Here is a 288358-nt window from a genome sequence, read left to right on the forward strand (position 1 = left end):
GCCGACTTAAGTACAAGAAGAGTGAAGAGTGGGTCTTCTTACCATCTATGCTTTCAGCCTTTGCTGAGAGACCAGTTTTAGATATCGATGATTCACTTCCTGTTTACAGTATTCCTTGGACCATCACTTTGACGATGAAACACAAAAATTTTATCGGAATTAAATACATCAGGCACAATGCCGACTTAAGTACAAGAAGAGTGAGTCTTCTTACCATCTATGCTTTCAGCCTTTGCTGAGAGACCAGTTGTAGATATCGATGCTTCACTTCCGGTTTACAGTATTCCTTGCACCTTCACTTTGACGATTAAACACAAAAATTGCATCGGAAATAAATACATCAGGCACAATGCCGACTTAAGAAGAAGAACAGTGAGTCTTCTTACCGTCTATGCTTTCAGCCTTTGCTGAGAGACCAGTTTTAGATATCGATGCTTCACTTCCGGTTTACAGTATTCCTTGGACTTTCACTTTGACGATTAAACACAGAAATTGCATCGGAATTAAATACAAAAGGCACAATGCGGACTTAAGTACTACAAGACTGAGTTTTCTAACAGTCTATGATTTGAGCCTTTCGTGTGAGACCAGTTTTAGATTCCGATGCTTCACTTCCGGTTTACAGAATTCCTTGGACTATCACTTTGACGATTAAACACAAAAATTGCATCGGGATTATATACAAAAGGCACAATGCCGACTTAAGTACAAGAAGAATGAGTCTTCTTACCGTCTATGCTTTCAGCCTTTTCTGAGAGACCAGTTTTAGATATCGATGATTCACTTCCGGTTTACAGTATTCCTTGGACCTTCACTTTGACGATGAAACACAAAAATTTTATCGGAATTAAATACATCAGGCACAATGCCGACTTAAGTACAAGAAGAGTGAAGAGTGGGTCTTCTTACCATCTATGCTTTCAGCCTTTGCTGAGAGACCAGTTTTAGATATCGATGATTCACTTCCGGTTTACAGTATTGCTTGGACCATCACTTTGACGATTAAACACAAAAATTGCATCGGAATTAAATACATCAGGCACAATGCCGACTTAAGTAGAAGAACAGTGAGTCTTCTTACCGTCTATGCTTTCAGCCTTTGCTGACAGACCAGTTTTAGATATCGATGATTCACTTCCGGTTTACAGTATTCCTTGGACCTTCACTTTGACGATGAAACACAAAAATTTTATCGGAATTAAATACATCAGGCACAATGCCGACTTAAGTACAAGAAGAGTGTGTCTTCTTACCGTCTATGCTTTCAGCCTTTGCTGAGAGACCAGTTTTAGATATCGATGCTTCACTTCCGCTTTACTGTGTTCCTTGGACCTTCACCTTGACGATGAAACACAAAAATTGCATCGGAATTAAATACAAAAGGCACAATGCCGACTTAAATACAAGAAGAATGAGTCTTCTTAATGTCTACGTTTTCAGCCGTTGCTGAGAGACCAGTTTTATATATCGATGCTTCACTTCCGGCGCACAGTATTCCTTGGACCTTCACTTTGACGATTAAACACAGAAATTGCATCGGAATTAAATACAAAAGGCACAATGCGGACTTAAGCACTAGAAGACTGAGTTTTCTAACAGTCTATGATTTGAGCCTTTGCTGAGAGACCAGTTTTAGATATCGATGCTTCACTTCCGGTTTACAGTATTCCTTGGACCTTCACTTTGACGATGAAACACAAAAATTCTATCGGAATTAAATACATCAGGCACAATGCCGACTCAAGTACAAGAAGAGTGGGTCTCCTTACCGTGTATGCTTTCAGCCTTTGCTGAGAGACCAGTTTTAGATATCGATGATTCACTTCCGGTTTACAGTATTCCTTGGACCTACATTTTTGACGATGAAACACAAAAATTTTATCGGAATTAAATACATCAGGCACAATGCCGACTTAAGTACAAGAAGAGTGGGTCTTCTTACCGTCTATGCTTTCAGCTTTGCTGCGAGACCAGTTTTAGATATCGATGATTCACTTCCGGTTTACAGTATTCCTTGGACCTTCACTTTGACGATTAAACACAAAAATTGCATCGGAATTAAATACATCAGGCACAATGCCGACTTAAGAAGAAGAACAGTGAGTCTTCTTACCGTCTATGCTTTCAGCCTTTGCTGAGAGACCAGTTTTAAATATCGATGCTTCACTTCCGGTTTGCAGTATTCCTTGCACCTTCACTTTGATGATTAAACACAAATATTGCATCGGAATTAAATACATCAGGCACAATGCCGACTTAAGTACAAGAAGAGTGGGTCTTCTTACCATCTATGCTTTCAGCCTTTGCTGAGAGACCAGTTTTAGATATCAATGATTCACCTCCGGTTTACAGTATTCCTTGGACCTTCACTTTGACGATGAAACACAAAAATTGCATCGGAATTAAATACAAAAGGCACAATGCGGACTTACGTACTAGAAGACTGAGTTTTCTAACAGTCTATGATTTGAGCCTTTCGTGTGAGACCAGTTTTAGTTTTCGATGCTTCACTTCCGGTTTACAGTATTCCTTGTACCACCACTTTGACGATTAAACACAAAAATTGCATCGGAATTATATACAAAAGGCACAATGCCGACTTAAGTACAAGAAGAATGAGTCTTCTTACCGTCTATGCTTTCAGCCTTTGCTGAGAGACCAGTTTTAGATATCGATGATTGACTTCCGGTTTACAGCATTCCTTTGACCTTCACTTTGACGATGAAACAAAAAAATTTTATCGGAATTAAATACATCAGGCACAATGCCGACTTAAGTACAAGAAGAGTGAAGAGTGGGTCTTCTTACCATCTATGCTTTCAGCCTTTGCTGAGAGACCAGTTTTAGATATCGATGATTCACTTCCGGTTTACAGTATTCCTTGGACCTTCACTTTGACGATGAAACACAAAAATTTTATCGGAATTAAATACATCAGGCACAATGCCGACTTAAGTAAAAGAAGAGTGGGTCTTCTTACCATCTATGCTCTCAGCCTTTGCTGAGAGACCAGTTTTAGATATCGATGATTCTCTTCCGGTTTACAGTATTCCTTGGACCTTCACTTTAACGATGAAACACAAAAATGTTATCGGAATTAAATACATCAGGCACAATGCCGACTTAAGTACAAGAAGAGTGGGTCTTCTTACCGTCTATGCTTTCAGCCTTTGCTGAGAGACCAGTTTTAGATATCGATGCTTCACTTCCGGTTTACAGTATTCCTTGGACCTTCACTTTGACGATGAAACACAAAAATTTTATCGGAATTAAATACATCAGGCACAATGCCGACTTAAGTACAAGAAGAGTGGGTCTTCTTACCGTCTATGCTTTCAGCCTTTGCTGAGAGACCAGTTTTAGATATCGATGCTTCACTTCCGCTTTACAGTATTCCTTGCACCTTCACTTTGACGATGAAACACAAAAATTGCATCGGAATTAAATACAAAAGGCACAATGCCGACTTAAATACAAGAAGAATGAGTCTTCTTAATGTCTATGTTTTCAGCCGTTGCTGAGAGACCAGTTTTATATATCGATGCTTCACTTCCGGTGCACAGTATTCCTTGGACCTTCACTTTGACGATTAAACACAGAAATTGCATCGGAATTAAATACAAAAGGCACAATGCGGACTTAAGCACTAGAAGACTGAGTTTTCTAACAGGCTATGATTTGAGCCTTTGCTGAGAGACCAGTTTTAGATATCGTTGCTTCACTTCCGCTTTACAGTATTCCTTGGACCTTCACTTTGACGATTAAACACAAAAATTGCATCGGAATTAAATACATCAGGCACAATGCCGACATAAGAAGAAGAACAGTGAGTCTTCTTACCGTCTATGCTTTCAGCCTTTGCTGCGAGAACAGTTTTAAATATCGATGCTTCACTTCCGGTTTGAAGTATTCCTTGCACCTCCACTTTGACGATGAAACACAAAAATTGCATCGGAATTAAATACATCAGGCACAATGCCGACTTAAGTACAAGAAGAGTGGGTCTTCTTACCATCTATGCTTTCAGCCTTTGCTGAGAGACCAGTTTTAGATATCAATGATTCACCTCCGGTTTACAGTATTCCTTGGACCTTCACTTTGACGATGAAACACAAATATTGCATCGGAATTAAATACAAAAGGCACAATGCGGACTTAAGTACTAGAAGACTGAGTTTTCTAACAGTCTATGATTTGAGCCTTTCGTGTGAGACCAGTTTTAGTTTTCGATGCTTCACTTCCGGTTTACAGTATTCCTTGGACCATCACTTTGACGATTAAACACAAAAATTGCATCGGAATTATATACAAAAGGCACAATGCCGACTTAAGTACAAGAAGAATGAGTCTTCTTACCGTCTATGCTTTCAGCCTTTGCTGAGAGACCAGTTTTAGATATCGATGATTCACTTCCGGTTTACAGTATTCCTTGGACCTTCACTTTGACGATGAAACACAAAAATTTTATCGGAATTAAATACATCAGGCACAATGCCGACTTAAGTACAAGAAGAGTGAAGAGTGGGTCTTCTTACCATCTATGCTTTCAGCCTTTGCTGAGAGACCAGTTTTAGATATCGATGATTCACTTCCGGTTTACAGTATTCCTTGGACCATCACTTTGACGATGAAACACAAAAATTGCATCGGAATTAAATACATCAGGCACAATGCCGACTTAAGTAAAGGAACAGTGAGTCTTCTTACCGTCTATGCTTTCAGCCTTTGCTGAGAGACCAGTTTTAGATATCGATGATTCACTTCCGGTTTACAGTATTCCTTGGACCTTCACTTTGACGATGAAACACAAAAATTTTATCGGAATTAAATACATCAGGCACAATGCCGACTTAAGTACAAGAAGAGTGGGTCTTCTTACCGTCTATGCTTTCAGCCTTTGCTGAGAGACCAGTTTTAGATATCGATGCTTCACTTCCGCTTTACAGTATTCCTTGCACCTTCACTTTGACGATGAAACACAAAAATTGCATCGGAATTAAATACAAAAGGCACAATGCCGACTTAAATACAAGAAGAATGAGACTTCTTAATGTCTATGTTTTCAGCCGTTGCTGAGAGACCAGTTTTATATATCGATGCTTCACTTCCGGTGCACAGTATTCCTTGGACCTTCACTTTGACGATTAAACGCAGAAATTGCATCGGAATTAAATACAAAAGGCACAATGCGTACTTAAGCACTAGAAGACTGAGTTTTCTAACAGTCTATGATTTGAGCCTTTGCTGAGAGACCAGTTTTAGATATCTATGCTTCACTTCCGGTTTACAGTATTCCTTGGACCTTCACTTTGACGATTAAACACAAAAATTGCATCGGAATTAAGTACATCAGGCACAATGCCGACATAAGAAGAAGAACAGTGAGTCTTCTTACCGGCTATGCTTTCAGCCTTTGCTGAGAGACCAGTTTTAAATATTGATGCTTCACTTCCGGTTTGCAGTATTCCTTGCACCTTCACTTTCACGATGAAACACAAAAATTGCATCGGAATTAAATACATCAGGCACAATGCCGACTTAATTACAAGAAGAGTGGGTCTTCTTACCATCTATGCTTTCAGCCTTTGCTGAGAGACCAGTTTTAGATATCAATGATTCACCTCCGGTTTACAGTATTCCTTGGACCTTCACTTTGACGATGAAACACAAATATTGCATCGGAATTAAATACAAAAGGCACAATGCGGACTTAAGTACTAGAAGACTGAGTTTTCTAACAGTCTATGATTTGAGCCTTTCGTGTGAGACCAGTTTTAGTTTTCGATGCTTCACTTCCGGTTTACAGTTTTCCTTGGACCATCACTTTGACGATTAAACACAAAAATTGCATCGGAATTATATACAAAAGGCACAATGCCGACTTAAGTACAGGAAGAATGAGTCTTCTTACCGTCTATGCTTTCAGCCTTTGCTGAGAGACCAGTTTTAGATATCGATGATTCACTTCCGGTTTACAGTATTCCTTGGACCGTCACTTTGACGATGAAACACAAAAATTATATCGTAATTAAATACATCAGGCACAATGCCGACTTAAGTACAAGAAGAGTGAAGAGTGGGTCTTCTTACCATCTATGCTTTCAGCCTTTGCTGAGAGACCAGTTTTAGATATCGATGATTCACTTCCGGTTTACAGTATTCCTTGGACCATCACTTTGACGATGAAACACAAAAATTGCATCGGAATTAAATACATCAGGCACAATGCCGACTTAAGTAGAAGAACAGTGAGTCTTCTTACCGTCTATGCTTTCAGCCTTTGCTGAGAGACCAGTTTTAGATATCGATGATTTACTCTTGGTTTACAGTATTCCTTGGACCTTCACTTTGACGATGAAACACAAAAATTTTATCGGAATTAAATACATCAGGCACAATGCCGACATAAGTACAAGAAGAGTGAGTCTTCTTACCGTCTATGCTTTCAGCCTTTGCTGAGAGACCAGTTTTAGATATCGATGATTCACTTCCGCTTTACAGTATTCCTTGGACCTTCACTTTGACGATTAAACACAAAAATTGCATCGGAATTAAATACATCAGGCACAATGCCGACATAAGTAGAAGAACAGTGAGTCTTCTTACCGTTTATGCTTTCAGCCTTTGCTGAGAGACCAGTTTTAGATATCGATGCTTCACTTCCGGTTTACAGTATTCCTTGGACCTTCACTTTGACGATAAAACACAAAAATTGCATCGGAATTAAATACATCAGGCACAATGCCGACTTAAGTACAAGAAGAGTGGGTCTTCTTACCGTCTATGCTTTCAGCCATTGCTGGGAGACCAGTTTTAGATATCGAAGATTCACCTCCGGTTTTCAGTATTCCTTGGACCTTCACTTTGACGATGAAACACAAAAATTGCATCGGAATTATATACAAAAGGCACAATGCCGACTTAAGTACAAGAAGAATGAGTCTTCTTAATGTCTATGTTTTCGGCCGTTGCTGAGAGACCAGTTTTATATATCGATGCTTCACTTCCGGTTTACAGTATTCCTTGGACCTTCACTTCTTTGACGATGAAACACAAAAATTGCATCGGAATTAAATACATCAGGCACAATGCCGACTTAAGTACAAGAAGAGTGGGTCTTCTTACCATCTATGCTTTCAGCCTTTGCTGAGAGACCAGTTTTAGATATCGATGATTCACTTCCGGTTTACAGTATTCCTTGGACCTTCACTTTGACGATGAAACACAAAAATTTTATCGGAATTAAATACATCAGGCACAATGCCGACTTAAGTACAGGAAGAGTGTGTCTTCTTACCATCTATGCTTTCAGCCTTTGCTGAGAGACCAGTTTTAGATATCGATGATTCACTTCCGGTTTACAGTATTCCTTGGACCTTCACTTTGACGATGAAATACAAAAATTTTATCGGAATTAAATACATCAGGCACAATGCCGACTTAAGTACAAGAAGAGTGGGTCTTCTTACCGTCTATGCTTTCAGCCTTTGCTGAGAGACCAGTTTTACATATCGATGCTTCACTTCCGGTTTACAGTATTCCTTGGACCTTCACTTTGACGATGAAATACAAAAATTTTATCGGAATTAAATACATCAGGCACAATGCCGACTTAAGTACAAGAAGAGTGGGTCTTCTTACCGTCTATGCTTTCAGCCTTTGCTGAGAGACCAGTTTTATATATCGATGCTTCACTTCCGGTTTACAGTATTCCTTGGACCTTCACTTTGACGATTAAACACAGAAATTGCATCGGAATTAAATACAAAAGGCACAATGCGGACTTAAGTACTAGAAGACTGAGTTTTCTAACAGTCTATGATTTGAGTCTTTCGTGTGAGACCAGTTTTAGTTTTCGATGCTTCACTTCCGGTTTACAGTATTCCTTGGACCATCACTTTGACGATTAAACACAAAAATTGCATCGGAATTATATACAAAAGGCACAATGCCGACTTAAGTACCAGAAGAGTGGGTCTTCTTACCGTCTATGCTTTCAGCCTTTGCTGAGAGACCAGTTTTTGATATCGATGCTTCACTTCCGGTTTACAGTATTCCTTGGACCTTCACTTCTTTGACGATGAAACACAAAAATTGCATCGGAATTAAATACATCAGGCACAATGCCGACTTAAGTACAAGAAGAGTGGGTCTTCTTACCATCTATGCTTTCAGCCTTTGCTGAGAGACCAGTTTTAGATATCGATGATTCACTTCCGGTTTACAGTATTCCTTGGACCTTCACTTTGACGATGAAACACAAAAATTTTATCGGAATTAAATACATCAGGCACAATGACGACTTAAGTACAAGAAGAGTGGGTCTTCTTACCGTCTATGCTTTCAGCCTTTGCTGAGAGACCAGTTTTAGATATCGATGCTTCACTTCCGGTTTACAGTATTCCTTGGACCTTCACTTTGACGATGAAGCACAAAAATTTTATCGGAATTAAATACATCAGGCACAATGCCGACTTAAGTACAAGAAGAGTGAGTCTTCTTACCGTCTATGATTTCAGCTTATGCTGAGAGACCACTTTTAGATATCGATGCTTCACTTCCGGTTTGCAGTATTCCTTGCACCTTCACTTTGACGATGAAACACAAAAATTTTATCGGAATTAAATACATCAGGCACAATGCCGACTTAAGTACAAGAAGAGTGGGTCTTCTAACCGTCTATGCTTTCAGCCTTTGCTGAGAGACCAGTTTTAGATATCGATACTTCACTTCCGGTTTACAGTATTCCTTGGACATTCACTTTGACGATTAAACACAGAAATTGCATCGGAATTAAATACAAAAGGCACAATGCGGACTTAAGTACTAGAAGACTGAGTTTTCTAACAGTGTATGATTTGAGCCTTTCGTGTGAGACCAGTTTTAGTTTTCGATGCTTCACTTCCGGTTTACAGTATTCCTTGGACCATCACTTTGACGATAAAACACAAAATTGCATCGGAATTATATACAAAAGGCACAATGCCGACTTAAGTACAAGAAGAGTGGGTCTTCTTACCGTCTATGCTTTCAGCCTTTGCTGAGAGACCAGTTTTAGAAATCGATGCTTCACTTCCGGTTTACACTATTCCTTGGACCTTCACGTTGACGATGAAACACAAAAATTGCATCGGAATTAAATACATCAGGCACAATGCCGACTTAAGTACAAGAAGAGTGGGTCTTCTTACCGTCTACGCTTTCAGCCTTTGCTGAGAGACCAGTTTTAGATATCGATGCTTCACTTCCGCTTTACAGTATTCCTTGGACCTTCACTTTGACGATGAAACACAAAAATTGCATCGGAATTAAATACAAAAGGCACATTGCCGACTTAAATACAAGAAGAATGAGTCTTCTTAATGTCTATGTTTTCAGCCGTTGCTGAGAGACCAGTTTTATATATCGATGCTTCACTTCCGGTGCACAGTATTCCTTGGACCTTCACTTTGACGATTAAACGCAGAAATTGCATCGGAATTAAATACAAAAGGCACAATGCGTACTTAAGCACTAGAAGACTGGGTTTTCTAACAGTCTATGATTTGAGCCTTTGCTGAGAGACCAGTTTTAGATATCTATGCTTCACTTCCGGTTTACAGTATTCCTTGGACCTTCACTTTGACGATTAAACACAAAAATTGCATCGGAATTAAATACATCAGGCACAATGCCGACATAAGAAGAAGAACAGTGAGTCTTCTTACCGGCTATGCTTTCAGCCTTTGCTGAGAGACCAGTTTTAAATATCGATGCTTCACTTCCGGTTTGCAGTATTCCTTGCACCTTCACTTTGACGATGAAACACAAAAATTGCATCGGAATTAAATACATCAGGCACAATGCCGACTTAATTACAAGAAGAGTGGGTCTTCTTACCATCTATGCTTTCAGCCTTTGCTGAGAGACCAGTTTTAGATATCAATGATTCACCTCCGGTTTACAGTATTCCTTGGACCTTCACTTTGACGATGAAACACAAATATTGCATCGGAATTAAATACAAAAGGCACAATGCGGACTTAAGTACTAGAAGACTGAGTTTTCTAACAGTCTATGATTTGAGCCTTTCGTGTGAGACCAGTTTTACTTTTCGATGCTTCACTTCCGGTTTACAGTATTCCTTGGACCATCACTTTGACGATTAATCACAAAAATTGCATCGGAATTATATACAAAAGGCACAATGCCGACTTAAGTACAAGAAGAATGAGTCTTCTTACCGTCTATGCTTTCAGCCTTTGCTGAGAGACCAGTTTTAGATATCGATGATTCACTTCCGGTTTACAGTATTCCTTGGACCGTCACTTTGACGATGAAACACAAAAATTATATCGGAATTAAATACATCAGGCACAATGCCGACTTAAGTAGAAGAAGAGTGAAGAGTGGGTCTTCTTACCATCTATGCTTTCAGCCTTTGCTGAGAGACCAGTTTTAGATATCGATGATTCACTTCCGGTTTACAGTATTCCTTGGACCATCACTTTGACGATGAAACACAAAAATTGCATCGGAATTAAATACATCAGGCACAATGCCGACTTAAGTAGAAGAACAGTGAGTCTTCTTACCGTCTATGCTTTCAGCCTTTGCTGAGAGACCAGTTTTAGATATCGATGATTTACTTTCGGTTTACAGTATTCCTTGGACCTTCACTTTGACGATGAAACACAAAAATTTTATCGGAATTAAATACATCAGGCACAATGCCGACTTAAGTACAAGAAGAGTGTGTCTTCTTACCATCTATGCTTTCAGCCTTTGCTGAGAGACCAGTTTTAGATATCGATGATTCACTTCCGGTTTACAGTATTCCTTGGACCTTCACTTTGACGATGAAATACAAAAATTTTATCGGAATTAAATACATCAGGCACAATGCCGACTTAAGTACAAGAAGAGTGGGTCTTCTTACCGTCTATGCTTTCAGCCTTTGCTGAGAGACCAGTTTTACATATCGATGCTTCACTTCCGGTTTACAGTATTCCTTGGACCTTCACTTTGACGATGAAATACAAAAATTTTATCGGAATTAAATACATCAGGCACAATGCCGACTTAAGTACAAGAAGAGTGGGTCTTCTTACCGTCTATGCTTTCAGCCTTTGCTGAGAGACCAGTTTTATATATCGATGCTTCACTTCCGGTTTACAGTATTCCTTGGACCTTCACTTTGACGATTAAACACAGAAATTGCATCGGAATTAAATACAAAAGGCACAATGCGGACTTAAGTACTAGAAGACTGAGTTTTCTAACAGTCTATGATTTGAGTCTTTCGTGTGAGACCAGTTTTAGTTTTCGATGCTTCACTTCCGGTTTACAGTATTCCTTGGACCATCACTTTGACGATTAAACACAAAAATTGCATCGGAATTATATACAAAAGGCACAATGCCGACTTAAGTACCAGAAGAGTGGGTCTTCTTACCGTCTATGCTTTCAGCCTTTGCTGAGAGACCAGTTTTTGATATCGATGCTTCACTTCCGGTTTACAGTATTCCTTGGACCTTCACTTCTTTGACGATGAAACACAAAAATTGCATCGTAATTAAATACATCAGGCACAATGCCGACTTAAGTACAAGAAGAGTGGGTCTTCTTACCATCTATGCTTTCAGCCTTTGCTGAGAGACCAGTTTTAGATATCGATGATTCACGTCCGGTTTACAGTATTCCTTGGACCTTCACTTTGACGATGAAACACAAAAATTTTATCGGAATTAAATACATCAGGCACAATGACGACTTAAGTACAAGAAGAGTGGGTCTTCTTACCGTCTATGCTTTCAGCCTTTGCTGAGAGACCAGTTTTAGATATCGATGCTTCACTTCCGGTTTACAGTATTCCTTGGACCTTCACTTTGACGATGATGCACAAAAATTTTATCGGAATTAAATACATCAGGCACAATGCCGACTTAAGTACAAGAAGAGTGAGTCTTCTTACCGTCTATGATTTCAGCTTATGCTGAGAGACCACTTTTAGATATCGATGCTTCACTTCCGGTTTGCAGTATTCCTTGCACCTTCACTTTGACGATGAAACACAAAAATTTTATCGGAATTAAATACATCAGGCACAATGCCGACTTAAGTACAAGAAGAGTGGGTCTTCTAACCGTCTATGCTTTCAGCCTTTGCTGAGAGACCAGTTTTAGATATCGATACTTCACTTCCGGTTTACAGTATTCCTTGGACATTCACTTTGACGATTAAACACAGAAATTGCATCGGAATTAAATACAAAAGGCACAATGCGGACTTAAGTACTAGAAGACTGAGTTTTCTAACAGTGTATGATTTGAGCCTTTCGTGTAAGACCAGTTTTAGTTTTCGATGCTTCACTTCCGGTTTACAGTATTCCTTGGACCATCACTTTGACGATAAAACACAAAATTGCATCGGAATTATATACAAAAGGCACAATGCCGACTTAAGTACAAGAAGAGTGGGTCTTCTTACCGTCTATGCTTTCAGCCTTTGCTGAGAGACCAGTTTTAGAAATCGATGCTTCACTTCCGGTTTACACTATTCCTTGGACCTTCACGTTGACGATGAAACACAAAAATTGCATCGGAATTAAATACATCAGGCACAATGCCGACTTAAGTACAAGAAGAGTGGGTCTTCTTACCGTCTACGCTTTCAGCCTTTGCTGAGAGACCAGTTTTAGATATCGATGCTTCACTTCCGCTTTACAGTATTCCTTGGACCTTCACTTTGACGATGAAACACAAAAATTGCATCGGAATTAAATACAAAAGGCACAATGCCGACTTAAATACAAGAAGAATGAGTCTTCTTAATGTCTATGTTTTCAGCCGTTGCTGAGAGACCAGTTTTATATATCGATGCTTCACTTCCGGTGCACAGTATTCCTTGGACCTTCACTTTGACGATTAAACGCAGAAATTGCATCGGAATTAAATACAAAAGGCACAATGCGTACTTAAGCACTAGAAGACTGAGTTTTCTAACAGTCTATGATTTGAGCCTTTGCTGAGAGACCAGTTTTAGATATCTATGCTTCACTTCCGGTTTACAGTATTCCTTGGACCTTCACTTTGACGATTAAACACAAAAATTGCATCGGAATTAAATACATCAGGCACAATGCCGACATAAGAAGAAGAACAGTGAGTCTTCTTACCGGCTATGCTTTCAGCCTTTGCTGAGAGACCAGTTTTAAATATCGATGCTTCACTTCCGGTTTGCAGTATTCCTTGCACCTTCACTTTGACGATGAAACACAAAAATTGCATCGGAATTAAATACATCAGGCACAATGCCGACTTAATTACAAGAAGAGTGGGTCTTCTTACCATCTATGCTTTCAGCCTTTGCTGAGAGACCAGTTTTAGATATCAATGATTCACCTCCGGTTTACAGTATTCCTTGGACCTTCACTTTGACGATGAAACACAAATATTGCATCGGAATTAAATACAAAAGGCACAATGCGGACTTAAGTACTAGAAGACTGAGTTTTCTAACAGTCTATGATTTGAGCCTTTCGTGTGAGACCAGTTTTACTTTTCGATGCTTCACTTCCGGTTTACAGTATTCCTTGGACCATCACTTTGACGATTAAACACAAAAATTGCATCGGAATTATATACAAAAGGCACAATGCCGACTTAAGTACAAGAAGAATGAGTCTTCTTACCGTCTATGCTTTCAGCCTTTGCTGAGAGACCAGTTTTAGATATCGATGATTCACTTCCGGTTTACAGTATTCCTTGGACCGTCACTTTGACGATGAAACACAAAAATTATATCGGAATTAAATACATCAGGCACAATGCCGACTTAAGTAGAAGAAGAGTGAAGAGTGGGTCTTCTTACCATCTATGCTTTCAGCCTTTGCTGAGAGACCAGTTTTAGATATCGATGATTCACTTCCGGTTTACAGTATTCCTTGGACCATCACTTTGACGATGAAACACAAAAATTGCATCGGAATTAAATACATCAGGCACAATGCCGACTTAAGTAGAAGAACAGTGAGTCTTCTTACCGTCTATGCTTTCAGCCTTTGCTGAGAGACCAGTTTTAGATATCGATGATTTACTTTCGGTTTACAGTATTCCTTGGACCTTCACTTTGACGATGAAACACAAAAATTTTATCGGAATTAAATACATCAGGCACAATGCCGACATAAGTACAAGAAGAGTGAGTCTTCTTACCGTCTATGCTTTCAGCCTTTGCTGAGAGACCAGTTTTAGATATCGATGATTCACTTCCGGTTTACAGTATTCCTTGGACCTTCACTTTGACGATTAAACACAAAAATTGCATCGGAATTAAATACATCAGGCACAATGCCGACATAAGTAGAAGAACAGTGAGTCTTCTTACCGTTTATGCTTTCAGCCTTTGCTGAGAGACCAGTTTTAGATATCGATGCTTCACTTCCGGTTTACAGTATTCCTTGGACCTTCACTTTGACGATAAAACACAAAAATTGCATCGGAATTAAATACATCAGGCACAATGCCGACTTAAGTACAAGAAGAGTGGGTCTTCTTACCGTCTATGCTTTCAGCCATTGCTGGGAGACCAGTTTTAGATATCGAAGATTCACCTCCGGTTTTCAGTATTCCTAGGACCTTCACTTTGACGATGAAACACAAAAATTGCATCGGAATTATATACAAAAGGCACAATGCCGACTTAAGTACAAGAAGAATGAGTCTTCTTAATGTCTATGTTTTCGGCCGTTGCTGAGAGACCAGTTTTATATATCGATGCTTCACTTCCGGTTTACAGTATTCCTTGGACCTTCACTTCTTTGACGATGAAACACAAAAATTGCATCGGAATTAAATACATCAGGCACAATGCCGACTTAAGTACAAGAAGAGTGGGTCTTCTTACCATCTATGCTTTCAGCCTTTGCTGAGAGACCAGTTTTAGATATCGATGATTCACTTCCGGTTTACAGTATTCCTTGGACCTTCACTTTGACGATGAAACACAAAAATTTTATCGGAATTAAATACATCAGGCACAATGCCGACTTAAGTACAAGAAGAGTGTGTCTTCTTACCATCTATGCTTTCAGCCTTTGCTGAGAGACCAGTTTTAGATATCGATGATTCACTTCCGGTTTACAGTATTCCTTGGACCTTCACTTTGACGATGAAATACAAAAATTTTATCGGAATTAAATACATCAGGCACAATGCCGACTTAAGTACAAGAAGAGTGGGTCTTCTTACCGTCTATGCTTTCAGCCTTTGCTGAGAGACCAGTTTTAGATATCGATGCTTCACTTCCGGTTTACTGTATTCCTTGGACCTTCACTTTGACGATGAAATACAAAAATTTTATCGGAATTATATACATCAGGCACAATGCCGACTTAAGTACAAGAAGAATGAGTCTTCTTAATGTCTATGTTTTCGGCCGTTGCTGAGAGACCAGTTTTATATATCGATGATTCACTTCCGGTTTACAGTATTCCTTGGACCTTCACTTTGACGATGAAACACAAAAATTTTATCGGAATTAAAAAATCATCAGGCACAATGCCGACTTAAGTACAAGAAGAGTGGGTCTTCTTACCATCTATGCTTTCAGCCTTTGCTGAGTGACCAGTTTTAGATATCGATGATTCACTTCCGGTTTACAGTATTCCTTGGACCTTCACTTTGACGATGAAATACAAAAATTTTATCGGAATTAAATACATCAGGCACAATGCCGACTTAAGTACAAGAAGAGTGGGTCTTCTTACCATCTATGCTTTCAGCCTTTGCTGAGAGACCAGTTTTAGATATCGATGCTTCACTTCCGGTTTACAGTATTCCTTGGACCTTCACTTTGACGATGAAACACAAAAATTTTATCGGAATTAAATACATCAGGCACAATGCCGACTTAAGTACAAGAAGAGTGGGTCTTCTTACCGTCTATGCTTTCAGCCTTTGCTGAGAGACCAGTTTTATATATCGATGCTTCACTTCCGGTTTACAGTATTCCTTGGACCTTCACTTTGACGATTAAACACAGAAATTGCATCGGAATTAAATACAAAAGGCACAATGCGGACTTAAGTACTAGATGACTGAGTTTTCTAACAGTCTATGATTTGAGTCTTTCGTGTGAGACCAGTTTTAGTTTTCGATGCTTCACTTCCGGTTTACAGTATTCCTTGGACCATCACTTTGACGATTAAACACAAAAATTGCATCGGAATTATATACAAAAGGCACAATGCCGACTTAAGTACCAGAAGAGTGGGTCTTCTTACCGCCTATGCTTTCAGCCTTTGCTGAGAGACCAGTTTTTGATATCGATGCTTCACTTCCGGTTTACAGTATTCCTTGGACCTTCACTTCTTTGACGATGAAACACAAAAATTGCATCGGATTTAAATACATCAGGCACAATGCCGACTTAAGTACAAGAAGATTGGGTCTTCATACCATCTATGCTTTCAGCCTTTGCTGAGAGACCAGTTTTAGATATCGATGATTCACTTCCGGTTTACAGTATTCCTTGGACCTTCACTTTGACGATGAAACACAAAAATTTTATCGGAATTAAATACATCAGGCACAATGACGACTTAAGTACAAGAAGAGTGGGTCTTCTTACCGTCTATGCTTTCAGCCTTTCCTGAGAGACCAGTTTTAGATATCGATGCTTCACTTCCGGTTTACAGTATTCCTTGGACCTTCACTTTGACGATGAAACACAAAAATTTTATCGGAATTAAATACATCAGGCACAATGCCGACTTAAGTACAAGAAGAGTGAGTCTTCTTACCGTCTATGTTTTCAGCTTATGCTGAGAGACCACTTTTAGATATCGATGCTTCACTTCCGGTTTGCAGTATTCCTTGCACCTTCACTTTGACGATGAAACACAAAAATTTTATCGGAATTAAATACATCAGGCACAATGCCGACTTAAGTACAAGAAGAGTGGGTCTTCTAACCGTCTATGCTTTCAGCCTTTGCTGAGAGACCAGTTTTAGATATCGATACTTCACTTCCGGTTTACAGTATTCCTTGGACCTTCACTTTGACGATTAAACACAGAAATTGCATCGGAATTAAATACAAAAGGCACAATGCGGACTTAAGTACTAGAAGACTGAGTTTTCTAACAGTCTATGATTTGAGCCTTTCGTGTGAGACCAGTTTTAGTTTTCGATGCTTCACTTCCGGTTTACAGTATTCCTTGGACCATCACTTTGACGATTAAACACAAAATTGCATCGGAATTATATACAAAAGGCACAATGCCGACTTAAGTACAAGAAGAGTGGGTCTTCTTACCGTCTATGCTTTCAGCCTTTGCTGAGAGACCAGTTTTAGATATCGATGCTTCACTTCCGGTTTACAGTATTCCTTGGACCTTCACTTTGACGATGAAACACAAAAATTGCATCGGAATTAAATACATCAGGCACAATGCCGACTTAAGTACAAGAAGAGTGGGTCTTCTTACCATCTATGCTTTCAGCCTTTGCTGAGAGACCAGTTTTAGATATCGATGATTCACTTCCGGTTTACAGTATTCCTTGGACCTTCACTTTGACGATGAAACACAAAAATTTTATCGGAATTAAATACATCAGGCACAATGCCGACTTAAGTACAAGAAGAGTGGGTCTTCTTACCGTCTATGCTTTCAGCCTTTGCTGAGAGACCAGTTTTAGATATCGATGATTCACTTCCGGTTTACAGTATTCCTTGGACCTTCACTTTGACGATGAAACACAAAAATTGCATCGGAATTAAATACATCAGGCACAATGCCGACTTAAGTACAAGAAGAGTGGGTCTTCTTACCGTCTATGCTTTCAGCCTTTGCTGAGAGACCAGTTTTAGATATCGATGCTTCACTTCCGGTTTACAGTATTCCTTGGACCTTCACTTTGACGATGAAACACAAAAATTTTATCGGAATTAAATACATCATGCACAATGCCGACTTAAGTACAAGAAGAGTGGGTCTTCTTACCGTCTATGCTTTCAGCCTTTGCTGAGAGACCAGTTTTAGATATCGATGATTCACTTCCGGTTTACAGTATTCCTTGGACCTTCACTTCGACGATGAAACACAAAAATTTTATCGGAATTAAATACATCACTCACAATGCCGACTTAAGTACAAGAAGAGTGGGTCTTATTACCATCTATGCTTTCACCCTTTGCTGAGAGACCAGTTTTAGATATCGATGATTCACTTCCGGTTTACAGTATTCCTTGCACCTTCAGTTTGACGATGAAACATAAAAATTGCATCGGAATTAAATACATCAGGCACAATGCCGACTTAAGTACAAGAAGAGTGGGTCTTCTTACCGTCTATGCTTTCAGCCTTTGCTGAGAGACCAGTTTTAGATATCGATGATTCACTTCCGGTTTACAGTATTCCTTGCACCTTCACTTTGACGATGAAACACAATAATTGCATCGGAATTAAATACATCAGGCACAATGCCGACTTAAGTAGAAGAACAGTGAGTCTTCTTACCGTCTATGCTTTCAGCCTTTGCTGAGAGACCAGTTTTAGATATCGATGCTTCACTTCCGGTTTGCAGTATTCCTTGCACCTTCACTTTGACGATGAAACACAAAAATTGCATCGGAATTAAATACATCAGGCACAATGCCGAGTTAAGTACAAGAAGAGTGGGTCTTCTTACCGTCTATGCTTTCAGCCTTTGCTGAGTGACCAGTTTTAGATATCGATGCTTCACTTCCGCTTTACAGTATTCCTTGGACCTTCACTTTGACGATGAAACACAAAAATTGCATCGGAATTATATACAAAAGGCACAATGCCGACTTAAGTACAAGAAGAGTGGGTCTTCTTACCGTCTATGCTTTCAGCCTTTGCTGAGAGACCAGTTTTAGAAATCGATGCTTCACTTCCGGTTTACAGTATTCCTTGGACCTTCACTTTGACGATTAAACACAGAAATTGCATCGGAATTAAATACAAAAGGCACAATGCGGACTTAAGTACTAGAAGACTGAGTTTTCTAACAGTCTATGATTTGAGCCTTTCGTGTGAGACCAGTTTTGGTTTTCGATGCTTCACTTCCGGTTTACAGTATTCCTTGGACGTTCACTTTGACGATTAAACACAAAAATTTTATTGGAATTAAATACATCAGGCACAATGCCGACTTAAGTACAAGAAGAGTGGGTCTTCTTACCGTCTATGCTTTCAGCCTTTGCTGAGAGACCAGTTTTAGATATCGATGATTCACTTCCGGTTTACAGTATTCCTTGGACGTTCACTTTGACGATGAAACACAAAAATTGCATCGGAATTAAATACATCAGGCACAATGCCGAGTTAAGTACAAGAAGAGTGGGTCTTCTTACCGTCTATGCTTTCAGCCTTTGCTGAGAGGCCAGTTTTAGATATCGATGCTTCACTTCCGGTTTACAGTATTCCTTGGACCTTCACTTTGACGATGAAACACAAAAATTGCATCGCAATTAAGTACATCAGGGACAATGCCGACTTAAGTACAAGTAGACTGAGTATTATTTCCGTCTATGCTTTCAGCCTTTTCTGAGAGACCAGTTTTAGATATCGATGCTTCACTTCCGGTTTACAGTATTCCTTGGACCCTCACTTTCACGATGAAACCCAAAAATTGCATCGGAATTAAATACATCATGCACAATGCCGACTTAAGTACAAGAAGAGTGGGTCTTCTTACCATCTATGCTTTCAGCCTTTGCTGAGAGACCAGTTTTAGATATCGATGATTCACTTCCGGTTTACAGTATTCCTTGCACCTTCAGTTTGACGATGAAACATAAAAATTGCATCGGAATTAAATACATCAGGCACAATGCCGACTTAAGTACAAGAAGAGTGGGTCTTCTTACCGTCTATGCTTTCAGCCTTTGCTGAGAGACCTGTTTTAGATATCGATGATTCACTTCCGGTTTACAGTATTCCTTGCACCTTCACTTTGACGATGAAACACAAAAATTGCATCGGAGTTAAATACATCAGGCACAATGCCGACTTAAGTACAAGAAGAGTGGGTCTTCTTAACATCTATGCTTTCAGCCTTTGCTGAGAGACCAGTTTTAGATATCGATGACTCACTTCCGGTTTACAGTATTCCTTGCACCTTCACTTTGACGATGTAACACAAAAATTGCATCGGAATTAAATACATCAGGCACAATGCCGACTTAAGTACAAGAAGAGTGGGTGTTCTTACCGTCTATGCTTTCAGCCTTTGCTGAGAGACCAGTTTTAGATATCGATGATTCACTTCCGGTGTACAGTATTCCATGGCACTTCACTTTGACAATGAAACACAAAAATTGCATCGGAATTAAATGCATCAGGCACAATGCCGACTTAAGTAGAAGAACAGTGAGTCTTCTTACCGTCTATGCTTTCAGCCTTTGCTGAGAGACCAGTTTTAGATATCGATGCTTCACTTCCGGTTTGCAGTATACCTTGCACCTTCACTTTGACGATTAAACACAAAAATTGCATCGGAATTAAATACATCAGGCACAATGCCGACTTAAGTACAAGAAGAGTGGGTCTTCTTACCGTCTATGCTTTCAGCCTTTGCTGAGTGACCAGTTTTAGATATCGATGCTTCACTTCCGCTTTACAGTATTCCTTGGACCTTCACTTTGACGATGAAACACAAAAATTGCATCGGAATTATATACAAAAGGCACAATGCCGACTTAAGTACAAGAAGAGTGGGTCTTCTTACCGTCTATGCTTTCAGCCTTTGCTGAGAAACCAGTTTTAGATATCGATGCTTCACTTCCGGTTTACAGTATTCCTTGGACCTTCACTTTGACGATGAAACTCAAAAATTGCATCGGAATTAAATACATCAGGCACAATGCCGACTTAAGTACAAGAAGAGTGGGTCTTCTTGACGTCTATGCTTTCAGCCTTTGCTGAGAGACCAGTTTTAGATATCGATGCTTCACTTCCGGTTTACAGTATTCCTTGGACCTTCACTTTGACGATTAAACACAAAAATTGCATCGGAATTAAATACATCAGGCACAATGCCGACATAAGTAGAAGAACAGTGAGTCTTCTTACCGTTTATGCTTTCAGCCCTTGCTGAGAGACCAGTTTTAGATATCGATGCTTCACTTCCGGTTTACAGTATTCCTTGGACCTTCACTTTGACGATTAAACACAGAAATTGCATCGGAATTAAATACAAAAGGCACAAGGCGGACTTAAGTACTAGAAGACTGAGTTTTCTAACAGTCTATGATTTGAGCCTTTCGTGTGAGACCAGTTTTAGTTTTCGATGCTTCACTTCCGGTTTACAGTATTCCTTGGACCATCACTTTGACGATTAAACACAAAAATTGCATCGCAATTATATACAAAAGGCACAATGCCGACTTAAGTACAAGAAGAGTGGGTCTTCTTACGGTCTATGCTTTCAGCCTTTGCTGAGAGACCAGTTTTAGTTATCGATGCTTCATTTCCGGTTTACAGTATTCCTTCGACCTTCACTTTGACGGTGAAACACAAAAATTGCATCGGACTTAAATACATCAGGCACAATGCCGACTTAAGTACAAGAAGAGTGGGTCTTCTTACCATCTATGCTTTCAGCCTTTGCTGAGAGACCAGTTTTAGATATCGATGATTCACTTCCGGTTTACAGTATTCCTTGGACGTTCACTTTGACGATGAAACACAAAAATTTTATCGGAATTAAATACATCAGGCACAATGCCGACTTAAGTACAAGAAGAATGAGTCTTCTTACCGTCTATGCTTTCAGCCTTTGCTGAGAGACCAATTTTAGATATCATTGATTCACTTCCGGTTTACAGTATTCCTTGGACCTTCACTTTGACTATGAAACACAAAAATTTTATCGGAATTAATTACATCATGCACAATGCCGACTTAAGTACAAGAAGAGTGGGTCTTCTTACCGTCTATGCTTTCAGCCTTTGCTGAGAGACCAGTTTTAGATATCGATGATTCACTTCCGGTTTACAGTATTCCTTGGACCTTCACTTCGACGATGAAACACAAAAATTTTATCGGAATTAAATACATCACTCACAATGCCGACTTAAGTACAAGAAGAGTGGGTCTTATTACCATCTATGCTTTCAGCCTTTGCTGAGAGACCAGTTTTAGATATCGATGATTCACTTCCGGTTTACAGTATTCCTTGCACCTTCAGTTTGACGATGAAACATAAAAATTGCATCGGAATTAAATACATCAGGCACAATGCCGACTTAAGTACAAGAAGAGTGGGTCTTCTTACCGTCTATGCTTTCAGCCTTTGCTGAGAGACCAGTTTTAGATATCGATGATTCACTTCCGGTTTACAGTATTCCTTGCACTTTCACTTTGACGATGAAACACAAAAATTGCATCGGAGTTAAATACATCAGGCACAATGCCGACTTAAGTACAAGAAGAGTGGGTCTTCTTAACATCTATGCTTTCAGCCTTTGCTGAGAGACCAGTTTTAGATATCGATGATTCACTTCCGGTTTACAGTATTCCTTGCACCTTCACTTTGACGATGAAACACAAAAATTGCATCGGAATTAAATACATCAGGCACAATGCCGACTTAAGTACAAGAAGAGTGGGTCTTCTTACCGTCTATGCTTTCAGCCTTTGCTGAGAGACCAGTTTTAGATATCGATGATTCACTTCCGGTTTACAGTATTCCATGGACCTTCACTTTGACGATGAAACACAAAAATTGCATCGGAATTAAATACATCAGGCACAATGCCGACTTAAGTAGAAGAACAGTGAGTCTTCTTACCGTCTATGCTTTCAGCCTTTGCTGAGAGACCAGTTTTAGATATCGATGCTTCACTTCCGGTTTGCAGTATTCCTTGCACCTTCACTTTGACGATTAAACACAAAATTGCATCGGAATTAAATACATCAGGCACAATGCCGAGTTAAGTACAAGAAGAGTGGGTCTTCTTACCGTCTATGCATTCAGCCTTTGCTGAGTGACCAGTTTTAGATATCGATGCTTCACTTCCGCTTTACAGTATTCCTTGGACCTTCACTTTGACGATGAAACACAAAAATTGCATCGGAATTATATACAAAAGGCACAATGCCGACTTAAGTACAAGAAGAGTGGGTCTTCTTACCGTCTATGCTTTCAGCCTTTGCTGAGAGACCAGTTTTAGATATCGATGCTTCACTTCCGGTTTACAGTATTCCTTGGACCTTCACTTTGACGATGAAACACAAAAATTGCATCGGAATTAAATACATCAGGCACAATGCCGACTTAAGTACAAGAAGAGTGGGTCTTCTTACCGTCTATGCTTTCAGCCTTTGCTGAGAGACCAGTTTTAGATATCGATGCTTCACTTCCGGTTTACAGTATTCCTTGGACCTTCACTTTGACGATTAAACACAGAAATTGCATCGGAATTAAATACAAAAGGCACAATGCGGACTTAAGTACTAGAAGACTGAGTTTTCTAACAGTCTATGATTTGAGCCTTTCGTGTGAGACCAGTTTTAGTTTTCGATGCTTCACTTCCGGTTTACAGTATTCCTTGGACGTTCACTTTGACGATTAAACACAATAATTGCATCGGAATTATATACAAAAGGCACAATGCCGACTTAAGTACAAGAAGAGTGGGACTTCTTACCGTCTATGCTTTCAGCCTTTGCTGAGAGACCAGTTTTAGATATCGATGCTTCACTTCCGGTTTACAGTATTCCTTCGACATTCCCTTTGACGATGAAACACAAAAATTGCATCGGAATTAAATACATCAGGCACAATGCCGACTTAAGTACAAGAAGAGTGGGTCTTCTTACCATCTATGCTTTCAGCCTTTGCTGAGAGACCAGTTTTAGATATCGATGATTCACTTCCGGTTTACAGTATTCCTTGGACGTTCACTTTGACGATGAAACACAAAAATTTTATCGGAATTAAATACATCAGGCACAATGCCGACTTAAGTACAAGAAGAATGAGTCTTCTTACCGTCTATGCTTTCAGCCTTTGCTGAGAGACCAGTTTTAGATATCGATGATTCACTTCCGGTTTACAGTATTCCTTGGACCTTCACTTTGACGATGAAACACAAAAATTTTATCGGAATTAAATGCATCATGCACAATGCCGACTTAAGTACAAGAAGAGTGAGTCTTTTTACGGCCTATGTTTTCCGCTTTTGCTGATAGACCAGTTTTAGATATCGATGCTTCACTTCCGGTTTGCAGTATTCCTTGCACCTTCACTTTGACGATGAAACACAAAAATTGCATCGGAATTAAATACATCAGGCTCAATGTCGACTTAAGTAGAAGAACAGTGAGTCTTCTTACCGACTATGCTTTCAGCCTTTGCTGAGAGACCAGTTTTAGATATCGATGATTCACTTCCGGTTTACAGTATTCCTCGGACCTTCACTTTGACGATGAAACACAAAAATTGCATCGGAATTAAATACATCAGGCACAATGCCGACCTAAGTACAAAAAGATTTAGCCTTCTTATCGTCTATGCTCTCAGTCTTTGCTGAGAGACCAGTTTTAGATATCGATGCTTCACTTCCTGTTTACAGTATTCCTTGGACCCTCACTTAGACGATTAAACACAAAAATTGCATCGGAATTAAATACAAAAGGCACAATGCCGACTTAAGGACAAGAAGACTGAGTCTTCTAACAGTCTATGATTTGAGCCTTTCGTGTTAGACCAGTTTCAGATTCCGCTGCTTCACTTCAGGTTTACTGTATCCCTTGGACGTTCACTTTGACGATGAAACACAAAAATTGCATCGGAATTAAATACATCAGGCACAATGCCGACTTAAGTACAAGGAGAGGGAGTCTTCTTACCGTCTATGCTTTCAGCCGTTGCTGAAAGACCAGTTTTAGATTCCGATGCTTCACTTCAGATTTACTGTATCCCTTGGACCTTCACTTTGACGAAGAAACACAAAAATTGCATCGGAAGTAAATACATCAGGTACAATGCCGACTTAAGTACAAGTAGACTGAGTATTATTTCCGTCTATGCTTTCAGCCTTTTCTGAGAGACCAGTTTTAGATATCGATGCTTCACTTCCGGTTTACAGTATTCCTTGGACCCTCACCTTCACGATGAAACCCAAAAATTGCATCGGAATTAAATACATCATGCACAATGCCGACTTAAGTACAAGAAGAGAGAGTCTTCTTACCGTCTATGCTTTCAACCTTTGTTGAGAGACCAGTTTTAGATATCGATGCTTCACTTCCGGGTTACAGTATTCCTTGGACCCTCACTCTGATGATTAAACACAAAAACTGCATCGGAATTAAATACAAAAGTCACAATGCGTACTTAAGTTCAAGAAGACTGAGTCTTCTAACAGTCTATGATTTGAGCCTTTCATGTTAGACCAGTTTTAGATTCCGATGCTTCACTTCAGGTTTACTGTATCCCTTGGACGTTCACTTTGACGATGAAACACAAAAATTGCATCGGAATTAAATACATCAGGCACAATGCCAACTTAAGTACAAGAAGAGTGAGTCTTCTTAATGTCTATGCTTTCAGCCTTTGCTGAGAGACCAGTTTTAGATATCGATGCTTCACTTCCGGTTTACAGTATTCCTTGGACCCTCACTCTGACGATTAAACACAAAAATTGCATCGGAATTAAATACAAAAGGCACAATGCGGACTTAAGTACAAGGAGACTGAGTCTTCTAACAGTCTATGATTTGAGCCTTTCATGTTAGACCAGTTTTAGATTCCGATGCTTCACTTCAGGTTTACTGTATCCCTTGGACCTTCACTTCGACGATGAAACACAAAAATTGCATCGGAATTAAATACATCAGGCACAATGCCGACTTAAGTACAAGAAGAGTGAGACTTCTTACCGTGTATGCTTTCAGCCTTTGCTGAGAGACCAGTTTTAGATATCGATGCTTCACTTCCGGTAACTGTATCCCTTGGTCCATGACTCTGCCGACTAAACACAAAAATTGCATCGGAATTAAATACAAAAGGCACTATCCCGACTTAAGTGCAAGAAGACTGAGTCTTCTAAGAGTCTATTATTTGAGCCTTCCGTGTTAGACCATTTTTAGATTCCGATGCTTCACTTCAGCGTTACTGTATCCCTTGGACCTTCACTTTGACGATGAAACACAAAAATTGCATCGGAATTAATTACATCAGGCACAATGCCGACTTATGTACAAGAAGAGTGAGTCTTCTTACCGTCTATGCTTTCAGCCTTTGCTGAGAGATCAGTTTTAGATATCGATGCTTGACTTCCGGTTTACAGAATTCCTTGGACACTCACTTTCACGATGAAACACAAAAATTGCATCGGTATTAAATACATCAGGCATAATGCCGACTTAAGTACAAGAAGAGTGAGTCTTCTTACCGTCTATGCTTTCAACCTCTGCTGAGAGACCAGTTTTAGATATCGATGCTTCACTTCAGGTTTACAGTATTCTTCGGCCCTTCACTTTGACGATGAAACACAATAATAGCATCGGAATTAAATACATCATGCACAATGCCGACTTAAGTACAAGAAGAGAGAGTCTTCTTACCGTCTATGCTTTCAACCTTTGTTGAGAGACCAGTTTTAGATATCGATGCTTCACTTCAGGTTTACAGTATTCTTCGGCCCTTCACTTTGACGATGAAACTCAATAATAGCATCGGAATTAAATACATCAGGCACAATGCCGACTTAAGTAGAAGAACAGTGAGTCTTCTTACCGTCTATGCTTTCAGCCTTTGCTGAGAGACCAGTTTTAGATATCGATGCTTCACTTCCGGTTTGCAGTATTCCTTGCAACTTCACTTTGACGATTAAACACAAAAATTGCATCGGAATTAAATACATCAGGCACAATGCCGAGTTTTACCGTCTATGCTTTCAGCCTTTGCTGAGTGACCAGTTTTAGATATCGATGCTTCACTTCCGCTTTACAGTATTCCTTGGACCTTCACTTTGACGATGAAACACAAAAATTGCATCGGAATTATATACAAAAGGCACAATGCCGACTTAAGTACAAGAAGAGTGGGTCTTCTTACCGTCTATGCTTTCAGCCTTTGCTGAGAGACCAGTTTTAGATATCGATGCTTCACTTCCGGTTTACAGTATTCCTTGGACCTTCACTTTGACGATGAAACACAAAACTTGCATCGGAATTAAATACATCAGGCACAATGCCGACTTAAGTACAAGAAGAGTGGGTCTTCTTACCGTCTATGCTTTCAGCCTGTGCTGAGAGACCAGTTTTAGATATCGATGCTTCACTTCCGGTTTACAGTATTCCTTGGACCTTCACTTTGACGATTAAACACAGAAATTGCATCGGAATTAAATACAAAAGGCACAATGCGGACTTAAGTACTAGAAGACTGAGTTTTCTAACAGTCTATGATTTGAGCCTTTCGTGTGAGACCAGTTTTAGTTTTCGATGCTTCACTTCCGGTTTACAGTTTTCCTTGGACGTTCACTTTGACGATTAAACACAAAAATTGCATCGGAATTATATACAAAAGGCACAATGCCGACTTAAGTACAAGAAGAGTGGGTCTTCTTACCGTCTATGCTTTCAGCCTTTGCTGAGACACCAGTTTTAGATATCGATGCTTCACTTCCGGTTTACAGTATTCCTTCGACCTTCACTTTGACGATGAAACACAAAAATTGCATCGGAATTAAATACATCAGGCACAATGCCGACTTAAGTTCAAGAAGAGTGGGTCTTCTTACCATCTATGCTTTCAGCCTTTGCTGAGAGACCAGTTTTAGATATCGATGATTCACTTCCAGTTTACAGTATTCCTTGGACGTTCACTTTGACGATGAAACACAAAAATTGCATCGGAATTAAATACATCAGGCACAATGCCGAATTAAGTACAAGAAGAATGAGTCTTCTTACCGTCTGTGCTTTCAGCCTTTGCTGAGAGACCAGTTTTAGATATCGATGATTCACTTCCGGTTTACAGTATTCCTCGGACCTTCACTTTGACGATGAAACACAAAAATTGCATCGGAATTAAATACATCAGGCACAATGCTGACTTAAGTACAAAAAGATTTAGCCTTCTTATCGTCTATGCTCTCACTCTTTGCCGAGAGACCAGTTTTAGATATCGATGCTTCACTTCCTGTTTACAGTATTCCTTGGACCCTCACTTAGACGATTAAACACAAAAATTGCATCGGAATTAAATACAAAAGGCACAATGCCGACTTAAGGACAAGAAGACTGAGTCTTCTAACAGTCTATGATTTGAGCCTTTCGTGTTAGACCAGTTTCAGATTCCGCTGCTTCACTTCAGGTTTACTGTATCCCTTGGACGTTCACTTTGACGATGAAACACAAAAATTGCATCGGAATTAAATACATCAGGCACAATGCCGACTTAAGTACAAGGAGAGGGAGTCTTCTTACCGTCTATGCTTTCAGCCGTTGCTGAAAGACCAGTTTTAGATTCCGATGCTTCACTTCAGATTTACTGTATCCCTTGGACCTTCACTTTGACGAAGAAACACAAAAGTTGCATCGGAAGTAAATACATCAGGCACAATGCCGACTTAAGTACAAGTAGACTGAGTATTATTTCCGTCTACGCTTTCAGCGTTTTCTGAGAGACCAGTTTTAGATATCGATGCTTCACTTCCGGTTTACAGTATACCTTGGACCCTCACATTCACGATGAAACCCAAAAATTGCATCGGAATTAAATACATCATGCACAATGCCGACTTAAGTACAAGAAGAGAGAGTCTTCTTACCGTCTATGCTTTCAACCTTTGTTGAGCGACCAGTTTTAGATATCGATGCTTCACTTCCGGGTTACAGTATTCCTTGGACCCTCACTCTGATGATTAAACACAAAAACTGCATCGGAATTAAATACAAAAGTCACAATGCGTACTTAAGTACAAGAAGACTGAGTCTTCTAACAGTCTATGATTTGAGCCTTTCATGTTAGACCAGTTTTAGATTCCGATGCTTCACTTCAGGTTTACTGTATCCCTTGGACGTTCACTTTGACGATGAAACACAAAAATTGCATCGGAATTAAATACATCAGGCACAATGCCAACTTAAGTACAAGAAGAGTGAGTCTTCTTAATGTCTATGCTTTCAGCCTTTGCTGAGAGACCAGTTTTAGATTCCGATGCTTCACTTCAGGTTTACTGTATCCCTTGGACCCTCACTTCGACGATGAAACACAAAAATTGCATCGGAATTAAATACATCAGGCACAATGCCGACTTAAGTACTAGAAGAGTGAGACTTCTTACCGTGTATGCTTTCAGCCTTTGCTGAGAGACCAGTTTTAGATATCGATGCTTCACTTCCGGTAACTGTATCCCTTGTTCCATGACTCTGCCGACTAAACACAAAAATTGCATCGGAATTAAATACAAAAGGCACTATCCCGACTTAAGTGCAAGAAGACTGAGTCTTCTAAGAGTCTATTATTTGAGCCCTCCGTGTTAGACCATTTTTAGATTCCGATGCTTCACTTCAGCGTTACTGTATCCCTTGGACCTTCACTTTGACGATGAAACACAAAAATTGCATCGGAATTAATTACATCAGGCACAATGCCGACTTATGTACAAGAAGAGTGAGTCTTCTTACCGTCTATGCTTTCAGCCTTTGCTGAGAGATCAGTTTTAGATATCGATGCTTCATTTCCGGTTTACAGAATTCCTTGGACACTCACTTTCACGATGAAACACAAAAATTGCATCGGTATTAAATACATCAGGCATAATGCCGACTTAAGTACAAGAAGAGTGAGTCTTCTTACCGTCTATGCTTTCAACCTCTGCTGAGAGACCAGTTTTAGATATCGATGCTTCACTTCAGGTTTACAGTATTCTTCGGCCCTTCACTTTGACGATGAAACACAATAATAGCATCGGAATTAAATACATCATGCACAATGCCGACTTAAGTACAAGAAGAGAGAGTCTTCTTACCGTCTATGCTTTCAACCTTTGTTGAGAGACCAGTTTTAGATATCGATGCTTCACTTCAGGTTTACAGTATTCTTCGGCCCTTCACTTTGACGATGAAACACAATAATAGCATCGGAATTAAATACATCAGGCACAATGCCAACGTAAGTAGAAGAACAGTGAGTCTTCTTTTCGTCTATGCTTTCAGCCTTTGCTGAGAGACCAGTTTTAGATATCGATGCTTCACTTCCGGTTTGCAGTATTCCTTGCACCTTCACCTTGACGATTAAACACAAAAATTGCATCGGAATTAAATACATCAGGCACAATGCCGACTTAAGTACAAGAAGAGTGGGTCTTCTTACCGTCTATGCTTTCAGCCTTTGCTGAGAGACCAGTTTTAGATATCGATGCTTCACTTCCGGTTTACAGTATTCCTTGGACCTTCACTTTGACGATGAAACACAAAAATTGCATCGGAATTAAATACATCAGGCACAATGCCGACTTAAGTACAAGAAGAGTGGGTCTTCTTACTGTCTATGCTTTCAGCCTTTGCTGAGTGACCAGTTTTAGATATCGATGCTTCACTTCCGCTTTACAGTATTCCTTGGACCTTCACTTTGACGATGAAACACAAAAATTGCATCGGAATTATATACAAAAGGCACAATGCCGACTTAAGTACAAGAAGAGTGGGTCTTCTTACCGTCTATGCTTTCAGCCTTTGCTGAGAGACCAGTTTTAGATATCGATGCTTCACTTCCGGTTTACAGTATTCCTTGGACCTTCACTTTGACGATGAAACACAAAAATTGCATCGGAATTAAATACATCAGGCACAATGCCGACTTAAGTACAAGAAGAGTGGGTCTTCTTACCGTCTATGCTTTCAGCCTTTGCTGAGAGACCAGTTTTAGATATCGATGCTTCACTTCCGGTTTACAGTATTCCTTGGACCTTCACTTTGACGATTAAACACAGAAATTGCATCGGAATTAAATACAAAAGGCACAATGCGGACTTAAGTACTAGAAGACTGAGTTTACTAACAGTCTATGATTTGAGCCTTTCGTGTGAGACCAGTTTTAGTTTTCGATGCTTCACTTCCGGTTTACAGTATTCCTTGGACGTTCACTTTGACGATTAAACACAAAAATTGCATCGGAATTATATACAAAAGGCACAATGCCGACTTAAGTACAAGAAGAGTGGGTCTTCTTACCGTCTATGCTTTCAGCCTTTGCTGAGAGACCAGTTTTAGATATCGATGCTTCACTTCCGGTTTACAGTATTCCTTCGACCTTCACTTTGACGATGAAACACAAAAATTGCATCGGAATTAAATACATCAGGCACAATGCCGACTTAAGTTCAAGAAGAGTGGGTCTTCTTACCATCTATGCTTTCAGCCTTTGCTGAGAGACCAGTTTTAGATATCGATGATTCACTTCCAGTTTACAGTATTCCTTGGACGTTCACTTTGACGATGAAACACAAAAATTGCATCGGAATTAAATACATCAGGCACAATGCCGAATTAAGTACAAGAAGAATGAGTCTTCTTACCGTCTGTGCTTTCAGCCTTTGCTGAGAGACCAGTTTTAGATATCGATGATTCACTTCCGGTTTACAGTATTCCTCGGACCTTCACTTTGACGATGAAACACAAAAATTGCATCGGAATTAAATACATCAGGCACAATGCCGACTTAAGTACAAGTAGACTGAGTATTATTTCCGTCTGTGCTTTCAGCCTTTTCTGAGAGACCAGTTTTAGATATCGATGCTTCACTTCCGGTTTACAGTATTCCTTGGTCCCTCACTTTCACGATGAAACCCAAAAATTGCATCGGAATTAAATACATCATGCACAATGCCGACTTAAGTACAAGAAGAGAGAGTCTTCTTACCGTCTATGCTTTCAACCTTTGTTGAGAGACCAGTTTTAGATATCGATGCTTCACTTCCGGGTTACAGTATTCCTTGGACCCTCACTCTGATGATTAAACACAAAAACTGCATCGGAATTAAATACAAAAGTCACAATGCGTACTTAAGTACAAGAAGACTGAGTCTTCTAACAGTCTATGATTTGAGCCTTTCATGTTAGACCAGTTTTAGATTCCGATGCTTCACTTCAGGTTTACTGTATCCCTTGGACCATCACTTTGACGATGAAACACAAAAATTGCATCGGAATTAAATACATCAGGCACAATGCCGACTTAAGTACAAGAAGAGTGGGTCTTCTTACCGTCTATGCTTTCAGCCTTTGCTGAGAGATCAGTTTTAGATATCGATGCTTCACTTGCGGTTTACAGTATTCCTTGGACCCTCACTCTGACAATGAAACACAAAAATTGCATCGGAATTAAATACAAAAGGCACAATGCTCACTTAAGTACAAGAAGACTGAGTCTTCTAAAAGTCTATGATTTGAGCCTTTCATGTTAGACCAGTTTCAGATTCCGCTGCTTCACTTCAGGTTTACTGTATCCCTTGGACGTTCACTTTGACGATGAAACACAAAAATTGCATCGGAATTAAATACATCAGGCACAATGCCAACTTAAGTACAAGAAGAGTGAGTCTTCTTAATGTCTATGTTTTCAGCCTTTGCTGAGAGACCAGTTTTAGATATCGATGCTTCACTTCCGGTTTACAGTATTCCTTGGACCCTCACTCTGACGATTAAACACAAAAATTGCATCGGAATTAAATACAAAAGGCACAATGCGGACTTAAGTACAAGGAGACTGAGTCTTCTAACAGTCTATGATTTGAGCCTTTCATGTTAGACCAGTTTTAGATTCCGATGCTTCACTTCAGGTTTACTGTATCCCTTGGACCTTCACTTCGACGATGAAACACAAAAATTGCATCGGAATTAAATACATCAGGCACAATGCCGACTTAAGTACAAGAAGAGTGAGACTTCTTACCGTGTATGCTTTCAGCCTTTGCTGAGAGACCAGTTTTAGATATCGATGCTTCACTTCCGGTAACTGTATCCCTTGGTCCATGACTCTGCCGACTAAACACAAAAATTGCATCGGAATTAAATACAAAAGGCACTATCCCGACTTAAGTGCAAGAAGACTGAGTCTTCTAAGAGTCTATTATTTGAGCCTTCCGTGTTAGACCATTTTTAGATTCCGATGCTTCACTTCAGCGTTACTGTATCCCTTGGACCTTCACTTTGACGATGAAACACAAAAATTGCATCGGAATTAATTACATCAGGCACAATGCCGACTTATGTACAAGAAGAGTGAGTCTTCTTACCGTCTATGCCTTCAGCCTTTGCTGAGAGATCAGTTTTAGATATCGATGCTTCACTTCCGGTTTACAGAATTCCTTGGACACTCACTTTCACGATGAAACACAAAAATTGCATCGGTATTAAATACATCAGGCATAATGCCGACTTAAGTACAAGAAGAGTGAGTCTTCTTACCGTCTATGCTTTCAACCTCTGCTGAGAGACCAGTTTTAGATATCGATGCTTCACTTCAGGTTTACAGTATTCTTCGGCCCTTCACTTTGACGATGAAACACAATAATAGCATCGGAATTAAATACATCATGCACAATGCCGACTTAAGTACAAGAAGAGAGAGTCATCTTACCGTCTATGCTTTCAACCTTTGTTGAGAGACCAGTTTTAGATATCGATGCTTCACTTCCGGTAACTGTATCCCTTGGTCCATGACTCTGCCGACTAAACACAAAAATTGCATCGGAATTAAATACAAAAGGCACTATTCCGTCTTATGTGCAAGAAGACTGAGTCTTCTAAGAGTCTATTGTTTGAGCCTTCCGTGTTAGACCATTTTTAGATTCCGATGCTTCACTTCAGCGTTACTGTATCCCTTGGACCTTCACTTTGACGATGAAACACAAAAATTGCATCGGAATTAATTACATCAGGCACAATGCCGACTTATGTACAAGAAGAGTGAGTCTTCTTACCGTCTATGCTTTCAGCCTTTGCTGAGAGACCAGTTTTAGATATCGATGCTTCACTTCCTGTTTACAGTATTCCTTGGACACTCACTTTCACGATGAAACACAAAAATTGCATCGGTATTAAATACATCAGGCATAATGCCGACTTAAGTACAAGAAGAGTGAGTCTTCTTACCGTCTATGCTTTCAACCTCTGCTGAGAGACCAGTTTTAGATATCGATGCTTCACTTCAGGTTTACAGTATTCTTCGGCCCTTCACTTTGACGATGAAACACAATAATAGCATCGGAATTAAATACATCAGGCACAATGCCGAATTAAGTATAAGAAGAGTGAGTCTTATTACCGTCTATGCTTTCAGCCCTTGCTGAGAGACCAGTTTTAGATATCGATGCTTCACTTCCGGTAACTGTATCCCTTGGTCCATGACTCTGCCGAATAAACACAAAAATTGCATCGGAATTAATTACAAAAGGCACAATGCCGACTTAAGTACAAGAAGAGTGAGTCTTCTAACAGTCTATGATTTGAGCCATCGTGTTAGACCAGTTTTAGATTCCGATGCTTCACTTCAGGTTTACTGTATCCCTTGGAACTTCACTTTGATGATTAAACACAAAAATTGCATCGGAATAAAATACAAAAGGCACAATGCCGACTAAAGTACAAGAAGAATGAGTCTTCTTACTGTCTATGCTTTAAGCCTTTGCTGAGAGACCAGTTTTAGATATCGATGATTCACTTCCGGTTTACAGTATTCCTTGCACCTTCACTTTGACGATGAAACACAAAAATTGCATCGGAATTAAATACATCAGGCACAATGCCGACTTAAGTACAAGAAGAGTGGGTCTTCTTACCGTCTATGCTTTCAGCCTTTGCTGAGAGACCAGTTTTAGATATCGATGATTCACTTCCGGTTTACAGTATTCCATGGACCTTCACTTTGACGATGAAACACAAAAATTGCATCGGAATTAAATACATCAGGCACAATGCCGACTTAAGTAGAAGAACAGTGAGTCTTCTTACCGTCTATGCTTTCAGCCTTTGCTAAGAGACCAGTTTTAGATATCGATGCTTCACTTCCGGTTTGCAGTATTCCTTGCACCATCACTTTGACGATTAAACACAAAAATTGCATCGGAATTAAATACATCAGGCACAATGCCGAGTTAAGTACAAGAAGAGTGGGTCTTCTTACCGTCTATGCTTTCAGCCTTTGCTGAGTGACCAGTTTTAGATATCGATGTTTCACTTCCGCTTTACAGTATTCCTTGGACCTTCACTTTGACGATGAAACACAAAAATAGCATCGGAATTATATACAAAAGGCACAATGCCGACTTAAGTACAAGAAGAGTGGGTCTTCTTACCGTCTATGCTTTCAGCCTTTGCTGAGAGACCAGTTTTAGATATCGATGATTCATTTCCGGTTTACAGTATACCTTGGACCTTCACTTTGACGATGAAACACAAAAATTGCATCGGAATTAAATACATCAGGCACAATGCCGACTTAAGTACAAGAAGAGTGGGTCTTCTTACCGTCTATGCTTTCAGCCTTTGCTGGGAGACCAGTTTTAGATATCGATGCTTCACTTCCGGTTTACAGTATTCCTTGGACCTTCACTTTGACGATGAAACACAAAAATTGCATCGGAATTATATACAAAAGGCACAATGCCGACTTAAGTACAAGAAGAATGAGTCTTCTTACCGTCTATGTTTCAGCCTTTGCTGAGAGACCAGTTTTAGATATCGATGATTCACTTCTGGTTTACAGTATTCCATGGACCTTCACTTTGACGATGAAACACAAAAATTGCATCGGAATTAAATACATCAGGCACAATGCCGACTTAAGTAGAAGAACAGTGAGTCTTCTTACCGTCTATGCTTTCAGCCTTTGCTAAGAGACCAGTTTTAGATATCGATGCTTCACTTCCGGTTTGCAGTATTCCTTGCACCTTCACTTTGACGATTAAACACAAAAATAGCATCGGAATTAAATACATCAGGCACAATGCCGAGTTAAGTACAAGAAGGGTGGGTCTTCTTACCGTCTATGCTTTCAGCCTTTGCTGAGTGACCAGTTTTAGATATCGATGCATCACTTCCGCTTTACAGTATTCCTTGGACCTTCACTTTGACGAAGAAACACAAAAATAGCATCGGAATTATATACAAAAGGCACAATGCCGACTTAAGTACAAGAAGAGTGGGTCTTCTTACCGTCTATGCTTTCAGCCTTTGCTGAGAGACCAGTTTTAGATATCGATGCCTCACTTCCGGTTTACAGTATTCCTTGGACCTTCACTTTGACGATTAAACACAGAAATTGCATTGGAATTAAATACAAAAGTCACAATGCGGACTTAAGTACTAGAAGACTGAGTTTTCTAACAGTCTATGATTTGAGCCTTTCGTGTGAGACCAGTTTTAGTTTTCGATGCTTCGCTTCCGGTTTACAGTATTCCTTGGACCATCACTTTGACGATTAAACACAAAAATTGCATCGGAATTATATACAAAAGGCACAATGCCGACTTAAGTACAAGAAGAGTGGGTCTTCTTACCGTCTATGTTTTCAGCCTTTGCTGAGAGACCAGTTTTAGATATCGATGCTTCACTTCCGGTTTACAGTATTCCTTCGACCTTCACTTTGACGATGAAACACAAAAATTGCTTCGGAATTAAATACATCAGGCACAATGCCGACTTAAGTACAAGAAGAATGAGTCTTCTTACCGTCTATGCTTTCAGCCTTTGCTGAGAGACCAGTTTTAGATATCGATGATTCACTTCCGGTTTACAGTTTTCCTCGGACCTTCACTTTGACGATGAAACACAAAAATTGCATCGGAATTAAATGCATCAGGCACAATGCCGACTTAAGTACAGAAAGATTGTGCCTTCTTATCGTCTATGCTTTCAGTCTTTGCTGAGAGACCAGTTTTAGATATCGATGCTTCACTTCCGGTTTACAGTATACCTTGGACCTTCACTTTGACGATGAAACACAAAAATTGCATCGGAATTAAATACATCTGGCACAATGCCGACTTAAGTACAAAAAGGTTGAGTCTTCTTACCGTCTATGCTTTCAGCCTTTGCTGAGAGACAAGTTTTAGATATCGATGCTTTACTTCCGGTTTACAGTATTCCTTGGACCCTCACTTAGACGATTAAACACAAAAATTGCATCGGAATTAAATACATCAGGCACAATGCCGACTTAAGGACAAGAAGACTGAGTCTTCTAACAGTCTATGATTTGAGCCTTTCGTGTTAGACCAGTTTTAGATTCCGATGCTTCACTTCAGGTGTACTGTATCCCTGGACCTTCACATTGACGATGAAACACAAAAATTGCATCGGAATTAAATACATCAGGCACAATGCCGACTTAAGTACAAGGAGAGGGAGTCTTCTTACCGTCTATGCTTTCAGCCGTTGCTGAAAGACCAGTTTTAGATTCCGATGCTTCACTTCAGATTTACGGTATCCCTTGGACCTTCACTTTGACGAAGAAACACAAAAATTGCATCGGAAGTAAATACATCAGGCACAATGCCGACTTAAGTACAAGAAGACTGAGTCTTATTTCCGTCTATGCTTTCAGTCTTTTCTGAGAGACCAGTTTTAGATATCGATGATTCACTTCCGGTTTACAGTATTCCATGGACCTTCACTTTGACGATGAAACACAAAAATTGCATCGGAATTAAATACATCAGGCACAATGCCGACTTAAGTAGAAGAACAGTGAGTCTTCTTACCGTCTATGCTTTCAGCCTTTGCTGAGAGACCAGTTTTAGATATCGATGATTCACTTCCGGTTTACAGTATACCTTGGACCTTCACTTTGACGATGAAACCCAAAAATTGCATCGGAATTAAATACATCAGGCACAATGCCGACTTAAGTACAAGAAGGGTGGGTCTTCTTACCGTCTATGCTTCCAGCCTTTGCTGAGAGACCAGTTTTAGATATCGATGCTTCACTTCCGGTTTACAGTATTCCTTGGACCTTCACTTTGACGATGAAACACAAAAATTGCATCGCAATTAAGTACATCAGGCACAATGCCGACTTAAGTACAAGAAGAGTGGGTCTTCTTACCATCTATGCTTTCAGCCTTTGCTGAGAGACCAGTTTTAGATATCGATGATTCACTTCCGGTTTACAGTATGCCTTGGACCATCACTTTGTCGATTAAACACAAAAATTGCATCGGAATTATATACAAAAGGCACAATGCCGACTTAAGTACAAGAAGAATGAGTCTTCTTACCGTCTATGCTTTCAGCCTTTGCTGAGAGACCAGTTTTAGATATCGATGATTCACTTCCGGTTTACAGTATTCCTTGGACCTTCACTTCGACGATGAAACACAAAAATATTATCGGAATTAAATACATGAGGCACAATGCCGACTTAAGTACAAGGAGAGTGGGTCTTCTTACCATCTATGTTTTCAGCCTATGCTGAGAGACCAGTTTTAGATCTCGATGATTCACTTCCGGTTTACAGTATTCCTTGCACCTTCAGTTTGACGATGAAACATAAAAATTGCATCGGAATTAAATACATCAGGCACAATGCCGACTTAAGTACAAGAAGAGTGGGTCTTCTTACCGTCTATGCTTTCAGCCTTTCCTGAGAGACCAGTTTTAGATATCGATGATTCACTTCCGGTTTACAGTATTCCTTGCACCTTCACTTTGACGATGAAACACAAAAATTGCATCGGAGTTAAATACATCAGGCACAATGCCGACTTAAGTTCAAGAAGAGTGGGTCTTCTTAACATCTATGCTTTCAACCTTTGCTGAGAGACCAGTTTTAGATATCGATGATTCACTTCCGGTTTACAGTATTCCTTGCACCTTCACTTTGACGATGAAACACAAAAATTGCATCGGAATTAAATACATCAGGCACATTGCTGACTTAAGTACAAGAAGAGTGGGTCTTCTTACCGTCTATGCTTTCAGCCTTTGCTGAGAGACCAGTTTTAGATATCGATGATTCACTTCTGGTTTACAGTATTCCATGGACCTTCACTTTGACGATGAAACACAAAAATTGCATCGGAATTAAATACATCAGGCACAATGCCGACTTAAGTAGAAGAACAGTGAGTCTTCTTACCGTCTATGCTTTCAGCCTTTGCTAAGAGACCAGTTTTAGATATCGATGCTTCACTTCCGGTTTGCAGTATTCCTTGCACCTTCACTTTGACGATTAAACACAAAAATTGCATCGGAATTAAATACATCAGGCACAATGCCGAGTTAAGTACAAGAAGAGTGGGTCTTCTTACCGTCTTTGCTTTCAGCCTTTGCTGAGAGACCAGTTTTAGATATCGATGATTCACTTCCGGTTTACAGTATTCCTTGGACCTTCACTTCGACGATGAAACACAAAAATTTTATCGGAATTAAATACATCAGGCACAATGCCGACTTAAGTACAAGAAGAGTGGGTCTTCTTACCATCTATGCTTTCAGCCTTTGCTGAGAGACCAGTTTTAGATATCGATGCTTCACTTCCGGTTTGCAGTATTCCTTGCACCTTCACTTTGACGATTAAACACAAAAATAGCATCGGAATTAAATACATCAGGCACAATGCCGAGTTAAGTACAAGAAGGGTGGGTCTTCTTACCGTCTATGCTTTCAGCCTTTGCTGAGTGACCAGTTTTAGATATCGATGCATCACTTCCGCTTTACAGTATTCCTTGGACCTTCACTTTGACGAAGAAACACAAAAATAGCATCGGAATTATATACAAAAGGCACAATGCCGACTTAAGTACAAGAAGATTGGGTCTTCTTACCGTCTATGCTTTCAGCCTTTGCTGAGAGACCAGTTTTAGATATCGATGCCTCACTTCCGGTTTACAGTATTCCTTGGACCTTCACTTTGACGATTAAACACAGAAATTGCATTGGAATTAAATACAAAAGTCACAATGCGGACTTAAGTACTAGAAGACTGAGTTTTCTAACAGTCTATGATTTGAGCCTTTCGTGTGAGACCAGTTTTAGTTTTCGATGCTTCGCTTCCGGTTTACAGTATTCCTTGGACCATCACTTTGACGATTAAACACAAAAATTGCATCGGAATTATATACAAAAGGCACAATGCCGACTTAAGTACAAGAAGAGTGGGTCTTCTTACCGTCTATGTTTTCAGCCTTTGCTGAGAGACCAGTTTTAGATATCGATGCTTCACTTCCGGTTTACAGTATTCCTTCGACCTTCACTTTGACGATGAAACACAAAAATTGCTTCGGAATTAAATACATCAGGCACAATGCCGACTTAAGTACAAGAAGAATGAGTCTTCTTACCGTCTATGCTTTCAGCCTTTGCTGAGAGACCAGTTTTAGATATCGATGATTCACTTCCGGTTTACAGTTTTCCTCGGACCTTCACTTTGACGATGAAACACAAAAATTGCATCGGAATTAAATGCATCAGGCACAATGCCGACTTAAGTACAGAAAGATTGTGCCTTCTTATCGTCTATGCTTTCAGTCTTTGCTGAGAGACCAGTTTTAGATATCGATGCTTCACTTCCGGTTTACAGTATACCTTGGACCTTCACTTTGACGATGAAACACAAAAATTGCATCGGAATTAAATACATCTGGCACAATGCCGACTTAAGTACAAAAAGGTTGAGTCTTCTTACCGTCTATGCTTTCAGCCTTTGCTGAGAGACAAGTTTTAGATATCGATGCTTTACTTCCGGTTTACAGTATTCCTTGGACCCTCACTTAGACGATTAAACACAAAAATTGCATCGGAATTAAATACATCAGGCACAATGCCGACTTAAGGACAAGAAGACTGAGTCTTCTAACAGTCTATGATTTGAGCCTTTCGTGTTAGACCAGTTTTAGATTCCGATGCTTCACTTCAGGTGTACTGTATCCCTGGACCTTCACATTGACGATGAAACACAAAAATTGCATCGGAATTAAATACATCAGGCACAATGCCGACTTAAGTACAAGGAGAGGGAGTCTTCTTACCGTCTATGCTTTCAGCCGTTGCTGAAAGACCAGTTTTAGATTCCGATGCTTCACTTCAGATTTACGGTATCCCTTGGACCTTCACTTTGACGAAGAAACACAAAAATTGCATCGGAAGTAAATACATCAGGCACAATGCCGACTTAAGTACAAGAAGACTGAGTCTTATTTCCGTCTATGCTTTCAGTCTTTTCTGAGAGACCAGTTTTAGATATCGATGATTCACTTCCGGTTTACAGTATTCCATGGACCTTCACTTTGACGATGAAACACAAAAATTGCATCGGAATTAAATACATCAGGCACAATGCCGACTTAAGTAGAAGAACAGTGAGTCTTCTTACCGTCTATGCTTTCAGCCTTTGCTGAGAGACCAGTTTTAGATATCGATGATTCACTTCCGGTTTACAGTATACCTTGGACCTTCACTTTGACGATGAAACCCAAAAATTGCATCGGAATTAAATACATCAGGCACAATGCCGACTTAAGTACAAGAAGAGTGGGTCTTCTTACCGTCTATGCTTCCAGCCTTTGCTGAGAGACCAGTTTTAGATATCGATGCTTCACTTCCGGTTTACAGTATTCCTTGGACCTTCACTTTGACGATGAAACACAAAAATTGCATCGCAATTAAGTACATCAGGCACAATGCCGACTTAAGTACAAGAAGAGTGGGTCTTCTTACCATCTATGCTTTCAGCCTTTGCTGAGAGACCAGTTTTAGATATCGATGATTCACTTCCGGTTTACAGTTTTCCTCGGACCTTCACTTTGACGATGAAACACAAAAATTGCATCGGAATTAAATGCATCAGGCACAATGCCGACTTAAGTACAGAAAGATTGTGCCTTCTTATCGTCTATGCTTTCAGTCTTTGCTGAGAGACCAGTTTTAGATATCGATGCTTCACTTCCGGTTTACAGTATACCTTGGACCTTCACTTTGACGATGAAACACAAAAATTGCATCGGAATTAAATACATCTGGCACAATGCCGACTTAAGTACAAAAAGGTTGAGTCTTCTTACCGTCTATGCTTTCAGCCTTTGCTGAGAGACAAGTTTTAGATATCGATGCTTTACTTCCGGTTTACAGTATTCCTTGGACCCTCACTTAGACGATTAAACACAAAAATTGCATCGGAATTAAATACATCAGGCACAATGCCGACTTAAGGACAAGAAGACTGAGTCTTCTAACAGTCTATGATTTGAGCCTTTCGTGTTAGACCAGTTTTAGATTCCGATGCTTCACTTCAGGTGTACTGTATCCCTGGACCTTCACATTGACGATGAAACACAAAAATTGCATCGGAATTAAATACATCAGGCACAATGCCGACTTAAGTACAAGGAGAGGGAGTCTTCTTACCGTCTATGCTTTCAGCCGTTGCTGAAAGACCAGTTTTAGATTCCGATGCTTCACTTCAGATTTACGGTATCCCTTGGACCTTCACTTTGACGAAGAAACACAAAAATTGCATCGGAAGTAAATACATCAGGCACAATGCCGACTTAAGTACAAGAAGACTGAGTCTTATTTCCGTCTATGCTTTCAGTCTTTTCTGAGAGACCAGTTTTAGATATCGATGATTCACTTCCGGTTTACAGTATTCCATGGACCTTCACTTTGACGATGAAACACAAAAATTGCATCGGAATTAAATACATCAGGCACAATGCCGACTTAAGTAGAAGAACAGTGAGTCTTCTTACCGTCTATGCTTTCAGCCTTTGCTGAGAGACCAGTTTTAGATATCGATGATTCACTTCCGGTTTACAGTATACCTTGGACCTTCACTTTGACGATGAAACCCAAAAATTGCATCGGAATTAAATACATCAGGCACAATGCCGACTTAAGTACAAGAAGAGTGGGTCTTCTTACCGTCTATGCTTCCAGCCTTTGCTGAGAGACCAGTTTTAGATATCGATGCTTCACTTCCGGTTTACAGTATTCCTTGGACCTTCACTTTGACGATGAAACACAAAAATTGCATCGCAATTAAGTACATCAGGCACAATGCCGACTTAAGTACAAGAAGAGTGGGTCTTCTTACCATCTATGCTTTCAGCCTTTGCTGAGAGACCAGTTTTAGATATCGATGATTCACTTCCGGTTTACAGTATGCCTTGGACCATCACTTTGTCGATTAAACACAAAAATTGCATCGGAATTATATACAAAAGGCACAATGCCGACTTAAGTACAAGAAGAATGAGTCTTCTTACCGTCTATGCTTTCAGCCTTTGCTGAGAGACCAGTTTTAGATATCGATGATTCACTTCCGGTTTACAGTATTCCTTGGACCTTCACTTCGACGATGAAACACAAAAATATTATCGGAATTAAATACATGAGGCACAATGCCGACTTAAGTACAAGGAGAGTGGGTCTTCTTACCATCTATGTTTTCAGCCTATGCTGAGAGACCAGTTTTAGATCTCGATGATTCACTTCCGGTTTACAGTATTCCTTGCACCTTCAGTTTGACGATGAAACATAAAAATTGCATCGGAATTAAATACATCAGGCACAATGCCGACTTAAGTACAAGAAGAGTGGGTCTTCTTACCGTCTATGCTTTCAGCCTTTCCTGAGAGACCAGTTTTAGATATCGATGATTCACTTCCGGTTTACAGTATTCCTTGCACCTTCACTTTGACGATGAAACACAAAAATTGCATCGGAGTTAAATACATCAGGCACAATGCCGACTTAAGTTCAAGAAGAGTGGGTCTTCTTAACATCTATGCTTTCAACCTTTGCTGAGAGACCAGTTTTAGATATCGATGATTCACTTCCGGTTTACAGTATTCCTTGCACCTTCACTTTGACGATGAAACACAAAAATTGCATCGGAATTAAATACATCAGGCACATTGCTGACTTAAGTACAAGAAGAGTGGGTCTTCTTACCGTCTATGCTTTCAGCCTTTGCTGAGAGACCAGTTTTAGATATCGATGATTCACTTCTGGTTTACAGTATTCCATGGACCTTCACTTTGACGATGAAACACAAAAATTGCATCGGAATTAAATACATCAGGCACAATGCCGACTTAAGTAGAAGAACAGTGAGTCTTCTTACCGTCTATGCTTTCAGCCTTTGCTAAGAGACCAGTTTTAGATATCGATGCTTCACTTCCGGTTTGCAGTATTCCTTGCACCTTCACTTTGACGATTAAACACAAAAATTGCATCGGAATTAAATACATCAGGCACAATGCCGAGTTAAGTACAAGAAGAGTGGGTCTTCTTACCGTCTTTGCTTTCAGCCTTTGCTGAGAGACCAGTTTTAGATATCGATGATTCACTTCCGGTTTACAGTATTCCTTGGACCTTCACTTCGACGATGAAACACAAAAATTTTATCGGAATTAAATACATCAGGCACAATGCCGACTTAAGTACAAGAAGAGTGGGTCTTCTTACCATCTATGCTTTCAGCCTTTGCTGAGAGACCAGTTTTAGATATCGATGCTTCACTTCCGGTTTGCAGTATTCCTTGCACCTTCACTTTGACGATTAAACACAAAAATAGCATCGGAATTAAATACATCAGGCACAATGCCGAGTTAAGTACAAGAAGGGTGGGTCTTCTTACCGTCTATGCTTTCAGCCTTTGCTGAGTGACCAGTTTTAGATATCGATGCATCACTTCCGCTTTACAGTATTCCTTGGACCTTCACTTTGACGAAGAAACACAAAAATAGCATCGGAATTATATACAAAAGGCACAATGCCGACTTAAGTACAAGAAGATTGGGTCTTCTTACCGTCTATGCTTTCAGCCTTTGCTGAGAGACCAGTTTTAGATATCGATGCCTCACTTCCGGTTTACAGTATTCCTTGGACCTTCACTTTGACGATTAAACACAGAAATTGCATTGGAATTAAATACAAAAGTCACAATGCGGACTTAAGTACTAGAAGACTGAGTTTTCTAACAGTCTATGATTTGAGCCTTTCGTGTGAGACCAGTTTTAGTTTTCGATGCTTCGCTTCCGGTTTACAGTATTCCTTGGACCATCACTTTGACGATTAAACACAAAAATTGCATCGGAATTATATACAAAAGGCACAATGCCGACTTAAGTACAAGAAGAGTGGGTCTTCTTACCGTCTATGTTTTCAGCCTTTGCTGAGAGACCAGTTTTAGATATCGATGCTTCACTTCCGGTTTACAGTATTCCTTCGACCTTCACTTTGACGATGAAACACAAAAATTGCTTCGGAATTAAATACATCAGGCACAATGCCGACTTAAGTACAAGAAGAATGAGTCTTCTTACCGTCTATGCTTTCAGCCTTTGCTGAGAGACCAGTTTTAGATATCGATGATTCACTTCCGGTTTACAGTTTTCCTCGGACCTTCACTTTGACGATGAAACACAAAAATTGCATCGGAATTAAATGCATCAGGCACAATGCCGACTTAAGTACAGAAAGATTGTGCCTTCTTATCGTCTATGCTTTCAGTCTTTGCTGAGAGACCAGTTTTAGATATCGATGCTTCACTTCCGGTTTACAGTATACCTTGGACCTTCACTTTGACGATGAAACACAAAAATTGCATCGGAATTAAATACATCTGGCACAATGCCGACTTAAGTACAAAAAGGTTGAGTCTTCTTACCGTCTATGCTTTCAGCCTTTGCTGAGAGACAAGTTTTAGATATCGATGCTTTACTTCCGGTTTACAGTATTCCTTGGACCCTCACTTAGACGATTAAACACAAAAATTGCATCGGAATTAAATACATCAGGCACAATGCCGACTTAAGGACAAGAAGACTGAGTCTTCTAACAGTCTATGATTTGAGCCTTTCGTGTTAGACCAGTTTTAGATTCCGATGCTTCACTTCAGGTGTACTGTATCCCTGGACCTTCACATTGACGATGAAACACAAAAATTGCATCGGAATTAAATACATCAGGCACAATGCCGACTTAAGTACAAGGAGAGGGAGTCTTCTTACCGTCTATGCTTTCAGCCGTTGCTGAAAGACCAGTTTTAGATTCCGATGCTTCACTTCAGATTTACGGTATCCCTTGGACCTTCACTTTGACGAAGAAACACAAAAATTGCATCGGAAGTAAATACATCAGGCACAATGCCGACTTAAGTACAAGAAGACTGAGTCTTATTTCCGTCTATGCTTTCAGTCTTTTCTGAGAGACCAGTTTTAGATATCGATGATTCACTTCCGGTTTACAGTATTCCATGGACCTTCACTTTGACGATGAAACACAAAAATTGCATCGGAATTAAATACATCAGGCACAATGCCGACTTAAGTAGAAGAACAGTGAGTCTTCTTACCGTCTATGCTTTCAGCCTTTGCTGAGAGACCAGTTTTAGATATCGATGATTCACTTCCGGTTTACAGTATACCTTGGACCTTCACTTTGACGATGAAACCCAAAAATTGCATCGGAATTAAATACATCAGGCACAATGCCGACTTAAGTACAAGAAGAGTGGGTCTTCTTACCGTCTATGCTTCCAGCCTTTGCTGAGAGACCAGTTTTAGATATCGATGCTTCACTTCCGGTTTACAGTATTCCTTGGACCTTCACTTTGACGATGAAACACAAAAATTGCATCGCAATTAAGTACATCAGGCACAATGCCGACTTAAGTACAAGAAGAGTGGGTCTTCTTACCATCTATGCTTTCAGCCTTTGCTGAGAGACCAGTTTTAGATATCGATGATTCACTTCCGGTTTACAGTATGCCTTGGACCATCACTTTGTCGATTAAACACAAAAATTGCATCGGAATTATATACAAAAGGCACAATGCCGACTTAAGTACAAGAAGAATGAGTCTTCTTACCGTCTATGCTTTCAGCCTTTGCTGAGAGACCAGTTTTAGATATCGATGATTCACTTCCGGTTTACAGTATTCCTTGGACCTTCACTTCGACGATGAAACACAAAAATATTATCGGAATTAAATACATGAGGCACAATGCCGACTTAAGTACAAGGAGAGTGGGTCTTCTTACCATCTATGTTTTCAGCCTATGCTGAGAGACCAGTTTTAGATCTCGATGATTCACTTCCGGTTTACAGTATTCCTTGCACCTTCAGTTTGACGATGAAACATAAAAATTGCATCGGAATTAAATACATCAGGCACAATGCCGACTTAAGTACAAGAAGAGTGGGTCTTCTTACCGTCTATGCTTTCAGCCTTTGCTGAGAGACCAGTTTTAGATATCGATGATTCACTTCCGGTTTACAGTATTCCTTGCACCTTCACTTTGACGATGAAACACAAAAATTGCATCGGAGTTAAATACATCAGGCACAATGCCGACTTAAGTTCAAGAAGAGTGGGTCTTCTTAACATCTATGCTTTCAACCTTTGCTGAGAGACCAGTTTTAGATATCGATGATTCACTTCCGGTTTACAGTATTCCTTGCACCTTCACTTTGACGATGAAACACAAAAATTGCATCGGAATTAAATACATCAGGCACATTGCTGACTTAAGTACAAGAAGAGTGGGTCTTCTTACCGTCTATGCTTTCAGCCTTTGCTGAGAGACCAGTTTTAGATATCGATGATTCACTTCTGGTTTACAGTATTCCATGGACCTTCACTTTGACGATGAAACACAAAAATTGCATCGGAATTAAATACATCAGGCACAATGCCGACTTAAGTAGAAGAACAGTGAGTCTTCTTACCGTCTATGCTTTCAGCCTTTGCTAAGAGACCAGTTTTAGATATCGATGCTTCACTTCCGGTTTGCAGTATTCCTTGCACCTTCACTTTGACGATTAAACACAAAAATTGCATCGGAATTAAATACATCAGGCACAATGCCGAGTTAAGTACAAGAAGAGTGGGTCTTCTTACCGTCTTTGCTTTCAGCCTTTGCTGAGAGACCAGTTTTAGATATCGATGATTCACTTCCGGTTTACAGTATTCCTTGGACCTTCACTTCGACGATGAAACACAAAAATTTTATCGGAATTAAATACATCAGGCACAATGCCGACTTAAGTACAAGAAGAGTGGGTCTTCTTACCATCTATGCTTTCAGCCTTTGCTGAGAGACCAGTTTTAGATATCGATGATTCACTTCCGGTTTACAGTATTCCTTGCACCTTCAGTTTGACGATGAAACATAAAAATTGCATCGGAATTAAATACATCAGGCACAATGCCGACTGAAGTTCAAGAAGAGTGGGTCTTCCTAACATCTATGGTTTCAGCCTTTGCTGAGAGACCAGTTTTAGATATCGATGATTCACTTCCGGTTTACAGTATTCCTTGCACCTTCACTTTGACGATGAAACACAAAAATTGCATCGGAATTAAATACATCAGGCACAATGCCGACTTAAGTACAAGAAGAGTGGGTCTTCTTACCGTCTATGCTTTCAGCCTTTGCTGAGAGACCAGTTTTAGATATCGATGATTCACTTCTGGTTTACAGTATTCCATGGACCTTCACTTTGACGATGAAACTCAAACATTGCATCGGATTTAAATACATCAGGCACAATGCCGACTTAAGTAGAAGAACAGTGAGTCTTCTTACCGTCTATGCTTTCAGCCTTTGCTAAGAGACCAGTTTTAGATATCGATGCTTCACTTCCGGTTTGCAGTATTCCTTGCACCTTCACTTTGACGATTAAACACAAAAATTGCATCGGAATTAAATACATCAGGCACAATGCCGAGTTAAGTACAAGAAGAGTGGGTCTTCTTACCGTCTATGCTTTCAGCCTTTGCTGAGTGACCAGTTTTAGATATCGATGCTTCACTTCCGCTTAACAGTATTCCTTGGACCTTCACTTTGACGATGAAACACAAAAATAGCATCGGAATTATATACAAAAGGCACAATGCCGACTTAAGTACAAGAAGAGTGGGTCTTCTTACCGTCTATGCTTTCAGCCTTTGCTGAGAGACCAGTATTAGATATCGATGCTTCACTTCCGGTTTACAGTATTCCTTGGACCTTCACTTTGACGATGAAACACAAAAATTGCATCGGAATTAAATACATCAGGCACAATGCCGACTTAAGTACAAGAAGAGTGGGTCTTCTTACCCTCTATGCTTTCAGCCTTTGCTGAGAGACCAGTTTTAGATATCGATGCTTCACTTCCGGTTTACAGTATTCCTTGGACCTTCACTTTGACGATTAAACACAGAAATTGCATCGGAATTAAATACAAAAGGCACAATGCGGACATAAGTACTAGAAGACTGAGTTTTCTAACAGTCTATGATTTGAGCCTTTCGTGTGAGACCAGTTTTAGTTTTCGATGCTTCACTTCCGGTTTACAGTATTCCTTGGACCATCACTTTGACGATTAAACACAAAAATTGCATCGGAATTATATACAAAAGGCACAATGCCGACTTAAGTACGAGAAGAGTGGGTCTTCTTACCGTCTATGCTTTCAGCCTTTGCTGAGAGACCAGTTTTAGATATCGATGCTTCACTTCCGGTTTACAGTATTCCTTCGACCTTCACTTTGACGATGAAACACAAAAATTGCATCGGAATTAAATACATCAGGCACAATGCCGACTTAAGTACAAGAAGAGTGGGTCTTCTTACCATCTATGCTTTCAGCCTTTGCTGAGAGACCAGTTTTAGATATCGATGATTCACTTCCGGTTTACAGTATTCCTTGGACGTTCACTTTGACGATGAAACACAAAAATTTTATCGGAATTAAATACATCAGGCACAATGCCGACTTAAGTACAAGAAGAATGAGTCTTCTTACCGTCTATGCTTTCAGCCTTTGCTGAGAGACCAGTTTTAGATATCGATGCTTCACTTCCGGTTTACAGTATTCCTTGGCCCTTCACTTTGACGATGAATCACAAAAATTGCATCGGAATTAAATACATCAGGCACAATGCCGACTTAAGTACAAAAAGGTTGAGTCTTCTTACCGTCTATGCTTTCAGCCTTTGCTGAGAGACAAGTTTTAGATATCGATGCTTCACTTCCGGTTTACAGTATTCCTTGGACCCTCACTTAGACGATTAAACACAAAAATTGCATCGGAATTAAATACATCAGGCACAATGCCGACTTAAGGACAAGAAGACTGAGTCTTCTAACAGTCTATGATTTGAGCCTTTCGTGTTAGACCAGTTTTAGATTCCGATGCTTCACTTCAGGTGTACTGTATCCCTGGACCTTCACATTGACGATGAAACACAAAAATTGCATCGGAATTAAATACATCAGGCACAATGCCGACTTAAGTACAAGAAGAGTGGGTCTTCTCACCGTCTATGCTTTCAGCCTTTGCTGAGAGACAAGTTTTAGATATCGATGCTTCACTTGCGGTTTACAGTATTCCTTGGACCCTCACTCTGACAATTAAACACAAAAATTGCATCGGAATTAAATACAAAAGGCACAATGCTGACTTAAGTACAAGAAGACTGAGTCTTCTAAAAGTCTATGATTTGAGCCTTTCATGTTAGACCAGTTTCAGATTCCGCTGCTTCACTTCAGGTTTACTGTATCCCTTGGACGTTCACTTTGACGATGAAACACAAAAATTGCATCGGAATTAAATACATCAGGCACAATGCCAACTTAAGTACAAGGTGAGTGAGTCTTCTTAATGTCTATGCTTTCAGCCTTTGCTGAGAGACCAGTTTTAGATATCGATGCTTCACTTCCGGTTTACAACATTCCTTGGACCCTCACTCTGACGATTAAACACAAAAATTGCATCGGAATTAAATACAAAAGGCACAATGCGGACTTAAGTACAAGGAGACTGAGTCTTCTAACAGTCTATGATTTGAGCCTTTCATGTTAGACCAGTTTTAGATTCCGATGCTTCACTTCAGGTTTACTGTATCCCTTGGACCTTCACTTCGACGATGAAACACAAAAATTGCATCGGAATTAAATACATCAGGCACAATGCCGACTTAAGTACAAGAAGAGTGAGACTTCTTACCGTGTATGCTTTCAGCCTTTGCTGAGAGACCAGTTTTAAATATCGATGCTTCACTTCCGGTAACTGTATCCCTTGGTCCATGACTCTGCCGACTAAACACAAAAATTGCATCGGAATTAAATACAAAACGCACTATCCCGACTTAAGTGCAAGAAGACTGAGTCTTCTAAGAGTCTATTATTTGAGCCTTCCGTGTTAGACCATTTTTAGATTCCGATGCTTCACTTCAGGGTTACTGTATCCCTTGGACCTTCACTTTGACGATGAAACACAAAAATTGCTTCGGAATTAATTACATCAGGCACAATGCCGACTTATGTACAAGAAGAGTGAGTCTTCTTACCGTCTATGCTTTCAGCCTTTGCTGAGAGATCAGTTTTAGATATCGATGCTTCCCTTCCGGTTTACAGAATACCTTCGACACTCACTTTCACGATGAAACACAAAAATTGCATCGGTATTAAATACATCAGGCATAATGCCGACTTAAGTACAAGAAGAGTGAGTCTTCTTACCGTCTATGCTTTCAACCTCTGCTGAGAGACCAGTTTTAGATATCGATGCTTCACTTCAGGTTTACAGTATTCTTTGGCCCTTCACTTTGACGATGAAACACAATAATAGCATCGGAATTAAATACATCAGGCACAATGCCGAATTAAGTATAAGAAGAGTGAGTCTTATTACCGTCTATGCTTTCAGCCCTTGCTGAGAGACCAGTTTTAGATATCGATGCTTCACTTCCGGTAACTGTATCCCTTGGTCCATGACTCTGCCGAATAAACACAAAAATTGCATCGGAATTAATTACAAAAGGCACAATGCCGACTTAAGTACAAGAAGAGTGAGACTTCTAACAGTCTATGATTTGAGCCATCGTGTTAGACCAGTTTTAGATTCCGATGCTTCACTTCAGGTTTACTGTATCCCTTTGTAACTTCACTTTGATGATTAAACACAAAAATTGCATCGGAATTAAATACAAAAGGCACAATGCCGACTAAAGTACAAGAAGAATGAGTCTTCTTACTGTCTATGCTTTCAGCCTTTGCTGAGAGACCAGTTTTAGATATCGATGATTCACTTCCGGTTTACAGTATGCCTTGGACCATCACTTTGACGATTAAACACAAAAATTGCATCGGAATTATATACAAAAGGCACAATGCCGACTTAAGTACAAGAAGAATGAGTCTTCTTACCGTCTATGCTTTCAGCCTTTGCTGAGAGACCAGTTTTAGATATCGATGATTCACTTCCGGTTTACAGTTTTCCTTGGACCTTCACTTCGACGATGAAACACAAAAATTTTATCGGAATTAAATACATCAGGCTTAATGCCGACTTAAGTACAAGAAGAGTGGGTCTTCTTACCATCGATGCTTTCAGCCTTTGCTGAGAGACCAGTTTTAGATATCGATGATTCACTTCCGGTTTACAGTATTCCTTGCACCTTCAGTTTGACGATGAAACATAAAAATTGCATCGGAATTAAATACATCAGGCACAATGCCGACTTAAGTACAAGAAGAGTGGGTCTTCTTACCGTCTATGCTTTCAGCCTTTGCTGAGAGACCAGTTTTAGATATCGATGATTCACTTCCGGTTTACAGTATTCCTTGCACCTTCACTTTGACGATGAAACACAAAAATTGCATCGGAGTTAAATACATCAGGCACAATGCCGACTTAAGTACAAGAAGAGTGGGTCTTCTTAACATCTATGCTTTCAGCCTTTGCTGAGAGACCAGTTTTAGATATCGATGATTCACTTCCGGTTTACAGTATTCCTTGCACCTTCACTTTGACGATGAAACACAAAAATTGCATCGGAATTAAATACATCAGGCACAATGCCGACTTAAGTACAAGAAGAGTGGGTCTTCTTACCGTCTATGCTTTCAGCCTTTGCTGAGAGACCAGTTTTAGATATCGATGATTCACTTCCGGTTTACAGTATTCCATGGACCTTCACTTTGACGATGAAACACAAAAATTGCATCGCAATTAAATACATCAGGCACAAATCCGACTTAAGTAGAAGAACAGTGAGTCTTCTTACCGTCTATGCTTTCAGCCTTTGCTAAGAGACCAGTTTTAGATATCGATGCTTCACTTCCGGTTTGCAGTATTCCTTGCACCTTCACTTTGTCGATTAAACACAAAATTTGCATCGGAATTAAATACATCAGGCACAATGCCGAGTTAAGTACAAGAAGAGTGGGTCTTCTTACCGTCTATGCTTTCAGCCTTTGCTGAGTGACCAGTTTTAGATATCGATGCTTCACTTCCGCTTTACAGTATTCCTTGGACCTTCACTTTGACGATGAAACACAAAAATTGCATCGGAATTATATACAAAAGGCACAATGCCGACTTAAGTACAAGAAGAGTGGGTCTTCTTACCGTCTATGCTTTCAGCCTTTGCTGAGAGACCAGTTTTAGATATCGATGCTTCACTTCCGGTTTACAGTATTCCTTCGACCTTCACTTTGACGATGAAACACAAAAATTGCATCGGAATTAAATACATCAGGCACAATGCCGACTTAAGTAGAAGAACAGTGAGTCTTCTTACCGTCTATGCTTTCAGCCTTTGCTGAGAGACCAGTTTTAGATATCGATGATTCACTTCCGGTTTACAGTATTCCTCGGACCTTCACTTTGACGATGAATCACAAAAATTGCATCGGAATTAAATACATCAGGCACAATGCCGACTTATGTACAAAAAGATTGAGTCTTCTTACCGTCTATGCTTTCAGCCTTTGCTGAGAGACAAGTTTTAGATATCGATGCTTCACTTCCGGTTTACAGTATTCCTTGGACCCTCACTTAGACGATTAAACACAAAAATTGCATCGGAATTAAATACAAAAGGCACAATGCCGACTTAAGGACAAGAAGACTGAGTCTTCTAACAGTCTATGATTTGAGCCTTTCGTGTTAGACCAGTTTTAGATTCCGATGCTTCACTTTAGGTGTACTGTATCCCTGGACCTTCACTTTGACGATGAAACACAAAAATTGCATCGGAATTAAATACATCAGGCACAATGCCGACTTAAGTTGAAGAACAGTGAGTCTTCTTACCGTCTATGCTTTCAGCCGTTGCTGAAAGACCAGTTTTAGATTCCGATGCTTCACTTCAGATTTACTGTATCCTTTGGACCTTCACTTTGACGATGAAACACAAAAATTGCATCGGAAGTAAATACATCAGGGACAATGCCGACTTAAGTACAAGAAGAGTGGGTCTTCTAACAGTCTATGAATTGAGCCTTTCATGTTAGACCAGTTTTAGATTCCAATGCTTCACTTCAGGTTTACTGTATCCCTTGGACCTTCACTTCGACGATGAAACACATAAATTGCATCGGAATTAAATACATCAGGCACAATGCCGACTAAAGTACAAGAAGAGTGAGACTTCTTACCGTGTATGCTTTCAGCCTTTGCTGAGAGACCAGTTTTAGATATCGATGCTTCACTTCCGGTAACTGTATCCCTTGGTCCATGACTCTGCCGACTAAACACAAAAATTGCATCGGAATTAAATACAAAAGGCACTATCCCGACTTAAGTGCAAGAAGACTGAGTCTTCTAAGAGTCTATTATTTGAGCCTTCCGTGTAAGACCATTTTTAGATTCCGATGCTTCACTTCAGGGTTACTGTATCCCTTGGACCTTCACTTTGACGATGAAACACAAAAATTGCATCGGAATTAATTACATCAGGCACAATGCCGAATTAAGTATAAGAAGAGTGAGTCTTATTACCGTCTATGCTTTCAGCCCTTGCTGAGAGACCAGTTTTAGATATCGATGCTTCACTTCCGGTAACTGTATCCCTTGGTCCATGACTCTGCCGAATAAACACAAAAATTGCATCGGAATTAATTACAAAAGGCACAATGCCGACTTAAGTACAAGAAGAGTGAGACTTCTAACAGTCTATGATTTGAGCCATCGTGTTAGACCAGTTTTAGATTCCGATGCTTCACTTCAGGTTTACTGTATCCCTTGGAACTTCACTTTGATGATTAAACACAAAAATTGCATCGGAATTAAATACAAAAGGCACAATGCCGACTAAAGTACAAGAAGAATGAGTCTTCTTACTGTCTATGCTTTCAGCCTTTGCTGTGAGACCAGTTTTAGATATCGATGATTCACTTCCGGTTTACAGTATGCCTTGGACCATCACTTTGACGATTAAACACAAAAATTGCATCGGAATTATATACAAAAGGCACAATGCCGACTTAAGTACAAGAAGAATGAGTCTTCTTACCGTCTATGCTTTCAGCCTTTGCTGAGAGACCAGTTTTAGATATCGATGATTCACTTCCGGTTTACAGTTTTCCTTGGACCTTCACTTCGACGATGAAACACAAAAATTTTATCGGAATTAAATACATCAGGCTTAATGCCGACTTAAGTACAAGAAGAGTGGGTCTTCTTACCATCGATGCTTTCAGCCTTTGCTGAGAGACCAGTTTTATATATCGATGATTCACTTCCGGTTTACAGTATTCCTTGCACCTTCACTTTGACGATGAAACACAAAAATTGCATCGGAGTTAAATACATCAGGCACAATGCCGACTTAAGTACAAGAAGAGTGGGTCTTCTTAACATCTATGCTTTCAGCCTTTGCTGAGAGACCAGTTTTAGATATCGATGATTCACTTCCGGTTTACAGTATTCCTTGCACCTTCACTTTGACGATGAAACACAAAAATTGCATCGGAATTAAATACATCAGGCACAATGCCGACTTAAGTACAAGAAGAGTGGGTCTTCTTACCGTCTATGCTTTCAGCCTTTGCTGAGAGACCAGTTTTAGATATCGATGATTCACTTCCGGTTTACAGTATTCCATGGACCTTCACTTTGACGATGAAACACAAAAATTGCATCGCAATTAAATACATCAGGCACAAATCCGACTTAAGTAGAAGAACAGTGAGTCTTCTTACCGTCTATGCTTTCAGCCTTTGCTAAGAGACCAGTTTTAGATATCGATGCTTCACTTCCGGTTTGCAGTATTCCTTGCACCTTCACTTTGTCGATTAAACACAAAATTTGCATCGGAATTAAATACATCAGGCACAATGCCGAGTAAAGTACAAGAAGAGTGGGTCTTCTTACCGTCTATGCTTTCAGCCTTTGCTGAGTGACCAGTTTTAGATATCGATGCTTCACTTCCGCTTTACAGTATTCCTTGGACCTTCACTTTGACGATGAAACACAAAAATTGCATCGGAATTATATACAAAAGGCACAATGCCGACTTAAGTACAAGAAGAGTGGGTCTTCTTACCGTCTATGCTTTCAGCCTTTGCTGAGAGACCAGTTTTAGATATCGATGCTTCACTTCCGGTTTACAGTATTCCTTCGACCTTCACTTTGACGATGAAACACAAAAATTGCATCGGAATTAAATACATCAGGCACAATGCCGACTTAAGTACAAGAAGAGTGGGTCTTCTTACCATCTATGCTTTCAGCCTTTGCTGAGAGACCAGTTTTAGATATCGATGATTCACATCCGGTTTACAGTATTCCTTGGACCTTCACTTTGACGATGAAACACAAAAATTTTATCGGAATTAAATACATTATGCACAATGCGGACTTAAGTACAAGAAGAGTCAGTCTTTTTACCGTCTATGTTTTCAGCTTTTGCTGAGAGACCAGTATTAGATATCGATGCTTCACTTCCGGTTTGCAGTTTTCCTTGCACCTTCACTTTGACGATGAAACACAAAAATTGCATCGGAATTAAATACATCAGGCACAATGCCGACTTAAGTAGAAGAACAGTGAGTCTTCTTACCGTCTATGCTTTCAGCCTTTGCTGAGAGACCAGTTTTAGATATCGATGATTCACTTCCGGTTTACAGTATTCCTCGGACCTTCACTTTGACGATGAAACACAAAAATTGCATCGGAATTAAATACATCAGGCACAATGCCGACTTAAGTACAAAAAGATTGAGCCTTCTTATCGTCTATGCTTTCAGTCTTTGCTGAGAGACCAGTTTTAGATATCGATGCTTCACTTCCGGTTTACAGTATTCCTTGGACCTTCACTTTGACGATGAATCACAAAAATTGCATCGGAATTAAATACATCAGGCACAATGCCGACTTAAGTACAAAAAGATTGAGTCTTCTTACCGTCTATGCTTTCAGCCTTTGCTGAGAGACAAGTTTTAGATATCGATGCTTCACTTCCGGTTTACAGTATTCCTTGGACCCTCACTTAGACGATTAAACACAAAAATTGCATCGGAATTAAATACAAGAGGCACAATGCCGACTTAAGGACAAGAAGACTGAGTCTTCTAACAGTCTATGATTTGAGCCTTTCGTGTTAGACCAGTTTTAGATTCCGATGCTTCACTTTAGGTGTACTGTATCCCTGGACCTTCACTTTGACGATGAAACACAAAAATTGCATCGGAATTAAATACATCAGGCACAATGCCGACTTAAGTAGAAGAACAGTGAGTCTTCTTACCGTCTATGCTTTCAGCCGTTGCTGAAAGACCAGTTTTAGATTCCGATGCTTCACTTCAGATTTACTGTATCCCTTGGACCTTCACTTTGACGATGAAACACAAAAATTGCATCGGAAGTAAATACATCAGGGACAATGCCGACTTAAGTACAAGAAGAGTGGGTCTTCTAACAGTCTATGAATTGAGCCTTTCATGTTAGACCAGTTTTAGGTTCCAATGCTTCACTTCTGGTTTACTGTATCCCTTGGACCTTCACTTCGACGATGAAACACATAAATTGCATCGGAATTAAATACATCAGGCACAATGCCGACTTAAGTACAAGAAGAGTGAGACTTCTTACCGTGTATGCTTTCAGCCTTTGCTGAGAAACCAGTTTTAGATATCGATGCTTCACTTCCGGTAACTGTATCCCTTGGACCATGACTCTGCCGACTAAACACAAAAATTGCATCGGAATTAAATACAAAAGGCACTATCCCGACTTAAGTGCAAGAAGACTGAGTCTTCTAAGAGTCTATTATTTGAGCCTTCCGTGTAAGACCATTTTTAGATTCCGATGCTTCACTTCAGGGTTACTGTATCCCTTGGACCTTCACTTTGACGATGAAACACAAAAATTGCATCGGAATTAATTACATCAGGCACAATGCCGACTTATGTACAAGAAGAGTGAGTCTTCTTACCGTCTATGCTTTCAACCTCTGCTGAGAGACCAGTTTTAGATATCGATGCTTCACTTCAGGTTTACAGTATTCTTTGGCCCTTCACTTTGACGATGAAACACAATAATAGCATCGGAATTAAATACATTAGGCACAATGCCGAATTAAGTATAAGAAGAGTGAGTCTAATTACCGTCTATGCTTTCAGCCCTTGCTGAGAGACCAGTTTTAGATATCGATGCTTCACTTCCGGTAACTGTATCCCTTGGTCCATAACTCTGCCGAATAAACACAAAAATTGCATCGGAATTAATTACAAAAGGCACAATGCCGACTTAAGTACAAGAAGAGTGAGACTTCTAACAGTCTATGATTTGAGCCATCGTGTTAGACCAGTTTTAGATTCCGATGCTTCACTTCAGGTTTACTGTATCCCTTGGAACTTCACTTTGATGATTAAACACAAAAATTGCATCGGAATTAAATACAAAAGGCACAATGCCGACTAAAGTACAAGAAGAATGAGTCTTCTTACTGTCTATGCTTTCAGCCTTTGCTGAGAGACCAGTTTTAGATATCGATGATTCACTTCCGGTTTACAGTATGCCTTGGACCATCACTTTGACGATTAAACACAAAAATTGCATCGGAATTATATACAAAAGGCACAATGCCGACTTAAGTACAAGAAGCATGAGTCTTCTTACCGTCTATGCTTTCAGCCTTTGCTGAGAGACCAGTTTTAGATATCGATGATTCACTTCCGGTTTACAGTTTTCCTTGGACCTTCACTTCGACGATGAAACACAAAAATTTTATCGGAATTAAATACATCAGGCACAATGCCGACTTAAGTACAAGAAGAGTGGGTCTTCTTACCATCTATGCTTTCAGCCTTTGCTGAGAGACCAGTTTTAGATATCGAAGATTCACTTCCGTTTACAGTATTCCTTGCACCTTCAGTTTGACGACGAAACATAAAAATTGCATCGGAATTAAATACATCAGGCACAATGCCGACTTAAGTACAAGAAGAGTGGGTCTTCTTACCGTCTATGCTTTCAGCCTTTGCTGAGAGACCAGTTTTAGATATCGATGATTCACTTCCGGTTTACAGTAATCCTTGCACCTTCACTTAGACGATGAAACACAAAAATTGCATCGGAGTTAAATACATCAGGCACAATGCCGACTTAAGTACAAGAAGAGTGGGTCTTCTTAACATCTATGCTTTCAGCCTTTGCTGAGAGACCAGTTTTAGATATCGATGATTCTCTTCCGGTTTACAGTATTCCTTGCACCTTCACTTTGACGATGAAACACAAAAATTGCATCGGAATTAAATACATCAGGCACAATGCCGACTTAAGTACAAGAAGAGTGGGTCTTCTTACCGTCTATGCTTTCAGCCTTTGCTGAGAGACCAGTTTTAGATATCGATGATTCACTTCCGGTTTACAGTATTCCATGGACCTTCACTTTGACGATGAAACACAAAAATTGCATCGGAATTAAATACATCAGGCACAAATCCGACTTAAGTAGAAGAACAGTGAGTCTTCTTACCGTCTATGCTTTCAGCCTTTGCTAAGAGACCAGTTTTAGATATCGATGCTTCACTTCCGGTTTGCAATATTCCTTGCACCTTCACTTTGACGATTAAACACAAAAATTGCATCGGAATTAAATACATCAGGCACAATGCCGAGCTAAGTACAAGAAGAGTGGGTCTTCTTACCGTCTATGCTTTCAGCCTTTGCTGAGTGACCAGTTTTAGATATCGATGCTTCACTTCCGCTTTACAGTATTCCTTGGACCTTCACTTTGACGATGAAACACAAAAATTGCATCGGAATTATATACAAAAGGCACAATGCCGACTTAAGTACAAGAAGAGTGGGTCTTCTTACCGTCTATGCTTTCAGCCTTTGCTGAGAGACCAGTTTTAGATATCGATGCTTCACTTCCGGTTTACAGTATTCCTTGGACCTTCACTTTGACGATGAAACACAAAAATTGCATCGGAATTAAATACATCAGGCACAATGCCGACTTCAGTACAAGAAGAGTGGGTCTTCTTACCGTCTATGCTTTCAGCCTTTGCTGAGAGACCAGTTTTAGATATCGATGCTTCACTTCCGGTTTACAGTATTCCTTGGACCTTCACTTTGACGATTAAACACAGAAATTGCATCGGAATTAAATACAAAAGGCACAATGCGGACTTAAGTACTAGAAGACTGAGTTTTCTAACAGTCTATGATTTGAGCCTTTCGTGTGAGACCAGTTTTAGTTTTCGATGCTTCACTTCCGGTTTACAGTATTCCTTGGACCATCACTTTGACGATTAAACACAAAAATTGCATCGGAATTATATACAAAAGGCACAATGCCGACTTAAGTACAAGAAGAGTGGGTCTTCTTACCGTCTATGCTTTCAGCCTTTGCTGAGAGACCAGTTTTAGATATCGATGCTTCACTTCCGGTTTACAGTATTCTTTCGACCTTCACTTTGAAGATGAAACACAAAAATTGCATCGGAATTAAATACATCAGGCACAATGCCGACTTAAGTACAAGAAGAGTGGGTCTTCTTACCATCTATGCTTTCAGCCTTTGCTGAGAGACCAGTTTTAGATATCGATGATTCACTTCCGGTTTACAGTATTCCTTGGACGTTCACTTTGACGATGAAACACAAAAATTTCATCGGAATTAAATACATCAGGCACAATGCCGACTTAGGTACAAGAAGAATGAGTCTTCTTACCGTCTATGCTTTCAGCCTTTGCTGAGAGACCAGTTTTAGATATCGATGATTCACATCCGGTTTACAGTATTCCTTGGACCTTCACTTTGACGATGAAACACAAAAATTTTATCGGAATTAAATACATTATGCACAATTTCGACTTAAGTACAAGAAGAGTCAGTCTTTTTACCGTCTATGTTTTCAGCTTTTGCTGAGAGACCAGTTTTAGATATCGATGCTTCACTTCCGGTTTGCAGTTTTCCTTGCACCTTCACTTTGACGATGAAACACAAAAATTGCATCGGAATTAAATACATCAGGCACAATGCCGACTTAAGTAGAAGAACAGTGAGTCTTCTTACCGTCTATGCTTTCAGCCTTTGCTGAGAGACCAGTTTTAGATATCGATGATTCACTTCCGGTTTACAGTATTCCTCGGACCTTCACTTTGACGATGAAACACAAAAATTGCATCGGAATTAAATACATCAGGCACAATGCCGACTTAAGTACAAAAAGATTGAGCCTTCTTATCGTCTATGCTTTCAGTCTTTGCTGAGAGACCAGTTTTAGATATCGATGCTTCACTTCCGGTTTACAGTATTCCTTGGACCTTCACTTTGACGTTGAATCACAAAAATTGCATCGGAATTAAATACATCAGGCACAATGCCGACTTAAGTACAAAAAGATTGAGTCTTCTTACCGTCTATGCTTTCAGCCGTTGCTGAAAGACCAGTTTTAGATTCCGATGCTTCACTTCAGATTTAAAGTATCCCTTGGACCTTCACTTTGACGATGAAACACAAAAATTGCATCGGAAGTAAATACATCAGGCACAATGCCGACTTAAGTACAAGAAGACTGAGTCTTATTTCCGTCTATGCTTTCAGCCTTTTCTGAGATACCAGTTTTAGATATCGATGCTTCACTTCCGGTTTACAGTATTCCTTGGACCATCACTTTCACGATGAAACACAAAAATTGCATCGGAATTAAATACATCATGCACAATGCCGACTTAAGTACAAGAAGAGAGAGTCTTCTTACCGTCTATGCTTTCAACCTTTGTTGAGAGACTAGTTTTAGATATCGATGCTTCACTTCCGGGTTACAGTATTCCTTGGACCCTCACTCTGACGATTAAACACAAAAACTGCATCCGAATTTAATACAAAAGTCACAATGCGTACTTAAGTACAAGAAGACTGAGTCTTCTAACAGTCTATGATTTGAGCCTTTCATGTTAGACCAGTTTTAGTTTCCGATGCTTCACTGCAGGTTTACTGTATCCCTTGGACCTTCACTTTGACGATGAAACACAAAAATTGCATCGGAATTAAATACATCAGGCACAATGCCGACTTAAGTACAAGAAGAGTGGGTCTTCTTACCGTCTATGCTTTCAGCCTTTGCTGAGAGACCAGTTTTAGATATCGATGCTTCACTTGCGGTTTACAGTATTCCTTCGACCCTCACTCTGACAATTAAACACAAAAATTGCATCGGAGTTAAATACAAAAGGCACAATGCTGACTTAAGTACAAGAAGACTGAGTCTTCTAAAAGTCTATGATTTGAGCCTTTCATGGTAGACCAGTTTCTGATTCCGCTGCTTCACTTCAGGTTTACTGTATCCCTTGGACGTTCACTTTGACGATGAAACACAAAAATTGCATCGGAATTAAATACATCAGGCACTATGCCAACTTAAGTACAAGAAGAGTGAGTCTTCTTAATGTCTATGCTTTCAGCCTTTGCTGAGAGACCAGTTTTAGATATCGATGCTTCACTTCCGGTTTACAGTATTCCTTGGACCCTCACTCTGACGATTAAACACAAAAATTGCATCTTAATTAAATACAAAAGGCACAATGCGCACTTAAGTACAAGGAGACTGAGTCTTCTAACAGTATATGATTTGAGCCTTTCATGTTAGACCAGTTTTAGATTCCGATGCTTCACTTCAGGTTTACTGTATCCCTTGGACCCTCACTTTGACGATGAAACACAAAAATTGAATCGGAATTAAATACATCAGGCACAATGCCAACATAAGTACAAGAAGAGTGAGTCTTCTTACCGTCTATGCTTTCAGCTGTTCCTGTGAGACCAGTTTTAGATATCGATGCTTCACTTCCAGTTAACTGTACCCCTTGGTCAATCACTCTGACGATAAAACACAAAAATTGCATCGGAATTAAATACAAAAGGCACAATGCCGACTTAAGTACAAGAAGACAGAGTCTTCTAACAGTCTATGATTTGAGCCTTTCACGTTAGACCAGTTTTAGATTCCGATGCTTCACTTCAGGTTTACTGTATCCCTTGGACCTTCACTTATACGATGAAACTCAAAAATTGCATCGGAATTAAATACATCAGGCACAATGCCGACTTCACTACAAGAAGAGTGAGTCTTCTCACCGTCTATGCTTTCAGCCTTTTTTGAGAGACCAGTTTTGGATATCGATGCTTCACTTCCGGTTTACAGTATTCCTTGGACCCTCACTTTGACGATAAAACACAAAAATTGCATCGTAATTACATACAAAAGGCACAATGCCGACTTAAGTACAAGAAGACTGAGTCTTCTAACAGTCTATGATTTGAGCCTTTCGTGTTAGATCAGTTTTAGATTCCGATGCTTCACTTCAGGTTTACTGTATCCCTTGGACCTTCACTTTGCGATGAAACACAAAAATTGCATCTGAATTATATACATCAGGCACAATGCCGACTTAAGTACAAGAAGAGTGAGTCTTCTCACCGTCTATGCCTTCAGCCTTTGCTGAGAGACCAGTTTTAGATATCGAAGCTTCACTTCCGGATTACAGTATTTCTTGGACCCCGACTTTGCCGATTAAACACAAAAATTGCATCGGAATTAAATACAAAAGGCACAATGCGGACTTAAGTACAAGTAGACTGAGTCTTCTAACAGTCTATGATTTAACCCTTTCGTGTTCGACCAGTTTTAGATTCCGATGCTTCACTTCAGGTTTACTGTATCCCTTGGACCTTCACGTTGACGATGAAACACAAAAATTGCATCGGAATTAAATACATCAGGCACAATGCCGACTTAAGTACAAGAAGAGTGGGTCTTCTTACCGTCTATGCTTTCAGCCTTTGCTGAGAGACCAGTTTTAGATATCGATGATTCACTTCCGGTTTACAGTATTCCTTGGACCTTCACTTTGACGATGAAACACAAAAATTGCATCGGAAATTAATACATCAGGCACAATGCCGACTTAAGTACAAGAAGAGTGGGTCTTCTTACCGTCTATGATTTCAGCCTTTGCTGAGAGACCAGTTTTAGATATCGATGCTTCACTTCCGGTTTACAGTATTCCTTGGACCTTCACTTTGACGATGAAACACAAAAATTGCATCGGAATTAAATACATCAGGCACAATGCCGACTTAAGTACAAGAAGAGTGGGTCTTCTTACCATATATGCTTTCAGCCTTTGCTGAGAGACCAGTTTTAGATATCGATGATTCACTTCCGGTTTACAGTATGCCTTGGACCATCACTTTGACGATTAAACACAAAAATTCCATCGGAATTATATACAAAAGGCACAATGCCGACTTAAGTACAAGAAGAATGAGTCTTCTTACCGTCTATGTTTTCAGCTTTTGCTGAGAGACCAGTTTTAGATATCGATGCTTCACTTCCGGTTTGCTGTATTCCTGGCACCTTCACTTTGACGATGAAACACAAAAATTTTATCGGAATTAAATACATCAGGCACAATGCTGACTTAAGTACAAGAAGAGTGGGTCTTCTTACCATCTATGCTTTCAGCCTTTACTGAGAGACCAGTTTTAGATATCGATGATTCACTTCCGGTTTACAGTATTACTTGGACCTTCACTTTGACGATGAAACACAAAAATTTTATCGGAATTAAATACATCAGGCACAATGCCGACTTAAGTACAAGAAATGTGGGTCTTCTTGCCGTCTATGCTTTCAGCCTTTGCTGAGAGACCAGTTTTAGATATCGATGCTTCACTTCCGGTTTACAGTATTCCTTGGACCTTCACTTTGACGATGAAACACAAAAATTGCATCGGAATTAAATACATCAGGCACAATGCCGACTTAAGTACAAGAAGAGTGAGTCTTCTTACCGTCTATGTTTTCAGCTTTTGCTGAGAGACCAGTTTTAGATATCGATGCTTCACTTCCGGTTTGCTGTATTCCTGGCACCTTCACTTTGACGATGAAACACAAAAATTTTATCGGAATTAAATACATCAGGCACAATGCCGACTTAAGTACAAGAAGAGTGGGTCTTCTTACCGTCTATGCTTTCAGCCTTTGCTAAGAGACCAGTTTTAGATATCGATACTTCACTTCCGGTTTACAGTATTCCTTGGACCTTCACTTTGACGATTAAACACAGAAATTGCATCGGAATTAAATACAAAAGGCACAATGCGGACATAAGTACTAGAAGACTGAGTTTTCTAACAGTCTATGATTTGAGCCTTTCGTGTGAGACCAGTTTTAGTTTTCGATGCTTCACTTCCGGTTTACAGTATTCCTTGGACCATCACTTTGACGATTAAACACAAAAATTGCATCGGAATTATATACAAAGGGTACAATGCCGACCTAAGTACAAGAAGAGTGGGTCTTTATACCGTCTACGCTTTCAGCCTTTGCTGAGAGACCAGTTTTAGATATCGATGCTTCACTTCCGGTTTACAGTATTCCTTGGACCTTCACTTTGACGATGAAACACAAAAATTGCATCGGAATTAAATACATCAGGCACAATGCCGACTTAAGTACAGGAAGAATGGGTCTTCTTACCATCTATGCTTTCAGCCTTTGCTGAGAGACCAGTTTGAGATATCGATGATTCACTTCCGGTTTACAGTATGCCTTGGACCATCACTTTGACTATTAAACACAAAAATTGCATCGGAATTATATACAAAAGGCACAATGCCGACTTAAGTACAAGAAGAATGAGTCTTCTTACCGTCTATGCTTTCAGCCTTTGCTGAGAGACCAGTTTTAGATATCGATGATACACTTCCGGTTTACAGTATTGCTTGGACCTTCACTTCGCCGATGAAACACAAAAAATTTATCGGAATTAAATACATCAGGCACAATGCCGACTTAAGTACATGAAGAGTGGGTCTTCTTACCATCTATGCTTTCAGCCTTTGCTGAGAGACCAGTTTTAGATATCGATGATTCACTTCCGGTTTACAGTATTCCTTGCACCTTCACTTTGACGATGAAACACAAAAATTGCATCGGAATTAAATACATCAGGCACAATGCCGACTTAAGTACAAGAAGAGTGGGTCTTCTTACCGTCTATGCTTTCAGCCTTTGCTGAGAGACCAGTTTAAGATATCGATGATGCACTTCCGGTTTACAGTATTCCTTGGACCTTCACTTTGACGATGAAACACAAAAATTGCATCGGAATTAAATACATCAGGCACAATGCCGACTTAAGTAGAAGAACAGTGGGTCTTCTTACCGTCTATGCTTTCAGCCTTTGCTGAGAGACCAGTTTTAGATATCGATGATTCACTTCCGGTTTACAGTATTCCTTGGACCTTCACTTTGACGATGAAACACAAAAATTTTATCGGAATTAAATACATCAGGCACAATGCCGACTTAAGTACAAGAAGAGTGAGTCTTCTTACCGCCTATGCTTTCAGCCTTTGCTGAGAGACCAGTTTTAGATATCGATGATTCACTTCCGGTTTGCAGTATTCCTTGCACCTTCACTTTGACGATGCAACACATAAATTGCATCGGAGTTAAATACATCAGGCACAATGCCGACTTAACTACAAGAAGAGTGGGTCTTCTTACCATCTATGCTTGCAGCCTTTGCTGAGAGACCAGTTTTAGATATCGATGATTCACTTCCGGTTTACAGTATTCCTTGCACCTTCACTTTGACGATGAAACACAAAAATTGCATCGGAATTAAATACATCAGGCACAATGCCGACTTAAGTACAAGAAGAGTGAGTCTTCTTACCGTCTATGCTTTCAGCCTTTGCTGAGAGACCAGTTTTAGATATCGATGATTCACTTCCGCTTTACAGTACTCCTTGGACCTTCACTTTGACGATTAAACACAAAAATTGCATCGGAATTAAATACATCAGGCACAGTGCCGACTTAAGTAGAAGAACAGTGAGTCTTCTTACCGTCTATGCTTTCAGCCTTTGCTGAGAGACCAGTTTTAGATATCGATGATTCACTTCCGGTTTACAGTATTCCTTGGACCTTCACTTTGACGATGAAACACAAAAATTGCATCGGAATTAAATACATCAGGCACAATGCCGACTTAAGTACAAGAAGAGTGGGTCTTCTTACCGTCTATGCTCTCAGCCTTTGCTGAGAGACCAGTTTTAGATATCGATGCTTCACTTCCGGTTTGCAGTATTCCTTGCACCTTCACTTTGACGATTAAACACAAAAATTGCATCGGAATTAAATACATCAGGCACAATGCCGACTTAAGTACAAGAAGAGTGGGTCTTCTTACCATCTATGCTTTCAGCCTTTGCTGAGAGACCAGTTTTAGATATCGATGATTCACTTCCGGTTTACAGTATTCATTGGACCTTCACTTTGACGATGAAACACAAAAATTGCATCGGAATTAAATACATCAGGCACAATGCCGACTTAAGTACAAGAAGAGTGGGTCTTCTTACCGTCTATGCTTTCAGCCTTTGCTGAGAGACCAGTTTTAGATATCGATGCTTCACTTCCGGTTTACAGTATTCCTTGGACCTTCACTTTGACGATGAAACACAAAAATTGCATCGGAATTAAATACATCAGGCGCAATGCCGACTTAAGTACAAGAAGAGTGAGTCTTCTTACCATCTATGCTTTCAGCCTTTGCTGAGAGACCAGTTTTAGATATCGATGATTCAATTCAGGTTTACAGTATTCCTTGGACCTTCACTTTGACGATTAAACACAGAAATCGCATCGGAATTAAACACAAAAGGCACAATGCGGACTTAAGTACTAGAAGACTGAGTTTTCTAACAGTCTATGATTTGAGCCTTTCGTGTGAGACCAGTTTTAGATATCGATGATTCACTTCCGGTTTACAGTATTCCATGGACCTTCACTTTGACGATGAAACACAAAAATTGCATCGGAATTAAATACATCAGGCACAATGCCGACTTAAGTAGAAGAACAGTGAGTCTTCTTACCGTCTATGCTTTCAGCCTTTGCTAAGAGACCAGTTTTAGATATCGATGCTTCACTTCCGGTTTGCAGTATTCCTTGCACCATCACTTTGACGATTAAACACAAAAATTGCATCGGAATTAAATACATCAGGCACAATGCCGAGTTAAGTACAAGAAGAGTGGGTCTTCTTACCGTCTATGCTTTCAGCCTTTGCTGAGTGACCAGTTTTAGATATCGATGCTTCACTTCCGCTTTACAGTATTCCTTGGACCTTCACTTTGACGATGAAACACAAAAATTGCATCGGAATTATCTACAAAAGGCACAATGCCGACTTAAGTACAAGAAGAATGAGTCTTCTTACCGTCTATGTTCCAGCCTTTGCTGAGAGACCAGTTTTAGATATCGATGATTCACTTCCGGTTTACAGTATTCCTTGGACCTTCACTTCGACGATGAAACACAAAAATTTTATCGGAATTAAATACATCAGGCACAATGCCGACTTAAGTACAAGAAGAGTGGGTCTTCTTACCATCTATGCTTTCAGTCTTTGCTGAGAGACCAGTTTTAGATATCGATGATTCACTTCCGGTTTACAGTATTCCTTGCACCTTCAGTTTGACGATGAAACATAAAAATTGCATCGGAATTAAATACATCAGGCACAATGCCGACTTAAGTACAAGAAGAGTGGGTCTTCTTACCGTCTATGCTTTCAGCCTTTGCTGAGAGACCAGTTTTAGATCTCGATGATTCACATCCGGTTTACAGTATTCCTTGCACCTTCACTTTGACGATGAAACACAAAAATTGCATCGGAGTTAAATACATCAGGCACAATGCCGACTTAAGTACAAGAAGAGTGGGTCTTCTTACCATCTATGCTTTCAGCCTTTGCTGAGAGACCAGTTTTAGATATCGATGATTCACTTCCGGTTTACAGTATTCATTGGACCTTCACTTTGACGATGAAACACAAAAATTGCATCGGAATTAAATACATCAGGCACAATGCCGACTTAAGTACAAGAAGAGTGGGTCTTCTTACCGTCTATGCTTTCAGCCTTTGCTGAGAGACCAGTTTTAGATATCGATGCTTCACTTCCGGTTTACAGTATTCCTTGGACCTTCACTTTGACGATGAAACACAAAAATTGCATCGGAATTAAATACATCAGGCGCAATGCCGACTTAAGTACAAGAAGAGTGAGTCTTCTTACCATCTATGCTTTCAGCCTTTGCTGAGAGACCAGTTTTAGATATCGATGATTCAATTCAGGTTTACAGTATTCCTTGGACCTTCACTTTGACGATTAAACACAGAAATCGCATCGGAATTAAACACAAAAGGCACAATGCGGACTTAAGTACTAGAAGACTGAGTTTTCTAACAGTCTATGATTTGAGCCTTTCGTGTGAGACCAGTTTTAGATATCGATGATTCACTTCCGGTTTACAGTATTCCATGGACCTTCACTTTGACGATGAAACACAAAAATTGCATCGGAATTAAATACATCAGGCACAATGCCGACTTAAGTAGAAGAACAGTGAGTCTTCTTACCGTCTATGCTTTCAGCCTTTGCTAAGAGACCAGTTTTAGATATCGATGCTTCACTTCCGGTTTGCAGTATTCCTTGCACCATCACTTTGACGATTAAACACAAAAATTGCATCGGAATTAAATACATCAGGCACAATGCCGAGTTAAGTACAAGAAGAGTGGGTCTTCTTACCGTCTATGCTTTCAGCCTTTGCTGAGTGACCAGTTTTAGATATCGATGCTTCACTTCCGCTTTACAGTATTCCTTGGACCTTCACTTTGACGATGAAACACAAAAATTGCATCGGAATTATCTACAAAAGGCACAATGCCGACTTAAGTACAAGAAGAATGAGTCTTCTTACCGTCTATGTTCCAGCCTTTGCTGAGAGACCAGTTTTAGATATCGATGATTCACTTCCGGTTTACAGTATTCCTTGGACCTTCACTTCGACGATGAAACACAAAAATTTTATCGGAATTAAATACATCAGGCACAATGCCGACTTAAGTACAAGAAGAGTGGGTCTTCTTACCATCTATGCTTTCAGTCTTTGCTGAGAGACCAGTTTTAGATATCGATGATTCACTTCCGGTTTACAGTATTCCTTGCACCTTCAGTTTGACGATGAAACATAAAAATTGCATCGGAATTAAATACATCAGGCACAATGCCGACTTAAGTACAAGAAGAGTGGGTCTTCTTACCGTCTATGCTTTCAGCCTTTGCTGAGAGACCAGTTTTAGATCTCGATGATTCACATCCGGTTTACAGTATTCCTTGCACCTTCACTTTGACGATGAAACACAAAAATTGCATCGGAGTTAAATACAACAGGCACAATGCCGACTTAAGTTCAAGAAGAGTGGGTCTTCTTAACATCAATGCTTTCAGCCTTTGCTGAGAGACCAGTTTTAGATATCGATGATTCACTTCTGGTTTACAGTATTCCATGGCCCTTCACTTTGACGATGAAACACAAAAATTGCATCGGAATTAAATACATCAGGCACAATGCCGACTTAAGTAGAAGAACAGTGAGTCTTCTTACCGTCTATGTTTTCAGCCTTTGCTAAGAGACCAGTTTTAGATATCGATGCTTCACTTCCGGTTTGCAGTATTCCTTGCACCTTCACTTTGACGATTAAACACAAAAATTGCATCGGAATTAAATACATCAGGCAGAAAGCCGAGTTAAGTACAAGAAGGGTGGGTCTTCTTACCGTCTATGCTTTCAGCCTTTGCTGAGTGACCAGTTTTAGATATCGATGCATCACTTCCGCTTTACAGTATTCCTTGGACCTTCACTTTGACGAAGAAACACAAAAATAGCATCGGAATTATATACAAAAGGCACAATGCCGACTTAAGTACAAGAAGAGTGGGTCTTCTTACCGTCTATGCTTTCAGCCTTTGCTGAGAGACCAGTTTTAGATATCGATGCTTCACTTCCGGTTTACAGTATTCCTTGGACCTTCACTTTGACGATTAAACACAGAAATTGCATTGGAATTAAATACAAAAGGCACAATGCGGACTTAAGTACTAGAAGACTGAGTTTTCTAACAGTCTATGATTTGAGCCTTTCGTGTGAGACCAGTTTTAGTTTTCGATGCTTCACTTCCGGTTTACAGTATTCCTTGGACCATCACTTTGACGATTAAACACAAAAATTGCATCGGAATTATATACAAAAGGCACAATGCCGACTTAAGTACAAGAAGTGTGGGTCTTCTTACCGTCTATGCTTTCAGCCTTTGCTGAGAGACCAGTTTTAGATATCGATGCTTCACTTCCGGTTTACAGTATTCCTTCGACCTTCACTTTGACGATGAAACACAAAAATTGCTTCGGAATTAAATACATCAGGCACAATGCCGACTTAAGTACAAGAAGAATGAGTCTTCTTACCGTCTATGCTTTCAGCCTTTGCTGAGAGACCAGTTTTAGATATCGATGATTCACTTCCGGTTTACAGTTTTCCTCGGACCTTCACTTTGACGATGAAACACAAAAATTGCATCGGAATTAAATGCATCAGGCACAATGCCGACTTAAGTACAAAAAGATTGAGCCTTCTTATCGTCTATGCTTTCAGTCTTTGCTGAGAGACCAGTTTTAGATATCGATGCTTCACTTCCGGTTTACAGTATACCTTGGACCTTCACTTTGACGATGAAACACAAAAATTGCATCGGAATTAAATACATCAGGCACAATGCCGACTTAAGTACAAAAAGGTTGAGTCTTCTTACCGTCTATGCTTTCAGCCTTTGCTGAGAGACAAGTTTTAGATATCGGTGCTTTACTTCCGGTTTACAGTATTCCTTGGACCCTCACTTAGACGATTAAACACAAAAATTGCATCGGAATTAAATACATCAGGCACAATGCCGACTTAAGGACAAGAAGACTGAGTCTTCTAACAGTCTATGATTTGAGCCTTTCGTGTTAGACCAGTTTTAGATTCCGATGCTTCACTTCAGGTGTACTGTATCCCTGGACCTTCACATTGACGATGAAACACAAAAATTGCATCGGAATTAAATACATCAGGCACAATGCCGACTTAAGTACAAGGAGAGGGAGTCTTCTTACCGTCTATGCTTTCAGCCGTTGCTGAAAGACCAGTTTTAGATTCCGATGCTTCACTTCAGATTTACGGTATCCCTTGGACCTTCACTTTGACGAAGAAACACAAAAATTGCATCGGAAGTAAATACATCAGGCACAATGCCGACTTAAGTACAAGAAGACTGAGTCTTATTTCCGTCTATGCTTTCAGTCTTTTCTGAGAGACCAGTTTTAGATATCGATGATTCACTTCCGGTTTACAGTATTCCATGGACCTTCACTTTGACGATGAAACACAAAAATTGCATCGGAATTAAATACATCAGGCACAATGCCGACTTAAGTAGAAGAACAGTGAGTCTTCTTACCGTCTATGCTTTCAGCCTTTGCTGAGAGACCAGTTTTAGATATCGATGATTCACTTCCGGTTTACAGTATACCTTGGACCTTCACTTGACGATGAAACACAAAAATTGCATCGGAATTAAATACATCAGGCACAAAGCCGACTTAAGTACAAGATGAGTGGGTCTTCTTACCGTCTATGCTTCCAGCCTTTGCTGAGAGAACAGTTTTAGATATCGATGCTTCACTTCCGGTTTACAGTATTCCTTGGACCTTCACTTTGACGATGAAACACAAAAATTGCATCGCAATTAAGTACATCAGGCACAATGCCGACTTAAGTACAAGAAGAGTGGGTCTTCTTACCATCTATGCTTTCAGCCTTTGCTGAGAGACCAGTTTTAGATATCGATGATTCACTTCCGGTTTACAGTATGCCTTGGACCATCACTTTGTCGATTAAACACAAAAATTGCATCGGAATTATATACAAAAGGCACAATGCCGACTTAAGTACAAGAAGAATGAGTCTTCTTACCGTCTATGCTTTCAGCCTTTGCTGAGAGACCAGTTTTAGATATCGATGATTCACTTCCGGTTTACAGTATTCATTGGACCTTCACTTTGACGATGAAACACAAAAATTGCATCGGAATTAAATACATCAGGCACAATGCCGACTTAAGTACAAGAAGAGTGGGTCTTCTTACCGTCTATGCTTTCAGCCTTTGCTGAGAGACCAGTTTTAGATATCGATGCTTCACTTCCGGTTTACAGTATTCCTTGGACCTTCACTTTGACGATGAAACACAAAAATTGCATCGGAATTAAATACATCAGGCGCAATGCCGACTTAAGTACAAGAAGAGTGAGTCTTCTTACCATCTATGCTTTCAGCCTTTGCTGAGAGACCAGTTTTAGATATCGATGATTCAATTCAGGTTTACAGTATTCCTTGGACCTTCACTTTGACGATTAAACACAGAAATCGCATCGGAATTAAACACAAAAGGCACAATGCGGACTTAAGTACTAGAAGACTGAGTTTTCTAACAGTCTATGATTTGAGCCTTTCGTGTGAGACCAGTTTTAGATATCGATGATTCACTTCCGGTTTACAGTATTCCATGGACCTTCACTTTGACGATGAAACACAAAAATTGCATCGGAATTAAATACATCAGGCACAATGCCGACTTAAGTAGAAGAACAGTGAGTCTTCTTACCGTCTATGCTTTCAGCCTTTGCTAAGAGACCAGTTTTAGATATCGATGCTTCACTTCCGGTTTGCAGTATTCCTTGCACCATCACTTTGACGATTAAACACAAAAATTGCATCGGAATTAAATACATCAGGCACAATGCCGAGTTAAGTACAAGAAGAGTGGGTCTTCTTACCGTCTATGCTTTCAGCCTTTGCTGAGTGACCAGTTTTAGATATCGATGCTTCACTTCCGCTTTACAGTATTCCTTGGACCTTCACTTTGACGATGAAACACAAAAATTGCATCGGAATTATCTACAAAAGGCACAATGCCGACTTAAGTACAAGAAGAATGAGTCTTCTTACCGTCTATGTTCCAGCCTTTGCTGAGAGACCAGTTTTAGATATCGATGATTCACTTCCGGTTTACAGTATTCCTTGGACCTTCACTTCGACGATGAAACACAAAAATTTTATCGGAATTAAATACATCAGGCACAATGCCGACTTAAGTACAAAAAGGTTGAGTCTTCTTACCGTCTATGCTTTCAGCCTTTGCTGAGAGACAAGTTTTAGATATCGGTGCTTTACTTCCGGTTTACAGTATTCCTTGGACCCTCACTTAGACGATTAAACACAAAAATTGCATCGGAATTAAATACATCAGGCACAATGCCGACTTAAGGACAAGAAGACTGAGTCTTCTAACAGTCTATGATTTGAGCCTTTCGTGTTAGACCAGTTTTAGATTCCGATGCTTCACTTCAGGTGTACTGTATCCCTGGACCTTCACATTGACGATGAAACACAAAAATTGCATCGGAATTAAATACATCAGGCACAATGCCGACTTAAGTACAAGGAGAGGGAGTCTTCTTACCGTCTATGCTTTCAGCCGTTGCTGAAAGACCAGTTTTAGATTCCGATGCTTCACTTCAGATTTACGGTATCCCTTGGACCTTCACTTTGACGAAGAAACACAAAAATTGCATCGGAAGTAAATACATCAGGCACAATGCCGACTTAAGTACAAGAAGACTGAGTCTTATTTCCGTCTATGCTTTCAGTCTTTTCTGAGAGACCAGTTTTAGATATCGATGATTCACTTCCGGTTTACAGTATTCCATGGACCTTCACTTTGACGATGAAACACAAAAATTGCATCGGAATTAAATACATCAGGCACAATGCCGACTTAAGTAGAAGAACAGTGAGTCTTCTTACCGTCTATGCTTTCAGCCTTTGCTGAGAGACCAGTTTTAGATATCGATGATTCACTTCCGGTTTACAGTATACCTTGGACCTTCACTTGACGATGAAACACAAAAATTGCATCGGAATTAAATACATCAGGCACAAAGCCGACTTAAGTACAAGATGAGTGGGTCTTCTTACCGTCTATGCTTCCAGCCTTTGCTGAGAGACCAGTTTTAGATATCGATGCTTCACTTCCGGTTTACAGTATTCCTTGGACCTTCACTTTGACGATGAAACACAAAAATTGCATCGCAATTAAGTACATCAGGCACAATGCCGACTTAAGTACAAGAAGAGTGGGTCTTCTTACCATCTATGCTTTCAGCCTTTGCTGAGAGACCAGTTTTAGATATCGATGATTCACTTCCGGTTTACAGTATGCCTTGGACCATCACTTTGTCGATTAAACACAAAAATTGCATCGGAATTATATACAAAAGGCACAATGCCGACTTAAGTACAAGAAGAATGAGTCTTCTTACCGTCTATGCTTTCAGCCTTTGCTGAGAGACCAGTTTTAGATATCGATGATTCACTTCCGGTTTACAGTATTCATTGGACCTTCACTTTGACGATGAAACACAAAAATTGCATCGGAATTAAATACATCAGGCACAATGCCGACTTAAGTACAAGAAGAGTGGGTCTTCTTACCGTCTATGCTTTCAGCCTTTGCTGAGAGACCAGTTTTAGATATCGATGCTTCACTTCCGGTTTACAGTATTCCTTGGACCTTCACTTTGACGATGAAACACAAAAATTGCATCGGAATTAAATACATCAGGCGCAATGCCGACTTAAGTACAAGAAGAGTGAGTCTTCTTACCATCTATGCTTTCAGCCTTTGCTGAGAGACCAGTTTTAGATATCGATGATTCAATTCAGGTTTACAGTATTCCTTGGACCTTCACTTTGACGATTAAACACAGAAATCGCATCGGAATTAAACACAAAAGGCACAATGCGGACTTAAGTACTAGAAGACTGAGTTTTCTAACAGTCTATGATTTGAGCCTTTCGTGTGAGACCAGTTTTAGATATCGATGATTCACTTCCGGTTTACAGTATTCCATGGACCTTCACTTTGACGATGAAACACAAAAATTGCATCGGAATTAAATACATCAGGCACAATGCCGACTTAAGTAGAAGAACAGTGAGTCTTCTTACCGTCTATGCTTTCAGCCTTTGCTAAGAGACCAGTTTTAGATATCGATGCTTCACTTCCGGTTTGCAGTATTCCTTGCACCATCACTTTGACGATTAAACACAAAAATTGCATCGGAATTAAATACATCAGGCACAATGCCGAGTTAAGTACAAGAAGAGTGGGTCTTCTTACCGTCTATGCTTTCAGCCTTTGCTGAGTGACCAGTTTTAGATATCGATGCTTCACTTCCGCTTTACAGTATTCCTTGCACCTTCAGTTTGACGATGAAACATAAAAATTGCATCGGAATTAAATACATCAGGCACAATGCCGACTTAAGTACAAGAAGAGTGGGTCTTCTTACCGTCTATGCTTTCAGCCTTTGCTGAGAGACCAGTTTTAGATCTCGATGATTCACATCCGGTTTACAGTATTCCTTGCACCTTCACTTTGACGATGAAACACAAAAATTGCATCGGAGTTAAATACATCAGGCACAATGCCGACTTAAGTTCAAGAAGAGTGGGTCTTCTTAACATCAATGCTTTCAGCCTTTGCTGAGAGACCAGTTTTAGATATCGATGATTCACTTCTGGTTTACAGTATTCCATGGCCCTTCACTTTGACGATGAAACACAAAAATTGCATCGGAATTAAATACATCAGGCACAATGCCGACTTAAGTAGAAGAACAGTGAGTCTTCTTACCGTCTATGTTTTCAGCCTTTGCTAAGAGACCAGTTTTAGATATCGATGCTTCACTTCCGGTTTGCAGTATTCCTTGCACCTTCACTTTGACGATTAAACACAAAAATTGCATCGGAATTAAATACATCAGGCAGAAAGCCGAGTTAAGTACAAGAAGGGTGGTTCTTCTTACCGTCTATGCTTTCAGCCTTTGCTGAGTGACCAGTTTTAGATATCGATGCATCACTTCCACTTTACAGTATTCCTTGGACCTTCACTTTGACGAAGAAACACAAAAATAGCATCGGAATTATATACAAAAGGCACAATGCCGACTTAAGTACAAGAAGAGTGGGTCTTCTTACCGTCTATGCTTTCAGCCTTTGCTGAGAGACCAGTTTTAGATATCGATGCTTCACTTCCGGTTTACAGTATTCCTTGGACCTTCACTTTGACGATTAAACACAGAAATTGCATTGGAATTAAATACAAAAGGCACAATGCGGACTTAAGTACTAGAAGACTGAGTTTTCTAACAGTCTATGATTTGAGCCTTTCGTGTGAGACCAGTTTTAGTTTTCGATGCTTCACTTCCGGTTTACAGTATTCCTTGGACCATCACTTTGACGATTAAACACAAAAATTGCATCGGAATTATATACAAAAGGCACAATGCCGACTTAAGTACAAGAAGTGTGGGTCTTCTTACCGTCTATGCTTTCAGCCTTTGCTGAGAGACCAGTTTTAGATATCGATGCTTCACTTCCGGTTTACAGTATTCCTTCGACCTTCACTTTGACGATGAAACACAAAAATTGCTTCGGAATTAAATACATCAGGCACAATGCCGACTTAAGTACAAGAAGAATGAGTCTTCTTACCGTCTATGCTTTCAGCCTTTGCTGAGAGACCAGTTTTAGATATCGATGATTCACTTCCGGTTTACAGTTTTCCTCGGACCTTCACTTTGACGATGAAACACAAAAATTGCATCGGAATTAAATGCATCAGGCACAATGCCGACTTAAGTACAAAAAGATTGAGCCTTCTTATCGTCTATGCTTTCAGTCTTTGCTGAGAGACCAGTTTTAGATATCGATGCTTCACTTCCGGTTTACAGTATACCTTGGACCTTCACTTTGACGATGAAACACAAAAATTGCATCGGAATTAAATACATCAGGCACAATGCCGACTTAAGTACAAAAAGGTTGAGTCTTCTTACCGTCTATGCTTTCAGCCTTTGCTGAGAGACAAGTTTTAGATATCGGTGCTTTACTTCCGGTTTACAGTATTCCTTGGACCCTCACTTAGACGATTAAACACAAAAATTGCATCGGAATTAAATACATCAGGCACAATGCCGACTTAAGGACAAGAAGACTGAGTCTTCTAACAGTCTATGATTTGAGCCTTTCGTGTTAGACCAGTTTTAGATTCCGATGCTTCACTTCAGGTGTACTGTATCCCTGGACCTTCACATTGACGATGAAACACAAAAATTGCATCGGAATTAAATACATCAGGCACAATGCCGACTTAAGTACATGGAGAGGGAGTCTTCTTACCGTCTATGCTTTCAGCCGTTGCTGAAAGACCAGTTTTAGATTCCGATGCTTCACTTCAGATTTACGGTATCCCTTGGACCTTCACTTTGACGAAGAAACACAAAAATTGCATCGGAAGTAAATACATCAGGCACAATGCCGACTTAAGTACAAGAAGACTGAGTCTTATTTCCGTCTATGCTTTCAGTCTTTTCTGAGAGACCAGTTTTAGATATCGATGATTCACTTCCGGTTTACAGTATTCCATGGACCTTCACTTTGACGATGAAACACAAAAATTGCATCGGAATTAAATACATCAGGCACAATGCCGACTTAAGTAGAAGAACAGTGAGTCTTCTTACCGTCTATGCTTTCAGCCTTTGCTGAGAGACCAGTTTTAGATATCGATGATTCACTTCCGGTTTACAGTATACCTTGGACCTTCACTTGACGATGAAACACAAAAATTGCATCGGAATTAAATACATCAGGCACAAAGCCGACTTAAGTACAAGATGAGTGGGTCTTCTTACCGTCTATGCTTCCAGCCTTTGCTGAGAGACCAGTTTTAGATATCGATGCTTCACTTCCGGTTTACAGTATTCCTTGGACCTTCACTTTGACGATGAAACACAAAAATTGCATCGCAATTAAGTACATCAGGCACAATGCCGACTTAAGTACAAGAAGAGTGGGTCTTCTTACCATCTATGCTTTCAGCCTTTGCTGAGAGACCAGTTTTAGATATCGATGATTCACTTCCGGTTTACAGTATGCCTTGGACCATCACTTTGTCGATTAAACACAAAAATTGCATCGGAATTATATACAAAAGGCACAATGCCGACTTAAGTACAAGAAGAATGAGTCTTCTTACCGTCTATGCTTTCAGCCTTTGCTGAGAGACCAGTTTTAGATATCGATGATTCACTTCCGGTTTACAGTATTCCTTGGACCTTCACTTCGACGATGAAACACAAAAATTTTATCGGAATTAAATACATGAGGCACAATGCCGACTTAAGTACAAGGAGAGTGGGTCTTCTTACCATCTATGCTTTCAGCCTATGCTGAGAGACCAGTTTTAGATATCGATGATTCACTTCCGGTTTACAGTATCCCTTGCACCTTCAGTTTGACGATGAAACATAAAAATTGCATCGGAATTAAATACATCAGGCACAATGCCGACTTAAGTACAAGAAGAGTGGGTCTTCTTACCGTCTATGCTTTCAGCCTTTGCTGAGAGACCAGTTTTAGATATCGATGATTCACTTCCGGTTTACAGTATTCCTTGCACCTTCACTTTGACGATGAAACACAAAAATTGCATCGGAGTTAAATACATCAGGCACAATGCCGACTTAAGTTCAAGAAGAGTGGGTCTTCTTAACATCTATGCTTTCAACCTTTGCTGAGAGACCAGTTTTAGATATCGATGATTCACTTCCGGTTTACAGTATTCCTTGCACCTTCACTTTGACGATGAAACACAAAAATTGCATCGGAATTAAATACATCAGGCACATTGCCGACTTAAGTACAAGAAGAGTGGGTCTTCTTACCGTCTATGCTTTCAGCCTTTGCTGAGAGACCAGTTTTAGATATCGATGATTCACTTCTGGTTTACAGTATTCCATGGACCTTCACTTTGACGATGAAACACAAATATTGCATCGGAATTAAATACATCAGGCACAATGCCGACTTAAGTAGAAGAACAGTGAGTCTTCTTACCGTCTATGCTTTCAGCCTTTGCTAAGAGACCAGTTTTAGATATCGATGCTTCACTTCCGGTTTGCAGTATTCCTTGCACCTTCACTTTGACGATTAAACACAAAAATTGCATCGGAATTAAATACATCAGGCACAATGCCGAGTTAAGTACAAGAAGAGTGGGTCTTCTTACCGTCTTTGCTTTCAGCCTTTGCTGAGAGACCAGTTTTAGATATCGATGATTCACTTCCGGTTTACAGTATTCCTTGGACCTTCACTTCGACGATGAAACACAAAAATTTTATCGGAATTAAATACATCAGGCACAATGCCGACTTAAGTACAAGAAGAGTGGGTCTTCTTACCATCTATGCTTTCAGCCTTTGCTGAGAGACCAGTTTTAGATATCGATGATTCACTTCCGGTTTACAGTATTCCTTGCACCTTCAGTTTGACGATGAAACATAATAATTGCATCGGAATTAAATACATCAGGCACAATGCCGACTTAAGTTCAAGAAGAGTGGGTCTTCCTAACATCTATGCTTTCAGCCTTTGCTGAGAGACCAGTTTTAGATATCGATGATTCACTTCCGGTTTACAGTATTCCTTGCATCTTCACTTTGACGATGAAACACAAAAATTGCATCGGAATTAAATACATCAGGCACAATGCCGACTTAAGTACAAGAAGAGTGGGTCTTCTTACCGTCTATGCTTTCAGCCTTTGCTGAGAGACCAGTTTTAGATATCGATGATTCACTTCTGGTTTACAGTATTCCATGGACCTTCACTTTGACGATGAAACTCAAAAATTGCATCGGAATTAAATACATCAGGCACAATGCCGACTTAAGTAGAAGAACAGTGAGTCTTCTTACCGTCTATGCTTTCAGCCTTTGCTAAGAGACCAGTTTTAGATATCGATGCTTCACTTCCGGTTTGCAGTATTCCTTGCACCTTCACTTTGACGATTAAACACAAAAATTGCATCGGAATTAAATACATCAGGCACAATGCCGAGTTAAGTACAAGAAGAGTGGGTCTTCTTACCGTCTATGCTTTCAGCCTTTGCTGAGTGACCAGTTTTAGATATCGATGCTTCACTTCCGCTTAACAGTATTCCTTGGACCTTCACTTTGACGATGAAACACAAAAATAGCATCGGAATTATATACAAAAGGCACAATGCCGACTTAAGTACAAGAAGAGTGGGTCTTCTTACCGTCTATGCTTTCAGCCTTTGCTGAGAGACCAGTATTAGATATCGATGCTTCACTTCCGGTTTACAGTATACCTTGGACCTTCACTTTGACGATGAAACACAAAAATTGCATCGGAATTAAATACATCAGGCACAATGCCGACTTAAGTACAAGATGAGTGGGTCTTCTTACCGTCTATGCTTTCAGCCTTTGCTGAGAGACCAGTTTTAGTTATCGATGCTTCACTTCCGGTTTACAGTATTCCTTGGACCTTCACTTTGACGATTAAACACAGAAATTGCATCGGAATTAAATACAAAAGGCACAATGCGGACATAAGTACTAGAAGACTGAGTTTTCTAACAGTCTATGATTTGAGCCTTTCGTGTGAGACCAGTTTTAGTTTTCGATGCTTCACTTCCGGTTTACAGTATTCCTTGGACCATCACTTTGACGATTAAACACAAAAATTGCATCGGAATTATATACAAAAGGCACAATGCCGACTTAAGTACAAGAAGAGTGGGTCTTCTTACCGTCTATGCTTTCAGCCTTTGCTGAGAGACCAGTTTTAGATATCGATGCTTCACTTCCGGTTTACAGTATTCCTTCGACCTTCACTTTGACGATGAAACACAAAAATTGCTTCGGAATTAAATACATCAGGCACAATGCCGACTTAAGTACAAGAAGAATGAGTCTTCTTACCGTCTATGCTTTCAGCCTTTGCTGAGAGACCAGTTTTAGATATCGATGATTCACTTCCGGTTTACAGTTTTCCTCGGACCTTCACTTTGACGATGAAACACAAAAATTGCATCGGAATTAAATGCATCAGGCACAATGCCGACTTAAGTACAAAAAGATTGAGCCTTCTTATCGTCTATGCTTTCAGTCTTTGCTGAGAGACCAGTTTTAGATATCGATGCTTCACTTCCGGTTTACAGTATACCTTGGACCTTCACTTTGACGATGAAACACAAAAATTGCATCGGAATTAAATACATCAGGCACAATGCCGACTTAAGTACAAAAAGGTTGAGTCTTCTTACCGTCTATGCTTTCAGCCTTTGCTGAGAGACAAGTTTTAGATATCGGTGCTTTACTTCCGGTTTACAGTATTCCTTGGACCCTCACTTAGACGATTAAACACAAAAATTGCATCGGAATTAAATACATCAGGCACAATGCCGACTTAAGGACAAGAAGACTGAGTCTTCTAACAGTCTATGATTTGAGCCTTTCGTGTTAGACCAGTTTTAGATTCCGATGCTTCACTTCAGGTGTACTGTATCCCTGGACCTTCACATTGACGATGAAACACAAAAATTGCATCGGAATTAAATACATCAGGCACAATGCCGACTTAAGTACATGGAGAGGGAGTCTTCTTACCGTCTATGCTTTCAGCCGTTGCTGAAAGACCAGTTTTAGATTCCGATGCTTCACTTCAGATTTACGGTATCCCTTGGACCTTCACTTTGACGAAGAAACACAAAAATTGCATCGGAAGTAAATACATCAGGCACAATGCCGACTTAAGTACAAGAAGACTGAGTCTTATTTCCGTCTATGCTTTCAGTCTTTTCTGAGAGACCAGTTTTAGATATCGATGATTCACTTCCGGTTTACAGTATTCCATGGACCTTCACTTTGACGATGAAACACAAAAATTGCATCGGAATTAAATACATCAGGCACAATGCCGACTTAAGTAGAAGAACAGTGAGTCTTCTTACCGTCTATGCTTTCAGCCTTTGCTGAGAGACCAGTTTTAGATATCGATGATTCACTTCCGGTTTACAGTATACCTTGGTCCTTCACTTGACGATGAAACACAAAAATTGCATCGGAATTAAATACATCAGGCACAAAGCCGACTTAAGTACAAGATGAGTGGGTCTTCTTACCGTCTATGCTTCCAGCCTTTGCTGAGAGACCAGTTTTAGATATCGATGCTTCACTTCCGGTTTACAGTATTCCTTGGACCTTCACTTTGACGATGAAACACAAAAATTGCATCGCAATTAAGTACATCAGGCACAATGCCGACTTAAGTACAAGAAGAGTGGGTCTTCTTACCATCTATGCTTTCAGCCTTTGCTGAGAGACCAGTTTTAGATATCGATGATTCACTTCCGGTTTACAGTATGCCTTGGACCATCACTTTGTCGATTAAACACAAAAATTGCATCGGAATTATATACAAAAGGCACAATGCCGACTTAAGTACAAGAAGAATGAGTCTTCTTACCGTCTATGCTTTCAGCCTTTGCTGAGAGACCAGTTTTAGATATCGATGATTCACTTCCGGTTTACAGTATTCCTTGGACCTTCACTTCGACGATGAAACACAAAAATTTTATCGGAATTAAATACATGAGGCACAATGCCGACTTAAGTACAAGGAGAGTGGGTCTTCTTACCATCTATGCTTTCAGCCTATGCTGAGAGACCAGTTTTAGATATCGATGATTCACTTCCGGTTTACAGTATCCCTTGCACCTTCAGTTTGACGATGAAACATAAAAATTGCATCGGAATTAAATACATCAGGCACAATGCCGACTTAAGTACAAGAAGAGTGGGTCTTCTTACCGTCTATGCTTTCAGCCTTTGCTGAGAGACCAGTTTTAGATATCGATGATTCACTTCCGGTTTACAGTATTCCTTGCACCTTCACTTTGACGATGAAACACAAAAATTGCATCGGAGTTAAATACATCAGGCACAATGCCGACTTAAGTTCAAGAAGAGTGGGTCTTCTTAACATCTATGCTTTCAACCTTTGCTGAGAGACCAGTTTTAGATATCGATGATTCACTTCCGGTTTACAGTATTCCTTGCACCTTCACTTTGACGATGAAACACAAAAATTGCATCGGAATTAAATACATCAGGCACATTGCCGACTTAAGTACAAGAAGAGTGGGTCTTCTTACCGTCTATGCTTTCAGCCTTTGCTGAGAGACCAGTTTTAGATATCGATGATTCACTTCTGGTTTACAGTATTCCATGGACCTTCACTTTGACGATGAAACACAAATATTGCATCGGAATTAAATACATCAGGCACAATGCCGACTTAAGTAGAAGAACAGTGAGTCTTCTTACCGTCTATGCTTTCAGCCTTTGCTAAGAGACCAGTTTTAGATATCGATGCTTCACTTCCGGTTTGCAGTATTCCTTGCACCTTCACTTTGACGATTAAACACAAAAATTGCATCGGAATTAAATACATCAGGCACAATGCCGAGTTAAGTACAAGAAGAGTGGGTCTTCTTACCGTCTTTGCTTTCAGCCTTTGCTGAGAGACCAGTTTTAGATATCGATGATTCACTTCCGGTTTACAGTATTCCTTGGACCTTCACTTCGACGATGAAACACAAAAATTTTATCGGAATTAAATACATCAGGCACAATGCCGACTTAAGTACAAGAAGAGTGGGTCTTCTTACCATCTATGCTTTCAGCCTTTGCTGAGAGACCAGTTTTAGATATCGATGATTCACTTCCGGTTTACAGTATTCCTTGCACCTTCAGTTTGACGATGAAACATAATAATTGCATCGGAATTAAATACATCAGGCACAATGCCGACTTAAGTTCAAGAAGAGTGGGTCTTCCTAACATCTATGCTTTCAGCCTTTGCTGAGAGACCAGTTTTAGATATCGATGATTCACTTCCGGTTTACAGTATTCCTTGCATCTTCACTTTGACGATGAAACACAAAAATTGCATCGGAATTAAATACATCAGGCACAATGCCGACTTAAGTACAAGAAGAGTGGGTCTTCTTACCGTCTATGCTTTCAGCCTTTGCTGAGAGACCAGTTTTAGATATCGATGATTCACTTCTGGTTTACAGTATTCCATGGACCTTCACTTTGACGATGAAACTCAAAAATTGCATCGGAATTAAATACATCAGGCACAATGCCGACTTAAGTAGAAGAACAGTGAGTCTTCTTACCGTCTATGCTTTCAGCCTTTGCTAAGAGACCAGTTTTAGATATCGATGCTTCACTTCCGGTTTGCAGTATTCCTTGCACCTTCACTTTGACGATTAAACACAAAAATTGCATCGGAATTAAATACATCAGGCACAATGCCGAGTTAAGTACAAGAAGAGTGGGTCTTCTTACCGTCTATGCTTTCAGCCTTTGCTGAGTGACCAGTTTTAGATATCGATGCTTCACTTCCGCTTAACAGTATTCCTTGGACCTTCACTTTGACGATGAAACACAAAAATAGCATCGGAATTATATACAAAAGGCACAATGCCGACTTAAGTACAAGAAGAGTGGGTCTTCTTACCGTCTATGCTTTCAGCCTTTGCTGAGAGACCAGTATTAGATATCGATGCTTCACTTCCGGTTTACAGTATACCTTGGACCTTCACTTTGACGATGAAACACAAAAATTGCATCGGAATTAAATACATCAGGCACAATGCCGACTTAAGTACAAGATGAGTGGGTCTTCTTACCGTCTATGCTTTCAGCCTTTGCTGAGAGACCAGTTTTAGTTATCGATGCTTCACTTCCGGTTTACAGTATTCCTTGGACCTTCACTTTGACGATTAAACACAGAAATTGCATCGGAATTAAATACAAAAGGCACAATGCGGACATAAGTACTAGAAGACTGAGTTTTCTAACAGTCTATGATTTGAGCCTTTCGTGTGAGACCAGTTTTAGTTTTCGATGCTTCACTTCCGGTTTACAGTATTCCTTGGACCATCACTTTGACGATTAAACACAAAAATTGCATCGGAATTATATACAAAAGGCACAATGCCGACTTAAGTACAAGAAGAGTGGGTCTTCTTACCGTCTATGCTTTCAGCCTTTGCTGAGAGACCAGTTTTAGATATCGATGCTTCACTTCCGGTTTACAGTATTCCTTCGACCTTCACTTTGACGATGAAACACAAAAATTGCATCGGAATTAAATACATCAGGCACAATGCCGACTTAAGTACAAGAAGAGTGGGTCTTCTTACCATCTATGCTTTCAGCCTTTGCTGAGAGACCAGTTTTAGATATCGATGATTCACTTCCGGTTTACAGTATTCCTTGGACGTTCACTTTGACGATGAAACACAAAAATTTTATCGGAATTAAATACATCAGGCACAATGCCGACTTAAGTACAAGAAGAATGAGTCTTCTTACCGTCTATGTTTTCAGCCTTTGCTGAGAGACCAGTTTTAGATATCGATGCTTCACTTCCGGTTTACAGTATTCTTCGGACCTTCACTTTGACGATGAATCACAAAAATTGCATCGGAATTAAATACATCAGGCACAATGCCGACTTAAGTACAAAAAGGTTGAGTCTTCTTACCGTCTATGCTTTCAGCCTTTGCTGAGAGACAAGTTTTAGATATCGATGCTTCACTTCCGGTTTACAGTATTCCTTGGAACCTCACTTAGACGATTAAACACAAAAATTGCATCGGAATTAAATACATCAGGCACAATGCCGACTTAAGGACAAGAAGACTGAGTCTTCTAACAGTCTATGATTTGAGCCTTTCGTGTTAGACCAGTTTTAGATTCCGATGCTTCACTTCAGGTGTACTGTATCCCTGGACCTTCACATTGACGATGAAACACAAAAATTGCATCGGAATTAAATACATCAGGCACAATGCCGACTTAAGTACAAGGAGAGGGAGTCTTCTTACCGTCTATGCTTTCAGCCGTTGCTGAAAGACCAGTTTTAGATCCCGATGCTTCACTTCAGATTTCCTGTATCCCTTGGACCTTCACTTTGACGAAGAAACACAAAAATTGCATCGGAAGTAAATACATCAGGCACAATGCCGACTTAAGTACAAGAAGACTGAGTCTTATTTCCGTCTATGCTTTCAGCCTTTTGTGAGAGACCAGTTTTAGATATCGATGCTTCACTTCCGGTTTACAGTATTCCTTGGACCCTCACTTTCACGATGAAACACAAAGATTGCATCGGAATTAAATACATCATGCACAATGCCGACTTAAGTACAAGAAGAGAGAGTTTTCTTACCGTCTATGCTTTCAACCTTTGTTGAGAGACCAGTTTTAGATATCGATGCTTCACGTCCGGGTTACAGTATCCTTGGACCCTCACTCTGATGATTAAACACAAAAACTGCATCGGAATTAAATACAAAAGTCACAATGCGTACTTAAGTACAAGAAGACTGAGTCTTCTAACAGTCTATGATTTGAGCCTTTCATGTTAGACCAGTTTTAGATTCCGATGCTTCACTTCAGGTTTACTGTATCCCTTGGACCTTCACTTTGACGATGAAACACAAAAATTGCATCGAAATTAAATACATCAGGCACAATGCCGACTTAAGTACAAGAAGAGTGGGTCTTCTTACCGTCTATGCTTTCAGCCTTTGCTGAGAGACAAGTTTTAGATATCGATGCTTCACTTGCGGTTTACAGTATGCCTTGGACCCTCACTCTGACAATTAAACACAAAAATTGCATCGGAATTAAATACAAAAGGCACAATGCTGACTTAAGTACAAGAAGACTGAGTCTTCTAAATGTCTATGATTTGAGCCTTTCATGTTAGACCAGTTTCAGATTCCGCTGCTTCACTTCAGGTTTACAGTATCCCTTGGACGTTCACTTTGACGATGAAACACAAACATTGCATCGGAATTAAATACATCAGGCACAATGCCAACATAAGTACAAGGTGAGTGAGTCTTCTTAATGTCTATACTTTCAGCCTTTGCTGAGAGACCAGTTTTAGATATCGATGCTTCACTTCCGGTTTACAGTATTCCTTGGACCCTCACTCTGACGATTAAACACAAAAATTGCATCGGAATTAAATACAAAAGGCACAATGCGAACTTAAGTACAAGGAGACTGAGTCTTCTAACAGTCTATGATTTGAGCCTTTCATGTTAGGCCAGTTTTAGATTCCGATGCTTCACTTCAGGTTTACTGTATCCCTTGGACCTTCACTTCGACGATGAAACACAAAAATTGCATCGGAATTAAATACATCAGGCACAATGCCGACTTAAGTACAAGAAGAGTGAGACTTCTTACCGTGTATGCTTTCAGCCTTTGCTGAGAGACCAGTTTTAAATATCGATGCTTCACTTCCGGTAACTGTATCCCTTGGTCCATGACTCTGCCGACTAAACACAAAAATTGCATCGGAATTAAATACAAAACGCACTATCCCGACTTAAGTACAAGAAGAGTGAGACTTCTAACAGTCTATGATTTGAGCCATCGTGTTAGACCAGTTTTAGATTCCGATGCTTCACTTCAGGTTTACTGTATCCCTTTGTAACTTCACTTTGATGATTAAACACAAGAATTGCATCGGAATTAAATACAAAAGGCACAATGCCGACTAAAGTACAAGAAGAATGAGTCTTCTTACTGTCTATGCTTTCAGCCTTTGCTGAGAGACCAGTTTTAGATATCGATGATTCACTTCCGGTTTACAGTATGCCTTGGACCATCACTTTGACGATTAAACACAAAAATTGCATCGGAATTATATACAAAAGGCACAATGCCGACTTAAGTACAAGAAGAATGAGTCTTCTTACCGTCTATGCTTTCAGCCTTTGCTGAGAGACCAGTTTTAGATATCGATGATTCACTTCCGGTTTACAGTTTTCCTTGGACCTTCACTTCGACGATGAAACACAAAAATTTTATCGGAATTAAATACATCAGGCTTAATGCCGACTTAAGTACAAGAAGAGTGGGTCTTCTTACCATCGATGCTTTCAGCCTTTGCTGAGAGACCAGTTTTAGATATCGATGATTCACTTCCGGTTTACAGTATTCCTTGCACCTTCAGTTTGACGATGAAACATAAAAATTGCATCGGAATTAAATACATCAGGCACAATGCCGACTTAAGTACAAGAAGAGTGGGTCTTCTTACCGTCTATGCTTTCAGCCTTTGCTGAGAGACCAGTTTTAGATATCGATGATTCACTTCCGGTTTACAGTATTCCTTGCACCTTCACTTTGACGATGAAACACAAAAATTGCATCGGAGTTAAATACATCAGGCACAATGCCGACTTAAGTACAAGAAGAGTGGGTCTTCTTAACATCTATGCTTTCAGCCTTTGCTGAGAGACCAGTTTTAGATATCGATGATTCACTTCCGGTTTACAGTATTCCTTGCACCTTCACTTTGACGATGAAACACAAAAATTGCATCGGAATTAAATACATCAGGCACAATGCCGACTTAAGTACAAGAAGAGTGGGTCTTCTTACCGTCTATGCTTTCAGCCTTTGCTGAGAGACCAGTTTTAGATATCGATGATTCACTTCCGGTTTACAGTATTCCATGGACCTTCACTTTGACGATGAAACACAAAAATTGCATCGCAATTAAATACATCAGGCACAAATCCGACTTAAGTAGAAGAACAGTGAGTCTTCTTACCGTCTATGCCTTCAGCCTTTGCTAAGAGACCAGTTTTAGATATCGATGCTTCACTTCCATTTTGCAGTATTCCTTGCACCTTCACTTTGTCGATTAAACACAAAATTTGCATCGGAATTAAATACATCAGGCACAATGCCGAGTTAAGTACAAGAAGAGTGGGTCTTCTTACCGTCTATGCTTTCAGCCTTTGCTGAGTGACCAGATTTAGATATCGATGCTTCACTTCCGCTTTACAGTATTCCTTGGACCTTCACTTTGACGATGAAACACAAAAATTGCATCGGAATTATATACAAAAGGCACAATGCCGACTTAAGTACAAGAAGAGTGGGTCTTCTTACCGTCTATGCTTTCAGCCTTTGCTGAGAGACCAGTTTTAGATATCGATGCTTCACTTCCGGTTTACAGTATTCCTTGGACCTTCACTTTGACGATGAAACACAAAAATTGCATCGGAATTAAATACATCAGGCACAATGCCGACTTAAGTACAAGAAGAGTGGGTCTTCTTACCGTCTATGCTTTCAGCCTTTGCTGAGAGACCAGTTTTAGATATCGATGCTTCACTTCCGGTTTACAGTATTCCTTGGACCTTCACTTTGACGATTAAACACAGAAATTGCATCGGAATTAAATACAAAAGGCACAATGCGGACTTAAGTACTAGAAGACTGAGTTTTCTAACAGTCTATGATTTGAGCCTTTCGTGTGAGACCAGTTTTAGTTTTCGATGCTTCACTTCCGGTTTACAGTATTCCTTGGACCATCACTTTGACGATTAAACACAAAAATTGCATCGGAATTATATACAAAAGGCACAATGCCGACTTAAGTACAAGAAGAGTGGGTCTTCTTACCGTCTATGCTTTCAGCCTTTGCTGAGAGACCAGTTTTAGATATCGATGATTCACATCCGCTTTACAGTATTCCTTGGACCTTCACTTTGACGATGAAACACAAAAATTTTATCGGAATTAAATACATTATGCACAATGCCGACTTAAGTACAAGAAGAGTCAGTCTTTTTACCGTCTATGTTTTCAGCTTTTGCTGAGAGACCAGTTTTAGATATCGATGCTTCACTTCCGGTTTGCAGTTTTCCTTGCACCTTCACTTTGACGATGAAACACAAAAATTGCATCGGAATTAAATACATCAGGCACAATGCCGACTTAAGTAGAAGAACAGTGAGTCTTCTTACCGTCTATGCTTTCAGCCTTTGCTGAGAGACCAGTTTTAGATATCGATGATTCACTTCCGGTTTACAGTATTCCTCGGACCTTCACTTTGACGATGAAACACAAAAATTGCATCGGAATTAAATACATCAGGCACAATGCCGACTTAAGTACAAAAAGATTGAGCCTTCTTATCGTCTATGCTTTCAGTCTTTGCTGAGAGACCAGTTTTAGATATCGATGCTTCACTTCAGGTTTACAGTATTCCTTGGACCTTCACTTTGACGATGAATCACAAAAATTGCATCGGAATTAAATACATCAGGCACAATGCCGACTTAAGTACAAAAAGATTGAGTCTTCTTACCGTCTATGCTTTCAGCCTTTGCTGAGAGACAAGTTTTAGATATCGATGCTTCACTTCCGGTTTACAGTATTCCTTGGACCCTCACTTAGACGATTAAACACAAAAATTGCATCGGAATTAAATACAAAAGGCACAATGCCGACTTAAGGACAAGAAGACTGAGTCTTCTAACAGTCTATGATTTGAGCCTTTCGTGTTAGACCAGTTTTAGATTCCGATGCTTCACTTTAGGTGTACTGTATCCCTGGACCTTCACTTTGACGATGAAACACAAAAATTGCATCGGAATTAAATACATCAGGCACAATGCCGACTTAAGTAGAAGAACAGTGAGTCTTCTTACCGTCTATGCTTTCAGCCGTTGCTGAAAGACCAGTTTTAGATTCCGATGCTTCACTTCAGATTTACTGTATCCCTTGGACCTTCACTTTGACGATGAAACACAAAAATTGCATCGGAAGTAAATACATCAGGGACAATGCCGACTTAAGTACAAGAAGAGTGGGTCTTCTAACAGTCTATGAATTGAGCCTTTCATGTTAGACCAGTTTTAGATTCCAATGCTTCACTTCAGGTTTACTGTATCCCTTGGACCTTCACTTCGACGATGAAACACATAAATTGCATCGGAATTAAATACATCAGGCACAATGCCGACTTAAGTACAAGAAGAGTGAGACTTCTTACCGTGTATGCTTTCAGCCTTTGCTGAGAGACCAGTTTTAGATACCGATGCTTCACTTCCGGTAACTGTATCCCTTGGTCCATGACTCTGCCGACTAAACACAAAAATTGCATCGGAATTAAATACAAAAGGCACTATCCCGACTTAAGTGCAAGAAGACTGAGTCTTCTAAGAGTCTATTATTTGAGCCTTCCGTGTAAGACCATTTTTAGATTCCGATGCTTCACTTCAGGGTTACTGTATCCCTTGGACCTTCACTTTGACGATGAAACACAAAAATTGCATCGGAATTAATTACATCAGGCACAATGCCGACTTATGTACAAGAAGAGTGAGTCTTCTTACCGTCTATGTTTTCAGCCTCTGCTGAGAGATCAGTTTTAGATATCGATGCTTCCCTTCCGGTTTACAGAATACCTTGGACACTCACTTTCACGATGAAACACAAAAATTGCATCGGTATTAAATACATCAGGCATAATGCCGACTTAAGTACAAGAAGAGTGAGTCTTCTTACCGTCTATGCTTTCAACCTCTGCTGAGAGACCAGTTTTAGATATCGATGCTTCACTTCAGGTTTACAGTATTCTTTGGCCCTTCGCTTTGACGATGAAACACAATAATAGCATCGGAATTAAATACATCAGGCACAATGCCGAATTAATTATAAGAAGAGTGAGTCTTATTACCGCCTATGCTTTCAGCCCTTGCTGAGAGACCAGTTTTAGATATCGATGCTTCACTTCCGGTAACTGTATCCCTTGGTCCATGACTCTGCCGAATAAACACAAAAATTGCATCGGAATTAATTACAAAAGGCACAATGCCGACTTAAGTACAAGAAGAGTGAGACTTCTAACAGTCTATGATTTGAGCCATCGTGTTAGACCAGTTTTAGATTCCGATGCTTCACTTCAGGTTTACTGTATCCCTTGGAACTTCACTTTGATGATTAAACACAAAAATTGCATCGGAATTAAATACAAAAGGCACAATGCCGACTGAAGTACAAGAAGAATGAGTCTTCTTACTGTCTATGCTTTCAGCCTTTGCTGAGAGACCAGTTTTAGATATCGATGATTCACTTCCGGTTTACAGTATGCCTTGGACCATCACTTTGACGATTAAACACAAAAATTGCATCGGAATTATATACAAAAGGCACAATGCCGACTTAAGTACAAGAAGAATGAGTCTTCTTACCGTCTATGCTTTCAGCCTTTGCTGAGAGACCAGTTTTAGATATCGATGATTCACTTCCGGTTTACAGTTTTCCTTGGACCTTCACTTCGACGATGAAACACAAAAATTTTATCGGAATTAAATACATCAGGCACAATGCCGACTTAAGTACAAGAAGAGTGGGTCTTCTTACCATCTATGCTTTCAGCCTTTGCTGAGAGACCAGTTTTAGATATCGAAGATTCACTTCCGTTTACAGTATTCCTTGCACCTTCAGTTTGACGATGAAACATAAAAATTGCATCGGAATTAAATACATCAGGCACAATGCCGACTTAAGTACAAGAAGAGTGGGTCTTCTTACCTTCTATGCTTTCAGCCTTTGCTGAGAGACCAGTTTTAGATATCGATGATTCACTTCCGGTTTACAGTATTCCTTGCACCTTCACTTTGACGATGAAACACAAAAATTGCATCGGAGTTAAATACATCAGGCACAATGCCGACTTAAGTACAAGAAGAGTGGGTCTTCTTGACATCTATGCTTTCAGCCTTTGCTGAGAGACCAGTTTTAGATATCGATGATTCTCTTCCGGTTTACAGTATTCCTTGCACCTTCACTTTGACGATGAAACACAAAAATTGCATCGGAATTAAATACATCAGGCACAATACCGACTTAAGTACAAGAAGAGTGGGTCTTCTTACCGTCTATGCTTTCAGCCTTTGCTGAGAGACCAGTTTTAGATATCGATGATTCACTTCCGGTTTACAGTATTCCATGGACCTTCACTTTGACGATGAAACACAAAAATTGCATCGGAATTAAATACATCAGGCACAAATCCGACTTAAGTAGAAGAACAGTGAGTCTTCTTACCGTCTATGCTTTCAGCCTTTGCTAAGAGACCAGTTTTAGATATCGATGCTTCACTTCCGGTTTGCAGTATTCCTTGCACCTTCACTTTGACGATTAAACACAAAAATTGCATCGGAATTAAATACATCAGGCACAATGCCGAGTTAAGTACAAGAAGAGTGGGTCTTCTTACCGTCTATGCTTTCAGCCTTTGCTGAGTGACCAGTTTTAGATATCGATGCTTCACTTCCGCTTTACAGTATTCCTTGGACCTTCACTTTGACGATGAAACACAAAAATTGCATCGGAATTATATACAAAAGGCACAATGCCGACTTAAGTACAAGAAGAGTGGGTCTTCTTACCGTCTATGCTTTCAGCCTTTGCTGAGAGACCAGTTTTAGATATCGATGCTTCACTTCCGGTTTGCAGTATTCCTTGGACCCTCACTTTGACGATGAAACACAAAAATTGCATCGGAATTAAATACATCAGGCACAATGCCGACTTCAGTACAAGAAGAGTGGGTCTTCTTACCGTCTATGCTTTCAGCCTTTGCTGAGAGACCAGTTTTAGATATCGATGCTTCACTTCCGGTTTACAGTATTCCTTGGACCTTCACTTTGACGATTAAACACAGAAATTGCATCGGAATTAAATACAAAAGGCACAATGCGGACTTAAGTACTAGAAGACTGAGTTTTCTAACAGTCTATGATTTGAGCCTTTCGTGTGAGACCAGTTTTAGTTTTCGATGCTTCACTTCCGGTTTACAGTATTCCTTGGACCATCACTTTGACGATTAAACACAAAAATTGCATCGGAATTATATACAAAAGGCACAATGCCGACTTAAGTACAAGAAGAGTGGGTCTTCTTACCGTCTATGCTTTCAGCCTTTGCTGAGAGACCAGTTTTAGATATCGATGCTTCACTTCCGGTTTACAGTATTCCTTCGACCTTCACTTTGACGATGAAACACAAAAATTGCATCGGAATTAAATACATCAGGCACAATGCCGACTTAAGTACAAGAAGAGTGGGTCTTCTTACCATCTATGCTTTCAGCCTTTGCTGAGAGACCAATTTTAGATATCGATGATTCACTTCCGGTTTACAGTATTCCTTGGACGTTCACTTTGACGATGAAACACAAAAATTTCATCGGAATTAAATACATCAGGCACAATGCCGACTTAAGTACAAGAAGAATGAGTCTTCTTACCGTCTATGCTTTCAGCCTTTGCTGAGAGACCAGTTTTAGATATCGATGATTCACATCCGGTTTACAGTATTCCTTGGACCTTCACTTTGACGATGAAACACAAAAATTTTATCGGAATTTAATACATTATGCACATTTTCGACTTAAGTACAAGAAGAGTCAGTCTTTTTACCGTCTATGTTTTCAGCTTTTGCTGAGAGACCAGTTTTAGATATCGATGCTTCACTTCCGGTTTGCAGTTTTCCTTGCACCTTCACTTTGACGATGAAACACAAAAATTGCATCGGAATTAAATACATCAGGCACAATTCCGACTTAAGTAGAAGAACAGTGAGTCTTCTTACCGTCTATGCTTTCAGCCTTTGCTGAGAGACCAGTTTTAGATATCGATGATTCACTTCCGGTTTACAGTATTCCTCGGACCTTCACTTTGACGATGAAACACAAAAATTGCATCGGAATTAAATACATCAGGCACAATGCCGACTTAAGTACAAAAAGATTGAGCCTTCTTATCGTCTATGCTTTCAGTCTTTGCTGAGAGACCAGTTTTAGATATCGATGCTTCACTTCCGGTTTACAGTATTCCTTGGACCTTCACTTTGACGATGAATCACAAAAATTGCATCGGAATTAAATACATCAGGCACAATGCCGACTTAAGTACAAAAAGATTGAGTCTTCTTACCGTCTATGCTTTCAGCCTTTGCTGAGAGACAAGTTTTAGAAAATCGATGCTTCACTTCCGGTTTACAGTATTCCTTGGACCCTCACTTAGACGATTAAACACAAAAATTGCATCGGAATTAAATACAAAAGGCACAATGCCGACTTAAGGACAAGAAGACTGAGTCTTCTAACAGTCTATGATTTGAGCCTTTCGTGTTAGACCAGTTTTAGATTCCGATGCTTCACTTCAGGTGTACTCTATCCCTGGACCTTCACTTTGACGATGAAACACAAAAATTGTATCGGAATTAAATACATCAGGCACAATGCCGACTTAAGTACAAGGAGAGGGAGTCTTCTTACCGTCTATGCTTTCAGCCGTTGCTGAAAGACCAGTTTTAGATTCCGATTCTTCACTTCAGATTTACTGTATCCCTTGGACCTTCACTTTGACGATGAAACACAAAAATTGCATCGGAAGTAAATACATCAGGCACAATACCGACTTAAGTACAAGAAGACTGAGTCTTATTTCCGTCTATGCTTTCAGCCTTTTCTGAGATACCAGTTTTATATATCGATGCTTCACTTCCGGTTTACAGTATTCCTTGGACCATCACTTTCACGATGAAACACAAAAATTGCATCGGAATTAAATACATCATGCACAATGCCGACTTAAGTACAAGAAGAGAGAGTCTTCTTACCGTCTATGCTTTCAACCTTTGTTGAGAGACTAGTTTTAGATATCGATGCTTCACTTCCAGGTTACAGTATTCCTTGGACCCTCACTTAGACGATTAAACACAAAAATTGCATCGGAATTAAATACAAAAGGCACAATGCCGACTTAAGGACAAGAAGACTGAGTCTTCTAACAGTCTATGATTTGAGCCTTTCGTGTTAGACCAGTTTTAGATTCCGATGCTTCACTTCAGGTGTACTCTATCCCTGGACCTTCACTTTGACGATTAAACACAGAAATTGCATCGGAATTAAATACATCTGGCACAATGCCGACTTAAGTACAAGAAGAGTGGGTCTTCTTACCGTCTAAGCTTTCAGCCTTTGCTGAGAGACCAGTTTTAGATATCGATGCTTCACTTGCGGTTTACAGTATTCCTTCGACCCTCACTCTGACAATTAAACACAAAAATTGCATCGGAGTTAAATACAAAAGGCACAATGCTGACTTAAGTACAAGAAATCTGAGTCTTCTAAAAGTCTATGATTTGAGCCTTTCATGTTAGACCAGTTTCTGATTCCGCTGCTTCACTTCAGGTTTACAGTATCCCTTGGACGTTCACTTTGACGATGAAACACAAAAATTGCATCGGAATTAAATACATCAGGCACTATGCCAACTTAAGTACAAGAAGAGTGAGTCTTCTTAATGTCTATGCTTTCAGCCTTTGCTGAGAGACCAGTTTTAGATATCGATGCTTCACTTCCGGTTTACAGTATTCCTTGGACCCTCACTCTGACGATTAAACACAAAAATTGCATCTTAATTAAATACAAAAGGCACAATGCGGACTTAAGTACAAGGAGACTGAGTCTTCTAACAGTCTATGATTTGAGCCTTTCATGTTAGACCAGCTTTAGATTCCGATGCTTCACTTCAGGTTTACTGTATCCCTTGGACCCTCACTTTGACGATGAAACACAAAAACTGAATCGGAATTAAATACATCAGGCACAATGCCAACATAAGTACAAGAAGAGTGAGTCTTCTTACCGTCTATGCTTTCAGCTGTTCCTGTGAGACCAGTTTTAGATATCGATGCTTCACTTCCAGTTAACTGTACCCCTTGGTCAATCACTCTGACGATTAAACACAAAAATTGCATCGGAATTAAATACAAAAGGCACAATGCCGACTTAAGTACAAGAAGACAGAGTCTTCTAACAGTCTATGATTTGAGCCTTTCACGTTAGACCAGTTTTAGATTCCGATGCTTCACTTCAGGTTTACTGTATCCCTTGGACCTTCACTTATACGATGAAACTCAAAAATTGCATCGGAATTAAATACATCAGGCACAATGCCGACTTCACTACAAGAAGAGTGAGTCTTCTCACCGTCTATGCTTTCAGCCTTTTTTGAGAGACCAGTTTTGGATATCGATGCTTCACTTCCGGTTTACAGTATTCCTTGGACCCTCACTTTGACGATAAAACACAAAAATTGCATCGTAATTACATACAAAAGGCACAATGCCGACTTAAGTACAAGAAGACTGAGTCTTCTAACAGTCTATGATTTGAGCCTTTCGTGTTAGATCAGTTTTAGATTCCGATGCTTCACTTCAGGTTTACTGTATCCCTTGGACCTTCACTTTGCGATGAAACACAAAAATTGCATCTGAATTATATACATCAGGCACAATGCCGACTTAAGTACAAGAAGAGTGAGTCTTCTCACCGTCTATGCTTTCAGCCTTTGCTGAGAGACCAGTTTTAGATATCGAAGCTTCACTTCCGGATTACAGTATTTCTTGGACCTCGACTTTGCCGATTAAACACAAAAATTGCATCGGAATTAAATACAAAAGGCACAATGCGGACTTAAGTACAAGTAGACTGAGTCTTCTAACAGTCTATGATTTAACCCTTTCGTGTTCGACCAGTTTTAGATTCCGATGCTTCACTTCAGGTTTACTGTATCCCTTGGACCTTCACTTTGCGATGAAACACAAAAATTGCATCGGAATTAAATACATCAGGCACAATGCCGACTTAAGTACAAGAAGAGTGGGTCTTCTTACCGTCTATGCTTTCAGCCTTTGCTGAGAGACCAGTTTTAGATATCGATGATTCACTTCCGGTTTACAGTATTCCTTGGACCTTCACTTTGACGATGAAACACAAAAATTGCATCGGAATTTAATACATCAGGCACAATGCCGACTTAAGTACAAGAAGAGTGGGTCTTCTTACCGTCTATGCTTTCAGCCTTTGCTGAGAGACCAGTTTTAGATATCGATGCTTCACTTCCGGTTTACAGTATTCCTTGGACCTTCACTTTGACGATGAAACACAAAAATTGCATCGGAATTAAATACATCAGGCACAATGCCGACTTAAGTACAAGAAGAGTGGGTCTTCTTACCATCTATGCTTTCAGCCTTTGCTGAGAGACCAGTTTTAGATATCGATGATTCACTTCCGGTTTACAGTATGCCTTGGACCATCACTTTGACGATTAAACACAAAAATTCCATCGGAATTATATACAAAAGGCACAATGCCGACTTAAGTACAAGAAGAATGAGTCTTCTTACCGTCTATGTTTTCAGCTTTTGCTGAGAGACCAGTTTTAGATATCGATGCTTCACTTCCGGTTTGCTGTATTCCTGGCACCTTCACTTTGACGATGAAACACAAAAATTTTATCGGAATTAAATACATCAGGCACAATGCTGACTTAAGTACAAGAAGAGTGGGTCTTCTTACCATCTATGCTTTCAGCCTTTACTGAGAGACCAGTTTTAGATATCGATGATTCACTTCCGGTTTACAGTATTACTTGGACCTTCACTTTGACGATGAAACACAAAAATTTTATCGGAATTAAATACATCAGGCACAATGCCGACTTAAGTACAAGAAATGTGGGTCTTCTTGCCGTCTATGCTTTCAGCCTTTGCTGAGAGACCAGTTTTAGATATCGATGCTTCACTTCCGGTTTACAGTATTCCTTGGACCTTCACTTTGACGATGAAACACAAAAATTTTATCGGAATTAAATACATCAGGCACAATGCCGACTTAAGTACAAGAAGAGTGAGTCTTCTTACCGTCTATGTTTTCAGCTTTTGCTGAGAGACCAGTTTTAGATATCGATGCTTCACTTCCGGTTTGCTGTATTCCTGGCACCTTCACTTTGACGATGAAACACAAAAATTTTATCGGAATTAAATACATCAGGCACAATGCCGACTTAAGTACAAGAAGAGTGGGTCTTCTTACCGTCTATGCTTTCAGCCTTTGCTAAGAGACCAGTTTTAGATATCGATACTTCACTTCCGGTTTACAGTATTCCTTGGACCTTCACTTTGACGATTTAACACAGAAATTGCATCGGAATTAAATACAAAAGGCACAATGCGGACATAAGTACTAGAAGACTGAGTTTTCTAACAGTCTATGATTTGAGCCTTTCGTGTGAGACCAGTTTTAGATTTCGATGCTTCACTTCCGGTTTACAGTATTCCTTGGACCATCACTTTGACGATTAAACACAAAAATTGCATCGGAATTATATACAAAAGGTACAATGCCGACTTAAGTACAAGAAGAGTGGGTCTTTATACCGTCTATGCTTTCAGCCTTTGCTGAGAGACCAGTTTTAGATATCGATGCTTCACTTCCGGTTTACAGTATTCCTTGGACCTTCACTTTGACGATGAAACACAAAAATTGCATCGGAATTAAATACATCAGGCACAATGCCGACTTAAGTACAGGAAGAATGGGTCTTCTTACCATCTATGCTTTCAGCCTTTGCTGAGAGACCAGTTTGAGATATCGATGATTCACTTCCGGTTTACAGTATGCCTTCGACCATCACTTTGACTATTAAACACAAAAATTGCATCGGAATTATATACAAAAGGCACAATGCCGACTTAAGTACAAGAAGAATGAGTCTTCTTACCGTCTATGCTTTCAGCCTTTGCTGAGAGACCAGTTTTAGATATCGATGATACACTTCCGGTTTGCAGTATTCCTTGCACCTTCACTTTGACGATGAAACACAAAAATTGCATCGGAATTTAATACATCAGGCACAATGCCGACTTAAGTACAAGCAGAGTGGGTCTTCTTACCGTCTATGCTTTCAGCCTTTGCTGAGAGACCAGTTTTAGATATCGATGCTTCACTTCCGGTTTACAGTATTCCTTGGACCTTCACTTCGCCGATGAAACACAAAAAATTTATCGGAATTAAATACATCAGGCACAATGCCGACTTAAGTACATGAAGAGTGGGTCTTCTTACCATCTATGCTTTCAGCCTTTGCTGAGAGACCAGTTTTAGATATCGATGATTCACTTCCGGTTTACAGTATTCCTTGCACCTTCACTTTGACGATGAAACACAAAAATTGCATCGGAATTAAATACATCAGGCACAATGCCGACTTAAGTACAAGAAGAGTGGGTCTACTTACCGTCTATGCTTTCAGCCTTTGCTGAGAGACCAGTTTTAGATATCGATGATGCACTTCCGGTTTACAGTATTCCTTGGACCTTCACTTTGACGATGAAACACAAAAATTGCATCGGAATTAAATACATCAGGCACAATGCCGACTTAAGTAGAAGAACAGTGGGTCTTCTTACCGTCTATGCTTTCAGCCTTTGCTGAGAGACCAGTTTTAGATATCGATGATTCACTTCCGGTTTACAGTATTCCTTGGACCTTCACTTTGACGATGAAACACAAAAATTTTATCGCAATTAAATACATCAGGCACAATGCCGACTTAAGTACAAGAAGAGTGAGTCTTCTTACCGCCTATGATTTCAGCCTTTGCTGAGAGACCAGTTTTAGATATCGATGATTCACTTCCGGTTTGCAGTATTCCTTGCACCTTCACTTTGACGATGCAACACATAAATTGCATCAGAGTTAAATACATCAGGCACAATGCCGACTTAACTACAAGAAGAGTGGGTCTTCTTACCATCTATGCTTGCAGCCTTTGCTGAGAGACCAGTTTTAGATATCGATGATTCACTTCCGGTTTACAGTATTCCTTGCACCTTCACTTTGACGATGAAACACAAAAATTGCATCGGAATTAAATACATCAGGCACAATGCCGACTTAAGTACAAGAAGAGTGGGTCTTCTTACCGTCTATGCATTCAGCCTTTGCTGAGTGACCAGTTTTAGATATCGATGATTCACTTCCGGTTTACAGTATTCCTTGGACCTTCACTTTGACGATGAAACACAGAAATTGCATCGGAATTAAATACATCAGGCACAATGCCGACTTAAGTAGAAGAACAGTGAGTCTTCTTACCGTCTATGCTTTCAGCCTTTGCTGAGAGACCAGTTGTAGATATCGATGATTCACTTCCGGTTTACAGTATTCCTTGGACCTTCACTTTGACGATGATTTACAAAAATTTTATCGGAATTAAATACATCAGGCACAATGCCGACTTAAGTACAAGAAGAGTGAGTCTTCTTACCGTCTATAATTTCAGCCTTTGCTGAGAGACCAGTTTTAGATATCGATGATTCACTTCCGCTTTACAGTACTCCTTGGACCTTCATTTTGACGATTAAACACAAAAATTGCTTCGGAATTAAATACATCAGGCACAGTGCCGACTTAAGTAGAAGAACAGTGAGTCTTCTTACCGTCTATGCTTTCAGCCTTTGCTGAGAGACCAGTTTTAGATATCGATGCTTCACTTCCGGTTTACAGTATTCCTTGGACCTTCACTTTGACGATGAAACACAAAAATTGCATCGGAATTAAATACATCAGGCACAATGCCGACTTAAGTACAAGAAGAGTGGGTCTTCTTACCGTCTATGCACTCAGCCTTTGCTGAGAGACCAGTTTTAGATATCGATGCTTCACTTCCGGTTTGCAGTATTCCTTGCACCTTCACTTTGACGATTAAACACAAAAATTGCATCGGAATTAAATACATCAGGCACAATGCCGACTTAAGTACAAGAAGAGTGGGTCTTCTTACAATCTATGCTTTCAGCCTTTGCTGAGAGACCAGTTTTAGATATCGATGATTCACTTCCGGTTTACAGTATTCATTGGACCTTCACTTTGACGATGAAACACAAAAATTGCATCGGAATTAAATACATCAGGCACAATGCCGACTTAAGTACAAGAAGAGTGGGTCTTCTTACCGTCTATGCTTTCAGCCTTTGCTGAGAGACCAGTTTTAGATATCGATGCTTCACTTCCGGTTTACAGTATTCCTTGGACCTTCACTTTGACGATGAAACACAAAAATTGCATCGGAATTAAATACAACAGGCACAATGCCGACTTAAGTACAAGAAGAGTGAGTCTTCTTACCATCTATGCTTTCAGCCTTTGCTGAGAGACCAGTTTTAGATATCGATGATTCAATTCAGGTTTACAGTATTCCTTGGACCTTCACTTTCACGATTAAACACAGAAATCGCATCGGAATTAAACACAAAAGGCACAATCCGGACTTAAGTACTAGAAGAATGAGTTTTCTAACAGTCTATGATTTGAGCCTTTCGTGTGAGACCAGTTTTAGTTTTCGATGCTTCACTTCCGGTTTACAGTATTCCATGGACCATCACTTTGACGATTAAACACAAAGATTGCATCGGAATTATATACAAAAGGCACAAAGCCGACTTAAGTACAAGAAGAGGGGGTCTTCTTACCGTCTATGCTTTCAGCCTTTGCTGAGAGACCAGTTTTAGATATCGATGCTTCACTTCCGGTTTACAGTATTCCTTGCACCTTCACTTTGGCGATGAACTACAAAAATTGCATCGGAATTAAATACATCAGGCACAATGCTGACTTAAGTACAAGAAGAGTGAGTCTTCTTACCATCTATGCTTTCAGCCTTTGCTGAGGGACCAGTTTTAGATATCGATGATTCACTTCCGGTTTACAGTATTCCTTGGACCTTCACTTTGACGATTAAACACAGAAATTGCATCGGAATTAAACACAAAAGGCACAATGCCGACTTAAGTACTAGAAGACTGAGTTTTCTAACAGTCTATGATTTGAGCCTTTCGTGTGACACCAGTTTTAGTTTTCGATGCTTCACTTCCGGTTTACAGTATTCCTTACTTTGACGATTAAACACAAAAATTGCATCGGAATTATATACAAAAGGCACAATGCCGACTTAAGTACAAGAAGAGTGGGTCTTCTTACCGTCTATGATTTCAGCCTTTGCTGAGAGACCAGTTTTAGATATCGATGATTCACTTCCGGTTTACAGTATTCCTTGGACCTTCACACAAAAATTGCATCGGAATTATATACAAAAGGCACAATGCCGACTTAAGTACAAGATGAATGAGTCTTCTTAATGTCTATGTTTTCAGCCGTTGCTGAGAGACCAGTTTTATATATCGATGCTTCACTTCCGGTTTACAGTATTCCTTGGACCTTCACTTTGACGATTAAACACAGAAATTGCATCGGAATTAAACACAAAAGGCACAATGCGGACTTAAGTACTAGAAGACTGAGTTTTCTAACAGTCTATGATTTGAGCCTTTCGTGTGAGACCAGTTTTACTTTTCGATGCTTCACTTCCGGTTTACAGTATTCCTTGGACCATCACTTTGACGATTAAACACAAAAATTGCATCGGAATTATATACAAAAGGCACAATGCCGACTTAAGTACAAGAAGAGTGGGTCTTCTTACCGTCTATGCTTTCAGCCTTTGCTGAGAGACCAGTTTTAGATATCGATGCCTCACTTCCGGTTTACAGTATTCCTTGGACCTTCACTTTGACGATGAAACACAAAAATTGCATCGGAATTAAATACAACCGGCACAATGCCGACTTAAGTAAAAGAAGAGTGGGTCTTCTTACCATCTATGCTTTCAGCCTTTGCTGAGAGACCAGTTTTAGATATCGATGCTTCACTTCCGGTTTGCAGTATTCCTTGCACCTTCACTTTGACGATGAAACACAAAAATTTTATCGGAATTAAATACATCAGGCACAATGCCGACTTAAGTACAAGAAGAGTGGGTCTTCTTACCGTCTATGCTTTCAGCCTTTGCTGAGAGACCAGTTTTAGATATCGATGCTTCACTTCCGGTTTACAGTATTCCTTGGACCTTCACTTTGACGATTAAACACAGAAATTGCATCGGAATTAAATACAACAGGCACAATGCGGACTTAAGTACTAGAAGACTGATTTTTCTAACAGTCTATGATTTGAGCCTTTCGTGTGATACCAGTTTTAGTTTTCGATGCTTCACTTCCGGTTTACAGTAGTCCTTGGACCATCACTTTGACGATTAAACACAAAAATTGCATCGTAATTATATAAAAAGGCACAATGCCGACTTAAGTACAAGAAGAGTGGGTCTTCTTACCGTCTATGCTTTCAGCCTTTGCTGAGAGACCAGTTTTAGATATCGATGCTTCACTTCCGGTTTACAGTATTCCTTCGACCTTCACTTTGAAGATGAAACACAAAAATTGCATCGGAATTAAATACATCAGGCACAATGCCGTCTTAAGTACAAGAGGAGTGGGTCTTCTTACCATCTATGCTTTCAGCCTTTGCTGAGAGACCAGTTTTAGATATCGATGCTTCACTTCCGGTTTACAGTATTCCTCGGACCTTCACTTTGACGATTAAACACAGAAATTGCATCGGAATTAAATACAACAGGCACAATGCGGACTTAAGTACTAGAAGACTGAGTTTTCTAACAGTCTATGATTTGAGCATTTCGTGTTAGACCAGTTTTAGATTCCGATGCTTCACTTCAGGTGTACTGTATCCCTGGACCTTCACTTTGACGATGAAACACAAAAATTGCATCGGAATTAAATACATCAGGCACAATGCCGACTTAAGTACAAGGAGACGGAGTCTTCTTACCGTCTATGCTTTCAGCCGTTGCTGAAAGACCAGTTTTAGATTCCGATGCTTCACTTCAGATTTACTGTATCCCTTGGACTTTCACTTTGACGATGAAACACAAAAATTGCATCGGAATTAAATACATCAGGCACAATGCCGACTTAAGTACAAGAAGACTGAGTCTTCTTTCCGTCTATGCTTTCAGCCTTTTCTGAGAGACCAGTTTTAGATATCGATGCTTCACTTCCGGTTTACAGTAGTCCTTGGACCATCACTTTGACGATTAAACACAAAAATTGCATCGTAATTATATAAAAAGGCACAATGCCGACTTAAGTACAAGAAGAGTGGGTCTTCTTACAATCTATGCTTTCAGCCTTTGCTGAGAGACCAGTTTTAGATATCGATGATTCACTTCCGGTTTACAGTATTCATTGGACCTTCACTTTGACGATGAAACACAAAAATTGCATCGGAATTAAATACATCAGGCACAATGCCGACTTAAGTACAAGAAGAGTGGGTCTTCTTACCGTCTATGCTTTCAGCCTTTGCTGAGAGACCAGTTTTAGATATCGATGCTTCACTTCCGGTTTACAGTATTCCTTGGACCTTCACTTTGACGATGAAACACAAAAATTGCATCGGAATTAAATACAACAGGCACAATGCCGACTTAAGTACAAGAAGAGTGAGTCTTCTTACCATCTATGCTTTCAGCCTTTGCTGAGAGACCAGTTTTAGATATCGATGATTCAATTCAGGTTTACAGTATTCCTTGGACCTTCACTTTCACGATTAAACACAGAAATCGCATCGGAATTAAACACAAAAGGCACAATCCGGACTTAAGTACTAGAAGAATGAGTTTTCTAACAGTCTATGATTTGAGCCTTTCGTGTGAGACCAGTTTTAGTTTTCGATGCTTCACTTCCGGTTTACAGTATTCCATGGACCATCACTTTGACGATTAAACACAAAGATTGCATCGGAATTATATACAAAAGGCACAAAGCCGACTTAAGTACAAGAAGAGGGGGTCTTCTTACCGTCTATGCTTTCAACCTTTGTTGAGTGACCAGTTTTAGATATCGATGCTTCACTTCCGGGTTACAGTATTCCTTTGACCCACACTCTGATGATTAAACACAAAAACTGCATCGGAATTAAATACAAAAATCACAATGCGTACTTAAGTACAAGAAGACTGAGTCCTCTAACGGTCTATGATTTGAGCCTCTCATGTTAGACCAGTTTTAGATTCGGATGCTTCACTTCAGGTTTACTGTATCCCTTGGACCTTCACTTCGACGATGAAACACTAAAATTGCATCGGAATTAAATACATCAGGCACAATGCCGACTTAAGTACAAGAGGAGTGAGACTTCTTACCGACTATGCTTTCAGCCTTTGCTGAGAGACCAGTTTTAGATATCGATGCTTCACTTCCGGTAACTGTATCCCTTGGTCCATGACTCTGCCGCCTTAACACAAAAATTGCATCGGAATTAAATAAAAAAGGCACTATCCCGACTTAAGTGCAAGAAGACTGAGTTTTCTAACAGTCTATGATTTGAGCCTTCCGTGTTAGACCATTTTTAGATTCCGATGCTTCACTTTAGGGTTACTGTATCCCTTGGACCTTCACTTTGACGATGAAACACAAAAATTGCATCTGAATTAATAACATCAGGCACAATGCCAACCTAAGTACAAGAAGAGTGAGTCTTCTTAATGTCTATGCTTTCAGCCTTTGCTGAGAGACCAGTTTTAGATATCGATGCTTCACTTCCGGTTTGCAGTATTCCTTGGACCCTCACTCTGACGATTAAACTCAAAAATTGCATCGGAATTAAATACAAAAGGCACAATGCGGACTTAAGTACAAGGAGACTGAGTCTTCTAACAGTCTATGATTTGAGCCTTTCATGTTAGACCAGTTTTAGATTCCGATGCTTCACTTCAGGTTTACTGTATCCCTTCAACCTTCACTTCGACGATGAAACACTAAAATAGCATCGGAATTAAATACATCAGGCACAATGCCGACTTAAGTACAAGAAGAGTGAGACTTCTTACCGTCTATGCTTTCAGCCTTTGCTGAGAGAACAGTTTTAGATATCGATGCTTCACTTCCGGTAACTGTATCCCTTGGTCCATGACTCTGCCGACTAAACACAAAAATTGCATCGGAATTAAATAAAAAAGGCACTATCCCGACTTAAGTGCAAGAAGACTGAGTTTTCTAACAGTCTATGATTTGAGCCTTCCGTGTTAGACCATTTTTAGATTCCGATGCTACACTTCAGGGTTACTGTATCCCTTGGACCTTCACTTTGACGATGAAACACAAAAATTGCATCTGAATTAATTACATCAGGCACAATGCCGGCTTATGTACAAGAAGAGTGAGTCTTCTTACCGTCTATGCTTTCAGCCTTTGCTGAGAGATCTGTTTTAGATATCGATGCTTCACTTCCGGTTTACAGAATTCCTTGGACACTCACTTTCACGATGAAACACAAAAATTGCATCGGTATTAAATACATCAGGCATAATGCCGACTTAAGTACAAGAAGAGTGAGTCTTCTTACCGTCTATGCTTTCAACCTCTGCTGAGAGACCAGTTTTAGATATCGATGCTTCACTTCAGGTTTACAGTATTCTTGGGCCCTTCACTTTGACGATGAAACACAAATATAGCATCGGAATTAAATATATCAGGCACAATGCCGAATTAAGTATAAGAAGAGTGAGTCTTATTACCGTCTATTTTTTCAGCCCTTGCTGAGAGACCAATTTTAGATATCGATGCTTCACTTCCGGTAACTGTATCCCTTGGTCCATGACTCTGCCGAATAAACACAAAAATTGCATCGGAATTAAATACAAAAGGCACTATCCCGACTTAAGTGCAAGAAGACTGAGTCTTCTAACAGTCTATGATTTGAGCCTTCCGTGTTAGACCATTTTTAGATTCCGATGCTTCATTTCAGGTTTACTGTATCCCTTGGACCTTGACTTTGACGATGAAATACAAAAATTGCATCGGAATTAAATATATCAGGCAGAATGTCGACTTAAGTACTAGAAGACTGAGTCTTCTTACCATCTATGCTTTCAGCCTTTGCTGACAGACCAGTATTAGATATCGATGCTTCACTTCCGGTTTACAGTATTCCTTGTACCACCACTTTGACGATGAAACACAAAAATTGCATCGGAATTAATTACAAAAGGCACAATGCCGACTTAAGTACAAGAAGAGTGAGTCTTCTAAAAGTCTACGATTTGAGCCATCGTGTTAGACCAGTTTTAGATTCGGATGCTTCACTTCAGGTTTACTGTATCCCTTGGAACTTCCCTTTGATGATTAAACACAAAAATTGCATCGGAATTAAATACAAAAGGCACAATGCCGACTATAGTACAAGATGAGTGAGTCTTCTTACCGTCTATGCTTTCAGCCTTTGCTGAGAGACCAGTTTTAGATATCGATGCTTCACTTCCGGTTTACAGTATTCCTTGGACCCTCACTTTGACGATTAAACACAAAAATTGCGTCGGAATTAAATACAAAAGGCACAATGCGGACTTAAGTACAAGAAGACTGAGTCTTCTGACAGTCTATGATTTGAGCCTTTCGTGTTAGACCAGTTTTAGATTCCGATGCTACACTTCAGGTTTACTGTATCCCTTGGACCTTCACTTTGAAGATGAAACACAAAAATTGAATCGGAATTAAATACATCAGGCACAATGCCAACATAAGTACAAGAAGAGTGAGTCTTCTTACCGTCTATGCTTTCAGCTGTTCCTGTGAGACCGGTTTTAGATATCGATGCTTCACTTCCAGTTAACTGTGCCCCTTGGTCAAACACTCTGACGATTAAACACAAAAATTGCATCGGAATTAAATACAAAAGGCACAATGCCGACTTAAGTACAAGAAGACTGAGTCTTCTAACAGTCTATGATTTGAGCCTTTCACGTTAGACCAGTTTTAGATTCCGATGCTTCACTTCAGGTTTACTGTATCCCTTGGCCCTTCACTTATACGATGAATCTCAAAAATTGCATCGGAATTAAATACATCAGGCACAATGCCGACTTCACTACAAGAAGAGTGAGTCTTCTCACCGTCTATGCTTTCAGCCTTTTTTGAGAGACCAGTTTCAGATATCGATGCTTCACTTCCGATTTACAGTATTCCTTGGACCCTCACTTAGACGATGAAACACAAAAATTGCATCGTAATTAAATACACAAGGCACAATGCCGACTTTAGTACAAGAAGACTGAGTCTTCTAACAGTCTATGATTTGAGCCTTTCGTGATAGATCAGTTTTAGATTCCGATGCTTCACTTCAGGTTTACTGTTTCCCTTGAATCATCACTTTGACGATGAAACACAAAAATTGCATCGGAATTAAATACATCAGGCACAATGCCGATTTAAGTTCAAGAAGATTGAGTCTTCTTATTGTCTATGCTTTCAGCCATTGCTGAGAGACCAGTTTTAGATATCGATGCTTCACTTCCGGTTTACAGTATTCCTTGGGCCCTCACTCTGACGATTAAACACAAAAATTGCATCGGAATTAAATACAAAAGGCACAATGCGGACTTAAATACAAGAAGACTGAGTCTACTAACAGTCTATGATTTGAGCCTTTCATGTTAGACCAGATTTAGATTCCGATGCTTCACTTCAGGTTTACTGTATCCCTTGGACCTTCACTTTGACGATGAAACACAAAAATTGCATCTGAATTAAATCCATCAGGCACAATGCCGACTTAAGTACAAGAAGAGTGAGTCTTCTCACCGTCTATGCTTTCAGCCTTTGCTGAGAGACCAGTTTTAGATATCGATGCTTCACTTCCGGATTACAGTATTTCTTGGATCCTCACTTTGCCGATTAAACACAAAAATTGCATCGGAATTAAATACAAAAGGCACAATGCGGACTTAAGTACAAGAAGACTGAGTCTTCTAACAGTCTATGATTTAACCCTTTCGTGTTCGACCAGTTTTAGATTCCGATGCTTCACTTCAGGTTTACTGTATCCCTTGGACCTTCACGTTGACGATGAAACACAAAAATTGCATCGGAATTAAATACATCAGGCACAATGCCGACTTAAGTACAAGAAGAGTGAGTCTTCTTAATGTCTATGCTTTCAGCCATTGCTGAGAGACCAATTTTAGATTCCGATGCTTCACTTCAGGTTTACTGTATCCCTTGGACCTTCACATTGACGATGAAACACAAAAATTGCATCGGAATTAAGTACATCAGGCACAATGCCGACTTATGTACAAGAAGAGTGGGTCTTCTTACCGTCTATGCTTTCAGCCTTTGCTGAGAGACCAGTTTTGGATATCGATGCTTCACTTCCGGTTTATAGTATTCCTTGGACCATCACCTTTACGATTAAACACAAAAATTGCATCGGAATTAAATACAAAATAAACAATGCCCTACTTAAGTACAAGAAGACTGAGTCTTCTAACAGTCTATGATTTGAGCCTTTCGTGTTAGACCAGTTTTAGATTCCGATGCTTCACTTCAGGTTTACTGTATCCCTTGGACCTTCACTTTGACGATGAAACACAAAAATTGCATCGGAATTAAATACATCAGGCACAATGCCGACTTAAGTACAAGAAGAGTGAGTCTTCTTACCGTCTGTGCTTTCAGCCTTTGCTGAGAGACCAGTTTTAGATATCGATGCTTCACTTCCGGTTTACAGAATTCCTTGGACCCTCACTTTGACGATGAACACAAAAATTGTATCGGTATTAAATACATCAGGCATAATGCCGACTTAAGTACAAGAAGAGTCAGTCTTCTTACCGTCTATGATTTCAACCTCTGCTGAGAGACCAGTTTTAGATATCGATCCTTCACTTCCGGTTTACAGTATTCCTTTTACCTTCACTTTGACGATGAAACACAAAAATAGCATCGGAATTAAATACATCAGGCACAATGCCGACTTAAGTACAAGAAGAGTGAGTCTTCTTACCGTCTATGCTTTCAGCCTTTGCTGAGAGACCAGTTTTAGAAATCGATGCTTTACTTCCGGTTTACAGTATTCCTTGGACCTTCACTTTGACGATGAAACACAAAAATTGCATCGGAATTAAATACATCAGGCACAATGCCGACTTAAGTACAAGAATAGTGAGTCTTCTTACCAACTATGCTTTCAGCCGTTGCTGAGAGACCAGTTTTAGATATCTATGCTTCACTTCCAGTTAACTGTATCCCTTGGTCCATCACTCTGACGATTAAACACAAAAATTGCATCGGAATTAACTACAAAAGGAACAATGCCGATTTAAGTTCAAGAATACTGAGTCTTCTAACAGACTATGAATTGAGCCTTTCATGTTAGACCAGTTTTGGATTCCGATGCTTCACTTTAGGTTTACTGTATCCCTTGGACCTTCACTTTGACGATGAAACACAAAAATTGCATCGGAATTAAATACATCAGGCACAATGTCGACTTAAGTACAAGAAGAGTGAGTCTTCTCACCGTCTATGCTTTCAGCCTTTGCTGAGAGTCCAGTTTTAGATATCGATGCTTCACTTCCGGTTTACAGTATTCCTTGGACCCTCACTTTGACGATGAAACACAAAAATTGCATCGTAATTAAACACAAAAGGCACAATGCCGACTTAAGTACAAGAAGACTGAGACTTCTAACAGTCTATGATTTAGCCTTTCGCGTTAGACCAGTTTTAGATTCCGATGCTTCACTTCAGGTTTACTGTATCCCTTGGATCATCACTTTGACGATGAAACACATTAATTGAATCGGAATTAAATACATCAGGCACAACGCCGACTTAAGTACAAGAAGAGTGAGTCTTCTTAATGTCTATGCTTTCAGCCATTGCTGAGAGACCAGTTTTAGATATCGATGCTTCACTTCCGGTTTACAGTATTCGCTGGACCTTCACTTTGACGATTAAACACAAAAATTGTATCGGAATTATATACAAAAGGCTCAATGCCGACTTAAGTACAAAAAGATTGAGTCTTCTTACCGTCTATGCTTTCAGCCTTTGCTGAGAGACAAGTTTTAGATATCGATGCTTCAGTTCCGGTTTACAGTATTCCTTGGACCCTCACTTTGACGATTAAACAAAAAAAATGCATCGGAATTAAAGAGAAAAGGCAGAATGCCGACTTAAGGACAAGAAGACTGAGTCTTCTAACAGTCTATGATTTGAGCCTTTCGTGTTAGATCAGTTTTAGATTCCGATGCTTCACTTCAGGTTTACTGTTTCCCTTGAATCATCACTTTGACGATGAAACACAAAAATTGCATCGGAATTAAATACATGAGGCACAATGCCGACTTAAGTTCAAGAAGATTGAGTCTTCTTAATGTCTATGCTTTCAGCCATTGCTGAGAGACCAGTTTTAGATATCGATGCCTCACTTCCGGTTTACAGTATTCCTTGGGCCCTCACTCTGACGATTAAACACAAAAATTGCATCGGAATTAAATACAAAAGGCACAATGCGGACCTAAATACAAGAAGACTGAGTCTACTAACAGTCTATGATTTGAGCCTTTCATGTTAGACAAGATTTAGATTCCGATGCTTCACTTCAGGTTTACTGTATCCCTTGGACCTTCACTTTGACGATGAAACACAAAAATTGCATCTGAATTAATTACATCAGGTACAATGCCGACTTAAGTACAAGAAGAGTGAGTCTTCTCACCGTCTATGATTTCAGCCTTTGCTGAGAGACCAGTTTTAGATATCGATGCTTCACTTCCGGATTATAGTATTTCTTGGATCCTCACTTTGCCGATTAAACACAAAAATTGCATCGGAATTAAATACAAAAGGCACAATGCGGACTTAAGTACAAGAAGACTGAGTCTTCTAACAGTCTATGATTTAACCCTTTCGTGTTCGACCAGTTTTAGATTCCGATGCTTCACTTCAGGTTTACTGTATACCTTGGACCTTCACGTTGACGATGAAACACAAAAATTGCATCGGAATTAAATACATCAGGCACAATGCCGACTTAAGTACAAGAAGAGTGAGTCTTCCTAATGTCTATGCTTTCAGCCATTGCTGAGAGACCAATTTTAGATTCCGATGCTTCACTTCAGGTTTACTGTATCCCTTGGACCTTCACATTGACGATGAAACACAAAAATTGCATCGGAATTAAGTACATCAGGCACAATGCCGACTTAAGTACAAGAAGAGTGGGTCTTCTTACCGTCTATGCTTTCAGCCTTTGCTGAGAGACCAGTTTTGGATATCGATGCTTCACTTCCGGTTTATAGTATTCCTTGGACCATCACCTTTACGATTAAACACAAAAATTGCATCGGAATTAAATACAAAATAAACAATGCCCTACTTAAGTTCAAGAAGACTGAGTCTTCTAACAGTCTATGATTTGAGCCTTTCGTGTTAGACCAGTTTTAGATTCCGATGCTTCACTTCAGGTTTACTGTATCCCTTGGACCTTCACTTTGACGATGAAACACAAAAATTGCATCGGAATTAAATACATCAGGCACAATGCCGACTTAAGTACAAGAAGAGTGAGTCTTCTTACCGTCTGTGCTTTCAGCCTTTGCTGAGAGACCAGTTTTAGATATCGATGCTTCACTTCCGGTTTACAGAATTCCTTGGACCCTCACTTTGACGATGAACACAAAAATTGTATCGGTATTAAATACATCAGGCATAATGCCGACTTAAGTACAAGAAGAGTCAGTCTTCTTACCGTCTATGCTTTCAATCTCTGCTGAGAGACCAGTTTTAGATATCGACCCTTCACTTCCGGTTTACAGTATTCCTTTTACCTTCACTTTGACGATGAAACACAAAAATAGCATCGGAATTAAATACATCAGGCACAATGCCGACTTAAGTACAAGAAGAGTGAGTCTTCTTACCGTCTATGATTTCAGCCTTTGCTGAGAGACCAGTTTTAGAAATCGATGCTTTACTTCCGGTTTACAGTATTCCTTGGACCTTCACTTTGACGATGAAACACAAAAATTGCATCGGAATTAAATACATCAGGCACAATGCCGACTTAAGTAGAAGAATAGTGAGTCTTCTTACCAACTACGCTTTCAGCCGTTGCTGAGAGATCAGTTTTAGATATCAATGCTTCACTTCCAGTTAACTGTATCCCTTGGTCCATCACTCTGACGATTAAACACAAAAATTGCATCGGAATTAACTACAAAAGGAACAATGCCGATTTAAGTACAAGAATACTGAGTCTCCTAACAGACTATGATTTGAGCCTTTCATGTTAGACCAGTTTTGGATTCCGATGCTTCACTTTAGTTTTACTGTATCCCTTGGACCTTCACTTTGACGATGAAACACAAAAATTGCATCGGAATTAAATACATCAGGCACAATGCCGACTTAAGTACAAGAAGAGTGAGTCTTCTCACCGTCTATGCTTTCAGCCTTTGCTGAGAGACCAGTTTTAGATATCGATGCTTCACTTCCGGTTTACAGTATTCCATGGACCCTCACTTTGACGATGAAACACAAAAATTGCATCGTAATTAAACACAAAAGGCACAATGCCGACTTAAGTACAAGAAGACTGAGACTTCTAACAGTCTATGATTTGAGCCTTTCGCGTTAGACCAGTTTTAGATTCCGATGCTTCACTTCAGGTTTACTGTATCCCTTGGATCATCACATTGACGATGAAACACATTAATTGCATCGGAATTAAATACATCAGGCACAACGCCGACTTAAGTACAAGAAGAGTGAGTCTTCTTAATGTCTATGCTTTCAGCCATTGCTGAGAGACCAGTTTTAGATATCGATGCTTCACTTCCGGTTTACAGTATTCGCTGGACCTTCACTTTGACGATTAAACACAAAAATTGCATCGGAATTATATACAAAAGGCTCAATGCCGACTTAAGTACAAAAAGATTGAGTCTTCTTACCGTCTATGCTTTCAGCGTTTGCTGAGAGACAAGTTTTAGATATCGATGCTTCAGTTCCGGTTTACAGTATTCCTTGGACCCTCACTTTGACGATTAAACAAAATAATTGCATCGGAATTAAAGAGAAAAGGCAGAATGCCGACTTAAGGACAAGAAGACTGAGTCTTCTAACAGTCTATGATTTGAGCCTTTCGTGTTAGACCAGTTTTAGATTCCGATGCTTCACTTCAGGTGTACTGTATCCCTGAACGTTCACTTTGACAATGAAACACATAAATTGCATCAGAATTAAATACATCAGGCACAATGCCGACTTAAGTGCAAGGAGAGGTTGTCTTCTTACCGTTTATGCTTTCAGCCTTTGCTGAGAGACCAGTTTTAGATATTGATGCTTCACTTCCGGTTTACAGTATTCCTTGGACCTTCACTTGGACGATGAAACACAAAAATTCCATCGCAATTAAATACATCAGGCACAATGCCGACTTAAGTACAAGAAGAGTGATTCTTCTTACCAACTATGCTTTCAGCCGTTGCTGAGAGACCAGTTTTAGATATCAATGTTTCACTTCCGGTTTACAGTATTCCTTGGACCATCACTTTGACGATTAATCACAAAAATTGCATCGGAATTAGATACAAAAGGCACAATGCCGACTTATAAACAAGAAGGTTGAGTCTTCTAACAATCTATGATTTGAGCCTTTCGTGTTAGACCAGTTTTAGATTCCGATGCTTCACTTCAGGTTTACTGTATCCCTTCGACCTTCACTTTGATGATTAAACACAAAAATTGCATCGGAATTAAATACAAAAGGAACAATGCCGACTTAAGTATAAGAATACTGAGTCTTCTAACAGTCTATGATTTGAGCCTTTCAGGTTAGACCAGTTTTAGATTCCGATGCTTCACTTTAGGTTTACTGTATCCCTTGGACCTTGACTTTGACGATGAAACACAAAAATTGCATCGGAATTAAATACAAAAGGCACAATGCCGACTTAAGTACAAGAAGAGTGAGTCTTCTCACCGTCTATGCTTTCAGCCTTTGCTGAGAGACCAGTTTTAGATACCGATGCTTCACTTCCGGTTTACAGTATTCCTTGGACCCTCACTTTGACAATGAAACACAAAAATTGCATCGTAATTAAATACAAAAGGCACAATGCCGACTTAAGTACAAGAAGACTGAGTCTTCTAACAGTCTATGATTTGAGCCTTTCGCGTTAGACCAGTTTTAGATTCCGATGCTTCACTTCAGGTTTACTGTATCCCTCGGATCATCACTTTGACAATGAAACACAAAAATAGCATCGGAATTAAATACATCAGGCACAATGCCGACTTAAGTACAAGAAGAGTGAGTCTTCTTAATTTCTATGCTTTCAGCCATTGCTGAGAGACCAGTTTTAAACATCGATGCTTCACTTCCGGTTTACAGTGTTCCTTGGGCCCCCACTCTGACGATTAAACACAAAAATTGCATCGGAATTAAATACATCAGGCACAATGCCGACTTAAGGACAAGGAGAGGGAGTCTTCTTACCGTCTATGCTTTCAGCCTTTGCTGAAAGACCAGTTTTAGATTCCGATGCTTCACTTCAGATTTACTGTATCCCTTGGACCTTCACTTTGACGATGAAACACAAAAATTGCATCGGAATTAAATACATCAGGCACAATGCCGACTTAAGTACAAGAAGAGTGGGTCTTCTTACCGTCTATGCTTTCAGCTTTTGCTGAGAGACCAGCTTTAGATATCGATGATTCACTTCCGGTTTACAGTATTCGCTGGACCTTCACTTTGACGATTAAACACAAAAATTGCATCGGAATTAAATACAAAAGGCACAATGCGGACTTAAGTACTAGAAGACTGAGTTTTCTAACAGTCTATTATTTGAGCCTTTTCGATGCTTCACTTCCGGTTTACAGTATTCCTTGGACCATCACTTTGACGATGAAACACAAAAATTGCATCGGAATTAAATACATCAGGCACAATGCCAACTTATGTACAAGAAGAGTGGGTCTCCTTAATGTCTATGCTTTCAGCCTTTGCTGAGAGACCAGTTTTAGATATCGATGCTTCACTTCCGGTTTGCAGTATTCCTGTACCCTCACTTTGACGATTAAACACAAAATTTGCATCGGAATTGAATACAAAAGGCACAATGACGACTTAAGTACAAGAAGACTGAGTCTTCTTACCATCTATGCTTTCAGCCTTTGCTGACAGACCAGTTTTAGATATCGATGCTTCACTTCCGGTAACTGTATCCCTTGGTCCATGACTCTAACGACTAAACACAAAAATTGCATCGGAATTAAATACAAAAGGCACTATCCCGACTTAAGTGCAAGAAGACTGAGTCTTCTAACAGTCTATGATTTGAGCCTTCCGTCTTAGACCATTTTTAGATTCCGATGCTTCACCTCAGGTTTACTGTATTCTTTGGACCTTGCCTTTGACGATGAAACACAAAAATTGCATCGGAATTAAATATATCAGGCACAATGTCGACTTAAGTACTAGAAGACAGAGTCTTCTTACCATCTATGCTTTCAGCCTTTGCTGACAGACCAGTTTTAGATATCGATGCTTCACTTCCGGTTTACAGTATTACTTGTACCATCACTTTGACGATGAAACACAAAAATTGCATCGGAATTAAATATATCAGGCACAATGTCGACTTAAGTACTAGAAGACTGAGTCTTCTTACCATCTATGCTTTCAGCCTTTGCTGACAGACCAGTTTTAGATATCGATGCTTCACTTCCGGTTTACAGTATTCCTTGTACCATCACTTTGACGATGAAACACAAAAATTGCATCGGAATTAAATACATCAGGCACAATGCCGTCTTAAGTACAAGAGGAGTGAGTCTTCCAACAGTCTATGATTTGAGCCATCGTGTTAGACCAGTTTTAGATTCCGATGCTTCACTTCAGGTTTACTGTATCCCTTGGAACTTCACTTTGATGACTAAACACAAAAATTGCATCGGAATTAAATACAAAATGCACAATGCCGACTTAAGTACAAGGGGAGTGAGTCTTCTTACCGTCTATGCTTCCAGACTTTGCTGAGAGACCAGTTTTAGGTATCGATGCTTCACTTCCGGTTTACAGTATTCCTTGGATCCTCACTTTGACGATTAAACACAAAAATTGGATCAGAATTAAATACAAAAGGCACAATGCGGACATAAGTACAAGAAGACTGAGTCTTCTGACAGTCTATGATTTGAGCCTTTCGTGTTAGACCAGTTTTAGATTCCGATGCTTCACTTCAGGTTTACTGTATCCCTTTGACCTTCACTTTGTCGATGAAACACAAAAATTGCATCGGAATTGAATACATCAGGCACATGCCGACTTAAGTACAAGAAGAGTGAGTCCTCTTACCGTGTATGCTTTCAGCCTTTGCTGAGAGACCAGTTGTAGATATCGATGCTTCACTTCCGGTTTACAGTATTCCTTGGACCATCACTTTGACGGTTAAACACAAAAATTGCATCGGAATTAAATACAAAATGCACAATGCCCTACTTAAGTACAAGAAGACTGAGTCTTCTAACAGTCTATGATTTGAGCCTTTCGCGTTAGACCAGTTTTAGATTCCGATGCTTCACTTCAGGTTTACTGTATCCCTTGGAACTTTACTTTGACGATGAAACACAAAAATTGATCGGAATTAAGTACATCAGGCACAATGCCGACTTAAGTACAAGAAGAGTGGGTCTTCTTACCGTCTATGCTTTCAGCCTTTGCTGAGAGACCAGTTTTGGATATCGATGCTTCACTTCCGGTTTATAGTATTCCTTGGACCATCACTTTGACGATTAAACACAAAAATTGCATCGGAATTAAATACAAAATGCACAATGCCCTACTTAATTACAAGAAGACTGAGTCTTCTAACAGTCTATGATTTGAGCCTTTCGTGTTAGACCAGTTTTAAATTCCGATGCTTCACTTCAGGTTTACTGTATCCCTTGGACCTTCACTTTGACGATGAAACACAAAAATTGCATCGGAATTAAATACATCAGGCACAATGCCGACTTAAGTACAAGAAGAGTGAGTCTTCTTAATGTCTATGCTTTCAGCCATTGCTGACAGACCAGTTTTAGATATCGATGCTTCACTTCTGGTTTACAGTATTCCTTGGATCCTCACTTTGACGATTAAACACAAAAATTGGATCGGAATTAAATACAAAAGGCACAATGCGGACTTAAGTACAAGAAGACTGAGTCTTCTGACAGTCTATGATTTGAACCTTTCGTGTTAGACCAGTTTTAGATTCCGATGCTTCACTTCGGGTTTACTGTATCCCTTTGACCTTCACTTTGTCGATGAAACACAAAAATTGCATCGGAATTAAATACATCAGGCACAATACCGACTTAAGTACAAGAAGAGTGAGTCTTCTTACCGTGTATGCTTTCAGCCTTTGCTGAGAGACCAGTTTTAGATATCGATGCTTCACTTCCGGTTTACAGTATTCCTTGGACCATCACTTTGACGATTAATCACAAAAATTGCACGGAATTAAATACAAAATGCACAATGACGACTTAAGTACATAAAGACTGAGTCTTCTAACGGTCTATGATTTGAGCCTTTCACGTTAGACCAGTTTTAGATTCCGATGCTTCACTTCAGGTTTAATGTATCCTTTGGACCTTCACTTATACGATGAAACTCAAAAATTGCATCGGAATTAAATACATCAGGCACAATGCCGACTTCACTACAAGAAGAGTGAGTCTTCTCACCGTCTATGCTTTCAGCCTTTTTTGAGAGACCAGTTTTAGATATCGATGCTTCACTTCCGGTTTACAGTATTCCTTGGACCCTCACTTTGACGATGAAACACAAAAATTCCATCGCAATTAAATACATCAGGCACAAAGCCGACTTAAGTACAAGAAGAGTGAGTCTTCTTACCGTCTATGCTTTCAGCCTTTGCTGAGAGACCAGTTTTAGATATCGATGCTTCACTTCCGGTTTACAGTATTCCTTGTACCATCACTTTGACGATGAAACACAAAAATTGCATCGGAATTAAATACATCAGGCACAATGCCGTCTTAAGTACAAGAGGAGTGAGTCTTCCAACAGTCTATGATTTGAGCCATCGTGTTAGACCAGTTTTAGATTCCGATGCTTCACTTCAGGTTTACTGTATCCCTTGGAACTTCACTTTGATGACTAAACACAAAAATTGCATCGGAATTAAATACAAAATGCACAATGCCGACTTAAGCACAAGAGGAGTGAGTCTTCTTACCGTCTATGCTTCCAGACTTTGCTGAGAGACCTGTTTTAGGTATCGATGCTTCACTTCCGGTTTACAGTATTCCTTGGATCCTCACTTTGACGATTAAACACAAAAATTGGATCGGAATTAAATACAAAATGCACAATGCCCTACTTAAGTACAAGAAGACTGAGTCTTCTGACAGTCTATGATTTGAGCCTTTCGTGTTAGACCAGTTTTAGATTCCGATGCTTCACTTCAGGTTTACTGTATCCCTTTGACCTTCACTTTGTCGATGAAACACAAAAATTGCATCGGAATTGAATACATCAGGCACATGCCGACTTAAGTACAAGAAGAGTGAGTCTTCTTACCGTGTATGCTTTCAGCCTTTGCTGAGAGACCAGTTTTAGATATCGATGCTTCACTTCCGGTTTACAGTATTCCTTGGACCATCACTTTGACGGTTAAACACAAAAATTGCATCGGAATTAAATACAAAATGCACAATGCCCTACTTAAGTACAAGAAGACTGAGTCTTCTAACAGTCTATGATTTGAGCCTTTCGCGTTAGACCAGTTTTAGATTCCGATGCTTCACTTCAGGTTTACTGTATCCCTTGGAACTTTACTTTGACGATGAAACACAAAAATTGATCGGAATTAAGTACATCAGGCACAATGCCGACTTAAGTACAAGAAGAGTGGGTCTTCTTACCGTCTATGCTCTCAGCCTTTGCTGAGAGACCAGTTTTGGATATCGATGCTTCACTTCCGGTTTATAGTATTCCTTGGACCATCACTTTGACGATTAAACACAAAAATTGCATCGGAATTAAATACAAAATGCACAATGCCCTACTTAATTACAAGAAGACTGAGTCTTCTAACAGTCTATGATTTGAGCCTTTCGTGTTAGACCAGTTTTAAATTCCGATGCTTCACTTCAGGTTTACTGTATCCCTTGGACCTTCACTTTGACGATGAAACACAAAAATTGCATCGGAATTAAATACATCAGGCACAATGCCGACTTAAGTACAAGAAGAGTGAGTCTTCTTAATGTCTATGCTTTCAGCCATTGCTGACAGACCAGTTTTAGATATCGATGCTTCACTTCTGGTTTACAGTATTCCTTGGATCCTCACTTTGACGATTAAACACAAAAATTGGATCGGAATTAAATACAAAAGGCACAATGCGGACTTAAGTACAAGAAGACTGAGTCTTCTGACAGTCTATGATTTGAACCTTTCGTGTTAGACCAGTTTTAGATTCCGATGCTTCACTTCGGGTTTACTGTATCCCTTTGACCTTCACTTTGTCGATGAAACACAAAAATTGCATCGGAATTAAATACATCAGGCACAATACCGACTTAAGTACAAGAAGAGTGAGTCTTCTTACCGTGTATGCTTTCAGCCTTTGCTGAGAGACCAGTTTTAGATATCGATGCTTCACTTCCGGTTTACAGTATTCCTTGGACCATCACTTTGACGATTAATCACAAAAATTGCACGGAATTAAATACAAAATGCACAATGACGACTTAAGTACATAAAGACTGAGTCTTCTAACGGTCTATGATTTGAGCCTTTCACGTTAGACCAGTTTTAGATTCCGATGCTTCACTTCAGGTTTAATGTATCCTTTGGACCTTCACTTATACGATGAAACTCAAAAATTGCATCGGAATTAAATACATCAGGCACAATGCCGACTTCACTACAAGAAGAGTGAGTCTTCTCACCGTCTATGCTTTCAGCCTTTTTTGAGAGACCAGTTTTAGATATCGATGCTTCACTTCCGGTTTACAGTATTCCTTGGACCCTCACTTTGACGATGAAACACAAAAATTCCATCGCAATTAAATACATCAGGCACAAAGCCGACTTAAGTACAAGAAGAGTGGGTCTTCTTACCGTCTATGCTTTCAGCCTTTGCTGAGAGACCAGTTTTGGATATCGATGCTTCACTTCCGGTTTATAGTATTCTTTGGACCATCCCCTTTACGATTAAAAACAAAAATTGCATCGGAATTAAACACAAAAGGCACAATGCGGACATAAGTACAAGAAGACTGAGTCTTCTAACAGTCTATGATTTGAGCGTTTCGTGTCAGACCAGATTTAGATTCCGATGCTTCACTTCAGGTTTACTGTATCCCTTGGACCTTCGCTTTGACGATGAAACACAAAAATTGCATCGGAATTAAATACATCAGGCACAATGCCGACATAAGTACAAGAAGAGTGAGTCTTCTTACCGTCTGTGCTTTCAGCCTTTGCTGAGAGACCAGTTTTAGATATCGATGCTTCACTTACGGTTTACAGAATTCCTTGGACCCTCACTTTGACGATGAACACAAAAATTGCATCGGAATCAAATACATCAGGCATAATGCCGACATAAGTACAAGAAGAGTCAGTCTTCTTAACGTCTATGCTTTCAACCACTGCTGAGAGACCAGTTTTGGATATCGATGCTTCACTTCCGGTTTATAGTATTCCTTGGACCATCACATTGACGATTAAACACAAAAATTGCATCGGAATTAAATACAAAATGCACAATGCCCTACTTAATTACAAGAAGACTGAGTCTTGTAAGAGTCTATGATTTGAGCCTTTCGTGTTAGACCAGTTTTAAATTCCGATGCTTCACTTCAGGTTTACTGTATCCCTTGGACCTTCACTTTGACGCTGAAACACAAAAATTGCATCGGAATTAAATACAAAAGGCACAATGCCGACTTAAGTACAAGAAGAGTGAGTCTTCTTACCGTCTATGCTTTCAGCCTTTGCTGAGAGGCCAGTTTTAGATATCGATGCTTCACTTCTGGTTTACAGTATTCCTTGGACCCTCACTTTGACGATTAAACACAAAAATTTCATCGGAATTAAATACAAAAGGCACAATGACGACTTAAGTACAAGAAGAGTGAGTCTTCTTACCGTCTATGCTTTCAGCCTTTGCTGAGAGACCAGTTTTAGATATCGATGCTTCACTTCCGGTTTACAGTATTCCTTGGACCTTCACTTTGACGATGAAACACAAAAATTGCATCGGAATTAAATACATCAGGCACAATGCCGACTTAAGTACAAGAAGAGTGAGTCTTCTTAATGTCTATGCTTTCAGCCATTGCTGAGAGACCAGTTTTAGATATCGATGCTTAACTTCTGGTTTACAGTATTCCTTGGATCCTCACTTTGACGATTAAACACAAAAATTGGATCGGAATTAAATACAAAAGGCACAATGCGGACTTAAGTACAAGAAGACTGAGTCTTCTGACAGTCTATGATTTGAGCCTTTCGTGTTAGACCAGTTTTAGATTCCGATGCTTCACTTCGGGTTTACTGTATCCCTTTGACCTTCACTTTGTCGATGAAACACAAAAATTGCATCGGAATTAAATACATCAGGCACAATGCCGACTTAAGTACAAGAAGAGTGAGTCTTCTTACCATGTATGTTTTCAGCCTTTGCTGAGAGACCAGTTTTAGATATCGATGCTTCACTTCCGGTTTACAGTATTCCTTGGACCATCACTTTGACGATTAAACACAAAAATTGCACGGAATTAAATACAAAATGCACAATGCCGACTTAAGTAAAAGAAGACTGAGTCTTCTAACGGTCTATGATTTGAGCCTTTCACGTTAGACCAGTTTTAGATTCCGATGCTTCACTTCAGGTTTAATGTATCCTTTGGACCTTCACTTATACGATGAAACTCAAAAATTGCATCGGAATTAAATACATCAGGCACAATGCCGACTTGACTACAAGAAGAGTGAGTCTTCTCACCGTCTATGCTTTCAGCCTTTTTTGAGAGACCAGTTTTAGATATCGATGCTTCACTTCCGGTTTACAGTATTCCTTGGACCCTCACTTTGACGATGAAACACAAAAATTCCATCGCAATTAAAGACATCAGGCACAATGCCGACTTAAGTACAAGAAGAGTGATTCTTCTTACCAACTATGCTTTCAGCCTTTGCTGAGAGACCAGTTTTAGATATCAATGCTTCACTTCCGGTTTACAGTATTCCTTTGACCATCACTTTGACGATTAAACACAAAAATTGCATCGGAATTAAATACAAAACGCACAATGCCGACTTAAGTACAAGAAGGCTGAGTCTTCTAACAGTCTATGATTTGAGCCTTTCGTGTTAGACCAGTTTTAGATTCCGATGCTTCACTTAAGGTTTACTGTATCCCTAGGACCTTCACTTTGATGATTAAACACAAAAATTGCATCGGAATTAAATACAAAAGGCACAATGCCGACTTAAGTACAAGAAGACTGAGTCTTCTAACTGTCTATGATTTGAGCCTTTCGCGTTAGACCACTTTTAGATTCCGATGCTTCACTTCAGGTTTACTGTATCCCTTGGATCATCACTTTGACGATGGAACACAAAAATTGCATCGTAATTAAATACATCAGGCACAATGCCGACTTAAGTACAAGAAGAGTGAGTCTTCTTAATGTCTATGCTTTCAGCCATTGCTGAGAGACCAGTTTTAGATATCGATGCTTCACTTCCGGTTTACAGAATTCCTTGGGCCCTCACTGTGACGATTAAACACAAAAATTGAATAGGAATTAAATACAAAGAGCACAATGCGTACATAAGTACAAGAAGACTGAGTCTTCTAACAGTCTATGATTTGAGCGTTTCGTGTCAGACCAGATTTAGATTCCGATGCTTCACTTCAGGTTTACTGTATTCCTTGGACCTTCGCTTTGACGATGAAACACAAAAATTGCATCGGAATTAAATACATCAGGCACAATGCCGACATAAGTACAAGAAGAGTGAGTCTTCTTACCGTCTGTGCTTTCAGCCTTTGCTGAGAGACCAGTTTTAGATATCGATGCTTCACTTCCGGTTTACAGAATTCCTTGGACCCTCACTTTGACGATGAACACAAAAATTGCATCGGTATCAAATACATCAGGCATAATGCCGACTTAAGTACAAGAAGAGTGAGTCTTCCCCCCTTCTATGCTTTCAGCCATTGCTGAGAGACCAGTTTTAGATATCGATGCTTCAATTCCGGTTTACAGTATTCCTTGGACCTTCACTTGGACGATGAAACACAAAAATTCCATCGCAATTAAATACATCAGGCACAATGCCGACCTAAGTACAAGAAGAGTGATTCTTCTTACCAACTATGCTTTCAGCCTTTGCTGAGAGTCCAGTTTTAGATATCAATGCTTCACTTCCGGTTTACAGTATTCCTTGGACCATCGCTTTGACGATTAAACACAAAAATTGCATCGGAATTAAATACAAAAGGCACAATGCCGACTTAAGTACAAGAAGGCTGAGTCTTCTAACAGTCTATGATTTGAGCCTTTCGTGTTAGACCAGTTTTAGACTCCGATGCTTCACTTAAGGTTTACTGTATCCCTTGGACCTTCACTTTGATGATTAAACACAAAAATTGCATCGGAATTAAATACAAAAGGCACAATGCCGACTTAAGTACAAGAAGAGTGAGTCTTCTTACCGTCTATGCTTTTAGCCTTTCCTGTGAGACCAGTTTTAGATATCGATGCTTCACTTCCAGTTAACTGTATCCCTTGGTCCATCACTCTGACGATGAAACACAAAAATTGCATCGTAATTAAATACAAAAGGCACAATGCCGACTTAAGTACAAGAAGACTGAGTCTTCTAACAGTCTATGATTTGAGCCTTTCGCGTTAGACCAGTTTTAGATTCCGATGCTTCACTTCAGGTTTACTGTATTCCTTGGACCTTCACTTTGACGATGAAACACAAAAATTGATCGGAATTAAGTACATCAGGCACAATGCCGAATTAAGTACAAGAAGAGTGGGTCTTCTTACCGTCTATGCTTTCAGCCTTTGCTGAGAGACCAGTTTTGGATATCGATGCTTCACTTCCGGTTTATAGTATTCCTTGGACCATCACTTTGACGATTAAACACAAAAATTGCATCGGAATTAAATACAAAATGCACAATGGCCTACTTAATTACAAGAATACTGAGTCTTCTAACAGCCTATGATTGGAGCCTTTCGTGTTAGACCAGTTTTAAATTCCGATGCTTCACTTCAGGTTTACTGTATCCCTTGGACTTTCACTTTGACGATGAAACACAAAAATTGCATCGGAATTAAATACAAAAGGCACAATGCCGACTTAAGTACAAGAAGACTGAGTCTTCTTACCGTCTATGCTTTCAGCCTTTGCTGAGAGGTCAGTTTTAGATATCGATGCTTCACTTCTGGTTTACAGTATTCCTTGGACCCTCACTTTGACGATTAAACACAAAAATTTCATCGGAATTAAATACAAAATTCACAATGACGACTTAAGTACAAGAAGAGTGAGTCTTCTTACCGTCTATGCGTTCAGCCTTTGCTGAGAGACCAGTTTTAGATATCGATGCTTCACTTCCGGTTTACAGTATTCCTTGGACCTTCACTTTGACGATGAAACACAAAAATTGCATCGGAATTAAATACTTCAGGCACAATGCCGACTTAAGTACAACAAGAGTGAGTCTTCTTACCGTCTATGCATCAGCCTTTGGTGAGAGACCAGTTTTAGATATCGATGCTTCACTTCCGGTTTACAGTATTCCTTGGACTTTCACTTGGACAATGAAACACAAAAAAATTCCATCGCAATTAAATACATCAGGCACAATGCCGCCTTAAGTACAAGAAGAGTGAGTCTTCTCACCGTCTATGCTTTCAGCCTTTGCTGAGACACCAGTTTTAGATATCGATGCTTCACTTCCGGTTTACAGTATTCCTTGGGCCCTCACTCTGACGATTAAACACAAAAATTGAATCGGAATTAAATACAAAAGGCACAATGCGGACTTAAGTACAAGAAGACTGAGTCTTCCAACAGTCTATGATTTGAGCCTTTCGCGTTAGACCAGTTTTAGATTCCGATGCTTCACTTCAGGTTTACTGTGTCCCTTGGAACTTCACTTTGACGATGAAACACAAAAATTGATCGGAATTAAGTACATCAGCACAATGCCGACTTAAGTACAAGAAGAGTGGGTCTTCTTACCGTCTATGCTTTCAGCCTTTGCTGAGAGACCAGTTTTGGATATCGATGCTTTACTTCCGGTTTATAGTATTCCTTGGACGGTTAAACACAAAAATTCAATCGGAATTAAATACACAATGCACAATGCCCTACTTAATTACAAGAAGACTGAGTCTTCTAACAGTCTATGATTTTAGCCTTTCGTATTAGACCAGTTTTAAATTCCGATGCTTCACTTCAGGTTTACTGTATCCCTTGGACCTGCACTTTGACGATGAAACACAAAAATTGCATCGAAATTAAATACATCAGGCACAATGCCGACTTAAGTACAACAAGAGTGAGTCTTCTTACCGTCTATGCTTCAGCCTTTGGTGAGAGACCAGTTTTAGATATCGATGCTTCACTTCCGGTTTACAGTATTCCTTGGACTTTCACTTGGACGATGAAACACAAAAATTCCATCGCAATTAAATACATCCGGCACAATGCCGACTTAAGTACAAGAAGAGTGATTCTTCATACCAACTATGCTTTCAGCCTTTGCTGAGAGACCAGTTTTAGATATCAATGCTTCACTTCCGGTTTATAGTATTCCTTGGACCATCACTTTGACGATTGAACACAAAAATTGCATCGGAATTAAATACAAAAGGCACAATGCCGACTTAAGTACAAGAAGAGTGAGTCTTCTTACCGTCTATGCTTTCAGCCTTTCCTGTGAGACCAGTTTTAGATATCGATGCTTCACTTCCAGTTAACTGTATCTGGTCCATCACTCTGACGATTAAACACAAAAATTGCATCGGAATTAAATACAAAATGAACAATGCCGACTTAAGTACGAGAATACTGAGTCTTCTAACAGTCTATGATTTGAGCCTTTCACGTTAGACCAGTTTTAGATTCCGATGCTTCACTTTAGGTTTACTGTATCCCTTGGACCTTCACTTTGACGATGAAACACAAAAATTGCATCGGAATTAAATACATCAGGCACAATGCCAACTTATGTACAAGAAGAGTGAGTCTTCTTAATGTCTATGCTTTCAGCCTTTGCTGAGAGACCAGTTTTAGATATCGATGCTTCACTTCCGGTTTGCAGTATTCCTGTACCCTCACATTGACGATTAAACACAAAATTTGCATCGGAATTGAATACAAAAGGCACAATGACGACTTAAGTACAAGAAGACTGAGTCTTCTTACCATCTATGCTTTCAGCCTTTGCTGACAGACCAGTTTTAGATATCGATGCTTCACTTCCGGTAACTGTATCCCTTGGTCCATGACTCTGCCGACTAAACACAAAAATTGCATCGGAATTAAATACAAAAGGCACTATCCCGACTTAAGTGCAAGAAGACTGAGTCTTCTAACAGTCTATGATTTGAGCCTTCCGTCTTAGACCATTTTTAGATTCCGATGCTTCACTTCAGGTTTACTGTATCCCTTGGACCTTGCCTTTGACGATGAAACACAAAAATTGCATCGGAATTCAATATATCAGGCACAATGTCGACTTAAGTACTAGAAGACTGAGTCTTCTTACCATCTATGCTTTCAGCCTTTGCTGACAGACCAGTTTTAGATATCGATGCTTCACTTCCGGTTTACAGTATTCCTTGTACCATCACTTTGACGATGAAACACAAAAATTGCATCGGAATTAAATATATCAGGCACAATGTCGACTTAAGTACTAGAAGACTGAGTCTTCTTACCATCTATGCTTTCAGCCTTTGCTGACAGACCAGTTTTAGATATCGATGCTTCACTTCCGGTTTACAGTATTCCTTGTACCATCACTTTGACGATGAAACACAAAAATTGCATCGGAATTAAATACAAAAGGCACAATGCCGTCTTAAGTACAAGAGGAGTGAGTCTTCTAACAGTCTATGATTTGAGCCATCGTGTTAGACCAGTTTTAGATTCCGATGCTTCACTTCAGGTTTACTGTATCCCTTGGAACTTCACTTTGATGACTAAACACAAAAATTGCATCGGAATTAAATACAAAATGCACAATGCCGACTTAAGTACAAGAGGAGTGAGTCTTCTTACCGTCTATGCTTTCAGACTTTGCTGAGAGACCAGTTTTAGATATCGATGATTCACTTCCGGTTTACAGTATTCGCTGGACCTTCACTTTGACGATTAAACACAAAAATTGCATCGGAATTAAATACAAAAGGCACAATGCGGACTTAAGTACTAGAAGACTGAGTTTTCTAACAGTCTATGATTTGAGCCTTTTCGATGCTTCACTTCCGGTTTACAGTATTCCTTGGACCATCACTTTGACGATGAAACACAAAAATTGCATCGGAATTAAATACATCAGGCACAATGCCAACTTATGTACAAGAAGAGTGAGTCTTCTTAATGTCTATGCTTTCAGCCTTTGCTGAGAGACCAGTTTTAGATATCGATGCTTTTACTTCCGGTTTGCAGTATTCCTGTACCCTCACTTTGACGATTAAACACAAAATTTGCATCGGAATTGAATACAAAAGGCACAATGACGACTTAAGTACAAGAAGACTGAGTCTTCTTACCATCTATGCTTTCAGCCTTTGCTGACAGACCAGTTTTAGATATCGATGCTTCACTTCCGGTAACTGTATCCCTTGGTCCATGACTCTGCCGACTAAACACAAAAATTGCATCGGAATTAAATACAAAAGGCACTATCCCGACTTAAGTGCAAGAAGACTGAGTCTTCTAACAGTCTATGATTTGAGGATGAAACACAAAAATTGCATCGGAATTAAATATATCAGGCACAATGTCGACTTAAGTACTAGAAGACTGAGTCTTCTTACCATCTATGCTTTCAGCCTTTGCTGACAGACCAGTTTTAGATATCGATGCTTCACTTCCGGTTTACAGTATTCCTTGTACCATCACTTTGACGATGAAACACAAAAATTGCATCGGAATTAAATACAAAAGGCACAATGCCGTCTTAAGTACAAGAGGAGTGAGTCTTCTAACAGTCTATGATTTGAGCCATCGTGTTAGACCAGTTTTAGATTCCGATGCTTCACTTCAGGTTTACTGTATCCCTTGGAACTTCACTTTGATGACTAAACACAAAAATTGCATCGGAATTAAATACAAAATGCACAATGCCGACTTAAGTACAAGAGGAGTGAGTCTTCTTACCGTCTATGCTTTCAGACTTTGCTGAGAGACCAGTTTTAGGTATCGATGCTTCACTTCCGGTTTACAGTATTCCTTGGATCCTCACTTTGACGATTAACACAAAAATTGGATCGGAATTAAATACAAAAGGCACAATGCGGACATAAGTACAAGAAGACTGAGTCTTTTGACAGTCTATGATTTGAGCCTTTCGTGTTAGACCAGTTTTAGATTCCGATGCTTCACTTCAGGTTTACTGTATCCCTTTGACCTTCACTTTGTCGATGAAACACAAAAATTGCATCGGAATTGAATACATCAGGCACATGCCGACTTAAGTACAAGAAGAGTGAGTCTTCTTACCGTGTATGCTTTCAGCCTTTGCTGGGAGACCAGTTTTAGATATCCTTGCTTCACTTCCGGTTTACAGTATTCCTTGGACCATCACTTTGACGGTTAAACACAAAAATTGCATCGGAATTAAATACAAAATGCACAATGCCCTACTTAAGTACAAGAAGACTGAGTCTTCTAACAGGCTAAGATTTGAGCCTTTCGTCTTAGACAAGTTTTAGATTCCGATGCTTCACTTCAGGTTTACTGTATCCCTTGGACCTTCACGTATACGATGAAACTCAAAAATTGCATCGAAATTAAATACATCAGGCACAATGCCGACTTAAGTACAAGAAGAGTGAGTCTTCTCACCGTCTATGCTTTCAGCCGTTCCTGTGAGACCAGTTTTAGATATCGATGCTTCACTTCCAGTTAACTGTACCCCTTGGTCAATCACTCTGACGATTAAACACAAAAATTGCATCGGAATTAAATACAAAAGGCACAATGCCGACTTAAGTACAAGAAGAGTGAGTCTTCTCACCGTCTATGCTTTCAGCCTTTGCTGAGAGACCAGTTTTGGATATCGATGCTTCACTTCCGGTTTATAGTATTCCTTGGACCATCACCTTTACGATTAAACACAAAAATTGCATCGGAATTAAATACAAAATGCACAATGCCCTACTTAAGTACAAGAAGACCGAGTCTTCTAACAGTTTATGATTTGAGCCTTTCGCGTTAGACCAGTTTTAGATTCCGATGCTTCACTTTAGGTTTACTGTATCCCTTGGACCTTCACTTTGACAATGAAACAGAAAAATTGCATCGGAATTAAATACATCAGGCACAATGCCGACTTAAGTACAAGAAGAGTGAGTCTTCTCACCGTCTATGCTTTCAGCCATTGCTGAGAGACCAGTTTTAGATATCGATGCTTCACTTCCGGTTTACAGTATTCCTTGGGCCCTCACTCTGACGATGAAACACAAAAATTGAATCGGAATTAAATACAAAAGGCAAAATGCGGACTTAAGTACAAGAAGACTGAGTCTTCTAACAGTCTATGATTTGAGCCTTTCGCGTTAGACCAGTTTTAGATTCCGATGCTTCACTTCAGGTTTACTGTATCCCTTGGAACTTTACTTTGACGATGAAACACAAAAATTGATCGGAATTAAGTACATCAGGCACAATGCCGACTTAAGTACAAGAAGAGTGGGTCTTCTTACCGTCTATGCTTTCAGCCTTTGCTGAGAGACCAGTTTTGGATATCGATGCTTCACTTCCGGTTTATAGTATTCCTTGGACCATCACTTTGACGATTAAACACAAAAATTGCATCGGAATTAAATACATAATGCACAATGCCCTACTTAATTACAAGAAGACTGAGTCTTCTAACAGTCTATGATTTGAGCCTTTCGTGTTAGACCAGTTTTAAATTCCGATGCTTCACTTCAGGTTTACTGTATCCCTTGGACCTTCACTTTGACGATGAAACACAAAAATTGCATCGGAATTAAATACATCAGGCACAATGCCGACTTAAGTACATAAAGACTGAATCTTCTAACGGTCTATGATTTGAGCCTTTCACGTTAGACCAGTTTTAGATTCCGATGCTTCACTTCAGGTTTAATGTATCCTTTGGACCTTCACTTATACGATGAAACTCAAAAATTGCATCGGAATTAAATACATCAGGCACAATGCCGACTTCACTACAAGAAGAGTGAGTCTTCTCACCGTCTATGCTTTCAGCCTTTTTTGAGAGACCAGTATTAGATATCGATGCTTCACTTCCGGTTTATAGTATTCCTTGGACCCTCACTTTGACGATGAAACACAAAAATTCCATCGCAATTAAATACATCAGGCACAAAGCCGACTTAAGTACAAGAAGCGTGATTCTTCTTACCAACTATGCTTTCAGCCTTTGCTGAGAGACCAGTTTTAGATATCAATGCTTCACTTCCGTTTTACAGTATTCCTTTGACCATCACTTTGACGATTAAACACAAAAATTGCATCGGAATTAAATACAAAAGGCACAATGCCGACTTAAGTACAAAAAGGCTGAGTCTTCTAACAGTCTATGATTTGAGCCTTTCGTGTTAGACCAGTTTTAGATTCCGATGCTTCACTTAAGGTTTACTGTATCCCTTGGACCTTCACTTTGATGATTAAACACAAAAATTGCATCGGAATTAAATACAAAAGGCACAATGCCGACTTAAGTACAAGAAGAGTGAGTCTTCTTACCGTCTATGCTTTCAGCCTTGCCTGTGAGACCAGTTTTAGATATCGATGCTTCACTTCCAATTAACTGTATCCCTTGTCCATCACTCTGACGATTAAATACAAAAATTGCATCGTAATTAAATACAAAAGGCACAATGCCGACTTAAGTACAAGATGACTGAGTCTTCTAACTGTCTATGATTTGAGCCTTTCGCGTTAGACCACTTTTAGATTCCGATGCTTCACTTCAGGTTTACTGTATCCCTTGGATCATCACTTTGACGATGGAACACAAAAATTGCATCGGAATTAAATACATCAGGCACAATGCCGACTTAAGTACAAGAAGAGTGAGTCTTCTTAATGTCTATGCTTTCAGCCATTGCTGAGAGACCAGTTTTAGATATCGATGCTTCACTTCCGGTTTACAGTATTCCTTGGACTTTCACTTGGACAATGAAACACAAAAAAATTCCATCGCAATTAAATACATCAGGCACAATGCCGCCTTAAGTACAAGAAGAGTGAGTCTTCTCACCGTCTATGCTTTCAGCCTTTGCTGAGACACCAGTTTTAGATATCGATGCTTCACTTCCGGTTTACAGTATTCCTTGGACCCTCACTTTGACGATGAAACACAAAAATGGCATCGGAATTAAAAAATAAGGCACAATGCCGACTTAAGTACAAGAAGAGTGAGTCTTCTTACCGTCTATGCTTTCAGCCTTTCCTGTGAGACCAGTTTTAGATATCGATGCTTCACTTCCAGTTAACTGTATCCCTTGGTACATCACTCTGACGATTAAACACAAAAATTGCATCGGAATTAAATACAAAAGGAACAATGTCGACTTAAGTACAAGAATACTGAGTCTTCTAACAGTCTATGATTTGAGCCTTTCACGTTAGACCAGTTTTAGATTCCGATGCTTCACTTTAGGTTTACTGTATCCCTTGGACCTTCACTTTGACGATGATACAGAAAAATAGCATCGGAATTAAATACATCAGGCACAATGCCGACTTAAGTACAAGAAGAGTGAGTCTTCTCACCGTCTATGCTTTCAGCCTTTGCTGAGAGACCAGTTTTAGATATCGATGCTTCACTTCCGGTTTACAGTATTCCTTGGACCCTCACTTTGACGATGAAACACAAAAATTGCATCGTAATTAAATACAAAAGGCACAATGCCGACTTAAGTACAAGAAGACTGAGTCTTCTAAGAGTCTATGATTTGAGCCTTTCGCGTTAGACCAGTTTTAGATTCCGATGCTTCACTTCTCGTTTACTGTATCCCTTGGATCAACACTTTGACGATGAAACAAAAATTGCATCGGAATTAAATACATCAGGCACAATGCCGACTTAAGTACAAGAAGAGTGAGTCTTCTTAATGTCTATGCTTTCAGCCATTGCTGAGAGACCAGTTTTAGATATCGATGCTTCACTTCCGGTTTACAGTATTCCTTGGGCCCTCACTCTGACGATTAAACACAAAAATTGAATCGGAATTAAATACAAAAGGCACAATGCGGACTTAAGTACAAGAAGACTGAGTCTTCCAACAGTCTATGATTTGAGCCTTTCGCGTTAGACCAGTTTTAGATTCCGATGCTTCACTTCAGGTTTACTGTGTCCCTTGGAACTTCACTTTGACGATGAAACACAAAAATTGATCGGAATTAAGTACATCAGCACAATGCCGACTTAAGTACAAGAAGAGTGGGTCTTCTTACCGTCTATGCTTTCAGCCTTTGCTGAGAGACCAGTTTTGGATATCGATGCTTTACTTCCGGTTTATAGTATTCCTTGGACGGTTAAACACAAAAATTCAATCGGAATTAAATACACAATGCACAATGCCCTACTTAATTACAAGAAGACTGAGTCTTCTAACAGTCTATGATTTTAGCCTTTCGTATTAGACCAGTTTTAAATTCCGATGCTTCACTTCAGGTTTACTGTATTCCTTGGACCTGCACTTTGACGATGAAACACAAAAATTGCATCGAAATTAAATACATCAGGCACAATGCCGACTTAAGTACAACAAGAGTGAGTCTTCTTACCGTCTATGCTTCAGCCTTTGGTGAGAGACCAGTTTTAGATATCGATGCTTCACTTCCGGTTTACAGTATTCCTTGGACCTTCACTTGGACGATGAAACACAAAAATTCCATCGTAATTAAATACATCAGGCACAATGCCGACTTAAGTACAAGAAGAGTGATTCTTCATACCAACTATGCTTTCAGCCTTTGCAGAGAGACCAGTTTTAGATATCAATGCTTCACTTCCGGTTTATAGTATTCCTTGGACCATCACTTTGACGATTGAACACAAAAATTGCATCGGAATTAAATACAAAAGGCACAATGCCGACTTAAGTACAAGAAGAGTGAGTCTTCTTACCGTCTATGCTTTCAGCCTTTCCTGTGAGACCAGTTTTAGATATCGATGCTTCACTTCCAGTTAACTGTATCTGGTCCATCACTCTGACGATTAAACACAAAAATTGCATCGGAATTAAATACAAAAGGAACAATGCCGACTTAAGTACAAGAATACTGAGTCTTCTAACAGTCTATGATTTGAGCCTTTCACGTTAGACCAGTTTTAGATTCCGATGCTTCACTTTAGGTTTACTGTATCCCTTGGACCTTCACTTTGACGATGAAACACAAAAATTGCATCGGAATTAAATACATCAGGCACAATGCCGACTTACGTACAAGAAGAGTGGGTCTTCTTACCGTCTATGCTTTCAGCTTTTGCTGAGAGACCAGTTTTAGATATCGATGATTCATTTCCGGTTTACAGTATTCGCTGGACCTTCACTTTGACGATTAAACACAAAAATTGCATCGGAATTAAATACAAAAGGCACAATGCGGACTTAAGTACTAGAAGACTGAGTTTTCTAACAGTCTATGATTTGAGCCTTTTCGATGCTTCACTTCCGGTTTACAGTATTCCTTGGACCATCACTTTGACGATGAAACACAAAAATTGCATCGGAATTAAATACATCAGGCACAATGCCAACTTATGTACAAGAAGAGTGAGTCTTCTTAATGTCTATGCTTTCAGCCTTTGCTGAGAGACCAGTTTTAGATATCGATGCTTCACTTCCGGTTTGCAGTATTCCTGTACCCTCACTTTGACGATTAAACACAAAATTTGCATCGGAATTGAATACAAAAGGCACAATGACGACTTAAGTACCAGAAGACTGAGTCTTCTTACCATCTATGCTTTCAGCCTTTGCTGACAGACCAGTTTTAGATATCGATGCTTCACTTCCGGTAACTGTATCCCTTGGTCCATGACTCTGCCGACTAAACACAAAAATTGCATCGGAATTAAATACAAAAGGCACTATCCCGACTTAAGTGCAAGAAGACTGAGTCTTCTAACAGTCTATGATTTGAGCCTTCCGTCTTAGACCATTTTTAGATTCCGATGCTTCACCTCAGGTTTACTGTATCCCTTGGACCTTGCCTTTGACGATGAAACACAAAAATTGCATCGGAATTAAATATATCAGGCACAATGTCGACTTAAGTACTAGAAGACTGAGTCTTCTTACCATCTATGCTTTCAGCCTTTGCTGACAGACCAGTTTTAGATATCGATGCTTCACTTCCGGTTTACAGTATTCCTTGTACCATCACTTTGACGATGAAACACAAAAATTGCATCGGAATTAAATACAAAAGGCACAATGCCGTCTTAAGTACAAGAGGAGTGAGTCTTCTAACAGTCTATGATTTGAGCCATCGTGTTAGACCAGTTTTAGATTCCGATGCTTCACTTCAGGTTTACTGTATCCCTTGGAACTTCACTTTGATGACTAAACACAAAAATTGCATCGGAATTAAATACAAAATGCACAATGCCGACTTAAGTACAAGAGGAGTGAGTGTTCTTACCGTCTATGCTTTCAGACTTTGCTGAGTGACCAGTTTTAGGTATCGATGCTTCACTTCCGGTTTACAGTATTCCTTGGATCCTCACTTTGACGATTAACACAAAAATTGGATCGGAATTAAATACAAAAGGCACAATGCGGACATAAGTACAAGAAGACTGAGTCTTTTGACAGTCTATGATTTGAGCCTTTCGTGTTAGACCAGTTTTAGATTCCGATGCTTCACTTCAGGTTTACTGTATCCCTTTGACCTTCACTTTGTCGATGAAACACAAAAATTGCATCGGAATTGAATACATCAGGCACATGCCGACTTAAGTACAAGAAGAGTGAGTCTTCTTACCGTGTATGCTTTCAGCCTTTGCTGGGAGACCAGTTTTAGATATCCTTGCTTCACTTCCGGTTTACAGTATTCCTTGGACCATCACTTTGACGGTTAAACACAAAAATTGCATCGGAATTAAATACAAAATGCACAATGCCCTACTTAAGTACAAGAAGACTGAGTCTTCTAACAGGCTAAGATTTGAGCCTTTCGTCTTAGACAAGTTTTAGATTCCGATGCTTCACTTCAGGTTTACTGTATCCCTTGGACCTTCACGTATACGATGAAACTCAAAAATTGCATCGAAATTAAATACATCAGGCACAATGCCGACTTAAGTACAAGAAGAGTGAGTCTTCTCACCGTCTATGCTTTCAGCCGTTCCTGTGAGACCAGTTTTAGATATCGATGCTTCACTTCCAGTTAACTGTACCCCTTGGTCAATCACTCTGACGATTAAACACAAAAATTGCATCGGAATTAAATACAAATGGCACAATGCCGACTTAAGTACAAGAAGAGTGAGTCTTCTCACCGTCTATGCTTTCAGCCTTTGCTGAGAGACCAGTTTTGGATATCGATGCTTCACTTCCGGTTTATAGTATTCCTTGGACCATCACCTTTACGATTAAACACAAAAATTGCATCGGAATTAAATACAAAATGCACAATGCCCTACTTAAGTACAAGAAGACCGAGTCTTCTAACAGTTTATGATTTGAGCCTTTCGCGTTAGACCAGTTTTAGATTCCGATGCTTCACTTTAGGTTTACTGTATCCCTTGGACCTTCACTTTGACGATGAAACACAAAAATTGCATCGGAATTAAATACATCAGGCACAATGCCGACTTAAGTACAAGAAGAGTGAGTCTTCTCACCGTCTATGCTTTCAGCCATTGCTGAGAGACCAGTTTTAGATATCGATGCTTCACTTCCGGTTTACAGTATTCCTTGGGCCCTCACTCTGACGATGAAACACAAAAATTGAATCGGAATTAAATACAAAAGGCAAAATGCGGACTTAAGTACAAGAAGACTGAGTCTTCTAACAGTCTATGATTTGAGCCTTTCGCGTTAGACCAGTTTTAGATTCCGATGCTTCACTTCAGGTTTACTGTATCCCTTGGAACTTTACTTTGACGATGAAACACAAAAATTGATCGGAATTAAGTACATCAGGCACAATGCCGACTTAAGTACAAGAAGACTGAGTCTTCTTACCGTCTATGCTTTCAGCCTTTGCTGAGAGGCCAGTTTTAGATATCGATGCTTCACTTCTGGTTTACAGTATTCCTTGGACCCTCTCTTTGACGATTAAACACAAAAATTTCATCGGAATTAAATACAAAAGGCACAATGACGACTTAAGTACAAGAAGAGTGAGTCTTCTTACCGTCTATGCTTTCAGCCTTTGCTGAGAGACCAGTTTTAGATATCGATGCTTCACTTCCGGTTTACAGTATTCCTTGTACCTTCACTTTAACGATGAAACACAAAAATTGCATCGGAATTAAATACATCAGGCACAATGCCGACTTAAGTACAAGAAGAGTGAGTCTTCTTAATGTCTATGCTTTCAGCCATTGCTGAGTGACCAGTTTTAGATATCGATGCTTCACTTCTGGTTTACAGTATTCCTTGGATCCTCACATTGACGATTAAACACAAAAATTGGATCGGAATTAAATACAAAAGCCACAATGCGGACTTAAGTACAAGAAGACTGAGTCTTCTGACAGTCTATGATTTGAACCTTTCGTGTTAGACCAGTTTTAGATTCCGACGCTTCACTTCGGGTTTACTGTATCCCTTTGACCTTCACTTTGTCGATGAAACACAAAAATTGCATCGGAATTAAATACATCAGGCACAATGCCGACTTAAGTACAAGAAGAGTGAGTCTTCTTACCGTGTATGCTTTCAGCCTTTGCTGAGAGACCAGTTTTAGATATCGATGCTTCACTTCCGGTTTACAGTATTCCTTGGACCATCACTTTGACGATTAAACACTAAAATTGCACGGAATTAAATACAAAATGCACAATGACGACTTAAGTACATAAAGACTGAATCTTCTAACGGTCTATGATTTGAGCCTTTCACGTTAGACCAGTTTTAGATTCCGATGCTTCACTTCAGGTTTAATGTATCCTTTGGACCTTCACTTATACGAAGAAACTCAAAAATTGCATCGGAATTAAATACATCAGGCACAATGCCGACTTCACTACAAGAAGAGTGAGTCTTCTCACCGTCTATGCTTTCAGCCTTTTTTGAGAGACCAGTTTTAGATATCGATGCTTCACTTCCGGTTTATAGTATTCCTTGGACCATCACTTTGACGATTAAACACAAAAATTGCATCGGAATTAAATACAAAATGCACAATGCCCTACTTAATTACAAGAAGACTGAGTCTTCTAACAGTCTATGATTTGAGCCTTTCGTGTTAGACCAGTTTTAGATTCCGATGCTTCACTTAAGGTTTACTGTATCCCTTGGACCTTCACTTTGATGATTAAACACAAAAATTGCATCGGAATTAAATACAAAAGGCACAATGCCGACTTAAGTACAAGAAGAGTGAGTCTTCTTACCGTCTATGCTTTCAGCCTTGCCTGTGAGACCAGTTTTAGATATCGATGGTTCACTTCCAATTAACTGTATCCCTTGTCCATCACTCTGACGATTAAATACAAAAATTGCATCGTAATTAAATACAAAAGGCACAATGCCGACTTAAGTACAAGATGACTGAGTCTTCTAACTGTCTATGATTTGAGCCTTTCGCGTTAGACCACTTTTAGATTCCGATGCTTCACTTCAGGTTTACTGTATCCCTTGGATCATCACTTTGACGATGGAACGCAAAAATTGCATCGGAATTAAATACATCAGGCACAATGCCGACTTAAGTACAAGAAGAGTGAGTCTTCTTAATGTCTATGCTTTCAGCCATTGCTGAGAGACCAGTTTTAGATATCGATGCTTCACTTCCGGTTTACAGTATTCCTTGGGCCCTCACTGTGACGATTAAACACAAAAATTGAATCGGAATTAAATACAAAAGGCACAAGCGGACTTAAGTACGAGAAGACTGAGTCTTCTAACAGTCTATGATTTGAGCCTTTCGTGTTAGACCAGTTTTAGATTCCGATGCTTCTCTTCAGGTTTACTGTAACCCTTGGACCTTCACTTTGAAGATGAAACACAAAAATTGCATCGGAATTAAGTACATCAGGCACAATGCCGACTTAAGTACAAGAAGAGTTGGTCTTCTTACCGTCTATGCTTTCAGCCTTTGCTGAGAGACCAGTTTTGGATATCGATGCTTCACTTCCGGTTTATAGTATTCTTTGGACCATCCCCTTTACGATTAAAAACAAAAATTGCATCGGAATTAAATACAAAAGGCACAATGCGGACATTAGTACAAGAAGACTGAGTCTTCTAACAGTCTATGATTTGAGCGTTTCGTGTCAGACCAGATTTAGATTCCGATGCTTCACTTCAGGTTTACTGTATCCCTTGGACCTTCGCTTTGACGATGAAACACAAAAATTGCATCGGAATTAAATACATCAGGCACAATGCCGACATAAGTACAAGAAGAGTGAGTCTTCTTACCGTCTGTGCTTTCAGCCTTTGCTGAGGGACCAGTTTTAGATATCGATGCTTCACTTCCGGTTTACAGAATTCCTTGGACCCTCACTTTGACGATGAACACAAAAATTGCATCGGTATCAAATACATCAGGCATAATGCCGACTTAAGTACAAGAAGAGTCAGTCTTCTTCACGTCTATGCTTTCAACCACTGCTGAGAGACCAGTTTTGGATATCGATGCTTCACTTCCGGTTTATAGTATTCCTTGGACCATCACTTTGACGATTAAACACAAAAATTGCATCGGAATTAAATACAAAATGCACAATGCCCTACTTAATTACAAGAAGACTGAGTCTTCTAACAGTCTATGATTTGAGCCTTTCGTGTTAGACCAGTTTTAAATTCCGATGCTTCACTTCAGGTTTACTGTATCCCTTGGACCTTCACTTTGACGATGAAACACAAAAATTGCATCGGAATTAAATACAAAAGGCACAATGCCGACTTAAGTACAAGAAGACTGAGTCTTCTTACCGTCTATGCTTTCAGCCTTTGCTGAGAGGCCAGTTTTAGATATCGATGCTTCACTTCTGGTTTACAGTATTCCTTGGACCCTCACTTTGACGATTAAACACAAAAATTTCATCGGAATTAAATACAAAAGGCACAATGACGACTTAAGTACAAGAAGAGTGAGTCTTCTTACCGTCTATGCTTTCAGCCTTTGCTGAGAGACCAGTTTTAGATATCGATGCTTCACTTCCGGTTTACAGTATTCCTTGGATCCTCACTATGACGATTAAACACAAAAATTGGATCGGAATTAAATACAAAAGGCACAATGCGGACTTAAGTACAAGAACACTGAGTCTTCTGACAGTCTATGATTTGAGCCTTTCGTGTTAGACCAGTTTTAGATTCCGATGCTTCACTTCGGGTTTACTGTATCCCTTTGACCTTCACTTTGTCGATGAAACACAAAAATTGCATCGGAATTAAATACATCAGGCACAATGCCGACTTAAGTACAAGAAGAGTGAGTCTTCTTACCGTGTATGCTTTCAGCCTTTGCTGAGAGACCAGTTTTAGATATCGATGCTTCACTTCCGGTATACAGTATTCCTTGGACCCTCACTTTGACGATGAAACAAAAAAATTCCATCGCAATTAAATACATCAGGCACTATGCCGACTTAAGTACAAGAAGAGTGATTCTTCTTACCAACTATGCTTTCAGCCTTTGCTGAGAGACCAGTTTTAGATATCAATGCTTCACTTCCGGTTTACAGTATTCCTTGGACCATCACTTTGACGATTAAACACAAAAATTGCATCGCAATTAAATACATCAGGCACAATGCCGACTTAAGTACAAGAAGGCTGAGTCTTCTAACAGTCTATGATTTGAGCCTTTCGTGTTAGACCAGTTTTAGATTCCGATGCTTCACTTAAGGTTTACTGTATCCCTAGGACCTTCACTTTGATGATTAAACACAAAAATTGCATCGGAATTAAATACAAAAGGCACAATGCCGACTTAAGTACAAGAAGAGTGAGTCTTCTTACCGTCTATGCTTTCAGCCTTTCCTGTGAGACCAGTTTTAGATATCGATGCTTCACTTCCAGTTAACTGTATCCCTTGGTCCATCACTCTGACGATAAAATACAAAAATTGCATCGTAATTAAATACAAAAGGCACAATGCCGACTTAAGTACAAGAAGACTGAGTCTTCTAACTGTCTATGATTTGAGCCTTTCGCGTTAGACCACTTTTAGATTCCGATGCTTCACTTCAGGTTTACTGTATCCCTTGGATCATCACTTTGACGATGGAACACAAAAATTGCATCGGAATTAAATACATCAGGCACAATGCCGACTTAAGTACAAGAACAGTGAGTCTTCTTAATGTCTATGCTTTCAGCCATTGCTGAGAGACCAGTTTTAGATATCGATGCTTCACTTCCGGTTTACAGTATTCCTTGGGCCCTCACTGTGACGATTAAACACAAAAATTGAATAGGAATTAAATACAAAAGGCACAATGCGGACTTAAGTACAAGAAGACTGAGTCTTCTAACAGTCTATGATTTGAGCCTTTCGTGTTAGACCAGTTTTAGATTCCGATGCTTCTCTTCAGGTTTACTGTAACCCTTGGACCTTCACTTTGACGATGAAACACAAAAATTGCATCGGAATGAAGTACATCATGCACAATGCCGACTTAAGTACAAGAAGAGTGGGTCTTCTTACCGTCTATGCTTTCGGCCTTTGCTGAGAGACCAGTTTTGGATATCGATGCTTCACTTCCGGTTTATAGTATTCCTTGGACCATCCCCTTTACGATTAAACACAAAAATTGCATCGGAATTAAATACAAAAGGCACAATGCGTACATAAGTACAAGAAGACTGAGTCTTCTAACAGTCTATGATTTGAGCGTTTCGTGTCAGACCAGATTTAGATTCCGATGCTTCACTTCAGGTTTACTGTATCCCTTGGACCTTCGCTTTGACGATGAAACACAAAAATTGCATCGGACTTAAATACATCAGGCACAATGCCGACATAAGTACAAGAAGAGTGAGTCTTCTTACCGTCTGTGCTTTCAGCCTTTGCTGAGAGACCAGTTTTAGATATCGATGCTTCACTTCCGGTTTACAGAATTCCTTGGACCCTCACTTTGACGATGAACACAAAAATTGCATCGGTATCAAATACATCAGGCATAATGCCGACTTAAGTACAAGAAGAGTGAGTCTTCCCCCCCTTCTATGCTTTCAGCCATTGCTGAGAGACCAGTTTTAGATATCGATGCTTCAATTCCGGTTTACAGTATTCCTTGGACCTTCACTTGGACGATGAAACACAAAAATTACATCGCAATTAAATACATCAGGCACAATGCCGACTTAAGTACAAGAAGAGTGATTCTTCTTACCAACTATGCTTTCAGCCTTTGCTGAGAGACCAGTTTTAGATATCAATGCTTCACTTCCGGTTTACAGTATTCCTTGGACCATCACTTTGACGATTAAACACAAAAATTGCATCGGAATTAAATACAAAAGGCACAATGCCGACTTAAGTACAAGAAGGCTGAGTCTTCTAACAGTCTATGATTTGAGCCTTTCGTGTTAGACCAGTTTTAGACTCCGATGCTTCACTTAAGGTTTACTGTATCCCTTGGACCTTCACTTTGATGATTAAACACAAAAATTGCATCGGAATTAAATACAAAAGGCACAATGCCGACTTAAGTACAAGAAGAGTGAGTCTTCTTACCGTCTATGATTTTAGCCTTTCCTGTGAGACCAGTTTTAGATATCGATGCTTCTCTTCCAGTTAACTGTATTCCTTGGTCCATCACTCTGACGATGAAACACAAAAATTGCATCGGAATTAAATACAAAAGGCACAATGCCGAATTAAGTACAAGAAGAGTGGGTCTTCTTACCGTCTATGCTTTCAGCCTTTGCTGAGAGACCAGTTTTGGATATCGTTGCTTCACTTCCGGTTTATAGTATTCCTTGGACCATCACTTTGACGATTAAACACAAAAATTGCATCGGAATTAAATACAAAATGCACAATGGCCTACTTAATTACAAGAATACTGAGTCTTCTAACAGCCTATGATTGGAGCCTTTCGTGTTAGACCAGTTTTAAATTCCGATGCTTCACTTCAGGTTTACTGTATCCCTTGGACTTTCACTTTGACGATGAAACACAAAAATTGCATCGGAATTAAATACAAAAGGCACAATGCCGACTTAAGTACAAGAAGACTGAGTCTTCTTACCGTCTATGCTTTCAGCCTTTGCTGAGAGGTCAGTTTTAGATAACGATGCTTCAATTCTGGTTTACAGTATTCCTTGGACCCTCACGTTGACGATTAAACACAAAAATTTCATCGGAATTAAATACAAAATTCACAATGACGACTTAAGTACAAGAAGAGTGAGTCTTCTTACCGTCTATGCGTTCAGCCTTTGCTGAGAGACCAGTTTTAGATATCGATGCTTCACTTCCGGTTTACAGTATTCCTTGGACCTTCACTTTGACGATGAAACACAAAAATTGCATCGGAATTAAATACATCAGGCACAATGCCGACTTAAGTACAACAAGAGTGAGTCTTCTTACCGTCTATGCATCAGCCTTTGGTGAGAGACCAGTTTTAGATATCGATGCTTCACTTCCGGTTTACAGTATTCCTTGGACTTTCACTTGGACAATGAAACACAAAAATTCCATCGCAATTAAATACATCAGGCACAATGCCGCCTTAAGTACAAGAAGAGTGAGTCTTCTCACCGTCTATGCTTTCAGCCTTTGCTGAGACACCAGTTTTAGATATCGATGCTTCACTTCCGGTTTACAGTATTCCTTGGACCCTCACTTTGACGATGAAACACAAAAATTGCATCGTAATTAAATACAAAAGGCACAATGCTGACTTAAGTGCAAGAAGACTGAGTCCTCTAACAGTCTATGATTTGAGCCTTTCGCGTTAGACCAGTTTTAGATTCCGATGCTTCATTTCAGGTTTACTGTATCCCTTGGACCTTCACTTTGATGATTAAACACAAAAATTGAATCGGAATTAAAAAATAAGGCACAATGCCGACTTAAGTACAAGAAGAGTGAGTCTTCTTACCGTCTATGCGTTCAGCCTTTGCTGTGAGACCAGTTTTAGATATCGATGCTTCACTTCCAGTTAACTGTATCCCGTGGTCCATCACTCTGACGATTAAACACAAAAATTGCATCGGAATTAAATACAAAAGGAACAATGTCGACTTAAGTACAAGAATACTGAGTCTTCTAACAGTCTATGATTTGAGCCTTTCACGTTAGACCAGTTTTAGATTCCGATGCTTCACTTTAGGTTTACTGTATCCCTTGGACCTTCACTTTGACGATGAAACACAAAAATAGCATCGGAATTAAATACATCAGGCACAATGCCGACTTAAGTACAAGAAGAGTGAGTCTTCTCACCGTCTATGCTTTCAGCCTTTGCTGAGAGACCAGTTTTAGATATCGATGCTTCACTTCCGGTTTACTGTATTCCTTGGACCCTCACTTTGACGATGAAACACAAAAATTGCATCGTAATTAAATACAAAAGGCACAATGCCGACTTAAGTACAAGAAGACTGAGTCTTCTAAGAGTCTATGATTTGAGCCTTTCGCGTTAGACCAGTTTTAGATTCCGATGCTTCACTTCTGGTTTACTGTATCCCTTGGATCAACACTTTGACGATGAAACACAAAATTGCATCGGAATTAAATACATCAGGCACAATGCCGACTTAACTACAAGAAGAGTGAGTCTTCTTAATGTCTATGCTTTCAGCCATTGCTGAGAGACCAGTTTTAGATATCGATGCTTCTCTTCCAGTTAACTGTATTCCTTGGTCCATCACTCTGACGATGAAACACAAAAATTCAATCGGAATTAAATACAAAATGCACAATGCCCTACTTAATTACAAGAAGACTGAGTCTTCTAACAGTCTATGATTTTAGCCTTTCGTATTAGACCAGTTTTAACTTCCGATGCTTCACTTCAGGTTTACTGTATCCCTTGGACCTGCACTTTGACGATGAAACACAAAAATTGCATCGAAATTAAATACATCAGGCACAATGCCGACTTAAGTACAACAAGAGTGAGTCTTCTTACCGTCTATGCTTCAGCCTTTGGTGAGAGACCAGTTTTAGATATCGATGCTTCACTTCCGGTTTACAGTATTCCTTGGACCTTCACTTGGACGATGAAACACAAAAATTCCATCGCAATTAAATACATCAGGCACAATGCCGACTTAAGTACAAGAAGAGTGATTCTTCATACCAACTATGCTTTCAGCCTTTGCTGAGAGACCAGTTTTAGATATCAATGCTTCACTTCCGGTTTATAGTATTCCTTGGACCATCACTTTGACGATTGAACACAAAAATTGCATCGGAATTAAATACAAAAGGCACAATGCCGACTTAAGTACAAGAAGAGTGAGTCTTCTTACCGTCTATGCTTTCAGCCTTTCCTGTGAGACCAGTTTTAGATATCGATGCTTCACTTCCAGTTAACTGTATCTGGTCCATCACTCTGACGATTAAACACAAAAATTGCATCGGAATTAAATACAAAAGGAACAATGCCGACTTAAGTACAAGAATACTGAGTCTTCTAACAGTCTATGATTTGAGCCTTTCACGTTAGACCAGTTTTAGATTCCGATGCTTCAATTTAGGTTTACTGTATCCCTTGGACCTTCACTTTGAAGATGAAACACAAAAATTGCATCGGAATTAAATACATCAGGCACAATGCCGACTTAAATACAAGAAGAGTGAGTCTTCTCACCGTCTATGCTTTCAGCCTTTGCTGAGAGACCAGTTTTAGATATCGATGCTTCACTTCCGGTTTACAGTATTCCTTGGACCCTCACTTTGACGATGAAACACAAAAATTGCGTCGTAATTAAATACAAAAGGCACAATGCCGACTTAAGTACAAGAAGACTGAGTCTTCTAACAGTCTATGATTTGAGCCTTTCGCGTTAGACCAGTTTTAGATTCCGATGCTTCACTTCAGGTTTACTGTGTCCCTTGGAACTTCACTTTGACGATGAAACACAAAAATTGATCGGAATTAAGTACATCAGGCACAATGCCGACTTAAGTACAAGAAGAGTGGGTCTTCTTACCGTCTATGCTTTCAGCCTTTGCTGAGAGACCAGTTTTGGATATCGATGCTTCACTTCCGGTTTATAGTATTCCTTGGACGGTTAAACACAAAAATTCAATCGGAATTAAATACAAAATGCACAATGCACTACTTAATTACAAGAAGACTGAGTCTTCTAACAGTCTATGATTTTAGCCTTTCGTATTAGACCAGTTTTAAATTCCGATGCTTCACTTCAGGTTTACTGTATCCCTTGGACCTGCACTTTGACGATGAAACACAAAAATTGCATCGAAATTAAATACATCAGGCACAATGCCGACTTAAGTACAACAAGAGTGAGTCTTCTTACCGTCTATGCTTCAGCCTTTGGTGAGAGACCAGTTTTAGATATCGATGCTTCACTTCCGGTTTACAGTATTCCTTGGACCTTCACTTGGACGATGAAACACAAAAATTCCATCGCAATTAAATACATCAGGCACAATGCCGACTTAAGTACAAGAAGAGTGATTCTTCTTACCAAATATGCTTTCAGCCTTTGCTGAGAGACCAGTTTTAGATATCAATGCTTCACTTCCGGTTTACAGTATTCCTTGGACCATCACTTTGTCGATTAAACACAAAAATTGCATCGGAATTAAATACAAAAGGCACAATGCCGACTTAAGTACAAGAAGGCTGAGTCTTCTAACTGCTATGATTTGAGCCTTTCGTGTTAGACCAGTTTTAGATTCCGATGCTTCACTTCAGGTTTACTGTATCCCTTATACCTTCACTTTGATGATTAAACACAAAAATTGCATCGGAATTAAATAAAAAAGGCACAATGCCGACTTAAGTACAAGAAGAGTGAGTCTTCTTACCGTCTATGCTTTCAGCCTTTCCTGTGAGACCAGTTTTAGATATCGATGCTTCACTTCCAGTTAACTGTATCACTTGGTCAATCACTCTGACGATCAAACACAAAAATTGCATCGGAATTAAATACAAAAGGAACAATGCCGACTTAAGTACAAGAATACTGAGTCTTCTAACAGTCTATGATTTGAGTCTTTCACGTTAGACCAGTTTTAGATTCCGATGCTTCACTTTAGGTTTACTGTATCCCTTGGACCTTCACTTTGACGATGAAACACAAAAATTGCATCGGAATTAAATACATCAGGCACAATGCCGACTTAAATACTAGAAGAGTGAGTCTTCTCACCGTCTATGCTTTCAGCCTTTGCTGAGAGACCAGTTTTAGATATCGATGCTTCACTTCCGGTTTACAGTATTCCTTGGACCCTCACTTTGACGATGAAACACAAAAATTGCGTCGTAATTAAATACAAAAGGCACAATGCCGACTTAAGTACAAGAAGACTGAGTCTTCTAACAGTCTATGATTTGAGCCTTTCGCGTTAGACCAGTTTTAGTTTACGATGCTGTATCCCTTGGATCATCACTTTGACGATGAAACACAAAATTTGCATCGGAATTAAATACATCAGGCACAATGGCGACTTAAGTACAAGAAGAGTGAGTCTTCTTAATGACTATGCTTTCAGCCATTGCCGAGAGACCAGTTTTAGATATCGATGCTTCACTTCCGGTTTACAGTATTCCTTGGGCCCTCACTCTGACGATTAAACACAAAAATTGAATCGGAATTAAATACAAAAGGCACAATGCGGACTTAAGTACAAGAAGACTGATTCTTCTAACAGTCTATGATTTGAGCCTTTCGCGTTAGACCAGTTTTAGCTTCCGATGCTTCACTTCTGGTTTACTGTATCCCTTGGAACTTCACTTTGACTATGAAACACTAAAATTGCATCGGAATTAAATACATCAGGCACAATGCCGACTTAAGTACAAGAAGAGTGAGTCTTCTTAATGTCTATGCTTTCAGCCATTGCTGAGAGACCAGTTTTAGATATCGATGCTTCACTTCCGGTTTACAGTATTCCTTGGGCCCTCACACTGACGATTAAACACAAAAATTGAATCGGAATTAAATACAAAAGGCACAATGCGGACTTAAGTACAAGAAGAGTGATTCTTCATACCAACTATGCTTTCAGCCTTTGCTGAGAGACCAGTTTTAGATATCAATGCTTCACTTCCGGTTTATAGTATTCCTTGGACCATCACTTTGACGATTGAACACAAAAATTGCATCGGAATTAAATACAAAAGGCACAATGCCGACTTAAGTACAAGAAGAGTGAGTCTTCTTACCGTCTATGCTTTCAGCCTTTCCTGTGAGACCAGTTTTAGATATCGATGCTACACTTCCGGTTTACAGTATTCCTTGGACCATCACTTTGACGATTAAACACAAAAATTGCACGGAATTAAATACAAAATGCACAATGACGACTTAAGTACATAAAGACTGAATCTTCTAACGGTCTATGATTTGAGCCTTTCACGTTAGACCAGTTTTAGATTCCGATGCTTCACTTCAGGTTTAATGTATCCTTTGGACCTTCACTTATACGAAGAAACTCAAAAATTGCATCGGAATTAAATACATCAGGCACAATGCCGACTTCACTACAAGAAGAGTGAGTCTTCTCACCGTCTATGCTTTCAGCCTTTTTTGAGGGACCAGTTTTAGATATCGATGCTTCACTTCCGGTTTATAGTATTCCTTGGACCATCACTTTGACGATTAAACACAAAAATTGCATCGGAATTAAATACAAAATGCACAATGCCCTACTTAATTACAAGAAGACTGAGTCTTCTAACAGTCTATGATTTGAGCCTTTCGTGTTAGACCAGTTTTAGATTCCGATGCTTCACTTAAGGTTTACTGTATCCCTTGGACCTTCACTTTGATGATTAAACACAAAAATTGCATCGGAATTAAATACAAAAGGCACAATGCCGACTTAAGTACAAGAAGAGTGAGTCTTCTTACCGTCTATGCTTTCAGCCTTGCCTGTGAGACCAGTTTTAGATATCGATGCTTCACTTCCAATTAACTGTATCCCTTGTCCATCACTCTGACGATTAAATACAAAAATTGCATCGTAATTAAATACAAAAGGCACAATGCCGACTTAAGTACAAGATGACTGAGTCTTCTAACTGTCTATGATTTGAGCCTTTCGCGTTAGACCACTTTTAGATTCCGATGCTTCACTTCAGGTTTACTGTATCCCTTGGATCATCACTTTGACGATGGAACGCAAAAATTGCATCGGAATTAAATACATCAGGCACAATGCCGACTTAAGTACAAGAAGAGTGAGTCTTCTTAATGTCTATGCTTTCAGCCATTGCTGAGAGACCAGTTTTAGATATCGATGCTTCACTTCCGGTTTACAGTATTCCTTGGGCCCTCACTGTGACGATTAAACACAAAAATTGAATCGGAATTAAATACAAAAGGCACAAGCGGACTTAAGTACGAGAAGACTGAGTCTTCTAACAGTCTATGATTTGAGCCTTTCGTGTTAGACCAGTTTTAGATTCCGATGCTTCTCTTCAGGGTTACTGTAACCCTTGGACCTTCACTTTGAAGATGAAACACAAAAATTGCATCGGAATTAAGTACATCAGGCACAATGCCGACTTAAGTACAAGAAGAGTTGGTCTTCTTACCGTCTATGCTTTCAGCCTTTGCTGAGAGACCAGTTTTGGATATCGATGCTTCACTTCCGGTTTATAGTATTCTTTGGACCATCCCCTTTACGATTAAAAACAAAAATTGCATCGGAATTAAATACAAAAGGCACAATGCGGACATAAGTACAAGAAGACTGAGTCTTCTAACAGTCTATGATTTGAGCGTTTCGTGTCAGACCAGATTTAGATTCCGATGCTTCACTTCAGGTTTACTGTATCCCTTGGACCTTCGCTTTGACGATGAAACACAAAAATTGCATCGGAATTAAATACATCAGGCACAATGCCGACATAAGTACAAGAAGAGTGAGTCTTCTTACCGTCTGTGCTTTCAGCCTTTGCTGAGGGACCAGTTTTAGATATCGATGCATCACTTCCGGTTTACAGAATTCCTTGGACCCTCACTTTGACGATGAACACAAAAATTGCATCGGTATCAAATACATCAGGCATAATGCCGACTTAAGTACAAGAAGAGTCTGTCTTCTTCACGTCTATGCTTTCAACCACTGCTGAGAGACCAGTTTTGGATATCGATGCTTCACTTCCGGTTTATAGTATTCCTTGGACCATCACTTTGACGATTAAACACAAAAATTGCATCGGAATTAAATACAAAATGCACAATGCCCTACTTAATTACAAGAAGACTGAGTCTTCTAACAGTCTATGATTTGAGCCTTTCGTGTTAGACCAGTTTTAAATTCCGATGCTTCACTTCAGGTTTACTGTATGCCTTGGACCTTCACTTTGACGATGAAACACAAAAATTGCATCGGAATTAAATACAAAAGGCACAATGCCGACTTAAGTACAAGAAGACTGAGTCTTCTTACCGTCTATGCTTTCAGCCTTTGCTGAGAGGCCAGTTTTAGATATCGATGCTTCACTTCTGGTTTACAGTATTCCTTGGACCCTCACTTTGACGATTAAACACAAAAATTTCATCGGAATTAAATACAAAAGGCACAATGACGACTTAAGTACAAGAAGAGTGAGTCTTCTTACCGTCTATGCTTTCAGCCTTTGCTGAGAGACCAGTTTTAGATATCGATGCTTCACTTCCGGTTTACAGTATTCCTTGGATCCTCACTTTGACGATTAAACACAAAACTTGGATCGGAATTAATTACAAAAGGCACAATGCGGACTTAAGTACAAGAACACTGAGTCTTCTGACAGTCTATGATTTGAGCCTTTCGTGTTAGACCAGTTTTAGATTCCGATGCTTCACTTCGGGTTTACTGTATCCCTTTGACCTTCACTTTGTCGATGAAACACAAAAATTGCATCGGAATTAAATACATCAGGCACAATGCCGACTTAAGTACAAGAAGAGTGAGTCTTCTTACCGTGTATGCTTTCAGCCTTTGCTGAGAGACCAGTTTTAGATATCGATGCTTCACTTCCGGTATACAGTATTCCTTGGACCCTCACTTTGACGATGAAACAAAAAAATTCCATCGCAATTAAATACATCAGGCACAATGCCGACTTAAGTACAAGAAGAGTGATTCTTCTTACCAACTATGCTTTCAGCCTTTGCTGAGAGACCAGTTTTAGATATCAATGCTTCACTTCCGGTTTACAGTATTCCTTGGACCATCACTTTGACGATTAAACACAAAAAGTGCATCGCAATTAAATACATCAGGCACAATGCCGACTTAAGTACAAGAACAGTGAGTCTTCTTAATGTCTATGCTTTCAGCCATTGCTGAGAGACCAGTTTTAGATATCGATGCTTCACTTCCGGTTTACAGTATTCCTTGGGCCCTCACTGTGACGATTAAACACAAAAATTGAATAGGAATTAAATACAAAAGGCACAATGCGGACTTAAGTACAAGAAGACTGAGTCTTGTAACAGTCTATGATTTGAGCCTTTCGTGTTAGACCAGTTTTAGATTCCGATGCTTCTCTTCAGGTTTACTGTAACCCTTGGACCTTCACTTTGACGATGAAACACAAAAATTGCATCGGAATGAAGTACATCATGCACAATGCCGACTTAAGTACAAGAAGAGTGGGTCTTCTTACCGTCTATGCTTTCGGCCTTTGCTGAGAGACCAGTTTTGGATATCGATGCTTCACTTCCGGTTTATAGTATTCCTTGGACCATCCCCTTTACGATTAAACACAAAAATTGCATCGGAATTAAATACAAAAGGCACAATGCGTACATAAGTACAAGAAGACTGAGTCTTCTAACAGTCTATGATTTGAGCGTTTCGTGTCAGACCAGATTTAGATTCCGATGCTTCACTTCAGGTTTACTGTATCCCTTGGACCTTCGCTTTGACGATGAAACACAAAAATTGCATCGGACTTAAATACATCAGGCACAATGCCGACATAAGTACAAGAAGAGTGAGTCTTCTTACCGTCTGTGCTTTCAGCCTTTGCTGAGAGACCAGTTTTAGATATCGATGCTTCACTTCCGGTTTACAGAATTCCTTGGACCCTTACTTTGACGATGAACACAAAAATTGCATCGGTATCTAATACATCAGGCATAATGCCGACTTAAGTACAAGAAGAGTGAGTCTTCCCCCCCTTCTATGCTTTCAGCCATTGCTGAGAGACCAGTTTTAGATATCGATGCTTCAATTCCGGTTTACAGTATTCCTTGGACCTTCACTTGGACGATGAAACACAAAAATTCCATCGCAATTAAATACATCAGGCACAATGCCGACTTAAGTACAAGAAGAGTGATTCTTCTTACCAACTATGCTTTCAGCCTTTGCTGAGAGACCAGTTTTAGATATCAATGCTTCACTTCCGGTTTACAGTATTCCTTGGACCATCACTTTGACGATTAAACACAAAAATTGCATCGGAATTAAATACAAAAGGCACAATGCCGACTTAAGTACAAGAAGGCTGAGTCTTCTAACAGTCTATGATTTGAGCCTTTCGTGTTAGACCAGTTTTAGACTCCGATGCTTCACTTAAGGTTTACTGTATCCCTTGGACCTTCACTTTGATGATTAAACACAAAAATTGCATCGGAATTAAATACAAAAGGCACAATGCCGACTTAAGTACAAGAAGAGTGAGTCTTCTTACCGTCTATGCTTTTAGCCTTTCCTGTGAGACCAGTTTTAGATATCGATGCTTCACTTCCAGTTAACTGTATCCCTTGGTCCATCACTCTGACGATGAAACACAAAAATTGCATCGTAATTAAATACAAAAGGCACAATGCCGACTTAAGTACAAGAAGACTGAGTCTTCTAACAGTCTATGATTTGAGCCTTTCGCGTTAGACCTGTTTTAGATTCCGATGCTTCACTTCAGGTTTACTGTATTCCTTGGACCTTCACTTTGACGATGAAACACAAAAATTGATCGGAATTAAGTACATCAGGCACAATGCCGAATTAAGTACAAGAAGAGTGGGTCTTCTTACCGTCTATGCTTTCAGCCTTTGCTGAGAGACCAGTTTTGGATATCGTTGCTTCACTTCCGGTTTATAGTATTCCTTGGACCATCACTTTGACGATTAAACACAAAAATTGCATCGGAATTAAATACAAAATGCACAATGGCCTACTTAATTACAAGAATACTGAGTCTTCTAACAGCCTATGATTGGAGCCTTTCGTGTTAGACCAGTTTTAAATTCCGATGCTTCACTTCAGGTTTACTGTATCCCTTGGACTTTCACTTTGACGATGAAACACAAAAATTGCATCGGAATTAAATACAAAAGGCACAATGCCGACTTAAGTACAAGAAGACTGAGTCTTCTTACCGTCTATGCTTTCAGCCTTTGCTGAGAGGTCAGTTTTAGATAACGATGCTTCAATTCTGGTTTACAGTATTCCTTGGACCCTCACGTTGACGATTAAACACAAAAATTTCATCGGAATTAAATACAAAATTCACAATGACGACTTAAGTACAAGAAGAGTGAGTCTTCTTACCGTCTATGCGTTCAGCCTTTGCTGAGAGACCAGTTTTAGATATCGATGCTTCACTTCCGGTTTACAGTATTCCTTGGACCTTCACTTTGACGATGAAACACAAAAATTGCATCGGAATTAAATACATCAGGCACAATGCCGACTTAAGTACAACAAGAGTGAGTCTTCTTACCGTCTATGCATCAGCCTTTGGTGAGAGACCAGTTTTAGATATCGATGCTTCACTTCCGGTTTACAGTATTCCTTGGACTTTCACTTGGACAATGAAACACAAAAATTCCATCGCAATTAAATACATCAGGCACAATGCCGCCTTAAGTACAAGAAGAGTGAGTCTTCTCACCGTCTATGCTTTCAGCCTTTGCTGAGACACCAGTTTTAGATATCGATGCTTCACTTCCGGTTTACAGTATTCCTTGGACCCTCACTTTGACGATGAAACACAAAAATTGCATCGTAATTAAATACAAAAGGCACAATGCTGACTTAAGTGCAAGAAGACTGAGTCTTCTAACAGTCTATGATTTGAGCCTTTCGCGTTAGACCAGTTTTAGATTCCGATGCTTCATTTCAGGTTTACTGTATCCCTTGGACCTTCACTTTGATGATTAAACACAAAAATTGAATCGGAATTAAAAAATAAGGCACAATGCCGACTTAAGTACAAGAAGAGTGAGTCTTCTTACCGTCTATGCGTTCAGCCTTTGCTGTGAGACCAGTTTTAGATATCGATGCTTCACTTCCAGTTAACTGTATCCCGTGGTCCATCACTCTGACGATTAAACACAAAAATTGCATCGGAATTAAATACAAAAGGAACAATGTCGACCTAAGTACAAGAATACTGAGTCTTCTAACAGTCTATGATTTGAGCCTTTCACGTTAGACCAGTTTTAGATTCCGATGCTTCACTTTAGGTTTACTGTATCCCTTGGACCTTCACTTTGACGATGAAACACAAAAATAGCATCGGAATTAAATACATCAGGCACAATGCCGACTTAAGTACAAGAAGAGTGAGTCTTCTCACCGTCTATGCTTTCAGCCTTTGCTGAGAGACCAGTTTTAGATATCGATGCTTCACTTCCGGTTTACTGTATTCCTTGGACCCTCACTTTGACGATGAAACACAAAAATTGCATCGTAATTAAATACAAAAGGCACAATGCCGACTTAAGTACAAGAAGACTGAGTCTTCTAAGAGTCTATGATTTGAGCCTTTCGCGTTAGACCAGTTTTAGATTCCGATGCTTCACTTCTGGTTTACTGTATCCCTTGGATCAACACTTTGACGATGAAACACAAAATTGCATCGGAATTAAATACATCAGGCACAATGCCGACTTAACTACAAGAAGAGTGAGTCTTCTTAATGTCTATGCTTTCAGCCATTGCTGAGAGACCAGTTTTAGATATCGATGCTTCACTTCCGGTTTACAGTATTCCTTGGGCCCTCACTCTGACGATTAAGCACAAAAATTGAATCGGAATTAAATACAAAAGGCACAATGCGGACTTAAGTACAAGAAGACTGAGTCTTCTAACAGTCTATGATTTGAGCCTTTCGCGTTAGACCAGTTTTAGATTCCGATGCTTCACTTCAGGTTTACTGTGTCCCTTGGAACTTCACTTTGACGATGAAACACAAAAATTCATCGGAATTAAGTACATCAGGCACAATGCCGACTTAAGTACAAGAAGAGTGGGTCTTCTTACCGTCTATGCTTTCAGCCTTTGCTGAGAGACCAGTTTTGGATATCGATGCTTCACTTCCGGTTTATAGTATTCCTTGGACGGTTAAACACAAAAATTCAATCGGAATTAAATACAAAATGCACAATGCCCTACTTAATTACAAGAAGACTGAGTCTTCTAACAGTCTATGATTTTAGCCTTTCGTATTAGACCAGTTTTAACTTCCGATGCTTCACTTCAGGTTTACTGTATCCCTTGGACCTGCACTTTGACGATGAAACACAAAAATTGCATCGAAATTAAATACATCAGGCACAATGCCGACTTAAGTACAACAAGAGTGAGTCTTCTTACCGTCTATGCTTCAGCCTTTGGTGAGAGACCAGTTTTAGATATCGATGCTTCACTTCCGGTTTACAGTATTCCTTGGACCTTCACTTGGACGATGAAACACAAAAATTCCATCGCAATTAAATACATCAGGCACAATGCCGACTTAAGTACAAGAAGAGTGATTCTTCATACCAACTATGCTTTCAGCCTTTGCTGAGAGACCAGTTTTAGATATCAATGCTTCACTTCCGGTTTATAGTATTCCTTGGACCATCACTTTGACGATTGAACACAAAAATTGCATCGGAATTAAATACAAAAGGCACAATGCCGACTTAAGTACAAGAAGAGTGAGTCTTCTTACCGTCTATGCTTTCAGCCTTTCCTGTGAGACCAGTTTTAGATATCGATGCTTCACTTCCAGTTAACTGTATCTGGTCCATCACTCTGACGATTAAACACAAAAATTGCATCGGAATTAAATACAAAAGGAACAATGCCGACTTAAGTACAAGAATACTGAGTCTTCTAACAGTCTATGATTTGAGCCTTTCACGTTAGACCAGTTTTAGATTCCGATGCTTCAATTTAGGTTTACTGTATCCCTTGGACCTTCACTTTGAAGATGAAACACAAAAATTGCATCGGAATTAAATACATCAGGCACAATGCCGACTTAAATACAAGAAGAGTGAGTCTTCTCACCGTCTATGCTTTCAGCCTTTGCTGAGAGACCAGTTTTAGATATCGATGCTTCACTTCCGGTTTACAGTATTCCTTGGACCCTCACTTTGACGATGAAACACAAAAATTGCGTCGTAATTAATTACAAAAGGCACAATGCCGACTTAAGTACAAGAAGACTGAGTCTTCTAACAGTCTATGATTTGAGCCTTTCGCGTTAGACCAGTTTTAGATTCCGATGCTTCACTTCAGGTTTACTGTGTCCCTTGGAACTTCACTTTGACGATGAAACACAAAAATTGATCGGAATTAAGTACATCAGGCACAATGCCGACTTAAGTACAAGAAGAGTGGGTCTTCTTACCGTCTATGCTTTCAGCCTTTGCTGAGAGACCAGTTTTGGATATCGATGCTTCACTTCCGGTTTATAGTATTCCTTGGACGGTTAAACACAAAAATTCAATCGGAATTAAATACAAAATGCACAATGCCCTACTTAATTACAAGAAGACTGAGTCTTCTAACAGTCTATGATTTTAGCCTTTCGTATTAGACCAGTTTTAAATTCCGATGCTTCACTTCAGGTTTACTGTATCCCTTGGACCTGCACTTTGACGATGAAACACAAAAATTGCATCGAAATTAAATACATCAGGCACAATGCCGACTTAAGTACAACAAGAGTGAGTCTTCTTACCGTCTATGCTTCAGCCTTTGGTGAGAGACCAGTTTTAGATATCGATGCTTCACTTCCGGTTTACAGTATTCCTTGGACCTTCACTTGGACGATGAAACACAAAAATTCCATCGCAATTAAATACATCAGGCACAATGCCGACTTAAGTACAAGAAGAGTGATTCTTCTTACCAAATATGCTTTCAGCCTTTGCTGAGAGACCAGTTTTAGATATCAATGCTTCACTTCCGGTTTACAGTATTCCTTGGACCATCACTTTGTCGATTAAACACAAAAATTGCATCGGAATTAAATACAAAAGGCACAATGCCGACTTAAGTACAAGAAGGCTGAGTCTTCTAACTGCTATGATTTGAGCCTTTCGTGTTAGACCAGTTTTAGATTCCGATGCTTCACTTCAGGTTTACTGTATCCCTTATACCTTCACTTTGATGATTAAACACAAAAATTGCATCGGAATTAAATAAAAAAGGCACAATGCCGACTTAAGTACAAGAAGAGTGAGTCTTCTTACCGTCTATGCTTTCAGCCTTTCCTGTGAGACCAGTTTTAGATATCGATGCTTCACTTCCAGTTAACTGTATCACTTGGTCAATCACTCTGACGATCAAACACAAAAATTGCATCGGAATTAAATACAAAAGGAACAATGCCGACTTAAGTACAAGAATACTGAGTCTTCTAACAGTCTATGATTTGAGTCTTTCACGTTAGACCAGTTTTAGATTCCGATGCTTCACTTTAGGTTTACTGTATCCCTTGGACCTTCACTTTGACGATGAAACACAAAAATTGCATCGGAATTAAATACATCAGGCACAATGCCGACTTAAATACTAGAAGAGTGAGTCTTCTCACCGTCTATGCTTTCAGCCTTTGCTGAGAGACCAGTTTTAGATATCGATGCTTCACTTCCGGTTTACAGTATTCCTTGGACCCTCACTTTGACGATGAAACACAAAAATTGCGTCGTAATTAAATACAAAAGGCACAATGCCGACTTAAGTACAAGAAGACTGAGTCTTCTAACAGTCTATGATTTGAGCCTTTCGCGTTAGACCAGTTTTAGTTTACGATGCTGTATCCCTTGGATCATCACTTTGACGATGAAACACAAAATATGCATCGGAATTAAATACATCAGGCACAATGGCGACTTAAGTACAAGAAGAGTGAGTCTTCTTAATGACTATGCTTTCAGCCATTGCCGAGAGACCAGTTTTAGATATCGATGCTTCACTTCCGGTTTACAGTATTCCTTGGGCCCTCACTCTGACGATTAAACACAAAAATTGAATCGGAATTAAATACAAAAGGCACAATGCGGACTTAAGTACAAGAAGACTGATTCTTCTAACAGTCTATGATTTGAGCCTTTCGCGTTAGACCAGTTTTAGATTCCGATGCTTCACTTCTGGTTTACTGTATCCCTTGGAACTTCACTTTGACGATTAAACACAAAAATTGCATCGGAATTAAATACAAAAAGCACAATGCCGACTTAAGTAGAAGAAGGCTGTGTCTTCTAACAGTCTATGATTTGAGCCTTTCGTGTTAGACCAGTTTTAGATTCCGATGCTTAACTTCAGGTTTACTGTATCCCTTATACCTTCACTTTGATGATTAAACACAAAAATTGCATCGGAATTAAATAAAAAAGGCACAATGCCGACTTAAGTACAGGAAGAGTGAGTCTTCTTACCGTCTATGCTTTCAGCCTTTCCTGTGAGACCAGTTTTAGATATCGATGCTTCACTGCCAGTTAACTGTATCCCTTGTTCAATCACTCTGACGATTAAACACAATAATTGCATCGGAATTAAACACAAAAGGAACAATGCCGACTTAAGTACAAGAAGACTGAGTCTTCTAACAGTCTATGATTTGAGCCTTTCATGTTAGACCAGTTTTAGATTCCGATGCTTCACTTTAGGTTTACTGTATCCCTTGGACCTTCACTTTGACGATGAAACACAAAAATTGCATCGGAATTAAATACATCAGGCACAATGCCGACTTAAATACAAGAAGAGTGAGTCTTCTCACCGTCTATGCTTTCAGCCTTTGCTGAGAGACCAGTTTTAGATATCGATGCTTCACTTCCGGTTTACAGTATTCCTTGGACCCTCACTTTGACGATGAAACACAAAAATTGCGTCGTAATTCAATACAAAAGGCACAATGCCGACTTAAGTACAAGAAGACTGAGTCTTCTAACAGTCTATGATTTGAGCCTTTCGCGTTAGACCAGTTTTAGATTACGATGCTGTATCCCTTGGATCATCACTTTGACGATGAAACACAAAATTTGCATCGGAATTAAATACTTCAGGCACAATGGCGACTTAAGTACAAGATGAGTGAGTCTTCTTAATGTCTATGCTTACAGCCATTGCCGAGAGACCAGTTTAGATATCGATGCTTCACTTCCGGTTTACAGTATTCCTTGGGCCCTCACTCTGACGATTAAACACAAAAATTGAATCGGAATTAAATACATAAGGCACAATGCGGACTTAAGTACAAGAAGACTGAGTCTTCTAACAGTCTATGATTTGAGCCTTTCGCGTTAGACCAGTTTTAGCTTCCGATGCTTCACTTCTGGTTTACTGTATCCCTTGGAACTTCACTTTGACGATGAAACACTAAAATTGCATCGGAATTAAATACATCAGGCACAATGCCGACTTAAGTACAAGAAGAGTGAGTCTTCTTAATGTCTATGCTTTCAGCCATTGCTGAGAGACCAGTTTTAGATATCGATGCTTCACTTCCGGTTTACAGTATTCCTTGGGCCCTCACACTGACGATTAAACACAAAAATTGAATCGGAATTAAATACAAAAGGCACAATGCGGACTTAAGTACAAGAAGAGTGATTCTTCATACCAACTATGCTTTCAGCCTTTGCTGAGAGACCAGTTTTAGATATCAATGCTTCACTTCCGGTTTATAGTATTCCTTGGACCATCACTTTGACGATTGAACACAAAAATTGCATCGGAATTAAATACAAAAGGCACAATGCCGACTTAAGTACAAGAAGAGTGAGTCTTCTTACCGTCTATGCTTTCAGCCTTTCCTGTGAGACCAGTTTTAGATATCGATGCTTCACTTCCGGTTTACAGTATTCCTTGGACCATCACTTTGACGATTAAACACAAAAATTGCACGGAATTAAATACAAAATGCACAATGACGACTTAAGTACATAAAGACTGAATCTTCTAACGGTCTATGATTTGAGCCTTTCACGTTAGACCAGTTTTAGATTCCGATGCTTCACTTCAGGTTTAATGTATCCTTTGGACCTTCACTTATACGAAGAAACTCAAAAATTGCATCGGAATTAAATACATCAGGCATAATGCCGACTTCACTACAAGAAGAGTGAGTCTTCTCACCGTCTATGCTTTCAGCCTTTTTTGAGAGACCAGTTTTAGATATCGATGCTTCACTTCCGGTTTATAGTATTCCTTGGACCATCACTTTGACGATTAAACACAAAAATTGCATCGGAATTAAATACAAAATGCACAATGCCCTACTTAATTACAAGAAGACTGAGTCTTCTAACAGTCTATGATTTGAGCCTTTCGTGTTAGACCAGTTTTAGATTCCGATGCTTCACTTAAGGTTTACTGTATCCCTTGGATCATCACTTTGACGATGGAACGCAAAAATTGCATCGGAATTAAATACATCAGGCACAATGCCGACTTAAGTACAAGAAGAGTGAGTCTTCTTAATGTCTATGCTTTCAGCCATTGCTGAGAGACCAGTTTTAGATATCGATGCTTCACTTCCGGTTTACAGTATTCCTTGGGCCCTCACTGTGACGATTAAACACAAAAATTGAATCGGAATTAAATACAAAAGGCACAAGCGGACTTAAGTACGAGAAGACTGAGTCTTCTAACAGTCTATGATTTGAGCCTTTCGTGTTAGACCAGTTTTAGATTCCGATGCTTCTCTTCAGGTTTACTGTAACCCTTGGACCTTCACTTTGAAGATGAAACACAAAAATTGCATCGGAATTAAGTACATCAGGCACAATGCCGACTTAAGTACAAGAAGAGTTGGTCTTCTTACCGTCTATGCTTTCAGCCTTTGCTGAGAGACCAGTTTTGGATATCGATGCTTCACTTCCGGTTTATAGTATTCTTTGGACCATCCCCTTTACGATTAAAAACAAAAATTGCATCGGAATTAAATACAAAAGGCACAATGCGGACATAAGTACAAGAAGACTGAGTCTTCTAACAGTCTATGATTTGAGCGTTTCGTGTCAGACCAGATTTAGATTCCGATGCTTCACTTCAGGTTTACTGTATCCCTTGGACCTTCGCTTTGACGATGAAACACAAAAATTGCATCGGAATTAAATACATCAGGCACAATGCCGACATAAGTACAAGAAGAGTGAGTCTTCTTACCGTCTGTGCTTTCAGCCTTTGCTGAGGGACCAGTTTTAGATATCGATGCTTCACTTCCGGTTTACAGAATTCCTTGGACCCTCACTTTGACGATGAACACAAAAATTGCATCGGTATCAAATACATCAGGCATAATGCCGACTTAAGTACAAGAAGAGTCAGTCTTCTTCACGTCTATGCTTTCAACCACTGCTGAGAGACCAGTTTTGGATATCGATGCTTCACTTCCGGTTTATAGTATTCCTTGGACCATCACTTTGACGATTAAACACAAAAATTGCATCGGAATTAAATACAAAATGCACAATGCCCTACTTAATTACAAGAAGACTGATTCTTCTAACAGTCTATGATTTGAGCCTTTCGTGTTAGACCAGTTTTAAATTCCGATGCTTCACTTCAGGTTTACTGTATCCCTTGGACCTTCACTTTGACGATGAAATACAAAAATTGCATCGGAATTAAATACAAAAGGCACAATGCCGACTTAAGTACAAGAAGACTGAGTCTTCTTACCGTCTATGCTTTCAGCCTTTGCTGAGAGGCCAGTTTTAGATATCGATGCTTCACTTCTGGTTTACAGTATTCCTTGGACCCTCACTTTGACGATTAAACACAAAAATTTCATCGGAATTAAATACAAAAGGCACAATGACGACTTAAGTACAAGAAGAGTGAGTCTTCTTACCGTCTATGCTTTCAGCCTTTGCTGAGAGACCAGTTTTAGATATCAATGCTTCACTTCCGGTTTACAGTATTCCTTGGACCATCACTTTGACGATTAAACACAAAAATTGCATCGCAATTAAATACATCAGGCACAATGCCGACTTAAGTACAAGAAGGCTGAGTCTTCTAACAGTCTATGATTTGAGCCTTTCGTGTTAGACCAGTTTTAGATTCCGATGCTTCACTTAAGGTTTACTGTATCCCTAGGACCTTCACTTTGATGATTAAACACAAAAATTGCATCGGAATTAAATACAAAAGGCACAATGCCGACTTAAGTACAAGAAGAGTGAGTCTTCTTACCGTCTATGCTTTCAGCCTTTCCTGTGAGACCAGTTTTAGATATCGATGCTTCACTTCCAGTTAACTGTATCCCTTGGTCCATCACTCTGACGATAAAATACAAAAATTGCATCGTAATTAAATACAAAAGGCACAATGCCGACTTAAGTACAAGAAGACTGAGTCTTCTAACTGTCTATGATTTGAGCCTTTCGCGTTAGACCACTTTTAGATTCCGATGCTTCACTTCAGGTTTACTGTATCCCTTGGATCATCACTTTGACGATGGAACACAAAAATTGCATCGGAATTAAATACATCAGGCACAATGCCGGCTTAAGTACAAGAACAGTGAGTCTTCTTAATGTCTATGCTTTCAGCCATTGCTGAGAGACCAGTTTTAGATATCGATGCTTCACTTCCGGTTTACAGTATTCCTTGGGCCCTCACTGTGACGATTAAACACAAAAATTGAATAGGAATTAAATACAAAAGGCACAATGCGGACTTAAGTACAAGAAGACTGAGTCTTCTAACAGTCTATGATTTGAGCCTTTCGTGTTAGACCAGTTTTAGATTCCGATGCTTCTCTTCAGGTTTACTGTAACCCTTGGACCTTCACTTTGACGATGAAACACAAAAATTGCATCGGAATGAAGTACATCATGCACAATGCCGACTTAAGTACAAGAAGAGTGGGTCTTCTTACCGTCTATGCTTTCGGCCTTTGCTGAGAGACCAGTTTTGGATATCGATGCTTCACTTCCGGTTTATAGTATTCCTTGGACCATCCCCTTTACGATTAAACACAAAAATTGCATCGGAATTAAATACAAAAGGCACAATGCGTACATAAGTACAAGAAGACTGAGTCTTCTAACAGTCTATGATTTGAGCGTTTCGTGTCAGACCAGATTTAGATTCCGATGCTTCACTTCAGGTTTACTGTATCCCTTGGACCTTCGCTTTGACGATGAAACACAAAAATTGCATCGGACTTAAATACATCAGGCACAATGCCGACATAAGTACAAGAAGAGAGAGTCTTCTTACCGTCTGTGCTTTCAGCCTTTGCTGAGAGACCAGTTTTAGATATCGATGCTTCACTTCCGGTTTACAGAATTCCTTGGACCCTCACTTTGACGATGAACACAAAAATTGCATCGGTATCAAATACATCAGGCATAATGCCGACTTAAGTACAAGAAGAGTGAGTCTTCCCCCCCTCTATGCTTTCAGCCATTGCTGAGAGACCAGTTTTAGATATCGATGCTTCAATTCCGGTTTACAGTATTCCTTGGACCTTCACTTGGACGATGACACACAAAAATTCCATCGCAATTAAATACATCAGGCACAATGCCGACTTAAGTACAAGAAGAGTGATTCTTCTTACCAACTATGCTTTCAGCCTTTGCTGAGAGACCAGTTTTAGATATCAATGCTTCACTTCCGGTTTACAGTATTCCTTGGACCATCACTTTGACGATTAAACACAAAAATTGCATCGGAATTAAATACAAAAGGCACAATGCCGACTTAAGTACAAGAAGGCTGAGTCTTCTAACAGTCTATGATTTGAGCCTTTCGTGTTAGACCAGTTTTAGACTCCGATGCTTCACTTAAGGTTTACTGTATCCCTTGGACCTTCACTTTGATGATTAAACACAAAAATTGCATCGGAATTAAATACAAAAGGCACAATGCCGACTTAAGTACAAGAAGAGTGAGTCTTCTTACCGTCTATGCTTTTAGCCTTTCCTGTGAGACCAGTTTTAGATATCGATGCTTCACTTCCAGTTAACTGTATCCCTTGGTCCATCACTCTGACGATGAAACACAAAAATTGCATCGTAATTAAATACAAAAGGCACAATGCCGACTTAAGTACAAGAAGACTGAGTCTTCTAACAGTCTATGATTTGAGCCTTTCGCGTTAGACCTGTTTTAGATTCCGATGCTTCACTTCAGGTTTACTGTATTCCTTGGACCTTCACTTTGACGATGAAACACAAAAATTGATCGGAATTAAGTACATCAGGCACAATGCCGAATTAAGTACAAGAAGAGTGGGTCTTCTTACCGTCTATGCTTTCAGCCTTTGCTGAGAGACCAGTTTTGGATATCGTTGCTTCACTTCCGGTTTATAGTATTCCTTGGACCATCACTTTGACGATTAAACACAAAAATTGCATCGGAATTAAATACAAAATGCACAATGGCCTACTTAATTACAAGAATACTGAGTCTTCTAACAGCCTATGATTGGAGCCTTTCGTGTTAGACCAGTTTTAAATTCCGATGCTTCACTTCAGGTTTACTGTATCCCATGGACTTTCACTTTGACGATGAAACACAAAAATTGCATCGGAATTAAATACAAAAGGCACAATGCCGACTTAAGTACAAGAAGACTGAGTCTTCTTACCGTCTATGCTTTCAGCCTTTGCTGAGAGGTCAGTTTTAGATAACGATGCTTCAATTCTGGTTTACAGTATTCCTTGGACCCTCACGTTGACGATTAAACACAAAAATTTCATCGGAATTAAATACAAAATTCACAATGACGACTTAAGTACAAGAAGAGTGAGTCTTCTTACCGTCTATGCGTTCAGCCTTTGCTGAGAGACCAGTTTTAGATATCGATGCTTCACTTCCGGTTTACAGTATTCCTTGGACCTTCACTTTGACGATGAAACACAAAAATTGCATCGGAATTAAATACATCAGGCACAATGCCGACTTAAGTACAACAAGAGTGAGTCTTCTTACCGTCTATGCATCAGCCTTTGGTGAGAGACCAGTTTTAGATATCGATGCTTCACTTCCGGTTTACAGTATTCCTTGGACTTTCACTTGGACAATGAAACACAAAAATTCCATCGCAATTAAATACATCAGGCACAATGCCGCCTTAAGTACAAGAAGAGTGAGTCTTCTCACCGTCTATGCTTTCAGCCTTTGCTGAGACACCAGTTTTAGATATCGATGCTTCACTTCCGGTTTACAGTATTCCTTGGACCCTCACTTTGACGATGAAACACAAAAATTGCATCGTAATTAAATACAAAAGGCACAATGCTGACTTAAGTGCAAGAAGACTGAGTCTTCTAACAGTCTATGATTTGAGCCTTTCGCGTTAGACCAGTTTTAGATTCCGATGCTTCATTTCAGGTTTACTGTATCCCTTGGACCTTCACTTTGATGATTAAACACAAAAATTGAATCGGAATTAAAAAATAAGGCACAATGCCGACTTAAGTACAAGAAGAGTGAGTCTTCTTACCGTCTATGCGTTCAGCCTTTGCTGTGAGACCAGTTTTAGATATCGATGCTTCACTTCCAGTTAACTGTATCCCGTGGTCCATCACTCTGACGATTAAACACAAAAATTGCATCGGAATTAAATACAAAAGGAACAATGTCGACTTAAGTACAAGAATACTGAGTCTTCTAACAGTTTATGATTTGAGCCTTTCACGTTAGACCAGTTTTAGATTCCGATGCTTCACTTTAGGTTTACTGTATCCCTTGGACCTTCACTTTGACGATGAAACACAAAAATAGCATCGGAATTAAATACATCAGGCACAATGCCGACTTAAGTACAAGAAGAGTGAGTCTTCTCACCGTCTATGCTTTCAGCCTTTGCTGAGAGACCAGTTTTAGATATCGATGCTTCACTTCCGGTTTACAGTATTCCTTGGACCATCACTTTGACGATTAAACACAAAAATTGCATCGGAATTAAATACAAAAGGCACAATGCCGACTTAAGTACAAGAAGGCTGAGTCTTCTAACAGTCTATGATTTGAGCCTTTCGTGTTAGACCAGTTTTAGACTCCGATGCTTCACTTAAGGTTTACTGTATCCCTTGGACCTTCACTTTGATGATTAAACACAAAAATTGCATCGGAATTAAATACAAAAGGCACAATGCCGACTTAAGTACAAGAAGAGTGAGTCTTCTTACCGTCTATGCTTTTAGCCTTTCCTGTGAGACCAGTTTTAGATATCGATGCTTCACTTCCAGTTAACTGTATCCCTTGGTCCATCACTCTGACGATGAAACACAAAAATTGCATCGTAATTAAATACAAAAGGCACAATGCCGACTTAAGTACAAGAAGACTGAGTCTTCTAACAGTCTATGATTTGAGCCTTTCGCGTTAGACCTGTTTTAGATTCCGATGCTTCACTTCAGGTTTACTGTATTCCTTGGACCTTCACTTTGACGATGAAACACAAAAATTGATCGGAATTAAGTACATCAGGCACAATGCCGAATTAAGTACAAGAAGAGTGGGTCTTCTTACCGTCTATGCTTTCAGCCTTTGCTGAGAGACCAGTTTTGGATATCGTTGCTTCACTTCCGGTTTATAGTATTCCTTGGACCATCACTTTGACGATTAAACACAAAAATTGCATCGGAATTAAATACAAAATGCACAATGGCCTACTTAATTACAAGAATACTGAGTCTTCTAACAGCCTATGATTGGAGCCTTTCGTGTTAGACCAGTTTTAAATTCCGATGCTTCACTTCAGGTTTACTGTATCCCATGGACTTTCACTTTGACGATGAAACACAAAAATTGCATCGGAATTAAATACAAAAGGCACAATGCCGACTTAAGTACAAGAAGACTGAGTCTTCTTACCGTCTATGCTTTCAGCCTTTGCTGAGAGGTCAGTTTTAGATAACGATGCTTCAATTCTGGTTTACAGTATTCCTTGGACCCTCACGTTGACGATTAAACACAAAAATTTCATCGGAATTAAATACAAAATTCACAATGACGACTTAAGTACAAGAAGAGTGAGTCTTCTTACCGTCTATGCGTTCAGCCTTTGCTGAGAGACCAGTTTTAGATATCGATGCTTCACTTCCGGTTTACAGTATTCCTTGGACCTTCACTTTGACGATGAAACACAAAAATTGCATCGGAATTAAATACATCAGGCACAATGCCGACTTAAGTACAACAAGAGTGAGTCTTCTTACCGTCTATGCATCAGCCTTTGGTGAGAGACCAGTTTTAGATATCGATGCTTCACTTCCGGTTTACAGTATTCCTTGGACTTTCACTTGGACAATGAAACACAAAAATTCCATCGCAATTAAATACATCAGGCACAATGCCGCCTTAAGTACAAGAAGAGTGAGTCTTCTCACCGTCTATGCTTTCAGCCTTTGCTGAGACACCAGTTTTAGATATCGATGCTTCACTTCCGGTTTACAGTATTCCTTGGACCCTCACTTTGACGATGAAACACAAAAATTGCATCGTAATTAAATACAAAAGGCACAATGCTGACTTAAGTGCAAGAAGACTGAGTCTTCTAACAGTCTATGATTTGAGCCTTTCGCGTTAGACCAGTTTTAGATTCCGATGCTTCATTTCAGGTTTACTGTATCCCTTGGACCTTCACTTTGATGATTAAACACAAAAATTGAATCGGAATTAAAAAATAAGGCACAATGCCGACTTAAGTACAAGAAGAGTGAGTCTTCTTACCGTCTATGCGTTCAGCCTTTGCTGTGAGACCAGTTTTAGATATCGATGCTTCACTTCCAGTTAACTGTATCCCGTGGTCCATCACTCTGACGATTAAACACAAAAATTGCATCGGAATTAAATACAAAAGGAACAATGTCGACTTAAGTACAAGAATACTGAGTCTTCTAACAGTTTATGATTTGAGCCTTTCACGTTAGACCAGTTTTAGATTCCGATGCTTCACTTTAGGTTTACTGTATCCCTTGGACCTTCACTTTGACGATGAAACACAAAAATAGCATCGGAATTAAATACATCAGGCACAATGCCGACTTAAGTACAAGAAGAGTGAGTCTTCTCACCGTCTATGCTTTCAGCCTTTGCTGAGAGACCAGTTTTAGATATCGATGCTTCACTTCCGGTTTACTGTATTCCTTGGACCCTCACTTTGACGATGAAACACAAAAATTGCATCGTAATTAAATACAAAAGGCACAATGCCGACTTAAGTACAAGAAGACTGAGTCTTCTAAGAGTCTATGATTTGAGCCTTTCGCGTTAGACCAGTTTTAGATTCCGATGCTTCACTTCTGGTTTACTGTATCCCTTGGATCAACACTTTGACGATGAAACACAAAATTGCATCGGAATTAAATACATCAGGCACAATGCCGACTTAACTACAAGAAGAGTGAGTCTTCTTAATGTCTATGCTTTCAGCCATTGCTGAGAGACCAGTTTTAGATATCGATGCTTCACTTCCGGTTTACAGTATTCCTTGGGCCCTCACTCTGACGATTAAACACAAAAATTGAATCGGAATTAAATACAAAAGGCACAATGCGGACTTAAGTACAAGAAGACTGAGTCTTCTAACAGTCTATGATTTGAGCCTTTCGCGTTAGACCAGTTTTAGATTCCGATGCTTCACTTCAGGTTTACTGTGTCCCTTGGAACTTCACTTTGACGATGAAACACAAAAATTGATCGGAATTAAGTACATCAGGCACAATGCCGACTTAAGTACAAGAAGAGTGGGTCTTCTTACCGTCTATGCTTTCAGCCTTTGCTGAGAGACCAGTTTTGGATATCGATGCTTCACTTCCGGTTTATAGTATTCCTTGGACGGTTAAACACAAAAATTCAATCGGAATTAAATACAAAATGCACAATGCCCTACTTAATTACAAGAAGACTGAGTCTTCTAACAGTCTATGATTTTAGCCTTTCGTATTAGACCAGTTTTAACTTCCGATGCTTCACTTCAGGTTTACTGTATCCCTTGGACCTGCACTTTGACGATGAAACACAAAAATTGCATCGAAATTAAATACATCAGGCACAATGCCGACTTAAGTACAACAAGAGTGAGTCTTCTTACCGTCTATGCTTCAGCCTTTGGTGAGAGACCAGTTTTAGATATCGATGCTTCACTTCCGGTTTACAGTATTCCTTGGACCTTCACTTGGACGATGAAACACAAAAATTCCATCGCAATTAAATACATCAGGCACAATGCCGACTTAAGTACAAGAAGAGTGATTCTTCATACCAACTATGCTTTCAGCCTTTGCTGAGAGACCAGTTTTAGATATCAATGCTTCACTTCCGGTTTATAGTATTCCTTGGACCATCACTTTGACGATTGAACACAAAAATTGCATCGGAATTAAATACAAAAGGCACAATGCCGACTTAAGTACAAGAAGAGTGAGTCTTCTTACCGTCTATGCTTTCAGCCTTTCCTGTGAGACCAGTTTTAGATATCGATGCTTCACTTCCAGTTAACTGTATCTGGTCCATCACTCTGACGATTAAACACAAAAATTGCATCGGAATTAAATACAAAAGGAACAATGCCGACTTAAGTACAAGAATACTGAGTCTTCTAACAGTCTATGATTTGAGCCTTTCACGTTAGACCAGTTTTAGATTCCGATGCTTCAATTTAGGTTTACTGTATCCCTTGGACCTTCACTTTGAAGATGAAACACAAAAATTGCATCGGAATTAAATACATCAGGCACAATGCCGACTTGAATACAAGAAGAGTGAGTCTTCTCACCGTCTATGCTTTCAGCCTTTGCTGAGAGACCAGTTTTAGATATCGATGCTTCACTTCCGGTTTACAGTATTCCTTGGACCCTCACTTTGACGATGAAACACAAAAATTGCGTCGTAATTAAATACAAAAGGCACAATGCCGACTTAAGTACAAGAAGACTGAGTCTTCTAACAGTCTATGATTTGAGCCTTTCGCGTTAGACCAGTTTTAGATTCCGATGCTTCACTTCAGGATTACTGTGTCCCTTGGAACTTCACTTTGACGATGAAACACAAAAATTGATCGGAATTAAGTACATCAGGCACAATGCCGACTTAAGTACAAGAAGAGTGGGTCTTCTTACCGTCTATGCTTTCAGCCTTTGCTGAGAGACCAGTTTTGGATATCGATGCTTCACTTCCGGTTTATAGTATTCCTTGGACGGTTAAACACAAAAATTCAATCGGAATTAAATACAAAATGCACAATGCCCTACTTAATTACAAGAAGACTGAGTCTTCTAACAGTCTATGATTTTAGCCTTTCGTATTAGACCAGTTTTAAATTCCGATGCTTCACTTCAGGTTTACTGTATCCCTTGGACCTGCACTTTGACGATGAAACACAAAAATTGCATCGAAATTAAATACATCAGGCACAATGCCGACTTAAGTACAACAAGAGTGAGTCTTCTTACCGTCTATGCTTCAGCCTTTGGTGAGAGACCAGTTTTAGATATCGATGCTTCACTTCCGGTTTACAGTATTCCTTGGACCTTCACTTGGACGATGAAACACAAAAATTCCATCGCAATTAAATACATCAGGCACAATGCCGACTTAAGTACAAGAAGAGTGATTCTTCTTACCAAATATGCTTTCAGCCTTTGCTGAGAGACCAGTTTTAGATATCGATGCTTCACTTCCAGTTAACTGTATCTGGTCCATCACTTTGTCGATTAAACACAAAAATTGCATCGGAATTAAATACAAAAGGCACAATGCCGACTTAAGTACAAGAAGGCTGAGTCTTCTAACTGCTATGATTTGAGCCTTTCGTGTTAGACCAGTTTTAGATTCCGATGCTTCACTTCAGGTTTACTGTATCCCTTATACCTTCACTTTGATGATTAAACACAAAAATTGCATCGGAATTAAATAAAAAAGGCACAATGCCGACTTAAGTACAAGAAGAGTGAGTCTTCTTACCGTCTATGCTTTCAGCCTTTCCTGTGAGACCAGTTTTAGATATCGATGCTTCACTTCCAGTTAACTGTATCACTTGGTCAATCACTCTGACGATCAAACACAAAAATTGCATCGGAATTAAATACAAAAGGAACAATGCCGACTTAAGTACAAGAATACTGAGTCTTCTAACAGTCTATGATTTGAGTCTTTCACGTTAGACCAGTTTTAGATTCCGATGCTTCACTTTAGGTTTACTGTATCCCTTGGACCTTCACTTTGACGATGAAACACAAAAATTGCATCGGAATTAAATACATCAGGCACAATGCCGACTTAAATACTAGAAGAGTGAGTCTTCTCACCATCTATGCTTTCAGCCTTTGCTGAGAGACCAGTTTTAGATATCGATGCTTCACTTCCGGTTTACAGTATTCCTTGGACCCTCACTTTGACGATGAAACACAAAAATTGCGTCGTAATTAAATACAAAAGGCACAATGCCGACTTAAGTACAAGAAGACTGAGTCTTCTAACAGTCTATGATTTGAGCCTTTCGCGTTAGACCAGTTTTAGTTTACGATGCTGTATCCCTTGGATCATCACTTTGACGATGAAACACAAAATTTGCATCGGAATTAAATACATCAGGCACAATGGCGACTTAAGTACAAGAAGAGTGAGTCTTCTTAATGACTATGCTTTCAGCCATTGCCGAGAGACCAGTTTTAGATATCGATGCTTCACTTCCGGTTTACAGTATTCCTTGGGCCCTCACTCTGACGATTAAACACAAAAATTGAATCGGAATTAAATACAAAAGGCACAATGCGGACTTAAGTACAAGAAGACTGATTCTTCTAACAGTCTATGATTTGAGCCTTTCGCGTTAGACCAGTTTTAGATTCCGATGCTTCACTTCTGGTTTACTGTATCCCTTGGAACTTCACTTTGACGATTAAACACAAAAATTGCATCGGAATTAAATACAAAAAGCACAATGCCGACTTAAGTAGAAGAAGGCTGTGTCTTCTAACAGTCTATGATTTGAGCCTTTCGTGTTAGACCAGTTTTAGATTCCGATGCTTAACTTCAGGTTTACTGTATCCCTTATACCTTCACTTTGATGATTAAACACAAAAATTGCATCGGAATTAAATAAAAAAGGCACAATGCCGACTTAAGTACAGGAAGAGTGAGTCTTCTTACCGTCTATGCTTTCAGCCTTTCCTGTGAGACCAGTTTTAGATATCGATGCTTCACTGCCAGTTAACTGTATCCCTTGTTCAATCACTCTGACGATTAAACACAATAATTGCATCGGAATTAAACACAAAAGGAACAATGCCGACTTAAGTACAAGAAGACTGAGTCTTCTAACAGTCTATGATTTGAGCCTTTCATGTTAGACCAGTTTTAGATTCCGATGCTTCACTTTAGGTTTACTGTATCCCTTGGACCTTCACTTTGACGATGAAACACAAAAATTGCATCGGAATTAAATACATCAGGCACAATGCCGACTTAAATACAAGAAGAGTGAGTCTTCTCACCGTCTATGCTTTCAGCCTTTGCTGAGAGACCAGTTTTAGATATCGATGCTTCACTTCCGGTTTACAGTATTCCTTGGACCCTCACTTTGACGATGAAACACAAAAATTGCGTCGTAATTCAATACAAAAGGCACAATGCCGACTTAAGTACAAGAAGACTGAGTCTTCTAACAGTCTATGATTTGAGCCTTTCGCGTTAGACCAGTTTTAGATTACGATGCTGTATCCCTTGGATCATCACTTTGACGATGAAACACAAAATTTGCATCGGAATTAAATACTTCAGGCACAATGGCGACTTAAGTACAAGATGAGTGAGTCTTCTTAATGTCTATGCTTACAGCCATTGCCGAGAGACCAGTTTAGATATCGATGCTTCACTTCCGGTTTACAGTATTCCTTGGGCCCTCACTCTGACGATTAAACACAAAAATTGAATCGGAATTAAATACATAAGGCACAATGCGGACTTAAGTACAAGAAGACTGAGTCTTCTAACAGTCTATGATTTGAGCCTTTCGCGTTAGACCAGTTTTAGCTTCCGATGCTTCACTTCTGGTTTACTGTATCCCTTGGAACTTCACTTTGACGATGAAACACTAAAATTGCATCGGAATTAAATACATCAGGCACAATGCCGACTTAAGTACAAGAAGAGTGAGTCTTCTTAATGTCTATGCTTTCAGCCATTGCTGAGAGACCAGTTTTAGATATCGATGCTTCACTTCCGGTTTACAGTATTCCTTGGGCCCCCACACTGACGATTAAACACAAAAATTGAATCGGAATTAAATACAAAAGGCACAATGCCGACTTAAGTACAAGAAGAGTGATTCTTCATACCAACTATGCTTTCAGCCTTTGCTGAGAGACCAGTTTTAGATATCAATGCTTCACTTCCGGTTTATAGTATTCCTTGGACCATCACTTTGACGATTGAACACAAAAATTGCATCGGAATTAAATACAAAAGGCACAATGCCGACTTAAGTACAAGAAGAGTGAGTCTTCTTACCGTCTATGCTTTCAGCCTTTCCTGTGAGACCAGTTTTAGATATCGATGCTTCACTTCCGGTTTACAGTATTCCTTGGGCCCTCACACTGACGATTAAACACAAAAATTGAATCGGAATTAAATACAAAAGGCACAATGCGGACTTAAGTACAAGAAGACTAAGTCTTCTAACAGTCTATGATTTGAGCCTTTCGCGTTAGACCAGTTTTAGATTCCGATGCTTCACTTCAGGTTTACTGTGTCCCTTGGAACTTCACTTTGACGATGAAACACAAAAATTGATCGGAATTAAGTACATCAGGCACAATGCCGACTTAAGTACAACAAGAGTGGGTCTTCTTACCATCTATGCTTTCAGCCTTTGGTGAGAGACCAGTTTTGGAAATCGATGCTTCACTTCCGGATTATAGTATTCCTTGGACGGTTAAACACAAAAATTGCATCGGAATTAAATACAAAATGCACAATGCCCTACTTAATTACAAGAAGACTGAGTCTTCTAACAGTCTATGATTTGAGCCTTTCGTATTTGACCAGTTTTAAATTCCGATGCTTCACTTCAGGTTTACTGTATCCCTTGGACCTGCACTTTGACGATGAGACACAAAAATTGCATCGAATTAAATACAAAAGGCACAATGCCGACTTAAGTACAAGAAGACAGAGTCTTCTTACCGTCTATGCTTTCAGCCATTGCTGAGAGGCCAGTTTTAGATATCGCTGCTTCACTTCTGGTTTACAGTATTCCTTGGACCCTCACTTTGTCGATTAAACACAAAGATTTCATCGGAATTAAATACAAAAGGCACAATGACGACTTAAGTACAAGAAGAGTGAGTCTTCATACCGTCTATGCTTTCAGCCTTTGCTGAGAGACCAGTTTTAGATATCGATGCTTCACTTCCGGTGACTGTGTCCCTTGGTCCATGACTCCGACGATGAAACACAAAAATTGCATCGGAATTAAATACAAAAGGCACAATGCCGACTTAAGTACAAGAAGACTGAGTCTTCTAACAGTCTATGATTTGGGCCTTTCGTGTTAGACCAGTTTTAGATTCAGATGCTTCACTTCAGGTTTACTGTATCCCTTGCACTTTCACTTTGACGATTAAACACAAAAATTTCATCGGAATTAAATACAAAAGGCACAATGACGACTTAAGTACAACAAGAGTGTGTCTTCTTACCGTCTATGCTTTCGGCCTTTGCTGAGAGACCAGTTTTAGATATCGATGCTTCACTTCCGGTTTACAGTATTCCTTGGACCTTCACTTTGACGATGAAACAAAATATTGCATCGGAATTAAATACATCAGCCACAATGCCGTCTTAAGTACAACAAGAGTGAGTCTTCTTACCGTCTATGCTTCAGCCTTTGGTGAGAGACCAGTTATAGATATCGATGCTTCACTTCCGGTTTACAGTATTCTTTGGACCTTCACTTGGACGATGAAACACAAAAATTCCATCGCAATTAAATACATCAGGCACAATGCCGACTTAAGTACAAGAAGAGTGATTCTTCTAACCAACTATGCTTTCAGCCTTTGCTGAGAGACCAGTTTTAGATATCAATGCTTCACTTCCGGTTTACAGTATTCCTTGGACCATCACTTTGACGATTAAACACAAAAATTGCATCGGAATTAAATACAAAAGGCACAATGCCGACTTAAGTACAAGAAGGCTGAGTCTTCTAACAGTCTATGATTTGAGCCATTCGTGTTAGACCAGTTTTAGATTCCGATTCTTCACTTCAGGTTTACTGTATCCCTTGGACCTTCACTTTGATGATTAAACACAAAAATTGCATCGGAATTAAATAAAAAAGGCACAATGCCGACTTAAGTACAAGAAGAGTGAGTCTTCTTACCGTCTATGCTTTCAGCCTTTCCTGTGAGACCAGTTTTAGATATCGATGCTTCACTTCCAGTTAACTGTATCACTTGGTCCATCACTCTGACGATTAAACACAAAAATTGCATCAGAATTAAATACAAAAGGAACAATGCCGACTTAAGTACAAGAATACTGAGTCTTCTAACAGTCTATGATTTGAGCCTTTCACGTTAGACCAGTTTTAGATTCCGATGCTTCACTTTAGGTTTACTGTATCCCTTGGACCTTCACTTTGACGATGAAACACAAAAATTGCATCGGAATTAAATACATCAGGCACAATGACGACTTAAATACAACAAGTGGGAGTCTTCTCACCGTCTATGCTTTCAGCCTTTGCTGAGAGACCAGTTTTAGATATCGATGCTTCACTTCCGGTTTACAGTATTCCTTGGACCCTCACTATGACGTTGAAACACAAAAATTGCGTCGTAATTAAATACAAAAGGCACAATGCCGATTTAAGTACAAGAAGACTGCGTCTTCTTACCGTCTATGCTTTCAGCCTTTGCTGAGAGGCCAGTTTTAGATATCGATGCTTCACTTCTGGTTTACAGTATTCCTTGGACCCTCACTTTGACGATTAAACACAAAAATTTCATCGGAATTAAATACAAAAGGCACAATGACGACTTAAGTACAAGAAGAGTGAGTCTTCTTACCGTCTATGCTTTCAGCCTTTGCTGAGAGACCAGTTTTAGATATCGATGCTTCACTTCCGGTGACTGTATCCCTTGATCCATGACTCTGACGATGATACACAAAAATTGCATCGGATTTAAATACAAAAGGCACAATGCCGACTTAAGTACAAGAAGACTGAGTCTTCTAACAGTCTATGATTTGGGCCTTTCGTGTTAGACCAGTTTTAGATTCAGATGCTTCACTTCAGGTTTACTGTATCCCTTGGACTTTCACTTTGACGATGAAACACAAACATTGCATCGGGATTAAATACAAAAGGCACAATGCCGACTTAAGTACAAGAAGAGTGAGTCTTCTTACCGTCTATGCTTTCAGCGTTTGCTGAGAGACCAGTTTTAGATATCCATGCTTCACTTCCGGTTTACTGTATCCCTTGGACCTTCACTTTGACGATGAAGCACAAAAATTGCATCGGAATTAAATACATCAGGCACAATGCCGACTTAAGTACAAGAAGAGTGAGTCTTCTTAACGTCTATGCTTTCAGCCTTTGCTGAGAGACCAGTGTTATATATCGATGATTCTTTTCCGGTTTACAGTATTCCTTGGACCATCACTTTGACGATTAAACACAAAAATTGCATCGGAATTAAATACAAAAGGCACAATGCCGACTTAAGTACAAGAAGACTTAGTCTTCCAACAGTCTGTGATTTGAGCCTTTCGTGTTAGACCAGTTTTAGATTCCGATGCTTCACTTCACGTTTACTGTATCCCTTGGACCTTCACTTTGATGATGAATCACAAAAAATGCATCGGAATTAAATATATCTGGCAAAATGCCGACTTAAGTACAAGAAGACTGAGTCTTCTTACCGTCTATGCTTCAGCCTTTGCTGAGAGACCAGTTTTAGATATCGATGCTTCACTTCCGGTTTACAGTATTCCTTGGACCTTCACTTGGACGATGAAACACAAAAATTCCATCGGAATTAAATACATCAGGCACAATGCCGACTTAAGTACAAGAAGAGTGATTCTTCTTGCTGTCTATGCTTTCAGCCTTTGCTGAGAGACCAGTTTTAGATATCGATGCTTCACTTCCAGTTAACTGTATCCCTTGGTCCATCACTCTGACGATTAAACACAAAAATTGCATCGGAATTAAATACAAAAGGCACAATGCCGACTTAAGTACAAGAATACTGAGTCTTCTAACAGTCTATGATTTGAGCCTTTCACGTTAGACCAGTTTTAGTTTCCGATGCTTCACTTCAGGTTTACTGTATCCCTTGGACCTTCACTTTGACGAAGAAACACAAAAATTGCATCGGAATTAAGTACATCAGGCACAATGCCGACTTAAGTACAAGATAAGTGAGTCTTCTTACCGTCTATGCTTTCAGCCTTTGGTGTGAGACCAGTTTTAGATATCGATGCTTCACTTCCGGCTTACAGTATTCCTTGGTCCCTCACTTTGTCGATAAACACAAAAATTGCATCGTAATTAAATACAAAATTCACAATGCAGACTTAAGTACAAGAAGACTGAGTCTTCTAACAGTCTATGATTTGAGCCTTTCGTGTTAGACCAGTTTTAGATTCCGATGCTTCACTTCAGGTTTACTGTATCCCTTGGACCATTACTTTAACCATGAAACACAAAGATTGCATCGGAATTAAATACAAAAGGCACGATGCCGACTTTAGTACAAGCAGACTGACTCTTCTGCCCGTCTACGTTTTGAGCCGTTCCTGTGAGACCAGTTTTAGATTCCCATGCTTCACTTCATGTTTACTGTTTCCCTAGCACCATCCTTTCACGATGAAACACAGAAATTGCTTCGGAATTAAATACAAAGGGCATAATGCAGACTTAAGTACAAGAAGACTGAGTCTTCTAACCGTCTATGATTTGAGCCTTTCGCGTTAGACCACTTTTAGATTCCGATGCTTCACTTCAGGTTTACTTTATACCTTGGACCTTCACTTTCACGATGAAACACAAAAATTGCATCGGAATTAAATACATCAGGCACAATGCCGACTTAAGAACAAGAAGAGTGAGTCTTCTTACCGTCTATGCTTTCAGCCTTTCTGAGAAACCAGCTTTAGATATCGATGCTTCACTTCCGGTTTACAGTATTCCTTGGACCTTCACTTTCACGATGAAACACAAAAATTGCATCGGAATTAAATACATCCCGCACAATGCTGACTTAAATACAAGAAGAATGAGTCTTCATACCGTCTATGCTTTCAGCCTTTCCTGTGAGACCAGTTTTATATATCGATGCTTCACTTCCAGTTAACTGTATCCCTTGGTCCATCACTCTAACGATTAAACACAAAAATTGCATCGGAATTAAATACAACAGGCACAATGCCGACTTAAGTACAAGAAGACTGAGACTTCTAACCGCCTATGCTTTGAGCCTTTCCTGTGAGACCAGTTTTAGATTTTGAAGCTTCACTTCCTCTTTACTGTATCCCTTGGACCATCACTTTGACGATGAAACACAGAAATAGCTTCGGAATTAAATACAAAACGCACAATGCCGACTTAAGTACAAGAAGACTCCGTCTTCTAACCGTCTATGATTTGAGCCTTCGTGTTAGACCAGTTTTAGATTCCGATGTTAAACTTCAGGTTTACTGTATCCGTTGGACCTACACTTTGACGATGAAATACAAAAATTGCATCTGAATTAAATACATCAGGCACAATGCCGACTTAAGTACAAGAAGACTGAGTCTTCCAACAGTCTGTGATTTGAGCCTTTCGTGTTAGACCAGTTTTAGATTCCGATGCTTCACTTCACGTTTACTGTATCCCTTGGACCTTTACTTTGATGATGAAACACAAAAATTCCATCGGAATTAAATATATCAGGCACAATGCCGACTTAAGTACAAGAAGACTGAGTCTTCTTACCGTCTATGCTTTCAGCCTTTGCTGAGAGACCAGTTTTAGATATCGATGCTTCACTTCCGGTTTACAGTATTCCTTGGACCCTCACTTTGACGAGTAAACACAAAAGTTGCATCTGAATTAAATACATCAGGCACAATGCAGACTTAAGTACAAGAAGACTGAGTCATCTAACAGTCTATGATTTGAGCCTTTCGTGTTAGACTAGTTTTAGATTCCGATGCTTCACTTCAGGTTTACTGTATCCCTTGGACCTTCACTTTGACGATGAAACACAAAAATTGCATCGGAATTAAATACATCAGGCACAGTGCCGACTTAAGTACAAGAAGAGTGAGTCTTCTTACCGTCTATGCTTTCAGCCTTTGGTGAGAGACCAGTTTTAGATATCGATGCTTCACTTCCGGTTTACAGTATTCCTTGGTCCCTCACTTTGACGATAAACACAAAAATTGCATCGGAATTAAATACAAAAGGCACAATACGGACTTAAGTACAAGAAGACTGAGTCTTCTAACAGTCTATGATTTGAGCCTTACGTGTTAGACCAGTTTTAGATTCCGATGCTTCACTTCAGGTTTACTGTATCCCTTGGACCTTCACTTTGACGATGAAACACAAAAATTACATCGGAATTAAATACATCAGACACAATGCCGACTTAAGTACAAGAAGAGTACGTCTTCTTTCCGTCTATGCTTTCAGCCTTTGCTGAGAGACCAGTTTTAGATATCGATGCTTCACTTCCGGTTGACAGTATTCCTTGGACCCTCACTCTGACGATTAAACACAAAAATTGCATCGGAATTACATACAAAAGGCACAATGCGGACGTAAGTACAAGAAGACTGCGTCTTCTAACAGTCTATGATTTGAGCCTTTGGTGTTAGACCAGTTTTAGATTCCGATGCTTCACTTCAGGTTTACTGTATCCCTTGGACCTTCACTTTGACGATGAAACACAAAAATTGCATCGGAATTAAGTACATCAGGCACAATCCCGACTTAAGTACAGGAATAGTGGGTCTTCTTACCGTCTATGCTTTCAGCCTTTGCTGAGAGACCAGTTTTAGATATCGATGCTTCACTTCCGGTTTACAGTATTCCTTGGACCCTCACTTTGACAATTAAACACAAAAATTGCATCGGAATTAAATACAAAATGCACAATGCGGACTTAAGTACAAGAAGACTGAGTCTTCTAACAGTCTATGATTTGAACCTTTCGTGTTAGACCAGTTTTAGATTCCGATGCTTCACTTCAGGTTTACTGTATCCCTTGGTCCTTCGCATTGACGGTGAAACACAAATATTGCATCGGAATTAAAAACAAAAGGCTCAATGCTGACTTAAGCACAAGAAGACTGAGTCTTCTTACTGTTCATGATTTGAGCCTTTACTGTGTCACCAATTTAGATTCTGATGCTTCACTTCAGGTCTCCTGTATCCCTTGGACCTTCGCATTGACGGTGAAACACAAATATTGCATCGGAATTAAAAACAAAAGGCTCAATGCTGACTTAAGCACAAGAAGACTGAGTCTTCTTACTGTTAATGATTTGAGCCTTTCCTGTTTCACCAATTTTAGAATCCGATGCTTCACTTCAGGTTTACTGTATCCCTTGGACCATTACTTTAACCATGAAACACAAAGATTGCATCGGAATTAAATACAAAAGATACGATGCCGACTTCAGTACAAGCAGACTGACTCTTCTGCCCGTCTATGTTTTGAGCCGTTCCTGTGAGAATAGTTTTAGATTCCTATGCTTCACTTCATGTTTACTGTTTCCCTAGCACCATCCTTTCACGATGAAACACAGAAATTGCTTCGGAATTAAATACAAAGGGCATAATGCCGACTTAAGTACAAGAAGACAGAGTCTTGTAACCGTCTATGATTTGAGCCTTTCGTGTTAGACCACTTTTAGATTCCGATGCTGCACTTCAGGTTTACTGTATACCTTGGACCTTCACTTTGACGATGAAACACAAAAACTGCATCGGAATTAAATACATCAGGCACAATGCCGACTTAAGAACAAGAAGAGTGAGTCTTCTTACCGTCTATGCTGTCAGCCGTTGCTGAGAGACCAGCTTTAGATATCGATGCTTCACTTCCGAATTACAGTATGCTTTGGACCCTCGCTGTGACGATTAAACACAAAGATTGCATCGGAATTAAATACAAAAGGCACAATGCCGACTTAAGTACAAGAAGACTGAGTCTTCTAACAGTCTATGATTTGAGCCTTTCGTGTTAGACCAGTTTTAGATTGCGATGCTTCATTCAGGTTTACTGTATCCCTTGGACCTTCACTTTGACGGTGAAACACAAAAATTGCATCGGAATTAAATACATCAGGCACAATGCCGACTTAAGTACAAGAAGAGTGAGTCTTCTTAATATCTATGCTTTCAGCCATTGCTGAGAGATCAGTTTTAGATATCGATGCTTCACTTCCGGTTTACAGTATTCCTTGGACCCTCACTTTGACGATTAAACACAAAAATTGCATCGGAATTAAATACAAAATGCACAATGCGGACTTAAGTACAAGAAGACTGAGTCTTCTAACAGTCTATGATTTGAACCTTTCGTGTTAGACCAGTTTTAGATTCCGATGCTTCACTTCAGGTTTACTGTATCCCTTGGACCTTCACTTTGACGATGAAACACAAAAATTGCATCGGAATTAAATACATCGGGCACAATGCCAACTTCAGTACAAGAAGAGTGAGTCCTCTCACCGTCTATGCTTTCAGCCTTTGCTGAGAGGCCAGTTTTAGATATCGATGCTTCACTTCTGGTTTACAGTATTCCTTGGACCCTCACTTTGACGATTAAACACAAAAATTTCATCGGAATTAAATACAAAAGGCACAATGCCGACTTAAGTACAAGAAGAGTGAGTCTTCTTAATGTCTATGCTGTCAGCCATTGCTGAGAGAACAGTTTTAGATATCGATGCTCCACTTCCGGTTTACAGTTTTCCTTCGACCCTCACTTTGACGATTAAACACAAAAATTGCATCGGAATTAAATACAAAATGCACAATGCGGACTTAAGTACAAGAAGACTGAGTCTTCTAACAGTCTATGATTTGAACCTTTCGTGTTAGACCAGTTTTAGATTCCGATGCTTCACTTCAGGTTTACTGTATGCCTTGGACCTTCACTTTGACGATGAAACACAAAAATTGCCTCGGAATTAAGTACATCAGGCACAATGCCGACTTAAGTACAAGAAGAGAGGGTCTTCTTACCGTCTATGCTTACAGCCTTTGCTGAGAGACCAGTTTTAGATATCGATGCTTCACTTCCGGGTTACAGTATTCCTTGGACCCTCACTTTGACGATTAAACACAAAAATTGCATCGGAATTAAATACAAAAGGCACAATGCGGACTTATGTACAAGAAGACTGAGCCTTCTAACAGTCTATGATTTGAGCCTTTCGTGTTAGACCAGTTTTATATTCCGATGCTTCACTTCAGGTTTACTGTATCCCTTGGTCCTTCACTTTGACGATGAAACACAAAAAATGGAACGGAATTAAATACATCAAACACAATGCCGACTTAAGTACAAGAAGAGTGAGCCTTCTTACCGTCTATGCTTTCAGATTTTGCCTCGAGACCAGTTTTCGATATCGATGCTTCACTTCCGGTTTACAGTATTCCTTGTACCTTGACTTTGACGATGAAACACAAAAATTGCATCGGAATTAAATACAAAAGGCACAATGCCGACTTAAGTACAAGAAGACCGAGTCTTCTTACCGTCTATGATTTGAGACTTGCCTGTGAGACCAGTTTTATATTCCGATGCTTCACTTCAGCTTTACTGTATCGCTTGGACCTTCACTTTGACGATGAAACGTAGAAATTGAATCGGATTTAAATTCAAAAGTAATAATGCCGACTTATCTACAAGGAGACTGAGTCTTCTTTCCAACCATGCTTTGGGCCTTTCCTGTTCACCAGTTTTTTGATTACGATGCACAACTGCAGGTTTACTGTATCCCTTGGACCTTCACTTTGACGATGAAACACAAACATTGCTTCGGAATTAAATACATCAGGCACAATACCGACTTAAGTATAAGAAGACTGAGTTATCTTACCGTCTATAGTTTGAGCCTTTCTTGTGAGACCAGTTTCATATTCCGATGCATAACTGCAGGTTTACTGTATCCCTTGGATCTTCACTTTGACGATGAACCACAAAAATAGAGACGAAATTAAATACAAAATGCACTATGCCGATTTAAGTGCAATATGACTGAGTCTTCTTACCGACAATGCTTTTAGCCTTTCCTGTGTCACCAGTGTCAGATTCCGAAGCTTCACTTCAGGTTTACTGTATCCCTTGGACCTTCACATTGTCGGTGAAACACAAAAATTGCTTCGGAATTAAATACAAAAGGCAAAATGCCGACTTAAGTACAAGAAGACTGAGTTCTCTTACCGTCTATTTTTGAGCCTTTCCTGTGTCACCAGTTTTAGATTCCGATGTTTCACGTCTGGTTTACTGTATCCATTGGACATTCACTTTGACGATGAAACACAAAAATTGCATCGGAATTAAATTCAAAAGCCCCAATGCCGACTTAAGTACAAGAAGACTCAGTGTTCTTACCGTCAATGTACTGAGCCTTTCTTGTGAGACCAGTTTTAGATTCCGATGCTTCACTTCAGGTTTACTGTATCTCTTGGACCTTCAGTTTGACGATGAAACACAATATTGCATCTGAAATTAATACAAAAGTCACAATGCCGACTTAAGAACAAGAAGACTGAGTCTTCTTACCGTCTACGTATTGAGCCTTTCTTGTGAGACCAGTTTTAGATTCCGATGCATCACTTCAGGTTTACTGTATCCCAAGGACCTTCAGTTTGACGATGAAACACAATATTGCATCTGAAATAAATACAAAAATCACAATGCCGACTTAAGTACAAGAAAACTGAGTCTTCTAACCGTTTATGTTCAAAAATGTTCAAATGGCTCTGAGCACTATGGGACTTAACAGCGATGGTCATCAGTCCCCTAGAACTTAGAACTACTTAAACCTGACTAACCTAAGGGCAGCACACAACACCCAGCCATCACGAGGATAAGAAAATTCCTTACCCTACCGTCTATGTTTGGAGCGTTTCCTGTGAGACCAGTTTTAGATTCTGATGCTTCACTTCTGGTTTACTGTATCCCTTGGAGCTTCACTTTGACGATGAAACATAGAAATTGCATCGGAATTAAATTCAAAAGTCACAATGCAGACTATAGTTAAAGAAGACTGGGTCTTCTTTCTGTCTATGTTTAGAGCCTTTCCTGTGTCTCCAGTTTTAGATTCCGATGCTTCACTTCAGGTTTACTGTATCTTTTGGACCTTCACTTTGACGATGAAACACAGAAATTGCATCCGAATTAAATACAAAAGGCACAATGCCAATTTATGTACAAGGAGACTAAGTCTTCTTTCCAACTATGATTTGAGCCTTTCCTGTGAGACCAGTTTTAGATTAAGATGTTTCACTTCAGGTTTACTGTATCCCTTGGACCTTCAGTTTGACGATGAATCACAATATTGCATCTGATATTAATACAAAAGGCTCAATGCCGACTTAAGTACAAGAAGACAGAAACATCTTACCGTCTATGTTCAAAAATGTTCAAATGGCTCTGGGCACTATGGGACTTAACAGCGATGGTCATCAGTCCCCTAGAACTTAGAACTACTTAAACCCAACTAACCTAAGGGCAGCACACAACACCCAGCCATCACGAGGCAGAGAAAATCCCTGACCCTACCGTCTATGTTTTGAGCGTTTCCTGTGAGACCAGTTTTAGATTCCGATGCTTCACTTCCGGTTTACTGTATTTCTTGGAGCTTCACTTTGACGATGAAACACAAATATTGCATCGTAATTAAATACATTAGGCATAATGCCGACTTAAGGACAAGCAGACTGATTTTTCTTACCTTCCATGTTTTGAGCCATGTTGAGAGCAGTTTTAGACTCCGATGCATCACTTGAGGTTTACTGTATCCCTTGGACCTTCACATTGACGATGAAACACAAAAATTGCATCGGAATTAAATTCCAAAGGCACAATGCCGACTTAAGTACAAGAAGACTGAATCTTCTTACCAACAATGTTTTGGCCTTTCCTGTGTCACCAGTGTCAGATTCCGATGCTTCACTTCAGGTTTACTGTATCCCTTGGACCTTTACTTTGACGGTGAAACACAAAAATTGCTTCGGAATTAAATACAAAAGCCACAATTCCAACTTAAGTACAAGAAGACCGAGTCTTCTTACCATGCATGATTTGAGACATATCTGTGAGACAAGTTTTACATTCCGATTCTTCACTTCAGGTTTACTGTATCCCTTGGACCTTCACATTGACGATGAAACACAAAAATTGCATCGGAATTAAATACAGAAGGCACAATGCCAATTTATGTACAAGGAGACTGAGTCTTCTTTCCAACTATGTTTTGAGCCTTTCCTGTGAGACGAGTTTTAGATTCCGATGCTTCACTTCAGGTTTACTGTATCCCTTGGACCGTCAGGTTGACGTTGAAACACAAAAATTGCATCGGAATTAAATACAAAAGGCACAATGCCGACTGAAGTACAAGGAGACTGAGTCTTCTTTGCAACTATGTTTTGGGCCTTTCCTGTGTCACCAGTTTTAGATTCCGATGCACAACTGCAGGTTTACTGTATCCCTTTGACCTTCACTTTGACGATGAAACACAAAAATTGCTTCGGAATTAATTACATAAGGCACAATACACTCTTAAGTATAAGAAGACTGAGTCTTCTTACCGTCTATATTTAGAGCCTTTCTTGTGAGACCAGTTTCATATTCCGATGCATAACTGCAGGTTTACTGTATCCCTTGGATCATCACTTTGACGATGAAACACAAAAATAGAGTCGGAATTAAATACAAAACGGACTAAGCCGATTTAAGTACAAGATGACTGAGTCTTCTTACCGACAATGCTTTTAGCCTTTCCAGTGTCACCAGTGTCAGATTCCGATGCTTCACTTCAGGTTTACTGTATCCCTTGGACCTTCACTTTGTCGGTGAAACAAAAAAATTGCTTCGGAATTAAATACAAAAGGCAAAATGCCGACTTAAGTACAAGAAGACTGAGTCTTCTTACTGTCTATTTTTGAGCCTTTCCTGTGTCACCAGTTTTAGATTCCGATGTTTCACGTCTGGTTTACTGTATCCCTTGGACATTCACTTTGACGATGAAACACTTAAATTGCATCTGCATTAAATACAAAAGCCCCAATGCCGACTTAAGTACAATAAGACTCAGTGTTCTTACCGTCTATATATTGAGCCTTTCTTTTGAGACCAGTTTTAGATTCCGATGCTTCACTTCAGGTTTACTGTATCCCTTGGACCTTCAGTTTGACGATGAAACACAATATTGCATCTGAAATTAATACAAAAGGCACAATGCCGACTTAAGTACAAAAAGACTGAGTCTTCTTACCGTCTATGTTCAAAAATGTTCAAATGGCTCTGAGCACTATGGGACTTAACAGCGATGGTCATCAGTCCCCTAGAACTTAGAACTACTTAAACCTAACTAACCTAAGGACAGCACACAACACCCAGCCATCACGAGGCAGAGAAAATCTCTGACCCTACTGTCTATGTTTTGAGCGTTTCCTGTGAGACCAGTTTTAGATTCCGATGCATCACTTCCGGTTTACTGTATCCCTTGGAGCTTCACTTTGACGATGACACACAAACATTGCATCGGAATTAAATACAAAAGGCACAATGCCGACTTAAGTACAAGAAGACTGAGTCTTCTAACAGTCTATGATTTGGGCCTTTCGTGTTAGACCAGTTTTAGATTCAGATGCTTCACTTCAGGTTTACTGTATCCCTTGGACATTCACTTTGACGATGAAACACAAAAATTGCATCGGAATTAAATACAAAAGGCACAATGCCGACTTAAGTACAAGAAGACTGAGTCTTCTTACCGTTTATGCTTTCAGCCTTTGCTGAGAAGCCAGTTTTAGATATCGATGCTTCACTTCTGGTTTACAGTATTCCTTGGACCCTCACTTTGACGATTAAACACAAAAATTTCATCGGAATTAAATACAAAAGGCACAATGGCGACTTAAGTACAAGAAGAGTGAGTCTTCTTACCGTCTATGCTTTCAGCCTTTGGTGAGAGACCAGTTTTAGATATCGATGCTACACCTCCGGTTTACAGTATTCCTTGGACCTTCACTTGGACGATGAAACACAAAAATTCCATCGCAATTAAATACATCAGGCACAATGCCGACTTAAGTACAAGAAGGCTGAGTCTTCTAACAGTCTATGATTTGAGCCTTTCGTGTTAGACCAGTTTTAGATTCCGATGCTTCACTTCAGGTTTACTGTATCCCTTGGACCTTCACTTTGACGATGAAACACAAAAATTGCATCGGAATTAAATACAAAAGGCACAATGCTGACTTAAGTACAAGAAGAGTGAGTCTTCTTACCGTCTATGCTTTCAGCCTTTGCTGAGAAGCCAGTTTTAGATATCGATGCTTCACTTCTGGTTTACAGTATTCCTTGGACCCTCACTTTGACGATTAAACACAAAAATTTCATCGGAATTAAATACAAAAGGCACAATGCCGACTTAAGTACAAGAAGACTGAGTCTTCTAACAGTCTATGATTTGGGCCTTTCGTGTTAGACCAGTTTTAGATTCAGATGCTTCACTTCAGTTTTACTGTATCCCTTGGACTTTCACTTTGACGATGAAACACAAACATTGCATCGGAATTAAATACAAAAGGCACAATGCCGACTTAAGTACAAGAAGAGTGGGTATTCTTACCGTCTATGATTTCAGCCTTTACTGAGTGACCAGTTTTGGATATCGATGCTTCACTTCCGGTTTATAGTATTCCTTGGACCATCACTCTGACGATTAAACACAAAAATTGCATCGGAATTAAATACAAAAGGAACAATTCCGACTTAAGTACAAGAATACTGAGTCTTCTAACAGTCTATGATTTGAGCCTTTCACGTTAGACCAGTTTTAGATTCCGATGCTTCACTTTAGGTTTTCTGTATCCCTTGGAACTTCACTTTGACGATGAAACACAAAAATTGATCGGAATTAAGTACATCAGGCTCAATGCCGACTTAAGTACAAGAAGAGTGTGTCTCCTTACCGTCTATGATTTCAGCCTTTGCTGAGAGACCAGTTTTGGATATCTATGCTTCACTTCCGGTTTATAGTATTCCTTGGACAGTTAAACACAAAAATTGCATCGGAATTAAATGCAAAATGCACAATGCCCTACTTAATTACAAGAAGACTGAGTCTTCTAACAGTCTATGATTTGAGCCTTTCGTGTTAGACCAGTTTTAAATTCCGATGCTTCACTTCAGGTTTACTGTATGCTTTGGACCTTCACTTTGACGATGAAACACAAAAATTGCATCGGAATTAAATACAAAAGGCACAATGCCGACTTAAGTACAAGAAGACTGAGTCTTCTTACCGTCTATGCTTTCAGCCTTTGCTGAGAGGCCAGTTTTAGATATCGATGCTTCACTTCTGGTTTACAGTATTCCTTGGACCCTCACTTTGACGATTAAACACAAAAATTTCATCTGAATTAAATACAAAAGGCACAATGACGACTTAAGTACAAGAAGAGTGAGTCTTCTTACCGTCTATGCTTTCAGCCTTTGCTGAGAGACCAGTTTTAGATATCGATGCTTCACTTCCGGTGACTGTATCCCTTGGTCCATGACTCTGACGATAAAACACAAAAATTGCATCGGAATTAAATACAAAAGGCACAATGCCGTCTTAAGTACAAGAAGACTGAGTCTTCTAACAGTCTATGATTTGGGCCTTTCGTGTTAGACCAGTTTTAGATTCAGATGCTTCACTTCAGGTTTACTGTATCCCTTGCACTTTCACTTTGACGATTAAACACAAAAATTTCATCGGAATTAAATACAAAAGGCACAATGACGACTTAAGTACAAGAAGAGTGAGTCTTCTTACCGTCTATGCTTTCGGCCTTTGCTGAGAGACCAGATTTAGATATCGATGCTTCACTTCCGGTTTACAGTATTCCTTGGACCTTCACTTTGACGATGAAACAAAGAAATTGCATCGGAATTAAATACATCAGGCACAATGCCGACTTAAGTACAACAAGAGTGAGTCTTCTTACCGTCTATGCTTCAGCCTTTGGTGAGAGACCAGTTTTAGATATCGATGCTTCACTTCCGGTTTACAGTATTCCTTGGACCTTCACTTGGACGATGAAACACAAAAATTCTATCGCAATTAAATACATCAGGCACAATGCCGACTTAAGTACAAGAAGAGTGATTCTTCTTACCAACTATGCTTTCAGCCTTTGCTGAGAGACCAGTTTTAGATATCAATGCTTCACTTCCGGTTTACAGTATTCCTTGGACCATCACTTTGACGACTGAACACAAAAATTGCATCGGAATTAAATACAAAAGGCACAATGCCGACTTAAGTACAAGAAGGCTGAGTCTTCTAACAGTCTATGATTTGAGCCTTTCGTGTTAGACCAGTTTTAGATTCCGATGCTTCACTTCAGGTTTACTGTATCCCTTGGACCTTCACTTTGATGATTAAACACAAAAATTGCATCGGAATTAAATAAAAAAGGCACAATGCCGACTTAAGTACAAGAAGAGTGAGTCTTCTTACCGTCTATGCTTTCAGCCTTTCCAGTGAGACCAGTTTTAGATATCGATGCTTCACTTCCAGTTAACTGTATCCCTTGGTCCATCACTCTGACGATTAAACACAAAAATTGCATCGGAATTAAATACAAAAGGAACAATGCCGACTTAAGTACAAGAATACTGAGTCTTCTAACAGTCTATGATTTGAGCCTTTCACGTTAGACCAGTTTTAGATTCCGATGCTTCACTATAGGTTTACTGTATCCCTTGGACCTTCACTTTGACGATGAAACACAAAATTTGCATCGGAATTAAATACATCAGGCACAATGCCGACTTAAATACAAGAAGAGTGATTCTTCTCACCGTCTATGCTTTCAGACTTTGCTGAGAGACCAGTTTTAGATATCGATGATTCACTTCCGGTTTACAGTATTCCTTGGGCCCTCACTCGGACGATTAAACACAAAAATTGAATCGCAATTAAATACAAAAGGCACAATGCGGACTTAACTACAAGAAGACTGAGTCTTCTAACAGTCTATGATTTGAGCCTTTCGCGTTAGACCAGTTTTAGATTCCGATGCTTCACTTCAGGTTTGCTGTATCCCTTGGTACTTCACTTTGACGATGAAACACAAAAATTGATCGGAATTAAATACAAAAGGCTAAATGCCGACTTAAGTACAAGAAGACTGAGTCTTCTTACCGTCTATAGTTTCAGCCTTTGCTGAGAGGCCAGTTTTAGATATCGATGCTTCACTTCTGGTTTACAGTATTCCTTGGACCCTCACTTTGTCGATTAAACACAAAAATTTCATCGGAATTAAATACAAAAGGCACAATGCCGACTTAAGTACAAGAAGAGTGAGTCTTCTAACAGTCTATGATTTGAGCCTTTCGTGTTAGACTAGTTTTAGATTCCGATGCTTCACTTCAGGTTTACTGTATCCCTTGGACCTTCACTTTGACGATGAAACACAAAAGTTGCATCGGAGTTAAATACATCAGGCACAATGCCGACTTAAGTACAAGAAGACTGAGTCGCCTAACCGTCTATGATTTGACCCTTTCATGTTAGATCATTTTTAGATTCTGATGCTTCACTTCAGGTTTCCTGTATCCCTTGGACCTTAGCATTGACGGTGAAACACAAATTTTGCATCGGAATTAAAAACAAAAGGCTCAATGCTGACTTAAGCACAAGAAGACTGAGTCTTCTTACTGTTTATGATTTGAGCCTTTCCTGTGTCACCAATTTTACAATCCGATGCTTCACTTCAGGTTTACTGTATCCCTTGGACCATTACTTTAACCATGAAACACAAAGATTGCATCGGAATTAAATACAAAAGGCACGATGCCGACTTAAGTACAAGCAGACTCACTCTTCTGCCCGTCTATGTTTTGAGCCGTTCCTGTGAGACCAGTTTTAGATTCCCATGCTTCACTTCATGTTTACTGTTTCCCTAGCACCATCCTTTCACGATGAAACACAGAAATTGATTCGGAATTAAATACAAAGGGCATAATGCCGACTTAAGTACAAGAAGACTGTGTCTTCTAACCGTCTATGATTTGAGCCTTTCGTGTTAGACCACTTTAAGATTCCGATGCTTCACTTCAGGTTTACTTTATACCTTGGACCTTCACTTTCACGATGAAACACAAAAATTGCATCGGAATTAAATACATCAGGCACAATGCCGACTTAAGAACAAGAAGAGTGAGATTTCTTACCGTCTATGCTTTCAGCCTTTCTGAGAAACCAGCTTTAGATATCGATGCTTCACTTCAGGTTTACAGTATTCCTTGGACCTTCACTTTCACAATGAAACACAAAAATTGCATCGGAATAAATACAAAAGGCGCAATGCGGACTTAAGTACAAGAAGACTGAGTCCTCTAACAGCCTATGATTTGAGCCTTTCATGTTAGACCAGTATTAGATTCCGATGCTTCACTTCAGGTGTACTGTATACCTTGGACCTTCACTTTGACGATGAAACACAAAAATTACATCAGAATTAAATACATCAAGCACAATGCCTACTTAAGTACAAGAAGAGTGAGTCTTCTTACCGTCTATGCTTTCAGCCTTTGCTGAGAGACCAGCTTTAGATATCGATGCTTCACTTCCGAATTACAGTTTGCGTTGGACCCTCGCTTTGACGATTAGACACAAAAATTGCATCTGAATTAAATACAATAAGCACAAGGCGGACTTAAGTACAAGAAGACTGAGTCTTCTAAGAGTCTATGATTTGAGCCTTTCGTGTTAGACCAGTTTTAGATTCCGATGCTTCACTTCAGGTTTACTGTATCCCTTGGACCTTCACTTTGACGATGAAACACAAAAATTGCATCGGAATTAAATACATCGGGCACAATGCCGACCTAAGTACAAGAAGAGTGAGTCTTCTCACAGTCTATGCTTTCAGCCTTTGCTGAGAGACCAGTTTTAGATATCGATGCTTCACTTCCGGTTTACAGTATTCCTTGGACCCTCACTTTGACGTTTAAACACAAAAATTGCATAGGAATTAAATACAAAAGGCACAATGCGGACATAAGTACAAGAAGACTGAGTCTTCTAACAGTCTATGATTTGAGCCTTTCGTGTTACACCGGTTTTAGATTCCGATGCATCACTTCTGGTTTACTGTATCCCTTGGATCTTCACTTTGACGATGAAACACATCTGAATTAAATGCATCAGGCACAATGCCGTCTTAAGTACAAGAAGAGTGAGTCCTCTCACCGTCTATGCTTTCAGCCTTTGCTGAGAGACCAGTTTTAGATATCGATGCTTCACTTCCTGTTTACAATATTCCTTAGTCCCTCACTTTGACGATTAAACACGAAAATTGCATCTGAATTAAATACAAAAGGCACAATGCGGACTTTAATACAAGAAGACTGAGTCTTCTAACAGTCTATGATTTGAGCCCTTCGTGTTAGACCAGTTTCAGATTCCGATTAATCACTTCAGGTTTACAGTATTCCTTGGACCTTCACTTTGACGATGAAACACAAATATTGCATCGGAATTAAATACATCAGGCACAATGCCGACTTAAGTACAAGAAGAGTGAGTCTTCTTACCGTCTATGCTTTCAGCCTTTGCTAAGAGTCCCGTTTTAGATATCGATGCATCACTCCTGGTTGAAACTATTCCTTGGACCCTCACTTTGACGATTAAACACAAACATAGGGTCGGAATTAAATACAAAAGGCACAATGCCGACTTAAGTACAAGAAGAGTGAGTCTTCTAACAGTCTATGATTTGAGCCTTTCGTGTTAGACTAGTTTCAGATTCCGACGCTTCACATCAGGTTTACTGTATCCCTTGGACCTTCACTTTGACGATGAAACACAAAAATTGCATCGGAATTAAATACATCAGGCACAATGCCCACTTAAGTACAAGAAGAGTGAGTCTTCTCACCGTCTATGCTTTCAGCCTTTGCTGAGAGACCAGTTTTAGATATCGATGCTTCACTTCCGGTTTACAGTATTCCTTGGACCCTCACTTTGACGACGAAACACAAAGATTGCATCGTAATTAAATACAAAAGGCACAATGCCGACTTAAGTACAAGAAGACTGAGTCTTCTAACAGTCTATGATTTGAGCCTTTCGCGTTAGACCAGTTTTAGATTCCGATGCTTCACTTCAGGTTTACTGTATCCCTTGGATCATCACTTTGACGATAAAACACAAAAATTGCATCGGAATTAAATACATCACTCACAATGCCGACTTAAGTACAAGAAGAGTGCGTCTTCTTAATGTCTATGCTTTCAGCCATTGCTGAGAGACCAGTTTTAGATATCGATGCTTCACTTCCGGTTTACAGTATTCCTTGGGCCCTCACTCCGACGATTAAACACAAAAATTGAATCGGAATTAAATACAAAAGGCAGAATGCGGACTTAAGTACAAGAAGACCGAGTCTTCTTACCGTCTATGCTTTCATCCTTTGCTGAGAGGCCAGTTTTAAATATCGATGCATCACTTCTGGTTTACAGAATTCCTTGGACCCTCACTTTGACGATTAAACACAAAAATTTCATCGGAATTAAATACAAAAGGCACAATGACGACTTAAGTACAAGAAGAGTGAGTCTTCTTACCGTCTATGCTTTCAGCCTTTGCTGAGAGACCAGTTTTAGATATCGATGCTTCACTTCCGGTGACTGTATCCCGTGGTCCATGACTCTGACGATGAAACACAAAAATTGCATCGGAATTAAATACAAAAGGCACAATGCCGACTTAAGTACAAGAAGACTGAGTCTTCTAACAGTCTATGATTTGGGTCTTTCGTGTTAGACCAGTTTTAGATTCAGATGCTTCACTTCAGGTTTACTGTATCCCTTGCACTTTCACTTTGACGATTAAGCACAAAAATTTCATCGGTATTAAATACAAAAGGCACAATGACGACTTAAGTACATGAAGAGTGAGTCTTCTTACCGTCTATGCTTCAGCCTTTGGTGAGAGACCAGTTTTAGCTGTCGATGCTTCACTTCCGGTTTACAGTATTCCTTGGCCCATCACTTTGACGACTGAACACAAAAATTGCATCGGAATTAAATACAAAAGGCACAATGAATTCTTAAGTACAAGAAGGCTGAGTCTTCTAACAGTCTATGATTTGAGCCTTTCGTGTTAGACCAGTTTTAAATTCCGATGCTTCTCTTCAGGTTTACTGTATCCCTTGGACCTTCACTTTGATGATTAAACACAAAAATTGCATCGGAATTAAATAAAAAAGGCACAATGCCGACTTAAGTACAAGAAGAGTGAGTCTTCTTACCGTCTATGCTTTCAGCCTTTCCAGTGAGACCAGTTTTAGATATCGATGCTTCACTTCCAGTTAACTGTATCCCTTGGTCCATCACTCTGACGATTAAACACAAAAATTGCATCGGAATTAAATACAAAAGGAACAATGCCGACTTAAGTACAAGAATACTGAGTCTTCTAACAGTCTATGATTTGAGCCTTTCACGTTAGACCAGTTTTAGATTCCGATGCTTCACTTTAGGTTTACTGTATCCCTTGGACCTTCACTTTGACGATGAAACACAAAAATTGCATCGGATTTAAATACATCAGGCACAATGCCGACTTAAATACAAGAAGAGTGAGCCTTCTCACCGTCTATGCTTTCAGACTTTGCTGAGAGAGCAGTTTTAGATATCGATGCTTCACTTCCGGATTACAGTATTCCTTGGACCCCCACTTTGACGATGAAACACAAAAATTGCGTCGTAATTAAATACAAAAGGCACAATGCCAACTTAAGTACAAGAAGACTGAGTCTTCTAACAGTCTATGATTTGAGCCTTTCGTGTTAGACCAGTTTTAAATTCCGATGCTTCTCTTCAGGTTTACTGTATCCCTTGGAACTTCACTTTGACGATGAAACACAAAAATTGATCGGAATTAAGTACATCAGGCACAATGCCGACTTAAGTACGCGAAGAGTGGGTCTTCTTACCGTCTACGCTTTCAGCCTTTGCTGAGAGACCAGTTTTGGATATCGATGCTTCACTTCCGGTTTATAGTATTCCTTGGACCATCACTTTGACGATTAAACACAAAAATTGCATCGGAATTAAATACAAAATGCACAATGCCCTACTTAATTACAAGAAGACTGAGTCTTCTAACAGTCTATGATTTGAGCCTTTCGTATTAGACCATTTTTAAATTCCGATGCTTCACTTCAGGTTTACTGTATCCCTTGGACTTTCACTTTGACGATGAAACACAAAAATTGCATCGGAATTAAATACAAAAGGCACAATGCCGACTTAAGTACAAGAAGACTGAGTCTCCTAACAGTCTATGATTTGGGCCTTTCGTGTTAGACCAGTTTTAGATTCAGATGCTTCACTTCAGGTTTACTGTATCCCTTGGACTTTCACTTTGACGATGAAACACAAACATTGCATCGGAATTAAATACAAAAGGCACAATGCCGACTTAAGTACAAGAAGAGTGAGTCTTCTTACCGTCTCTGCTTTCAGCGTTTGCTGAGAGACCAGTTTTAGATATCCATGCTTCACTTCCGGTTTACTGTATCCCTTGGACCTTCACTTTGACGATGGAGCACAAAAATAGCATCGGAATTAAATACATCATGCACAATGCCGACTTAAGTACAAGAAGAGTGAGTCTAATTAACGTCTATGCTTTCAGCCTTTGCTGAGAGACCAGTTTTATATATCGATGATTCTTTTCCGGTTTACAGTATTCCTTGGACCATCACTTTGACGATTAAACACAAAAATTGCATCGGAATTAAATACAAAAGGCACAATGCCGTCTTAAGTACAAGAAGAGTGAGTCTTCTTACCGTCTATGCTTTCAGCGTTTGCTGAGAGACCAGTTTTAGATATCCATGATTCACTTCCGGTTTACTGTATCCCTTGGACCTTTACTTTGATGATGAATCACAAAAAATGCATCGAAATTAAATATATCAGGCACAATGCCGTCTTAAGTACAAGAAGAGTGATTCTTCTTGCTGTCTATGCTTTCAGCCTTTGCTGAGAGACCAGTTTTAGATATCGATGCTTCACTTCCAGTTAACTGTATCCCTTGGTCCATCACTCTGACGATTAAACACAAAAATTGCATCGGAATTAAATACAAAAGGCACAATGCCGACTTAAGTACAAGAATACTGAGTCTTCTAACAGTCTATGAGTTGAGCCTTTCACGTTAGACCAGTCTTTGATTCCGATCCTTCAATTCAGGTTTACTGTATCCCTTGGACCTTCACTTTGACGATGAAACACAAAAATTGCATCGGAATTAAGTACATCAGGCACAATGCCGACTTAAGTACAAGAAGAGTGGGTCTTCTTAGCGTCTATTCTTTCAGCCTTTGCTGAGAGACCAGTTTTGGAAAGCGATGCTTCACTTCCGGTTCGTAGTATTCCTTGGACCATCACTTTGACGATGAAACACAAAAATTGCATCGGAATTAAATACAAAATGCACAATGCCCTACTTAAGTACAAGAAGACTGAGTCTTCTAACAGTCTATGATTTGAGCCTTTCGTGTTAGACCAGTTTTAAATTCCGATGCTTCACTTCAGGTTTACTGTATTTCTTGGATCTTCACTTTGACGATGAAACACAAAAATTCCAATGGAATTAAATACAAAAGGCACAAAGCCGACTTAAGTACAAGAAGACTGAGTCTTCTTACCGTCTATGCTTTCAGCCTATGCTGAGAGGCCAGTTTTAGATATCGATGCTTCACTTCTGGTTTACAGTATTCCTTGGACCCTCACTTTGACGATTAAACACAAAAATTTCATCGGAATTAAATACAAAAGGCACAATGCCGACATAAGTACAAGAAGAGTGAGTCTTCTTACCGTCTATGCTTTCAGCCTTTGCTGAGAGACCAGTTTTAGATATCGATGCTTCACTTCCGGTGACTGTATCCCTTGGTCCATGACTCTGACGATTAAACACAAAAATTGCATCGGAATTAAATTCAAAAGCATCAATGCCGACTTAAGTACAAGAAGACTGAGTCTTCTAACAGTCTATGATTTGAGCCTTTCGTGTAGACCAGTTTTAGATTCAGTTGCTTCACTTCAGGTTTACTGTATCCCTTGGACTTTCACTTTGACGATGAAACACAAAAATTGCATCGGAATTAAATACAAAATGCACAATGCGGACTTAAGTACAAGAAGACTGAGTCTTCTAACAGTCTATGATTTGAGCCTTTCGTGTTAGACCAGTTTTAGATTCCGATGCTTCACTTCACGTTTACTGTATCCCTTGGACCTGTAATTTGATGATGAAACACAAAAATTGCATCGGAATTAAATATATCAGGCACAATGCCGACTTAAGTACAAGAAGACTGAGTCATCTAACAGTCTAAGATTTGAGCCTTTCGTGTTAGACTAGATTTAGATTCCGATGCTTCACTTCAGGTTTACTGTATCCCTTGGACCTTCACTTTGACGATGAAACATAAAAATTGCACCGGAATTAAATACATCAGGCACAATGCCGACTTAAGTACAAGAAGAGTGAGTCTTCTTACCGTCTATGATTTCAGCCTTTGGTGAGAGACCAGTTTTAGATATCGATGATTCACTTCCGGTTTACAGTATTCCTTGGTCCCTCACATTGACGATAAACACAAAAATTGCATCGGAATTAAATACAAAATTCACAATGCGGACTTAAGTACAAGAAGACTGAGTCTTCTAACAGTCTATGATTTGAGCCTTTTGTGTTAGACCAGTTTTAGATTCTGATGCTTCACTTCACGTTTACTGTATCCCTTGGACCTTTACTTTGATGATGAAACACAAAAATTGCATCGGAATTAAATTCATGAGGCACGATGCCGACTTCAGTACAAGCAGACTGACTCTTCTGCCCGTCTATGTTTTGAGCCGTTCCTGTGAGACCAGTTTTAGATTCCCATGCTTCACTTCATGTTTACTGTTTCCCTAGCACCATCCTTTCACGATGAAACACAGAAATTGCTTCGGAATTAAATACAAAGGGCATAATGCCGACTTAAGTACAAGAAGACTGAGTCTTCTAACCGTCTATGATTTGAGCCTTTCGCGTTAGACCACTTTTAGATTCCGATGCTTCACTTCAGGTTTACTTTATACCTTGGACCTTCACTTTCACGATGAAACAGAAAAATTGCATCGGAATTAAATACATCAGGCACAATGCCGACTTAAGAACAAGAAGAGTGAGTCTTCTTACCGTCTATGCTTTCAGCCTTTCTGAGAAACCAGCTTTTGATATCGATGCTTCACTTCAGGTTTACTGTATACCTTGGACCTTCACTTTGACGATGAAACACAAAAATTACATCAGAATTAAATACATCAGGCACAATGCCTACTTAAGTACAAGAAGAGTGAGTCTTCTTACCGTCTATGCTTTCAGCCTTTGCTGAGAGACCAGCTTTAGATATCGATGCTTCACTTCCGAATTACAGTATGCGTTGGACCCTCGCTTTGACGATTAGACACAAAAATTGCGTCGGAATTAAATACAAAAAGGCACAATGCCGACTTAAGTACAAGAAGACTGAGTCTTCTAACAGTCTATGATTTGAGCCTTTCGTGTTAGACCAGTTTTAGTTTGCGATGCTTCATTCAGGTTTACTGTATCCCTTGGACCTTCACTTTGACGATGAAACACAAAAATTGCATCGGAATTAAATACATCAGGCACAATGCCGACTTAAGTACAAGAAGAGTGAGTCTTCTTAATGTCTATGCTTTCAGCCATTGCTGAGAGACCAGTTTTAGAAATCGATGCTTCACTTCCGGTTTACAGTATTCCTTGGACCCTCACTTTGACGATTAAACACAAAAATTGCATCTGAATTAAATACAATAAGCACAAGGCGGACTTAAGTACAAGAAGACTGAGTCTTCTAAGAGTCTATGATTTGAGCCTTTCGTGTTAGACCAGTTTTAGATTCCGATGCTTCACTTCAGGTTTACTGTATCCCTCGGACCTTCACTTTGACGATGAAACACAAAAATTGCATCGGAATTAAATACATCGGGCACAATGCCGACTTAAGTACAAGAAGAGTGAGTCTTCTCACCGTCTATGCTTTCAGCCTTTGCTGAGAGACCAGTTTTAGATATCGATGCTTCACTTCCGGTTTACAGTATTCCTTGGACCCTCACTTTGACGTTTAAACACAAAAATTGCATTGGAATTAAATACAAAAGGCACAATGCGGACATAAGTACAAGAAGACTGAGTCTTCTAACAGTCTATGATTTGAGCCTTTCGTGTTACACCAGTTTTAGATACCGATGCATCACTTCTGGTTTACTGTATCCCTTGGACCTTCACTTTGACGATGAAATACATCTGAATTAAATACATCAGGCACAATGCCGTCTTAAGTACAAGAAGAGTGAGTCCTCTCACCGTCTATGCTTTCAGCCTTTGCTGAGAGACCAGTTTTAGATATCGATGCTTCACTTCCTGTTTACAATATTCCTTTAGACCCTCACTTTGACGATTAAACACAAAAATTGCATCTGAATTAAATACAAAAGGCACAATGCGCACTTAAATACAAGAAGACTGAGTCTTCTAACAGTCTATGATTTGAGTCTTTCGTGTTAGACCAGTTTTAGATTCCGATGCTTCACTTCAGGTTTACTGTATCCCTTGGACCTTCACTTTGACGATGAAACACAAAAATTGCATCGGAATTAAATACATCAGGCACAATGCCGACTTAAGTACAAGAAGAGTGAGTCTTCTTAATGTCTATGCCTTCAGCCATTGCTGAGAGACCAGTTTTAGATTTCGATGCTTCACTTCCGGTTTACAGTATTCCTTGGACCCTCACTTTGACGATTAAACACAAAAATTGCATCGGAATTAAATACAAAAGGCACAATGCGGACTTAAGTACAAGAAGACTGAGTCTTCTAACAGTCTATGATTTGTACCTTTCGTGTTAGATCAGTTTTAGATTCCGATGCTTCACTTCAGGTTTACTGTATCCCTTGGACCTTCACTTTGACGATGAAACACAAAAATTGCATCGGAATTAAGTACATCAGGCACAATGCCGACTTAAGTACAAGAAGAGAGGGTCTTCTTACCGTCTATGCTTTCAGCCTTTGCTGAGAGACCAGTTTTAGATATCGATGCTTCACTTCCGGTTTACAGTATCCCTTGGACCTTCACTTTGACGATGAAACACAAAAATTGCATCTGAATTAAATACATCAGGCACAATGCCGACTTAAGTACAAGAAGAGTGAGTCTTCTCACCGTCTATGCTTTCAGCCTTTGCTGAGAGATCAGTTTTAGATATCGATGCTTCACTTCCGTTTGACAGTATTCCTTGGACCCTCACTTTGACGATTAAACACAAAAATTGCATCCGAATTAAATACAAAAGGCACAATGCGGACATTAGTGCAAGAAGACTGTGTCTTCTAACAGTCTGTGATTTGAGCCTTTCGTGTTAGACCAGTTTTAGATTCCGATGCTTCACTTCAGGTTTACAGTATTCCTTGGACCTTCACTTTGACGATGAAACACAAATATTGCATATGAATTAAATACATCAGGCACAATGCCGACCTAAGTACAAGAAGAGTGAGTCTTCTTACCGTCTATGCTTTCAGCCTTTGCTGAGAGTCCCGTTTTAGATATCGATGCTTCACTCCTGGTTTAAACTATTCCTTGGACCCTCACTTTGACGATTAAACACAAAAATAGGATCGGAATTAAATACAAAAGGCACAATGCCGACTTAAGTACAAGAAGAGTGAGTCTTCTAACAGTCTATGATTTGAGCCTTTCGTGTTATACCAGTTTTAGATTCCGATGCTTCACTTCAGGTATACTGTATCCCTTGGACCTTCACTTTGACAATGAAACACAAAAATTGCATCGGAATTAAATACATCAGGCACAATGCCGACTTAAGTACAAGAAGAGTGAGCCTTCTTACCGTCTATGCTTTCAGAATTTGCTGAGAGACCAGTTTTAGATATCGATGCTTCACTTCCGGTTTACAGTTTTCCTTGTACCTTCACTTTGACGATGAAACACAAGAATTGCATCGGAATTAAATACAACAGGCACAATGCCGACTTAAGTACAAGAAGAGTGAGTCTTCTAACAGTCTATGATTTGAGCCTTTCGAATTAGACCAGTTTTAGATTCCGAGGCTTCACATCAGGTTTACTGTATCCCTTGGACCTTCACTTTGACGATTAAAGAAAAAGAATGCGTCGGAATTAAATACAAAAGTCACAATGCCGACTTAAGTACAAAAAGAGTGAGTCTTCTTACCGTCTATGGTTTCAGCCTTTGCTGAGAGACCAATTTTAGATATCGATGCTTCACTTCCGGTTTACAGTATTCCTTGGACCGTCACTTTGACGATTAAACACAAAAATAGCATCGGAATTAAATACAAAAGGCACAATGCCGACTTTAGTACAAGAAGACTGAGTCATCTAACTGTCTATGATTTGAGCCTTTCGTGTTAGACCAGTTTTAGATTCCGATGTTTCACTTCAGATTTACTGTATCCCTTGGACGTTCACTTTGACGATGAAACACAAAAATTGCATCGGAATTAAATATATCAGGCACAATGCTGATTTAAGTACAAGAAGTCTGAGTCTTCTTACCGTCCATGCTTTCAGCCTTTCCTGTGAGACCAGTTTTAGATTTCGATGCTTCACTTCCGGTTTCCAGTATTCCTTGGTCCCTCACTTTGACGATAAACACAAAAATTGCATCGGAATTAAATACAAAAGGCTCAATGCTGACTTAAGCACAAGAAGACTGAGTCTTCTTACTGTTCATGATTTGAGCCTTTCCTGTGTCACCAATTTAGATTCTGATGCTTCACGTCAGGTCTCCTGTATCCCTTGCACCTTCGCATTGACGGTGAAACACAAATATTGCATCGGAATTAAAAACAAAAGGCTCAATGCTGACTTAAGCACAAGAAGACTGAGTCTTCTTACTGTTTATGATTTGAGCCTTTCCTGTGTCACCAATTTTAGAATCCGATGCTTCACTTCAGGTTTACTGTATCCCTTGGACCATTACTTTAACCATGAAACACAAAGATTGCATCGGAATTAAATACAAAAGGCACGATGCCGACTTCAGTACAAGCAGACTGACTCTTCTGCCCGACTATGTTTTGAGCCGTTCCTGTGAGACCAGTTTTAGATTCCCATGCTTCACTTCATTTTTACTGTTTCCCTAGCACCATCCTTTCACGATGAAACACAGAAATTGCTTCGGAATTAAATACAAAGGGCATAATGCCGACTTAAGTACAAGAAGACAGAGTCTTCTAACCGTCTATGATTTGAGCCTTTCGTGTTAGACCACTTTTAGATTCCGATGCTGCACTTCAGGTTTACTGTATACCTTGGACCTTCACTTTGACGATGAAGCACAAAAATTGCATCGGAATTAAATACATCAGGCACAATGCCGACTTAAGTACAAGAAGAGTGAGTCTTCTTAATGTCTATGCCTTCAGCCATTGCTGAGAGACCAGTTTTAGATATCGATGCTTCACTTCCGTTTTGCAGTATTCCTTGGACCCTCACTTTGACGATTAAACACAAACATAGCATCTGAATTAAATACAATAAGCACAAGGCGGACTTAAGTACAAGAAGACTGAGTCTTCTAACAGTCTATGATTTGAGCCTTTCGTGTTAGACCAGTTTTACATTCCGATGCTTCACTTCAGGTTTACTGTATCCCTCGGACCTTCACTTTGGCGATGAAACACAAAAATTGCATCGGAATTAAATACATCGGGCACAATGCCGACTTAAGCACAAGAAAAGTGAGTCTTCTCACCGTCTATGCTTTCAGCCTTTGCTGAGAGACCAGTTTTACATATCGATGCTTCACTTCCGGTTTTCTTGCACCCTCACTTTGACGATTAAACCCAAAAATTGCATCGGAATTAAATTTAAAAGGCACAATGCGGACCTAAGTACAAGAAGACTGAGTCTTCTAACAGTGTATGATTTGAGCCTTTCATGTTACACCAGTTTTAGATTCCGAAGCATCACTTCAGGTATACTGTGTCCGTTGGACCTTCACTTTGACGATGAAATACAAAAATTGCATCTGAATTAAATACATCAGGCACAATGCCGACTTAAGTACAAGAAGAGTGAGTCCTCCCACCGTCTATGCTTTCAGCCTTTGCTGAGAGACCAGTTTTAGATATCGATGGTTCACTTCCGGTTTAGAATATTCCTTGGACCCTCACTTTGACGATTAAACACAAAAATTGCATCTGAATTAAATACAAAAGGCACAATGCGGACTTAAATACAAGAAGACTGAGTCTTCTAACGGTCTATGATATGAGCCTTTCATGTTACACCAGTTTTAGATTCCGAAGCATCACTTCAGGTTTACTGTGTCCCTTGGACCTTCACTTTGACGGTGAAACACAAATATTGCATCTGAATTAAATACATCAGGCACAATGCCGACTTAAGTACAAGAAGAGTGAGTCCTCTCACCGTCTATGCTTTCAGCCTTTGCTGAGAGACCAGTTTTAGATATCGATGCTTCACTTCCGGTTTACAGTATTCCTTGGACCCTCACTTTGATGATTAAACACAAAAATTGCATCGGATTAAATAGAAAAGGCACAATGCCGACTTAAGTACAAGAAGACTGAGTCTTCTAACAGTCTATGATTTGAGCCTTTCGTGTTAGACTTGCGATGCTTCATTCAGGTTTACTGTATCCCTTGGACCTTCACTTTGACGATGAAACACAAAAATTGCATCGGAATTAAATACATCAGGCACAATGCCGACTTAAGTACAAGAAGAGTGAGTCTTCTTAATGTCTATGCTTTCAGCCATTGCCGAGAGACCAGTTTTAGATATCGATGCTTCACTTCCGGTTTACAGTATTCCTTGGACCCTCACTTTGACGATTAAACACAAAAATAGCATCTGAATTAAATACAATAAGCACAAGGCGGACTTAAGTACAAGAAGACTGAGTCTTCTAACAGTCTATGATTTGAGCCTTTCGTGTTAGACCAGTTTTAGATTCCGATGCTTTACTTCAGGTTTACTGTATCCCTCGGACCTTCACTTTGGCGATGAAACACAAAAATTGCATCGGAATTAAATACATCGGGCACAATGCCGACTTAAGCACAAGAAGAGTGAGTCTTCTCACCGTCTATGCTTTCAGCCTTTGCTGAGAGACCAGTTTTTACATATCGATGCTTCACTTCCGGTTTACAGTATTCCTTGGACCCTCACTTTGATGATTAAACACAAAAATTGCATCGGAATTAAATACAAAAGGGACAATGCGGACTTAAGTACAAGAAGACTGAGTCTTCTAACAGTCTATGATTTGAACCTTTCGTGTTAGACCAGTTTTAGATTCCGATGCTTCACTTCAGGTTTACTGTATCCCTTGGACCTTCACAGTGACGATGAAACACAAAAATTGCATCGGAATTAAGTACATCAGGCACAATGCCGACTTAAGTACAAGAAGAGTGGGTCTTCTTACCGTCTATGCTTACAGCCTTTGCTGAGAGACCAGTTTTAGATATCGATGCTTCACTTCCGGTTTACAGTATCCCTTGGACCTTCACTTTGACGATGAAACACAAAAATTGCATCTGAATTAAATACATCAGGTTCAATGCCGACTTAAGTACAAGAAGAGTGAGTCTTCTCACCGTCTATGCTTTCAGCCTTTGCTGAGAGACCAGTTTTAGATATCGATGCTTCACTTCCGGTTTACAGTATTCCTTGGACCCTGACTTTGACGATTAAACACAAAAATTGCATCTGAATTAAATACAAAAGGCACAATGCGGACTTAAGTACAAGAAGAGTGAGTCTTCTAACAGTCCATGATTTGAGCCTTTCGTGTTAGACCAGTTTTAGATTCCGATGCTTCACATCAGGTTTAATGTATCCCTTGGACCTTCACTTTGACGATTAAACACAAAAATTGCGTCGGAATTAAAGACAAAAGTCACAATGCCGACTTAAGTACAAAAAGAGTGAGTCTTCTTACCGTCTATGCTTTCAGCCTTTGCTGAGAGACCAGTTTTAGATATCGATGCTTCACTTCCGGTTTACAGTATTCCTTGGACCTTCACTTGGACGATGAAACACAAAAATTCCATCGGAATTAAATACATCAGGCACAATGCCAAACTTAAGTACAAGAAGAGTGAGTCTTCTTACCGTCTATGCTTTCAGCTTTTGCTGAGAGTCCCGTTTGAGATATCAATGCTTCACTCCTGGTTTACACTATTTCTTGGACCCTCACTTTGACGATTAAACACAAAAATTGGATCGGAATTAAATACAAAAGGCACAATACCGATTTAAGTACAAGAAGACTGAGTCTTCTATCAGTCTATGATTTGAGCCTTTCGTGTTACACCAGTTTTAGATTCCGATGCTTCACTTCAGGTATACTGTATCCCTTGGACCTTCACTTTGACGATGAAACACAAAAATTGCATCGGAATTAAATACATCAGGCACAATGCCGACTTAAGTACAAGAAGAGTGTGCCCTCTTATCGTCTATGCTTTCAGAATTTGCTGAGAGACCAGTTTTCGATATCGATGGTTCACTTCCGTTTTACAGTATTCCTTGTACCTTCACTTTGACGATGAAACACAAAAATTGCATCGGAATTAAATCCAAAAGGCACAATGCCGACTTAAGTACAAGAAGAGTGAGTCTTCTAACAGTCCATGATTTGAGCCTTTCGTGTTAGACCAGTTTTAGATTCCGATGCTTCACATCAGGTTTAATGTATCCCTTGGACCTTCACTTTGACGATTAAACACAAAAATTGCGTCGGAATTAAAGACAAAAGTCACAATGCCGACTTAAGTACAAAAAGAGTGAGTCTTCTTACCGTCTATGCTTTCAGCCTTTGCTGAGAGACCAGTTTTAGATATCGATGCTTCACTTCCGGTTTACAGTATTCCTTGGACCTTCACTTGGACGATGAAACACAAAAATTCCATCGGAATTAAATACATCTGGCACAATGCCGACTTAAGTACAAGAAGAGTTATTCTTCTTGCTGTCTATGCTTTCAGCCTTTGCTGAGAGACCAGTTTTAGATATCGATGCTTCACTTCCAGTTAACTGTATCCCTTGGTCCATCACTCTGACGATTAAACACAAAAATTGCATCGGAATTAAATACAAAAGGCACAATGCCGACTTAAGTACAATAATACTGAGTCTTCTAACAGTCTATGATTTGAGCCATTCACGTTAGACCAGTTTTAGATTCCGATGCTTCACTTCAGGTTTACTGTATCCCTTGGACCTTCACTTTGACGATGAAACACAATAATTGCATCGGAATTAAGTACATCAGGCACAATGCCGACTTAAGTACAAGAAGAGTGGGTCTTCTTACCGTCTATGCTTTCAGCCTTTGCTGAGAGACCAGTTATGGATAGCGATGCTTCACCTCCGGTTTATAGTATTCCTTGGACCATCACTTTGACGATTAAACACAAAAATTGCATCGGAATTAAATACAAAATCATAGTCTTCTAACAGTCTATGATATGAGCCTTTCGTGTTAGACCAGTTTTAAATTCCGATGCTTCACTTCAGGTTTACTGTATCCCTTGGACTTTCACTTTTACGATGAAACACAAAAATTGCATCGGAATTAAATACAAAAGGCACAATGCCGACTTAAGTACAAGAAGACTGAGTCTTCTTACCGTCTATGATTTCAGCCTTTGCTGAGAGGCCAGCTTTAGATATCGATGCTTCACTTCTGGTTTACAGTATTCCTTGGACCCTCACTTTGACGATTAAACACAAAAATTTCATCGGAATTAAATACAAAAGGCACAATGCCGACATAAGTACAAGAAGAGTGGGTCTTCTTACCGTCTATGCTTTCAGCCTTTGCTGAGAGACCAGTTTTAGATATCGATGCTTCACTTCCGGTGACTGTATCCCTTGGTCCATGACTCTGACGATTAAACACAAAAATTGCATCGGAATTAAATACAAAAGGATCAATGCCGACTTAAGTACAAGAAGACTGAGTCTTCTAACAGTCTATGATTTGAGCCTTTCGTGTAGACTAGTTTTAGATTCCGATGCTTCACATCAGGTTTAATGTATCCCTTGGACCTTCACTTTGACGATTAAACACAAAAATTGCGTCGGAATTAAAGACAAAAGTCACAATGCCGACTTAAGTACAAAAAGAGTGAGTCTTCTTACCGTCTATGCTTTCAGCCTTTGCTGAGAGACCAGTTTTAGATATCGATGCTTCACTTCCGGTTTACGGTATCCTTGGACCCTCACTTTGACGATTAAACACAAACACTGCAATGGAATTAAATACAAAAGCCACAATGCCGACTTAAGTACAATAATACTGAGTCTTCTAACAGTCTATGATTTGAGCCTTTCACGTTAGACCAGTTTTAGATTCCGATGCTTCACTTCAGGTTTACTGTATCCCTTGGACCTTCACTTTGACGATGAAACACAAAAATTGCATCGGAATTAAATACATCAGGCACAATGCCGACTTAAGTACAAGAAGAGTGAGCCTTCTTACCGTCTATGCTTTCAGAATTTGCTGAGAGACCAGTTTTCGATATCGATGGTTCACTTCCGGTTTACAGTATTCCTTGTACCTTCACTTTGACGATGAAACACAGAAATTGCATCGGAATTAAATACAAAAGGCACAATGCCGACTTAAGTACAAGAAGAGTGAGTCTTCTAACAGTCTATGATTTGAGCCTTTCGTGTTAGACCAGTTTTAGATTCCGATGCTTCACATCAGGTTTAATGTATCCCTTGGACGTTCACTCTGACGATGAAACACAAAAATTGCATCGGAATTAAATATATCAGGCACAATGCTGATTTAAGTACAAGAAGTCTGAGTCTTCTTACCGTCCATGTTTCAGCCTTTCCTGTGAGACTAGTTTTAGATTTCGATGCTTCACTTCCGGTTTACTGTATACCTTGGACCATCACTTTGACGATGAAACACAAAAGTTGCATCGGAGTTAAATACATCAGGCACAATGCCGAGTTAAGTACAAGAAGAGTGAATCTTCTTACCGTCTATGCTTCAGCCTTTGCTGAGAGACCAGTTTTAGATATCGATGGTTCACTTCCGGTTTAAACTATTCCTTGGACCCTCACTTTGACGATTAAACACAAAAATAGGATCGGAATTAAATACAAAGGCACAATACCGATTTAAGTACAAGAAGACTGAGTCTTCTAACAGTCTATGATTTGAGCCTTTCGTGTTACACCAGTTTTAGATTCCGATGCTTCACTTCAGGTATACCGTATCCCTTGGACCTTCACTTTGACGATGAAACACAAAAATTGCATCGGAATTAAATACATCAGGCACAATGCCGACTTAAGTACAAGAAGAGTGAGCCCTCTTACCGTCTATGCTTTCAGAATTTGCTGAGAGACCAGTTTTCGATATCGATGGTTCACTTCCGTTTTACAGTATTCCTTGTACCTTCACTTTGACGATGAAACACAAAAATTGCATCGGAATTAAATACAAAAGGCACAATGCCGACTTAAGTACAAGAAGAGTGAGTCTTCTAACAGTCTATGATTTGAGCCTTTCGTGTTAGACCAGTTTTAGATTCCGATGCTTCACATCAGGTTTAATGTATCCCTTGGACCTTCACTTTGACGATTAAACACAAAAATTGCGTCGGAATTAAAGACAAAAGTCACAATGCCGACTTAAGTACAAAAAGAGTGAGTCTTCTTACCGTCTATGCTTTCAGCCTTTGCTGAGAGACCAGTTTTAGATATCGTTGCTTCATTTCCGGTTTACAGTATTCCTTGGACCTTCACTTGGACGATGAAACACAAAAATTCCATCGGAATTAAATACATCAGGCACAATGCCGACTTAAGTACAAGAAGAGTTATTCTTCTTGCTGTCTATGCTTTCAGCCTTTGCTGAGAGACCAGTTTTAGATATCGATGCTTCACTTCCAGTTAACTGTATCCCTTGGTCCATCACTCTGACGATTAAACACAAAAATTGCATCGGAATTAAATACAAAAGGCACAATGCCGACTTAAGTACAATAATACTGAGTCTTCTAACAGTCTATGATTTGAGCCTTTCACGTTAGACCAGTTTTAGATTCCGATGCTTCACTTCAGGTTTACTGTATCCCTTGGACCTTCACTTTGACGATGAAACACAAAAATTGCATCGGAATTAAGTACATCAGGCACAATGCCGACTTAAGTACAAGAAGAGTGGGTCTTCTTACCGTCTATGCTTTCAGCCTTTGCTGAGAGACCAGTTATGGATGGCGATGCTTCACTTCCGGTTTATAGTATTCCTTGGACCATCACTTTGACGATTAAACACAAAAATTGCATCGGAATTAAATACAAAATCATAGTCTTCTAACAGTCTATGATACGAGCCTTTCGTGTTAGACCAGTTTTAAATTCCGATGCTTAACTTCAGGTTTACTGTATCCCTTGGACTTTCACTTTTACGATGAAACACAAAAATTGCATCGGAATTAAATACAAAAGGCACAATGCCGACTTAAGTACAAGAAGACTGAGTCTTCTTACCGTCTATGATTTCAGCCTTTGCTGAGAGGCCAGTTTTAGATATCGATGCTTCACTTCTGGTTTACAGTATTCCTTGGACCCTCACTTTGACGATTAAACACAAAAATTTCATCGGAATTAAATACAAAAGGCACAATGCCGACATAAGTACAAGAAGAGTGGGTCTTCTTACCGTCTATGCTTTCAGCCTTTGCTGAGAGACCAGTTTTAGATATCGATGCTTCACTTCCGGTGACTGTATCCCTTGGTCCATGACTCTGACGATTAAACACAAAAATTGCATCGGAATTAAATACAAAAGGATCAATGCCGACTTAAGTACAAGAAGACTGAGTCTTCTAACAGTCTATGATTTGAGCCTTTCGTGTAGACTAGTTTTAGATTCCGATGCTTCACATCAGGTTTAATGTATCCCTTGGACCTTCACTTTGACGATTAAACACAAAAATTGCGTCGGAATTAAAGACAAAAGTCACAATGCCGACTTAAGTACAAAAAGAGTGAGTCTTCTTACCGTCTATGCTTTCAGCCTTTGCTGAGAGACCAGTTTTAGATATCGATGCTTCACTTCCGGTTTACGGTATCCTTGGACCCTCACTTTGACGATTAAACACAAACACTGCAATGGAATTAAATACAAAAGCCACAATGCCGACTTAAGTACAATAATACTGAGTCTTCTAACAGTCTATGATTTGAGCCTTTCACGTTAGACCAGTTTTAGATTCCGATGCTTCACTTCAGGTTTACTGTATCCCTTGGACCTTCACTTTGACGATGAAACACAAAAATTGCATCGGAATTAAATACATCAGGCACAATGCCGACTTAAGTACAAGAAGAGTGAGCCTTCTTACCGTCTATGCTTTCAGAATTTGCTGAGAGACCAGTTTTCGATATCGATGGTTCACTTCCGGTTTACAGTATTCCTTGTACCTTCACTTTGACGATGAAACACAGAAATTGCATCGGAATTAAATACAAAAGGCACAATGCCGACTTAAGTACAAGAAGAGTGAGTCTTCTAACAGTCTATGATTTGAGCCTTTCGTGTTAGACCAGTTTTAGATTCCGATGCTTCACATCAGGTTTAATGTATCCCTTGGACGTTGACTTTGACGATGAAACACAAAAATTGCATCGGAATGAAATATATCAGGCACAATGCTGATTTAAGTACAAGAAGTCTGAGTCTTCTTACCGTCCATGTTTCAGCCTTTCCTGTGAGACCAGTTTTAGATTTCGATGCTTCACTTCCGGTTTACTGTATACCTTGGACCATCACTTTGACGATGAAACACAAAAGTTGCATCGGAGTTAAATACATCAGGCACAATGCCGACTTAAGTACAAGAAGAGTGAATCTTCTTACCGTCTATGCTTCAGCCTTTGCTGAGAGACCAGTTTTAGATATCGATGGTTCACTTCCGGTTTACAGTATTCCTTGGACCTTCACTTGGACGATGAAACACGAAAATTCCATCGGAATTAAATACATCAGGCACAATGCCGACTTAAGTACAAGAAGAGTTATTCTTCTTGCTGTCTATGCTTTCAGCCTTTGCTGAGAGACCAGTTTTAGACATCGATGCTTCACTTCCAGTTAACTGTATCCCTTGGTCCATCACTCTGACGATTAAACACAGAAATTGCATCGGAATTAAATACAAAAGGCACAATGCCGACTTAAGTACAATAATACTGAGTCTTCTAACAGTCTATGATTTGAGCCTTTCACGTTAGACCAGTTTTAGATTCCGATGCTTCACTTCAGGTTTACTGTATCCCTTGGACCTTCACTTTGACGATGAAACACAAAAATTGCATCGGAATTAAGTACATCAGGCACAATGCCGACTTAAGTACAAGAAGAGTGGGTCTTCTTACCGTCTATGCTTTCAGCCTTTGCAGAGAGACCAGTTATGGATAGCGATGCTTCACTTCCGGTTTATAGTATTCCTTGGACCATCACTTTGACGATTAAACACAAAAATTGCATCGGAATTAAATACAAAATGCACAATGCCCTACTTAAGTACAAGAAGACTGAGTCTTCTAACAGTCTATGATATGAGCCTTTCGTGTTAGACCAGTTTTAAATTCCGATGCTTCACTTCAGGTTTACTGTATCCCTTGGACTTTAACTTTTACGATGAAACACAAAAATTGCATCGGAATTAAATACAAAAGGCACAATGCCGACTTAAGTACAAGAAGACTGAGTCTTCTTACCGTCTATGATTTCAGCCTTTGCTGAGAGACCAGTTTTAGATATCGATGCTTCACTTCCGGTGACTGTATCCCTTGGTCCATGACTCTGACGATTAAACACAAAAATTGCATCGGAATTAAATACAAAAGGATCAATGCCGACTTAAGTACAAGAAGACTGAGTCTTCTAACAGTCTATGATTTGAGCCTTTGCTGAGAGACCAGTTTTAGATATCGATGCTTCACTTCCGGTGACTGTATCCCTTGGTCCATGACTCTGACGATTAAACACAAAAATTGCATCGGAATTAAATACAAAAGGATCAATGCCGACTTAAGTACAAGAAGACTGAGTCTTCTAACAGTCTATGATTTGAGCCTTTCGTGTAGACCGGTTTTAGATTCAGATGCTTCACTTCAGGTTTACTGTATCCCTTGGACTTTCACTTTGACGATGAAACACAAAAATTGCATCGGAATTAAATACAAAAGGCACAATGCGGACTTAAGTGCAAGAAGACTGAGTCTTCTAACAGTCTATGATTTGAGCCTTTTGTGTTAGACCAGTTTTAGATTCCGATGCTTCACTTCACGTTTACTGTATCCCTTGGACCTTTACTTTGATGATGAAACACAAAAATTGCATCGGAATTAAATATATCAGGCACAATGCCGACTTAAGTACAAGAAGACTGAGTCTTCTAACAGTCTATGATTTGAGCCTTTCGTGTTAGACCAGTTTTAGATTCCGATGCTTCACATCAGGTTTAATGTATCCCTTGGACCATCACTTTGACAATTAAACACAAAAATTGCATCGGAATTAAATACAAATTGCACAATGCCGACTTAAGTACTAGAAGCCTGAGTCGTCTAACCGTCTATGATTTGACCCTTTCATGTTAGATCATTTTTAGATTCTGATCCTTCACTTCAGGTCTCCTGTATCCCTTGGACCTTAGCATTGACGATGAAACACAAATATTGCATCGGAATTAAAAACAAAAGGCTCAATGCTGACTTAAGCACAAGAAGACTGAGTCTTCTTCCTGTTCATGATTTGAGCCTTTCCTGTGTCTCCAATTTAGATTCTGATGCTTCACTTCAGGTCTCCTGTATCCCTTGGACCTTCGCATTGACGGTGAAACACAAATATTGCATCGGAATTAAAAACAAAAGGCTCAATGCTGACTTAAGCACAAGAAGACTGAGTCTTCTTACTCTTTATGATTTGAGCCTTTCCTGTGTCACCAATTTTACAATCTGATGCTTCACTTCAGTTTTACTGTATCCCTTGGACCATTACTTTAACCATGAAACACAAAGATTGCATCGGAATTAAATACAAAAGGCACGATGCCGACTTCAGTACAAGCAGACTGACTCTTCTGCCCGTCTATGTTTTGAGCCGTTCCTGTGAGACCAGTTTTAGATTCCCATGCCTCACTTCATGTTTACTGTTTCCCTAGCACCATCCTTTCACGATGAAACACAGAAATTGCTTCGGAATTAAATACAAAGGGCATAATGCCGACTTAAGTACAAGAAGACTGAGTCTTCTAACAGTCTATGATTTGAGCCTTTCGTGTTAGACCAGTTTTAGATTCCGATGATTCACATCAGGTTTAATGTATCTCTTGGACCTTCACTTTGACGATTAAACACAAAAATTGCGTCGGAATTAAATACAAAAGTCACAATGCCGACTTAAGTACAAAAAGAGTGAGTCTTCTTACCGTCTATGCTTTCAGCCTTTGCTGAGTGACCAGTTTTAGATATCGATGCTTCACTTCCGGTTTACAGTATCCTTGGACCCTCACTTTGACGATTAAACACAAACACTGCATCGGAATTAAATACAAAAGCCACAATGCGGACTTAAGTACAAGAAGACTGAGTCTTCTAACAGTCTATGATTTGAGCCTTTCGTGTTAGACCAGTTTTAGATTCCGATGCTTCACATCAGGTTTAATGTATCCCTTGGACCTTCACTTTGACGATTAAACACAAAAATTGCGTCGGAATTAAATACAAAAGTCACAATGCCGACTTAAGTACAAAAAGAGTGAGTCTTCTTACCGTCTATGCTTTCAGCCTTTGCTGAGTGACCAGTTTTAGATATCGATGCTTCACTTCCGGTTTACAGTATCCCTTGGACCTTCACTTTGACGATGAAACACAAAAATTGCATCTGAATTAAATACATCAGGCTCAATGCCGACTTAAGTACAAGAAGAGTGAGTCTTCTCACCGTCTATGCTTTCAGCCTTTGCTGAGAGACCAGTTTTAGATATCGATGCTTCACTTCCGGTTTACAGTATTCCTTGGACCCTCACTTTGACGATTAAACACAAAAATTGCATCTGAATTAAATACAAAAGGCACAATGCGGACTTAAGTACAAGAAGACTGAGACTTCTAACAGTCTATGATTTGAGCCTTTCGTGTTAGACCAGTTTTAGATTCCGATACTTCACTTCAGGTTTACAGTATTCCTTGTACCTTCACTTTGACGATGAAACACAAAAATTGCATCGGAATTAAATCGATCAGGCACAATGCCAAACTTAAGTACAAGAAGAGTGAGTCTTCTTACCGTCTATGCTTTCAGCCTTTGCTGAGAGTCCCGTTTGAGATATCGATGCTTCACTCCTGGTTTACACTATTCCTTGGACCCTCACTTTGACGATTAAACACAAAAATTGGATCGGAATTAAATACAAAAGGCACAATACCGATTTAAGTACAAGAAGACTGAGTCTTCTAACAGTCTATGATTTGAGCCTTTCGTGTTACACCAGTTTTAGATTCCGATGCTTCACTTCAGGTATACTGTATCCCTTGGACCTACACTTTGACGATGAAACACAAAAATTGCATCGGAATTAAATACATCAGGCACAATGCCGACTTAAGTACAAGAAGAGTGAGTCTTCTCACCGTCTATGCTTTCAGCCTTTGCTGAGAGACCAGTTTTAGATATCGATGCTTCACTTGTGGGTTTACAGTATTCCTTGGACCCTCACTTTGACGATTAAACCCAAAAATTGCATCGGAAATAAATACAAAAGGCACAATGCGGACTTAAGTACAAGAAGACTGAGTCGTCTAACCGTCTATGATTTGACCCTTTCATGTTACATCATTTTTAGATTCTGGTGCTTCACTTCAGGTCTCCTGTTTCCCTTGGACCTTCGCATTGACGGTGAAACACAAATATTGCATCGGAATTAAAAACAAAAGGCTCAATGCTGACTTAAGCACAAGAAGACTGAGTCTTCTTACTGTACATGATTTGAGCCTTTCCTGTGTCACCAATTTAGATTCTGATGCTTCACTTCAGGTCTCCTTTATTCCTTGGACCTTCGCATTGACGGTGAAACACAAATATTGCATCGGAATTAAAAACAAAGGGCTCAATGCTGACTTAATCACAAGAAGACTGAGTCCTCTTACTGTTTATGATTTGAGCCTTTCCTGTGTCACCAGTTTTAGAATCCGATGCTTCACTTCAGGTTTACTGTATCCCTTGGACCATTACTTTAACCATGAAACACAAAGATTGCATCGGAATTAAATACAAAAGGCACGATGCCGACTTCAGTACAAGCAGGCTGACTCTTCTGCCCGTCTATGTTTTGAGCCGTTCCTGTGTGACCAGTTTTAGATTCCCATGCTTCACTTCATGTTTACTGTTTCCCTAGCACCATCCTTTCAAGATGAAACACAGAAATTGCTTCGGAATTAAATACAAAGGGCATAATGCCGACTTAAGTACAAGAAGAAAGAGTCTTCTAACCGTCTATGATTTGAGCCTTTCGTGTTAGACCACTTTTACATTCCGATGCTTCACTTCAGTTTACTGTATACCTTGCACCTTCACTTTGACGATGAAACACAAAACTTGCATCGGAATTAAATACATCAGGCACAATGCCGACTTAAGAACAAGAAGAGTGAGTCTTCTTACCGTCTATGCTTTCAGCCTTTGCTGAGAGACCAGCTTTAGATATCTATGCTTCACTTCCGAATTACAGTATGCCTTGCACCCTCGCTTTGACGATTAAACACAAAAATTGCATCGGAATTAAATACAAAAGGCACAATGCCGACTTAAGTACAACAAGACTAAGTCTTCTAACAGTCTATGATTTGAGCCTTTCGTGTTAGACTTGCGATGCTTCATTCAGGTTTACTGTATCCCTTGGACCTTCACTTTGACGAAGAAACACAAAAATTGCATCGGAATTAAATACATCAGGCACAATGCCGACTTAAGTACAAGAAGAGTGAGTCTTCTTACCGTCTATGCTTTCAGCCTTTGGTGAGAGACCAGTTTTAGATATAGATGCTTCACTTCCGGTTTACAGTATTCCTTGGTCCCTCACTTTGACGATAAACACAAAAATTGCATCGGAATTAAATACAAAAGGCACAATGCCGACTTAAGTACAAGAATACTGAGTCTTCTAACAGTCTATGAGTTGAGCCTTTCCCGTTAGACCAGTTTTTCATTCCGATGCTTCAATTCAGGTTTACTGTATCCCTTGGACCTTCACTTTGACGATAAAAATTGCATCGGAATTAAGTACATCAGGCACAATGCCGACTTAAGTACAAGAAGGGTGGGTCTTCTTACCGTCTATGCTTTCAGCCTTTGCTGAGAGACCAGTTTTGGATAGCGATTCTTCACTTCCGGTTAATAGTATTCCTTGGACCATCACTTTGACGATGAAACACAAAAATTGCATCGGAATTAAATACAAAATGCACAATTCCCTACTTAAGTACAAGAAGACTGAGTCTTCTAACAGTCTATGATTTGAGCCTTTCGTGTTAGACCAGTTTTAGATTCCGATGCTTCACATCAGGTTTAATGTATCTCTTGGACCTTCACTTTGACGATTAAACACAAAAATTGCGTCGGAATTAAATACAAAAGTCACAATGCCGACTTAAGTACAAAAAGAGTGAGTCTTCTTACCGTCTATGCTTTCAGCCTTTGCTGAGTGACCAGTTTTAGATATCGATGCTTCACTTCCGGTTTACAGTATCCTTGGACCCTCACTTTGACGATTAAACACAAACACTGCATCGGAATTAAATACAAAAGCCACAATGCGGACTTAAGTACAAGAAGACTGAGTCTTCTAACAGTCTATGATTTGAGCCTTTCGTGTTAGACCAGTTTTAGATTCCGATGCTTCACATCAGGTTTAATGTATCCCTTGGACCTTCACTTTGACGATTAAACACAAAAATTGCGTCGGAATTAAATACAAAAGTCACAATGCCGACTTAAGTACAAAAAGAGTGAGTCTTCTTACCGTCTATGCTTTCAGCCTTTGCTGAGTGACCAGTTTTAGATATCGATGCTTCACTTCCGGTTTACAGTATCCCTTGGACCTTCACTTTGACGATGAAACTCAAAAATTGCATCTGAATTAAATACATCAGGCTCAATGCCGACTTAAGTACAGGAAGAGTGAGTCTTCTCACCGTCTATGCTTTCAGCCTTTGCTGAGAGACCAGTTTTAGATATCGATGCTTCACTTCCGGTTTACAGTATTCCTTGGACCCTCACTTTGACGATTAAACACAAATATTGCATCTGAATTAAATACAAAAGGCACAATACGGACTTAAGTACAAGAAGACTGAGACTTCTAACAGTCTATGATTTGAGCCTTTCGTGTTAGACCAGTTTTAGATTCCGATACTTCACTTCAGGTTTACAGTATTCCTTGTACCTTCACTTTGACGATGAAACACAAAAATTGCATCGGAATTAAATCGATCAGGCACAATGCCAAACTTAAGTACAAGAAGAGTGAGTCTTCTTACCGTCTATGCTTTCAGCCTTTGCTGAGAGTCCCGTTTGAGATATCGATGCTTCACTCCTGGTTTACACTATTCCTTGGACCCTCACTTTGACGATTAAACACAAAAATTGGATCGGAATTAAATACAAAAGGCACAATACCGATTTAAGTACAAGAAGACTGAGTCTTCTAACAGTCTATGATTTGAGCCTTTCGTGTTACACCAGTTTTAGATTCCGATGCTTCACTTCAGGTATACTGTATCCCTTGGACCTACACTTTGACGATGAAACACAAAAATTGCATCGGAATTAAATACATCAGGCACAATGCCGACTTAAGTACAAGAAGAGTGAGTCTTCGCACCGTCTATGCTTTCAGCCTTTGCTGAGAGACCAGTTTTAGATATCGATGCTTCACTTCCGGTTTACAGTATTCCTTGGACCCTCACTTTGACGATTAAACCCAAAAATTGCATCGGAAATAAATACAAAAGGCACAATGCGGACTTAAGTACAAGAAGACTGAGTCGTCTAACCGTCTATGATTTGACCCTTTCATGTTACATCATTTTTAGATTCTGGTGCTTCACTTCAGGTCTCCTGTTTCCCTTGGACCTTCGCATTGACGGTGAAACACAAATATTGCATCGGAATTAAAAACAAAAGGCTCAATGCTGACTTAAGCACAAGAAGACTGAGTCTTCTTACTGTACATGATTTGAGCCTTTCCTGTGTCACCAATTTAGATTCTGATGCTTCACTTCAGGTCTCCTTTATCCCTTGGACCTTCACATTGACGGTGAAACACAAATATTGCATCGGAATTAAAAACAAAGGGCTCAATGCTGACTTAAGCACAAGTAGACTGAGTCTTCTTACTGTTTATGATTTGAGCCTTTCCTGTGTCACCAGTTTTAGAATCCGATGCTTCACTTCAGGTTTACTGTATCCCTTGGACCATTACTTTAACCATGAAACACAAAGATTGCATCGGAATTAAATACAAAAGGCACCATGCCGACTTCAGTACAAGCAGGCTGACTCTTCTGCCCGACTATGTTTTGAGCCGTTCCTGTGTGACCAGTTTTAGATTCCCATGCTTCACTTCATGTTTACTGTTTCCCTAGCACCATCCTTTCACGATGAAACACAGAAATTGCTTCGGAATTAAATACAAAGGGCATAATGCCGACTTAAGTACAAGAAGAAAGAGTCTTCTAACCGTCTATGATTTGAGCCTTTCGTGTTAGACCACTTTTACATTCCGATGCTTCACTTCAGTTTACTGTATACCTTGCACCTTCACTTTGACGATGAAACACAAAACTTGCATCGGAATTAAATACATCAGGCACAATGCCGACTTAAGAACAAGAAGAGTGAGTCTTCTTACCGTCTATGCTTTCAGCCTTTGCTGAGAGACCAGCTTTATATATCTATGCTTCACTTCCGAATTACAGTATGCCTTGCACCCTCGCTTTGACGATTAAACACAAAAATTGCATCGGAATTAAATACAAAAGGCACAATGCCGACTTAAGTACAAGAAGACTAAGTCTTCTAACAGTCTATGATTTGAGCCTTTCGTGTTAGACTTGCGATGCTTCATTCAGGTTTACTGTATCCCTTGGACCTTCACTTTGACGAAGAAACACAAAAATTGCATCGGAATTAAATACATCAGGCACAATGCCGACTTAAGTACAAGAAGAGTGAGTCTTCTTACCGTCTATGCTTTCAGCCTTTGGTGAGAGACCAGTTTTAGATATAGATGCTTCACTTCCGGTTTACAGTATTCCTTGGTCCCTCACTTTGACGATAAACACAAAAATTGCATCGGAATTAAATACAAAAGGCACAATGCGGACTTAAGTACAAGAAGACTGAGTCTTCTAACAGTCTATGACTTGAGCCTTTCGAGTTAGACCAGTTTTAGATTCCGATGCTTCACTTCAGGTTTACTGTATCCCTTGGACCTTCACTTTGACGATGAAACACAAAAATTGCATCGGAATTAAGTACATCAGGCACAATCCCGACTTAAGTACAAGAAGAGTGGGTCTTCTTACCGTCTATGCTTTCAGCCTTTGCTGAGAGACCAGTTTTAGATATCGATGCTTCACTTCCGGTTTACAGTATCCCTTGGACCTTCACTTTGACGATGAAACACAAAAATTGCATCTGAATTAAATACATCAGGCTCAATGCCGACTTAAGTACAAGAAGAGTGAGTCTTCTCACCGTCTATGCTTTCAGCCTTTGCTGAGAGACCAGTTTTAGATATCGATGCTTCACTTCCGGTTTACAGTATTCCTTGGACCCTCACTTTGACGATTAAACACAAAAATTGCATCGGAATTAAATACAAAAGGCACAATGCGGACTTAAGTACAAGAAGACTGAGTCTTCTAACAGTCTATGATTTGAGCCTTTCGTGTTAGACCAGTTTTAGATTCCGATGCTTCACATCAGGTTTAATGTATCTCTTGGACCTTCACTTTGACGATTAAACACAAAAATTGCGTCGGAATTAAATACAAAAGTCACAATGCCGACTTAAGTACAAAAAGAGTGAGTCTTCTTACCGTCTATGCTTTCAGCCTTTGCTGAGTGACCAGTTTTAGATATCGATGCTTCACTTCCGGTTTACAGTATCCTTGGACCCTCACTTTGACGATTAAACACAAACACTGCATCGGAATTAAATACAAAAGCCACAATGCGGACTTAAGTACAAGAAGACTGAGTCTTCTAACAGTCTATGATTTGAGCCTTTCGTGTTAGACCAGTTTTAGATTCCGATGCTTCACATCAGGTTTAATGTATCCCTTGGACCTTCACTTTGACGATTAAACACAAAAATTGCGTCGGAATTAAATACAAAAGTCACAATGCCGACTTAAGTACAAAAAGAGTGAGTCTTCTTACCGTCTATGCTTTCAGCCTTTGCTGAGTGACCAGTTTTAGATATCGATGCTTCACTTCCGGTTTACAGTATCCCTTGGACCTTCACTTTGACGATGAAACACAAAAATTGCATCTGAATTAAATACATCAGGCTCAATGCCGACTTAAGTACAGGAAGAGTGAGTCTTCTCACCGTCTATGCTCTCAGCCTTTGCTGAGAGACCAGTTTTAGATATCGATGCTTCACTTCCGGTTTACAGTATTCCTTGGACCCTCACTTTGACGATTAAACACAAAAATTGCATCTGAATTAAATACAAAAGGCACAATACGGACTTAAGTACAAGAAGACTGAGACTTCTAACAGTCTATGATTTGAGCCTTTCGTGTTAGACCAGTTTTAGATTCCGATACTTCACTTCAGGTTTACAGTATTCCTTGTACCTTCACTTTGACGATGAAACACAAAAATTGCATCGGAATTAAATCGATCAGGCACAATGCCAAACTTAAGTACAAGAAGAGTGAGTCTTCTTACCGTCTATGCTTTCAGCCTTTGCTGAGAGTCCCGTTTGAGATATCGATGCTTCATTCCTGGTTTACACTATTCCTTGGACCCTCACTTTGACGATTAAACACAAAAATTGGATCGGAATTAAATACAAAAGGCACAATACCGATTTAAGTACAAGAAGACTGAGTCTTCTAACAGTCTATGAATTGAGCCTTTCGTGTTACACCAGTTTTAGATTCCGATGCTTCACTTCAGGTATACTGTATCCCTTGGACCTACACTTTGACGATGAAACACAAAAATTGCATCGGAATTAAATACATCAGGCACAATGCCGACTTAAGTACAAGAAGAGTGAGTCTTCGCACCGTCTATGCTTTCAGCCTTTGCTGAGAGACCAGTTTTAGATATCGATGCTTCACTTCCGGTTTACAGTATTCCTTGGACCCTCACTTTGACGATTAAACCCAAAAATTGCATCGGAAATAAATACAAAAGGCACAATGCGGACTTAAGTACAAGAAGACTGAGTCGTCTAACCGTCTATGATTTGACCCTTTCATGTTACATCATTTTTAGATTCTGGTGCTTCACTTCAGGTCTCCTGTTTCCCTTGGACCTTCGCATTGACGGTGAAACACAAATATTGCATCGGAATTAAAAACAAAAGGCTCAATGCTGACTTAAGCACAAGAAGACTGAGTCTTCTTACTGTACATGATTTGAGCCTTTCCTGTGTCACCAATTTAGATTCTGATGCTTCACTTCAGGTCTCCTTTATCTCTTGGACCTTCGCATTGACGGTGAAACACAAATATTGCATCGGAATTAAAAACAAAGGGCTCAATGCTGACTTAAGCACAAGTAGACTGAGTCTTCTTACTGTTTATGATTTGAGCCTTTCCTGTGTCACCAGTTTTAGAATCCGATGCTTCACTTCAGGTTTACTGTATCCCTTGGACCATTACTTTAACCATGAAACACAAAGATTGCATCGGAATTAAATACAAAAGGCACCATGCCGACTTCAGTACAAGCAGGCTGACTCTTCTGCCCGACTATGTTTTGAGCCGTTCCTGTGTGACCAGTTTTAGATTCCCATGCTTCACTTCATGTTTACTGTTTCCCTAGCACCATCCTTTCACGATGAAACACAGAAATTGCTTCGGAATTAAATACAAAGGGCATAATGCCGACTTAAGTACAAGAAGGAAGAGTCTTCTAACCGTCTATGATTTGAGCCTTTCGTGTTAGACCACTTTTACATTCCGATGCTTCACTTCAGTTTACTGTATACCTTGCACCTTCACTTTGACGATGAAACACAAAACTTGCATCGGAATTAAATACATCAGGCACAATGCCGACTTAAGAACAAGAAGAGTGAGTCTTCTTACCGTCTATGCTTTCAGCCTTTGCTGAGAGACCAGCTTTATATATCTATGCTTCACTTCCGAATTACAGTATGCCTTGCACCCTCGCTTTGACGATTAAACACAAAAATTGCATCGGAATTAAATACAAAAGGCACAATGCCGACTTAAGTACAAGAAGACTAAGTCTTCTAACAGTCTATGATTTGAGCCTTTCGTGTTAGACTTGCGATGCTTCATTCAGGTTTACTGTATCCCTTGGACCTTCACTTTGACGAAGAAACACAAAAATTGCATCGGAATTAAATACATCAGGCACAATGCCGACTTAAGTACAAGAAGAGTGAGTCTTCTTACCGTCTATGCTTTCAGCCTTTGGTGAGAGACCAGTTTTAGATATCGATGCTTCACTTCCGGTTTACAGTATCCCTTGGACCTTCACTTTGACGATGAAACACAAAAATTGCATCTGAATTAAATACATCAGGCTCAATGCCGACTTAAGTACAAGAAGAGTGAGTCTTCTCACCGTCTATGCTTTCAGCCTTTGCTGAGAGACCAGTTTTAGATATCGATGCTTCACTTCCGGTTTACAGTATTCCTTGGACCCTCACTTTGACGATTAAACACAAAAATTGCATCGGAATTAAATACAAAAGGCACAATGCGGACTTAAGTACAAGAAGACTGAGTCTTCTAACAGTCTATGATTTGAACCTTTCGTGTTAGACCAGTTTTAGATTCCGATGCTTCACTTCAGGTTTACTGTATCCCTTGGACCTTCACTTTGACGATGAAACACAAAAATTGCATCGGAATTAAGTACATCAGACACAATGCCGACTTAAGTACAAGAAGAGTGGGTCTTCTTACCGTCTATGCTTACAGCCTTTGCTGAGAGACCAGTTTTAGATATCGATGCTTCACTTCCGGTTTACAGTATCCCTTGGACCTTCACTTTGACGATGAAACACAAAAATTGCATCTGAATTAAATACATCAGGCTCAATGCCGACTTAAGTACAAGAAGAGTGAGTCTTCTCACCGTCTATGCTTTCAGCCTTTGCTGAGAGACCAGTTTTAGATATCGATGCTTCACTTCCGGTTTACAGTATTCCTTGGACCCTCACTTTGACGATTAAACACAAAAATTGCATCTGAATTAAATACAAAAGGCACAATGCGGACTTAAGTACAAGAAGACTGAGTCTTCTAACAGTCTATGATTTGAGCCTTTCATGTTACACCAGTTTTAGATTCCGATACTTCACTTCAGGTTTACAGTATTCCTTGTACCTTCACTTTGACGATGAAACACAAAAATTGCATCGGAATTAAATACATCAGGCACAATGCCAAACTTAAGTACAAGAAGAGTGAGTCTTCTTACCGTCTATGCTTTCAGCCTTTGCTGAGAGTCCCGTTTGAGATATCGATGCTTCACTCCTGGTTTACACTATTCCTTGGACCCTCACTTTGACGATTAAACACAAAAATTGGATCGGAATTAAATACAAAAGGCACAATACCGATTTAAGTACAACAAGACTGAGTCTTCTAACCGTCTATGATTTGAGCCTTTCGTGTTACACCAGTTTTAGATTCCGATGCTTCACTTCAGGTATACTGTATCCCTTGGACCTTCACTTTGACGATGAAACACAAAAATTGCATCGGAATTAAATACAAAAGGCACAATGCCGACTTAAGTACAAGAAGAGTGAGTCTTCTAACAGTCTATGATTTGAGCCTTTCTTGTTAGACCAGTTTTAGATTCCGATGCTTCACATCAGGTTTAATGTATCCCTTGGACCTTCACGTTGACGATTAAACACAAAAATTGCGTCGGAATTAAATACAAAAGTCACAATGCCGACTTAAGTACAAAAAGAGTGAGTCTTCTTACCGTCTATGCTTTCAGCCTTTGCTGAGAGACCAGTTTTAGATATCGATGCTTCACTTCCGGTTTACAGTATCCTTGGACCCTCACTTTGACGATTAAACACAAACACTGCATCGGAATTAAATACAAAAGCCACAATGCGGACTTAAGTACAAGAAGACTGAGTCTAACTGTGTATGATTTGAGCCTTTCGTGTTAGACAGGTTTTAGATTCCGATGTTTCACTTCAGGTTTACTGTATCCCTTGGACGTTCACTTTGACGATGAAACACAAAAATTGCATCGGAATTAAATATATCAGGCACAATGCTGATTTAAGTACAAGAAGTCTGAGTCTTCTTACCGTCCATGCTTTCAGCCTTTCCTGTGCGACCAGTTTTAGATTTCGATGCTTCACTTCCGGTTTACTGTATACCTTGGACCATCACTTTGACGATGAAACACAAAAGTTGCATCGGAGTTAAATACATCAGGCACAATGCCGACTTAAGTACAAGAAGAGTGAGTCTTCTCACCGTCTATGCTTCAGCCTTTGCTGAGAGACCAGTTTTAGATATCGATGCTTCACTTCCGGTTTACAGTATTCCTTGGACCTTCACTTGGACGATGTAACACAAAAATTCCATCGGAATTAAATACATCAGGCACAATGCCGACTTAAGTACAAGAAGAGTTATTCTTCTTGCTGTCTATGCTTTCAGCCTTTGCTGAGAGACCAGTTTTAGATATCGATGCTTCACTGCCAGTTAACTGTATCCCTTGGTCCATCACTTTGACGATTAAACACAAAAATTGCATCGGAATTAAATACAAAATGCACAATGCCCTACTTAAGTACAAGAAGACTGAGTCTTCTAACAGTCTATGATATGAGCCTTTCGTGTTAGACCAGTTTTAAATACCGATGCTTCACTTCAGGTTTACTGTATCCCATGGACTTTCACTTTTACGATGAAACACAAAAATTGCATCGGAATTACATACAAAAGGCACAATGCCGACTTAAGTACAAGAAGACTGAGTCTTCTTACCGTCTATGATTTCAGCCTTTGCTGAGAGGCCTGTTTTAGATATCGATGCTTCACTTCTGGTTTACAGTATTCCTTGGACCTTCACTTTCACGATGAAACACAAAAATTGCATCGGAATAAATACAAAAGGCACAATGCGGACTTAAGTACAGGAAGACTGAGTCTTCTAACAGTCTATGATTTGAGCCTTTCATGTTAGACCAGTATTAGATTCCGATGGTTCACTTCAGGTTTACTGCATACCTTGGACCTTCACTTTGACGATGAAACACAAAAATTACATCAGAATTAAATACATCAGGCACAATGCCTACTTAAGTACAAGAAGAGTGAGTCTTCTTACCGTCTATGCTTTCAGCCTTTCTGAGAAACCAGATTTAGATATCGATGCTTCACTTCAGGTTTACAGTATTCCTTGGACCTTCACTTTCACGATGAAACACAAAAATTGCATCTGAATTAAATACAAAAGGCACTATGCGGACTTAAGTACAAGAAGACTGAGTCTTCTAACAGTCTATGATTTGAGCCTTTCGTGTTAGACCAGTTTTAGATTCCGATACTTCACTTCAGGTTTACAGTATTCCTTGTACCTTCACTTTGACGATGAAATACAAAAATTGCATCGGAAATAAATACATCAGGCACAATGCCAAACTTAAGTACAAGAAGAGTGAGTCTGCTTACCGTCTATGCTTTCAGCCTTTGCTGAGAGTCCCGTTTCAGATATCGATGCTTCACTCCTGGTTTACACTATTCCTTGGACCCTCACTTTGACGATTAAACACAAAAATTGGATCGGAATTAAATACAAAAGGCACAATACCGATTTAAGTACAAGAAGACTGAGTCTTCTAACAGTCTATGATTTGAGCCCTTCGTGTTACACCAGTTTTAGATTCCGATGCTTCACTTCAGGTATACTGTATCCCTTGGACCTTCACTTTGACGATGAAACTCAAAAATTGCATCGGAATTAAATACATCAGGCACAATGCCGACTTAAGTACAAGATGAGTGAGCCTTCTTACCGTCTACGCTTTCAGAATTTGCTGAGAGACCAGTTTTCGATATCGATGGTTCACTTCCGGTTTACAGTATTCCTTGTACCTTCACTTTGACGATGAAAAACAAAAATTGCATCGGAATTAAATACAAAAGGCACAATGCCGACTTAAGTACAAGAAGAGTGAGTCTTCTCACCGTCTATGCTTTCAGCCTTTGCTGAGAGACCAGTTTTAGATATCGATGCTTCACTTCCGGTTTACAGTATTCCTTGGACCCTCACTTTGACGATTAAACACAAAAATTGCATCGGAATTAAATACAAAAGGCACAATGCGGACTTAAGTACAAGAAGACTGAGTCTTCTAACAGTCTATGATTTGAGCCTTTCGTGTTAGACCAGTTTTAGATTCCGATGCTTCACATCAGGTTTAATGTATCTCTTGGACCTTCACTTTGACGATTAAACACAAAAATTGCGTCGGAATTAAATACAAAAGTCACAATGCCGACTTAAGTACAAAAAGAGTGAGTCTTCTTACCGTCTATGCTTTCAGCCTTTGCTGAGTGACCAGTTTTAGATATCGATGCTTCACTTCCGGTTTACAGTATCCTTGGACCCTCACTTTGACGATTAAACACAAACACTGCATCAGAATTAAATACAAAAGCCACAATGCGGACTTAAGTACAAGAAGACTGAGTCTTCTAACAGTCTATGATTTGAGCCTTTCGTGTTAGACCAGTTTTAGATTCCGATGCTTCACATCAGGTTTAATGTATCCCTTGGACCTTCACTTTGACGATTAAACACAAAAATTGCGTCGGAATTAAATACAAAAGTCACAATGCCGACTTAAGTACAAAAAGAGTGAGTCTTCTTACCGTCTATGCTTTCAGCCTTTGCTGAGTGACCAGTTTTAGATATCGATGCTTCACTTCCGGTTTACAGTATCCCTTGGACCTTCACTTTGACGATGAAACACAAAAATTGCATCTGAATTAAATACATCAGGCTCAATGCCGACTTAAGTACAGGAAGAGTGAGTCTTCTCACCGTCTATGCTTTCAGCCTTTGCTGAGAGACCAGTTTTAGATATCGATGCTTCACTTCCGGTTTACAGTATTCCTTGGACCCTCACTTTGACGATTAAACACAAAAATTGCATCTGAATTAAATACAAAAGGCACAATACGGACTTAAGTACAAGAAGACTGAGACTTCTAACAGTCTATGATTTGAGCCTTTCGTGTTAGACCAGTTTTAGATTCCGATACTTCACTTCAGGTTTACAGTATTCCTTGTACCTTCACTTTGACGATGAAACACAAAAATTGCATCGGAATTAAATCGATCAGGCACAATGCCAAACTTAAGTACAAGAAGAGTGAGTCTTCTTACCGTCTATGCTTTCAGCCTTTGCTGAGAGTCCCGTTTGAGATATCGATGCTTCACTCCTGGTTTACACTATTCCTTGGACCCTCACTTTGACGATTAAACACAAAAATTGGATCGGAATTAAATACAAAAGGCACAATACCGATTTAAGTACAAGAAGACTGAGTCTTCTAACAGTCTATGATTTGAGCCTTTCGTGTTACACCAGTTTTAGATTCCGATGCTTCACTTCAGGTATACTGTATCCCTTGGACCTACACTTTGACGATGAAACACAAAAATTGCATCGGAATTAAATACAAAAGGCACAATGCCGACTTAAGTACAAGAAGAGTGAGTCTTCTAACAGTCTATGATTTGAGCCTTTCTTGTTAGACCAGTTTTAGATTCCGATGCTTCACATCAGGTTTAATGTATCCCTTGGACCTTCACTTTGACGATTAAACACAAAAATTGCGTCGGAATTAAATACAAAAGTCACAATGCCGACTTAAGTACAAAAAGAGTGAGTCTTCTTACCGTCTATGCTTTCAGCCTTTGCTGAGAGACCAGTTTTAGATATCGATGCTTCACTTCCGGTTTACAGTATCCTTGGACCCTCACTTTGACGATTAAACACAAACACTGCATCGGAATTAAATACAAAAGCCACAATGCGGACTTAAGTACAAGAAGACTGAGTCTAACTGTGTATGATTTGAGCCTTTCGTGTTAGACAGGTTTTAGATTCCGATGTTTCACTTCAGGTTTACTGTATCCCTTGGACGTTCACTTTGACGATGAAACACAAAAATTGCATCGGAATTAAATATATCAGGCACAATGCTGATTTAAGTACAAGAAGTCTGAGTCTTCTTACCGTCCATGCTTTCAGCCTTTCCTGTGAGACCAGTTTTAGATTTCGATGCTTCACTTCCGGTTTACTGTATACCTTGGACCATCACTTTGACGATGAAACACAAAAATTGCATCGGAATTAAATACAAAAGTCACAATGCCGACTTGGACCTTCACTTTGACGATGAAACACAAAAATTGCATCTGAATTAAATACATCAGGCTCAATGCCGACTTAAGTACAAGAAGAGTGAGTCTTCTCACCGTCTATGCTTTCAGCCTTTGCTGAGAGACCAGTTTTAGATATCGATGCTTCACTTCCGGTTTACAGTATTCCTTGGACCCTCACTTTGACGATTAAACACAAAAATTGCATCGGAATTAAATACAAAAGGCACAATGCGGACTTAAGTACAAGAAGACTGAGTCTTCTAACAGTCTATGATTTGAGCCTTTCGTGTTAGACCAGTTTTAGATTCCGATGCTTCACATCAGGTTTAATGTATCTCTTGGACCTTCACTTTGACGATTAAACACAAAAATTGCGTCGGAATTAAATACAAAAGTCACAATGCCGACTTAAGTACAAAAAGAGTGAGTCTTCTTACCGTCTATGCTTTCAGCCTTTGCTGAGTGACCAGTTTTAGATATCGATGCTTCACTTCCGGTTTACAGTATCCTTGGACCCTCACTTTGACGATTAAACACAAACACTGCATCGGAATTAAATACAAAAGCCACAATGCGGACTTAAGTACAAGAAGACTGAGTCTTCTAACAGTCTATGATTTGAGCCTTTCGTGTTAGACCAGTTTTAGATTCCGATGCTTCACATCAGGTTTAATGTATCCCTTGGACCTTCACTTTGACGATTAAACACAAAAATTGCGTCGGAATTAAATACAAAAGTCACAATGCCGACTTAAGTACAAAAAGAGTGAGTCTTCTTACCGTCTATGCTTTCAGCCATTGCTGAGTGACCAGTTTTAGATATCGATGCTTCACTTCCGGTTTACAGTATCCCTTGGACCTTCACTTTGACGATGAAACACAAAAATTGCATCTGAATTAAATACATCAGGCTCAATGCCGACTTAAGTACAGGAAGAGTGAGTCTTCTCACCGTCTATGCTTTCAGCCTTTGCTGAGAGACCAGTTTTAGATATCGATGCTTCACTTCCGGTTTACAGTATTCCTTGGACCCTCACTTTGACGATTAAACACAAAAATTGCATCTGAATTAAATACAAAAGGCACAATACGGACTTAAGTACAAGAAGACTGAGACTTCTAACAGTCTATGATTTGAGCCTTTCGTGTTAGACCAGTTTTAGATTCCGATACTTCACTTCAGGTTTACAGTATTCCTTGTACCTTCACTTTGACGATGAAACACAAAAATTGCATCGGAATTAAATCGATCAGGCACAATGCCAAACTTAAGTACAAGAAGAGTGAGTCTTCTTACCGTCTATGCTTTCAGCCTTTGCTGAGAGTCCCGTTTGAGATATCGATGCTTCACTCCTGGTTTACACTATTCCTTGGACCCTCACTTTGACGATTAAACACAAAAATTGGATCGGAATTAAATACAAAAGGCACAATACCGATTTAAGTACAAGAAGACTGAGTCTTCTAACAGTCTATGATTTGAGCCTTTCGTGTTACACCAGTTTTAGATTCCGATGCTTCACTTCAGGTATACTGTATCCCTTGGACCTACACTTTGACGATGAAACACAAAAATTGCATCGGAATTAAATACATCAGGCACAATGCCGACTTAAGTACAAGAAGAGTGAGTCTTCGCACCGTCTATGCTTTCAGCCTTTGCTGAGAGACCAGTTTTAGATATCGATGCTTCACTTCCGGTTTACAGTATTCCTTGGACCCTCACTTTGACGATTAAACACAAAAATTGCATCGGAATTAAATACAAAAGGCACAATGCGGACTTAAGTACAAGAAGACTGAGTCGTCTAACCGTCTATGATTTGACCCTTTCATGTTACATCATTTTTAGATTCTGGTGCTTCACTTCAGGTCTCCTGTTTCCCTTGGACCTTCGCATTGACGGTGAAACACAAATATTGCATCGGAATTAAAAACAAAAGGCTCAATGCTGACTTAAGCACAAGAAGACTGAGTCTTCTTACTGTACATGATTTGAGCCTTTCCTGTGTCACCAATTTAGATTCTGATGCTTCACTTCAGGTCTCCTTTATCTCTTGGACCTTCGCATTGACGGTGAAACACAAATATTGCATCGGAATTAAAAACAAAGGGCTCAATGCTGACTTAAGCACAAGTAGACTGAGTCTTCTTACTGTTTATGATTTGAGCCTTTCCTGTGTCACCAGTTTTAGAATCCGATGCTTCACTTCAGGTTTACTGTATCCCTTGGACCATTACTTTAACCATGAAACACAAAGATTGCATCGGAATTAAATACAAAAGGCACCATGCCGACTTCAGTACAAGCAGGCTGACTCTTTTGCCCGACTATGTTTTGAGCCGTTCCTGTGTGACCAGTTTTAGATTCCCATGCTTCACTTCATGTTTACTGTTTCCCTAGCACCATCCTTTCACGATGAAACACAGAAATTGCTTCGGAATTAAATACAAAGGGCATAATGCCGACTTAAGTACAAGAAGGAAGAGTCTTCTAACCGTCTATGATTTGAGCCTTTCGTGTTAGACCACTTTTACATTCCGATGCTTCACTTCAGTTTACTGTATACCTTGCACCTTCACTTTGACGATGAAACACAAAACTTGCATCGGAATTAAATACATCAGGCACAATGCCGACTTAAGAACAAGAAGAGTGAGTCTTCTTACCGTCTATGCTTTCAGCCTTTGCTGAGAGACCAGCTTTATATATCTATGCTTCACTTCCGAATTACAGTATGCCTTGCACCCTCGCTTTGACGATTAAACACAAAAATTGCATCGGAATTAAATACAAAAGGCACAATGCCGACTTAAGTACAAGAAGACTAAGTCTTCTAACAGTCTATGATTTGAGCCTTTCGTGTTAGACTTGCGATGCTTCATTCAGGTTTACTGTATCCCTTGGACCTTCACTTTGACGAAGAAACACAAAAATTGCATCGGAATTAAATACATCAGGCACAATGCCGACTTAAGTACAAGAAGAGTGAGTCTTCTTACCGTCTATGCTTTCAGCCTTTGGTGAGAGACCAGTTTTAGATATCGATGCTTCACTTCCGGTTTACAGTATCCCTTGGACCTTCACTTTGACGATGAAACACAAAAATTGCATCTGAATTAAATACATCAGGCTCAATGCCGACTTAAGTACAAGAAGAGTGAGTCTTCTCACCGTCTATGCTTTCAGCCTTTGCTGAGAGACCAGTTTTAGATATCGATGCTTCACTTCCGGTTTACAGTATTCCTTGGACCCTCACTTTGACGATTAAACACAAAAATTGCATCGGAATTAAATACAAAAGGCACAATGCGGACTTAAGTACAAGAAGACTGAGTCTTCTAACAGTCTATGATTTGAACCTTTCGTGTTAGACCAGTTTTAGATTCCGATGCTTCACTTCAGGTTTACTGTATCCCTTGGACCTTCACTTTGACGATGAAACACAAAAATTGCATCGGAATTAAGTACATCAGACACAATGCCGACTTAAGTACAAGAAGAGTGGGTCTTCTTACCGTCTATGCTTACAGCCTTTGCTGAGAGACCAGTTTTAGATATCGATGCTTCACTTCCGGTTTACAGTATCCCTTGGACCTTCACTTTGACGATGAAACACAAAAATTGCATCTGAATTAAATACATCAGGCTCAATGCCGACTTAAGTACAAGAAGAGTGAGTCTTCTCACCGTCTATGCTTTCAGCCTTTGCTGAGAGACCAGTTTTAGATATCGATGCTTCACTTCCGGTTTACAGTATTCCTTGGACCCTCACTTTGACGATTAAACACAAAAATTGCATCTGAATTAAATACAAAAGGCACAATGCGGACTTAAGTACAAGAAGACTGAGTCTTCTAACAGTCTATGATTTGAGCCTTTCATGTTACACCAGTTTTAGATTCCGATACTTCACTTCAGGTTTACAGTATTCCTTGTACCTTCACTTTGACGATGAAACACAAAAATTGCATCGGAATTAAATACATCAGGCACAATGCCAAACTTAAGTACAAGAAGAGTGAGTCTTCTTACCGTCTATGCTTTCAGCCTTTGCTGAGAGTCCCGTTTGAGATATCGATGCTTCACTCCTGGTTTACACTATTCCTTGGACCCTCACTTTGACGATTAAACACAAAAATTGGATCGGAATTAAATACAAAAGGCACAATACCGATTTAAGTACAACAAGACTGAGTCTTCTAACCGTCTATGATTTGAGCCTTTCGTGTTACACCAGTTTTAGATTCCGATGCTTCACTTCAGGTATACTGTATCCCTTGGACCTTCACTTTGACGATGAAACACAAAAATTGCATCGGAATTAAATACAAAAGGCACAATGCCGACTTAAGTACAAGAAGAGTGAGTCTTCTAACAGTCTATGATTTGAGCCTTTCTTGTTAGACCAGTTTTAGATTCCGATGCTTCACATCAGGTTTAATGTATCCCTTGGACCTTCACGTTGACGATTAAACACAAAAATTGCGTCGGAATTAAATACAAAAGTCACAATGCCGACTTAAGTACAAAAAGAGTGAGTCTTCTTACCGTCTATGCTTTCAGCCTTTGCTGAGAGACCAGTTTTAGATATCGATGCTTCACTTCCGGTTTACAGTATCCTTGGACCCTCACTTTGACGATTAAACACAAACACTGCATCGGAATTAAATACAAAAGCCACAATGCGGACTTAAGTACAAGAAGACTGAGTCTAACTGTGTATGATTTGAGCCTTTCGTGTTAGACAGGTTTTAGATTCCGATGTTTCACTTCAGGTTTACTGTATCCCTTGGACGTTCACTTTGACGATGAAACACAAAAATTGCATCGGAATTAAATATATCAGGCACAATGCTGATTTAAGTACAAGAAGTCTGAGTCTTCTTACCGTCCATGCTTTCAGCCTTTCCTGTGCGACCAGTTTTAGATTTCGATGCTTCACTTCCGGTTTACTGTATACCTTGGACCATCACTTTGACGATGAAACACAAAAGTTGCATCGGAGTTAAATACATCAGGCACAATGCCGACTTAAGTACAAGAAGAGTGAGTCTTCTCACCGTCTATGCTTCAGCCTTTGCTGAGAGACCAGTTTTAGATATCGATGCTTCACTTCCGGTTTACAGTATTCCTTGGACCTTCACTTGGACGATGTAACACAAAAATTCCATCGGAATTAAATACATCAGGCACAATGCCGACTTAAGTACAAGAAGAGTTATTCTTCTTGCTGTCTATGCTTTCAGCCTTTGCTGAGAGACCAGTTTTAGATATCGATGCTTCACTGCCAGTTAACTGTATCCCTTGGTCCATCACTTTGACGATTAAACACAAAAATTGCATCGGAATTAAATACAAAATGCACAATGCCCTACTTAAGTACAAGAAGACTGAGTCTTCTAACAGTCTATGATATGAGCCTTTCGTGTTAGACCAGTTTTAAATACCGATGCTTCACTTCAGGTTTACTGTATCCCTTGGACTTTCACTTTTACGATGAAACACAAAAATTGCATCGGAATTACATACAAAAGGCACAATGCCGACTTAAGTACAAGAAGACTGAGTCTTCTTACCGTCTATGATTTCAGCCTTTGCTGAGAGGCCTGTTTTAGATATCGATGCTTCACTTCTGGTTTACAGTATTCCTTGGACCTTCACTTTCACGATGAAACACAAAAATTGCATCGGAATAAATACAAAAGGCACAATGCGGACTTAAGTACAGGAAGACTGAGTCTTCTAACAGTCTATGATTTGAGCCTTTCATGTTAGACCAGTATTAGATTCCGATGGTTCACTTCAGGTTTACTGCATACCTTGGACCTTCACTTTGACGATGAAACACAAAAATTACATCAGAATTAAATACATCAGGCACAATGCCTACTTAAGTACAAGAAGAGTGAGTCTTCTTACCGTCTATGCTTTCAGCCTTTCTGAGAAACCAGATTTAGATATCGATGCTTCACTTCAGGTTTACAGTATTCCTTGGACCTTCACTTTCACGATGAAACACAAAAATTGCATCTGAATTAAATACAAAAGGCACTATGCGGACTTAAGTACAAGAAGACTGAGTCTTCTAACAGTCTATGATTTGAGCCTTTCGTGTTAGACCAGTTTTAGATTCCGATACTTCACTTCAGGTTTACAGTATTCCTTGTACCTTCACTTTGACGATGAAATACAAAAATTGCATCGGAAATAAATACATCAGGCACAATGCCAAACTTAAGTACAAGAAGAGTGAGTCTGCTTACCGTCTATGCTTTCAGCCTTTGCTGAGAGTCCCGTTTCAGATATCGATGCTTCACTCCTGGTTTACACTATTCCTTGGACCCTCACTTTGACGATTAAACACAAAAATTGGATCGGAATTAAATACAAAAGGCACAATACCGATTTAAGTACAAGAAGACTGAGTCTTCTAACAGTCTATGATTTGAGCCCTTCGTGTTACACCAGTTTTAGATTCCGATGCTTCACTTCAGGTATACTGTATCCCTTGGACCTTCACTTTGACGATGAAACTCAAAAATTGCATCGGAATTAAATACATCAGGCACAATGCCGACTTAAGTACAAGATGAGTGAGCCTTCTTACCGTCTACGCTTTCAGAATTTGCTGAGAGACCAGTTTTCGATATCGATGGTTCACTTCCGGTTTACAGTATTCCTTGTACCTTCACTTTGACGATGAAAAACAAAAATTGCATCGGAATTAAATACAAAAGGCACAATGCCGACTTAAGTACAAGAAGAGTGAGTCTTCTCACCGTCTATGCTTTCAGCCTTTGCTGAGAGACCAGTTTTAGATATCGATGCTTCACTTCCGGTTTACAGTATTCCTTGGACCCTCACTTTGACGATTAAACACAAAAATTGCATCGGAATTAAATACAAAAGGCACAATGCGGACTTAAGTACAAGAAGACTGAGTCTTCTAACAGTCTATGATTTGAGCCTTTCGTGTTAGACCAGTTTTAGATTCCGATGCTTCACATCAGGTTTAATGTATCTCTTGGACCTTCACTTTGACGATTAAACACAAAAATTGCGTCGGAATTAAATACAAAAGTCACAATGCCGACTTAAGTACAAAAAGAGTGAGTCTTCTTACCGTCTATGCTTTCAGCCTTTGCTGAGTGACCAGTTTTAGATATCGATGCTTCACTTCCGGTTTACAGTATCCTTGGACCCTCACTTTGACGATTAAACACAAACACTGCATCAGAATTAAATACAAAAGCCACAATGCGGACTTAAGTACAAGAAGACTGAGTCTTCTAACAGTCTATGATTTGAGCCTTTCGTGTTAGACCAGTTTTAGATTCCGATGCTTCACATCAGGTTTAATGTATCCCTTGGACCTTCACTTTGACGATTAAACACAAAAATTGCGTCGGAATTAAATACAAAAGTCACAATGCCGACTTAAGTACAAAAAGAGTGAGTCTTCTTACCGTCTATGCTTTCAGCCTTTGCTGAGTGACCAGTTTTAGATATCGATGCTTCACTTCCGGTTTACAGTATCCCTTGGACCTTCACTTTGACGATGAAACACAAAAATTGCATCTGAATTAAATACATCAGGCTCAATGCCGACTTAAGTACAGGAAGAGTGAGTCTTCTCACCGTCTATGCTTTCAGCCTTTGCTGAGAGACCAGTTTTAGATATCGATGCTTCACTTCCGGTTTACAGTATTCCTTGGACCCTCACTTTGACGATTAAACACAAAAATTGCATCTGAATTAAATACAAAAGGCACAATACGGACTTAAGTACAAGAAGACTGAGACTTCTAACAGTCTATGATTTGAGCCTTTCGTGTTAGACCAGTTTTAGATTCCGATACTTCACTTCAGGTTTACAGTATTCCTTGTACCTTCACTTTGACGATGAAACACAAAAATTGCATCGGAATTAAATCGATCAGGCACAATGCCAAACTTAAGTACAAGAAGAGTGAGTCTTCTTACCGTCTATGCTTTCAGCCTTTGCTGAGAGTCCCGTTTGAGATATCGATGCTTCACTCCTGGTTTACACTATTCCTTGGACCCTCACTTTGACGATTAAACACAAAAATTGGATCGGAATTAAATACAAAAGGCACAATACCGATTTAAGTACAAGAAGACTGAGTCTTCTAACAGTCTATGATTTGAGCCTTTCGTGTTACACCAGTTTTAGATTCCGATGCTTCACTTCAGGTATACTGTATCCCTTGGACCTACACTTTGACGATGAAACACAAAAATTGCATCGGAATTAAATACAAAAGGCACAATGCCGACTTAAGTACAAGAAGAGTGAGTCTTCTAACAGTCTATGATTTGAGCCTTTCTTGTTAGACCAGTTTTAGATTCCGATGCTTCACATCAGGTTTAATGTATCCCTTGGACCTTCACTTTGACGATTAAACACAAAAATTGCGTCGGAATTAAATACAAAAGTCACAATGCCGACTTAAGTACAAAAAGAGTGAGTCTTCTTACCGTCTATGCTTTCAGCCTTTGCTGAGAGACCAGTTTTAGATATCGATGCTTCACTTCCGGTTTACAGTATCCTTGGACCCTCACTTTGACGATTAAACACAAACACTGCATCGGAATTAAATACAAAAGCCACAATGCGGACTTAAGTACAAGAAGACTGAGTCTAACTGTGTATGATTTGAGCCTTTCGTGTTAGACAGGTTTTAGATTCCGATGTTTCACTTCAGGTTTACTGTATCCCTTGGACGTTCACTTTGACGATGAAACACAAAAATTGCATCGGAATTAAATATATCAGGCACAATGCTGATTTAAGTACAAGAAGTCTGAGTCTTCTTACCGTCCATGCTTTCAGCCTTTCCTGTGAGACCAGTTTTAGATTTCGATGCTTCACTTCCGGTTTACTGTATACCTTGGACCATCACTTTGACGATGAAACACAAAAATTGCATCGGAATTAAATACAAAAGTCACAATGCCGACTTGGACCTTCACTTTGACGATGAAACACAAAAATTGCATCTGAATTAAATACATCAGGCTCAATGCCGACTTAAGTACAAGAAGAGTGAGTCTTCTCACCGTCTATGCTTTCAGCCTTTGCTGAGAGACCAGTTTTAGATATCGATGCTTCACTTCCGGTTTACAGTATTCCTTGGACCCTCACTTTGACGATTAAACACAAAAATTGCATCGGAATTAAATACAAAAGGCACAATGCGGACTTAAGTACAAGAAGACTGAGTCTTCTAACAGTCTATGATTTGAGCCTTTCGTGTTAGACCAGTTTTAGATTCCGATGCTTCACATCAGGTTTAATGTATCTCTTGGACCTTCACTTTGACGATTAAACACAAAAATTGCGTCGGAATTAAATACAAAAGTCACAATGCCGACTTAAGTACAAAAAGAGTGAGTCTTCTTACCGTCTATGCTTTCAGCCTTTGCTGAGTGACCAGTTTTAGATATCGATGCTTCACTTCCGGTTTACAGTATCCTTGGACCCTCACTTTGACGATTAAACACAAACACTGCATCGGAATTAAATACAAAAGCCACAATGCGGACTTAAGTACAAGAAGACTGAGTCTTCTAACAGTCTATGATTTGAGCCTTTCGTGTTAGACCAGTTTTAGATTCCGATGCTTCACATCAGGTTTAATGTATCCCTTGGACCTTCACTTTGACGATTAAACACAAAAATTGCGTCGGAATTAAATACAAAAGTCACAATGCCGACTTAAGTACAAAAAGAGTGAGTCTTCTTACCGTCTATGCTTTCAGCCATTGCTGAGTGACCAGTTTTAGATATCGATGCTTCACTTCCGGTTTACAGTATCCCTTGGACCTTCACTTTGACGATGAAACACAAAAATTGCATCTGAATTAAATACATCAGGCTCAATGCCGACTTAAGTACAGGAAGAGTGAGTCTTCTCACCGTCTATGCTTTCAGCCTTTGCTGAGAGACCAGTTTTAGATATCGATGCTTCACTTCCGGTTTACAGTATTCCTTGGACCCTCACTTTGACGATTAAACACAAAAATTGCATCTGAATTAAATACAAAAGGCACAATACGGACTTAAGTACAAGAAGACTGAGACTTCTAACAGTCTATGATTTGAGCCTTTCGTGTTAGACCAGTTTTAGATTCCGATACTTCACATCAGGTTTACAGTATTCCTTGTACCTTCACTTTGACGATGAAACACAAAAATTGCATCGGAATTAAATCGATCAGGCACAATGCCAAACTTAAGTACAAGAAGAGTGAGTCTTCTTACCGTCTATGCTTTCAGCCTTTGCTGAGAGTCCCGTTTGAGATATCGATGCTTCACTCCTGGTTTACACTATTCCTTGGACCCTCACTTTGACGATTAAACACAAAAATTGGATCGGAATTAAATACAAAAGGCACAATACCGATTTAAGTACAAGAAGACTGAGTCTTCTAACAGTCTATGATTTGAGCCTTTCGTGTTACACCAGTTTTAGATTCCGATGCTTCACTTCAGGTATACTGTATCCCTTGGACCTACACTTTGACGATGAAACACAAAAATTGCATCGGAATTAAATACATCAGGCACAATGCCGACTTAAGTACAAGAAGAGTGAGTCTTCGCACCGTCTATGCTTTCAGCCTTTGCTGAGAGACCAGTTTTAGATATCGATGCTTCACTTCCGGTTTACAGTATTCCTTGGACCCTCACTTTGACGATTAAACCCAAAAATTGCATCGGAAATAAATACAAAAGGCACAATGCGGACTTAAGTACAAGAAGACTGAGTCGTCTAACCGTCTATGATTTGACCCTTTGCTGAGTGACCAGTTTTAGATTCCGATGCTTCACTTCCGGTTTACAGTATCCCTTGGACCTTCACTTTGACGATGAAACACAAAAATTGCATCTGAATTAAATACATCAGGCTCAATGCCGACTTAAGTACAGGAAGAGTGAGTCTTCTCACCGTCTATGCTTTCAGCCTTTGCTGAGAGACCAGTTTTAGATATCGATGCTTCACTTCCGGTTTACAGTATTCCTTGGACCCTCACTTTGACGATTAAACACAAAAATTGCATCTGAATTAAATACAAAAGGCACAATACGGACTTAAGTACAAGAAGACTGAGACTTCTAACAGTCTATGATTTGAGCCTTTCGTGTTAGACCAGTTTTAGATTCCGATACTTCACTTCAGGTTTACAGTATTCCTTGTACCTTCGCATTGACGGTGAAACACAAATATTGCATCGGAATTAAAAACAAAAGGCTCAATGCTGACTTAAGCACAAGAAGACTGAGTCTTCTTACTGTACATGATTTGAGCCTTTCCTGTGTCACCAATTTAGATTCTGATGCTTCACTTCAGGTCTCCTTTATCCCTTGGACCTTCGCATTGACGGTGAAACACAAATATTGCATCGGAATTAAAAACAAAGGGCTCAATGCTGACTTAAGCACAAGTAGACTGAGTCTTCTTACTGTTTATGATTTGAGCCTTTCCTGTGTCACCAGTTTTAGAATCCGATGCTTCACTTCAGGTTTACTGTATCCCTTGGACCATTACTTTAACCATGAAACACAAAGATTGCATCGGAATTAAATACAAAAGGCACCATGCCGACTTCAGTACAAGCAGGCTGACTCTTCTGCCCGACTATGTTTTGAGCCGTTCCTGTGTGACCAGTTTTAGATTCCCATGCTTCACTTCATGTTTACTGTTTCCCTAGCACCATCCTTTCACGATGAAACACAGAAATTGCTTCGGAATTAAATACAAAGGGCATAATGCCGACTTAAGTACAAGAAGAAAGAGTCTTCTAACCGTCTATGATTTGAGCCTTTCGTGTTAGACCACTTTTACATTCCGATGCTTCACTTCAGTTTACTGTATACCTTGCACCTTCACTTTGACGATGAAACACAAAACTTGCATCGGAATTAAATACATCAGGCACAATGCCGACTTAAGAACAAGAAGAGTGAGTCTTCTTACCGTCTATGCTTTCAGCCTTTGCTGAGAGACCAGCTTTATATATCTATGCTTCACTTCCGAATTACAGTATGCCTTGCACCCTCGCTTTGACGATTAAACACAAAAATTGCATCGGAATTAAATACAACAGGCACAATGCCGACTTAAGTACAAGAAGATTAAGTCTTCTAACAGTCTATGATTTGAGCCTTTCGTGTTAGACTTGCGATGCTTCATTCAGGTTTACTGTATCCCTTGGACCTTCACTTTGACGAAGAAACACAAAAATTGCATCGGAATTAAATACATCAGGCACAATGCCGACTTAAGTACAAGAAGAGTGAGTCTTCTTACCGTCTATGCTTTCAGCCTTTGGTGAGAGACCAGTTTTAGATATAGATGCTTCACTTCCGGTTTACAGTATTCCTTGGTCCCTCACTTTGACGATAAACACAAAAATTGCATCGGAATTAAATACAAAAGGCACAATGCGGACTTAAGTACAAGAAGACTGAGTCTTCTAACAGTCTATGACTTGAGCCTTTCGAGTTAGACCAGTTTTAGATTCCGATGCTTCACTTCAGGTTTACTGTATCCCTTGGACCTTCACTTTGACGATGAAACACAAAAATTGCATCGGAATTAATTACATCAGGCACAATCCCGACTTAAGTACAAGAAGAGTGGGTCTTCTTACCGTCTATGCTTTCAGCCTTTGCTGAGAGACCAGTTTTAGATATCGATGCTTCACTTCCGGTTTACAGTATCCCTTGGACCTTCACTTTGACGATGAAACACAAAAATTGCATCTGAATTAAATACATCAGGCTCAATGCCGACTTAAGTACAAGAAGAGTGAGTCTTCTCACCGTCTATGCTTTCAGCCTTTGCTGAGAGACCAGTTTTAGATATCGATGCTTCACTTCCGGTTTACAGTATTCCTTGGACCCTCACTTTGACGATTAAACACAAAAATTGCATCGGAATTAAATACAAAAGGCACAATGCGGACTTAAGTACAAGAAGACTGAGTCTTCTAACAGTCTATGATTTGAACCTTTCGTGTTAGACCAGTTTTAGATTCCGATGCTTCACTTCAGGTTTACTGTATCCCTTGGACCTTCACTTTGACGATGAAACACAAAAATTGCATCGGAATTAAGTACATCAGACACAATGCCGACTTAAGTACAAGAAGAGTGGGTCTTCTTACCGTCTATGCTTACAGCCTTTGCTGAGAGACCAGTTTTAGATATCGATGCTTCACTTCCGGTTTACAGTATCCCTTTGACCTTCACTTTGACGATGAAACACAAAAATTGCATCTGAATTAAATACATCAGGCTCAATGCCGACTTAAGTACAAGAAGAGTGAGTCTTCTCACCGTCTATGCTTTCAGCCTTTGCTGAGAGACCAGTTTTAGATATCGATGCTTCACTTCCGGTTTACAGTATTCCTTGGACCCTCACTTTGACGATTAAACACAAAAATTGCATCTGAATTAAATACAAAAGGCACAATGCGGACTTAAGTACAAGAAGACTGAGTCTTCTAACAGTCTATGATTTGAGCCTTTCGTGTTAGACCAGTTTTAGATTCCGATACTTCACTTCAGGTTTACAGTATTCCTTGTACCTTCACTTTGACGATGAAACACAAAAATTGCATCGGAATTAAATACATCAGGCACAATGCCAAACTTAAGTACAAGAAGAGTGAGTCTTCTTACCGTCTATGCTTTCAGCGTTTGCTGAGAGTCCCGTTTGAGATATCAATGCTTCACTCCTGGTTTACACTATTCCTTGGACCCTCACTTTGACGATTAAACACAAAAATTGGATCGGAATTAAATACAAAAGGCACAATACCGATTTAAGTACAACAAGACTGAGTCTTCTAACCGTCTATGATTTGAGCCTTTCGTGTTACACCAGTTTTAGATTCCGATGCTTCACTTCAGGTATACTGTATCCCTTGGACCTTCACTTTGACGATGAAACACAAAAATTGCATCGGAATTAAATACAAAAGGCACAATGCCGACTTAAGTACAAGAAGAGTGAGTCTTCTAACAGTCTATGATTTGAGCCTTTCTTGTTAGACCAGTTTTAGATTCCGATGCTTCACATCAGGTTTAATGTATCCCTTGGACCTTCACTTTGACGATTAAACACAAAAATTGCGTCGGAATTAAATACAAAAGTCACAATGCCGACTTAAGTACAAAAATAGTGAGTCTTCTTACCGTCTATGCTTTCAGCCTCTGCTGAGAGACCAGTTTTAGATATCGATGCTTCACTTCCGGTTTACAGTATCCTTGGACCCTCACTTTGACGATTAAACACAAACACTGCATCGGAATTAAATACAAAAGCCACAATGCGGACTTAAGTACAAGAAGACTGAGTCTAACTGTCTATGATTTGAGCCTTTCGTGTTAGACAGGTTTTAGATTCCGATGTTTCACTTCAGGTTTACTGTATCCCTTGGACGTTCACTTTGACGATGAAACACAAAAATTGCATCGGAATTAAATATATCAGGCACAATGCTGATTTAAGTACAAGAAGTCTGAGTCTTCTTACCGTCCATGCTTTCAGCCTTTCCTGTGAGACCAGTTTTAGATTTCGATGCTTCACTTCCGGTTTACTGTATACCTTGGACCATCACTTTGACGATGAAACACAAAAGTTGCATCGGAGTTAAATACATCAGGCACAATGCCGACTTAAGTACAAGAAGAGTGAGTCTTCTTACCGTCTATGCTTCAGCCTTTGCTGAGAGACCAGTTTTAGATATCGATGCTTCACTTCCGGTTTACAGTATTCCTTGGACCTTCACTTGGACGATGTAACACAAAAATTCCATCGGAATTAAATACATCAGGCACAATGCCGACTTAAGTACAAGAAGAGTTATTCTTCTTGCTGTCTATGCTTTCAGCCTTTGCTGAGAGACCAGTTTTAGATATCGATGCTTCACTGCCAGTTAACTGTATCCCTTGGTCCATCACTTTGACGATTAAACACAAAAATTGCATCGGAATTAAATACAAAATGCACAATGCCCTACTTAAGTACAAGAAGACTGAGTCTTCTAACAGTCTATGATATGAGCCTTTCGTGTTAGACCAGTTTTAAATACCGATGCTTCACTTCAGGTTTACTGTATCCCTTGGACTTTAACTTTTACGATGAAACACAAAAATTGCATCGGAATTACATACAAAAGGCACAATGCCGACTTAAGTACAAGAAGACTGAGTCTTCTTACCGTCTATGATTTCAGCCTTTGCTGAGAGGCCTGTTTTAGATATAGATGCTTCACTTCTGGTTTACAGTATTCCTTGGACCTTCACTTTCACGATGAAACACAAAAATTGCATCGGAATAAATACAAAAGGCACAATGCGGACTTAAGTACAGGAAGACTGAGTCTTCTAACAGTCTATGATTTGAGCCTTTCATGTTAGACCAGTATTAGATTCCGATGGTTCACTTCAGGTTTACTGCATACCTTGGACCTTCACTTTGACGATGAAACACAAAAATTACATCAGAATTAAATACATCAGGCACAATGCCTACTTAAGTACAAGAAGAGTGAGTCTTCTTACCGTCTATGCTTTCAGCCTTTCTGAGAAACCAGCTTTAGATATCGATGCTTCACTTCAGGTTTACAGTATTCCTTGGACCTTCACTTTCACGATGAAACACAAAAATTGCATCTGAATTAAATACAAAAGGCACTATGCGGACTTAAGTACAAGAAGACTGAGTCTTCTAACAGTCTATGATTTCGAGCCTTTCGTGTTAGACCAGTTTTAGATTCCGATACTTCACTTCAGGTTTACAGTATTCCTTGTACCTTCACTTTGACGATGAAATACAAAAATTGCATCGGAAATAAATACATCAGGCACAATGCCAAACTTAAGTACAAGAAGAGTGAGTCTGCTTACCGTCTATGCTTTCAGCCTTTGCTGAGAGTCCCGTTTCAGATATCGATGCTTCACTCCTGGTTTACACTATTCCTTGGACCCTCACTTTGACGATTAAACACAAAAATTGGATCGGAATTAAATACAAAAGGCACAATACCGATTTAAGTACAAGAAGACTGAGTCTTCTAACAGTCTATGATTTGAGCCCTTCGTGTTACACCAGTTTTAGATTCCGATGCTTCACTTCAGGTATACTGTATCCCTTGGACCTTCACTTTGACGATGAAACTCAAAAATTGCATCGGAATTAAATACATCAGGCACAATGCCGACTTAAGTACAAGATGAGTGAGCCTTCTTACCGTCTATGCTTTCAGAATTTGCTGAGAGACCAGTTTTCGATATCGATGGTTCACTTCCGGTTTACAGTATTCCTTGTACCTTCACTTTGACGATGAAAAACAAAAATTGCATCGGAATTAAATACAAAAGGCACAATGCCGACTTAAGTACAAGAAGACTTAGTCTTCTAACAGTCTATGATTTGAGCCTTTCGTGTTAGACCAGTTTTAGATTCCGATGCTTCACATCAGGTTTAATGTATCCCTTGGACCTTCACTGTGACGATGAAACACAAAAATTGCATCGGAATTAAATACAAAAATCACAATGCCGACTTAAGTACAAGAAGAGTGAGTCTTCTAACAGTCTATGATTTGAGCCTTTCGTGTTAGACCACTTTTAGATTCCGATGCTTCTCTTCAGGTTTACTGTATACCTTGGACCTTCACTTTGACGATGAAACACAAAAATTGCATCGGAATTAAATACATCAGGCACAATGCCGACTTAAGAACAAGAAGAGTGAGTCTTCTTACCGTCTATGCTTTCAGCCTTTGCTGAGAGACCAGCTTTAGATATCAATGCTTCACTTCCGAATTACAGTATGCCTTGGACCCTCGCTTTGACGATTAAACACAAAAATTGCATCGGAATTAAATACAAAAAGCACAATGCCGACTTAAGTACAAGAAGACTGAGTCTTCTCAGTCTATGATTTGAGCCTTTCGTGTTAGACTTGCGATGCTTCATTCAGGTTTACTGTATCCCTTGGACCTTTACTTTGACGATTAAACACAAAAATTGCATCGGAATTAAGTACATCAGGCACAATCCCGACTTAAGTACAAGAAGAGTGGGTCTTCTTACCGTCTATGCTTTCAGCCTTTGCTGAGAGACCAGTTTTAGATATCGATGCTTCACTTCCGGTTTACAGTATTCCTTGGTCCCTCACTTTGACGATGAAACACAAAAATTGCATCGGAATTAAATACAAATTGCACAATGCCGACTTAAGTACAAGAAGACTGAGTCGTCTAACCGTCTATGATTTGACCCTTTCATGTTAGATCATTTTTAGGTTCTGATGCTTCACTTCAGGTCTCCTGTATCCCTTGGACCTTAGCATTGACGGTGAAACACAAATATTGCATCGGAATTAAAAACAAAAGGCTCAATGCTGACTTAAGCACAAGAAGACTGAGTCTTCTTACTGTTCATGATTTGAGCCTTTCCTGTGTCTCCAATTTAGATTCTGATGCTTCACTTCAGGTCTCCTGTATCCCTTGGACCTTCGCATTGACGGTGAAACACAAATATTGCATCGGAATTAAAAACAAAAGGCTCAATGCTGACTTAAGCACAAGAAGACTGAGTCTTCTTACTGTTTATGATTTGAGCCTTTCCTGTGTCACCAATTTTACAATCCGATGCTTCACTTCAGGTTTACTGTATCCCTTGGGCCATTACTTTAACCATGAAACACAAAGATTGCATCTGAATTAAATACAAAATGCACGATGCCGACTTCAGTACAAGCAGACTGACTCTTCTGCCCGTCTATGTTTTGAGCCGTTCCTGTGGGACCAGTTTTAGATTCCCATGCCTCACTTCATGTTTACTGTTTCCCTAGCACCATCCTTTCACGATGAAACACAGAAATTGCTTCGGAATTAAATACAAAGGGCATAATGCCGACTTAAGTACAAGAAGACTGAGTCTTCTAACCGTCTATGATTTGAGCCTTTCGTGTTAGACCACTTTTAGATTCCGATGCTTCACTTCAGGTTTACTTTATACCTTGGACCTTCACTTTCACGATGAAACACAAAAATTGCATCGGAATTAAATACATCAGGCACAATGCCGACGTAAGAACAAGAAGAGTCAGTCTTCTTACCGTCTATGCTTACAGCCTTTCTGAGAAACCAGCTTTAGATATCGATGCTTCACTTCAGGTTTACAGTATTCCTTGGACCTTCACTTTGACGATGAAACACAAAAATTGCATCGGAATAAATACAAAAGGCACAATGCGGACTTAAGTACAGGAAGACTGAGTCTTCTAACAGTCTATGATTTGAGCCTTTCATGTTAGACCAGTATTAGATTCCGATGGTTCACTTCAGGTTTACTGCATACCTTGGACCTTCACTTTGACGATGAAACACAAAAATTACATCAGAATTAAATACATCAGGCACAATGCCTACTTAAGTACAAGAAGAGTGAGTCTTCTTACCGTCTATGCTTTCAGCCATTCTGAGAAACCAGCTTTAGATATCGATGCTTCACTTCAGGTTTACAGTATTCCTTGGACCTTCACTTTCACGATGAAACACAAAAATTGCATCTGAATTAAATACAAAAGGCACAATGCGGACTTAAGTACAAGAAGACTGAGTCTTCTAACAGTCTATGATTTGAGCCTTTCGTGTTAGACCAGTTTTAGATTCCGATACTTCACTTCAGGTTTACAGTATTCCTTGTACCTTCACTTTGACGATGAAATACAAAAATTGCATCGGAAATAAATACATCAGGCACAATGCCAAACTTAAGTACAAGAAGAGTGAGTCTGCTTACCGTCTATGCTTTCAGCCTTTGCTGAGAGTCCCGTTTCAGATATCGTTGCTTCACTCCTGGTTTACACTATTCCTTGGACCCTCACTTTGACGATTAAACACAAAAATTGGATCGGAATTAAATACAAAAGGCACAATACCGATTTAAGTACAAGAAGACTGAGTCTTCTAACAGTCTATGATTTGAGCCTTTCGTGTTACACCAGTTTTAGATTCCGATGCTTCACTTCAGGTATACTGTATCCCTTGGACCTTCACTTTGACGATGAAACTCAAAAATTGCATCGGAATTAAATACATCAGGCACAATGCCGACTTAAGTACAAGAAGAGTGAGCCTTCTTACCGTCTATGCTTTCAGAATTTGCTGAGAGACCAGTTTTCGCCATCGATGGTTCACTTCCGGTTTACAGTATTCCTTGTACCTTCACTTTGACGATGAAACACAAAAATTGCATCGGAATTAAATACAAAAGGCACAATGCCGACTTAAGTACAAGAAGAGTGAGTCTTCTAACAGTCTATGATTTGAGCCTTTCGTGTTAGACCAGTTTTAGATTCCGATGCTTCACATCAGGTTTAAAGTATCCCTTGGACCTTCACTTTGACGATTAAACGCAAAAGTTGCGTCGGAATTAAATACAAAAGTCACAATGCCGACTTAAGTACAAAAAGAGTGAGTCTTCTTACCGTCTATGCTTTCAGCCTTTGCTGAGTGACCAGTTTTAGATATCGATGCTTCACTTCCGGTTTACAGTATCCTTGGACCCTCACTTTGACGATTAAACACAAACACTGCATCGGAATTAAATACAAAAGCCACAATGCGGACTTAAGTACAAGAAGACTGAGTCTTCTAACAGTCTATGATTTGAGCCTTTCGTGTTAGACAGGTTTTAGATTCCGATGTTTCACTTCAGGTTTACTGTATCCCTTGGACGTTCACTTTGACGATGAAACACAAAAATTGCATCGGAATTAAATATATCAGGCACAATGCTGATTTAAGTACAAGAAGTCTGAGTCTTCTTACCGTCCATGCTTTCAGCCTTTCCTGTGAGACCAGTTTTAGATTTCGATGCTTCACTTCCGGTTTACAGTATTCCTTGGACCCTCACTTTGACGATTAAACACAAAAATTGCATCGGAATTAAATACAAAAGGCACAATGCGGACTTAAGTACAAGAAGACTGAGTCATCTAACAGTCTATGATTTGAACCTTTCGTGTTAGACCAGTTTTAGACTCCGATGCTTCACTTCAGGTTTACTGTATCCCTTGGACCTTCACTTTGACGATGAAACACAAAAATTGCATCGGAATTAAGTACATCAGGCACAATGCCGACTTAAGTACAAGAAGAGAGGGTCTTCTTTCCGTCTATGCTTTCAGCCTTTGCTGAGAGACCAGTTTTAGATATCGATGCTTCACTTCCGGTTTACAGTATCCCTTGGACCTTCACTTTGACGATGAAACACAAATATTGCATCTGAATTTAATACATCAGGCACAATGCCGACTTAAGTACAAGAAGAGTGAGTCTTCTCACCGTCTATGCTTTCAGCCTTTGCTGAGAGATCAGTTTTACATATCGATGCTTCACTTCCGGTTTACAGTATTCCTTGGATCCTCACTTTGACGATTAAACACAAAAATTGCATCGGAATTAAATACAAAAGGCACAATGCGGACATAAGTGCAAGAAGACTGAGTCTTCTAACAGTCTATGATTTGCGCCTTTCGTGTTAGACCAGTTTCAGATTCCGATGCATCACTTCAGGTTTACTGTATGCCTTGGACCTTCACTTTGACGATGAAACACAATAGTTGCATCTGAATTAAATACTACCTAAATGTTGAGTAATGGATGTCATTGTTTCATCTAGTATTGCAATTATGTACCTCATGGTTCTTTTTGAACTGTAGTGAATTATTTACAGCAAACTTCATGACGGAATAAATATACTGTGAAACAGTAGTCAGAATGCCCAACTCCTTTAACAGATGTCTATAAGATGATCACGGGTGAGTACCACCTATTATTCTAACATCACGTTTTTGGGCCATGAAGACATTCTTTCTTAAATATCAGTCACCCAGAACATTATCTATATGACAATACTGAATGAAAATAAGAAAAATGTGTCATCTTATTTTCTCACTCCCCAAAATTTACTATGATTCTGAGTGTAAATGCGGCTGAACTAAGTTGTTTTAGGAGTTCCAAAATGTATATTTTCCAATTTAAATTCTCATCAATACGGACACCTAATAATACTGAACTTTCCACGCTATGTATTTCATCACCATGTGTTACACTTACCACTGGTGCAATACCCCTAGGGGTCCAGAACTGAAAACGATGTGTGATTGTGAAATTCTGAGTGAGACCATTCCCAGAAAACCAGTCAATGACGCTTTTGAGAACTTTGTGCACCATTTCTGTGTGTATACTGGGAGTGGTTACAATAGTGGTCTCATATGCAAAAAGAACTAATTCACCTTGTTGTACATTACACGGTAGATCACTTACACATATGAGAAACAGTAGTGGTCCTAAGATTGAGCCTTGCAGAACCCCATATGTGGTTCCTCCCCAGTCAAAATTATGTCCCTGGATTCTGTTGGTTGAGTTGCTGCTAGGTACAGCTTTCTATATTCTTTTAGTTATATGACATGATCCATTGGTTGGCTATACGATCAATTCCATAAAACTTCAAATGATCTGGGAGTATACTATGATTCACACAATCAAATGCCTTGGATAAGTCACAACAAATACCAACCAGTGCCATTTTGTTATTTAATCATTCTAATATCTAGTTTGTGAACATGTAAATGGCATTCTCAGTAGAGCAACCCTTCTGAAACTCAAACTGTGATTTGCTGGGGATATTATTTTTGCCGTGGTGAGGTACTATTCTAGAACACATCACATTCTCAAGAAACATGGAAAATGATGTCAGCAGCGAAAAAGGTCGGTGGTTACTGGCGTCTCTCGTATCACCTTTATTAAAAAGGAGTTTAAAAACGACATATTTTCGTCTCTCTGGAAAAATGCCTTGAGTTAGTCATGCGTTACATATTTTGGACAATACCAGACTTATTATATTGCAACAAACTTTTAGTACTCTACTGGAAATACCATCAGAGGAGTTCTTATTCTTGAGAGAATGTATGACCCTCCTGATTGCAGGAGTAAAAATTGGTGGTGCATTTATATTATGTAATATTATGAGACTTACTTCTTCAACGTATTGCTGCGATCGTTCTCTTGAACTGTTAATCCCTATGCTTTCTACTATGTTTAAGAATTGATTATTAAAGATATTTGCTACCTGTGACTTGTCATTTATAACGCTTCCATTCAATTCAATAGTAATGTCATCTGGTTTTGTGGTTGGTTGTCCTTTTACTTGCTTCACTCTATTCCATATTGCCTTACCTCTATTGTCAGACGTACTGATTTCTGATATTATGTGCATGTTTCTTGTTTTTTTAATAACCTTTCTTAGCATGGTGGCTTTTAGTCCCCTGTAAAGGCTTTCAATGAAACGTCTTGCTGTCTGTAGGGGAATGGTAGCCCATTCTTCTGTGATAGTCGAAGATAGTAATGTTGGATGCTCAGCTTCGTAGCGAATTCAGCGTTCTAGCTCATTGCACAGGTGTTGCAAATCTGGACTCGAGGCAGTACAGCACATTTCAGGAACAGTATTGTCCACAAATCATTGTTTCACAGAGGCTGTTTTATGATAAAGTTCGTTATTGTGTCGATAAAACATTCATTTCCTTCGAACTATACCTCGACTGCATGCAATACACAATTCTGTAAAACGCCTCCACATCATTGTGCATTTAGTGCCTCCTCAAGTGTAATAACGGGACCCAGACCTAACCATGGAGAAAAACCCCACAGAGTAAACCATAGCCACCTCCGCACTTCACTGATGGCAAGCAGCGCAGATGGCTCCAGATCACTCGTTTCCAGTCGGCCACTGTCCCGTGGTGTCTCCCTACACAACACTTCAAGTTCTGCTTTCGAGTGAGAGCATAAAACTGTCGTCCATATCACTCCAGTCTCTTTACACTCGTTCGCAGTCTGTTATGATCTGAAACACGAATAAAATGGGTAACGACTGATTTCATTAATCATCAACAGCTATGTGGTGCAAAAAATGTAAGGCTTGGTTGATTGGTTTAAAGATTAAAGGGACCAAACTGTAAAGGTCATCGGTCCCTTGTTTCATAAACACACAGAGTATATTTAAACCATACACCTGTCAGGCTGAGCACGAAAAGAAAATTCCGGGGGAATAAAAGCCCGAAGGTCAACGGTAAGGCAACATGGAAAATGGAGCACAGCGACAAAAACAACACATAGAAGGAAGGTAGAGGACTGTGGCTGGTTGATCACGAAAGTAAAAGTATGAGCCAGCCACTTTCCAACACGTTAAGACCTCCAGCCTAAAAGATTAGAGTGGAGTCGAATTACAATAGAAAACTAAATAAAATATACAGCACAAAAGAGGGCGTCGCAATAAAATTACATGGGCCTATAAAAGCCGCTTGCGCGAATCTGCCATTGAGACATTGTCACCCAAAAGAGATGATAAATCACCTAGGAGATTAACAGTTCGCCTGAGGGCGGTTAAAAGAGGACATTCCAACAAAATATGGACCATCGTCATGTTTGCACCACAGCGACAATGAGGGGGGTCCTCTCGACGCAGCAGATGAACATGCGTCAGCCGAGAGTGACCAATGCGGAGCCTACAGAGAACAACAGAATCCAACCGAGAGGCTGGCATGGAGGACCCCCACACAGTCTTGGTCTCTTCACTCACCGCAGCTTGCTGGGTGCAGACAGAGTGCGCCATTCTTCTCCCCACATCCCAAAGACGCGACGGCGCAACACCGATCGGAGATCAATTGCCGGCAGGCCGCTCTCCAGTGTCAGATTGCCGGTAGCCTCTCTGGCTAACTTGTCGGCGAGTTCGTTTCCCACTATCCCAACGTGTCCCGGGGTCCAAATGAAAACCACTGAACGTCCACGCTGTTCAAGAGCGTGAATGGACTCCTGGATGGCAACAACAATGGGATGGCGTGGGTAGCACTGGATAAGAGCCTTCAGACAGAGTCACTGCAAATGACGAAGGACTCTCCAGTGCTAGTACGAATACGCTCAAGGGCACGAAAAATGGCTTTTAGCTCTGCGGTGTAAACACTGCAGCCTTCTGGCAAGGAGCGCTGGTCTACATAGTCCGTATGACTAAGCATACCCCATATGGCCATCAACTATTGAGCCATCGGTATAGATAATCTCCGAGTCACGGGATGCGTCTAGGAGAGCAAGAAATTGGCGTCATAAGACTGCAGGAGGAACTGAATCTTTTTGCCATCATGAGAGGTCGAGCCGAAGCTGCGGCCGACGAATACACCAAGAACTGTATAAGCCAGGCATCGAACAGCAGTCCCAGAAAACGGTAAGTGTCAACATCCCTGAGCATGGCATCCTGAAGATAGAGCTCAGGGTGGGGATGGACAGTTCGACGCCGACAAAAGTGCATAACGCAAGTCTTCGCAGGAGAAAAGTGAAACCCATGGGCGAGAGCCCACGCCTGCGCCTTATTTATAGCTCCCTGCAACCTACGTTCTGCAACACTAATGGTGGAGGAGCTGAGAAAGATGCTGGAATCGTCAGTATATAACGTGGGTGAAACAGACGACCCCACTGCTGCTGCAAGGCCATTAATGGCCACAAGGAAAAGTGGCACTCTCAATACAGAGCCCTGTGGAACGCGGAATGTCCGAACAGATAAAAAATTCTTAATAAAAATGGGTAGAGAGGCCCGGAGACCCCACCCGTGCAACGTGGCGAGAATATGGTGGCACCACGTCGTGTCATATGCTCTGGAGAGGTCGAAAAAGATGAAGACGAGGTGTTGGCGCCTGGAAAAAGCAGTGCGGATTGCAGACTCAAGGAAGACCAAAGTATCGGCGGTGGAACGGCCCTGACGGAAACCGATCTGGCACGGAGCCAGAAGACCCCGAGACTCGAGCAGTACGTTCCAGTAGCTTGCACAGAGTGTTTGTCAAGCTGATGGGCCGATAGCTATCCACATTAAGAGGGTCCTTACCAGGCTTCAGCGCCGGAATGATGGCACTTTCTCGCCACTGCGACGGAAAGACACCATCGCCCCATATGCGGTTGAAGATGGCAAGAACACATCGCTGACAGTCCGGAGACAGGTGTTTGAGCAGCTGATTGTGGATGCCATCTGGCCCAGAGGTTGTATCGGGGCACTGTGCCAGGGTGCTTTGGAGTTCCCACGAACTAAATGGGGCGTTATATGCCTCAGGGTGGAAGGAAGCAAAAGAAAGACGTTTGCCTTCCTCCTGGCGTTTTAGCGTGCGAAACGCAGACGGGCAATTCCCCGACGCAGAGGCCCGAACGTAGTGCTGAGCGAAATGCTTGGCGATTGCATCGGCATCGGTGGATAGCGCCCCGTTGACGGTAAAGTGCTGCAATCCAAAGATGCGCCGAATCTTCATCCACACCTGGAAGGGTGAAGTATGGGAACCAATGGTGGAAACGTACCTCTCCCAGCACTCCTGTTTCCACCTTTTGATGAGCCGCCGGACCTGAGCACGGAGACGTTTGAATAAAATGAGGTTCTCCAAAGACGGGTGCCGCTTATTTTGCTGAAGAGCCCGCCTACGCTCTTTAATGGCTTCTGCGACCTCCGGAGCCCACCAAGGCACTGACTTTCGCCGGGGGCATCCTTCCTAATGAGTAATGGTACGTTCCGCAGCGGAAACAATTGTTGCAGTCAGTGTCTCAACCGCCACATCGATGGTACCGTGGGGGAGAGAGTCAACAGTGTCAGCAGAGGAGAACACTTCCCAGCTTGCCTTGGTAAATGCCCATCTGGGCAAGCGTTCAGGGAAACGACGCTGGGGTAGTAAAAGGAAGATGGGAAAATGATCACTACCACACAAGTCGTCATGGACTCTCCAGTGGACCGATGGCACAAGCCCTGGGCTGCACAGCGACAGATCTATGGCCGAGAACGTGCCATGCGCCACACTGAAATGTGTGGTGGCGCCAGTGTTTAAGAGGCAGAGGTCGAGTTGGGAGATGAGATTCTCGACAACTCTGCCTCGGCCAGTAATCTTCGTTCCACCCCACAAGGGATTGTGGGCGTTAAAATCACCCAGGAGAAGAAAAGGCGTGGGAAGTTGGGTGACAAGTGCTGCTAATTCGGTCAGGGGGACTGTACCACCTGGAGGGAGATAGACACTGCAGATGGTTATATCCTGGGTAGTCCTTACGCTGACAGCCACAGCTTCCAATGATGTTTGAAGGGGCACAGGAGCACTATATACAGAGGCAAGACCATACATGCAGTCTCCACCTGACACACTATTGTAAGTGCTATGGTTGCAGTAATAACCCCTGTATCCACGAGGCACAGGGATCTGCACGGCCGGAAACCAGGTTTCCTGGAGGGCAATGCATGAAGCAGGTGTCATGCTTAGAAGCTGATGTAGCTAAGGTAGATGGCTAAAATAACCGCCACAATTCCACTGGAGGATTGTACAAAGCGTGTCCTGGAGGGGCATGAAGGCACTGAAAAGGCAAATTACTTCGCAGGGTCATATGCTGCCACTGACTGAGTGATGGACGTCGCAACGTCCATCATTTCTGAGAAGACGGCGAGATCCAGGTCATCAGGGGACGCAAAGAGCTCGACCTCATCCTCAGAGGCTGAGCTGACAGGAAGCAGTGGCGCGGGAACCACTGGGTCCTTATTCTTCTTGGAGAGCTTCCTCCTCTCTCTTGCCTTTGGGAGAAGGATTTGCATGCTGGGAGGCCTTTTCTGACGCATTCTCAGGAACAGAGGAAGAACGTGAAGCCCATCGACCAGCAGCTGGTGGCTTCTTCAGCCACTGGCTAGTGTCTTGTGAGACACTGGGGAAGTCCTTGGAAGGGACTCCCCCAAGGGGACCCCTTCCGAACAAGTAAGGCCAGAGGAGGCTGTTGCGTCTCCAGCTGAGTAGCCGGAGAAGGCTGTCGCTTCTCTGGCTGAGTAGCCAGAGAGGGCGGTCGCTTCTCTGGCTGAGAGGTGGGGACGGACGTACCCAGTTGTTCGGGGCGAACTGCTCCAAAACTGGGTGTTTTGGGAGCAGTGGAAGATAGAGTGGCCCCCACCAGTTGACTGTTCTGTAGGCCAACTGAGAAAGGAGTCTTTGCAGGAACTGGTGGTGGCAGTGTTACAGCAGCATAACTCCTCAACATAGGTGTAAGGTTGAGCCATTGTAGTTTCTTCCTCGCCTCTTGGTAAGTTAAATGGTCCAGGGTCTTAATTTCTTGTACCTTTCACTCTCGTTGGTAGACTGTACAGTCTGGCGAGCAGGGAGAATGATGCTCCCCACAGTTAACGCAGGTGGGAGGCGGAGCACATGGAGCATTGGGATGAGAAGGTCGTCCACAATCTCGACATGTGGGGCTGGCAGTGCATCTGGAGGACATGTGTCCGAATTTCCAGCACTGGAAGCATCGCATAGGGGGCGGGAGATAGGGATTGACATAGCACCGGTAGATCATGACCTTGAACGTCTCGGGGAAGCAGTCGCCCTCAAAGGCCAGGATGAAAGCACCGGTAGCGATCCTATTATCCTTGGGTCCCCTAAAGACACGACGAACAAAGTGTACACCTCGTCATGCCAGGTTCTCCCGTAGCTCGTCCATCAGACTGTAGGAGAAGATCTTTATGAAAGATAATCCCCTGGACCAAATTTAGGGACTTATGGGGAGTGACGTTAACGGGTATGTCACCAAGCTTCTAACAGACGAGTAATGCCCGTGACTGTGCAGATGAAGCTACTTGTATCAGAATGGCTTCGCTCCTCATTTGGGAAAGAGACGCCACTTCCCCAGACTTATCTTCAAGATGGGTCACAAAGAAGAGAGGCTTAGTCCCCAAAAATGAATCCCCATCGGTTCTGCTGCACACAAGGTATCGCGGTGAATATGGCTCCTATCTGTCCGCAGCCCTGCATATCTCCCAGGGCGTGGTTAGGGAAGGGAACGATTTAGGGTTATATGTCACAGCGATAAAGTCTACTTTACCGCGCTTAGAGACGTTGGTGGTCGTTCGACCACCGGATTGAGACTCCATCCGCTTCAGTACACATCATCTGCCCCAATGCCACCCACTCCGACCAGGGGCTATCCCCACGGGCGCCACCCAGCCGCAGCAAAGGCCACCTGGCAGGATGGCCGTTGCCGGGAGGTCAAACCCTAATAGGGACCAACTCATGAAAGGCCGAAACAGTTGAAACTCCTTTTAGTAGCCTCTTACTACAAGCAGGAATACCACGGGCCTATTCTTACCCCCGAACCCGCAGAGGATAGTGCCTGTTGTATTCAATCCCGATGCGATTTCTGTGTTCCATCGTCAATGTAAAGGTAGTGGGGTTACAGTAAACCTGCAGTGGTGCATCGGAAACTACAACTACATTCCCAACAACGGATCAAAGCACATGCCGATTGAAGAATTAATCACTCGGGATAGAAGTCAGCATGGTGCATGTTGTATTCAATCCCGATGCGATTTTTGTGTTCCACGTCAGTGTGAAGGTCCAAGGGTTACTGTAAATCTGGATTGGTGCATCATAATCTACAACTAGACTCCCAGCATAGAATCCAAGCACAGGCTGAACGAAGAATTACTCCCTTTGACATAAGTCAGCATGGTGCTTGTTGTATTGAATCCCGATGGGATTTCTGTGTTTAATCTCCGATGTGAATGTCCAAGGGATACAGTAAACCAGCAGTGGTGCTTTGGAATCTACAATTGACTCCCAGCAAAGGAACCAATCACAGACCGTTTGAAGAATTACACCTCTGGTCAGAAGTCAGCACTTTGTTGTTGTATTCAATACAGATTCTACTTCTGTGTTTCATCGTCAATGTGAAGGTCGAAGGGTTACAGTAAACCAGAAGATGAGCATCGGGACCTACAACTGGAATCCAGCGTAGGATCCAAGCACATGCCCTTTGAAGAACTAATCCCCTGGACAGAAGTCAGCATGGTGCTTGTTGTATTCAATCCCGATTCGATTTCTGTGTCTCATCGGCAATGTCAAGGTCCAAGGGTTACTGAAAACTTGCAGTGGTGCATCGAAATCTACAACTGGACTCCCAGCAAAGGAGCCAAGCACAGGCCGTTGGAAGAATTACTCCCTGGGATAGAAGTCAGCGTGGTGCTTGTTGTATTCAATCCAGATGCGATTTCTGTGTTTAAGTGACAATGTGAAGGTCCAAGAGTTACAGTAAACATGCAGTGGTACATCAGAATCAACAACTGGACTCCCAGCAAATGATCCAAGCACAGGCCGTTTGAAGAGATACTCCCCTGGACAGAAGTCAGCGTGGTGCTTTTTGTATTCCATCCAGGTGCGATTTCTGTGTTTAATCGACAATGTGAAAGTCCAAGGGTTACAGTAAATATGCAGTGGTACATCAGAATCTACAACTGGACTCCCAGCAAACGATCCAACCCCAGGCCGTTTGAAATATTATTCCCCTGGACAGAAGTCAGCATCGTACTTGTTGTATTCAATCCCGACATTATTTCTGTGTTTCTTCGTCATTGTCAAGGTCCAAAGGTTACAGAAACATGCAGCGGTTCATCGGAGTCTACAGCTGGATTCCCAGCAAAGGATGCGAGCACAGGCAGTATGAAGAATTACTCCTCTGGACAGAACTCAGCATGTTGCCTGTTGTATTCAATCCCGATGCGATTTGTGTGTATCATCGTAAATGTGATGGTCCAAGGGTTACAGTAAACATGCAATTGTGCATCGGAATCTACAACTAGAGTGGCAGCAAAGGATCCAGTGCGCAGGCCGTCTGAAAAATACTCCCCTGGACAGAAGTCAGCATTGTGCTTGTTGTATTCAATCCCGATGCGTTTTCTGTGTTCCATCCTCAATGCGAAGGTCCAAGTGTTACAATAAAGTTACAGTTTGGCATCGGAATCTACATCTGGACTCCTAGCGAAGCAACCAGGCATATGCCGTTTGAATATTTACTCCCCTGGACAGAAGTCATTATTGTACATGTTGTATTCAATTCCGATGCGTTTTCTGGAATTCATCGTCAATGTGAAGGTCCAAGGGCTTCAGTAAACCTGCAGCGGTGTATTGGATTCTACAACTAGACAACCAGCTAAATATCCAAGCGCAAGCCCTTTGAAAAATTACTTTCCTGAACATAAATCAGCATGGTGTTTGTTGTATTTAGTCACGATGCAATTTCTGTGTTTTATCGTCATTGTGAAGGTCCAAGGCTTACAGTAAACATGCAATTGTGCATCGGAAACTACAACTATACTCCCAGGAAAGGATCCAAGCACAGACCGTTTGAAGAATTGTCCCTAGCAAAAGTCTGCATGGTGCTTGTTGTATCCAATCCCGATTTGATTTCTATGTCTCATCGTCCATGTGAAGGTCCAAGGATTACTGTAAACATGCAATTGAGCATCGGAATCTGACACTGGACTCCCAGCAAAGGATTCAAGCTAAACCCGTTAGAACTATTACTCCCCTGGACAGAAGTCACCATGGTGCTTGTTGTATTCAAACCCTATGATATTTCTGTGTATCATCTTCGATGTGAAGGTCAAAGGGTTTCAGTAAACCTGCAGTGGTATCGGAATCTACAACTAGACAACCAGTAAAGGATCCAAGCACCGGCCATTTCAAAAATTACTCCCCTGCACAGAAGCCAGCATGGTGATTGTTGTATTCAATCCCGATGCGATCTCTGTGTTTCTTCGTCATTGTGAAGGTCCAAGGGTTACAGTAAACATGCAATGGCGCATCGGAATCTACTACTGTACTCCCAGCAAAGTATCCAAACACAGGCCGATGGACGAATTACTCCCCTGGACAAAAATCATCGTAATGCCTGTTGTACTCCATCCCGATGCGATTTCTGCGTTTCACAGTCAATGTGAAGACCCGAGGGTTACAGTAAACCTACAGTGGTGCATCAGAATCTGCAACTAGACTACCAGCATAGGATCCAATCTCAGGCCGTTGGAAGAATTACTCCCCTGGACAGAAGTCAGCATTGTGCTTGATGTATTCAATCCCGATGCGATTGGTGTGTTTCATCTTCAATGTGAAAGTCCAAGGGTTACAGTAAAACGACAGTAGTGCATCAGAATCTACAACTAGACTCCCAGCAAATGATCCAATCACAGGTTGTTGGAATAATTACTCCCCTGGTTAGAAGTCATCATGGTGCATGTTGTATTCAATCCCAATGCGATTTCTGTGTTTCATCATCTTGTGAATGTCCAAGGATTACAGTAAACCTGCAGCTGTGCATCGCAATCTACAAGTGGATTCCCAACATAGGATACAAGCACGAGCCGTTAGAAGAATTACTCCCTGGACAGCAGTCAGCATCGCGCTTGATGTATTCAATCCCGGTGCGATTTCTGTGTTTCAATTAGAATGTGAAAGAACAAGGGTTACAGTAAGCCCACTGTGGTGCATCAGAATCTGCAACCATACTCCCAGCAAAGGAACAAAGCACAGGCCATTTGAAGAATTTCTTCCCTGAACAGAATTCAGCATTGTGCTCGTTGTATTCAATCTCGATGCTATTTCTGTGTTACATCGTCATTGTGAGGTTCCAAGGATTACAGTAAACCTGCATTGGTGCATAGGCTTCTAGAACTGGACTCCCAGCATAGGATCCAAGCACAGGCCGTAAGAAGAATTACGCCTTTCGACAGATGTCTGCATGGTGCCCGTTGTATTCAATCCGGATGCGATTTATGTGTTTCATCGTGAATTTGAAGGTCCAAGGTTTACAGTAAACCGGCAGTGGTACATCGGAATCAACAGCTATACTCCCTCAATGATCCAAGCCAGGCTGTTTGACGAATTACTCCCCTGGACATATATCGTCATAATACCGGTCGTATTCAATCCTGATGCGGTTTCTGTGTTTCAACTCCAATGTGAAGGTGTAAGGGTTACAGTAAACCCACAGTAGTGCATCAGAATCTACAACTAGACTCCCAGCCAAGGATCCAATCACAGGAAGTTGGAATAATTACTCCACTGGGTGGAAGTCATGATGGTGCATGTTGTATTCAATCCCGATGCTATTTCTGTGTTTCATCGTCATTGTGAGGTCTGAGGGTTACCGTAATCCTGCAGTGGTGCATCGGAATCAACACTTGGACTCCATGATGGATCCAATCACAGGCCATTTGACGAATTACTCCCTTGGACCGAAACCGTCCTGGTGCCTACTGTATTCAATCCCGAAGCGATTTCCGTGTTTCATGTCCATGAGAAGGTCCAAGGGTTACAATAAAATTAAAGTGGTGCATCGGAATCTACAACTGGACTCCCAGCAATCGACCCAATCAGAGGCCCTTCGAAGAATTACTCCCCTGGACAGGAGTCAGCACTGTGCTTCCAGTATTCAATCCCGATGCGATTTCTGGCTCTCATCGTCAATGTGAGGTTTCAGTAAACCTGCAGTGATGTATCGGAATCTACAACTAGACAACCAGTAAAGGATCCAAGCACAGGCCGTTTAAAGAATATGACTCCCCTGGACAGACGTCAGCATGGTGATTGTTGTATTCAATCCCGATGCGATCTCTGTGTTTCTTCGACATTGTGAAGGTTCAAGGGTTACAATAAACATGCAATGGTGCATCGGAATCTACAACTGTACTCCCAGCAAAGTATCCAAACACAGGCTGTTAGATGAATTACTCCTCTGGACTGAAATCATCATAACGCCTGTTGTATTCCATCCCGATGCGATTTCTGTGTTTCACCGTCAATGGGAAGGTCCGAAGGTTACAGCAAACCTACAGTGGTGCATCAGAATCAACAACTAGACTCCCAGCAAGGGATCCAATCGCAGGTTGTTGCAATAATTACTTTCCTGGCTATAAGTCATCATGGTGCATGTTGTATTCAATCCCGATGCGATTTCTGTGTTTCATCACCTTGTGTATGTCCAAGGGTTACAGTGAAACTGCAGTTTGCATCGGAATCTACAAGTGTATTCCCAACAAAGGATACAAGAATAACTCCCTGGACAGAAGTCGGCATTGTGCTTGATATATTCATTCATGATGTGATTTCTTTGTTTCATCTTCAATGTGAAAGTCCAAGGGTTACAGTAATCCCTCAGTGGTGCATCAGAATCTAAAACTGGACTCCCAGCGAAGGATCCAACCATAGGCCGTTGGAAGAATTACTCCCCTGGACAGAAGTCGGCATTGTGGTTGTTGTATTCAATTCCGATTCGACTTCTGTGTTTCATTGTCAAAGTGTAATTCGAATTGTTACAGTAAACCTGCAGTGGTGCATCGGAATCTACAACTGTACTCCCAGCAAAGTATCCGAGCACAGGCCATTCGACGAATTACTTCCCTGGACAGAAATCATCATAATGCATGTTGTATTCCATCCCGATGCTATTTCTGTGTTTCACCGTCAATGTGAAGGTCCGAGGGTTACAAGAAACCTGCAGTTGTGCACCGGAATGTACAAGTGGACTCCCAGCAAATGTTCAAAACACAGGCAGATTGAAGAATTACTCCCTTGGACAGTAGTCAGCATGGTGCTTGTTGTATTCAATCCCGCTGCGATCTCTGTATTTCATCGTTAATGTGAAATTACAAGGGTCACAGTAAAACAGCAGTGGTGCATCGGAATCTACACATGGACTCCCAGAAATGGTTCAATCAGAGGCCCTTCGAAGAATTACTCCCCTGGACAGAAGTCAGCACTGTCCTTCTAGTATTTAATTCCGATGCGATTTCTGGCTTTCATCGTCAATGTGAAGTCCAAGAGTTTCAGTAAATCTGCAGTGATGCATCGGAATCCACAACTAGACAACCAGTAAAGGATCCAAGCACAGGCCGTTTAAACAATGTCTCCCCCGGACAGAAGTCAGCATGGTGATTGTTGTATTCAATCCCGATGCGATCTCTGTGTTTCTTCATCATTGTGAAGGTCAAGGGTTACAGTAAACATGCAATGGTGCATCGGAATCTACTACTGTACTCCCAGCAAAATATCCAAACACAGGCCGTTGGACGAATTACTGCCCTGGACAAAAATCGTTGTAATGCCTGTTGTATTCCATTCCGATGCGATTTCTGCGTTTCACAGTCAATGTGAAGATCCGAGGGTTACAGTAAACCTACATTGGTGCATCAGAATCTGCAACTAGACTCCCAGTATAGGATCCAATCTCAGGCCGTTGGAAGAGTTACTCCCCTGGACAGAAGTCAGCAGTTGCTTCATGTATTCAATCCCGATGCGAATGATGTGTTTCATCTTCAATGTGAAAGTCCAAGGGTTACAGTAAATCCACAGTGCTGCATCAGTATCTACAAGTAGACTCCCAAAAAATGATCCAATCACAGGTTGTTGGAATAATTACTCCCCTGGTTAGAAGTCATCATGGTGTTCGTTGTATTCAATCCCGATGCGATTTATGTGTTTCATCGTCAATTTGAAGTTCCAAGAATTACAGTAAACCGGCAATGGTGCATCGGAATCCACAGCTAAACTCCGTAAAGGATCCAGGCACAGGCTGTTTGACGAATTACTCCCCTTTACAGAAGTCAGCATGGTGATATATTCAATCCCGATCCGATCTCGGTATTTCTTCCTCATTGTGAAGGTCAAAGTGGACTCCAAGCAAATGTTCCAAAGACAGGCAGATTGAAGAATTCCTCCCCTGGACAGAAATCATCATAATGCATGTTGTATTCCATCCCGATGCTATTTCTGTGTTACATCGTCATTGTGAGGGTCCAAGGATTACAGTAAACCTGCATTAGTGCGTCGGATTCTAGAACTGGACTACCAGCATAGGATCCAAGCACAGGCCGTGTGTAGAATTATGCCCTTCGACAGATGTCAGCATGGTGCCAGTTGTATTCAATCCCGATGCGATTTATGTGTTTCATTGTGAATGTGAAGCTCCAAGGTTTACAGTAAACCGACAGTGGTGGATCGGAATCCATAGCTATACTCCCTCAATGATCCAAGCACAGGCTGTTCGACGAATTACTCCCCTGGACATAAATCGTCATAATACCGGTCGTATTCAATCCTTCTGCGGTTTCTGTGTTTCAACTCCAATGTGAAGGTCTAATGGTTACAGTAAACCCACAGTGGTTCATCAGATGCTACAACTAGTCTCCCAGCAAAGGATCTAAACACAGGCCGTTGGACGAATTACTGCGTTGGACAAAAATCGTTGTAAGGCCTGTTGTATTCCTTCCCGATGCGATTTCTGCGTTTGACAGTCAATGTGAAGATCCGAGGGTTACAGTAAACCTACAGTGGTGCATCAGAATCTGCAGCTAGACTCCCAGTATAGGATCCAATCTCAGGCCGTTGGAAGAATTACTGCCCTGGACAGAAGTGAGCATTGTCTTGATGTATTCAATCCCGATGCGATTGGTGTGTTTCATCTTCAATGTTAAAGTCCAAGGGTTACAGTAAACCCATAGTGGTGCATCAGAATCTACAACTAGACTCCCAGCAAGGGATCCAATCGCAGGTTGTTGGAATAATTACTCCCCTGGCTAGAAGTCATCATGGTGCATGTTGCATTCAATCCCGATGCGATTTCTGTGTTTCAGCACCTTGTGAATGTCCAAGGGTTACAGTGAACCTGCAGATTGCATCGGAATCTACAAGTGGATTCCCAACAAAAGATATAAGAATAACTAGCTGGACAGAAGTCAGCATTGTGCTTGATGTATTCAATCTTGATGCGATTTCTATGTTTCATCTTCAATGTGAAAATCCATGGGTTACAGTAAACCCTCAGTGGTGCATCAGAATCTACAACTGGACTCCCAGCGAAGGATCCAACCATAGGCCGTTGGAAGAATTACTCCCCTGGACAGAAGTCGGCATTGTGCTCGTTGTATTCAATCCCAATGCTATTTCTGTGTTTCTTCGTCATTGTGAGGGTCCAAGGGTTACAGTTAACCTTCAGTGGTGTATGGGACTCTACAACTGGACTCGCAGCATAGGATCCAAGCACAGGCTGTATGAAGAATTACTCCCTTCGACAGATGACAGCATGGTGCTCGTTGTATTCAATCCCAATGCGATTTATGTGTTTCATCGTCAATGTGAAGGTCCAGCGGCTACAGTATACCTATTGTGGTGTATCGGAATCTACAACTAGTAACCAGCTAACTATCGAAGCACAGGCCGTTTTAAAGATTACTACCCTGGACAGAAGTCAGCATGGTGCTTGTTGTATTTAATCCCGATGCGATTCTGTGTTACATAATCACTGTTAAGATCTAAGGGTTACAGTAAACTTGCAATTGTGCATCGGAATCTACAACTAGAGTGGCAGCAATCGAACCAAGCATATGCCGTTTGAAGATTTACTCCCTTGTCAGAAGTCATTATTGTACATGTTGATTCAATTCCGATGCGTTTTCTGGAATTCATCGTCAATGTGAAGGTCCAAGCGCTTCAGTAAACCTGCAGCGGTGTATTGGATTCTACAACTAGACAACCAGCTACATATCAAAGCGCAAGCCCTTTGAAAATTACTTTCCTGGACATAAATCAGCATGGTGTTTGTTGTATTTAATCCCGATGCAATTTCTGTGTTCCATCGTCATTGTGAAGGTCCAAGGGTTAAAGTAAACATGCACTTGTGCATCGGAATCTACAACTATACTTCCAGCAAAGGATCCAAGCACAGACCGTTTGAAGAATTGTCCCCTGGGAAAAGCCTGCATGGTGCTTGTTGTATTCAATCACGGTGCGATTTCTGTGTTGAAGCGACAATGTGAATGTCCTAGGGTTACAGTAAACATGCAATTGAGTATCGGAATCTGACACTTTACTAACAGCAGAGGATTCAAGCTCAACCCGTTAGAAATATTTCTCCCCTGGACAGAATTCAGCATGGTGCTTGTTGTATTCAATCCTGATGATATTTCTATGTTTCATCGTCAATGTGAGGGTCCAAGGGTTACAGTAAACCTGCAGTGGTGCATCGGATTCTACAAGTGGACTCCCAGCATAGGAACCAAGCACAGGCCGTACGAAGAATTACTCCCTTCGACAGATGTCAGCATGGTGCTCGTTTATTCAATCCCGATGCGATTTATGTGTTTCATCGTCAATGCGACGGTCCAAGAATTACAGAAAACCGGCAGTGGTGCATCGGTAATAACAGCAAAACTCCCTGAAGGAACCACGCACAGGCTGTTTAACGAATTACTCCTCTTGACAGAAATCATCGTAATACCTGTCGTATTCAATCCTGATGCGATTTCTGTGTTTCAACTTCAATGTGAAGGTCCAAGGGTTTCAGTAAACCTGCAATGATGTATCGGAATCTACAACTAGACAACCAGTAAAGGATCCAAGAACAGGCCATTTGAAAAATTACTCCCCTGTACAGAAGTCAGCCTGGTGATTGTTTTATTCAATCCCGATTGGGTCTCTGTGTTTCTTCGTCATTGTGAAGGTCCAAGGGTACCAGCAAACAGGCAATGCTGAATCGGAATCTACAACTGTACTCCCAGGAAAGTATCCGAGCACAGGCCGTTCGACAAATTACTCCCCTGGACAGAAATCATCATAATGCATGTTGTATTCCATCCCGATGCGATTACTGTGTCTCACCGTCAATGTGAAGGTCCGAGGGTTACAGTAAACCAGCAGTTGTGCATCGAAATGTACAAGTGGACTCCCAGCACTTGTTCCAAACACAGGCAGATTGAAGTATTACTCCCCTGGACAAAAGTCAGCATTGTTCTTGTTGTATTCAATCCCGATTCGATTTCTGTGTTTCATCGTCAAAGAGAAATTCTAATATTTACAGTAAACCTGCAGTGGTGCATCGGAATCAACAACTGGACTTCCTCAAGGATCCAATCACAGGCCATTTGACGAATTACTCCCGTGGACCGAAACCACCCTGGTGCCTGTTGTATTCAATCCCGATGCGATTTCTGTGTTTCATCGTCCATGTAAAGGTCCAAGTGTTACAATAAATTTAAAGTGGTGCATCGGAATCTACAAGTGGACTCCTAGCAATGGATCCAATCAGAGGCATTTAGAAGAATTACTCCACTGGGCAGAAGTCAGCACTGTGCTTCTAGTATTCAATCCCGATGCGATTTCTGGCTTTCTTCGTCAATGTGAAGGTTCAAAGGTTTCCGTAAACCTGCAGTGATGTATTGGAATCTACAACTAGACAACCAGTAATGGATCAAAGCACAGGCCGTTTAAAAAATGACTCCCCTGGACAGAAGTCAGCTTGGTGATTGTTGTCTTCAATCCCGATGCGAACTCTGTGTTTCTTCGTCATTGTGAAAGTCCAAGGGTTACAGTAAACATGATTTGGGGCATCGGAACCTACAACTGTACTCCCAGGAAAGTATCCAAACACAGGCCTTTGGACGAATTACTCCCCTGGACAGAAATCATCATAATGCCTGTTGTATTCCATTCCGATGCGATTTCTGTGTTTCACCGTCAATGTGAAGGTCCGAGGGTCACAGTAAACCTACAGCGGTGCATCAGAATCTGCAACTAGAGTCCAAGCATAGGATCCAATCTGAGGCCGTTGTAAGAATTACACCCCTGGACATAAGTCATCATTGTGGTTGTTGTATTCCATCCCGATAAGATTTCTGTGTTTCATTGTCAATGTGAAACTCGACTAGTTACAGTAAACCAGCAGTCGTGCATCGGAATCTACAACTGGACTCCCAGCAAAGTATCCAAGCAAATGCCGTTTGAGGAGTTACTCCCTGTACAAAAGTCAGCATGGTGATGTTGTACTCAATCCCGATGCGATTTCTGTGATTCATCGTCAATATGAAGGACCAAGGGTTACAGTATACCTACAGTGGTGCATCGGAATTTACAATTATACTCCCAGCAGAGGAACAAAGCACAGCCCGATTGAAGAATTCCTTCCCTGAACAGAAGTCAGCCTTGTGCTCGTTGTATTTAATCCCGATGCTATTTCAGAGTTTCATCGTCATTGTGAGGGTCCAAGGGTAACAGCAAACCTTCAGAAGTGTATCGGATTCAACAACTGGACTCCCAGTATAGGATCTAAGCACAGGTCGTACGAAGAATTACTCCCTTCGACAGATGTCACCATTGTGCTCGCTGTATTGAATCCCGATGCGATTTTTTTGTTTCATCGTCAATGTGAAGGGCCAAGAATTACAGTAAACCGGCAGTTTTACATCGGATTCAACAGCTAAACTCCCTGAAGTGTCCAAGCACAGGCTGTTTGACGAATTACTCCTCTGGACAGAAATAATCATAATACCTGTCCTATTCAATCCTGATGCGATTTCTGTGTGTCATCTTCAATGTAGAGGTCAGAGGGTTTCAGTAAACCTGCAGTGATGAATCGGAATCTACAACTAGACAACCAGTAAAGTATCAAAGCACAGGCCAATTGAAAAATTACACCCCTGGACAGAAATCAGCATGGTGATTGTTATATTCAATCCCGATGCAATCTCTGTGTGTCTCCGTCATTGTGAAGGTCCAAGGGTACCAGTAAACAAGCAAAGGTGCATCGTAATTTACAACTGTACTCCCAGCAAAGTATCCGAGCACTGGCCGTTCGACGAATTACTCACCTGGACAGAAATCATCATAATGCATGTTGTATTCCATCCCGATGCGATTTCTGTGTTTCACCGTCAATGTGAAGGTCGGAGAGTTACAGTGAATCTGCAGTTGTGCATCGAAATGTACAAGTGGACTCCCAGCAAATGTCCCAAACACAGGCAGATTGAAGAATTACTCCCCTGGACAGAAGTCTGCATGGTGCTTGTTGTATTCAATCCCGATGCGATTTCTGTGTTTCATCCTCAATGTGAAAGACCAAGGGTTACAGTAAACCCACAGTGGTGCATCAGTATCTACAACTAAACTCCCAGCAAAGGATGCAATCACAGGTTATTCGAATAATTACTCACCTGGTTACAAGTCGTCATGGTGCATGGTATATTCAATCCTGATGCGATTTCTGTGTTTCATCGTCAAGGTGAAGGTCCAAGAAATACAGTAAACCGGCAGTGGTGCATCGGAATCAACAGCTAAACTCCCTGAAGGATCCAAGCACAGGCTGTTTGACGAATTACTCCTCTGGACAGAAATAATCATAATACCTGTCCTATTCAATCCTGATGCGATTTCTGTGTGTCATCTTCAATGTAGAGGTCAGAGGGTTTCAGTAAACCTGCAGTGATGAATCGGAATCTACGACTAGACAACCACTAAAGGATCGAAGCACAGGCCATTTGAAAAATTACTCCCCTGGACAGAAATCAGCCTGGTGCTTGTTGTATTCAATCCCGATGGTATTTCTCTGTTTCATCGTCAAGGTGAGGGTCCAAGGGTTACAGTAAACCTATGGTGGTGCATCGGAATCTACAACTATACTCCCAGCAGAGGAACAAAGCACAGGCCGATTGAAGAATTTCTTCCCTGAACAGAACTCAGCATTGTGCTCTTTGTATTTAATCCCGATGCTATTTCTGTAGTTCATCGTCATTTTGAGGGTCCAAGCGTTACAGTAAATCTTCAGTGGTGTATCGGATTCTACAACTGGACTCCCAGCATAGGATCCAAGCACAGGCCGTATGAAGAATTACTCCCTTCGACTGATGTCAGCATGGTGCTCGTTGTATTGAATCCCGATGCGATTTATGTGTTTCATCGTCAATGTGAAGGTCCAAGGATTACAGTAAACCGGCAGTGGTGCATCGGAATTAACAGCTAAACTCCCTCAATGATCCAAGCTCAGGCTGTTTGACGAATTACTCCCCCGGACATAAATTATAATAATTCCGGGCGTATTCAATCCTGATGCGATTTCTGTGTTTCATCTACAATGTGAAGGTCCAAGGGTTACAGTAAACCGACAGTGGTGCATCAGAATCTACAAATAGAGTCCCAGCGAAGGATCCAATCACAGGTTGTTGGAATAATTACTCACCTGGTTAGAAGTCATCATAGTGCATGTTGCATTCAATCCCGATGCGATTTCTGTGGTTCATCATCTTGAGAATGTCCAAGGGTAACAGTAAACCTGCAATTGTGCATCGGAATTTACAAGTGAATTCCCAACAAAAGATACAAGCACGGGTCGTTAGAAAAATAGCTCTCTGGACAGGAGTCAGCATTGTGCTTGATGTATTCAATCCCGACGCGATTTCTGTGTTTCTGCTTCAATGCGAAAGTCCAAGGGTTACAGTAAACTCGCAGTGGTGCATCAGAATCTACAACTTGGACTCCCAGCATAGGATCCAAGCACAGGCTGTATGAAGAAATACTCCCTTCGAGAGATTTCAGCATGGTGCTCGTTCTATTCAATCCCAATGCGATTTATCTGTTTCATCGTCAATGTGAAGGTGCAAGGGCTTCAGTAAACCTGTTGTGGTGCATCGGAATCTACAACTAGACAACCAGCTAACTATCGAAGCACAGGCCGTTTTTAAAATTACCCCTCTGGACAGACGTCAGCATGGTGCTGGTTGTATTTAATCCCAATGCGATTTCTGTGTTTCATAATCATCGTTAAGGTCCAAGGGTTACAGTAAACATGCAACTGTGCATCGGAATCTACAACTAGAGTGGCAGCAAAGGATCCAGTGCACAGACCGTCTGACGAAATACTCGCCTGGACAGAAGTCAGCATTGTGCTTGTTGTATTCAATCCCAATGCGATTTTTGTGTTTCATCCTAAATGTGAAAGTCCAAGTGTTACGATAAACCTACAGTTTGGCATCGTAATCTACAACTGGACTCCTAGCAAAGGAACCAAGCATATACCGTTTGAAGATTTACTCCCCTGGACAGAAGTAATTAGCCGGCCGAAGTGGCCGTGGGGTTAAAGGCGTTGCAGTCTGGAACCGCAAGGCCGCTACGGTCGCAGGTTCGAATCCTGCCTCAGGCATGGATGTTTGTGATGTCCTTAGGTTAGTTAGGTTTAACTAGTTCTAAGTTCGAGGGGACTAATGACCTCAGCAGTTGAGTCCCATAGTGCTCAGAGCCATTTGAACCATTTTTTGACAGAAGTCATTATTGTACATATTGTATTCTATTCCGATGTGTTTTCTGGAATCCATTGTCAATGTGAAAGTCTAAGGGCTTCAGTAAACCAGCAGCGGTGTACTGGATTCTACAACTCTACAAACAGCTAATTATCCAAGCACAAGCCCTTTGAGCCGTCTGGGGTGGCCAGGCAGATAAAGGCGCTACAGTCTGGAACAGCGCGAACATTACGGTCGCAGGTTCGAATCCTCCCTCGGTCATGGATGTGTGTGATGTCCTTAGGATAGTTAGGTTTAAGTAGTTCTAAGTTCTAGGGGACTGATGACCTTAGCAGTTAAGTCCCATACTGCTCAGGGCCATTTGAACAAGCCCTTTGAAAAATTACTTCCCTGGACATACGTCAGCGTGGTGTTTGTTGTATCTAATCCCGATGCAATTTCTGTGTTTCATCGTCATAGTGAAGGTCCAAGGGTAACAGTAAACATGCAATTGTGCATCGGAATCTACAACTATACTCCTAGCAAAGTATCCAAACACAGGCCGTTGGACGAATTACTCCGCTGGACAGAAATCAGAAGTCTGCATGGTGCTTGTTGTATTCAATCCCGATGCGATTTCTGTGTTTCATCCTCAATGTGAAAGACCAAGGGTTACAGTAAACCCACAGTGGTGCATCAGTATCTACAACTAAACTCCCAGCAAAGGATGCAATCACAGGTTATTCGAATAATTACTCACCTGGTTACAAGTCGTCATGGTGCATGGTATATTCAATCCTGATGCGATTTCTGTGTTTCATCGTCAAGGTGAAGGTCCAAGGGTTACAGTAAACATGCAATTGTGCATCGGAATCTACAACTATACTCCCAGGAAAGGATCCAAGCACAGGCCGTTTGAGGGATATTCACCTGGCAAAACCTCCATGGTGCTTGTTGTATTCAATCCCGATGCGATTTCTGTGTTTAATCGACAATTTGTATGTCCAAGGGTTACAGTAAACCTGCGGTGGTGCTTTGGAATCTACAACTGGACTCCCAGCAAAGGTACCAAGCACATGCTGTTTGAAGAATTTCTTCCTTGGACACAAGTCAGGATGGTGCTTGTTGTTTCCAATCCCGATTTGATTTCTGTGTCTCATCGTCCATGTGAAGGTCCAAGGGTTACAGTAAAGGTGAAATTGACCATCGGAATCGGACACTGGACTCCCAGCAAAGGATTCAAGCTAAACCCGTTAGAAGTATTGCTCCCCTGGACAGAAGTCAGCATTGTGCTTGTTATATTCAATCCCGATTCAACATCTGTGTTTCATCGTCAATGTGAAATTCGAATACTTTCAGGAAACCCACAGTTGTGCATCGGAATCCACAACTGGACTGCCAGCAATGCATCCAATCAAAGGCCGTTATTACTCCCGTGACAGAAGTCAGCATGGTGATGTTGTACTCAATCCCGATGAGATTTCTGTGTTTCACGAGCAATGTGAAGGTCCAAGGGTTACAGTAAACCTACAGTGGTGCATCGGAATCTACAACTATACTCCCAGCAAAGGAACAAAGCACAGAAGAATGCATTGAGCTCGTTGTATTCAATCCCGATGCTATTTCTGTGTTTCATCGTCAATGTGAAGGTCTAAGGGTTACAGTAAACATGAAGTGTTGCATCTAAATCAACAACTGGACTCCCTAAGGGATCCAATCACAGGCCATTTGGTGAATTACTCCCTTGGAACGAAACCATTCTGGTGCCCGTTGTATTCAATCCCGATGCGATCTCTGTGTTTCTTCGCCATTCTGAAGGTCCAAGGATTGCAGTAAACATGCAATGGTGCATCGGATTCTACAACTGTACTCCCAGCAAAGTATCCAAACACAGGCCGTTGGACGAATTACTCCCCTGGACAGAAATCATTATAGTGCCTGTTGTATTCCATCCTGATGCGATATCTGTGTTTCACGAGCAATGTGAAGCTCCGAGGATTACAGTAAACCTGCAGTGGTGCATCGGAATCTACAACTGTACTCCCAGCAAAGGATCCAAGCACAGGCCGTTAGATGAATGACTTCCCTGCACAGACGTCTGCATGGTGGGAGTTGTATTTAATCCCGATGAGATTTCTGTGTTTCATCGTCGATGGGACGGCGCACGGGTTACAGTAAACGTGCAGTGGTGTATCGGAATCTATAACGAGACAACCAGCAAAGGTTCCAAGCACAGGCTGTTTGAAGGATTACTCTCCTTTACTGAAGTCACCATGGTGCTTGTTGTGTTCAATCCCGATGCGATTTCTTTGATTCATCATCAATATGAAGGTCCAAGGGTTCCAGTAAACCTATGGTGATGCATCGGAATCCACAACTATACTCCCTGCACAGGAACAAAGCACAGGCCGATTGAAGAATTTCTTCCCTGAGCAGAACTCAGCATTGTGCTCGTTGTATTCAATCCCGATGCTACTTCTGTGTTTCATCGTCATTGTGAGGGTCAAAGGGTTACAGTAAATCTTCAGTGGTGTATCGGGTTTTACAACTGGACTCCCAGCATAGGATACAAGCACAGGCCGTGTGAAGAATTACTCCCTTCGACAGATGTCAGCATGGTGCTCGTTGTATTCAATCCCGAAGCGATTTATGTGTTTCATCGTCAATGTGAAGGTCCAAGGATTACAGTAAACCGGCAGTGTTGCATCGGAATCAACAGCTAAACTCCCTCAATGATCCAAGCACAGGCTGTTTGACGAACACACTCCCCTGGACATAAATCGTCATAATACCTGGCGCATTCAATCCTGATGCGATTTCTGTGTTTCATCTTCAATCAGGGTTACTATTACAGTAAACCCACAGTGGTGCATCAGAATCTACAACTAGACTCCCAGCAAAGGATCCAATCACAGGCCGTTGGAATTATTTCTCCCCTGGTTAGAAGTCATCATGGTTTATGTTGTATTCAATCCCGATGCTATTTCTGTGTCTCATCGTCAATGTGAGGTCCAAGGGTTACAGTAAACCTGAAGTGGTGCATCGGAATCAACAACTGGACTCCCTGAAAGATCCAATTGCAGGCCATTTGACGACTTACTCCCTTGGACCGAAACCATCCTGGTGCTTGTTGTATTCAATCCCGATGCGATCTCTGTGTTTCTTCGCCATTGTGAAGGTCCAAGGGTTGCAGTAAACATGCAATGGTGCATCGGAATCTACAACTGTACTCCCAGCAAAGTATCCAAACACAGGCCGTTGGACGAATTACTCCGCTGGACAGAAATCATCATAATGCCTGTTGTATTCCATCCCGATGTGATTTCTGTGCTTCACTGTCAATGTGAAGAACCGAGGGTTACAGTAAACCTGCAGTTGTTCATTGGAATGTACAACCGGACTACCAGCGAAGGATCCAACTACAGGCCGTTGGAAGAATTACTCCCCAGGACAGATGTCAGCATTGTGCTTGTTGCACTCAATCCCGATGCGATTTCTGTAATTCATCGTCAATATGAATGTCCAAGGGTTACAGTAATCCTACAGTGGTGCAAGCGGAATCTACAACTATACTCCCAGCAAAGGAACAAAGCACATGCCGATTGAGGAATTTCTTTCCTGAACATAAGTCAGCATTGTGCTTGTTGTATTCAATCCCGATGCTATTTCTGTGTTACATAGTCATTGTGAGGGTCCAAGGATTACAGTAAACCTGCATTGGTGCATCGGATTCTAGAACTGGACACCCAGCATAGGATCCAAGCACAGGCCGTATGAAGAATTACGCCCTTCGATAGATGTCAGCATGGTGCCAGTTGTATTCAATCCCGATGCGATTTATGTGTTTCATCGTGAAGTTGAAGGTCCTAGGTTTACAGTAAACCGGCAGTCGTGGATCGGAATCAACAGCTATACTCCCTCAATGATCCAAGCACAGGCTGTTTGACGAATTACTCCCCTGGACATAAATTGTTATAATACCGGTCGTATTCAATCCTGATGCGGGTTCTGTGTTTCAACTCCAATGTGAAGGTCTAAGGGTTACAGTAAGCCCACAGTGGTTCATCAGAATCTACAACTAGTCTCTCAGCAAAGGATCCAATCACAGGAAGTTGGAATAATTACTCCCCTGGGTGGAAGTCATCATGGTTCAAGTTGTATTCAATACCGATGCTATTTCTGTGTTTCATCATCAATGTGAGGTCCGAGGGTTACTGTAAACCTGCAGTGGTGCATCGGAATCAACAACTGGACTCCATGATGAATCCAAGGACCGACCATTTGACGAATTACTCCCTTGGACCGAAACGATCCTGGTGCCTGCTGTATTCAATCCCGATGCGATTTCTGGCTCTCATCGTCAATGTGATGGTCCAAAGGTTTCAGTAAACCTGCAGTGGTGCATCGGATTCTACAAGTGGACTCCCAGCATCGGAACCAAGCACAGGCCGTTCGAAGAATTACTCCCTTCGACAGATGTCAGCATGGTGCTCGTTGTATTCAATCCCGATGTGATTTATGTGTTTCATCGTCAATGCGAAGGTCCAAGAATTACAGAAAATCGGCAGTGGTGCATCGGAATGAACAGCTAAACTCGCTGTAGGATCCACGCACAGGCTGTTTAACGAATTACTCCTCTTGACAGAAATCATAGTAATACCTGTCGTATTCAATCCTGATGCGATTCTGTGTTTCAACTTCAATGCGAAGGTCCAAGGGTTTCAGTAAACCTGCATTGATGTATCGGAATCTACAACTAGACAACCAGTAAAGGATCCAAGCACAGGCCATTTGAAAAATTACTCCTCTGTACAGAAGTCAGCCTGGTGATTGTGTTATTCAATCCCGATTGGATCTCTGTGTTTCTTCGTCATTGTGAAGGTCCAAGGGTACCAGCAAACAGGCAATGCAGAATCGGAATCTACAACTGTACTCCCAGGAAAGTATCCGAGCACAGGCCGTTCGACGAATTACTCCCCTGGACAGAAATCATCATAATGCATGTTGTATTCCATCCCGATGCGATTACTGTGTCTCACCGTCAATGTGAAGGTCCGAGGGTTACAGTAAACCAGCAGTTGTGCATCGGAATATACAAGTGGACTCCCAGAAATTGTTCCAAACACAGGCAGATTGAAGTATTACTCCCCTGGACAAAAGTCAGCATTGTTCTTGTTGTATTCAATCCCGATTCGATTTCTGCGTTTCATCGTCAAAGAGAAATTCCAATATTTACAGTAAACCTGCAGTGGTGCATCGGAATCAACAACCGGACTCCCTCAAGAATCCAATCACAGGCCATTTGACGAATTACTCCCTTGGACCGAAACCATCCTGGTGCCTGTTGTATTCAATCCCGATGCGATTTCTGTGTTTCATCGTCCATGTGAAGGTCCAAGGGTTACAATAAATTTAAAGTGGTGCATCGGTCTCTACAACTGGACTCCTAGCAATGCATCCAATCAGAGGCCTTTCGAAGAATTACACCCCTGGACAGAAGTCAGCACTGTGCTTCTAGTATTCAATCCCGATGCGATGTCTGGATTACATCGTCAGTGTGAAGGTCCAAGAGTTTCAGTAAACCTGCAGTGATGTATCGGAATCTACATCTCGACAACCAGTAAAGGATCGAAGCACAGGCCGTTTAAAAAATGATTCCCCTGGACAGACGTCGGCATGGTGACTCTTGCATTCAATCCTGATGCGATCTCTGTGTTTCTTCGAAATTGTGAAGGTCCAAGGGTTACAGTAAACATGCAATGGTGCATCGGAATCTACAACTGTACTCCCAGCAAAGTATCCAAACACAGGCCATTGGATGAATTACTCCCCTGGACAGAAATCATCATGATTCCTGTTGTATTCCATCCCGAGGCGATTTCTGTGTTTCACCGGCAATGTAAAGGTCCGAGGGTTACAGTAAACCTACAGTGGTGCATCAGAATCTGAAACTAGACTCCCAGCATAGGATCCAATCTCAGGTCATTGGAAGAATTACTCCCCTGCACAGAAGTCAGCATTGTGCTTGATGTATTCAATCCCGATGCGATTGGTGTGTTTCGGCTTCAATGCGAAAGTCCAAGGGTTACAGTAAACCCACAGTGGTGCATCAGAATCTACAACTAGACTCCCAGCAAAGGATCCAATCACAGTTTGTTGGAATAATTACTCCCCTTGCTAGAAGTGGATTCCCTTCAAAAAATACAAGCACGGGTCGTTAGAAGAATAACTCCCTGGACAGAAGTCAGCATTGTGCTTGATGTATTCATTCCTGATGCGATTTTTGTGTTTCATCTTCAATGTGAAAGTCCAAGGGTTACAGTAAACCTGCAGTGGTGCATCAGAATCTACAACTGGACTCCCAGCGAAGGATCCAACGACAGGCCATTGGAAGAATTACTCTCCTGGACAGAAGTCAGCATTTTGGTTGTTGTATTCAATCCCGATTCGATATCTGTGTTTCATTGTCAATGTGAAATTCGAATAGTTATAGTAAACCTGCAGTGGTTAATCACAATCTACAACTGGACTCCCAGGAAGGTATCAAATCAAAGGCCGTTTGAGGAATTACTCTCTGGACAAAAGTCAGCATGGTGATGTTGTACTCAATGCCGAAGCGATTTCTGTGATTCATCGTCAATGTGAAGGTGCAAGGGTTACAGTAATCCTACAGTGGCGCATCGGAATCTACAACTATATTCCCAAGCAACGGAACAAAGCAACAGGCCGATTGAGGAAATTCTTCCATGACAGAAGTCAGGATTGTGCTTCGTGTATTCACTCCCGATGCTATTTCTGTGTTTCATCGTCATTGTGAGTGTCCAAGGTTTACAGTAAACCTGCAGTGGTGCATCAGATTCTAGATCTGGACTCCCAGAATAGAATCGAAGTACAGGCCGTATGAAGAATTACTTCCTTCGACAGATGACAGCAAGGTGACCGTTGCATTCGATCCCGATGCGAATTATGTGTTTCATCGTCAATGTGAAGGTCCAAGGATTAAAGAAAACCGGCAGAGGTGCATCGGACTCAACAGCTAAACTCCCAGCAAAGTATCCAAACACAGGCCATTGGATGAATTACTCCCCTGGACATAAATCATCATAATACCGGTCGTATTCAATCCTGAAGCGATTTCTGTGTTTCATCTTCAATGTGTAGGTCCAATGGATACAGTAAACGCACAGTGGTGCATCAGAATCTACAACTAGTCTCCCAGCAAAGTATCCACTCACAGGAAGTTGGAATAATTACTCCCCTGTGTGGAAGTCATCATGGTTTATGTTGTATTCAATCCCGATGCTATTTCTGTGTTTCATCGTCAATGTGAGGTCCGAGGGTTACCGTAAATCTGCAGTGGTGCATCGGAATCAACAACTGGACTCATTGAAGGATCCAATCACGGGCCATTTGACGAATTACTCCCTTGGACCGAAACCATCCTGGTGCCTGTTCTATTCTATCCCGATGCGATTTCTGTGTTTCATCGTCCATGTGAAGGTCTAAGGGTTACAATAAATTTTAAGTGGTGCATCGGAATCTACAACTGGACTCCTAGCTATGGATCCAATCAGAGGCCCTTCGAAGAATTACTCCCTTGGACAGAGGTCAGCACTGTGCTTTTTGTATTCAATCCCGATGCGATTTCTGCTTTCTTCGTCAATGTGAAGGTCCAAAGGTTTCCGTAAACCTGCAGTGATGTATTGGCATCTACAACTAGACAACCAGTAATGGATCAAAGCACAGGCCGTTTAAAAAATGACTCCCCTGGACAGAAGTCAGCTTGGTGATTATTGTATTCATTCCCGATTCGATCTCTGTGTTTCTTCGTCATTCTGAAGGTCCAAGGGTTACAGTAAACATGCAATGGTGCATCGGAATCTACAACTATACTCCCAGGAAAGTATCCAAACACAGGCCGTTGAACGAATTAGTCCCCTGGACAGAAATCATCATAATGGTTGTTGTATTCCATCCCGATGCGATTTCTGTGTTTCACCATCAATGTGAAGGTCCGAGGGTTACAGTAAACATACAGCGGTGCATGAGAATCTGCAACTAGACTCCCAGCATAGGATCCAATCTGATTCCGTTGGATGAATTACTCCCCTGGACAGAAGTTATTATTGTGGTTGTTGTATTCCATCCCGATTCGATTTATGTGTATCATTGTCAATGTGAAATTCGAATAGTTACTGCAAACCAGCAGTCGTGCATCGGAATCTACAACTGGACTCCCAGCAAAGTATCCAATCAAAGGCCGTTTGAGGAGTTACTCCCTGTACAGAAGTCAGCATGGTGATGTTGTACTCAATCCCGATGCGATTTCTGTGATTCATCGTCAATGTGAAGGACCAAGGGTTACAGTAAACCTAAAGTGGTGCATCGGAATCTACAACTATACTCCCAGCAGAGGAACAAAGCACAGCCCGATTAAAGAATTCCTTCCCTGAACAGAAGTCAGCCTCGTGCTCGTTGTATTTAATCCCGATGCTATTTCAGTGTTTCATCGTCATTGTGAAGGTCCAAGGGTACCAGTAAACAGGCAATGGTGCATCGGAATCTACAACTGTACTTCCAGCAAAGTATCCGTACACAGGCCGTTCGACGAATTACTCCCCTGTACAGATATCATCATAATGCATGTTGCATTCCATCCCGATGCGTTTTCTGTGTGTCACCGTTAATGTGAAGGTCCGAGGGTTACAGAAAACCTGCAGTTGTGCATCGGAATGTACAAGTGGACTCCCAGCAAGTGTTCCAAACACAGGCAGATTGAAGAATTACTCCCCTGGACAGAAGTCAGCATGGTGCTTGTTGTATTCAATTCCGATTCAACTTCTGTGTTTCATCGCCATTGTCAAATTCGAATAGTTACAGTAGACCTGCAGTTGTGCATCGGAATCTACAACTGGACTCCCAGCAATGTATCCAATCATAGGCCGTTTGAGGTATTACTCCCTTGACAAAAGTCAGCATGGTGATGTTGTACTGAATCCCGATGCGATTTCTGTGATTCATCGTCAATACGAAGGTCCAAGGGTTACAGTAAACCTACAGTGGTGCATCGGAATCTACAACTATACTCCCAGCAAAGGAACAAAGCATAGAAGTCAGCATTGAGCTCGTTGTATTAAATCCCGATGCTATTTCTGTGTTTCATCGTCAATGGGAAGGTCCAAGGGTTACAGTAAACCTGAAGTGGTGCATCGAAATCAACAACTGGACTCCCTGAGGGATCCAATCACAGGCCATTTGGTGAATTACTCCCTTGGACCGAAACCATCCTGGTGCCCGTTGTATTCAATCCCGATGCGATCTCAGTGTTTCTTCGCCATTGTGAAGGTCCAATGATTGCAGTAAACATGCAATGGTGCATCGGATTCTACAACTGTACTCTCAGCAAAGTATCCAAACACAGGCCGTTGGACGAATTACTCCCCTGGACAGAAATCTTTATAATGCCTGTTGTATTCCATCCCGATGCGATTACTGTGTTTCACGAGCAATGTGAAGGTCCGAGGGTTACAGTAAACCTGCAACGGTGCATCGGAATCTACAACTGGACTCCCAGCAAAGGATCCAATCACAGGTTGTTGGAATAATTTCTCCCCTGTTTCGAAGTCATCATGGTGCATGTTGTATTCAATCCCGATGCGACATCTGTGTTTCATTATCGTATGAATGTCCAAGGGTTACAGTAAACCTGCAGTTGTGTATCGGAATATACAAGTGGATTCACAACAAAGGATACAAGCACGGGCAGTTAAAAGAATTACTCCCTGGACAAAAGTCATCATGGTGATTGTTGAATTCAATCCCGGTGCGATTTCTGTGATTCATCGTCAATATGAAGGTCCAAGGGTTCCAGTGAACCTATGGTGCGGCATCGGAATTCACAACTATACTCCCTGGACAGGAACAATGCACAGGCCGATTGAAGAATTTCTTCCCTGAGCAGAACTCAGCATTGTGCTCGTTGTATTCAATCCCGATGCTACTTCTGTGTTTCATCGTCATTGTGAGGGTCAAAGGGTTACAGTAAATCATCAGTGGTGTATCGGATTTTACAACTGGACTCCCAGCATAGGATACAAGCACAGGCCGTGTGAAGAATTACTCCCTTCGACAGATGTCAGCATGGTGCTCGTTGTATTCAATCCCGAAGCGATTTATGTGTTTCATCGTCAATGTGAAGGTCCAAGGATTACAGTAAACCGGCAGTGTTGCATCGGAATCAACAGCTAAACTCCCTCAATGATCCAAGCACAGGCTGTTTGACGAACACACTCCCCTGGACATAAATCATCATAATACCTGGCGTATTCAATCCTGATGCGATTTCTGTGTTTCATCTTCAATCAGGGTTACTATTACAGTAAACCCACAGTGGTGCATCAGAGTCTACAACTAGACTCCCAGCAAAGGATCCAATCACAGGCCGTTGGAATTATTTCCCCCCTGGTTAGAAGTCATCATGGTTTATGTTGTATTCAATCCCGATGCTATTTCTGTGTCTCATCGTCAATGTGAGGTCCAAGGGTTACAGTAAACCTGAAGTGGTGCATCGGAATCAACAACTGGACTCCCTGAAGGATCCAATTGCAGGCCATTTGACGAATTACTCCCTTGGACCGAAACCATCCTGGTGCTTGTTGTATTCAATCCCGATGCGATCTCTGTGTTTCTTCGCCATTGTGAAGGTCCAAGGGTTGCAGTAAACATGCAATGGTGCATCGGAATCTACAACTGTACGCCCAGCAAAGTATCCAAACACAGGCCGTTGGACGAATTACTCCGCTGGACAGAAATCATCATAATGCCTGTTGTATTCCATCCCGATGTGATTTCTGTGCTTCACTGTCAATGTGAAGAACCGAGGGTTACAGTAAACCTGCAGTTGTTCATTGGAATGTACAACCGGACTACCAGCGAAGGATCCAACTACAGGCCGTTGGGAGAATTACTCCCCAGGACAGATGTCAGCATTGTGCTTGTTGTACTCAATCCCGATGCGATTTCTGTAATTCATCGTCAATATGAATGTCCAAGGGTTACAGTAATCCTACAGTGGTGCAAGCGGAATCTACAACTATACTCCCAGCAAAGGAACAAAGCACATGCCGATTGAGGAATTTCTTTCCTGAACATAAGTCAGCATTGTGCTTGTTGTATTCAATCCCGATACTATTTCTGTGTTACATAGTCATTGTGAGGGTCCAAGGATTACAGTAAACCTGCATTGGTGCATCGGTTTCTAGAACTGGACACCCAGCATAGGATCCAAGCACAGGCCGTATGAAGAATTACGCCCTTCGACAGATGTCAGCATGGTGCCAGTTGTATTCAATCCCGATGCGATTTATGTGTTTCATCGTGAAGTTGAAGGTCCTAGGTTTACAGTAAACCGGCAGTCGTGGATCGGAATCAACAGCTATACTCCCTCAATGATCCAAGCACAGGCTGTTTGACGAATTACTCCCCTGGACATAAATTGTTATAATACCGGTCGTATTCAATCCTGATGTGGGTTCTGTGTTTCAACTCCAATGTGAAGGTCTAAGGGTTACAGTAAGCCCACAGTGGTTCATCAGAATCTACAACTAGTCTCCCAGCAAAGGATCCAATCACAGGAAGTTGGAATAATTACTCCCCTGGGTGGAAGTCATCATGGTTCAAGTTGTATTCAATCCCGATGCTATTTCTGTGTTTCATCATCAATGTGAGGTCCGAGGGTTACCGTAAACCTGCAGTGGTGCATCGGAATCAGCAACTGGACTCCATGACGAATCCAAGGACCGACCATTTGACGAATTACTCCCTTGGACCGAAAGGATCCTGGTGCCTGCTGTATTCAATCCCGATGCGATTTCTGGCTCTCATCGTCAATGTGATGGTCCGAAGGTTTCAGTAAACCTGCAGTGGTGCATCGGATTCTACAAGTGGACTCCCAGCATTGGAACCAAGCACAGGCCGTACGAGGAATTACTCCCTTCGGCAGATGTCAGCATGGTGCTCGTTGTATTCATTCCCGATGCGATTTATGTGTTTCATCGTCAATGCGAAGGTCCAAGAATTACAGAAAATCGGCAGTGGTGCATCGGAATGAACAGCTAAACTCGCTGTAGGATCCACGCACAGGCTGTTTAACGAATTACTCCTCTTGACAGAAATCATCGTAATACCTGTCGTATTCAATCCTGATGCGATTCTGTGTTTCAACTTCAATGTGAAGGTCCAAGGGTTTCAGTAAACCTGCATTGATGTATCGGAATCTACAACTAGACAACCAGTAAAGGATCCAAGCACAGGCCATTTGAAAAATTACTCCCCTGTACAGAAGTCAGCCTGGTGATTGTTTTATTCAATCCCGATTGGATCTCTGTGTTTCTTCGTCATTGTGAAGGTCCAAGGGTACCAGCAAACAGGCAATGCAGAATCGGAATCTACAACTGTACTCCCAGGAAAGTATCCGAGCACAGGCCGTTCGACGAATTACTCCCCTGGACAGAAATCATCATAATGCATGTTGTATTCCATCCCGATGCGATTACTGTGTCTCACCGTCAATGTGAAGGTCCGAGGGTTACAGTAAACCAGCAGTTGTGCATCGGAATGTACAAGTGGACTCCCAGCAATTGTTCCAAACACAGGCAGATTGAAGTATTACTCCCCTGGACAAAAGTCGGCATTGTTCTTGTTGTATTCAATCCCGATTCGATTTCTGTGTTTCATCGTCAAAGAGAAATTCCAATATTTACAGTAAACCTGCAGTGGTGCATCGGAATCAACAACCGGACTCCCTCAAGAATCCAATCAAAGGCCATTTGACGAATTACTCCCTTGGACCGAAACCATCCTGGTGCCTGTTCTATTCTATCCCGATGCGATTTCTGTGTTTCATCGTCCATGTGAAGGTCTAAGGGTTACAATAAATTTTAAGTGGTGCATCGGAATCTACAACTGGACTCCTAGCTATGGATCCAATCAGAGGCCCTTCGAGGAATTACTCCCTTGGACAGAAGTCAGCACTGTGCTTCTAGTATTCAATCCCGATGCGATTTCTGCTTTCTTCGTCATTGTGAAGGTCCAAAGGTTTCCGTAAACCTGCAGTGATGTATTGGAATCTACAACTAGACAACCAGTAATGGATCAAAGCACAGGCCGTTTAAAAAATGACTCCCCTGGACAGAAGTCAGCTTGGTGATTGTTGTATTCATTCCCGATTCGATCTCTGTGTTTCTTCGTCATTCTGAAGGTCCAAGGGTTACAGTAAACATGCAATGGTGCATCGGAATCTACAACTATACTCCCAGGAAAGTATCCAAACACAGGCCGTTGGACGAATTAGTCCCCTGGACAGAAATCATCATAATGGTTGTTGTATTCCATCCCGATGCGATTTCTGTGTTTCACCGTCAATGTGAAGGTCCGAGGGTTACAGTAAACATACAGCGGTGCATGAGAATCTGCAACTAGAATCCCAGCATAGGATCCAATCTGATTCCGTTGGATGAATTACTCCCCTGGACAGAAGTTATTATTGTGGTTGTTGTATTCCATCCCGATTCGATTTATGTGTATCATTGTCAATGTGAAATTCGAATAGTTACTGCAAACCAGCAGTCGTGCATCGGAATCTACAACTGGACTCCCAGCAAAGTATCCAATCAAAGGCCGTTTGAGGAGTTACTCCCTGTACAGAAGTCAGCATGGTGATGTTGTACTCAATCCCGATGCGATTTCTGTGATTCATCGTCAATGTGAAGGACCAAGGGTTACAGTAAACCTAAAGTGGTGCATCGGAATCTACAACTATACTCCCAGCAGAGGAACAAAGCACAGCCCGATTAAAGAATTCCTTCCCTGAACAGAAGTCAGCCTCGTGCTCGTTGTATTTAATCCCGATGCTATTTCAGTGTTTCATCGTCATTGTGAAGGTCCAAGGGTAACAGTAAACCTTCAGTGTTGTATCGGATTCAACAACTGGACTTCCAGCATAGGATCCAAGCACCGGCCATATGAAGATTTACTCCCTTCGACAGATGTCAGCATGGTGCTCGTTGTATTTAATCTCGATGCGATTTATGTGTTTCATCGTCAATGTGAATGGCCAAGGGCTTCAGTAAACCTGTTGTGGTGTTTCGGAATCTACAACTAGACAACCAGCTAACTATCGAAGCACAGGCCCTTTTAAAACTTACTCCCCTGGACAGAAGCCAGCACGGTGCTTGCTGTATTTAATCCCGGTGCAATTTCTGTGTTTCATCGTCATTGTGAAAGTACAAGGTTAATAGTAAACATGCAATTGTGCATCGGAATCTACAACTATGCTCCTAGCAAAGGATCCAAGCACAGGCCGTTTGAGGAATTGTCTCTTGGCAAAAGTCTGCATGGTGCTTGTTGTATCGAATCCCGATTCGGTATCTGTGTCTCATCGTCCATGTGAAGGTCCAAGGGTTACAGTAAAGATGAAATTGAGCATCGGAATCTGACACTGGACTCTCAGCAAAGGATTCGTGCTAAACCCGTTAGAAGTATTACTCCCCTGGACAGAAGTCAGCATGGTGCCAGTTGTGTCAATCCCGATGATATTTCTGTGTTACATCGACAATGTGAGGGTCCAAGGGTTACAGTAAACCTGCAGTGGTGCTTTGGATTCTACAGGTGGACTCCCAGCATTAAACCAAGCACAGGCCATACGAAGAATTACTCCCTTCGACAGATGTCAGCATGGTGCTCGTTGTATTCAATCCCGATGCGATTTATGTGTTTCATCGTCAATGTGAAGGTCCAAGAATTACAGTAAACCGGCAGTGGAGCATCGGAATCAACAGCTAAACTCCCT

This window comes from Schistocerca cancellata, chromosome 6 (genome assembly GCF_023864275.1).
Source record: "Schistocerca cancellata isolate TAMUIC-IGC-003103 chromosome 6, iqSchCanc2.1, whole genome shotgun sequence".
NCBI lineage: Eukaryota > Metazoa > Arthropoda > Insecta > Orthoptera > Acrididae > Schistocerca > Schistocerca cancellata.